Below are 236,896 nucleotides of genomic sequence, written 5' to 3' on the forward strand. Positions count from 1 at the left end.
TCAGGGACCGGAAACGCGTCTAAGTAAAACAATTTTCTTATAGTAGTGGGAAAATTGGGCCCTAGTTTGAGTTTTGATTCATACTTGAGCTATAAAATAAGGGCTGTGAGCGAGACCTGACAACAAATGCACCTCTACAAAACCTTCAATATTTTTGCAAAAGTATTTTCTACTTGCCTTTATCGCCCAACCAAATTCTGTTTTCTTAAACAAATGTATTATTGATGTAAAATTTATGAAATAATAACAGCAATAATAATATTAATATTAATAATAATAATAATAATATTATTATTATTATTATTATTATTATTATTATTATTATTATTATTATTAAAAATAATAATAATAATAATAATATTAATAATAATAATAATACACAAAACATCATCATCATCATTATTATTATAATTATTTACAAATGTTAGGAAAAAATAGAGCAGGAGGCAATTTAGAGACCTATAGTCTTTACATTCTGATGCCTTTTCCAGTCCACTCTACTGCAATTACTTGAGAGCTCTTGAATAGGGCTACAATTATAGTTTTCCTTAAAATAACTGTGAATGTTCTTCCCATATTATAATTGGCAGTCTTGAGTACTGATTCTGAATTGACTGTTCAGAAGCTGAAAACTAGTGTAACTAAGCTGAGTAAATAGAGTTTGGTGAACTTTGAAAATTCTTTGCAAGCCGACAGGGTCATTAGCACCATTTTTGGTGCAAGGTAGTCTAACTAAACTCACAAAAAGCTTAATAAACTATTGTTTGGTAGTTCACTCTAATCTTAAATCTCTTTTATAACTCTAGATCTCAGGAAGCAAAAAACTGCAGTGATAACTGCCAACTAGAAGATAATTTATGTGAATAAGTATTGCTAAGGAACTAGCATTAGATTGAAATAATTAGATGTTCAAGTAACTTACTCCTTCAGAATGAAATATGATGCACCACCAATAATAGAATAAATAAACCACAATGTACAAACTCATATTTTATTGTAACACTGATAAGAATTGTAACACAATGAGGTAAGTTAAATAATCCACATTTTGAAGTTCTTGAACCAGCGGCACCACAAAATATCCACCAACTGATCAGTAATAGCTCCACAAACTCTGCAAACAAAGGCAAGTAATGCCCTGTTGGTTCAGTTCACAGTTTATTACAAACATATTTCTTTCTGCTTCTTATGAGGACAAGAGGAATACTGATAACACAATCTCACTTGCCTCTGTGACAGATCAGCTGAGTATGTTTCTTTTTTATGAGATGAAACTGAGTAGAAAAAATCCCCTGAGGGAGAGACATTCTTTTGTTTTTGTGATGAGAAAGAAGCCACTACAGACACTGGCAGGCTCAGTCCGAGTTTGCTACCGTTTCTGCTGATGACTTGGCACGGTCTCACAGGGCACTAGGAGATACAATGTGAGATCATTTCAGTTTGCCTGTGCTGCAGTCATGCTTTGAAAATATCTGATCTCTCGGTGCTGTATCAGTTATTTATTACTCTACAGACATCTGCTGCACTGCACAGACTGGCTGCAACACCCGCTCAGTGAAATGCCCTCAGAGGTTTGATCCAAGTCCTTGTTGGTTGAGTGGTCAAAGAATAGTTTCTCTGCATTCAAGGCTTTGTTCAGAGGAGGGAGAGTCCAGGAGGTTGGTGGAGGCGTTGGTTGTTTGTTGAAAGTGTTTTGGACGGCGCATTGAAGGGGATGAACTTAAAGCGCCGCAGCTTTGAAGGTGAAGGTCCTCATGACCACGCTTCCTGGGACTGCCACTGATGCTCTGAGTCATCACCTATGAAAACAGCCAAGAATGAAAGAGTGGGTTAGACAATAGTTTTTTTTTCTATTGTCCAAAAGAGGGTAGTAACACTGACAAGAATTTTGTTTTTAAAATCTTTACAGTAAACTGAAATGTACTCTTTGTTAAAAGAAAAAAAAAAATAACCCTAAACTTTTCTGAGACATACATCTACATAAGTTCAGTCATATCAATCAACATTTGGATTGCCTCAATATCAATGTTATCTTACAACTGTATAACAAACATGTTTGCTGCTTAGGTAAAACTTGAGCTTCATTTCAGTCTTGATGGGTATTCTGTCTGTTGTATAACAACCACTACGCTAACGTGATGCTGTTGCACAAAACCTGAAATGCTTCAAACTACTGCATCACTGAGCAGATGAACTGTCTCCAGTAGTTAAGTTACCTGATCTATGACATTGGCACTGAAAATAGCCTCCTCCATGTGTTTCTCATCCGACTTGATGACACACTTGATGTTGTTGACAACCTGCTGGACCTCAGGAGGTAGACTGCAGCTGGAGTGCTCCAAGAACTTTGCCACCAGTATTTTGGTGTCTTTGTACATCTTGAGATCAGCCAGGGAGTGCGGGCGTTCATGGGTGGAGTGTGTGTGCAGGGCTCTGGGTTTAAGGTGGATGTCGACTTTCCTGCCCTCCTTTTGCTGCTTCCTCACAGATATATGACCGTGTTTTGCTGAAAGTATGTCTGCTGTAGTGTTTGTTGGCTCTAAAAGCAATAGAAGAGAGTTGTTAGAACCTATATGACAGCATACATCACATTAAAACACATTACCATGGCTATAGAAAGAATTAAATTAGGATTTATTTTTCAGCTGCCTCAGAATTAAATGTATAGATAATAAAGTTGTTCAACTTTTGGTCTGAGCAATTTGGCTCAAGAAGTATAAAAATAGTTTCTTCCAAAAAAGGAAAGCTTAGCTTATTTGATAAGATCAAATCCAAGAAACAGGATTTTTGGCGACCTCCACTCTGTCAGGCCTGCAGTTTGTCCTTCAGGTCTGCATATTACCTTGCTCTGGTGATGCATGAGTTGATTCCTCAGCAGCAGGGTGATTTGCAGAAGCACAGCTTAAGTTTTCTCCTGTAGAGGGAGACAAGAACCTTAGTGTTTAGCAGCTCCTCCAACACTGCATGATATTGCAATTGATAATTTATTTCATTACATCTTACAATTATTTTCTTTTCATTCCATTAATCCTTTGAATTGTAATGGAAAAAAAAACTTTAAGTTTACAGAGTCTTGTGTTGTGTTTTCAATTGTTTTGATTTGTCTGGTCATCAGTAACAAGCCCCAGCAGAGGATGAGTTTACACAAGTACAAAACAGATGAAGCAGTGATGCATGAGTTGAGTTATAGTGAATGAAAACATGCAGAGTAGTCTACCGGGACTCAAGAGATTCAATTATTAAGTATTTAAAGCTTAATTTGGTTCAAATTCCTGCTGTACTCACTTCCTGTTGAAGAGGAACAGGAGATGGGGTCGCTGGTAGAGCGGACAATGCGTGCCAGCTTGCGGTACCTCCGGGCTGCTCGAAGCCCCCGCGGCTTCTCTGAGGGCGAGAAGCCACTCTGAGCTGAGGTAGATGGAGGTTGTGATGTGGAGGACGGTGACCAAACACTGAAGCACAGCCTGGGGCCACGCGGCCTGCTGGGAGGGGAAGGAGAAAGGGAAGGAGCCATAGGGCTGATGGCTGAAGTCCCCCCAGAGGAGGCCACAGAGGTGGGGGAGCAGGGCTGAGGTGGTGGAGGGAGAGTGACGGGGAGTGTGAGCTTCCTGCTCATCATCCGTGTTTTAATGAGTGAATGTGTTGATGCTTTAGGTGGCTCCTCCGGAACATGTTTGGCTGATGCAAGCTCGTCACATATGTGCATTGCAGCCCTGTGGTCCTCACACGGCTGTGCTTCTGTAGAGTCCTCCAGGTTGCTGTAGTTTTCTGAGGACCAGTCTGGGGAGCGCTCCAAAGAGTCCTGAGTGTGTGAGGACTCACTGTATCCTGTATCACTTGGTCGAGTGTCAGTGTTGGGTAAGCCGCGATGACAGCGGGAGGGGCCTCTTGAACATAGCTCCAGGCTGGGGCAGCTTCCATTGATGGCAGTTGTGTGAAGTGTGCCATAAGGAGAGGAGTCAGAGCCCTGGACCTCCAGGGAGCACAAGTCCTCTGAGGAGCATGTCTGGTCCTGATCGGCCACTTCTGACACCATCAGCGACGCGCTGTCCACTGAGGCTGGACATAAAGGAATAAAGGGTCATCAGTATGACAGTGAGCAGAAAAAGACATGAAACTATCCTCTGCAGAGCTGCAGATGTGTTTACCCTGAGTGCTGAGTCCAGCTGTGGTGTTTCTCTCACACAGACTGGATTCAGTGGCCTGCTGCTCATTGCTGGTGGTGACCTGTACAGAGGACATTACATTAAGTGGATATGTATAACGAGAAACATTGTTGATACAACATGCATGAATATAGAGGCATGAATAAAGGAGCACAAAAAAGTCTTATCAGTCAGTCCTTGCAAAATGTACTGCATGTCTTGTGTGTGGAAACTGTGCTGCAGACTGCACCTGCACACTTTGATCTGTAGAGGGAGCTATGATACCATGATTCACTATCATAAATCCCTCTTTTAAAGTGTTGGTGAAGCAGTGGAGGGAAAAAAACACATAGCATTGAATAAGTAGGTCTAAAAATATTTAATTTTATTTCAGAGGAACTTACATGATGAAGTATGATCTGAGATCTTCACACCTTTGGCCTCAAACAACTACCTGGGTTTCTTTTGACCTGCATCTATGTGTTTTCCTCTCAACCTCTCCACAAATCTATCCATCTCTTTTGAACGAATTCTCAAAGCAATCCCTGACAATGTAAAACAGCTAAGAAAACCTTGCTCTGAGCATGAACATGGAAACAAGTCAAGTCAAAGTCGAATAGACACATTAGGAAGTGCCACTTAGAAACAAGTACAAGGATGCCAAATACTTGAAAAAAGAACACAACAAATTGGCTAGATGTGCTCGCATCTCTATTTAAGTCTGATAACCTTAAAATACCCTGACTATTTTGCCAGGTTAGGACCAATTTTTTTCTGTTTGAAATGCAAAGGAAAGACGAGAGATGGATCCTTTTTTATTGTTATAGTGATGAACCACAGTTGGTCTGTGAACTGGTTGGTAACCCATACTGACCCAGAAAAACTGTCACTGGATACCAGAAGCAAATCATTACTAAAACATGCAGCATTTTGGATGTTCTCCATGATGTGTCACATGAAGTCTATACTGAGGTGGAAGACAAAGCCATGTGAACATTCTGTCCTTTCAGTATCTTGCTCTACCCCCTTCATGAGATGGTCTATCCTAATAAATACGTTTCTAGAGTATATGAACCCGTTTTTTACATTTAAGATGTTAGAGGAAAAACAGATAGTATTGCTTCAAAGACAGATCTGACTTATTTTTCTCACCTGGCTGGCAGGAGTCTGCCCCACAATAGACTCGTATGGAGGAGGCAGGTCAGTTGGGTACAGTGTCCCTGGGCTGTTGATGGGAACCCCATAGATGGCACTAAAAGGGGAATGTGGAAAGTCCAGGTGCAGGCCTCTGTTAAGGAACAATAGCCAAGTTTTCATAACCAAATAAACAAACAATGCAGGTCGTATCATAAATGGAACACAAAAAGTGCAGGGAGTATTAATGGGTAACTACATGGAGAGTGTTGAGAAAATGCACAAGAGACTATAAATACATTCTATTTGAATTAAATAAAGCATATTTCTAATTAAAACATCAAAACGAAAAGGATTAAATTCAGTCTTTTGTCCCTAATACTATAAACCAGGTGACATACCCGTGTAGTGTACACTTCTATGAGCACCACTGCTGTTCATATGGTGCCAATTAAGAATGAGCAGCCATGCGTTCAGTCATATCTTATAATTACAACCCCATTCTCCTCTAAAGTGGCGGAGCATGAAATACAACCTGAGAGCTCCACCAATCATCAGAGGCATGATGATGTCATGACACATCCCTGGCCTCAGGCAGGGACATCATAAATGCTTCATCTGCCTTGTTGATATTTATGGCATAATTGACAAACACATGTGGCATCCTGCCAACGGGTGTATCAGCAGCACTCTCTCTGTGGTGAGACGGGGGAAATGGAGGAAGTGATGAAAGTGTGTGTGGGGGGTATAGGGTCTGTTATTCCTTGGACCAGATGAGAATCATGGATGTCACAGCTGCTGAATGGAAACACTCTGAGCTGACCATATATAGTAACATGACCTTACAAAATTACCTTAATAAAGTGACAAAAGAAGAAATTTTTGTCTTCCAGCTCTTTCAATATTAAAATTCTTTTTCCCTGACTTGAATGTGTCCTCTTGGGAGCCTTTGCCTCCAAAACTCTCCTTCATGTCCTAACCTACAAGTCCCTTCCATACATTTTTCTAGGAAATATGCCACAACTGGGAGTGCTCTGATATGCAATTTAAACCACTGCCGTCTGGGAGGATGTTAGTGTTGCCTTTCTCTAAAAATATGTTTGTTTTTAGACATTTATTCCCTTTAAATTCATACCCACTGCAGTGAACCTGATTTCCTGGTTCATACTGCACTTAGGAATGATTGATGTCCGGCAATGCATTTGGACTCGGCATGGCCTTGCGATTTTAGACATCATTATGTGTTTGTATCTACTGATGTAAAAATAAAGCTTAATTGTACTCTCTGCTCTGTGATAAACAGATAAGACATAGAACATGTTTTATCTGTATATATTAGCCAGAGTTCGCTAGGTAACTATTGTGTAAAGTTTACATAAGGTCCATACTTAGGACTACGTTTGGAAGAGAAATTAGTGTGTCGTATCATTATTGTGTTTCTATGAATAATTAAGTAATATCCCAGGATTTATATCAGTAACATAGTTTTGGGAGACCTGTGTTGCATATGATCAGTGCCTCTCACCTCTGTCCATCCATTGATGGGGTGCAGGTGTACTCTGGCGGGTAGTACGGTGGTGGGGGGATGGGAGGGATAAACTCGTCAAAGTCCAGTGTTTGGTGGAGTATGGTTCCATGGGGGGTCATGCAGTCCGCATTTAGGGCTCGAGCTCGGTGCGGCATAAACTGAAACAAAGAACAAAACAATCATCATCAGAACTGTTTGTTGCAAAGTACTAACATATTTATTCATCATTTTAGAGCATTTGTTATCCAGGGAGGCATGATTAAGTACACAAGTTTTTTTTACAGCACTTTGAAAGCACTCTAAAGCTGTTGTTAATATCGTTATTGTGTACTTACATCTATTATGTTGAAAATGAAAAATTCTGTAGTTTAGATTAATAAAAGACTTTTTGCTTTTTAACCTTAATTCACATTATTATCTGATTTATTCTACTTTAGCCTCCTTTATCTTCATTTTCAAACTTTTAATGTGTTTAAACGCCAATTATGTCTATTTTTTATTGCTTTTTTTTTTTTTTTTTTTAATCCCGGTACTGCTTTGATCCATATCACTGGCCTTTAGAGTATAACTTAATCATGAATGCATTAACCCCCAAAACACTTGAAAGTCTCCATAGGTCTACACAATAAGATGATGTGATGTGATTTTTCCTCAACTTCAATAATCTCGTAATAAAAAAAGACAGATATTAATAATAACTCCTCAAATGCTTCTCAGCCAGAGATTAAAACATCACATTGGCAATTACCACTGTTTAAAAACTGTCTATGACTATGTTTCTTTAAAATAAAATATAAGCCTTTAAAATCAAAATGTTAGAAAATTGATTCAAATCTATAACAGATGTTATGAATTATCATTCACATTCAGTGTGCAGTTGATTGTGACATGCAGCTGAGTCTTCACCAGCTGGTTGGTAACTTATGTCAACTAAAACCTAGCAGCCTGGTTAGAGGGGTTCAAGAGTTAAGGAATAATTCTTTGGAGGTTCATATTTACATGTGAGCATTTTTACACACATGTAGTCATAAATATAATAAAGAAAGCAGCTTTTACTGGAAAAATAAAATCCTGAATATGGCTTTGTCCAGACTTGCTTACTTACTTTATTGTTGTGACCAAATATAATTATCTAAAGGAGGGTGGAACGAATGCCTCCACTCCATAAAATTACGGATATCACAAAAGATTTATATATAGTCATTTGGCCTGCTCTGAATCAAATATGGATCTTTGTGGGCTTCAGTCTCACATGGAGACTAAACTAATGCAAGTCTAAGTTCAACTGAATTTATTTTACCAGCTTCTATGAAAAGGACATAACTATTGATTTCTTGCCGCTTCAACCTTTTATCAAACTAAGCATCACATCCAGCAAAGAGCACAGTTTTTAACACCCAGACACATCAAAGCATCAGTGAAATTAACAGCGTCCTCCATAAAATGAGTAAAAGGTTTTTGCATTAGTTATGACTGAAAAGCTGTTTTATATTTGGCATCATGTTTGTTGCTCTACATTTCCTGTTGTTGATGTGTTTATGGAAGCATGAAATAACCACTGCTGGTGTGAAACACAAAGGGAGCTTGGCCATGCTAATTTCCCTCATGACTGAAAGCATTTAGCTGGAGGTAATAGTTTCATTGTTCCACATTAAAAGACAGAAGAGGGTCATCCTGAACACTGGGTACACAGGAGGAAAAATTCCAGTGAGATTTTGGACCTTTTTCTTCGAAATGCAACATAAATTTTAGCTGCAGCAGGAACATTAAAAAAAGGTGTGGCTATTGACCTTCACTGTGTGAGTTTGCATTATATCATATTTACCAAAAAGGATGATTCAACAGAAACTCAGACATTTTCCTTCACAATCTTAAAATGGAGAAAGGCTGGCACAGCATCCCTGAGCTGCATGTGTTTACCCAAGCTGATGATAAGGATCTTCAGACGCAGAATTTATTTATTTATTTTGCTGCTGGGTGGTCAGTGGACAACAAAATAAAGTCAGCTATTGTAGCCATCTGCACAGACTCACCATCTGCAGCACATCAGTGGAGACCATCTGCATACAGCACATGGCTGTGGCCAGAGCACACACGATGGTGGAGATGACGTTAAGGGCACATACGCTGAACAGTAGCTCCTATAGGAGAGGGAGAGGAGACTGTTAGAGGAGCAAAAGAAGACAAGGGAGAGTGTGAAAGAGAGTGAAAAGACACAATGGTTCAGGAGAGGAGAGTGGATTCTGAGTAAGTTAAAATAAATAACACTTAAGATGAGTAATGTGAGAACAAGGGGGGGTAAATGTGGTGCAAATTGGAGGTGACACACACAGCACTGACGTCACCTGCAAGGCAGCAGGTGTAGCAAGCCCAGAGGGTGAGACTGAAGTGAAGGAGGATTTATAAAAATATCAAAGGCAATCAAACAGCACCGACTGGAGTTTAACCTGTGTTAACTCGCTAGAAAGACAGTTAGAAAAAGGTTAAAGGCTGATAAAAAGAAACAATTTCTGTTAACATACAAGCCTGGCACATCAATTCAATAAAGAGGAAAACAACCTCATAAACATCCAAGGTTAAATAAATTCACATTGACACTCTGGCAGCAAAATCTGTATTGAATCTGTCAGCAAAACTAAAAATGCATGAGGGTGAAATACTAGCTTGGCATCCTGAGCAGAGCGGACTTATGACTGCAGTCATATTATGCAGTTTGTGCTAATCTTCTGAAAGGTAGAAAATAATAACTGATAAGTGGTTCCATTTTTTATTTCATTTCTTATTCCCTATTCATTTAATCAATAATAACTTCAACATGTCAGTTCATTCTCTAAAGCAAGATAAATGAGCAGTTATGCCACCTGCCTGGAAGTTAAAGCTGTAAAGTACATAGAAGAGGTAGACAGGAGGGAAGATTATCAAAGTGTGTATTACTTTGTGAAAACTTAAAATAATCTGAACATAATGTTGGGAAATAACTCTAAAAGACATAAGACTCACTGATATGTAAATAAATTATGAGGGTTATTGGGGCAGGAAATGTAGTTAATCTGTGGAAAAGGTTTGAACTTTGGATGTTTCCTTGTGTATATTTCCTGTAAAACAGACAACCGTGAATTCAGACAAAGATCCAGCTCTGGTTTTAAAAGCCTACAACACCTCTCTCCTGTTTTGTGCACACAGCTCCATGAATGAAGATCCCCCGGCAACACAACAGTGATTTCCAGCCTGCTGCACTGATTATTCACCTGATTCAGGCGGAGCATAATTACCTCTGACATTACAATCCCGCCTATATCAGGCTGCTGATAATCTGCAAAAAGGACAGTCGTCTCCCCGCTGAGACAGGGAGCAGTTTGTTGTCAGGGTGCAGGCACCTTGACTTTTTAAAGAGTTTCAGGCTAGCAAGCAACAACTTCCTGCCAACCACATCCCATTACTCACTTCCTCTCCTTTTGAAGTTTGTGATATTAAATGGCTCTAACTGGCATCTGGGATGTTTAGAGCTGCCAGCCCTGCAACTGTTTTTCAAACATGTTTGATATCCACTAACTAGTTGCCAAAGATCAAGTCTGTGTGAGCTGGAAGCCTTGAAGTTAAAGTTGCTCAGTGCCAACTATAAAATCCGTCTAATGCATGTTTGCCTTGGAAGCAAACCATTTTGGAACAGGTTTTGTGTGGGAGGGGAAGTATTGGGGACTTGCAAACGGAGCGCAGTCAGCCTGTCTGACATTTTAAAAATGGAAAATAACAAATGGACATTATTAATCACAGCTGGTGAAAAAAGATTCAGCTGATTGGGTTTGGTGCCATCTGATGACACTGATGGATATTTTTGGGTTCAGTAAAATGTCTCTATTTACATGTAAAACAGTGGCAAATTTTAATTTTAATTCTTCAAGTTAAGACCCATTATATTTTCATATCAGCTTTACAATATCAGCTACAAAGTACACACACTTTAAACTAGAGTTTCAACCCTTTGAGGATCAATCATGTCTGCAGTATGTAGACAAAATTCCATCCAACATATTTTAGATCACACAGGGCTCCTCTAATGATATAAATCCAGACCAAACAGCATCTCAATATATTTACCTCTGCCAAGGAGGATATGTTTTGGGGGAGTTTGTCTGTCCGCCTGTTAGTTTGTTTGTTTGTCTGTGAACAACATAACTCAAAAAGTAACGAACAGAACCTGATAAAATTTTTACGAAATGTTCAAAATGGGATAAGGAAGAACTGATTAAAATTTGGAGGTGATCCAGATCACCGTCTGGATCCAGGATTTTCTTAAAGGATTCTGTATCATTGTAAGATAGCGCCATTTTCACCATATGTGTATTTAATACACATATGGTGAAATACAAGACAAGGTCACAATAATTTCTGACAGATGTAAAAGTACGATCCAGATCCTGGGAATATTCTGGATACTGAGATCTGGAATATGAAATATCTACTGGGTCATCATAATTTTCAACACTGTCAGGTAACAAATTATTGTACAATCCTGCAGCTGACACCAAATTGTAGCAGACAGTCTGCTGAAAGGGAGTGTAACATTAAAGCAGGACTCAAGTGTTGCGTGACAATCACGATATGCTTGGCGGAGGTCTGCGCTCTCTGAGTGCTTTTCTAGTTTTAAGAAGGTCCCTGCAGCTTTTTCAGATTCATGTAGTGCAGAAAAACAATGTGTATCCATGACTAAATCACCTGATGATAACACAGCAAAACCATTATGAAAACAACTCGGACAAATCAAGGTTTCAAAAAGTCAATTTTCAAAATATCTTTGAATTCAGGACAGGTGAGGTCCAAAAACACAATCTACTACATTTTTGCTGGTCACCACAGATTCTGCCATCAAGAACAAAGCCAAAATCTGAGAAATTATAACTGTTGAAGTAGAAGAAATAACAAGCAGTATATTTCAAACTTTGAAAAGAACAACATCTCCGTTAAACTCAGAGTGAAAACCTGATTATTTGTCTCTCCACTGCTTTAAAGACAACTATAACCATTTCAACTCTCCTGCTGCCTCATCAGACAAAACCTTATGGTGGCAGATTGTGTAGCACGCTGGGCCTAACAGGGGGCTTAATTGGTTTGTTGCATCACTGATAATCAAGTGTTGCCTCTTGAACTGTGAAGAACTTTGCCAGAATTTAAAATAAACACCCACCTTCACTTCTTAAACTATAGCTCGGACCAAAAGTACTATGTTCCCGAACATGAATCCAGTGCTGATAGTCTCTGTGAAGGTCACAGCACTGATCTCCACTATCTGTACATTATGTAACAGAAAAACCCAGCACTCTCCTCTCTATAGGAAGCTCTACAGCAGCTTCAGAAAAGACCCCCAGGGATTTTCTAACTCCTTATGACAGCAGATAGCAAAAGTTGTAGCTTTGTCATCCCACTTTAAACTCAGGCGTATAGCTTAATCAGTCTTACAGAGCTCTGACATCCCATCTGACCTCACAGCAAAGCCTGACTGATGATCCTCAAATAACCTCCAGTTGAAGACAGCCTTCAGAGAACTACAAACCTGACCTCAACACCCTGAAGGAAAAAAACTGATTGGTTGCATTGTGCAAACACATTAAAACATCAACAAACCAAATGAATCTTAAAAAATCTGTCATCTGCCTCTGGTCAGAGAGACAAAACATACCAGAACGATGAAAATCCAACATCTTGAAAACATGCTTTACTGTGCACAGAAGATGTCAGTAATTTTAGAGGCCGAATACTAAATAAGAAAGTTTTTTAGATGTATTAAACAAAACAGAGCAGCATTTTTATCTTCTGAATCTACAAATGGAGAGCAAACACCCCTAAAGCTACATGCCCCTGTCGATTTACAGCAGCGTAAAGGTTTGATCAGTGTGCATCCCTGCAGAGAGCAGTAAGATCTTAACTTTCTCTTCTGTTTTCACATAAAGAAATACATTTCATGAAAGTTGGCTGACTGAATTATGTTCACTGTCGATCATTTTACCTTTCCTGCTGCGCTGCTCTAACAGAGAAACTCTTTCTTAAGATCAAGCTGGCATTGCTGTGCAGCAGGACAAAGAAAACAACCTGTGAACAACTGCTTCTTGTTAGTGTGTTTTGTGGCTTGATAGCACAAAATGTGGCGTTTTCAAAACATTTCAGAGAGGGAAGTTGTAAATCAGGAGCTGTAAGCATCTAGTTTGACAAGAAATGACTTCATCAGATGGCTTCATCTGAGTTTCTTTCTGTTACGGGAATACATCTGTTATACAGATATGAGACGGTGCGTTTCAGTAACATCCCTTGTGGCCAAATAATGACATAATAAATTGTAAGACCTCTAGAGGAACAGATTAACATGCAAACCCACCAGACATTTAACCTTGACACAATACCGTGCCCTAAGCCAGTCAGGTTAGTGAGTTAAACAACAAGGTTACACATTCATCCCCTTACATGCTGTAAATACCACAATCCTCCCTCCCACTGATCATGAACTGCTTCAGGCAGTGCATGAAAGGAAAAACAAGATGGAAATTTCACGTGTCTGCTCAAAGTGAGTGAATGGTGTGCATTAAAAGCAATGCAGTTTGTAAAGCTGATTGATTTATTTTTTAATACAACACAAAACTACAGTCGAAAAATGAGTAAGGGGGTAAGTCTACCTGCTGTGATTATCCATTTCTCCACGTGTTCAGTCATTAAGTGATGGTGGGACTATGTGGCAGCTGCATCACAAGTTCATTAGGACCAGTGACAGCCTCTGAAATGGCCAAAGACTCTGGGGATCGGACATGACAGCTCCCTCCAACACATAATTCTACACGTGCCTCTGCTTTGGCACTTACTAAAGGTTTACGGCACCAATTCCCATTTCTCTTTTAATGGGCCATGATCAAAATGACAAATGTGACTGATCTTTCCTCTTTTCATCAGCATGCTCCATCCTATGAAGTCTTTTATTTGGTTATCAATGTTTCATAATCAATCAGGGCCATTAAACGAATGGATATGATTGTCATTATCCAATAAAGGCACAGTAGCACGTACAGTATATCATTCCTGCTGACAATCAAGTCCAGATAATCTACAGAGATCACGCACTGCAAACTAGAGCTGGCCCACGGCAGATCCTCGCTGCATACTAAGAGGTCTGTCTCTTGGGGAAGACAAATGCTGTTGCCATCCGGCACTTCCTGCCCAATTAATCTCAGACTGAACGCTTGGATTTTGTTTCGTTTTGTGTTGGACTGTTTTCATATGGGATATTTTATACTGGGAAGGAGTCCTATTTGAGACATCAGCAGAGACTGACTTCACCAATTCAAAATGACTTTTTTAAAAACAGAAGTGTAAATCAGAATAAAAATTTTGTTTTTGTGAAAAAGTAACAGGAGCTAAGTGCTCAAATCTCCCAGCTGCTTTGTGAGGATTACCATCAGCGCTTTGGACTGAATGCTAATGTCAGAATGCAAACATGCTCATAATAATGTGTTGATGGTCAAAGGTAACTGTCAGTTATGGATAAGCTTAATTTAGTGTATCAGCATTAAAATATATAGAATAAGCACAGAACATAAACCACTTAATGAACAATGAACCAAATTTAGAAAGTTACAACGATAAAAAACATGAATTAGGCTCACTGCTCACGGCAATTGTTCCATTCCCCTTCATTTGTGGAGCCCTTTTTTGTTGTAAAATAAAATTACAGTTAAAATACTGGATTTATAAGAAAAATTGTAGATGGATGTAGAATCAGGCTGGCTTTAATTAACTTCAAAAATCTATTTGCAATTGTGCCTACAGGACCAAAAGCACAGTAAATTCATACAAAGTACATGAGAACAATGTTGAAAATAATGACACAATTAGATGATGGTATTAAAACAAGACTGAATGGTGCATATTAGCTTAAACGTAAAGTTTTTATGTCAAACTGCAAGATGTCATGTTGCCCGCAGAAATATTGGGCAGAGAACTAATCCAAAAGAACTGTTTTTCAAATAAAAAGGCATCAAGTAATCTGAAACTTAAGCTCTACCTGACAGTGCTACAATGGTGTAAAAGTCTTTACTATAAAAGCCAACAGGTAAAATGTAACCATGCTGAGTGAGACAACAGAGCTTGTACCCAGAAACACTTTTTTTTATATACGCTCAGACTTCCACCATGTCTGATTCAGAGCAGTGTCACAATAAATATGATTAACTGAGTAGCCTTTGTGATGATCAGAGTGGTCAAAGCTAGTGATGTGTGTGTTCAGTTAACATAATAACTACCTGTTACACAGTCACTAGTGGGATCATCAAATAATGCACTGTCTGGCCCAAAAAACAGTCACACACTCTAATATTTCGTTGGACCGCCTTTAGCTTTGATTACGGCACGCATTTGCTGTGGCATTACTTTGATAAGCTTCAGCAATGTCACAAGAATTATTTCCATCCAGTGTTGCATTATTTTTCACCAAGATCTTGCAATGATGATGGTGGAGTCTGAACGCTGCTCAAAGCCTTCTCCAGCACATCCCAAAGATTCTCAATAGGGTTAAGGTCTAGACTCTCGGGTGGCCAATCCAAGTGTGAAAATGATGTCTCATGCTCCCTGAACCACTCTTTCACAATTTGATCCCGATGAATCCTGGCATTGTCATCTTGAAATGTGGCCGTGCCATCAGGGAAGAAACATCCACTGATGGACTAACCTGGTCATTCAGTATATTCAGGTAGTCAGCTGACCTCATTATCTGAGCACAGACTGTTGCTGAACCTAGTCCTGACCAACTGCAGCAACCCCAGATCATAGCACTGCCCCCACAGGCTTGGACAGTGGGCGCTAGGCATGATGGGTGATCACTTTATCTGCCTCTCTTCTTACCCTGATGCGCCCATCACTCTGGGACAGGGTAAATCAAACCACATGACCTTCTTCCATTGCTCCAGAGTCCAATTTTTATGCTCCCTGAAGCCCTTTTTCCAGTTAGCCTCACTGATTTGTGGTTTTCTTTAGGCTACACTGCTGTTTGGTCCCAATCCCTTGAGTTCCCTTCACATTGTGTGTGGAAAAGTTCTTGCTTTCACTGTTAAACACAGGCCTGAGTTCAACTGTTGTTTTTTTTCGATATGATTTCATAAAACGTTGAAGTGATCGCCGATCACGATCATTCAGGATTTTTTTCCGGCCACATTTCTTCCTTGAAGATGATGGGTCCCGACTTTCCTTCCAGTTTTTAACAATGAGTTAGACAGTGCAAAACCCTATTTTATTAGTTTCTGAAATCACCTTAGATGTTTTCTCTGCTTGATGCATGCCAATGATTTGACCCTTAAACAGACCAACATCTTTTCCACGACCACGGGATGTGTCTTTCCACATGGTTGTTTAAGAAATGAGAAGCAACTCATTGCACTAGTTGGGTTCAATTACTTGTGACCAGCTGAAAGATAATCACCCATGAAGTATTTATCCAATAGGAGGTTCATACACCACTTCTGGTTATTGCCATGCTCATATGATGCTCTACTACCTGGATGTAAACAAGTACAGATAGCATCTCACAGCACAGGCACAGTTTGGCAGCATTTTAACCTGGAACATGGTGATAGAGTTGTAAGTAGGCTTTGGCTGGTTAAACTGGCAGATAACCACTCTGTCCAAAAAGTTTACAACCAGCACAGGCATGTGGGTGTTAATCTGCAAAAAGGACCAAAAGCTGAAGGTGCTAGCTCTTTTCACGGTTACATGTTTGCGCCACATTCAGCCCACATACATCATTTACCTGCAGACTCTGTGATTCAGTGTTAAACAGTGTTAAATGAATTCTACTGAATTTTGTCCAGCAAAAAAAAGCATCATGAAACATTGCTGCATGAATCATCTATCATTTTTTGGCCGAAGATACATTTTTTTGCAAAAGAAAATTGAGTACAGTGATTAAATGTTCCTGCTATTTAAAAAGCAAGAGGGTGCATTTCTACTGTTTAGTCAGCACATAAGAAACAACATTTCATAAGCATCACTTCTAATACTTAGTCCCATCAACCACAAACTTCTAAGGACCAGATTTCAAAATGAACCTTTTCAACAATACCCTACACACAGTGAAACTACAATAGGTTTGTTTTCATGTGTAAAAAGATCAAAGCTGGCATCATCAGCAGCACACAGACACATGCTAACTCCCACCCACCTTGAGACGGAGGCGTATTGTGTTGCAGTCCCTCAGTGGGTTCAGCTTCAGTGTCTCCCCCAGGTTGTTGCAGCTCGAGCTCTGCTGCTGGAGCTCGCAGCACACACATACTCCATCGCTGTCAAACTTGAGCTGGGGGGGAGGAGGAGGGAACATACATCCACACTCATGCATGCACGCCACGTGCACAGAAACACACACACACAAGCACACAAACATACACACAGAGACACATGCACCGATCAGACCTGAGCTCAGTGTTTGTAAGTATTCCCTGTATTTGTCAGTAGTGGGACAGACAAAGAAAATAGACAATAAATACTGACTAAAGTACGATACTTTTGATTTAAAAGGCTTAACAGCATGGCTGATGAAAAATGTTTAACAAAAGAAGAGCAGCTGAGAAATAGGAGGAGCTCCAGGGAGGAATGGAGGTAGAACATACTTGTGCTAAGTGTCCCAGATTGGGAGAAAGCAGGACATGAACCCAACAAGTATGGGTTAATTACATTGGGGAGAGGAGATAAGGAACGGTAACGCTTCAGTCACGAACAAGGAGGGACCTCTGGGGAAAGCTGCTTCTTATGTTGAGGTTCTGGGGTTAGTGGGTTGGGCGCTGGATAAATCACCAGGGGATTCTTCCTCCATGACTATGATAGGTACCCCTGGCAATAAAAACTTAGCTCAAAAAGTTCAGCTTAGCGTAATAAAAACGTGAGGACAGTCTTCACACACAAACTCTGATCAGCAGCTCAGAGTGCAATAAGCTTAACACACTTATCTTGAAGGGAGCCGGATGCTCTTAAAGAGCCACTTTCAAAAGTGGTCGCAGGGAAATGAAGTGAGGAAGCATTTATGATTTGGGAACCACTCGAAACCACTTTTACACTGGAAAGTTCCACTCATTTTATGAAAAAAAGCCACATTTTGAGGTTTAAAGCTCTATCAAAGTTTAAAAACAGCTGAAGAAGTGAGAATTATCTGCTGACTTTTGCTTAAAACTCGAAATTGATAAGAGATTGCCTGTGTTTAGATTTGGTTTGCAAGTAAATAAAAAAGACCAGCGCATTGAAAAAATCTTAAAAGCCTGCCTCTTCAACTCCGCTTATTTGAGCTGGAAACTTCAATACAGTAATGGCCATCACAAGGTGTCATACTTTGTTTTAAACAGTCCAGAAGTACATGAGTACAACAAGGGGCAGCCAAAAAAGCAAAATAAGAAACATAAGATACAAATGGTCATGATGACAGAAACTTTTAAGCACTATGATAACCAGTTCCCCTGTGAAAACTGCTAACAGCAGAAGATCTGGTCTCATTTCTCATTTCTGTTTGTGTAGAAGTTGTGTGAATTATGGGTTAGAATACATCAGCTTCTACTGCTTTGGTTTCTTCTGTGTTTTTAGTGTTCTACCAAATCACTGGCGCGCTCTGCCTTAGTTGTTTTTCTGTTTTTTTTCTGTCTTAGTTTCTGGCAAAGATTGACGTGTTAATGACGAGGCGTTAGTCACTAATTACTTCAGCTCACTTCAGCTCAGTTCACTGAAGCTGTTTGATGTTGACTCACTTCTACAGCCTGAGGACTAAAGTGCCGCCTGCCAGCAGGCCACATACCCACACATGAATTTAAACATTACCAACAGGTCTTTTACAATCCGGCTAAGTTTCTACTGGTTTCACTGTTCATCTTAACAAGAACAATAAAACAGAGTCTGACTTCACATCTGTCAGCTTGATGATCTCCATCTTTGACATAATCAACCCTCTGGATTCAAGTCTGTTGTCACTTTAAAGACAGTGTTATAGTTTAATTCATTACACAAGTTATCTCAAATCAGGCTTATGGGAGCCACTGACCTGCATACCCCTCATCATACACATGAATGCTTTTAATGACAGAAATGTAGCTATTCTTTTTTGTTATTTTTTGTTTACAGATATTTTGGGTTAAATGTCTTCAGGCTTATTAAGCACACAGCAAAGAAAAAATGTGATCCAGAAATAGACAATTACGTTGATGCAGCCAGTTGTGCCAAACAATAACTTGGTGTTGGTTTTGTGTTGCCTGTGCTTATTGTTGTGCATGAACAAGTAACAAACACGTTCATTGAACACTCATGAACTGTGAACTGATCTGCTCAGTTTATAACTCATGAACAGAAATGTGAGTGAAGTTCACTCTGAGGGCAGTGTACGGCAGCTCACAACCAAAGGGCTCCAAAAGGTGCAAAGAGATAAGGGGGGTTGTCAAGAGGTACCGAGGGTTGATGAGCACTGTGATATACAGCAACAGTAGGGCTGGGGGTAAATGATTATCTTTAAAACAATTAATTGGGAGATTATTTCATCGATTAGTCGAGTAATCTAACAATTAATTGGATGATTAGTCTAACCATTATTTTTCTGTTGTTCAATTATTTCAAAACCATAATGTATCCCAAATAAATGCCAAAATGATCTCTATCATAACAGTTTATTAAACAACATTGTTTTGCACAGCAAAATGCAAAATATAGAATAAAATTATAAAAAAACAAAAAGGCCAGTCTGTTTACTCTTACAGTCCAGATCTCAGCCATACCACTACAGCACTCTCTGTGCATTCAGCATGGCTCATCCTGCAGACAGTTCTTACAATACGGTGATGGTTTTTCTGTCTGTGGCGCTATAACAACACAAAGAGATTAATTTATTTGGGGGGTTAGCTCAAGGGATATGGAGTAAAGCATAGAGAGTTACGCCTTTCCTTCAAAACCCAACTCTTTTTGCTTTCACCTTGTTTGTTTGAGGCCTGATGTAACCCTGTTTGGAAAAGAGAGTGCAAACACATTGTTATGCCCATTTCATCTTAGGTTCAATGTTAGAATCACCAACAAAATTAACACCAGGCTGTGTTGATCAGGAGCTGAATTGAAAACTGAGACCTGAAATTCATAGGGAATGTTACGTCAAGTCATAAATCAAGCAAGTAGACATAATTGGCAGCCTGTGGTGTTACCCTCTGTTGTCATTAGAGAGAATGAGGTTGTAAAAACTTAACATTGGCTTCACTTTACAGACCCCCAGGCTACACCCTTGTCATGTCTAGTGTCTATGGTTATTTACTAAGGAGAAGTGGTTTGACTTCTGTCACATGGTTGCATCAGTCAGGTTAAACTTTTGATTCAGTCACTCTGCAGCTTTTTTTGACTATATGAGCAAGATTTAAGAAATGTATTCAAGCTTCAAAAAACAGTGCACTGATACAGACATCTTTCCTGTCAGCGCTTTGGGAGTATATAAGTGTATCATGCATGGGCTGAGGTCCAGTTGGTCTCACCAGCTGACAGTCCTCCAGAGAGTTGACCAGCTGAGCGTTCTGGCAGGAGAGGATGGAGCCCGCCAGGTTCAACATCACACACACAGCTGAGAGCAGCATGAAGAAGGTGATCTGTGACAGAGAGGGAGAGAGGGAGACAGTGAAATTGACAATATGATGTCAAAATGTTGCAACTCCGATTCACTTCTTACATCTTACATATATTGTTTGTGAAAGCAGTTGTTATATCGAAGGCATAATATGCTTCACTTTGAAATCTGTGCTCATACAGATTTAAAATTTGAATTGATGTCAAGAGAAGTCAATAACTTGTTTCTCTCCAGAGTCTGAAGGCAAAAGAAACCATAATTACACCCATCGACAGGAAATGACTTATTGACTAAGGAAAGTTATTGACCTGCAGGGAAAGTTTTCAGTCTTCCTAATAAAAACAGACAACAATAATAATACATTACCAAAAATAATATCATACTATAATGTTTTTCAGTTACTATGACAGTTACTATGACAGCTACATGACGAAAATTCAGAAACAAAAGCCTCAACATGGATAACATTTCTTAGAGACAGCAGTGTGGGTTGAATGTCCTCTGACTCCCTTTTCTTCACATCAAAGACTCTTCCCATTTCAAAGTTGGTGGGCACAAATTCTGTTTGTTGAAATAAAGCCTTCATTTTTTCTGTAAATGGCAGATCAAGTGTAAAGAAAGAGTTTGGAAATTGACAAAAAGCCTCCCATGTCCATGAAATTATTAACCGGGCAAACTGGCATTTTCTGAGCTGACCCCACAGGCTCAAGATTGATCCATTCATCACTGATCTTTCAAAGTTTGCATTTACAGAGAGTAACCCTGGAACAGTGTTGGAGGAGGACGTAAAGGGCACCGGCAAGAGGAGTTTGACGCATATAAAGGTTGTCAATAACACACATACACAGATGGAGAGGAGGAGAGAGGCACAGGGGGAGGGGGCAGGGAGAAACTGGAGGTGGCATGTAATAAACAGATGGAGTGATAAGTTTAAGTGCTTTCCACCATGGTGGAAAATTGAAAGATTGAGGAGGCTGATGGGTGAGCTTGAGGAGAAATGCTTTAATGGCAAAAAGTCAAAACAGAAGGACTAAAGAAAAGCTTTGAAAACAAAGTGGAAAAAAGGGGTAGAGACAGTCATTTGGCGGAGAAGAAGAGGAGACAGAGCGAGACACAGAACATGACTCTGTAGTCCTATGGTGCATTGTGCTGATGATGTGTACATCTCATTAATCAGCATATCATTTGAATGTGATATCAGCTGTCTGCTGCTCTCGTAGATCAGCTGCGTGAGAGTGTGAAATAATCTCAGCAGTGGGTCCTCAGCTGTGCAGCGAATAATAAAAAGGTAGCAGCGAAAACAGCAGGTCACATGACGCGACTCATTTATATCCAACATTATAAAACAAATAAATATTTCTAATGTAAAATGTGTACCAACACCTTCAGTCAAAATTTATGAGCTGATAAGATTTCTAACAACCATGTTATGATGTTTCTGGACATTTGATGTCTCAGCTGGAGAAAACTGATGAAATTAAAACATCTATGAAAAAACGATCCAGTAGATCTCATCTTGCCTCATAACAAAATCCTCCAGGAAAGCTAAAAATGTTGAATGTGTGTTTGCAAGGTGCTAAATTTGCATCTTTTCCCCAACTTAAAACTTTTTAGGTGCCTGAATGTCCTCTAAGTAACTTTTAACTAGTGTTGCTTTTGTTGCCCCCTGTCAATAAAGTTGTACCTACCTTTATTGACATTTTCCTGTACCTGTTTAAGTAGTTTAAGTTTAAGTAAGTGTTTTCTGGCACAAAATTTCTTTCACAGTCTCTATGTGGTGTTTATTGTGGAAAAAATAAAAACAAAGCTGTTTTTTCAGCGTACAATCTATCTACTCCCTCTGTGTTAACAGGCTTTAAAAATTGCTACATAGAAACATCAACATCTGTTTTTATGATTGTAGCTCATAGAGAGGCATCATCTGTAATTTTATTATGTTCCAATGAACACACAGGGTTTTAAGTGCAAATTTAAGGGGTTTTTCATTCCCATTCTAACATTGAGCATCAAATGTATTACCAACATAACTGTGCCTCAAGTTGTTCTCTGTTACAGAGACTGAATTTGCATAACAAAGCCAGACTGAAGAGCCCTACGGGACTTTGGTAAATCATCAAGACAGAGCGGTGATTTCACTTTATTGATTAAATGCTGTATGTAACAGATGTTACTGATTTTATGTCCATTGTAATAATGGTTGGAAGCATCATTGTGCAGAGTTCTCAGCAGGACTGAAAGGGAACTACGGGATGAGCTGGTTTTATTTCATGCTTAATTATGTTTGCTTTTAATTACACTGATGGCTGTTGAGATTCATGGAAACCTCAAGTGTGACATATAACCAATACAGTTTTTTTGGCAGTTAAAGCACTCAGATAGGTTGACAGGGCAAGCCAAGAATATTTGTTTTGAGCTCTGTGAGGTGAGTTTGCTGCTGTGAAAGAAAACATTTACAACGTTTCCCCTGTCATCCATTGGACACCCAGACCTAGTCATATTGTATTGATCACTAGGGATAAAGAAGAAGTTAATGTGTTGGAGTGCTGTGCTGCAGAAAAGAACAACAAACAGAAAGCCTTTTCATTAATTCAGTGGGGAGTGCAGGAGCGTTTAACAGGAACGATGCCCTGACAGTAACTATCACAGTGATTATATTGTAAAGCACAAACCAGTGACGGTAAAAGCTCCCTCCCTGACACTCAGGCTATAAGTTTTACTTTAATGAAACCTCTCTGGGTTCTGCTTGATGTGGGCTGAGTCGGTTGTAAACAATGCTGTGCCTCAGACAATGGCTCTTTTTATCAAAGCTCAAGAGAGTGCTGGAGTACGCGGCTGCAATATCATGCTGCTTTAAAAGGGTATTTAGATTTTTCTGGTGTGCATTTGCATAAATCTCCCACTCACGCTTTATCGTAAATCTGCAGCTATTATTAAACGCACACAAGCATGAAACAACAAAGCTGAAGCCAGCAGTACTGACTAAGTCATGTTTTTATGAAACTAAAATAGAAAAATTCCCCCTTATCTGAACAGTCATCTCCGGCTCTGCAAGCCTCACCTTTACATCATCCCTTTCTCTCTGCTGAGCCTATTGTCATGCCTGGCCCTGCACCAAAGCCATCTCATTACCATGTATGATCACATAGCACCATTTAGCAGCCAGTCATTAATTACTGCTGAGCTGCCCTCTGCATGTCAAAGAGGAAAAACACAGACACACACACAGAAAGCCACGCACACACCACCCGCTTGCTCGCTGTAACAGGAGAGGCAGATTTACGCTGTGTGTCATCACCACATCGTTTAGCACTCGCTGCAGAGGACAACACAGCACAATACCATCAGCATTCATCTCCATGACACACACTCCTAGATTACAATGAGACCTGAGGTTCAGGTGTATCACTGTAATTCTCCATAACTGTCACCAAGGGGAGGATCATTTGGCTTCAGCTGTGCCTCTTCCTATCCGTCATGCTGCTTAATTCTTCAAGCTGCAGAGGAAAAGGATGAAGTTTCAGCCAGTGAGTGCTTTGCTCTTTAGAGGTAAAATTTTGGAATATGTGAAACAAGCAGCAAGTGGGTATCTTTTGAATGTGTTCTCGTGCATTAGGGCCCACATCTGGGCATTTTGAAATAATCGGCATCAGCCAGAGTTCACCTGACTCAAACTCATGATGCATTATAGTCAGTGGGGCTGCTGTCAAGCTGTGTCAGCACTTTCTCTTATGCCCATTAACACATTCTGCATTTTGCAAATAAAATTTCCCATCCAGTGTCATTTTTTTTAAATTTTGTTTTTCCCATTCTAAATTTCTTAACAGTTATTGGCTCATGTTTGATATGAACTCTGTTGTAATGTGTAGAAATATGCAGTGCAGCACTACGTATGCTAAGAAAATCCGTCATGTTCCAAAATTTACACCATCCAATGCATTTTTTTATTTCATAAAATAATCAAGAGTTCATCTGAAGCATGGCGCAAGCTAAAACAACCATGTATGTCATCTGTTGACATTCTTTTTTCTTACATGACTGATTTGCAAGTGGCAACCATGTTCAAAACTAACCTCAGTAGTGTGTCAATGAGGGCTAATGAAAGATGACTTCTAACAAATAGCAATCTGTTGTAAACACTGCATGAGATGCAAAATGCCAGCCCTTTATTTTGAATCATTTGTTGGAGCTCAAGGTTTAAGTCCACACTGCATGAAAAACAGCCACTGAAAAGCTCTGATAAACCTTTTTCTTTACTCTGAGCTTCTGTATGGATTAACCACTTTTTATTAATGAAGCCTTTTTGTTACTTTAGGACAAACAAGCTTCTGTTTCATCTTTTTTGTGCAACAGGAGGCTAAGTGGCTGCTGGTTTAAAAGCAAAGTTGCTGTAACAGTCAACACGGTTTCTGTTCATTGGCATTAACATTTCCCCTTCAGTACAAGGTGTGTTAACAAACCAGTCACTAGGGATAGGTACTGAATTAGGTACTTTTATTGGTACCGACCAAATTCTGTCAAAAGTAGCTGGTATCGATTCACGTAAAATCAAAAAGTACCATGTTTAAGTACCTAAATGCATCCTTGTGACAGTGAGGGAGTGTAAGAGTAGGTGATTTTCCATGCTGGACATGAACACAGCATTGCAAGGATATGTATTGAAGAATAAATACGTCTAATTAAAAATAAAGTTTTATTATCAAATAAATTGATATTTTTACCACATAACTACAAAAAAGTACTGAAAATTGCTACCGCCAAGTACCGTTACCAATTACCAGGTACCTGGCATCAGTACTGTATCGTTTCAAATGTGAAAGGTACCCATCCCTACCAGTTACAGGGTTCGGCTGAAAATAGCTGCCTACTTGTTTTATTCACACACGTCTCTCCTTAAGTGAATCTCTGCCTGTCCGTCTGCGCTGCCACCACCCCCAACCACAACAAAACAAGCTCATTCATCACCTTTGTTTATCTGTGTGGAGCACGAGTCACAGATAAGAGAAGAATCTCAGTCAGGGAACTGATACAGAAGGGAACAAAAGCTGTTTGTTGTAGTTTTTTTTGACTAACTAATAAGAAAAAAGTGATTTCATTAAAGTACAACCAGAGAAAACTGAAGAGGTCATTTAAATTGTTCATTTAAAGTTCCTAGAAAGACATTTTCACTGGTTATGAAACAGACTGAAATAAACAATGAGGCTTCTGTACAATCTGAAAAAGCAAACAAGGCAATAAACAAAAGATTCATAATGTTCTTTTTTAACTTTTCAATAGCAAATATTCACCATCAGTTTTACTCCTCAGAACTTATATCTATGTGTATTCAGTGTGTAAAATGTGTTTTAAGTTTCATCTCTGAGTCTTTATTTTGTCTTTTCACTAAAAATGATAGATTTTGAAATTGGTTCTACATGAAAGCACTAAATCTGCATTAACTCAGAAATTTTTCTTTTTCTGCCTTGTTTTGATGTTATGTGTAACAAAAAGTTATTTAACCATCCACCAAATTAATCATCCACAGTATTTACTGAAGGTAAGACTGATACAGCTTGATGTTGAGATTTGATGAACTCATACTGTTAACAGCGGTCCAACTACAAGAGAATGTCAAAGCCACGGTGATGAGACATGATGTGATTTCACCCTTTCAGAGGACCTCTGCTCAAAGTACCTTAGATGGGGCATTTAGGGCATCTTTTTCTATGATGTAAGAATTTCCAAACTGTTAGCGTCCCTTGAATGCAGCACAAATTAGTATTTAGTCTGCAGCAGCACTGCGACACAAGGCTGTTTGTTTTCAATTATCCCAGAGCCACAAGAGGCGGAAGCAATGTCGCTTTGTTTTTGCTTCTGCTCAGCAGATCACAAATCCTCTGATTCAGTTTCCCTCTGACACTGTACATCAATCCTCAGAGCTCTGCAGGGCTCAAACATCTGTGAACAAGAGACTCTTAAAGGACAAAGAGAGATCTTAACTGAATATTGATTAAGAGGAAACGGGGTCAGATATTTGCATCAGGAGTTTCCTCATTTATTCTGATATTTGAACTGATGCAGAAACTCATAAACCACACATCACCCAGGGGCTAAGCCACAATCAGTAAAGATAACAATGAGTTTGACGTGCTGTCCCTCCTGCTGACTTTGTAAACACGCTGTGAAAGTTGCAGCACCTTTTTCTTATTGGCTCCCCCCCACCGACAAAGTCAACGCTCCACCTTTCTGCCCCATGCCACCACTGATGGTGTATTTATATTTCTGTATAGTGTGTGTGTGTGTGTGTGCGTGTGCGTGCGTGCGTGCGTGCGTGCGTGCGTGTGTGTGTGTGCGTGCGTGTGTGTGTGTGTGCGTGTGTGTGTGTGTGTGTGCATGTCTGTTAAAACCACACAGCAGGGATTAGTAATGATAGGAGCTGAGTGACCCCGGGTTCAGTGGCGGTCCAAATAAACAGTGGAGGTGTTGATACTGACTCTGAGCGGCAGGACCGTGGGGACAATGCACTGAACCAGACATAACAACTTTCACAGACCCTATAACCAACTGGGGCAAAGCTTCAACGCGGGAGCAGACATCACAAATCCTCTACACTTTCCTCAGAGATACTTTGATACTTACTTACGTACATGTATAAGAGCTGGATCATACGTTGTTAAACATTAATAAGAAGTCTGTACGAATTGTACGCAAAACAACAAAGTGACACAGCAAGTAAATCTTCATGTTTTCTGCACTCTGACATCAATAAAGTTGAGGGAACATTGCCTCAACATTTAATGATAGAAGCATTATTTTGAAAGAATACCACTTGCTTCAGCTGATAAAGGGCGTGATGGAGTCACAGTGAGGTACCTACTTTCAGAATGAAGACACTGACAGACATGTCTTCATTGATTTTCCTTTTGGTTTTATCCAATTTTTGCAGGAGGTGGGTGGAGAACATTGATGTTTTTTTTTCGATTTCTTTAGTAGTTGACTGTAAGAAAAAACACATTACACACCTCTCCTCTTGTTGGCTTTGATGTGCAGTCATGTTGACAACATGTCAGACTGCATCTCCACGGGCTGTGATGGATTAGTTCCTGTGGTTAGAGGCATCATGTGGACACCCTGCAGCCCAACACCTTTTATTGGCAGACGAGACGTCAGACCCACATCAAGTGTGCTCCATTACATCTTACATATAAAAGTCTATTTTTGATGAATTTTTTAGTTTGAGAACAGGTATGATAAAACTTGATAGTTCTTGTTCAATTTAAATTTACACCTTTGACACCCCTTATTTTCACTTTAAGAACAGCTCCCCACACAAGAAGACTCTTTAATTAAACAGGAAGTAACTTGGTGCAAAAGGGAAGTAGTAGTTCTGTTTTCAGTGTGAGGGTAGAGTAGTTCATTTGGGTGCCAGAGCTCACATGTATTGATTAAAACACACCATGAAAGACAGTATCACCCTGAGGTTCAGCAGCTGATTAACCTCCACTTCTCAACATTTTAATCAACCACTGACCTCTAAAGAGCTAAAACAAGGAGGCGCTGCCTTCTCTGCTCCCCCGTGGGCTCCAGGTGGGAGGGGCGGCTGTAATGAGACATGCCTATAATGAACGCGGTCCCTGCAGACTCCCACACCACCCTCAAGTACAACTTTTCAAACATGCTGCTGCATATATGAGTACATGGAAAGAATCATGAGCAATTCTTGTGAGAGAATACAATGTAGGTTGAGAAGAGACAAAGTACGAGACTCACTAGCCACGTTTACATGGACCCAAATATTCCTCTTGCATTCGGTTTATTTGCTCAAACAGAAAGAATTTAACCTTCGTATACACCTCATTCTGAAAGAAAAGTGCCAATCCGAATGGACATTTAATAGGTTTCACCGGGGTGGAATATTCCTTTCCCCAAATCGATTGAGGTATCATGTATCCACTCAAACGGAAAGTTGCCAGGGTACGTTCTTTCAGCGCATGCTCAGATATGACGCAAGACACAACTAGAGATGTTCCTCAACTTTAAAAATGGCGGCGAGCACTGGACTGCTGCGGAAAGTTTGTTTTTGATCCAAACTTTGAAAGACATGAACATAATTTCAAGACTGGACGGACGACGAACTTGCAGTATGGAGTATTGAAACACCGTGATAAGCAAACTGTCGTCCTCCAGCTTTGATAAATCTTGTGATGTTTACGTTTTTCTGCGCATGCCCCATTGACTATTCTGTTTGATTACAGCGCCGCATGTAGACCAGAGATTGGAATATTCCTTTCCACGTATACTCTTGTGTTCGGAAAAGTCATTCGGAAAGATTCCATTCGGAAAGACAGAAAACCCCTCATGTAACTGTGGCTAATGTTACATCAAAATGCTTTAAAACGGCCTATAACAGCTTGAAAAAATGTGGCGAAAAAGGTCTTCATGAAAGCATGTTTGGTATGTTAAATGCAAAGAACTTCCCAAATCCTCTCATGAACCAAAAGCAGTGTATGTGATTTTTTAAAATGTTTTAATCATGTCCCACTGTCCCCCTGTTCACTGGGGAACTGGAGAAATTATTGTGTTTAACCGTGGACTCTATAAAATATGGATTTAGTCCCCGCGACTTCACCCATCCGTTCCTGAAACAGTGAAATGAAGCCGAACGGTGGATGCAGCCATATTGGATATGATAAGGACTTTGAGCTTCCATTGTAACAGCTATAGGGCACCTGTCAGTCATGTGACCCGAGCTGTATCTCTGATTGAACCATTAAACAATCTTAATATCTTCTAAACTGCTAAGTCTCAAAAAAATTCCCCTCCTGTAATGTTTGTGCTGATGGTAAAATTAACGTTTCAGACCCATCCGTTTTCTGTACCAGGCTGTAAATATGCTTATTAATGCTATAAAAGTCTGTTTTTTTGGATTGGTGTGTACATGGTTTCCAGTCCTTCTGCAGCCAGCATGATGCAGATTCTAGACAAACAGCAAATTTTCCCACTTCTGCATAAGCTTAATTTTCCAAACTGGAAGTTTCTCCTTGGTATGTACACGGGCCTGAGTGTTTATCCATTGAAAGGATGAATGGGCAACGTAAGGAGCTCAGGGTTATTTTTCACCCTGTTGGGATTCTGTTTCGCTATCATAATTCACATTACATTATTCCACATTTTACCTTGTTGCCGACTTCAGGTAAAAACAAAAGTTGGCCTGAAGGTTAAAGATGATTGTATTGGTTTAAAAATGGTGTAGACATGCATTTATAGAAACAAATACACCCTCAGATTCAATGATTAGAAGCGCTTCCATGTCACTTGGAGTTTTATCTGCCTACATTCCAAACACAGGTCAACTCGTCAAGCACATTTTCATTCACAGTTAAGTATAAACCTAAGCATTTTTCAGATGTTTTTCTTAACAGAAGCAGAAAAAAACATCAGCAGCCAAATAAGATCCTCTCCCTCATTTCTTTTCTATCCCCTTTTTCCTTTAATTTAACAACTCCAGCAACAACCCTGTGTTTTGGGGGCAATTCATGTCTGCTTATTTCTCACTTAACTCTGTGAATAAAAACTGTCAATTTTATAAATGGGCTTTCATGTGATGTATATGATCTGGTTTTGAATGTGTTTTTTGGTGAGGGGTGTGGTTCATGTCAGTTCCTAAGCTCCACAAGCAACATGTTTTTGGCTTGTCTCCATTAGTGCAACATACAAGCACCCATCAAGCCAGTATTTAGGCTTCACATCTCTCACAGTGGGAGGAGTACAAAGTCACAGTCATTATAACTTCTGATAACAAACAAACATTGATGATTGTCATCTGGCTAGCTGGCTTTCCTGTCGTGTTTTGCAACAGAAAACGGAAAACAGGAAAAGGGATACAGGTGAATGATTCCACAAGCTGTCTTTCTTTTTTAATATTCCACTTGACTTGGAGAGCAGTTGTGCACCTTTTCATTTAGCTGCAAAAGTACACAACATCCTGTAAGTGACAGGCCAGGGAGCAGCAAAATAGTCATGGTGACAGAAAAATAATCAGTTATGCAAACCCCTGAATCAGGCCAAACCCCACTAATTATTTTGGGCTGCAAATCAGGTCTGAATTGTCTGAAGTGTGGCAAGCCTCAGTTGGTTCACTAACATTCTTGAATAGCCCATTTGTATGCCAGCAGCAGCACCAGCAAAATAACTATTTGCTCTGGCTTTCTGTCAAATGTACAAAATTAATGGTTTTATTCATTGGCTTTTCTTTTAAAAACAAAAAACAGTTATCAACTAACCTCAGTGTCGCTCAGTACTGAGGCTGAAAGTGGTCATAATAGCTGAAGGAGAGCAACGTGACCTGAGCTGTGAATATGTGCGGAAACACCTCAGCTGCTGCCGCCTGGATTGTGCTGCTCTCGCTCCTCTGAGCCATCAGATAAGGGGGTCTATCTAATTCATATTCTAATTAATATGGAGCCACACTTCCTGCCTCTCAGGGCCTTAGGGGACGACATCATTCATCGGGCATTATCTCAAGCCGAAAGGCTCCTGTTCACTCTGCCAAACATGCTCTTTCACAACCAGCCCTGGCTTCCTCTCACTCTGCTCCTCCTTTTGTCCGATCCCTTACCTGTCACTTCCTGTCTTTTCAAACATAATAAGACCACCTGGAAGATGGGCAGAAAAGATCAAAGATAGAGACTATAGGTCTGTGTTTTTGTATGCTGAGACTAACAATGTGGTTTGAATGCATAGAAGACAGATCATGAGTAAAAAAGATTCAAAAAGCTTCCTAATTTGCCTCCAGGGAGACATCTTTTCGTCTGTGTGAAAAACAGCAGAGTGGATCATCAGTTTTTTTCCCAGTGTGGCTCAAACCACATTTCCTATTGTTTCCTTTTATTCAAATCCATACAGCTCCGTTAATGTCAGTGCGTGAGTGGAATGAAATGAATTCAACAGCCTGACTGTGAAATGCAATAGAGTGAAAACAAAATAAAAGGAGAGTATGGCTGGAGCAGACATAGGCAGCAATGAGATTTATACAAGAGTGATTATGGAAGAGCTGGAAAAGTGAAATTAATTTTGCATATATGCATGACTTTAATTTAAATATGTCTGGAAGTTGGTAACAGTGTACATTAATAGCTCTGTGGCTTGATAGTCACAAACAACCACAGGAATTAAAGCTTGAGAAATGATTCATTTCTATTTCACACCCATATACTCCAAGCTTTTTGTAATGTTGTGATTTTTCCTCTGTGTTCCTGTAAATCTCACAAGGAGGTAAGGAGGATCGTTGCACCATACTGTGCTCCACTGCAGTGAAACCCACAACAGCTAACACGAGACCATATAAATAGACTTATTATTTCAAAATAAGATCAACACATTTGGCTAACTCATTGATCAAATCTTGTCATCCTCGCTAGTAAGAAGCAGGATGACTGAAGAAAACTGAATAAAAAGTGTTTTACTGTAAGCAGGAAACCCTTGTCCCCTCTTGTGTCCAAGTTGTAGTGCAGTAATGCTTTACAACCTGGATGGAAACAAGCACAGGTGACATGCACAGATGGGGCTAGCTCTGCTAAAATTAGGCCCACAACAGAATTGTTATTCCACTAAATTCACCCACAGACTCTGTAATCTTGTGCTAAAAGATTGCGCTCAATTCTGACAATTTTCTGGATGTTTTCTTGCTTTATTTTCCAACACAACTATGAAATATTACTTCAGAACATCTGACATGTAGGTTGGCTAACAAGGACAAGCTCTTTATGATTTTTTGTTGTTTTTCTCTTGGGCGCTAGTTTTATGAGCGCTGATCATTACTGAAGTTCAGTTATGATTACTGTAGAATGCTGGCAGGTCAAGAAGACTTGGAAACACTAGGAGTTACGGCTGAGATCCAAACACCTGAGGGAAAACCAGGATTATGTCCCTTTTTTTGTAAAAAAAAATAATAATGAGTTAAGGTAATTTAACTCGACCATGGCAGGGGACAATGGGTTTTTTTCTGGTTAGAATCTGATATCTTGTTTCATGTCACAGGAATTTTAAAACTAATTTGAAAGGAAAACTGTGAGTGGGAAAAAAATAAGCTTTCAATGTCTAAGTAAAAACTGCAGAAAACACAAAAATGAAACGTGAGGAACAACGAAAAAAGCAAATAAGAGAAAAACAAATCCTGCAGCAATTCACTCCCTTCTGAGTTCTATGCTCAGGATCAAGAAGCAGTCGTCAAAACATTTAATTTAAGGAAAGCAGCAACGTCTCATAATCAGTAGAGCCACATAGCCTGAGGCTGAGTCACTTAGCTGACACAGTTCAGACACAAAAGTTAAACTACTGGGGAGGTCTGAGCAAGCAAGCCTCCCTCGGTGGGAATCTTCTTTAATCACCCTCCTCTTCCTCCTTTCAGCTGCTAAGAGAGAAGCTGGATATTACAGAAAGGCTGTTCCCCTGATCTGAATGTGTTCACTTTGGATCCACAGCAAGACAAGACAGAGGAGGTGATCCGAGGAGCAGTGGGAGACGGAGAGTGGCAGTGCTAATGCAAACTGACCAGAGGTGACGGGCAAGCTGTGAACAGAGGGAACACACTCCACAAGTACACACACAAACCCACACACACATACGCACTCACCCTTGTTGTCACTCTTCAAGCTTGCCCTACGTAAAAAGAAATAAGGCACAGCCTTTATTGAGGCTGGCAGCGAGGTGGCTTTAGAGACGCTGCTCTTCAACAGGAGCACCCAGGGTGAAGCCTCCACCTTGGAAGACTCCCACCTTGCTGGAGTGTCCCTAAGCAGGACACTCCAGCTCTGTGCACCAGGTTAACCCAGCTAACATTAAGAGCTGGTTCATTATGCAACATTTTCTGCGGATTCTGTGCTGTGATTGGCTGGGAGCCACTCGACAGGAGCTCATAATCACAGAAAGGTACTTACGCCCGAGTACTTGGGCAGGGTGTCCTTCCTTTATTCACACTTAATTAACCAAATTAAATAAACTGCACTCACTGAGCAGCTTTCAGCACAACAAAGAAACAAATCCGAATAGATTGCCTTGCCTTGTATACAGAGGAATGCTTAAATTAGAAGTTTCTGGACCTATTAAAATTAAATGAGCCCCCTTCTCAAACATTTCTGTAACTAAAAACAAAAACACAGAGATAAAAGAATAAACTTTATCACTTTCATGCAAAAATTCACATTGAGCCAAAATTACTGTTCGGATTTTACAAAGGGTTTGAAAAGGTGCAAAGGGATGTTGCTAAGCAACAGGGAAATTTTTTTGTTGACCACAGTGCAAAGAGAACTTGTCAGAACAAAACCCAGCGCTTCCCATCTCTCTCTTCATTCCTGTGCTTACAGCCACATCACAGTAACCACTGGTTCATAACAGGATTCTAATTGTTAATATCAATTTGCTCTTAATTTCACCAAATAATTTGAATGTGACAGAGCACGGATTAATAAAAACAGAGAAACATAAACCACATTGCTTTCTTAGGAACCTGAGCACAAGGTCTTCTTGGTGCAGGGAGGGGACTGGCTTTTCTTACAACAACTTCATCCACATCAATGCTTGGTAGGTAGATACAGTTGCACTTGGAAATATTTAATCTACAACACAAATTAGGTTTATTTGCGAAACTTACAAACTTTAAGCTGTTTGCAAAAAACGCTACAATCAAGAATAGTAAAAATATCAAAACATAACTGATATTTGCAAGTGACTTCCCAAACTTCAACACAAAATGGCACTTTAAGTGATTATTGCAGTCTCTAAATCATAACCCTTTCATCACAAGCATCACAACTTTAGGTATCTAAATGCATCCTTGGTACTGTGAGGGAGTGGAAGAGTAGGTGACTTTCCACACTGAACATGAACACAGCGTTGCAAGGATATTTACTGAGAAATAAATGTGTTAAACTGAAAATTTTGAGATTATTATTATTCAAAAAATGAATATTTGTTACCACACAAATGCACACAAAAGTACCGAGAATAGGCACTGTTGAGCACCGATACTGATTGCAAGGTACTGGGCAGTGGTATTGTATTGTATCGTTTCAAATGTGAAAGGTACCCATCCCTAGGTATGAGCACTGACTTTTGCTTGTGGTGGTGTCAGTCTTGCAGGAGGTCAACCATGGATTTCCAAAACATTTTGTCTTATTTATTTTACCTTTATCTTATCAGGAATAACCCCGTAGCGATAAAGACACAATGTACATAGTCAGTAAACAGTCAAAGATTAACATGATTATTACTTCATTAGTCAACCCATCAATCATTAAAACATGTATAGCAGTTAAGTGAGCCTAAATTCTATTTCTATCTTTGCAAGGAAATAATACCTTTCAACATCACTGACACCGACAACAAACTCCTATTAGATGTGCTCTATTTCAAGCACACCTGATGGATCTTTTTTATTGTATGAAGGATCATAAAGGGCGTTTTAATGTCCCATATTTACAGTTTCTGCAGCTGCTTTATGAAAAATTATTATGATATACACCATAAGAGGGTAAGTAAAAACACACAAAAACAGTATTTTTATTCACTCCTAGATTTACCCTATACTTACTCTTCAAAGCTCAATCACCGCATAAACAGGAGGAGAGAAGGTGTCTTTATGGTTGCCTGTTTTTGATTTCTAACTTTGAACCTGAGCAGAAATCACAAGAAACCTAAAAGAAGAAATGGGGAGCTTTAATCTAAAGATGATCTGGGAAGCTAATTGGTAGCTTCAAAAAAACCTTATTTGTGTCTCCTTGAGAGTATATAGAAAAATACTTAATATCCATCAACATACTGCACATCAGGGTAGCTCTGGTCCCAAGACTCTCTTTCTATTGGTTGGCTGCCAGCGCTCTGAAATAAGTCAAAAGACCAGCACAGAAACATCAACCATAAAAGTCATTCAGTCCTTTACAGAAAATCTGAACAGGAGATATCCTCCCTTAAAGCAATTTCAAGGTGCTTTTTTCTTAAAATAGTGCACAGTCACTGCAGATATTCCTCTCCACTCTAAAACCACCTACACTCACTCAAACTTAGGCAAACACATGCACTTCGGCGTACATGTCTGTCTGTCTGTCTGTCTGTCTGTCTATCTGGTACACACATACTTCCTGTTGCTTTGTTCTCCTTTAGCAGTTTCTGACAGGTGGTCCTGTGGGGCTATTCTCTGTTGGCAGTAGGCTACATCTCCCACATAAACCTCTCCATCCTCTGGGTCAAGGCGGTGGAAAACAGACCTCTGTGTAACATGCACACACAAACACAAAGGCAGATATGAAATTCTGTGTATTTGGATGCATCTGCGTCTGTGCATCTTGACACATGTGGTTTTTATGTCTCTGGGTGTTCTATATGTCTTCATTTGTGTGACACACTTGCGGCTCAACATGTGCATGTGTAGTTGTAATGAAATACTTGGAGTCTTGAGCAACAACAGACCCTTAACAGCTTCCTAACTACATAGAATGAGGGTCATTGCCAGTTTTTGGACTATTGGACAACCAGAGGAATTAACATTTGACAGAGAATGTGTTACAACCAAATGCATGAATTACATTGTTTGCTCTTTATTAAATTACAAAAACAAGCCTCAAGAATAATATCATCCTTAACCAAATAGTAGGCTATCTCTTTGGTTCACGATCAGAAAACCTACACTTTAATTTCAATGAGTATGTGATTGAGGTTAGTTGATTCTGTATGAGTTTACGGGACAAATAACTTTTTCTTTGGAAAAAAACTTCAAATACTGTCACTCACTATGAAGATATGCTCTATGTTTGGGTTGTATTTTTGATACAGGGGATAAACACTATCCTTATAGCTAAATGGGGTGAGTTTTGCTTCAATATGGTAGCAAGACAACAGAAGTAGCTGTTGGCAGTGCTATCTTGAGCATTCAAGATTGAACCGATTGAAAATAAACTTAATGTGAGTGACAGCCCAAGTGGAACATTTAATACATCTGCAGCTACAAGAAATCATCAAATGTGTAGATGCACCATTCATTTACCAGCAAGTTATTTCCACAGACAACACAACAGAGACAGTTTGGCTTTGTCAGTGAGTGATTGAAAAGCAGAAAATGCTGCTCCTCTACTGGGCGACCATGTTAAATTAGATTGTTTCTACTCTGGAGACTCAGGTCTTCAGGTGTAGAGGGGGCTCTTCTGAAGCCCTTCTTTGACTCTGTAGTGGCATCCTCTTTGGAAAAGTCTGCTGGGGCAGTGGCATTTCTGTTGCTGACAGGAAGAGACTGAACAAACTGGTGAAGAAGGCCAGCTCAGTCCTGGGCTGCCCTCTGGACTCTGTGGAGGTGGTGGCTGACAGGAGAATGATGTTCAAGCTGTCGTCTCTGATGGACAACACATCTCACCCCTTGCAGGAGACTCTAACATCACATGAAAGCTTGTTCAGTGACGTGCTCCTTCACCTTCAGATGCTTCAAGCTCTTTCTTCCAGCTGTGGTCAGATTTTATCATCACCAGTGACACTTTGACTCCTGTTACCGCTGAAATCCTCTGTCTTCTAAATGTGCAATAACATTTTTGTATTACAAGTGCAACTTAAAGGGGCTGTGAGGTGTTTCTAAGTGATCTTGAAAAAAGTCTCCCTTCCAGATATACGCCCAATCGTAATCCACATTTTAGAGATTATAAGCGAAAATAAATGGCTTCCCAATAGGGTTGAGCAGAACTGATCTGTTCAAACTTTAGAGTCTATAAATAAATTGAAGAGTAAGGAGATGTTCGCTCTGCTTGGTAGATGAGCACTGGCAGGACATGACCAGGATTCTTTAACGTTACACATTACTGACAACATCGGGCTGTCAGTATCACTGTGGACAGCTACTAAAGTACTGTTCAAACTGACAAAGTTTGCTTTTTGTCACATTAGCCTACGTTTATGTCGTAGCAATGGGCTGCTAGTAGCGCTACATTTAGCCAGCTACTGATGTATGGAACAAACTTAATTTTGCATGGTGTCACGTTTATCAACCAGGGCTAAGTAAGTGTTAGGGCTGGGACAATGCGATACGATTCTATTACGATTTTTGGGGTGCTAATTCCATTTAAATTGCGATTCTTTGATTTTTACGATTTTTGCAATTATAAGTTTGCTTTTTTAACACCAGACCATGTGAAAAAGTTAAATGGTGACAATAATGTCTACAGACTATATCAGGAGCCATATTTTCCCATAAAATGCACATCACATGAGTCAGACAGAAACATTTCACCCTCTGTTGGAGAAAAGTGGCAACTTCATTCCAGTTCCAAAAACTGAAATAAAGAATTTGAAGAAAAAATAAAAAAAATTCGATTTTGATGTTACCAAACCAAAATTCTGTATATATTGATTTTCAGTTTTTTTCTGCCACCTCTAGTAACTGTAATGATAAAACCTTACCTCCTCAAGTTGTATCCAGTAAAAAGTTGTCTTGAACAAAGAAAACAAGTTCCAAAACAAAACCAGGTGTTGTTAAAAGACACTTCTTCATGACAAAGTGTGTGAGCCTCCAGGTCAGAAGGTGGAGACGCAGTCCAATTAGAACAGATCCCCCTCATAGCATCTTTAAGAACTGGTATTAGTGTAATCACTCCATGCACTTTTCATACTTGTATTTTGATCGTACATATTTCTGGTAGTTACATTGTTCAGTACATATTTTTTTCTAGTATATACACATATATTGTTATTGCAATTTTATTTGCACTAAACTTGCTCCATTTCACACGAAGACATAAAAGGGAACACATGATTTCCTTTAAACCTATTCAGTTTCTCTGCTAATTTAAAAGATGTTACAGCTGCTCAGATATTTCTGTCCACTATAAATTGACCAAGAGATGAACAGCTATAGGACTGCTGCAGGTTTGCTTGCCTGCTTTGGTCTAATAACTGTCATGGGTGCTCCTCTCTATTCAATAAAACAATCTGTTCATGGCGTACCAGCTCTTTCATTAATTTACACTCAGTGCTTCCAGCTTTCACTTTCTCCCATCCAGTATGAAGTACGCTGCTTCGCGTCTGCAGCTACCTTGAGAGAATGCCAACACTATAAAAACTGAAGGTTCCTCTTCTGGAAGTGGAGAATAAAAGTAGTCTGGTGCCTTTAAACAGTGACATCCACAAAAAGCTGTTTTTATCTGCAGAACTGCGTTGTAAGCATAGACATCCACACACTGCAATGAACACAGCAAACACTCTAAACTTAACTTAAAAACTGGACAGACTATTGGGGATATGTTTTGAAATTATTAACATTTGCTTAATCTAACATAGCTCAAAGGTTTGGGAATCCTACCATACTTCACGCCACCCTTGCAAAAGTCTGAACTAGGGGTGTGCCATATCATACCCTCTATGATAATACCGGTATAATTTTTTTGACGATATAAGTTTGTCATTTTATGGTGTTAACACTACAGAGACGCAATGAGGTATGACGCGCCTTGCTGTGTACAAAACAGTAATGATCGAAAGTGAAAGTACCACGGCAGCATCAGGATTTAGTGCCTATAAGAGGAGCTACTTCAGTGATGTGGAGGTGGTTTGGCTGACCAAAGAGCAAACATGCAGCAAATGTGCAGGAGAACTATGACTGCAAAGAGTGGCAACCGAGTGGCAACCGAGCGGCAACCCCCGGTCTGAGAATATGAGACAATGCGGAAGTACTAAAATCTGCTGTTTCTGGAGTGTTCGCTTGAGGCTGGCTCCGGAAGTAACAGAAGTCACATACACACCAAGCCAAAAAAAAACAGTTTTCAAAGCAGAAATTAAGCTATTTACAGCCTGGTTCAAAAAACGTCTCCTGTCTGAGTCACTAATTTTACTACCGGCACCCACTGTTACGGGGGGGTGAATTTTTTTCCAACGCAGCCGTTCAGAGGATATTAAGATCGCGAGCTCCCCCAATAAGAGGCACAGCTGAGGGTCATGTGACCGACAGACGCTCTATGGCTGTAGGCAAAGCCCTTGCCACTACCAATATGGCCGCTATAGCTGATGTGCTTCATTTTCTGTTTCAGAAACAGACGGGTGACGTCAATGTTTTATACAGTCTATGGTGGTAACACCACAGACATGTTCCACCACCTAAAGCTGAAACATGCTCATGAATACAACCAGACTATGAAGACACATGAGCAGCACGTTAAAACTCTGTTATTATTGGCAGATTTTTTTGCCTCTTCAACGGTCCAGCCAAAAGTCCGAAGCCTATATCAGCCTTACCCCTAATTCACCTATACAGTGTGACTGCTGCCCAGTTCTGCGGATTTCGGCCGCATGCCAATTCATACTGTATGAGTCTCTGGAGCGCTGCGCAGCACAGCGCAGGGCAGCTCTCATAGCAGCTGGATACCTAAGATCACAAGATCACAGGAGAACCACATGTTCCTGCAGGAATCCCACCCATAACAACAAACTTTCATAGTAAGTAGTTAGTATGTTAAGCTCATCTGGCCCTCCAAAAACTTCAGCACCTTCAGTCCATGCCTTCTCCTTTCTGATGGTGTCCTTATTGAAAGGATGTGTTGTATCATATAGAATTATGAAGTTTTTCATGTGCAAGATTGACTTTTCCTCCTCCAAAACGTCAGATTTTCTCTGGATCTGATTCACTTACTGTTTACATTTCAAGCTTGTGTAGTAGTGGTAGTAAATGATTGAAAAAGTGGCTTCCATACTGTGTGTGCAATAGAAATGCTGTTATTCAGATCAGCAACCACTAATAATACGTTGTTGGTCATAATTATCGTTATCTCACCTCTAGTCTCTACCCCAGTTTGGCAAGTACACATAAATTGGACTTGACACACAAACTTTGGATGATTTAAAAGTGCGACATAAATGTCTTTATTCGGATCGACTGAGGTATTCTATACCATCCTCGCTCTTTCTTTTCCTGCTGCCCCACCTGACATCAAAGGCCACACGTGTGGGAGTCAGTCTTCTGCACCCAGCCACAGAATGAGTCACAGAAAGAAAGGCCGCTGGGGCTTCAAAGCAGTAGTAGCTGAAGTCATGCCGTAGTATCAACTCACTCAGCTGTGAAATATGGCTGACATGATTGTGTGCAAACCACAATTACATCTGGAGTCCCTGACAAGTGACCACAGAGTACGAGCTGTTCAGTCAACTGTGAAAAATAAACTGGTGGACCCTCCCTCTAATGCCCCTATTTTCCCAAAACACAATCACTGCAATGTCACACACAGTTCTAGCTGTTCGCCAAAGAAAGGGATTGGCACCAGGGTGACAGGAGGGAGAGCGGAGTGGAGCCTATTTGTGAAGCTTTACAATAGCTGAAAGAGAAGCGCGAGCTTCATTGTGTATTGTGGCTTGAATGACTGCAGGGAATTTCTCTGCTTTGATTTCATTATTATTATTTCATGCTTTCAGTTTGGCAGCTGAACATTTGGGGTGGACAAGTACAACAAAGCGTAAAGATGTTGTTTTTTTTCTGGTGATGTTTTAGCTGGTGAGTGACACATATTGTGAACAAACTAACCTTGAGGGTTGTTGGAGTTTAATTCAAACCCCAGACCACCACTGCCATCCCAAATTGTGAGATTGAACTATCAATGCTGCAGCACCAAATCTTAATATTTTGTCCAAAGAAATTACTGCTCCCTCAACAGACTTCCTTGCCAATGTGACTTATAGTGCCACTACTGTGCTATGGCACTTTCTACATGAATGACTGGAACAAGTATGAAAATTAAATAAGATAAAATAAAATAAATAACTAGAAAAGTACTCAGAGAGTGCAGCATATTGTGATTGTCACACAACACTTTAGTCCTACTTTAATGTTTTACTCCTTTTCAGCAGACTGTCTGCTACAATTTGGTGTTAGTTGCAGGTTTGTATGATAATTTGTTGCCTGAGAGTGTTGAAAATTATGATGACCTAGAACATATTTCATATTCCAGATCTCAGTATCCAGAATATTGCCAGGATCTGGATCATACTTTTACATCTGTCAGAAATTATCCCGACCTTGCCTTGTATTCTTTTGCAAAGCAAACCAGCTATTTATCGTGGAGTTATATACACATAGGGTGAAAACGACCCTATCTCACAATGATAAAGAACCCTTAAAAAAATCCAGGACCCAGATGGTGATCCGGATCACCTCCAAAATTTAATCACTTCTTCCTTATCCCATTTTGAACATTTCCTGAAAATTTCATGAAGAGCTTTTGGTAACTTTTTGAGTTATGTTGTTCACAGACAAACAAACAGACTCTCCCAAAAACATGACCTTCTCATGTCATACTGTAACTCACCCTGTAACCCTTTTGCAAATTCATAACAGCTCTTTCCACCCCAGCCCAATGCAGTGCTGCTTTACTTTCTATTCATATTCCATTTTGCTTTATTCCAGCGGTTATTTTCAAACAATCAAAGTCAAAGCTGACAAAAAAATAACCTCATACACAATGCTACTGTGCAGCGCTGGATCAGAGTTCTACCATCATCACACCTTTGAACACTAAAGCACTGATCTGCTTACCTTCTAACGCCTATTCCGCCTCTGTTATTATCTCTGCAATTAAGATCAGAGGCAGGATGATTTTTACCCAGCATTACGCCTTAGTGTGTTACACATTGCAGATGAGACATAACAGGAGTGTACACATGGTGATATATAAGGGCCTTGTGTTCAAGGGAGAAAAAGAGCTACAATAATGATCATATTTCAATTGTTACTGTAAATAATCCACTGTGGGATCATTAAAATCAAAAGACAACTAAAACACTTTAAAGTATAAGCTGTGGTTTCTCATCTCATTGTGGTTTTGTTTCCAATTATCTCTTAATTAATATAGGATTTAAAACCTTCCTCAGAGGGCATGAAAGCGGTTTTTGTCAAAACTAAAGAGAATCCTTGGTTTACATTCATAACAGTCCGAGCATGAGAGGCTTTAACAACTACACAGCTCTATTGTTCCAATGAGATTTCGAGGAGTCACAAACAATTTAAATGACTGTGCTTTCACATAAACAGCAGAGGAAAATCAAAATGATTTGGGATTAGGAAGGAGTCGGACAATGTCTATCTGGGGCTAAAACCAGGGGCCCAAAGCAATAAGTAAGACCTCTTATAGATGAGGCAGATGCAGAAAAAAAAACACAAAACGATCCCTGCTGGCCACAGAATAAGAACTGAGGCTGTTAATGGGAATTTCAATCCTACTTAAAAGGATTAATACGTCCATTTAGGTTCTGAATGAAAAATACTCAATAATTCAGGGGAAATTTGGGATGGACAGAACTTCCATCTCCAACTGTTCTGATGCACAGACATAATTATTTCATTGAATGAATTTAAAAAATGGAAATCATGATCTGTGACATTTTGATTTTTTGTTGTGCTATTGGACTGTTAATCTTTATTGCATCAAAGGAGAGGCTAGTTTCCTCAACGCAGCCAACTCTCTGCCTCACTGTCTAACTCTAACTCTATGCCAGAGCCTTTCATCAGTAACTGTAATATTTACGGCTGGTTGGGGTCACATGCTGTCACATAGAGCACCTCATAAAGCCTTTCACCATGTCCTGGTGGCCCTGCTGCAGTTATGTGATCGTAATGGAAAGTCCACATTTACGATGAGTGTGTGTGTGTGTGTGTGTGTGTGTGTGTGTGTGTGTGTGTGTGTGTGTGTGTGTGAAAGTGTGTGTAAGTGTGTGTCTGAGTGATGTGATTTGTGTGCATCGTTAGCTGCATATTTAAAGATATGGGGACTATTGTTAAAATAAGAAGGATACTGCTACCCTCTTGACCGTGCAACAGCCACACACCGTGTGTGTAGTTGTGTGTGTATGAGTGTGTTTGTTTCCATTTGTGTGTACGTTGTATGCATCAAGCGATTGGAGTGTAGTGCAGTTGTGTGCCTGACTCTGATTTATCCTGAGGAAATCTTCAGCCATCCACCTGTCATGGAAAGGGTTCTGTAAATCCTATACAATCCATCTGTAGCTGAAACAGGATGAACATGCACACACCATAAATTTATTCATGGTCAAATCATGAAATCACAAGCAGTGTGAGTCTGGCCTTGTTAAAAAGTTGACCTTTGGAGCAAAGATACAATCCACTTGTGTTTTCAAGAAAATAACAAAAACAATCATCACACTTGCATAATTCAGACACAGTTTCTAATCATATAACTCCATATTCACTCTGTTTGTTTGGCGTTTAAAACCACAAATATACTTAACCAAATAAGACAAAATGTGCGAGCTCTAGCATTTAAGGAAGCTGAAGCTTGATGTGTGTGGTATTATGTATTATGTATAAAAAATAATTAGGTTTAACCTCCTGAGACCCCAGCTTTTTTCTGGTGTATATTTATCATTCCTCCTTGCTATTTGGGCTAATTAAGACCTAATAAGTATAAAAACAAAAGCTGGTCTTTGTACAGGAAATTTGGTTATTAGTGTTATGAGGTGGCTATTCAGTGTTAGTTATTACCTCCGCAGAGGAGGTTATGTTTTTGGGAGAGTTTATCTGTCTGTTTGTTTGTGACGGCTCTTCATGAAATTTTCAGGAAATGTTCGAAATGGGATAAGGAGGAAGTGATTACATTTTGGAGGTGATCAGGATCACCGTCTGGATCCTGGATTTTTTAAAAGGAATCTTTATAATTGTGAGATAGGGCTGTTTTCACAATATGTGTAACTCCATGATAAATGGTTGGATTGCTTTGCAAAACAATACAAGACAAGGTCAGGATCATTTCTGACAGATTAATAAGTATGATCCAGATCCTGGCAATATTCTGGATACTGAGATCTGGAATATAAAATATGTACTGGGTCATCATAATTTTCAACAAACTGGTAACAAAATATTGCACAAACCTGCAACCAACACCAAATTGTAGCAGAGAGTCTGCTGAAAGGGAGTATAACATTAAAGTAGGACTTAAGTGTTGCGTGACAATCCCAATATGCTTGGTGGAGGTCTGCGCTCTCTGAGTGCTTTTCTAGTTATGTTATTGCAGTTAAATGCACTGTTTTGTTTTTTCTTCACTGAAATTGATGTAATGTTGTGATGTCACCAAAAGATGATGTGGGCAGTGTCCCTAAATGTAGCTAATAGATCAAAGTTTTGAAAAAATTACAGAAATGTTATTTCCACATATGTGGATGGTCTTAGGAAACTACTGACCACCTATAAGACAATGGACATGCTCTAACCTTACTTTCTTTGTGCTGGACATGAAGATGCTTCGAAAACATGAGCACACTCCTCTCTGTGGCTTAGATGTCCAACGCTGCAACAACTTCATCATCAGAGGTCACACCTCACCTTAAACCTCACTCTTATTGATGATTGTTGTAACACTTGGCAATCATGTCAAGGTTCAATCGAATAATTGTGATAGCTTGCGTGTAAAACTGTGTAGTAGTTTGTCTAAAATACAGTTCCCTTTTTATGTGCTCCACTTTGTATACAGCAATCTGTCTTTGCCGTCTTAATAAGAACTTCAGATAAATGGAAACCGCAATCCCTCTATGAAATGAAGTAAAGTGGTAGGATTGACAGAAAGAAAATAAAAAAGTACAGTGCTGGAGTGAATGTAATCTTTCTAATACTTTCCAGTTTTCTGCTATGAATCACATTGTTTATTAGATTGCTGATCCCTCTCTTCATTATTCATACATCTTCCTCAGTCTGTTTCAGTGAGCTGAAAGGTTCAAGCACTATTCTAAGATGTCTTACATTTGAACCAAAGCTGTTTGCCTTTGTGTGCAACTTTTGGCCTCAGGGTTGCCTTTGTGATTAACAGGCTGTCACCTCACATGCTGAGGCAGTGTCAGGGTGTCAAATCATTCCCCATCTCTTATCAACCTTTGTCTCAAAGATAAAATAAATGAATGCCTTTTGTAAATGACTGCATTGTCTGCATATTGTGTGAATTTGTGTTACTCTCTTGGTAAGTACAAGTGCATTGGTTCATAAAAAGTTGTAAAAACTGTTAATTCTTTATCATTCTCAGTGAAAGCAAGGGGCCTGTAAGTAAAGCATGTGTAGTACAGTAGTTTAGTAGGAGATAGCTGCAAAAGCTTTGACAAATGGTGTAAAAATGTGGGAGTGACGAAACAGAACAGGATGACAGCCTCTAATCTCTACAGATCAAACATGACTGATTGTTTTCAGAGCACCAGGCCTGTAAGAGCAGGCAGGAGAGGGGTGAGAATATCCCTCAGATCAGGCCAGAGACATGTTTCAATTCCAACCTGCCACTCAAAAGGTCAGTGAACGCATCCTTGAGTCACAACATTCGGGCCCCGTTTGCACAATGTTTCACCCCAAAATGCAAAAAGACAGGCAAAAATCTGCGCTTACATGGAAACGCTGAGGGACTGAAAACGCTGTGGTGAGCATGCCAGGCCTGCAGTTGGTGCTATAACTGTTTTGTCCTGAAGCAGCTTTTGGTAGATCTCCACTGAAGTAGAGTTGGGCCAATCATCTGTCGTATTAGCAAATGTTAAGTGCAGAAGTGGTTCAACAGATGCACATTTTGTTGAGAGACAGTCAACAAAATGAGTGTCTAGATTAGATTAAAGCTCTCTTGGGAAGCTGTAACAGTGTGGCATGTCTGTTAAAAACAATTAGAGGAAGAGGCCAGCACTCAGAAGAGATTTTCTGAGCAGGGTTGCCACTCAGTTGTCTCAGGACATTCAGTTTGGGTCAAGTACAACTTGAAATCACTCGAGATCAGCTCAAGTGATTGATGCTTTATGGTGGAGGGCAACAGGGGTGATAAACTTGAGGTAATGTTCTCAGTTTATGGGAAATTAAACGATTCAAGTCAGTGGAGGAAAATATTTTTGAACATGTTTCACAACCTCTTCATGATTTGTTTGCAGTATTTGAATCATTCATTAACTTATGTTTTACATGACAAAATCCCAGTAACTTTACTATTATGAATAGAATCCTAAAATACTCAGAGCCTTGGTTTTCCCAAGATTTTACACTTCATTCAAGGACATTTTAGAGGGTGACTAAATCGCAAGTTTCAACTTGATTGTATCTCAAAAAAGCCTTCAGAGTACCCCTAACATTCAACACAGACAGCATAATTTGGTCACAGCACAGTATTAATATACAGTGGTGTTTTGCACAGCTATGAAAAAGACAGATTGCATTATCATGCACACAATGTCAAAGTACTAGGGGTGTAACGGTACATGTATCCATGCCATACCGCTTCATAAGGCTGTTCGGTTCAGTACAGTGCTGTATTCGAACGAATTCAGTGAGTTTATGTTAACCGCTGCACATGGCTCTTTAATAATCATGTGACTACTCGTCTATGATTGGCTGAGCAGGGAAGGCATTTTAATATTCATGAGGAAAGTGGTCTGTGATTCGTGCTTTGCGATCATGTGCATACCATGTGGACGTGACGTCTCACGGTGAGCCAATCAGAAGATGAATATCAAAGAGCTTCCGTAGCCACAGGAGCTTGTGTCTGAATTGTGCATCATGGCTGCTGCTAACGACCAACCGGAGCTTGAAGAGCCTCCCCCCTTGCTTTATAATGGCAAGTTTTTGGTTTAATAAACATGCTAAACAAGCAAATGGTTTCGCGTTGTTCCATACTGTACCAAAAATGTACCGAACCGTGACCCCAAAACCAAGGTACGTACCGAACCATGATTTTTGTGTACCGTTACACCCCGACAAAGTACCAGCAGAAGTCACAAAGTACTACCCTTTGATCCCTTTACATTTCAGTAAAAGAAGTCACTGTAAAACAAACAAAAGTTGCTGAAGTTTCTGACGAACAGATTGTTCATGTTTCTCATACAGCCACAGAGCTTGTCTTGCTGAAATGTGCATTTCCAACATCTTATTGCCAAAAAGTGTTTCACTAGTAAACCACTGTAACAGGAACCTTTACTCTTTCTGTGTTCTATGTTTTGATCAACAGGGAATTGATTCTGATACTGTAACATGATCCCATGAAGATAAGGCTGAACAGTCCACAAAAATAGTCAGTGGTGCAGGAAAGTACAGTGTGACATTCAGTCCACGGTTCACCTTCACAGCCCTGCTCCGGTCCTTTACCCTGTCACCAAAGGACAACTTGTTCTTTCATCCCTGTGGAAACATGAATGTAAAGTAGCTGCACATGTTTGACTCGCTCTCTGTCTGACACATCACAAGTGCACTGACTGTTTCACCTCTGACTGCTCTGCGTCTCCATTATTAAAATCTCTTTGGGCCACATTTCAATCCAGAGGCGTATGAGGTCAGGACATATCAGGCCTGCTTTCTTTTATGAATGAAGATTTATATAAACTAAAGTCTGAGATTTAGAGACTAAAACTGGGTTAACATGCAAATCAACATCTCAATATTTTAAGACATGTACTTATTATCTGTCTGCTGAAAGTTAGAGGAGACCAAATACATTCATGTCTGGGCACAAATGTAGCAAGAAGCGGCAGGCTGAAATCATCCACTGAGTTTTAGTGACATTTCCAACAACATCCTTTGTCATGGTACATTGGGAAGTAGAATCACATTTCTCACTTAATAGTTAGTAAACAAGAGGACTAAAGAAAGCTCTCCTTCAAGACAGAAGCAACACTTTTTAACTGTTTCCAGCCTTCACGCTAAGCTAGGCTAATCACCTCCTGATTGCTTTCTTAATCTCTCTTTGCAGTAACATTGATCATACATACTGTGACAAAACAAAAAAAACACAAATCAAATGTGCAAGTCAACAGGTGCATGGAATTGCACAGAGTATGACTGACATAAATGGACATTAAATGTAAGTATGTAGAGGTATGTTTTGGGTGTGTTGCATGTGCAAACCTGGTAAGTAAACCAACAACAGCAACAATTTCTGAGACAAACACTGTACTGCAGACTTTCCATCTTGTTTTGCAGCAGGACAAACACAGATTTCCTGCCCTCTAACTCTCTCTCTAAACACATCATCTATCACAGCCACAAACAGCACAGCACTGCAGGTAGTCTTGTCTTTTCTCCTGCCTCTGGATGATACAGAGTAAACCCGCCCAGGCGATAGTGCAGCAAACTTGACTGGATAAAAACTACAATGTTTATGAGTTATTTCAGATAAGGTGGAAAGTGAGGGTTTCAAAGTGTGTTTCCCCATTCTGGGGCATTCTTTAAGTGTGGAGAAAAGTTTGGGTTTTGAGTTTTAAGACACTCTTCACATATAGTCTCCCTACAATAACAATGGTGCACCTGTTTTTTTTTTCACTCTGGTATAAAAAAAATGAATCCAAAAACCGCATGAGATGTCATCCACTGACTTGACTGATGTGTGAGAATTAAATATTAAACACAAAGTTTCACATTCTACAACCCATCTAACCTATTTATAACTCAAAAAAACTCTTTAACACTCAAGCACAAGCACTAAAATCAAGATCTGTCTCCCTCAGCCTAACATGTATTAAGTTTAATACATATTCCAGACTAAAATCAAAAGCTGCTTTTGTAAAATAAAGTAATGTCAGATTTAAAACACAGAGAGAAAATCTGCAAATTAACTGTGTCACTTTCCAACCCAGTGCTTTCAACAGCATCAAACACTACTTTGTAGCAACAGCGTTGAGCCAAAACAGATGTATGAACCAGATTTTAGTCACAAGATAATCTTTTTGGCTTTGTGATGTTTTTCAGATCAAAATCTAAAACTGTGCAGATCATATATTAATTTTCAGCACCTTAAACTTGTGTTATCTAAAAGGCCAACCTGGATTCATCAGCATAAAAAACAGGTCTTTAGCATCCAAACGTAAACCATCTGGAGAGACTCCAGTGATTGGGATCACGATGCAAACCAGGGACACCCACAGTTCACAGATGGGTTGGTGTTGCATTGCCAAGCCTGAGAACGTCCAGCCGGTGTATTAGTCACCTGCCAGTCATTACTGGGTTGGATCCAGATATGGGAAAGCTTGACTGTGAGGAATAGACATAACATGCTACATAACAACAACAAAGCCACACCAGACATTAGCTTTCAGCAGCCAAAGACTATGCATCCTTACAGGAACAGACTTACAATAAATTAGTCCAGAGAGACAGGTGTGAGGATTTCACTCTTTGAAAGCGTGGAATGTGTGACCAATTACGGCTCACACCTCGAATGATGGAACATTTTCTCTGATACCCTTGAGCTACAAAAGATTCAAATCTCTTTCTCTGGTTTAACATTACACAAAGGTAGAGAAAGGTGGACAGAGGATGGAAACGTGAAGAAAAAGGAAGCTGAAATGTGCAGCAGGGGAGCAAGGCGATAAAACTAAAGGGAGCGAGACAAGTGATTTGCAGTTAGAGCTGGAGGAGGTGGCGATGGGGGGTACGACTGCAGAAATGAGATGAGATTATTTATGACAGTCAGACAGCGTGAAGTAAAACTGGGAGGGGGTTTTTGTGCTGTAAGAACTGAAAGACTGAGAGATACGTGGACAGAGGTCATCATTCCAAGTCACAAGTAGTAACCATAATGCATCTGTGTTTCTTACGGAACAAAAGAGGAGGGAAAAAAAAACACATGTAACCGAGGGGAGAGCTGGTTACAGTCCGTCATTTGAAGGTTTTCTGGCTCTATTACAGCATGAAAATGTTCCCTATAACTGTAAACAAGAACAGCCATTTCAATACTCAGATATGAAGCAACATTAAGGTCTCTTATTTCTCACAGAAGTGATCTGCCCTTCAACTTCCATGAGTTTAAATTTTATTTAAGCTATCTTTCTCTTTCTGTTGAAATATATTTACGAGTGACTAGCTGTGTTGGTCATGATGAATAATACATAAGAAGTAGCAATACGCACCCAGGGAGGACTATTGTCTGCATGCGATCTGAACATTTCACAAGATTCTGTATTCATCAAGGGCACAAAAAACACAAATAAAGTTCCCATTGTTTGAGGGATCTTTGATGACAGCTTTAACTCAAAGTGATTTACCGTGTCTATTTTACACCAGGGAATAAATCTAACCATATATATAGTATTTATAAATGTCTGATCGATTATTGATGAATTAGTATGCAAACTGATACTTGCATGTAAAAAAACAACAAATTAGCCAGCAGAGGGGGCTCTAAATGTTTTGGCTTCACATCATGTAGATACTTGGTATCAGTTTTAGTCTACAGTCTATGGCTCAAACCTTGAAAGTATTATGTTTGTGCTTTGTTGGATTTTGTCACCAGTAGTTAAGGAAACGTTCAATTAACTAATGTGAACCTTGAATGTTAACCAATCTTACTTGCAGCTGTTTCATTGGAATAAAACCATAGAACAAGAACTAAAATGAATAAATTTAACATGTATGAGTCATTTTTTAAAATCAAATTTTTCTGTTTAATAACTAAAAACTAAAAACTCCTTTGATCTTTCATGGCTTATGAAGCTCCATGTTTTGTTATCATTTTGGGTAAGAGTCTTGAGTAGCAGAAAGTACATACTGTGCATTTGTTCCCATAAAACTAGTCAACGAAGCTTAAAATGTATCATGTTTTCCACTTTTGGCAATAATAAATTTTCTTACTAGAGTTAGGTTTTAGGATAATTCACCCCTATGATTTCAACATAAACCTTTAGAGTTTGGACTTGTAAAAACGCTGCACAAGATGCTGAAATATGTATAATATCAATGTATGCGATGGGATTTAATTATAGAAAGTTGGCTGACAAATGAAGGAATGTATGTGGGTAAATATAAAACAAGGAGTATTAAGTACTAAATTAAAATTTGATGAGTTAAGTCACTGAAATTCAAGAAAGCAGTTGTCGCTTCTCTTTCTCTGCAGCAGTTTTCCCAAACCTGCTCTTAAGATGTTTCCCACTTTAATTCATTCACTAAAATCAATCCCTTAATAAATCTAAAGAGCACTTGCATCTGTTTGATAAATATAGCTCCCTCAGAAACATCTTGTGATCTGAGTTCAGACAGTTTTGTGTACACAGCATTGAACAGAGTAACAGTTCAATGATTTTGGTTTGTGCAAGCAGAGAAAAAAAGTGGAAACTACTAAGACTTCTGTCAGACTCTAGTCCTGTGGTTTCGAGGTCAGTTGCGGTGAAAACATACAAACACAGCAGTTGAGATCCCAGGATTTCCAACACACCCTGAACATGCCCCAAACTGTGTTTACTGACAGTTTTTTACTGCAGCTAAACCAGCACAGTTTAAATCCAAAGATCGGAATTATGAACGATTACATCAGACATGGTGCACTGTGAAAGCTTCAAGATTTTTCATTCACTTCAAGTTGAACACACTGACAAAGAAGTCTGATGATTTAATGTCATTAATATTCTTGTACAGCGTGTCTGCATGAGGTGACCCTAACTGCAGAGAAACAAAGCATCTGTTTCAGTATGTAGGTACATGTCACATATCCGTCATCCCATCATCATAACAAAGGCAGCCTCTTGGGTATCACTGCTTTGTTCAGAGTTGACATATTAGTAGATGAGTGCGGGCGTTCAGACACTTACCACAAGAGAGAGCGGCCTCTTCCATGACACCACTCCAATCAGTCCAGAGAGCAGCACCTGGGAGAGGAGACAGATATGTGAGGTGAGTGATGCTGACGAAAACATGGTAACAAAGATGGATATCTCTATCAGAGATCAAAAAGAAATTCACAATTTCACATCTATGGAAGCTTATTTTGTATATTTTTTTGTTTTCGCTTCAGTATAAAAAATTATGACATTCAAAAAGTGAGTATTGAAAAAAGAACTTTTTATACAGATATTCATAGTCCCTAGGAATTAATCACATTGCACAGTAAACACCAAGTCTGCTTAACATTTGCGTGTCAGTATTTCTCGCATAGTGCTCAAAGCATCACAAGTGTGCAGGAGTGAAGCCACTTAGAGCCACGCTAGCACAGCCACTAACCAGCATCTTCTGACTGGTTTAGATAAAGTGGAGCTCAAATGCTTAAAGTGTCAAACACCCTCATTTAACCCCTCACGTATTCAACATTTTAAGAGCTACACTAACCATAATCTAATGCTGATAATAAAAAGTATTTATTTCCTTTACCTACAGAATGAGCAGTTTGAAAAATATTTCACTTGCTTTTCTTGTCTACAGCTTGTTTGATCATCCAACAACTGAAACTGCCCACGGATACACAAAACAGACTTTCATTTGGGGTGTGTTTCAGCAGCGTCCTCTGCAAATACACTCTGACTGTAACACCATCCTCTACATGATGGCTTGAGTAATACACAGATCAGGTGGGAGCTGACACTCTGGTTTGGCGTTTCTGTGCCCATCTGTCACCAGATTTTTCGCCTGTGTGTCAGTATGGATATGGACTTCTTTGTCAACAGAATCATTGTGTCGTGAGGCTCACTCTTACGTTGATTCTTTTCTAGTAGCTGGGAACAAGTGAACGACATGATCCTTTCGTTTGAGAAGGGTCTGAAAAACTGAATACAGTGGACTGAAACAGAAATGCTCCTCTTTCCAAGGGCTGTAAGCTTTTTGTTCGCATTAGCGGTTTGTTTATTAGTTGCTGCTGATGACTTACTTATAACACAAATCCTGCTGAACTTAGTTTTTTTTAAGACAACTTCAGTTCAGTTCAGTTCTCCTCTTGGGGAATTTGACTTGTATTTGGAGTGGAGCAGGTAAACCTTTATCCTCCAGTTTGTTAGTGATAAGTTTAAAGCATTGGTAAGATCTGTTTTGACTAAAACATGATCTATGTACTTACGTGCATCAAGCAGATATTTTCAGCTATTTACAAGTAGCTCTGGTCTCTTAGATGCACTTATGGCAGATAAAATATAATACAGTGTTATTAGGTTTGCCATACTAGCATCATACACGTCTATGCGTTGATCCCTTCAACAGATAAACATTTTGCTTGTTCATCCCCTGCCCCTCATTGCCAAAGCCAATAACTGCATCCGTTTATCAGTTTTTATACTCCATACCATACCAAATATATACTCTGAAATGACAGCATTGTTTGTTTTAGCACATACCTACAAACAACATATGTTTATAATGAAGTGACAACAGCCCCCAGCATCTAGAGTAATGATGATGGAAACACAGGAGGAAGTGTTGCTGTTCTACAGGTACAAAGTCTATGTAGGTGGTAGATGAATTTGTAACAGGAACATCAGTGCTAAAACAAAGGAGAACACTGTTTGTTTCACATTTACTGTATATCTTACAGTCAATGTATTCATTTTTATTTAATCATGACAAGGAAAGTCCTCTGTGTGATTTAACCTAAACCATCTTTTTAGGGCCCCATGTGTAACAATGACCCAAAATGTAATTACAAACCCAAATAATTTTTTTTTTTAAATGTAATAAAACCCAAAAAGTAATAACAGTTCATCAATGTCACAAAGGTGCTGCACCCAAAACATATTATTTTTTTTACATTTTGGGTGAGTTATCAAATTATAGGTTTTATTACATTCAGGACGTTGTTATATAATAGGCTCTAATACAGCTTTCTTTCTGAGTATGAAAAACTTTTTATGCACTCAAACTGGTGATGTGCATGTTTAGTGGACTTAATAGAAATTCATCACTCTATCTAGTCAGCACTTGGGTTACTAGTTGGCTAATCAGATATTTATCTACCACCTGTCACTAATGGAAGCATTAGTCAGTGACTACTACCATACAACCCTCTACAACCCAGATATAGACAAGCGCAGATAACACCTTGTAGTGAAGTGGAGATAAAGTTGTATATAGGCTGTATCTGGTTAAACTGGCATCCGTTCATCTAGAGAACACGTAAAATAATACAGGTATGCTCTTGTTAACATGCAAGGAAGACTTTAGACAGGTGGCGCTAGCTCTGCTAACATAGCCACATTCTGCAAACACAATTGTCAGGTGAGACTGCAGACCATGTGATCTCACAGTTAAGCATGCTAAAGAAACTTTGCATCATTTTAACTGTTTCTGAGTGTTTTACTACCTTTAGACCTGTTGGTTAATTGGAATTAAAGTTCAAACGACTAGGAAATTACAAACTTCAAAACATCCTGAACCAAAACCATCAAAAGCATCAAAAGAGGCAGCCATACAGGGTCAAATTGTGTTGTTTATCTTTGAAAACCCCAACATTTAATAAATCTATTATGTAAACTTCATCGGGCCATCTTTCTGGACTTAATAATGTTCCAGATTTTCCGTTAGCCTTGATTTACTTTTTGATTTTGTGCTTCAACTACCTGGAACCAGTCAGCTTGATGCTCTGGTTTAAATGAAGCAATTCAAACTCTATATCAAACTCTATATCTATCTTGTTGTGACATCTGTTCCCCCAAATGTTCATTGCTGTCATTTGACTTATTCATACATCTCTAAATCAAAGTCTTTTTTTAAAGCCGTATGTCTGATGCTCATGAAGACGTCTCTCTAAACTCCAGATGTTCTGTGATCAGTTGCAGGATCAAAATGAAGTTCCAGATGAAACACCACATATTGATTCTCTCAGTATGCGTCACTCTGGGTGTGGTGTTGCCTGTTTCTGAACGTGTGAACTTGCCTACCGTCAGAATGTGTGTGTGGACAAAGGGTACTTGTAGCCTCTGGTGCTCTTTTCCTCTGTGGTCTCTCTCTGCCTTTCACCTTTCTTCACCCTCCATTAAACACCAACATGCTCTCACCATTTTCCCCATCTTGCCCTCCTCCCACTCCTCCTCCTCCTCCTCCTCTCTGACTTTCTTAGTGTCTAGTCTTTCCCTCCCAGTTTTGCCATGCTTCCACGTCCAATTTCTCCCTGTATCAAGCTCCATCTCTGTATTTCTTGCTCCAGCTCTGCGCCCACACAGTCACAGTGTATTTCTGCACTTACACACTTTCTCTACTCTCAATCCAGCCTCCTCATTTCTATTTCCCTGTCCGTCATGCTCTACTCTCTAGTCAATCTTCCACTTTTCCACTCACCTTGATACCCACAGGACCTGGTGAAGGAGATGTCAATATTTCATGGAGCTCACACTCACACATTCACACACGCAAGTCTGATCAACAACAGGATCAAAGTGTTGGGTCGGTGCTTCTCTGATTTTTATCAAAACGAAAAAAAAAATCCCACAAAACCAACAATAGATGCATCCAACTAATCAATAACTGCTGAGAGTGATCACATGTTGTTTATTGTTTGTAGGCCTGAAAAGTAAAAATGATTTCTTTGTAACAGCCTATCAGATCCTTTCATATTCTCTTATCCCCAGATGTTGTTGTGGTTGTCATGGTTGTCAAATGTTTACAGTTGTGGTCTGATCCACAGTCAGGCTTTAATAACACCATAATAGAGTCTGTAAACCTAATTGTCCATCAGGTGCAATTACATCCCCGCCTGTCTCTGCTGTGACGGCAAGAGATAATCTGAAGCCAATTTGAGCTCTGTGCTAATGCATACTGTCTCCCTGATCATTTCACTGTTTTTACAGAAAACATCAATTGTTGACCGCCCAAATTCATTTATGGCTGTATGTAGGGTTCTATACTAGCTTTTTTAACTGTTTTTGTCTTGTCTTTTTTTTTATATGTAAATTTTACTGTTATTTCATTATTTTGTATATTTGTATCTGTTTTTAGCTTGCCCTGTCTTTTTATACCTTGTAAAGCATATTTGAGTTTTGAAAAGGGCTCTATAAATAAAATGTATTATTATTATTATTATTATTATTATTATTATTATTATTATTATTATTATCATTATTATTATTATTATACTTACCCGCCACTGACTTAAAATGACATGTTTCATTAGATGTCCTTATCCACAATCAGACGTTGTTGCCGCAGTTTTGTTTTAGCAAAGAAAAAAACAGCCACAAATGTTAAATGTAGAAACACTGAGTAAATTTGTTAATAGGGATGGGTGCCAAATTAGGTACTTTTATAGGTACCGACCAAATTCTATCTGTAGTAGTAGGTACCAACTCACGCAAAATCAAAAGGTACCATGTTTAGGTACCTAAACACATCCATGTCATCCATGTGACTGAGAGAGAGTGGAAGAGTACGCAATTTTCCACGCTGGACATGAACATAGCATTGAAAGTTTACATACTGAAGAATTAATATGTTAAATTAAAAGAGTGAGATTTTATTACTAAAAAAATTAATATCATTACTACATAAACACACACAAAAGTACCAAAAATTGGTACCGTTAAGTAACAATAGCACTTGCCAGGTACCGGGCATTGGTGCTGTATCGTTTTAACTATGAAAGGTACCCATCCCTATGTGTTAATAAGCACTCTTTTTAAAAATACTCTCATTGCAGCTTATATGCAGATGTACAACTGGAAGGCATCCACATCAAGCAGACATCAGACTGACAGTGTCTGGTAATGTCTCTACTGTGTCTACTCTGTTCAGTGCTGCAGAGGACTGAGGCTTGTGTTACTCTGTGATACTGCAGGTATCAACATTCACCCTCTTTATACTGGTGTCAGGGCACTGCGACAAAGTGTCCAGAGAGGTTGTGTTCTGTTACAAGCCTCTCTTTCCCTTCTCCCTCTCTCTCCCTTTCTCCTTGGTGCTAGTCTTGGCAGCAGAGAAAAGGCGCACTGCAACATGCACAACCAAGGTGGGACTGAGCTCCAATCATAATGCAGCTCCAAGTCACTTTCCTACCTCATTGTAAACACAGATACCAAATTTGTACCACCAAAATTTGATTCAAATGAGAACATGTCTGTACACTTATTTTTATTGTTTTCATTTTTCACCACGTGATTAGTGCAGAAAGACAAGTAAATTTGGACACCAGATATCTTTTAAAGGCAGATGAAAACTTGCAAACATAGATGTGCATCAGCTGGCTCGATTCAAAGAGGAGATTAAGGAGGAGTGAATAAAACACCAATGAGTTTGTGAACACATCTTTTAGATGTCTGTCTTTTGGGGTTCAAAACCAGTTATGTGAGAGAGGAGACCCAGTGTTTTGCTATACTGTTAAAATGTTCAAGTCAAGGACACTTTTCTACCACACAGGTCACTTTGTTATAGATATAAAGGATACAACCACACACACACACACACACACACACACACACACACACACACATACACACACTGCAGCAGAAATTTGGAAACCCTTTTCCCCCTCTTGTCCTATCCTGTTTTTCCCATTATCTCATCCTTCCTGTTCCTCCACTGTGCACTACATGTCTCTGCGTCCATATATCCATGCATGGAGCACTGTCTGTGTACCTGTGGTCTGAGTGTGTGTGTATGTGTATCTCTGCCTCCGGGGTAGAAATGGTGTGAGAGCAGGAGCAATGTGAGAGCTTTGCTGGTTGTCAGTCACTGGAGGCTTTTCCCCTCGGCTGCTGCCAGAACAGGATTAACATGCAATACTTAGCAGCATTAGTCACTGAAACCTGGGCAGCACACACCCACTAACATGCTGAAAAAAATGCTGAACCATCTTTTAAATATATTTCCTGGCATGGGCCAATGAAAAATCTCAGTGAAAGCAACTAAAAAACATCAAACCATGAGTAGCAGAGCAACAATTTATGAAATGAAAAGTCTGTTCCAGTTTTATAAAAAGACACACAACCTCTCAACGGGCACTCCAAATTTTCACAGCATGGTCCACAGTGCACTGCAATAAATGGTATTGAAGGGTTAAAAACATTTACTTGAAAATTTCAGTGTCAAAATGAGTGAAATGTTGTACCAGACAATTTGCATTTAGATGAATGGGGTTTTTAAAGGACCCTTTTAATAAACATGGAAATTGAAAAGCAAATATTTGGATCTGTATAATCTGACAGCAACTTTTTATAGCTTCAAATATCTCCAGCTGTAGGTCTTATGTTGACAGCCAAAGGCTCCAGAAAAAAAAGTCTATTGAGATGCTTTTCCCCCATCATTTTTCTTCTGTGTACCAGACTGCAGAGGCAGCAGGCTTAGCAAGGTGACCCAGATGTCCCTCTCACCAGCAACGTTTTGAGTTCCTCCAGGGAGATTCCCAGGCCAGATGGGAAACATCATCCCCCCAGCAAGCTCTTGGTCTACCACAGAATTTCCTCCTGGTTGGGTGTGCTGAGAAACTTCCAAATGCATCCTTGTCAAAATCCTAAACCATCTTAGCAGTCTGCTTTTGGTGTGAAGTAGTAGCAGCTCCACTCAGAGATCTCTATCAGTGTCTGAGCTCCTTACCTCTTCTCTAAGGCAGAGGAAATTCATTTAGCCTCTCGAATCAGTGAACTCATTACTTCAATCACCTCCTAAAACTGATGACTGCAGGAGAGGGTTGGTTTTAGACTGAGGTAGGTAAATCAAAAGCTTTGCCTTGGGGCCAGCTCTTCAATGCACCAGCCAGGTACAACGCCTGCAATACTGGTGATGCTGCACTAAACCGTCTACCAATTCCAAAATTCATTTTACTGTCCCTTGTGAATAAGATCCCAAAGAACTTGAACTTTTTCACTTGTAGTAGGCTCTGGATTTACTATACAACTTTTGGAGAAAGTAATCCATAATTTCCAGAGGACCGTGGTCTCCTCTGACCATCACACAAGTCTCTTCTTACTCTGAAACTGCACAAAGAAGAAGCATATTGTCTGCAAAAAGCAAAGCTGAAATCCTAAAGCCCACAAAGGGGAAACCTGGGCCTAGAGATCTGAAGGGGGACAACCCTGGTGGAGGCCAACATGCATTGGAAACATACCTGAGATTGTGGTGAAAGGAGTGGGCTTGTAGCCTCCCGATCCAAAACCCTTTCCAGGTCCACAAAAAACATATAGACTAGAAGCTTTAAGAGGATAAATAGCTGGTCCACAGTTCTACCACAAGCATTAAATCTGCATTGTTGTTCCTGTTTTTAGGTGTTAACCCAAATTAACTGAAATTCCTTTTCTACCATCCTGAAGTAAACTTACACCAGAAGGTTGAGTAGTGTAATCCACCAAGCACACCTCAAAGCACCCTTTTTTAAAAACGAGAACCATCATCACAGCCTGCAGTACCACAGGCATTATGCTGGACCTCTAAATGACATCAGCCAAGACAACCCAACAATTTCCAAAACCTTCAACACAACAGAATAAATCGCATCTACTCCATGGGCCCTGCCACCAAGGACAGAGTAGTCATGGGTAATTATTTTACTTGAAAACTCATCTTTTTATAAGAGAGGTTTGGGTTCAGAGCTCCCTTGAAAATCCATTCCCTTGAGACCAGTCAAAAGTCCTCCAGAACTAAATCCACACACCATGGATTTTTATTTCCAGTACCAGATGGCTAGAAAGGCCACCTAGTACCTCTCAGTGTTTCATGAAACACTTAGGCTCAGCTCCCAAGAGGTTCTTTTACAGTATGACAGCTCAGGATGGGCACCTTTCACATTGAAACAATACAGTAAAAATGTCTGGTACCTGGCAATCGGTATCAGTGCTCAAGGGTGCCAGTGCTTGGTACTTTGTGTGTCTTTATGTGTTAATTTTTTTAATGATAATATCTCCAAGTTTTTATATTTAACATGTTTATTTCTCAATATAAACTTGCAATGCTATGTTTATGTCCAGAATGGAAAATTGCCTACTCCTCCACTCCCTCACAGTCACAAGAATGTATTAAGGTACTGAAACATGGTACTCTTCGATTTTACATGAATCTGTACTTGGAAAATACAGGCAGAATTCTGTCGGTACCTATCCCTCCTGACAGCTTCCTTCAAAATTTTCACAGTGTCCACAAGCTGTCTATGATGTGCCACAACATGCACCGATGGTCATTACTCCTGGCACCAACTGCCACAATGGAGGCTTCAACCATGGCCCACTCGGGTTCCATACCCCCAAACTTCCCAAGGAGAGAAACTCTTCTAGTGAAGTAAATGGAAGTTGAAGTCCTTGGTGACAGAGGGCCTCCACAAAAGGTTCCCAGTTCCTTGCATAGCACAGAAGTTTAATGACAAAGACTGACCCATTGGGTAGGATGGTCCAACCAGTCACTCTCCTTCCATGACTCTACAGACTTCAACAAGGCTCTATACTCTGACCTGTTGTGTGGTGCCTAAGAACAGAAAACAAGACTTTCAACTGTGGGGCAACCCTCTGTTTCACAGAGGAGAACTCATAAACTGCAGATGAATCAGTAAATTCAGGAAAAAAAGAAGCTCAGCCTTGTAGAGTTGTAGAGTTAAATAACATTTCCAGACATAATCTCTGACGGCTGTAACTTAGCAGAGCAGGATGTTCGCTTCATTAAGTAAATCAGCTTGAGTGACACAGCTAGATGAAAACAACTTAATACAGACAGATAACATGATAAACCAAGCAAATACATTCCTATTAATTTTGAAAACCACAACTCTTTCTGACAAATGTCAGAGGATGATGCTTTCATTGCATGCTTCTGATACAAACACAACGCCCTGACTTGCAGAATTACTGCACCACACACACACACACACACACACACACACACACACACACACACACACACACACACACACACACACACACACACACACACACACACACACACACACACACACACACACACACACACATACACACACAGACTACTGACAAGTGTAAACGGGAATGGAGAGATAAAAGCGAGGATTTGGCTTTTCACAGGGCTGGATTAGAGGAGCCAGTGTCATCGCCATGAAAGAATGCATTACTCTGATACTCTGACAAGGACAACAACACCTACACACTGACACAGAAAAAAAAAAAACACTCAAACCCATAGGAAAAAACCCATGTCCACAGCTAACATTTTAAAAATACAAAAAGTTTACCTTTTTTCACGAAAGATCAACTTTTTAAAAATTCTATTGAAAAGATTAAACTCAATACTGCTTTGTGGCAAAATGATATGGACTTGCACCCTGCTGGATCCCTGACAAGATGAAACACAGTCAGCAGTAAGTCTGTGCAGCTGCAGCAGAAAATTCCAGCCACACACACACACACACACACACACACACACACACACACACACACACACACACACACACACACACACACACACACATATATATATATATACACACACACACTCACCAGCCACTTTATTAGGTACACCTTGATGGTACCTGGTTGGGCCCCCTTTTGCCCTCTGCCTTAATCCTTTGTGGCATAGATTCAACAAGGTACTAGAAACATTCCTCAGAGAGTTTGGTCCATATTGACATGATAGCATCACGATCACGCAGTTGCTGCAGATTTGTTGGCTGAACATCCATGATGCGAATCTCCCGTTCCACCACATCCCAAAGGTGCTCTATTGGTTTGAGATCTGGTGACTGTGGAGGCCATTTGAATACAGTGAACTGATTGTCATGTTCAAGAAACCAGTCTGAGATGATTACAGCTTTATGACATAGCACGCTAGCGTGCTGGGAGTCTCCGTCAGAAGATGTGTGCACTGTGCTCATAAAGGGATGGACATGAACAGCAACAATACTCAGGTAGGCTGTGGCATTTAAACCATGCTCAATTGGTACTAAGGAGCCCAAAGTGAGCCAAGAAAATATCCCCCACACCATTACACGACCTCCACCACCCTGAACCGTTGATACAAGGCAGGATGGATCCACGCTTTCATGTTGTTGATGCCAAATTCTGACCCTACCATTTGAATGTGGCAGCAAAAATCAAGACTCATCAGACCAGGCAATGTTTTTCCAATCTTCTATTGTCCAATTTTGGTGAGTCTGTGTGAATTGTAGCCTCAGTTTCCTGTTTTTAGCTGACAGGAGGGTCACCCGGTGTGGTCTACTGCTGCTGTAGCCCATCTGCCTCAAGGTTGGACATGTTGTGTGTTCAGAGATGCTCTTCTGCAGACCTCGGTTGTAACCAGTGGTTATTTGAGTTACTGTTGCCTTTCTATCAGCTCGAACCAGTCTGTCCATTCTACACTGACCTCTGGCATCAACAAGGCATTTTTGCCCACAGAACTGCCGCTCAGTGGATATTTTCCCTTTTTGGGACCATTCTCTGTAAACCCTAGAGATGGTTGCGCGTGAAATCCTCAACAGTTCCTAAAATACTCAGACCAGCCCATCTGGCACCAACAACCATGCCATGTTCAAAGCCACTCATTTCACCTTTCTTCCCCATTCTGATGCTCGGTTTGAACTGCAGCAGATCGTCTTTACCATGTTTACATGCCTAAATGCACTGAGTTGCTGCCATGTGATTGGCTGATTAGAAATTTGCGTTAACAAGCAGTTGGACAGGTGTGCCTAATAAAGTGGCCAGTGAGTGTATATCATCACTTGTATCACTTTGCTGTCAGCATATCTTGGACATATGCAGAAAAATTGCATTCAAAACTGGTTGTAGCAGTCAACATGCTGTGTGGGTGTGGGTGTGAGTGTGCTGTTGTTCTCCTGTCTTGTGAGAAGAAAAAAATCAAAGGAAAAACACGTCTTCCTCCCTCACATTAAATTATTTCTGTCTTAGATAATGAGTTTGACATATCAGTGAGGCGACAATGAGCTTTTATATTAACAAATAAACTAAGCCTTTCAAATTTAAGTCTCTATCTCTTACCATGGTATGACCACTGGGCACTCAAACATGACCATCCAATTTATCAGTTACACATGATTTCAGGAAACAGAGGCCTGTCAGAGGGGATCCATGAATTTACTGTGAGTGAAGATGCTGATCAATAAAGCGCACACCTCGATCTGAAATAACTACATGAAACCATTTTTTAAAGTAGTCAAGACTCAATCCATGTCTGCCTGCATGAAACCCTTGCTCTCTGAAAAATACACATGATAAGCGCTTAACCTGCTACCACAATCTTACTGATACAGCACAATGATTCACTTCTGATCTCACCTTTTGAAAGTTTTGAAAGCAAAGCTCCTCTCAGCTCTATGACTGGAAACTCCAGCGAAAGCCAACATGTTCATGTATTTGTCGACGATTTATTGCTGTTTGCTGACTGTCAAGGCTGCAGCGATTTGTTTGTCCAGATAATAAAAAAAGTTTAGACATGTCATCAAACAAGTGAGTGTAGATCATGAGATGAACTCTAGTCAGAAAGCAGTCAAAGGGAGAGAACTAAGCTGTATAAAGCGCTTTATGACTTGTTTGATCTCTGTACAAACCCAGAGATTTAGAGCTCTGACTGAAAGAATGAAATCAGAGAAATAAGCAGCTGAGCTTCTATCCAGTCTTCCCTGATGAGATGGTGAGGAGGAGCTACATGATGTGGAAATATGTTGATATTGCAGCAGCTTTAACAGGAGCCAGTTGAGGTGGTTTTGACACTAGTTAAGGCTTTAGGTCAGACACCTCTCACTGAAATATTCTGGGAGCCGGTGACTGGAGGGAAACCCTGAGGCAGGTTCAGGACACAGCAGAGAGTTTACTTCTTCCAGAAAGCCTGGAAAGCTTGAAAGTGAACCCCTGCAGGATCTCCAGGGGGGAGAGGTTTCTGGGTTAAAGAGACAAGCCTTGGTGCTGGTTGGGTGACAAATCAAGGTTCTCCTATCAGAAATATATATTTTTTCTTTTAAATCTTAAGTTTTACACAAATGGGTTTACACCAACATAGCTCAGACTCTTTCATCTGTAGAAAACAGACCCTGCAAACTCACTTCACTTTGTTAAAACTGTGAAAAAATAAAGTGAGGGGACTGAAACTGATCAATGTTGCAAAATAAAGCTTGGGAAAATTGTTATATGCCATAAATACTTAACTCTTTCCTCAAGAATCCAACATCATATTTCATCTGTGGTGTACATTTTTCCTTTATTTCCGCATGAATGATGAACCTCTCCACTCTGACATATGCAGTGAGGATTTCTAAAATGTACAGTGCAGCAGAGTACAACAAACTATAATGTAGAAAAACATATGTGGGTAGTGAACGTGTTCTGGGTTCAACCTAAATCAGAGTCTTGACCTTATTCTTATTCATAAATTCATGGCACCAATCAAAGAAGCCATTACTGGAAGTGAGGGTCTGCAAAGCGGTCCGTTCCTCAAACATCATCACCACCAAGATGGATGGAGCCAGTGTGGTTGCCGTGGTAACCCTGAACTGGCCATTTGCCAGAAGCTGTAATGATTTCCCATCAGCTGCTGCGCTGAGAGGAGCATGGAGGCACGCTGGCTCAGAGTCCCCCACAACATCACACACACACACTCATGAAGCCTGTCATACATGGTGAAACGTAACACAGAGGCCACACACACACACACAGACACAGACACACACAAACACTGCCTGAATCCCTCTCAGCCCGTTCCTCTCCTGCTGCTCTACAAGTGAAGCGTCTCTGTCTATTTCCTTTCACTTTCACTGCGTGTTGGACAAGAGAAGAAAGTCTTTACACTGAGTCAATGCGACTTTCTCTGAGCTCTTCTTGCAGCCTCTCAGCACACAGTAATCTGACACGTGTTAGGACGTGTGCACGGTTTTGTGTGAGTGCATGCATATGTTTCTGCCCCACATGTGTGTGTCTCTGCGAGCAGGAATGTGAATCTGTAGAGTGCGTCTAACTTATCTGGCTTTCTGTGAAATGAGGAGCTGCTGATTAAATGGATGCTGAGCAAAGAGCACACTTTGAAAGGTGTCTTATACCATCAGCTTACTTTTATTTTTTTTATAAATGTCTTTCCATCTTTCTATTACATTTCAAACCGATTTAAGCAAACCCAAGAGGATAAATCCTTAAGTCTTTGGAAATCCCTGGATTGTTCTTCTAGTGACACTGTGGTGTTGACGTTTTTAGTTTTGCTCTTTCTCTGACTGAGTTGTGAAAACTTAACTCCAAACTTTTCATCTCATAAGAGATTCTTTCAAATGTAAAAGTAGAAAAGAGCAGGTACTCTTCTTATTTACTTAAATCCATATCGTGTGCCCCGTGTTAGTGAATCAGCTTTATATTCTGCATTGCTGAAGGTAATAAAAGATAGCCTACCAGATAATAATGCTCATTTTTGCAACATACATGCACTGGAAAACCTACTTCAGAACATCAGCACCTCTCACCAAGCTTAAACACAATTTTCAACCAGGCTTTATAAAATACAGTACTCATTAGCTGTGGTGTGTGGTGCAAAGAAGTCATCAGCCTTCACTGGAAGAGTCCACGGGAGAGTGGCAAACACACGTGGACTCCTCTTCCATCTCAAAACAGACAGAGGACACGCTTAGCTTTGGCCTCTGCAATGGTCAAATGAAACTACAACTCCGAGTCAATTTTGAGGAACTTATCAATGTAACAGCTCTGAGGACAGCTGTGAATGTGGATAAGACAGAAAAATCATCTTGTGTATTAACGTAAAGATTTTTCTCTATTGCTGTGTGCGTGTGTGTGTGTGTGTGTGTGTGTGTGTGTGTGTGTGTGTGTGAGAGAGAGAGATGAAAGACAAATGAAGGTGAGCTGTACCATCGGGGGAGCTGATCTCCTAATGCTTGTGTGACAATTTCAGCTTCAAGTAACCTTCAGGAAACCTTTGTTGGCTGTGAAATGAACAGCAAGAAGTGTGTTTATGAATATGTGCAGCCTAATGTATTTCTATGTATGAACATAAACAGAGGATATGAACCCCCTGTAGGGCCCATGAGGTGTTTGGTGTCACTGTGTGACTGAGGCTTATGCTGAAACGGCTAACAGATGTGTGCGTTTGCTCTCCTTGTGTGTCCTCCTCCAGATCTCCTCCTTTCTTCCACAACATCCGCTCTCAAAAATCCCCCTCTCCCTCCATCCGCTACCTGCCCCTCCCTCCTAACCCCTCCCCCATCCTCTGTATCATCTCTTTGCTGTGAGCAGCAGCACCTCGCTAGTGTTTCCATGGAAACAAGGGGAACAACAGCAGGTTGGCTGCTGCTGCCTGGAGGCGTGGCATCTCAGCCACCCTCTGCTCCTCTCCTCTCACTCACAGAGGTCTGTAGTACCTCTGAATCCATGAATCAACACAAAGATGTTTGTCTGAATGTGAATCAGCCTCTACATCTGGCCAAAGGACAGAGTCATTGATGAGATCTCTGTGAATACAGATACAATACCTTTGTTTGTTTGTCTGGTTGGTTGTGTGTAGAAATAGGTTACTAGTTCTTAGGAAATAAATAAAGACCTGGTGTTACAAGGTAAAACCCCATGTCTACTTCAGATGTATGCTTATTGTGCCAATGTGAAGGTAAAGTAGATGTAGTCCTAGTACATATCAACCCTTCATCACAGGAGAGACTGCTCCTCATCATCATCATCTCCTTCTTTGTCAACACAGGACACGTTCGAATGCATTTTTTCTCCTTTTATCTCAGGCGAGTCTAATGGAACAGCTACACTGTTTTTGATCAAAGCAGCTGTCTTCACAAGCTGCAAAAACAGCTTGCATTAACTCTCACTGTAGACATGTGCAAGAGCCTTTTCAACCAATTTTCCACCTTTTCTCCATTTTCTCCTACATGGCCTCTTTGGACAGAGTGCACATCTAAGTAAGAAACGCCTATGCCCACATTACCCATGTGTGTGTTTGTTGCATTTTATAGATGAACAGATGGTCCATAAAGGGGGACAGCCAGACTCCAACAGAGGGAGTTGAGACCACTTTGTGCAATAAAACTGTAGGAAAGCCAAATGTGATGATAGAAACGAGGGGAAAATAATTATCTGGTTGCCTGAAATAAACTGGTTGTTAATGACTATCAAAATATGTTTATGTGGCATAAAAATCCAAAGCTCTCCACAAGCAATAGAATTTATTTCCTTAGTTCTTAAGCTTAAGTAAAATGTGGTGTTCCACATGGCCCTATACTAGGCCCTTCTTTGTTATGTTTATAACACAGCTCAATTGACAGCTCATATAAAGTTACTGTTGCTTATGGATGTATTTTGAACGGCCAAGTTTCCCAGGCAGCATAAAACCAATCACATTTCAGAAGTGAAATGTAACAGTTTTGAACAGCTAGTGTGGTGCAGTTGTTCAAGATTAAACATTTCAATATGAGCCACAAATCTAGATAACAGAGTTCCAAAAGTCATCAGTGTTAAGATTTTCCAGGATCCTGGAATACAGATATACAACAGATATGATCAGATGCTTACAAGACCTTCATGCTAAAAACATAAACCTCTCTGAGATCATCAAATATCCAGCATTATTTCCTAAGAAGCAGAGCACCTGAGCGGAGCCTGAGTAAGAGTGAGTTTGGAGCAGAGCAGCTGAATGTTGATGAAAGAGTACAAAGCGGGATGTTTTTTTTTATGAATGGGGAGGCAGAGCAGGGCACCATCCTGCTCAATTTTCCCTCATTTTCGCGCACAACAAGAATCTGATGCATGCCCATCTGGGCCAAAATCTATTTCAGTACAGTATCCGAGAACAAAAATTGGCTTAGTAAAAGAAAACTAAAATATGCATGCATATATTTTTGGAGCGAGTGTTGAGCTCTGGGCAGTAATTGGCGGAGCGGCATGGTGGGACTTACAGCAGGGTGCAACAGAGGTGGGCACCTTGGGTAGTGAGGAGCTAAAATGTTCACCGCTCCACTCTGCTCACATGCTTTGCTCAGAATGAAATCCTCACTAACTCTTGAAATTCTAATTTTACATACTATCTGCCTCTTCTGTCGGGGGATCATAAGTTTTAACACACAGTCCAACATTGCTTGTGAGTTTAATTTTGCAATACTTTAAATGCCCCTACTTCTTTTTCTTTCCATCGAGCCAAGAAACTTTTGTGGATTCTCACTGCAACACATGAGAAGACAAAAAAAAGGAGCATTGGAGGTTCAAAGAAAACATGATGAAAGTGCGCTTTGTTGAAGAACACAAAATTTCAAAAAGACAAAACCAAGGCACTCCTCTGGCAAAGAGTAAAAACCCTTTTTTATTCCAGTTTTGGTCACATGGTTAAATGCTTGAAGCATAAACAATGCGTGTTAAAGAGAGGGCAGATTTGCATGTGAAAGCCACGGATTGGGAATCTCTGATCTCACAGACACAGGAGGAGAACAGCAGCATGTGGACAGCTTCACTTGGCTTACAGCTGCTTTTGATGCATTAGCATCTATAATAGCATGAAGAACACCCTTACCCAAGATGATCTTGTTGAGAGCTGCAACTAACAATTATTTTAGGAATTTATTACTTTTGACAAATATATTTACGAATCAGAGAAAAAAAGGATCAGAATTCATAATAGTAAAATTTGCAAAACCAAACATGAGTTGCTATTTTAGTTGATGACTATTGTTTACTTAATGTTATATGCAAAGAAACAACAAAAGAAGATTTAAGCTGACCAGATGCTACTTATATTAAGTATAACAAATAACATGAATGCATTGTCACTTAAAGAATCAACAGTTGAGGCAAAGTAACAGAAAATACATTGTTATGTCATCAGATTAAGAACTTAATGGGCTAAAAAGTCAAATAAATAAAAATGTGACCTTAATCTTTTCACCTCCAGGTCAAACAGTAAACCCCCTCTGCCCTTTCACTATCTGTAGCAGCTAATGCTAATGCTAACATTGGTTTAATGAACTCTTCAAGGTTTTCAAACAAGATGATGATTTAATAAAAAGACTAAACGAGTCCTAAAAGACCTGTCATGCATTTCACAACCTATAAAAAGGGTGTTTGTGGGATTTTGTAACTACCCACCTTGCTGTTGAACTCCCCGGCTCGTCATTGATGGGCCCAACATGTTTGCATTTAAAGTGCTGGATTATTGCAGTCTTACTGCCGTGCCAAGTGAGGTCATTTTTGCAAATGTTGCAGTTAGCACGCTGTGTGCTTTTACTCAGCGTGAAATACTACTAATCTCTGGAAGTTTTTGGACGAACGGCTTTCTCCGGCTCTGCCATTATTCACGTGTTTACTCATTTCCCTCACCTGCCGGCTCGGCTTCTCCTCTGCCACACTGATCTCTTTACATGAACGCATACAGCCCCGCAGCCCAGGTAATCTACACTCCAGTCAAGTAGGTGGCAGTAATGCACCTTCAGCTAGTTGCCTACCGCTAAATAATACAACAGGAAGGAAGAAGAAAAATTAAACAGACGAGAAACTAATACAGAAATGGTGCTGCACAGTCCATCGATTATGGAAAAATCCTGTCAACAGCCCTAGTCTTGTTGCATTGCTTTCTGATGTGAGACTGAAGTAAATTGCAGCATTTTAAGTCAGAGTTACCGCAGTACGAGGTTCACTTCAGACTGAGTCACTGAGGTGAGAAAGGAGCGACTGGTGAGAAACCTCTTGACCTGTTTCTGTGCATCACAAACGTGGTGTGACTCCACAGCAGGTCTGATTGGATGTGAGCGAGCCGAGCGAGGAGAAGAGAAGAGAGACAAAAGAGGAGAGGAAGCTCAGTGACTCTGGCTTCTCTTTCTGATTTAGATCACCATCACACTCCCTGTATCTTACACACACTCATGAGCACAATCTCACTAACACACACACACACCATTCCACATGGACTGACACTTCTCATTTTACAGGCATATTTTGATACTGCAACAAATGAATATCAAGTGTGGGGAAAAAAAACATCAGTGCTTTCCTTTCTATTACAATGATATGTTTGCACTGTGGGACCCCACTGGCTGCATCCCTGGAATGAAATTCAACGCATGACAGAGTCTGTGTTACGTTTGGATGTTAAACCCTCCCCGGGTAGAGAAAATCAGCTGAAAGACACACAACAAACTCATACAGAGAGGCTCATGGGGACTCACTGTGTAACTACAGTGCAGCTCTGAGTGATGGTCGGATGATGATACCTCTATATTTTCCCTCTTGATGCATGGTTGGCTGCAAAAGGAGGTCTGTAATCTATACTTCACGTTGAGTGCCAGTTATGAAACAGTGACAGGTCTGACTCCTGCTACACTCCACCAGTCTGGTTTCTGCTACAAATATCTCTCCAGAGTGACGTTAAACTGTTTTCCGGGCATGAAATTTATACTGCTTATTAATACAGGGACATGGTTTTCTAAAACAGCCACCAGTTACACACCGCAGTGTGTAAATGTGTGTGAGTGCATTGACAGAAGACAACACAAGGTGCTGATTCTCCTAAATATGACGTCTGGGAACTTAACTTTGACTGTAAACTTTTGCTTGAAGTTCTGATGGGCACTTGTGGGCCTCAGCAGTCATAACTCAGGACTAAAAGGGCCTGGGTTTGCAGCAGTGTGCAGTAGTGAGCAGTCATACATCTATCCTGGATACGGCTGCAGTGACACCAACAGCTGAATCAGGCTTTCAGTCCTGTGCTGACAGGATAATCTCGCCCCGCAGCCGGCCAGATTTGAGAGGAGAGAGCAGCGAACAGAGAGACAGTGTGTGTGTGTGTGTGTGTGTGTGTGTGTGTGTGTGTGTGTGTGTGTGTGTGTGTGTGTGTGTGTGTGTGTGTGTGTTTGGGTCGAGTTGTGGTTTGGTGGGTGTGTTAATTGTATCCACTCATCTGCATAAGCCTGGCTCAGGATCTGACCAAAGTACTTCTAAATCTTTTTTAAAAATATTTCAAAGTTGGGAAAAACTGAAAACATGTGACAAAGTGTGGTTTCTACGTGTCTTTAGCCTCAAATATATTCTTTGGAGCAAAGTTGTGCAAGCCTACTTTCCCACTAAGAATGATTGGCAGTGTCAGCATGTAGCCACGAGTCATTTTGACTTTAAGATGAGTCATTAAACCTTAAAGAAAAATAAAAAGGAGTTATATTTGAATCATAATGAAGACTGTTGACCTATGGAAACTAGAGGATTAGATCTTGGAAAATGTTTTCATATTATGGTGTTTGTAGGATAAGTAGGGATGCACCTATACCAATCCTGGTATCGGTGTATCGGTGCCCCTTACAGCTGGATTGGTATCGTGGGAAGGGGCCGATCCATGGTGCTGATACAGGCAAACAGCTCTATGCCTTTTTGTATTACCCGCGCTGTGACCTCTAATGCATTTTTTTTGTTTTTTACTGCATTACCAGTCTACAGGGTATAAAAATCTACAATCAAACACAATTTCCGTACATTCTGTAGCTTTGTTTTGCTGGTAAACATTGAAATATTTTACAGTTTAAATAAATATTAACTTCAGCATTTCCATACACTCATTTTTTGCCTTTTACCCAAAACATTACCACACTGAACCATCAGTATGGTTCAGGTTATTATTTAACACTGGTATCGGATCAATATCAATATCCAAAGCCCAGGTATCAGAACCAGAAAAGTTGGATCAGTGCATCTCTTAGGATAAGCAAAGATAAACACTTTTTAGTAACCCTTTTATATTCAGAATACTAGCAATAACCCGGTTGTGTCACTGTTTTGATCGGTGTACCATAAAAAAAGAAATATCCCTGTTTGCTCACGCATGTGGTTATTCCGAATGTTTCTGAAACAGGAATATTAACCTTAACCCCAATATTGACTGCAGGTAGGGAGGTAAGGGCTTTTAAGTACAACATAAATGAAATAAACTAATTTTCATCCCTTGTTTTGACTAACCTAAGAGCTGTCTTTTCTGCTTCATCCCATGCTGCTTGCTGCAGCTCAAAATAGGAATTCAGTCTGAAAGGTCGGACGATCATTAGAGAGGAGGTTGGCCTGTTGCCAGTAAATAATGCTGATATCACGTGTTTTTTTGTTGCTTGGCACATGATTAAAAAAAAAAAAGAAAGAAAAAAATTAACAATAACAAATGAGAAACAAAACTGCTAAACTAAAACTAGTCTACATAATTATTCTGAGTAAAAAAATTGGGGCTCAATAAAATATTGCCAAAAGGGACTTAAAGCTTGGTGTACGATTTGGAAGCTTTGTACATCTTAATAACACTGTTTATAGGGCTGTTATGGTCCTATGGTCCAATCTACACAATATAAAGACCAAAAAGAACAAAAAAAATCCATTCATATCTGCTGCAAAGCTGCATACTAGTTGACCAATCCGAACTGCACATGGTATGCGCGGTTCGGATTGGTCCGTGAGTCCATCCAATCCCCTGCCTCCCTTGCTTTGCACTGTCATGCCCATGGTCCCCCCTTCCCCACTACCCCTCTCACGTCAGCTAGCTGCTCAGCGTCATGGAGCCAGAGAAGACTGAAACCAGGAAGCTATTACTGTTACCCTCCACAGGGAAGGGAAGAAAACGAAAAAGTTTTAAGAAAAGGGCTGAAGCAAGGAAGAATTATGAGCAATACAGGTGCCAACAGAGACTGAATATTAGAGAAATGTAGGACCGGTGGAAAAAGCTGTAGAGGGATTTGGGACTGAAGACTGACGCCAAGACAGCTGAGTTTCTGTTGAACATGTAATGACTTTGTTTACCACAGTGGGAGATGTCAGCTGAATAACTCTGGTTAGTCTGTGCCTATACTGGCTAATGACTGAGCGCTGCTGGTCGGAAAGGGTCGGCTCTGTCCATAGATTTTAGCATAAGTTAGCTACACATCTTTAGCATTGTAAACTGAGCTGGTGAAGACACGCTAAGAAAGGTAAAGCCTCGCCCACAGTCGGCTCTGCTCTGATCAGCTGGCAGAGGCAACGCCAGACCTGCTTCGCTGGCTAATTTTTATCGCGCCGGTCCAATTGAAAAAGCTACCACTGTGTGTTACAAGGAGGGTGACTGTCTTGTTTGTTACACTTTCTGCCGGCCGGTTTCTTGCTCTGTCGGAGGGGGCATGTTGTTAGGTGGCGAAGAAGGGGGATACGAGCTGGGGGGCGGGATCTTGGAACACGGAGGGGAGGGATGAGTGAGGCTGTGTTTTTCAAATGTGTCTCATCAGCCAAACTGGGTTTCAGATCGTAGACCATAGCTTTGAATGATTTGAACAGGAAAAATTGGGACTGGAATATGCTTTAGGTTTCAGAACATGAATGACATTTACGTTTAACTAGATTATTCACCACTTCTTACAATCTTACATCAAACACCACCCAGTAACCACTTTAGATAAGATATGTTGTCATTTGAGAAGTTATTATTCTGAAGAGCCAAAATGGTTAAAGGAGGATTTCTGAGCAAAGTGTTTTATTTCTCTCATTTTCCTCCATTTTTTTTTACATTTTTCCAGCTTGTTTCTGGACTTTGACATTTATTGTCACCCTTTTTGTTCCTTCATTGATAGTCATTAGAAACACATTTCTAGGATTTAAAAAAACATAGTAAAACAGAAAAAGGTCAGTACTCTACAGGATCTAAAAGAGTTTTCCATCTGCTGCAGAGACTGTACCCCCTAATGAGACCGTCTCATTGCACACTCTACATCTATTCTGAGATCTGGTGGGAAATCTTTCCATCTCTGCAGCCACAAAACTCTGCAAGTCATTAGAAGAAACTAAGACACACACCAAACTGTCATTCATAAGGAGGCAACTGAACTACACTTTCTGTCAAGAAGCAATTAAAACTGAGACAGGGCTCTGTAAATGATTACAGCCACAAGCTTCATTCAGTGCCTTCTAATTTATCAACCACAAACACACACGCAGATCTCCCTGAAACACACAAGTGACTATCCTCAAGCTCATTTAAAGCAGGTCTTCGCTCTGAGTGTCATCAGCCATGACTTAAAAGAAATTATTTTGGCTGACACTTATAGACGGATGGTGGGTTACTGATGCTTTCATTTCAATGCTCTACATTCCCACTAAAGAGGAAATACATCTAAATGGTGACAAGTGTTCTGAGCTGAGGCAGCTGCCATCTGTTGGTTTATGTGAGAATGATTAAAGCCACAGCCTTCACTGCCTCTGTGCCCGTGCTTTAATCAGTTAACCGATCCCTCAGAAGCACATGTGAGGCCTCTTGGTTCCTCTACATTACAGGAATATCAACTGTAAACTGAATGCAACAATCTCCAGGTTTATTTTCAGGCTTCAGCTTCTCTTCTCACATCAGCTAGGGTGAATCTGCCTACTCGAGCCTGCTGCTGCTTTTTTCTCCATGAAAGAGTAATTCTTCTGCATGTATGAGTATTTCCCACGAAGCCGCGTCTCCCCTGCACAGACCTGCAGCTGGCTGATGTTCTCACTTACATATAAGCCAAGACTTCAGACCCAGGGTGAGCAGAGTTCATACAATACGACCTCTAACCAAATTTGAAGGGAGTGGAAGAGACAGGGCCAGGAACCCAGGAGGACTGAAGTGCACAACCTGCTCCCCTCTCCTGGAATAAAGACCGAGTGATTTAAAGCTCAACCATCTTTGGAGTATCAAACTCTCAACCCCTGTAGGCTTTGAAAGCTTGATGTAAAAACTTTATAGCTTCCTCTTTTATGGATGACAGCGGCGGGGGTCAGCTTTAATTCATGTCACGTCTACCGTGGAAACATCTATTGAAAGCTCTCACAGTCTACTTGACACGCTTCAGTGTCTCACTCATGCCATCTGAACTGGGTTAAAACTGCATTTTTAGATGTCCATGCAAGGATGGCTGTTGTTTCAATATAAAATAAAATGCTATTTAACATTTATCCTCTATTAGCCTCCATTGTGACATCTCTTCCTGTGCATTCCTAAAAATATGAAAGGAGACGCTGATCTGTTTCCAATACAGGACTAAAGCATCGGCCCATTTGCCCTCCTTGGTAACTGGAGATGCAGCTTTCTGGTTCATGTGTAACAGACCAAACCTGGTCCAGATTGTTTGATATACTGAGACACAAATGAATGAAAAATTAGGAAAACAAGTACAACTAGAAAAGCACTCAGAGAGCACAGACATCCGTCAAACATACTGCAACACTTTAGTCCTACTTTAATGTTATACTCCCTTTCAGCAGACTGTCTGCTACAATTAAGTATTAGCTACAGGTTTTTACAATAATTTGTTACATGACAGTGTTGAAAATGATGATGACCCAGTACATATTTCATTTTCCAGTTCTTAGTATCCAGAACATCGGCAGTATCTGGGTCATACTTTTACATCAGTCAGAAATTATCATGACCTTGTCTTGTATTGTTTTGCTAAGCAATCTGACCATTTATCGTGGAGTTATATACGCATATGGTGAAAACGGCCCTATATCACAATGATAAAGAATACTTAAAAAAAATCCTGGATCCAGACAGTGATTCAGATCACCTCCAAAATATTATCACTTCTTCTTTATCCTATTTTGAACATTTCCTGAAAATTTCATGAAGATGCGTTTGCTATTTTTTGAGTTGTGCTGTTCACAGACAAACAATCAAATAGACAAACTCTCCCAAAAATATAGCCTCCTTGGCAGAGGTAACTATCATCATGAAACACACCATTTAAAGACAGCACATCTATACTACAGTTTTCTGTCTGTGTCAAATACGTTTCAAAACCAGAGACAGAGAGAGTTTTACACACTGATTGTACCTAATACTTCACGGCCCCTCCAAGATGAAATCATTTTGCACAAGACCGAAACCTTAAAGCTTTTAGTTTCAACAGAAGCCTCTAAGTGTGAGTGAGCAGCAATGATATCTCCCCTCATTACCAGACTAACTGTACGACAACGCCCAAGAAAAGCATGCATCAACCTAATGAACACACATGTGACCACAGCCAGTCATCAATTCATCAAGGAGAGCATAAATAAACAAGCCATGCTGACTTCCACCTCGCTGAAGATTTCCAATGTGACTGAAAGCAATTATTACCCAGGAACTCCACTTATGTTCTACATGTATGTTAACGCAGCGTAACACAAAGAATTAGGGTTTAAAACAAATCAAAGAGAGTATCTGAAACAAAATGAGCAGACTCACGGTGTAACCTGGGCGCTTCAGGTGAAATCAATGCCTCAAAGTTATGTCAGTGTTTAATCCGCTCGACGTAAAGGCGCGATGAGGAGTTATAATGCCTGTTAGTGATGGAGAAGCGTTATCTCAAACGTCCTCTGAGAATAAGTGAATTAACCAAGTTTTACCCTCCTGCAAAGGTTTCACTTCAACAAAGAGAAACGTTCCTGAAAAAATCTGCTACATCATGTTGCTCTGAGAGCAGCCTGAGGGTATGATCGCTCTCTTTCTCTCCGTCTCTATCTCTGATTTTATAGAGATGTTGAAAATAAAACCCTCCTTGAACACAGCTCATGCTCCTTTTTCTGGTTAGACTGTAAAACCAGTAAATAAGTTGTTATGATAATAGAATAAACCAAACTTGGCTTTCAAATTCAACATTACTCTGTAAAAGTCAAAACATGCAGTTAAAAAATTTGAATTTGGAGCCTTTGTTTTAATGGCTTCAAACATACCTAGTATTACTTAGAGATGAAGGATGAGTTTCTATGGGTAGCATGGCTAAACAGCAGGGGTGGGAGAAAAAATCAAAGTATGGTATATCGGGAAATTTTGTTTGACTATATCATAATCCGGATTCTTTGTCAAAAAAAAAAGTTTTTTTCCAAATTCAAACTCATCATTTCAGTCTTTGCTTATAAACTGGATTGGACAAAAGTCACCACTTTTCTCTAGCAGAGGATGAAATGTGTCTCCCTGACTCACGTGACATGCAATTTATAGGAAAATATGGCTCCTGATATAGTCTTTAGACATTTGAATCATCATTTAACTTTTTACCATGGTCTGGTTTTAAAAAAGAAAACTAAAAATCACAAAAATCGTAAATATCGAAGAGGAGCAAGGTCAACAAGTTTAACTGGCTATCGTTGAAAGTGAAAAGCTGTGAAAGTAAAATCCTTCCAGGATGTGATAATGCTGTCACTTCCTGGCCAGTGTTCTGTGAATAGGGAACTCACAGCAGAGATAGTAAAGATAGAAGATGGCTCACTCTGTCACGTTTCATAATTGACAAATAGTTAAAAATTACATAAATCAGGAATATATTTAGCCTCTTCTCTTTTTTCTTTTTGTCAGTCAACCACTGATCACACTCTGCTGTATAAAGACAAAATCCTGTAAAACCAGGCTGATGTTGAAAAAAGATAAAATAATTAAGTATGAATCTTGAAACTTGGAGATTTTTAAATATCAATTTTTAGGGTTACCAAGGGGATGAAACTTTGTGGAAAACATCCAAAGTGGGATAAGTATTGAGAATTTTAAAATATGATTGATACATGGCCACAGGAACAGTTTTTTGACCCAATGAAGGAAGTAACAGATGTTCAGTAAAGACCAGGACAACCTCAAAAAGCTGCCAAAAAGTCAAAAAGCTGGAAATCTTCACTCAAACCTTTTTCAAAAGTTTGTTTATAAAACTGCATGCCAACCCCCTTCTTTAAGAGGAATGCTTGTAGACTGACTGAAGGCTGTGTTAATTAGTTATTAGTTATCTTCATCAGTTGAGCTTGTGTATGTGTGTGGGTGTGTTTATGTGTTTTCTTTCAACTCTGAACGAGGTATACCAGTATTAATTCAGAGGGTTACAAACTGCAGCTCAGTTTTCCTGGTGATTAAACTCAACCTGACCAACAGACACTAAAATACTTCTCTTTGTGATCAGCTGGGTTCATTCAGCTTGATTCCCTTTGCTTGAATTCTTTGTATGGATAATATTTGTAATGTTTTAGTACAAATTGTACTGTAATTTGCAGACTGTAATTTAATCTGGAGCATTTATAGCTTCTCATTAAGGGAAAGGCTGGCCCTGTTTTCCCCCTGCCTCTGTCCCAGTTTAGAGTTGAAGTAATTGTTGTGTTTGCTGTTGATGCAGTGGGTGGCTTAGTGTGGACTCAGCATTTTATTCTACTGCTGGCCCTGTGCAGCTCTGCTTTGTTTGCCCTCTCATTTTTTAATTTCACGGCTGTGTGCTTAACTTTCAAGGGCATTTGTGCCCCAATTAATTTCTGTCCTGCCGCAATGTTGTCTGCAAAACACCTGAATAACATATTAAAATGCATGAGGTGAATGTCAGGTGACTTGTATACAAACTCTGCATTAGAAAGGGTTTGAATCCTCTCATCGTTGGTAACACATTCCTAATAATGGAGAGAAGTAGTATTTGGCTTTATCAAAAATACACCCACCTAAAAGATCTCAAACTTGTTTGATGTGAAAAAATTAGAACAAAAAAAACTGAAGGCCAGGAAGTCAGTCATGTCTACAGGGTACAGCTTTTTTTCAGAATAAAGGAAGACGTACTTTACACTGAATAGTCCTTACAAGCTACTGGAGAAGAGGGCAAAAGTGATGAAAAACCTTTCTTTTTTATTTCTTACATGGTGCCAAAATGTCAAAAAAGTATTCACATAGAACACTAGTGAAACAAGCTGTAACCAAAGTTTCTTATTTTAATTATTTATACACAGCACAGCAGCCTGTAAGAAGAGACAGCTGCCAATAAAAGCATTAACTACAGCAGCCTTGTTTTAATTTTAGGAATCACAGGTCCTTGAGAGTACAGGAATACATTTGCAGTAAGAATACTGGGCATACAGTTCCAGTAGTACAGGAGATAAGCTGCCAATATACGGATACACAAACACACTCACACCAAGAAAAACACAGGCACAAACATAAACAGCCAAACACATGATCCCCTCCTGGCTCTACTTGTAGAGATAAAGGGTGTTCTCTTCTAATCCAGCTCCTTTGAGTAATGACCTGAGTGTTGTTAGCTGTCAGTCTGCAAAATGAATGCAGGAGTGAACCCCCACACCTTCATACATATTAATGTGGATTTTCACCCACATACTAATCATTACAATATGAAAATAACTGGTTAACATTCAAACGAAGGAAGCTTAATCCTGTTGTTTTTTTCTGGTAGACCTGAAAAACATTAAAATATTTTTATTTAGTTTTCACAGAGCCCCTAACTGGTTTGTGCTGTAGACAGATCCATAGGCATCAATTCACACTTGTAGCACAGAGGGAGCTGTGCGCTGTGCATCGGACCAACACGAAACCTAAAACCCCCCTCAATTTATCAAAGTGGCCCCACAAATCAATGTGGATTACTTTGGGAGAAAGCATTGCTCATGTGGCAGTGCATTTCCATTACCACACAACAATATTGGCCCATTGGGAGGCCGTGGTAATTTTTTCTATTGATCAAATCACAGGCAAAGATCAGATAACCGTGTCTTAGTTTAGGCTATAACTCAAATACAGAGAAAAAGAAAAAACACTTTGTCTCTGTGTGGATAATAACACACATGTACACATATGTACAACCTTTACACACACAAATCACATCAGTGTAGAGGTCAGACCAGACTCAGGTAACACACTGTCATATAATAAAGGGATTATCGCTGTAATCCAAACGGTGAACACCTACAACACAGGTGGGTGTCACCTTGTCTCATGACAGAGCAGCAGCCTCCACACTGCAGGGACAGGAAACGTTACAGCGTCCACCAACCATCAGCTGAACACATACAGGAATAGTTACTGAAACTTGTGCTATTAAGCCTGAAAAGAAAAGTTTTAAATGTTATGAAATCAACTTATTTACTCCCTGGCTGAGAGTTTAATGAGCAGATTGCTATGTCAGACAATATAACCCTCCAATCACCTCTACAGCCTGGCATCCAATACGGTTTGTAGCATTTGTTTTACAAGTAGAAAAACTGCAGTTTATAACCAACCACACACTGTTTTAGAGAGGCTCGTGTGCCAAACTAAACTTGAGTGAGTGCCAGGTAAGCAGTGGAGACTCCAGGAAATGGCTCCTCCCAGCCAAGAAAGAGTCCAGCGGATGAGGCCCTGAGCAAACATTTAATTTATTCCATTTCTCTATTGATCGTTGTACAAATTAACACAGCAATATAATGCAACAATGAGGTAATAGAAATAGAAATAGAAATAGAAAATACTTTATTTATCCCCGAGGGGAAATTCAGGAGTCACCGCAGCATTTAAGAAAACAAAAGTAAGAAAGAGTATAGAAAGTGCAAAAATGTCCATAAGAAATTAGATGACGACATCCCGTCTACCACTCGTCCACCACTCTCCAGCCCAGCCAGTCTCCACCTCCACAGGGTCCAGGACTGAGCCTCCCCAGCAGTCTGTTCAGTCTCTGTCTCCTGGATCCTGTCTGCTCACAGCAAGCCAAGCTCCTCCAATGTGGCACCGGCGTCCGATGTCAGCTCCGTCAGCCACGTCCGTGAACAGCATGATGCCGCTGGATTAGCACAGCTAGCTCGTCCATCCCCCGGGGCTAGATCCCACGTTCCCATCAACGATGGATGGAAGGACAGGTCCACGTCGTCACCTCCCAGCTCACATCCGAGAACCAGCACGTCGTCCTCACCTCCTTCTCCTCAGCTCGAGGGAAATCATCAAGCCCTACACTAGTTAGCATTTACATGCTACAGGCTGCTAACAGCTAATTTCGCATGTAAACAATGCAGCCATGGTTACATGTAGGATCTCCAGACAAACACAGGAGAAAAGTAGTAGAAAATACCGCCGAAGCCACAAAAAGTTTGGTGTCCGTGACCAACAATGAACCATACAAAGTGATGATCCACTCCAAATACAAAGATGACGAAAAAGAGATGAAAAAAATTACAAGAAACGGACAAAGACGAGAGAGCTGCTGCAACAGGCAGCTACTTGGGTAGCGCCTAGCAACCGTTTTTTTAATAAGGGTGCTGACTCTCTATACCTTCTGACAGAGTCAGAGCAGCTGTTTCTGCTTGTTTCACCAGGCTGAACTAGCAGATCTCCAAAAAGTTTTGAGCCTATAGATCAGGGGTGGGCAAACTTTTTGATTCGTGGGCCACAATGGGTTCTAACATTTGACAAAGGGGCCGGACCAGGAGCTGATGGATGGAGTGCTTTGGTAACTATCAGGGTATCATTTGTTCATTCCATATCTGTTTTAGAATCCAAAATCGGAAAATGGAAAACGACTTGTTATTCAATTTTTCGTTTTCAAATCAAAAATCAGAAAACACGTAACGGTCTATTTTTTGCTATTTTGATTTTGTTTTGAAATTAAAATAAGAATATGAGAGAATGGAAATATAATGGGATTTTTAATCCATGTATGGTTTGTTCTTTCGTTATTATGTTTCAAAACAAAATTTAAAAAAAAAACGAAAAAACGGACTTGTTTTTTTGTTTTTCTGTTTTAAAACCAAAACAGAAAACAGAATTACAGAAAAACAGAAACACATAGTTTTTCTGTTTTAAAATGAAAAAACAAAAAATAATAAAAGATTGTGTCAAAATTGTTTGTGCGATACTTTGATATTAAATGTGAACTCTCTATATAGAAAACATCAGAATTGCAGGGAAAATAAAACATTAACAAGGTTTATTCCTTTAATTTTTTCAAGTTCGGTGGGCCGGATTAAAACGTTTAACGGGCCGCATGTGGCCCCCGGACCGTAGTTTGCCCATGCCTGCTATAGATCATAGTTTTTAGAGATTTTCACATTTTTTCTTTTAACTTTGTTTGGCAAAACTAATGGAAATATTTTTTTCCCTGAAACCTTGAACAAACAAACCAAATTGGTCTCCTCTTTTTACTTGAAATATCGATCACATAAGCCCACATTAAGTCAGTATGCCTCCTGAATCATTCTTCACTCTGGTATTTTACTCCCTCACACTAACAACACAGGCCTGTGTCATGCTGGAGGACCGCCACGAAGCTAAACTCGACGGTAAAGCCTTGAATGAGACACAGGTCGATGGCACGTGAAGAGAATCGATGCATCAAGCATTCATGTTCCATTCATGTTGACACCCCTCACACTGAGGCGGAGGAGAAATGAGAAAAGGCTTTTGTTCAGACATCGCAGACACATATTGGGCACTGAAACTCCTGCTCTCATATTTGTGTGTGTAAGTGCAGGCATCAGCTCACAGTGGAAACTGACCCTGGAGGGAGTGTGAGAGGCAGACACACACAGTAAGGGGATGATGCTCATGATGGCGGTCCTGTCAACACTTTTCGTAGTCTTCTGTAATTCAGTGCTCCCGTTAACACATTGTGGTTTCTCTTCACCTGACAGGCAGTTCCAGCTCTAATGAAGAATCTGTGCAGTGGATTTGACAGCACTAAGAGAGCGCTTCCTGCTGTGAAAATGTTACATTTTTCTTTCCTCATTTTGTCTGCTCATTTAAAGGCAGAGCACGATGTCTGAGGATGCACGCAAATCTGTTTTTTTAAAGACATGAGATTTGTCTTCTCTGACTAAGCAGAAAAAAACAGGAGTAAAGTGCCGACATAACTGTATCAACCAGCAGAGTTTCAGCTTCCATGTCAAAGCGCAGAAATAAATTTAGATTCCTTACTTATTTAAAGTGGATCTTTAAGCCAATCAGTGCTCAGATTTTATAACCTCCTAGAATACATGTAGTTATTTTGTCAAACTTTAAGTCCCTGTGAGGACTTTGTAACTGATCTTGAAAAAGTCTCACTGCTAGATTTATGTCTGAATGTAATCCACAATTTAAAATGAGACTATCAGTGCCAATGTAGTTTTTTTCTGAATGCTTTTCCTCAGCTTCCAAATCGGACAAGAACGGATTGATTTACAGTAGAAGTCTCCATGACAACAACACGCCAGCTGAAAAAAATTAAGTAGTGAGAAGAGAGATCTGTATTTCTCTGCTAAAATGATTTCCTTCATAATTCTGCTGTAATGGCGAACACTGGGTCTGCACTGGCAAAAAGAAAAAGGACAGAAGAGTAGAAGAAAGCTAATCGGGAAAGTGACAGAGCGTGGGCTAAAACACGGGCTAAGCTGTTTGTGATCATGAAGAAGATCCAATCTCCAATCATATGCCTTAAATAAAGTATTTTCTATTTCTATTTCTATTTAAAACAAACCCACGCCTAGGCAAGAGTCATGTGCTCGACACTGTGGTGCAAGTGCTCATGGGAGATGTAGTCTTTGTCCCAGAAAAACACTCGCTGGGTTTCTTTTCTGGTTTATACCCCAGGAGTAAGCTAAAGGAAAGCCTATTTTTGGCTCACTATTTACAATGAAACTGAGACCTACAAACTGTTACTACACTATTAAATATATTAAAAAAACATCATGTGCTCTCAGGATGTAATGAACCAACAGTTGATGATGATTTCTTTGCAGATGGGCTGAAGGTGGTTCATTGTTCAACACTGTATACAACAGAATCACCACCAAGGGCCAAAACAAAGGAAATCAAAATGTTATATTCATAACCATTTCCCTTTAACATAACTGGACAATAACTGCTTACTTAAGCACAGTATGTGTCAGACTGATTCTCATTCATTTTTTGAAGAAAGAAAGTAGTATGAGACTCATACTTCCCTCGATAGGATAGATTTTAGACTGAAGAACCTAAAATTCAACTTTTTTTCCAACAATTAAATGCTCGATACTAAACTTGAAACCTCCACAGAGCTGAAAAGAACAGACTATGAGGCATAAGAGGTGAGAGTCTGATTTAACAAAACTTTTCACAGCAAAGTGATAAATATGTTCAGCAGACTTTAGACCTTTTCAGACGCTGCAGAACTGATTCACAGAAGGCTGACATTTTGAGCTAGTTCTAACTCAGTGACTGAAGGACCTGGGTGGTGCAACACTGCAGAGAGCACTGCAGAGACTGGGGGAAGTCCTCAGCAGTGAAGCTTCCAGCCTCATCAAACACAATTATTCCTCTTCACTGGTGTGGGATCAAGTCTCTGTTGAGGCACTGCTGGCTTGTTCTGGTCGGCCTGTCTTCACGGTGTGGTTTGAACTGCAGTACTGACAGAAGTGATCACTCCAATTAAGGTGATGATCCGGTGAGACAGAAAAAATACATAATCATTTCCTCACTCATACCCATCTATGTTTTTTCTTCCACTGCAATATGCTCTAACACTCAAAGGTTTTAGCTCTGCTCTGGCTTTTTCTGACTCAGTGACATTTTGATCAGACCCTCACTTGTCATGTTTCAAAGGACTGTTTCCTGGCCATGTTTGAAGCCCGCTGGCTCTGTGTTGTTTCGTAACACCAGCTGTTCAAAGACAGCGGCTGTGTCATCTCAACACACACAGACTCATCAAACACACTCTGAGGTTTCCTTTCATATGTTCTGGTCAGCGCACCCCCTAGGCACAAAGCTGATACTGGATAATTTCACCAATAAATTATTAAGAATGACGAGGTCTGTCACACAATATCTGACCCTCTTATTTCAGTTTTGCCTGACAAAATGTTTTCTGTTCATCCACCCCAAAACTTATTACATTGGATGAGAGAAGTACAGGTAAATGGTCAGTTGGTGATAGGATTAATATATTATTTATCATTCTGAAAATGCAGTTTTATTCCACTAACATGAACATTAATTGTGTTTATTTATCATAACTCTAGGGCAAAACGCCTGGAATATACCAGATGCATCTCCAGTCTGACTCCACCTCGTTGTGATACCGGATCAGATAGCTTTCTTTAACCTGATGATTCACACCAGCTCCTCCCGGTTGCATTTTGCCAGGTGCCAGAGCAGGGACACGCTAATTTGCACAGAGCAGATTGAGCAGGAAGTCCTGCACAGAAACCACTAAAAAATGCCCAGTGACTTTCAAGATAAAATAATCCATATAAGATAAAGATAAGATAAGATAAGACATACTTTATTAATCCCCGGAGGGAAATTCAAGATATATCATAACCTGACTGTACTTAGTTTGACTATCCAGGCCATGAATCATCAATTTCGAGGTTTTTCAGTCTAACATGAACAAGAAGAGGGTTATTACAGGTGTATAGGAACTCCTTGGTCTCGAGACCCTAGCTGTCTGGTGTTGGACTCGACGCATGGATGGTAACAGATGATGTGTTAAAGATAGGGATGGGTATCGAAAACTGGTTCCTGTTAAGGATCGATAAGAAAGGTTTCAATCCATCATCATTGTTAGCCTTTATGCTCAATGATTCCCTTATCCATTCTTTACATTAGGCTAGAGCTGCCGGACCTTACGTCAACTAGTCTGCAACAGCTATCTTAGCTTCGCAGTTAGATAAAAGATTTCCAAGAAAACTCTGGTTCAGGATTACCCACTTGAAGTTTTGATGAAGAACTGAACACAGAGAAATGTTTATTACCTATCACACCAGATTCATATTCAATACATTCAACATGGTATACATCTCCTTATTTACCAAAAATAATGCAAACCAAATAGAGCTAGCTTGATGCTAATGAATATGGGAAATTGCATTGATAGGCTGGCAGTTAGCATACATCGGTATAACATCCGGCTCATGGCTGGCTTCATCACCACGGCTAGGTTCTAAACAACTTAATCAATTGCTATAACCGCTTCAAGACACTAGATGGCCTATTTCAGTCAATAACATATAACACAACAGCACATCAACATCAAATGACGTGTGATTTTTACTTATCTGTTTTTATTTACGCCCAGATATATCCAGATTCAGTGACCAATTTCATATTTATTTCCTTCCTGCCCTGTTACTCAAAAAAGACCTTGTATCTTAATGATAACCAGCACAGTTAGCCATCATAAACCTGATTCCTTAAAAGGCATCTTCATCACAGCGTCTCACAAAATGTCCCTCAGTTTGGTTGTGTTGCTGGGAGCAACCAACAAGTCCCTCCCTACTGACAATGGTGACTCAGTTGTACTGAAGGAACATGAGCAAAGGGAAAGAGATACAAGACAGTGGGAAGAGAACAGCCGAGTGAGTCATAGCAAGGAGAAAAAGCAGCTCCAGAGACGGTTCACAACACAGACATGGCTTAACACTTATTATCCTGTCCACTCTCACGGCAGTCCATGATCTGCACAAAGTACAGCCTGTGAACCCGTCACACCGCTGTTCCTCCATGTACACAAAACACGCGTACAAACTACAGTTGTCAAAACAAGCTTTTTGTCCTCCTGTAGCAGCTAATGAGAAGCACACAGAGGCCTGAGACAAGGCCAGACTCATTACTCCTCAGAGCTGCAGCTGTAATTGACTTGAACCAAAACATTTCACTCTCCCTCCTCGCTGCGCTAATAGAAGTCACTCGTTTCTGAACCCTTTGTTGTTCCCTCTCTTTCATACTTCGTGTTCCCTCGCTTGCAGCCTGTCTGTCATTTCACACATGACGAGACTCTCTGCGCTCTGATCTCCCTGTGCTACAAGCTTTCCCTCTTTACAACACGTGCCACTCCTCCTCTTATAGCACATTTAAGGTGACACAGAAGGAGAGAGGCACACCCTACGCACTCCCCCTTCCACTAATGTTGGGTAGCACAAAGCCATAGTAACTGTCTCTGGCTGCCATAGTAACCAGCCTTGAAGAGGTACTAATCAAAGTTAACACTGACGAGGAATACAGTTTCTATTTGTTTCAGCTATAGATCAAGTAGAGATGCTTCCACTATCATCCTGAAGCAAAGACTCTCTCTGAGGGTCTGCTGCAGTGAATTGGGTTTTTAGTGTGGCAAAGAGGAACCGTGAAATCCTCATATGAAGCTGGTGGCTTACAGAGCACCACAGCTGAGACCAGCGATTTTCAAGGTGTTAACACCACTACTGTTCAGATACAGCTGATAGGTTTAACCCTGTAGGACCCAGTACTGTATTTTTAAAATATTAGGTTCAGCTACATCAGTTCCACATGTAAACATAGAGTTATTATTTCTGGCTTTAAAATTTTACTCAGAGAGGACAGGACAGTGGATAGAGCAAGAAAAGGGGCAGTGGTAGAGTGACAACTGGGAAATTAGCCACAGGTTGGACTTGAACCCAGCCCATACCCTCCTGGTTGTTGTCTTGTGTAATGTTTAAATATCTCTGCATCATCATGATATTTTTTTTATTACATATTCAAAATAAAAAAAATATTCTGCAAGCTCAGAAACCCTGATTTCATCTTGAAAATTTCTTTGTGGTAACAACTGTGGCTTTATTCTACGGTCACAGTCATATCAAAAAGCAGAGAACATTCAATAGCTTCTAATACACCATTTCCCCCTAGCACTAATTATCATGTGCTTATTATGGAACGTACATTTCTTCTCTCTTTGTTTGAGTAAGATCAAAGACTCAGGCATGTAGTGAGGATACGTTACACATAAATGCATTAGAGCTCCAACTAATGATCCTTTTATCATCGTTAATCTGTAGAGTATGTTCTCGTGTAAACCAAAAAAAAAGAAACATTCGCATTGAGTCCAAGAACTTGAAATCCAGAAGACACTAATTTAATACAGTCCACTACAAAAAATCAACATTTGGAAAGATTGTCTTCTAACACACACACACAAATAAAAACAGTTTTTAAGCAGAGTGCTTCCTGGATCTGCCCCACACACACATACACTTGAGACAGGCATCTAAAAATAATATTTAAAAAAGAGGGTCCAACTTGCAATGATGTACTAAAATGAACTAACATTGATTAATTAAATATTTTTTGATATGCCTTTATATTTATAAATAACACAAAGACAAAGGTAAAGTAACAGAGGACTGAAAAAGATTAATAACGAAAAAGAAATGGAAAACCTGCAGATTAGTAAGGGTGTGATTTTCAGGGCTGAAATGTACCCTCTATTTTGCCCTCTATGGCAGTCAGAAGGTACCACACCACTGAAAATACATTTCCTGTGTCTGTGATGGACATGTACATGCTCCTGAAATCTAAGAGCAATCCCAAAGGTGCTCACTCTCCTGAAGCCACAGCTGAAACACGGATTCAACAGAGACGTAACCTCCAGAGACACAAACAGGCAGCCAGTCGGATCAAAAGAGCGTAGATTATAAGAGGCAGGGTGGGGGAAGAGGCATGCGAACCAAGCCAAAGCCAGGAGCTGGAGAGAGGAAAGAGGAGGAGGATGAAAATCAACCTCAGGAAGGAGGTGGCGGTCTGGGGGGGGTTGTTGGCCTGTCTGCATTAACACCAAGGTCCAGTCTTCAGTCATACCAGCTCTGGATCCTCATCAGTCATAATGTTTCTCCTACTCCACACATTTTCTTTTCCTAATTTTGTAATAAATTCATGTCCTCTTTATTCTTATAAACACTCTCTTTATTAAAGAAAAGAATATCTAACAGTTGAAAAATGGAGAAAACCCTACTTGTGATTTCAAAGAGAAAAACAGCAACTCCCAGAATCCACTCTGCCCCAGGACACTTAGAGATAAATGAGCGTTTAGTACTTTTCCCTCCAGCAAGAAACAGAGAAGGAAAACTGATTTTTCTCGCTCTAGAATCTGCAGAGTCATTTCAGTGCACTACGGCTCAGACGAAGACAGTGAAAGATACAAAATGTGAACTACTATAAAGTGAACAAGATACATTTCCTCGTCTGAGAGGACAGTAATGACATCACAGCTGATTTAGTGATGATTATGAAAAAATCTACACATTTGGTTTGCACAGAAAGGTGCTAACAGAGCCTCAGCCAGAGGTAAAGTAAAGAAGCAGGATGATGTTTTAACAGATGAACCTCAGCTGCAGAGAGACAATAAAATCCCCCTTTATCTTTTCTGGAGGCTTTTGCTCTTATTAAACTCCCACTGAGGCTGCTGTGAGGCAGCTGAGTTAGACAGGCAGATCAATCAGCCCTGTACTTTATTCTCCTCTTCTTTCTTTCTGTTCTCTCACTCAAATACACACACAGTGAGGGGCAGAAATACACACGCACAAAGTCCTTGGAAAGGGGTCCAGTGATGCATCCTTTAGCCCGCCTGTCCCGTATGTATTGATGCGACAACAGGAAAAGCAGGAGGAAATGTATCATTCAGGCCATTATCAGTGAAAAATGGCTTTTAGATGATGCTGCTGGACTCCACCAGGAGACAACTGGGACTGCATTACAGGTGACAAATCTGATTACTACCAAATGCTGAATGATAGCCCATGTTTGTGTGTGCGTCTGTGTGTGTGTTCTGATACACAGCTGATCTGGTGACCTTTGGTTCACTGTTAAGTGCTGTAAAAAGTTTGACCTTTATCCTGGATAATTCATCCTCATGGTTTGTACAAACTACAGATGTGTGTGTATAGTCGGCTAAATGACTAGATGATATCACACTCAGTAGACAAGTCAGCACCAGAATAAAAAATTGGTTAAACAAATCAGAATTCTTTCACCTTAGGCCTGAGACGCCACTGTCGTGCTGCCACCTGCCACCAGCCAGGACTTTGATTTGGGTTGATGGCCTCCATCATAACTATGGCTATTCTTGTGATTCGATTCTATTACGATTTTTGGGGTGCTGATTCGACTTGAGTTGCGATTCTTCGATATTTACGTTTTTAGCGATTTTCAGTTTGCTTTTTTAACACCAGACCATGAGAAAAGTTATATGATAACGATCATGTCCACAGACTTTATCAGGAGCCATATTTTCCAATAAAATGCACAAAGAGAAAATTTCACCCTCTGCTGGAGGAAAGTAGTAACTTTTTTCCTATCCAGTTTAACAAAGACTGAAATGAGGAATTTGAATTTGAATCTAAAATAAATATTTTTTGACATAGAATCCTGATTTTGATATTGTTAATCAAAAAATCCCAATATTTTTCTTCCACCCCTAATCATATCGCTGCAATTCTCTACTACCAGGATGTAAACAGTAGGGATGTCCCGATACTACATTTTCACTCCCGATACGATACCAATACTGCAGCATTGAGTATTGGCCGATACTGATATTAATCCGATATGATATCAGCATTAAACATGCATACTTTTATTACTTATTTTTTAGTATGTCTGTCATGTAAGAAAAGGCTTAATTAAGTGATATTATTCAAACAAAGAACAGTAGTCAGCAATAGTAGGTATGAGGGAAAAACTAACCAATTTATTATTAACCAATGGGTAACAGAAACTGCTTATATCAGAGATTTTAGATGCATTCCGATACGATACCGATACTTGTTTTTTTGCTGATATCGGACCGATATCCGATATCAATTTCGGATTGGGCCACCTCAAGTAAACAGGTATGTTGGTTGTATTTAGTTAACCTGCTGACAGCAGTAAATCCTAGTATACATTTCTATCAAACTGACACTAATGGCCAACGTCATAAGTGAAGCTTCAAGAAGTCGGTTTCGAACTGTTTTTGCAGAGCACGTTACATTTCTCGACAGTGTCTACTGACGACAATTCCTGACACGGGAACCAATAATTACACAGTCATCTTGTGGGGCAGAAAGATGTTCCTGCCTCAACCAGCTAGCAATTTGGTAGCACCATGTTCAGCTAGCTGTTTCTTGGTGTAATGAATGGCCGATCTCCAAGACAGGCGTTCAGGTTTTTGACTACCTGTCTCTCACTAGTGCCAATTTCCAGCAGTGTCAAGATGGCTGCCTTTGTGGTTTCACATAATTCTTTTGTTTTAGGCATTATGTGAGAGCTGACAACTTCTGAGATGTGCTACAGCCTGAAAGCAGGAAACCACTCTTGGCCTTTGCATGTGCTGTGCTGCTTATGACATGAAATGGCCTCTTATATACCCTGGGAATAATGCTTAAGCATGTCAAATAGGACATAAAATATTATGTAATCAGCTGCATTTTTTCTTATGTGTATCTTACTCCTTAGTAGTGGGCCTTTGTGGTACCAGACATTAAAATAAACAAGAAATTGAAGAAAACAATGTGGTCTAACATTTTTTCCATGACTGTAGCATTAGCTTGTCACACTTGAAAAAGGAAAAATAATTAAACAGGCCACTTAAAACCAAAATATGTCAAGGCTTTGGGGGGTAGCTGCAACCTATTGATTATAGCAACAAGAGTTTTGAGTTTCTCCTCATGAGGACTGAAAGTGTTGCAGTCAGTTGTTCAAATTAGAAAATAGTGGGGAGAAAAGTGAACTGAATAAAGAACTTCAGAGATTTCAGAATGTGTTGGGAAGCAGATAAGCATTTGTAAAGTTTCACTCAGCTTTTACTCAACCTGATTTAAGCTTATTTAGTACAATAGAGGAGTGATTGGACCTGGTGTTGAAGCTTGAATACTTTCAGACAATGACAAAGTTTAATGATAATAGCTCTGTAACACTGCTCTCTTTTCAGCTTTTTTATTCCACATGTGGTCTCTTCTGCTTCAAGTTATCTACCTGCTCTCTTTCTTGGCTGCTAATGTGACTGCTGTGTCCACAGATGAACAGGTCCATTCTTGCAAAAACAGCCACTCTCTGTCTAAACATGGTGAGGATTGACAAGAGGCAGTGTTAAACTAATGGAAAGTTGCATCTGTTCATGGCTTTATTCAAACCAGAGGATTAAAAGCCTTTTTTTAAGAGAATCTAAAAAGTAGTCTAGACAGCAATTTATTGTTAAGCAAATTCTCCCGTACCTGCCTGAATGATCTAGTTTTACTTCAGCGCTCTATTTGAGAAAAAAATGAAATGTATTTTGAGCTTGGGGTAAAAGGAACTTTCTTGTATTGTTGAAAATGCCAGCAGTGTTTATATAAGAGCTAAACAGCTCTCAGAATTGTCCTTAGGCTTTTGATTTATCTCCCTCACTGCCTGATTAACCTCAGCTTTCAGCGCAGTGGTGACTCCCTTCTGAAGGAGTGTGGGAGACAAAAACGGGAAGGTACAAAGAAAAAGAAGAAAAGAAGAGTTATGTACTCCGACTGCTTTGTGTTACAGAGGTGAATCTGTAGCCTGAGCCTGACTGTATAAAACAAATAACCACCTCTGTGCTGGGCTGTCTCTATGTCCCTGTGGTCTGCATTCACATAGATAAAAGACGGAGGATGTATACAACCAGCCTATATATCTACTGGCTCCATACAGACGTATAAATACAGAGCACACACCATGACAGCCCCCTGACCTGCCCTCCCACATGTGTACACACATAAAAGCCCCCTCCAACACAACACAGTTGCTAATCATAGAACAAAGGGAGGCTGCAGTCAGCAGGCTTTCCCATTGATCAGATATAGAAGGCAGCGAGGAGGGTCGACAGCGGCTTTGTTAATGCAGGAAGAAGATACAGCTCAATGGCAGGTAAAGGATGCAAGTCAAACACGTCAACAAAGCTCTGTCTGTCTGCAATATCAGACCTTTATTCTGGTGAAGGCCTGTTGCAGCATGCTGATGAAAAGATCTTTTTTTTTAAAGAAACATCTCCACACAGGTCAAAGCCGATGAGGAGGAAGCAGGTGTCAGCCACACAGTAAGCCTCCATTCAGGGGGAATAAAAGAGGAGTCTGATTCATCTACAGTTTTTCTTTCCTTTGGATTAATCAGGAACAGAACAGCAGACGAAACACAAACACAGGTGATGTGGTGTATGGTCGCAGCACCTGTGACACCCTCCACTGAGAGACAAACAGAAACTAAACCTGATCATGGAGATTGTGGTTGCCTTTCATATTCTGAATTCTCATCCCATCCACTATGAGCTCAGTTCAACCTTGTTGGCCTTTTCTATTCAACAGTCTGCACGCAGACCTCCTGGCGACCGGGTCGAGGCTGTTTGTAAAGAAGTGCAGCATCAAGCATTCTGTCAAACATGTCCTGAGCCGCGGGTCACACTAACACACAGAGGTACTACAAACAAGAGCCGGCAGAGGACAGAAAAAGAGGATTTACAGGAGAAAGGGATCTATGATGTATGCACATACAAATATATCATGCATTTAAAATTCAAAACTTTTCCCCCCAAACACATGACCCCGTCCACCTCTTTCTTCTCTCCACTCTCCCAGATGGCTTCACAGGGCGGATTCAGGTCTGAAAACGTCCAGAAAAACACACGAAACCAGCAGCTTTCATCACACATCAACCAGCTTTAGTCTTCAAACATCAAAATCATGCATAATGGAGGCTGTTTGTTTTTGATGTGGATGCATCTGAGTGTGTGTGAGCGTGAATAAACGTGCCTTTGAATACAAAGTTCACAGAGATGTTTGTGTGCACTGGTCATTGTGCTGTATTTTATCATCATACTCAGACATCTCAGAAATACCTGAGGTTGGGATGATGATTTGTGTCAGGATGGGTTCTTCCTCAAAGATTTTCTATTAACTAACTGTTGAGTATTTAATTTTAAATCCTTTGGCATAGTGGTTCAAATGCTGGTGTTTCAAGTTTCTTAAGTCCATTCCTGGTTTCATTGACTGGTGGAACTTCATCTGTCCTGCAGCTACACAATGATTTTAAACTTAGATTTTATAAAAGTCTAAAGCAACAGATGATGGTGGAAACAGCTTTGGATATAAAAGGAAAGATTAATAAACCAATAGGAGTCTTTTAAGATCATGAGTGTAATGAAAATGCTTCTCTGTCTGAGCCAAGACATGCTTCCAGTTTTAATAAGAGGATGCACCGTGACACAAGAAAGTTTTGGTGCAGTTTAGTGCTGAAACAATTAGTCATGAGAACATTTTCCTTATCTTTTAAACTAAAATCACCAAGGTGCTCTCTCTGGACAACTTAAGCCAGGTCATGTTTGACCTGAAAACAAACTGTTCTGTTTTTTTTTTAAGCTCTAAGCTAAGCCCCCGTTATCTCATCTGTCAACACCCACCGCAGGACAGCTGGGGTCACGTGACCTAGGATTTCCCCTGTTTCCCACCTCATCAATGAGCCTCTTCTCATTCATGTTGTTTTTATATTTGTTTTGAAGTTACCGTATTTTCTGCAAAAACCAACGGTGCGCCTTATAATCCGATATGCCTTATATACAGATCAATATTGATTAATCATGGCTACCATGTTCAGGGGCGTGGCCAAAGTAAAAGACCCAGTAAAGAGGAATTCTGCTAAGTGCTAATGTTAGCTTGCAGGCTAGCCCAGGCTTCTTCTCTTGTTATCTGTTAGAGCAATACAGCGCTCCCCCAAAGGTCTGGCATGTGAAATGATCTCTGGAAACTGTTTTTGTGGACGGCAGAAATGGCTTCGTCTTTACAGCGCACAGCACAGAAAATAGTAGGATAGGAAAATGTGTGGCTCTGTGTGGATGTAGCCTGAGTTTGACTGACTTATCTGACTGTTTTGTTGACATTCCCTTTAGCGCAGCTCTATCTAGCGGATGCATAACACAACCCCAGCCACTACTATAGCTTCTATTCTATGCGCCTTATAATGCGTTGCGCCCTATATGTGGAAACAGTTTTCATATAGGCCATTCATTGAAGGTGCGCCTTATACTCCGAAGCGCCTTATAGTGCGGAAAATACGGTAAGTGAAATACAGTCTGGCGTCCTCGTGTCTTATTCTGAAAATCAACATGATGATTTAATGTTGTTTCAGTGCCTGACTTCCTGTCTGATTTGATCTGCGCTGTGCTAATTGATGTGTCTGCTCTGGAGGGCTCCAACCTGCCTGATCTGACATGGTGCAGAGCCAATGGATACTCACACGCTGACAATAATAAAAACCCATGTGCTCAGGTGATGCCACGTTGGAGTGGAGATGGACCAGGCATGGACCTGGATGAATTTTGCTGGGCGTCTTGCCTTTGGAATGGGACTGGATTTTATCCTGTCTCTGTATTGGGTCTTCGTTTATATCATTACTCAGCGTACTGTCTAGAAAAACTCTTTTGTGAAGCATCTTTAGATATCATTCATATTAAGTTGGCATGATCTAAATAAAGCTGAAACTTTGAGAATTTGAATGCAGTAACTGTTTTCATTATAACACAAAATAAAACACAACCATGGGTCGGATCTGGGGTTTTTTGCACAATACTTCTGTCCATGTTGCTTCATTAGGTCAGAGCAAAGAGAAAGAACATAGAGAGGACGACAAAAAAGAACGGAAATCATTTAGCATGACAGTCAGAGAAGAAGCTTGGCTCATCCTGTTCCCGATGCTAAACACCAAACATCCAAACATGAAAAGAATCAGAAATACCAGAGAATGAGTGGACAGAGGGAGGAGATAAAGCAGAAAGTCTGGATCCAACAGCAAAACGCACCAAGACAGGGAATTAAGTGGAATTGACATGAAATATTATAGCCTCTCTGAACACTGCATGCTGTGTGTGTGTGTGAGTGTGTGTGTGTGTGTGTGTGTGTGTGTGTGTGTGTGTGTGTGTGTGTGTGTGTGTGTGTGTGTGTGTGTGTGTGTGTGTGTGTGTGTGTGTGTGTGTGTATTTGTTAGCAAGGACAAAGTGTTCCCTCCACCATTCTGGAGCTCACTGGAAGCACTGGAGTGGGGGCAGGATGCACTGGAGGGTCCTCAGAGTAATGAGGAGCAGCAGGCTGAGTGCCTCCTTACTTATTATTAAAGGTGAAGCAGGAAAGTGAATTACAACTGCTCAGTGACACCTCGGGATGCACCAAGCTCTGAAAACTACATGACATCATCACACTGCATGTCTGTTTTAAACACCAGAGTGAGGACACAGCAGAAAACACTCATGGGTCGATTTAAGATTTAAGTAAACAACAGACTCATGATTGATGGAATCCATCTAATTAGGCGATCAATAAGAGATTTAAGACAGGCTGATCAGGCCGAGACACGCTGACCATTCTGTCCATTTAATCTAAACGGACGAGATGAGTGAAGCTGCTGAGGAGCCACGGCATCTATTGACAGCTGGGAATGAATGGCTGCTTCAAAACAACAAACAGCCCGATAGAGAGTAATGTGTTCAGTCCCAGAGAAGCTTCTGTCACAAGATTCACCACAGGAGGACCATCTAATAGAACACTGCGACTGCTGCAGCGAAATCATGACACAGTGACGTACTGTTCAGCTTTGACCAGCAGCTGGGCATGAGAGTGGAGTTTCCTGGAGCTATGGACGATTGTTCAAAGCGACTTCTCATGATTTTTGACACAAAATCAATAACAAGTTATCATACTGCAGAATGTTAAGACTTAGTTACACCAGAATTAAAACGTAATTTTAACTTTGTTTATGGTAGAACAAATTAATCTTACATTCTGCTGGCTAGCAGCTGACAACAGCTAACAGCATTCTTCCATCCGGTTATCTCATGAAAGCTCATGTACTCATTTCCCTCAACTTCCAAACTAGTAACAGCTAACTTCAATGGCTGAAGTAATGTCTCCAGATATTTCATGGGGATTGTTACTCGTGATGGCATGAATTAAAAAAAAAAAAATCCCAAAACAAAGTCAACATTCACTACTGTCTCTATGTGCTACAGTCAAACTACATGTCATTCAAGCTTCATCTTCAGTGGATGTTACACTGGATGAAACAAGAATATCTTCATTACAACCAATACCCCCTCTCAAAAGTAGTTCATTACATTTGATGGGGTCAGCATTCAGGGCTAGGTGTGATGAAAGAGTTTGAAACTGTGAATGCTCAAAGGGATTAACAGTTGAACTAGCTGCCAAGGTCTTCAATAGAAAATGGTAACTACTGCCTGTTCATGTTTGTCAATAAATGACCAAATTAACAAAGACATCAAATTTCAGGTTTCTGAAAATGCAACTTTTGAAAATGGAGGAGTGTAAATGAGGATCTGCTCCGTCCTCCAGTACTCAATGGTACCAATTTTTGGTACTTTAGTGTGTTAATGTGGTGATAAGTATTCATCTGATTAATAATAAAATCTCAAAGTTTTTTCAATTTATCACACCTATTCTTCAATGTTGTGTTCACCTGTGAAAATTAGGGATGCATGATATTATCGGCACAATATTGGTATTGGCTGATAAAAGCTTAAAAACACGTTTATCGGTATCGGTAGATATGAAAATTTCTGCCAATATGCACAGCCGATAAGGTGCTATTCAGTTAGGAATATTTTTATTTTCCATCTGAAAAATAAGCTCCTTAAATAAAATGTAGCACTTCATTTATTTGCACTGCAGAGCTCTGTGTCCGTCACCAGGTTGTTACAGTAGCTCTAAAATAATCAAATGAAACTTGGTTATGTTTAAAAATGCATTGTACATTTTAAGTTCATGTGATTTAAAGAAATTATTTTTCTGTATTTCAATACTGAATGTCTTGAGTTTGAAAAAAAATACATTTCTTATTTATGGTAAAATCAAATGTTTTTTGTCTTGTTTTATGTGTGTTTCTTAAACAAATAAGACCGTCACAATAAGAGTAACATATAAATGCCAGTACAGGATAGACTTAGCTTTCTTTACAGTGAATAAAAAAAACAAACTTGTGATTATCGGTATCGGCCAAAAGGGGTATTGATATATCGGCATATCGGCAAAAATCCAATATCGTGCATCCCTAGATGAAAATCACCTACTCTCTCACCCACAGCCACAAAGCTGCGTTTAGTTACCCAAACATGATACCATTTGATTTTAAGTGAATCAGTACTTGGTCCTACAGACAATATTCGGTTGGCACCTGTAAAAGTACCTAATTCAGTACCCATCCCTAGTTTGTCCTAATGATCTATGTTATTAATGATCTATGTTACTTGAGTTGTCTCTTTAATTGTTTTGTTTTTTTCTGCTTAAACACATTGTACATCTTTTTTTTTTATCTCTGTTCTGTTTTTTTATCCTGCTTCAATAAATTAATAAAATAAAATGAAATGACTTTATTTTATTCCTCATTGTACAAACTAAATACATGGAATCAAAAACGTGTTTTCTTTCTGTGATAGTGGCTTCCTAACTAAGAGGCTGTATTTGTGAGAAAATACAGCAGCTTCAAAAGGAAACTCATGACTCCTGCACTGATCTCTTTCTGAAAATATTCTGACTCAGCACTTTTCACAAAAACCTGTTTACCAGAGTACTGGGCAGAAAAATAAAATCAGATGAAAAGCAAAGTAAAAACAAAAAGAGATATTGGTGAAACACTTCAACAGAAATGAATGGGTTGTAAAGCTAAGACCGATTGCTGATCGAGAAAAATACCTTACAAAAAAAATTATCCGAACTTAAGAATAAATAGCATGATGAGAAAAGTGCTGAAATAAATCATGAAGCATGAGGCTGGTTTGAAAGTATTGATTTTCACCTTGAGAGCAAAGAAAACTGCCTCAGTTTTTCCTGACAACAAGCACATCTCCATTTACTTCATTCATATTCAACAGATGGATGTCTGCGTAAAGCTGCAGACTGCACCTTAAATTGGGAGTTAACATATTTACATGTGTGTGTTTGTGTCAGGGCCGTCACCAGGAAACAGCCCAAGCCTGATAATCTCTTTATAATTAATGATGGTACAACACTCTCTGACTGCTGATAAGCAGTGCAACCAAGAAACTGAACATCTCTCTTCTGAGCTCACAGTAATGCTGCGCTTAATTCTTCATAAAGACCACTCTGAATGCGAAGCAAACATGAAATATTTTCAGCAACAACCAGATCTGATGTAGTGCTACATTCTGCAAAAATAATTGGACTTTTAAGCATCTTGAACTCTCACCAACACACACACAAACACACACAATGGAACAAGAGCCCCCACAATATCTTCCAACAAAACTCTTTGGAGCCCTCTGTACAAACATACATAGATGCACACTCCTCTCGCTGCAGAATTTGCTGACAGTTTGTGCTGGAAATCCGTTGCAGAGAGCTGCCTCACAACAAACACTAAGAATACGGTCTTAAGCTGTCTTTGTTGTGGCACAGTTTGAAGATTTGGGATGTTGGGAGTGTTACTTTTAGAGAGCCGGCACACAAAACCCACAGTCATCTTCTTCCACACGCCAGGAGAGCGGGGGAGGGAAAAGGAAGAATAATCCATTTCTGGAGCATCAGGAGGATAGAAAATATCACACTGATATAGATATCAGAAACTAATATGAATGTGTAAATGATGCCTGCAATAACTCCTCCTGATGGATTTACATATTCACATATTTTCTTTTTATTCACTGTGACAGGAAATGAGAATAGGAAGGAGAGGCGGGCTCTGTTTGTGTTTGGACACTTGAATCAGTTCCGAGAATAATTTGTAGAGATGTGAGGTGAACGGTAATTTGTTCTGCATGTCAGCTGCTGACAGCTGCTGCAGCCCTGTGGCTGACACGGGCATGGTGCCTCATCTATCATCCATAAAGCCAGCAGTGCGGCTTGAATCCCTGCCAAACTTGGTGGTCACCTGGCTGACTGGACCAAAATGAGAGTGACTGTACGCCAGGCCTCGAACGAACTGCAGCCTCAAACTACACAGCTCAAAGACTGAGCATTGTGTCATCTTTGGTCACCAGAAAGATGACGCAATGTACCGGTGGTAGCCCGCATGTGCGCTACAGCAGAGTAATGGAATGATGACAAACCCAAGCTTGTGTATGTATTTGCGTGTGTTATTTTTTCATAACACTATGGACTGTGAAGATCATACATCCAGCCACTATGACTTCATTGGTTGGTTTTAACTTCAGTTCAGAAGCCTTACATTTGGCTGTATTCTTGTACTCTGAGGTGACATACTAGATCAGATGGAGCTGAAGGGTAGTGAGGGGCTGGAAGCACCAAGTTTTCAGAGATATACGATCTATACCTATTGTTTATTCATTACCTGGCTAACAAGCTTGCTAACCATTGTATTTTCCACAGAATTAAACTTTATTAGTGGAGCTAGCTGAATGAATTTGAATCAGATAAAGGAGCTTAGAGACGGTGTGGGCTCTCTTCTCTGTGTGAGATTGAAAAACAAAAGGTGAATAACACAAACAGGGTAACTTAAGAAAAAGCCACTTTTAAGTGATAGGTTGTTAAAGACTTATGTGCACAAACACAACAGTGAGCAAGTTAACAAACCGGCAATCAGTGCAGACGTTAACATCCTCTAATTAGAGCTGACATGTAAATAATAAAACACTAGGTTTTCATTCGGGGAAATAACTGGAGAAGAGTCTTTTTACAGCAGAAAGTTACAATACTTGCGTAAAAAAAATCACCAAAAGGCAAAAACACAGGAAAGACTCAGTGCAGTGACGGAAGTATGAGATCCACCAGGCCCCACATCTCACTCAAGCTGCCCACTAAGGATGGACAATTCAAGCAAAAATACCATTTGTTACACTGGGTGACATGCAGTGAGGTTTAGCTGGTGAGGCACTGACATCAGTCAGATTTAAATGTATCAGCCAACCCTGAGGGACAGCATACTTGGACATGACGAACGTAGCTTTTCAAGCGGTTTAGACAGTTTCTTACGTTTCCAACACACACAAACAATGCTATTTTCTGACCTGGTGTTTGTAGTAGAGCTTTAATCCCGGTGTTAGTCGTCCTATATTCGTTAGTTCCCTTCTGATTGGTAATCCAGAATATTTTGCGGTTATAAATATAATATCATCAGTGTTTGTCTTTCGTTTGGAGCGGTTTAGCTTGAACGGACTGCGGCTTGACAGCGTACTTGATTTTGGAATAGCGGCTAGCTACTTCTCTGCATGGATTAACGGCAGTAGCGTAACCCTGTGTGCTCACGTACGCCCCCTTCGGTGACGCAGACTACTGTCTGCCTTCACTCACGTTTTCAATCTGCGGTTTAATAAAAACAAAAACGAATATTTGACACATAAATATTAAATGCATTAGCCTGGCCGTGGAAAGTCAGAGTGTAAATTAAAAGTGCCAGAAAACATTTTATAGAAGCCAAAGAGAGACAGAAACACAATCTGAGGGAAGGTGAGGTTGCCATGTATTTGAACAAGAAATGTGCAAATTCATCAATTTTAACTATAAAATCACAGACATTATTGGAACTTAAAGGGAAAGGGATTTAAAGCACAAACCGAGGATCTATTATCTAAATATCTTACTATTCATGATGAAAAATTAGGCTCCCCTCACTGCGCCTCCCTGAAAAGGAATTATTTTATGATGATGTAAATAGTTCCCACACTTATGTGCCTTGATGTAGGAGACTTATGGAACACAAGCCTCTGTAGTTTTCTTCTGTTCTGAATCTCACCACGCCACACCTGTTCTGGTAGCAGGTGAGCTATATTTGCTTTAACTATTTGATGCAAATATCCAAAAAGAAAGTTTTTAACACTGTACAATTATTCTTAACATAATCAAAAGGTAGGTATATAATTCCTCTCACCTGTGATATTATAAGGATTAAAGTGATCCATTTAAGAGACCAAAACTCTAACAGGTCATAAACCTGTTTGATCAGCGGTAAAGTTATCCTAATTAATATGAAACATAATGGAGGTTGACTTACTTTAGGAGCAAGCCCCAAGTGGACACTTACAGAATTGCAGCTTTGAGCACTGTTTTTTCATTGATCAGCTCTGGGGGCTGATGCTGTTACCAAACACTCAACCTAGAAAATCAAAGCAGTAAAAGATATTTTTGTCCAGAGAGAGGAAAATCAAACAGAGGGTGTAAGCTTGACTGATGTGTTTCTAAGCATGTGAGTGTGTTTTTAAAGGAGGAGAAGGAGGAGGAGGAGGAGGGACAGCCAGGCTGGGCTCAACAGCAATTGCTCTGTGTAGGAAGGAAAGATTACACCTACTCTCGCTGTGACTGTGATGAAATCCCACAATACCTGTCAGCACACAGAGATCCTCAATGACGTCCCACAGAGGCCAACGCATACATCTACAGACGCACACTTGAAAGTGCAGGTAGTCTGAGGACATGTTGTCACCTTCGTCATTAGCTGAGCTCATGAATATGCAGGAGTTTCAAAACTGGAGCTTCAGGGTTCAATGCTCTAACCACGTCTGAATGCTCAAAGAGGTACAAAGCCAAGAGGTGGATACTTCAAGGACACCTGTCTGCAGGAAACCAGAGATTCCACCTGAACATAAACACAGTGCATTAAAGCATTCAAGCAGATATCCAAGATACAAGTTTACCTGAACATGCAACACACTGACCTTACACAAGAAGGCTTGTTTATGACTGAAGCTACACAAAGCCAGCTTTTATTGGCCTTGTGTAGCTTAGAACTGCAAACAGCTGTCTCCTCCACAGTCTGGTGATTTGTTAACTGAATTCCTGAAGCTGAAGGACACCATTTCAGATAAAATCAGCTCAGATATCTTTCAAATGACCAGGTATGCTTCTCTGCTACATGTTGACATTAAAGTCTGAAGGTACAGTCTGACTTCAGGTTCCAGAGTGCTGAATATATCTGTATGCTAGGTATATCTGTCTTTAAGGCTGTTTAACACAGAAGACTTGATCGTTATGTCAGGACTTGACAGTGTGTTCAGCAGTTTTTCAGCCTGTGATTTACAAAAAGAGACTCCCACTGTCTGATTGCTTGAGGGCAAAACTCTCCCTCCACTTAAGTCTCCAGATGGAGAACTGGACTCCACAACATTATCTGGGGTTCAACATCACTGTGAGACTTGTATGTAGCATCTGACTCGGCTCTATAGCCACCCATACATAATCTACCTTTACTGTCTCTTTTCACTCCTCTAAACTTGCCTTGCTTTGAATTTTATATAATATATATCACTGACATGGGGAAGTTGCATGAGTGAGGCCTTTACTCTGAATGATTCATGCATTTCTTTTTTTCCAGGTTTTTGTTATGTTGACTCAAATCCAGAGACAGGCACACTGTCAACAGTCAGGAGAAGAATTGTGAATTCTGAAAAATATACTACTTTAAACAATGCTTGCTAAGACTGAGGAAGATTTAGACTTTGGAGATTTGTTATGTGACCACATATTAAAGATATTTTTCTGGAAAATGTTAAACTGATTACGCTCAATGTATGGTCATTCTGGGTCCATGTGAGCTTGGTAATGAACATGACAAGATGAAAAATACTATCTCACTATGTACACTGTTTTTTTTTTTTTATCAGGCCACACAGATGGCTGCTAACCGCAGGTAAGCTGCAGTGCAGCAGCCTGAGAGGCCTGATGATGTCGAGATAAGCTCCAGAAATGAACCCTGAATGTGCACTGACCTTTCACCTCTTTGATCCCTGTGGTTACTCACTATTTCCCCTGTAACCATACACTCCTACTCATACAGGCACCAACACACATACTCTCTTTCTCACACACACACAAACACACAGATGGCCCCCCATGCCACAGACCTCCCCTCACCCCTGCACTCTGCCCTGCTGCCTCTATAATTAATGGACTTTGAGTCGTCTCTGGCAGAAAAATCAGGGAAATGTGCATTCATGAATATTTACAGAAACAACCATGAAAATTCCACATGAAGAAACAACAACATCTTAAAGATGTTTGTTCAAAACACATCCCACAGAAAAGGAGCACAGTGTAGCCTACTCTGTGGGTGGATATTACCATATGCATGTGTTTTTGTGTGTTGCCATCCTCACTAATTGCCTGAGACTGGTTGAGCATTTAAATACCAATTGAAAAAAAAAACAACCAGAAAAAAAAAATCTGAACTTAAATAATGACAGAATCCTTTAAAATCCTTAATACACTGAAAAAGTTGTCATATTCTAGGAGTCAGTCACTGTAAACAATTCAGTTCCAGTGAAACCTCTGGAGTGAAGCATATTATAAAGCTATAAATACATAATCATCCAATCATATTACCATGCTGTCTTAATAAATCATCATTCAGCCTTGTACTCACAGAGAAGCCAGCCCAGAAAGGACAGGAGTGACGGACTCTGGGAGATGTAGTGAGAGCCAGAGCTGCAAAGCTGACGGCCAGAATGAGACTCCCCAGGACCATCTGAGAGACTCCAAGAGCCAGCATGATCCGAGTCCGGGTCCGGTACTCCCTGAGCCGGGACAGGCTGCGGGACAACGACGCCGGGCTCAGGGACCCCGGGCCGCCGAGGCTGCTGCTGCCAACACCGCCACCGCGGGGCAGCGCGTGCACCGGCATTGTCACTGAAAGGTACAACCGACAAACACAGCAGCACCTGTGAGAGAACAACACATCCACAAAGAGCAGAGTCTGTGGGTGAGCTGCCGTGAGCTGTTTGTCTTTTAAGCGTGGTGAGAGGTCTGTGTCCGACGTGGGTGATTCCCTTCAATTAAGATGCTTTCAGTCGCTCCAATTAGACACGCGCTGCGGAGGGGGATGAGAGGAGGAAGGTGAGAGCTGAACCAGCAGGCACAAGATGCTGCCCATAACACAGAAAGACACAGAAAGAATGGTATATGTTCAAGTCCAAATGTGCGAAAAAAGTGAAAGCTCCGACAAAGAGCCCATTCCTCCAAAGTCAAAGCGCGAAAAGGGGAAATAAAGGAAAACGCATCATCCTGCCGTCAGCAAGCCTTGCACCATTGCCATGCTGTCCTGCTCGCCTCTGCGGGCTCTCCAACAACTCACAGCGAGAGATGAGAAAGGATGTTTATTAAAGAAAAAGATACGCAAGCAAGGGAGAAAAGGGAAAGAAAAACGTGGGACCAGTTGAAATCGCGCTGAAGATTCCCGTCCTAGAAATCCGCAACTGAGAGTGAGCTGCGTTACTCCTGCGTGAGGCACAAACCGTGCTTTCAGAGACGACAGCAGATCTAACAGCCAGGACAGGAGATGCACACTGCGTAGGCCTGCTGGAGATGTGCCACTCCGCGCGTCTGCATGGCGACGCGCTGCGCGGAACGGAGCGTGTTTTACTACGAGAGTGGAGGAGGGGAGGTGGGCTGCAAACCTGCGTATGATTTGTCACCGCTGCTGGTGATGTAGCATTGGATGGAAACGTGGTGAAGGACTTAATGAGGCTTATTTGTAAGAGAAGCACACATTTTTTGAGATAAGCTTCGTGTTGCAAGGCAGCTGCAGGCTGAGTCTTCTGTCATTATTTTTAATTTAATCATAATTACAAGAAGATCTCTCAGGAAGAGTCAGGGTTAAGTTCAGCTATGTTGATTCCAGTCTTCACAATCCCCTGCAAAGCCCTTGAGTCCCTGTCACCAGTCCTTTATGATCTAGGATGTGATTCATTGAGGACAGGTATAGATACACATTATGAGCTTTAAAAATCAGAAATGTTGCACAATGTTACCAAATAATTACATTATGCAGTTTTAGCATTGAGAATTTTGGCACTTTATATGAGCACAGCACCAACAGCTCCACCATCTGGCCACTGAGTGAAAGTATTTTATGTTACCTCATGGTAAACAAAGTCATTAATATCAGCAGGAGCAGTTTAGGTTTAATCTAATTTACGGTATTCATACTGCTTGGTCCGACTGTCTTTTTCGTTTTTGTCTTCATAATCCAAACAATCTTGGATTTTTGGCAACACTTTTTTCAGACGTGCTTGTGCAACTCCATCCAGCAATTTGGCATCAAGCATCATGTTGGCAACCTGACATTGTAGCCTCCACTGTAGCTCCTTTTCTTTGTCTTTTTTTAAAAACAGAAGCAGACCTTTCCCATGTCAGCCAGTTAACTCAAACTCCTTAGAAATCAATCATCCAGCAGGCACATTTTTATGATTGATCATCTGTTGGGGTTGTACGTGTTTCTGTGGTCTCTTGCATTCTCCAGCAATCAACTCATTTAAGTTTTATAAAACCATATTTAGTATTTATATTGATATTCATCAACAACATTTCTGAAGGTGGATCTTTTTCCACCATCCCATGTTGCCCATAGGAGAGAAATTCAGATGTGTTTGGGGTTGTTACTTGCGGAAACCCATTTTGCCATTTTAATAGAATAAGTAGACTTTGCATTAATGACATGAAATCACAAATGCTGAATTCCACACATCTACTTTCTTATAATCATGCCTTCTTATCTCATCATTTGGACTTTAATCTCATAAATCTGACTTTATTTCAAGACTGACTCTCAGAATTTGGAAATTCTGTCTTATGATTATTTCTTTTTTTTTTTTTTTTCTCATAGAAACGACTTACTATCTCAAAATTTTGTTTTTGTTTTAATGAATATGACTATTATCACCAAATGAATAATATAATTGATTGGTCTTTTTTCATTTTTCAGACACAAAATCATTCAATCAAAATCCTCAAATATTATTGATTAACTCACCTGTTTCTTATATTTGATTATTAATAATTTTTGGGGTTTTTTTGATGATAAAAAAGAAAATATTGTTAGAACATTTTGACTTTTTTTGTCAAGGTAATGACTTTCTCACTCCGACTTAAAATTTGGACAGTTGGATTTCATTTACATTTTTTTCCATTTAGGCCAAATCTCATTGTTTTTTATGTTTACCCTGGCAGAATGGTTCTTTCAATACCCTTTTACTACGGTGCTGAAGGATTTTAAAATGCATTGTGAGAACAGAAGTAGTACCAGCCTGCTGCTGGCATCACACAGCTTTCACTTAAGAAATGCAAATAAAGTAGTTAAATAATAATGATCATTAAAATGTTCTGACAGGGCTGGGACTGTCTGGTTCAGGGCCTGTCTGGCCTCCTCCAACCCTCCTGCTCATGAGTGATGGACACAAGATGAAAGCAATTTATTCAAACAGAGATTTTTCTTTCTCAGTGCTACATTTAAATAACATTTGGAGGTTCAAAGAGGTTAAAGTCTTAATATACAGGTAGGAAACTCAAGTATGAAAGAATTCCCCTTTTTTTACTTTTTAAAATTTTATTACCTGTGGGCTTGCAAGTCATCCTGGGACCTCTCAGTGGAAGACTAGTTATCTCCATCCTCTTTGAAAATACATTATCTTCATCAGTAGTATCAGGATCGTTTCTGAAATTTTGAAACTACATTTTAATCTCTGTGAATTGTTTCATGTTTTGCAAGAGAACCAAAATAAAGAATAAAGAATAACTAAACAACTATCCTTTAATCCTTGCGTTTTTTCTACTCTTCTCTCATCAAGGTGATTTTTACAACATGAAGACTGTCAGTGTCATCAGGGCGTAAAACTAATCACACAGAACCACCGAGGTGTTATGAGTCCACTTTAATTATCAGCTAATATGGATGTAACTCAGTATTTCAGTATTATTTGCAGCTCACCTGCTCCCCCTAGCTGTAATACATGATTCACAACTTACTGATCTAAAATAAGTTTGTGTGAGTAGATCGTTTAGGAAAAAGACCAAGAAAAACAGCTTGAGAAAGAAAAAACAAAACCTTCTCACACCCTTTACTTTAAAAATGATTTTATTTATTAATACAGTGGTATACTTAAAATTGTGTTGCAGAAAAAAAAGTCAGCCACACGTGAAGAGCTAATATCCAATTAAAGCCGTGTTATATCTAAAAAAAAAAAAAGAAAATGGTACTGGTGTGCCATACATAATATATTGTCTATTAGTACAAAAATACATTTAAGGGCACACAATACAGCATCCAGTATCACAAATCAGTGAGGGGGACACTTTGAGAGCACACCCTTTCAAAAGAACATGTTTTAAATGTGTTTCAGCCTGCGCGCATCCCTCGTCCTTAAAGCGCCATAAAAAGACCTTTTTTTTGTGACTTCAACATGATGTGAATTTATCGGTAGAAAAGGTGTGATGTATTAATGTCAGGTTACAAGTTCCCCAGGCTTGAGGGTATATCCAGAATACAAAGATAACCACGGTCACTTTCTTCCACTTTTTAAAACATGTTTTCTCTAAGTTTTATACAAAAAAGAAAGACATACAAAAAGTTCATTTACAAACAAAAGAAACAAGGCAATATGCTAGCTTTATTTACAGCTGCTTCTTTTCTCGGTTTTCTTTTTAAGTAATGCATAGCAGATAAAAGAAGAGCATACCTTTGTTATCCTTTATCAACTGTTACTGTGTGCTAAACCCAAGTTCATTTATACAGTGGGTTCACAAAGAAATGGCAAAACAATGACATTATACCATAATTTATCATAACTTATTTTATCTTTGTAATGAAAAGTGAATAATCTGCAGATAAGGCATCACTGCTTATTTGTGTTTGAGTGCAAGACTGCACCAAAAGAGCAAGAGAGGGAGAGGAAGAGGAGAGATATGTGAGGAAGAAACTGAGCACCTGAGTAAAGAACATGCATAGATCTCCCTCAGGCTGGAAGGAGAGTCTCAGTAAGAAAGTAAGCTACAAGATATCACTTCTGGAAAAAAGGAAGAATAAAAAGGAAGGAATGGAAGAAGAACGTTTCTAAAAGTGTGCTGCTTGGGTTCATATCCAGCTTCTGACTCCTTCAAAGGGTTCCTGCAAACATGATCACCTTGTGTCTTTCTCAAGCCTTCATTAAAATGTGGAAAACATGTTTGTTTCAAGTCACTTGAACTTCAAATTAACAAGATGTTGACTGGTGGTTGACTTCATGAGTTCAGTTTTTAGTAGATCTTCTCTATACTACTATATATACACTGTATGCATATATAGCATAAATATACCCACACATATTTTTGAAGCCTTCTACGCTGCCTCAAAGGCCATCCAACCATCTATATTCATGTAAAAACAACATTTAACATTGCCTTATGATATATAGTGTCGATCCTTAGTGGCATGGGGCGTTGCATGCATTATTGGTTTCATTTCACGTCACAACTTCTACATGAGGGGGAAGAGTTCAAAGAACAGCTTGTAACCTTCATCAATGTCTCGCCTTCATCCGTGGGTGCAGTAAACAGCACTGACTGGGTCTTCATACTCCACAATGTGGCGTGTACATGTGTTCGGAGTGCATCTGTGTGTGTGTGTGTGTGTGTGTGTGTGTGTGTGTGTGTGTGTGTGTGTGTGTGTGTGTGTGTGTGTGTGTCTGTGTGTGTGTGCGTGCGTGTGTGTGTGTCCATCATCTTCATTTCAACCTGACATAATTCCACATTCAGTAACACCTGCTGCTCTGTCTTAAAAGTGGTCAATGAGCACAGAGACACAGTTGGCTCCCACCAGGTAGTTGGGGTCTCCAGGGAGAGACTTGTTCTGCCAGCTTTTTGGGTCACCTGCAGACAGACAGACGGGGAGGGGGTTAGTGAGTGAGAACAGCTGTTTTTTATTACCAGACTTCGAGCTTTTTTGCATTTCAACACCATCCAACACCTTCTTGACATTGTAAAGTGTACTGTACAACACATAAATGAACTACTCGTAATTCCAAAGCAGCCCCAACAACAGGAGTTGATTGTTGTTTGTTTTTTAAAGCTATATTGTCGAGTATCACATGGTTTTTATGGCTTTTATCCAAGCATAATCACGCAACAGGCCAGTAAAACCAATGTTATATTTTTATTGAATGTCCCCGGCCTCTTGTTGACTGCAAATTAGACCTCAAGTCACTGGGAGGTCTGAATATAATTGCAATTATAAACATCGAGATCTGAGCCAAGAGGGGCAATGTGGTCATCAATCATACAACTAGCAGAGCCAGAGCAACAGAGGTCCATGGTCTATGGCTAAGTGATCACGTGGCAGCATAAATACAGCCTCCTGTCAATCCGCAGCCAAACACTCAGAGACAATTACCTTCTGTTGTAACGGTTCATTTTTTCAAACCCGACACTTACTATCTTTGTTAACATTTCATGTCTAAGCATAAGCAAATCAACATCTGCTTAGAACCTTAATTTAATGTCCAAATATTGATGGTTATTCAAAAGTGAGCCTAATAATACAAAGACAAGGCTGCAGCAGAGACAATGATTGTGATGACATCACTCATGAGCTTCAGTTGGCCAAGAGGAAGTCATCACGCACAGGTAGAGGTAAACACTGTGGCCTTGAGTCTAACACGATCTACCCTGAGGCTTGAGTCCCTTTTAGAGGAGCCACATTACAACAAAACTTGAACAAGGACACTTTTTCAGCTTGGCGCTTCGGGGGCTTTTTGCATGAGCAAGCAAGTGATGCTGCCTCAAGGTAAACCCAAAACAAGCCACTGCCAGGCAGCCTTCAAATGCTTCCTTTTAGCCTTCAACATTTATCTTGTTCTTTCACACAAACAGTCCAAAAAGTGCTGTTTAATGTCAGTCTAAGAATAAATTGAAGCCCCTGTTTTCCCTGAGGTCTGTTCTTTACAGGTGTATATTTCCCTCAGTCTTCAGAGCAGAGGGAGATTATTCAGACTGGTTACAAAGACAAAAAATCTGTTTATTACATCTCTCAAGGAGGTTGTGTTTTTGGGAGAGTTTGTCTGTTTGTCTGTGAACAACATAACCCAAAAAGTAATGAATGGATCTTGATGACATTTTTAGGAAACGTTCAAAATGGGATAAGGAAGAAGTGATTAAATATTGGTGGTGATCCGGATCACCATCTGGATCCAGCACTTTTTTAAAGGATTCTGTATCATTGTGAGATAGGGTCGTTTCATTTATATGTGTATATAACTTCACAATAAATGGTCGGATTGCTTTGCAAAACAATACAAGACAAGGTCACGATAATATCTGACGGATGTGAAACTATGATCCAGATCCTGGCAATATTCTGGATACTAAAATAGAGAATATGAAATATGTACTGGGTCATCATAATTTTCAACACTGTCAGGTAACAAATTATTGTACAAACTTGCAGCTAACACCAAACTGTAGCAGACAGTTGTTAGGAGTATAACAATAAAGTGTTGCGTGACAATCACAATATGCTTGGCGGAGGTCTGCGCTCTCTGAGTGCTTTTCTAGTTTGGCTTTTTAAATATGTTTGACATAAGACAGGGTAAAAATGGTTCAGACATTTCTCATTACATATCTCCTGATGTGTTTATCCTAAATAAAAACTTGAGGAGCTTTCAAAATTCAGTGTTGCTTGATTTTTGGAACCAACTTTTTTTTACATGCTGTAAGTTACCTGGTATACGAGTAAACAGAGCACAAATCTAAACAAGATCAGGAGCCCTCTTATCAAACCATAGCACTACAGCTCCAGTAGAGGTCAGAAAGTCCTCTAAAACCTCTTTGGCAAAGCCTCAAACAACTCAATGATTAGTTTCATTTTGTTTTCAACTCAAATTCCTTTCTACAAAAGCAGAAATCAGCTCTTTCACAGTGTTTAACTGCACCACAGTGATCTAGTTTCAAAGTATGACTTAATGTAATCACCTTCACAACACAGAAGACAAGTAACACAATACAGCAAACTATGTGTAGGAGTAAAAGGAGAGGCAGAGAAGCAGAGTTAGAGGAAAACCACAGAGGGGAAAGGAGGCGGAGGCCAGAGAGTGGCCTTGCTTTACAATAAGAGGATTACAACACAGCCTGATAATCCTCCCACAATTCAGCCGGACAACGGAGTGAGCTCCCTACTCATTCAGCCCTGCAAGTCTCATCCTTAAAATGAGGCTAATTAACTGCTAATCCTGACCACTGCCAAAATTACCACTGTCTTTGAAGAGGGGGTGTGAGAAAGATCGCTTCAAGAAAAGCAGCTTCTTTCTCAGATTTAAAAAAAAATCTTGGCAGGAGTTCAAATTCAGAGTAAGATTTTTCTATTATGTTAGATTTTTGCACAGTTAGAATAAAGAGCAGACAATCCAATAACATTTTCCCTAAGATTTGATTTCTATTGACGAAATAAGTGCAGTGTTCTCTCTTTATCTCATTTGTGCCCTAAATCCAGTGCAGCTGAGATTTTACAAACACTATCCCCTAGTGTCTGTTTGTGGCTGTACTTTGACATTTTTTAAAGGATCTGTTCTTTTATAGTTTGCTGTTATTACTTTCTGTCGTTCCTCTAAAAATTACATCTCAAATACAGAAATCAGTGTTTAGTTTCCTGGACCAAGAAAGTACAAATGGTGACTAAATTATTAATAACTGGATCATCTGCAGCCAGAGGGAGCTTTGCAAGTTTCATCTATCATCCTCTTTGAAGAGGCCAAACTTAACAAAATACTGGTCGAGCGTTAAGGACACTTCTTCAAGACATACAGGGCATTTAGGGAGACAAAAGATAGTTTAGAGAGTAATATTTTGACATGCTAGCAAGCTGTCACTTTCTGCAGGATGGTAGCAAACATCGTTGGTTAGGACAGCGTTCCACTCTGCAGGAGCAGCTTCAATAAAAAGCTGTTCTTCAGGTCAGGATTTGGGTGGCTATGTGAGAAAATTTATAGAGCAGAGCAGCATGCACTACAAGTCTATGTCATGAAATTAAAGAGTTGAGCAGCCAAGCATCTGGTGCATGGATGTTAGATGAAATCAGAAAAACTCATTAAAAGTGATTTAGAGGTGAAAATAAAGAAATACAAACTGCAATTAAAGCGTGTCAGAAAGATGAGGAGAAATTTTGATTTACACACCAAGTAAAAACAAAAACAGTGATACAGTGAGTGAATGTGAGAGTTAACCAAACAAATGATGAAAATGAACCAATCAAAACCATAATCATGAAAAAAGACAGGTTTCTCCCCCAGAGTGATTCTCTCGCAAATGGTGGTCACACATCTGTAAATGTAAATTTTTTTCAATTGATTTTTTTTTAATTAGGAGCAATCAAACTAGGGGAAAGATCTGATTAAAAGTGACCCACAACCCTCAAATTTTCACACAGCCAGCCCAAACGACCCCAGAAGAACAGAGAGCACAGCATACCCGACGAGGAGTCGGAGGATTTTAGAGCAAAAGACCAACCATCAGGGGTCATAGACGCACAGTGAGGTAAGCGCAGCTCCACAGGCTTCAAAAACTTGAGGCCATGAGGTCCACACATCACCAGAGGGCTGAGCAGAGTCTCCCCTGCAACACAAAACAAAATAGAGAGCAGCAAATATTCAGTTTCTATGCCAGTTATATGACAGTTTATTTTATGACAGTAATTTTGCAGAGTCAGTGATTAATCAAGCTACGAGCTAAAACAAAATTATCATCAAGCATGATACCTTCCTGAAATCTGGTAAACTAAAGAGGGATTATCAGCCTACGTCATCATAAAGATGCGCCCTAAATTCAACCTGTTATCAGCAAAAAATGTATGGTTGTTCTGTGGTCAGTTTTTAGAAACGATACAATACAACATAGGCATTATCTATCAAGTTTTTACCTTTGCAGAGCAACCGGTGTTTTGGAGTTAATAGCCACCATGCTAACTGGTGACTTTCAGCCGACAGTATCAGTGATTAACAGCCGAGAGCCACCAGTTAACAGGGTCACACTTTACACTGAAACACCAGTGATGTCTGTGGGCAAATAATTAACTCTGGACATAGTTTTCTGGTTCTTTAATTATGAACCTGGTCTCAGACTCAGCAGTTTGTGTGCTTTTTTGGTCTGGGAGGGTTTCTGATTTATTGAAACACATTTACGTCCTGGTATGTTACAGTCTGGTAAGTGTCCACGGATAATGCAGTCATGAGCACAGAGTGACAGTTGTGTGCTTAAATTGCTCTCTGGGTACACACCAGATTTCTCAGCTAAAAACGTCTGTCCACCTAATATCTGTACACCTGCTGAGCTCTTCTATCCACTCACTGCTATTTCATAAACCTGGGAGCGGTTTACCGTCCGTCACAGTGATGATATTTAGTTTAAAAATGTGTTTTTTGGTGGTTAACTCCGCCACGTCCGTTGACAAACCTTTATACTCCGCAATGCTTCTGCACCCAAGTTGCGTGCATCCAGCACTGTTAATAAACAAATAATCTCTCTAAATGAGAATCCAACTTTAATAAGTTACCTTTCTCCTTGTCGAGTGGTGGCAGGATGCTGTTGTCCCTGCAGACCTTGAAGTAGATCTCTTGCTCCACACCCTCAGGAATGGCTCCCTGTGGAATAATGATGCTGACGCCCGTCTCAATAGAGCTCAGCACGCCACCATTAGCATTGAAGATACCTCGAGCTGTTGCAACCACTGTGTGGCCCTCATCTTCATCCTCGTCATCATCCAGGGCACTGGGGCTAGAAGACAGATACCAAAACTGTCACACTTACATGCTCTTCACAAAACTTTAGATTTGTCGCAGTCTGAGTGTGATTTGTGTTTTTTTTTTTTTTTTACCTCACTGGGATGGCCTTGGGGACAGCGTTAATGTTATTGTGCTGGTGTTTAGAGCGGTTGTCCATGGTGCGTGTGAAAGTGTCCACACCGCTGTCGTGGTCTGTGTTTTGGGGCTGTGGGGGGATCACAGACTTCACTGGGCTGGAGCTACGGCCCTGTTGCAAACATCAGAAGGTTTGGTGTTATTAGCCCAATCAAACAAAGGCTATGGAAATTTCTCCCGTTAGAAGTTCTGGAAATGTTTCTGTTAGAATGTGCAACCAGAAACATCAAATCTACTAACCTTGGGAGCAACGTCCACCTTGTCATTGGGAAGAAGGTTGTGGTTGAATTTAGGACTGTCAAACATGCGCGCAAAAGGCTTGGCAGACGTTGTGTAAGGTTTGGGTGCATAGCGGTTGTAGCTGGATGCTGGTGGAGCCCCAGCGCTAGTTTTCGGAGGCTGTTCACTTGTGCCGTTAACTGGAGACTTCTCAGGGAAACTCTTGTGAGGCAGGAAGTTGGTCTGGACAGTGTCTTCTCGTGCAGGAGGCTTGGCTGTGGGAGAAACACGGAGGTCAGTCAAAGTTGCCCACAGTGTTTTACACTGAGTTTTCATGTGCACAGATGTATATTCCCTTGATCACACTGGAAGAATAACCGTTACCTTCAGGTGCAGGTTTGGGCAGTGTAGCTGGTGGCAGAGAAGGTGTCACCTGGGGAACTGGTTCATACTTTTTCTCCACTGGGGCTGGTTTGTCTAGCGACTCCGTCCTATACCACGAGACAAAAAATAAAAATCAGTTCTGAGATTCACACCAGAAGCAACCAAGGTGCACACACAAAAACAGCAGATAAATGTTACCTGGGGTAATTGTGGGTTGTTTGTGCTTGTGGCTGCGGTTTGTTGGGACCAGCTTGGAGCTTGTCAAAGTAAGATAGCTGTTTCCTGTAGTAGTCCTCATCCTCATCGGGGTCGTAGTGGTTGGAGCGCACAATGTCATCAGCTACATTAGACACAGGTTTCTGGGGCCCTGGAGCTCTGTGAGAAAACAGTCAAGATGGTGAGAGCTGAGCTTGAGAATCAGAGGGCATAAAAATTAACTGCCAAACACAAATTGTTGATACTTTATCAAAAAGGGATGATCTGAGGCTAAAAGCAAAGTCTTACCTAAAAGTCTTCTCTTGATCCAGGTTGCTAAGGGAATTTGCTTTAGGGATGACTCCTCCTGATTTCAATGGCAAATCTGCTGCCTGTAGAGGTAAATAAACCTTGTTAGGAGGGTAAAATGTGTAAATTTCTCCTTCATATTTAATTTATTGAGGAGATAAGAACACCATTACAAGATTAATGTACTGTATAAGTAGACAAAGTACTTGCCCTATTCCCTGATGACTCTGCTGCATCTCTGGCTCGATCCACAGACACGGAGCGTTTGTTCTCAAACATTTTGACCCTGGTCAGGACTGATTGCGGCCTCATGGCCGGGTCATCCTCGCTTGGCTCATTTCTGGCTGGAACAGGCTTTGGAGCATCCGCAGGAGAAGGTGAGGGAGCCTCTTTGGGAGGTGGTGTGGGGCTGGTTTCGGAGTTCACAGGAATATGGTCATACTGCTGAGGTTTGTAGCTCTTCTGTGGCTGTGTTGGTCCCTGGTTATAGGTAGGCCGCTGAGCAGCAGGGTCGGGGGAGCGGGCAGCCGCGGGGTACGTGTTCTGATGAGAATCCTGGTTATAGTGCATGTCAGATCCTGGAGCAGGAGGTGGGGGGTCATCATAGCGGACAGGCCCTGGACCTGTTGGTTTACCGTAGCGAGGTCGCCCATCAAATCCATGTGGAGGCGGGGGCTCGTCATAGCGGAGAGGAGGGGTGTACTGGGAGTCGGGGCCGTCACCATATGGCAGTCTGGGATCGTAGCTCTGGGAGTTGGCAGTAGAGAGTGGTTGGCTGTAAGGGTTCCACTGTTGCTGGTCGTAGTGAGGCACGCTGTTCTCGAAGGGCGGGTTAGAGTCATAGTTTCGGTACTTTGGTTCAGCATAACCACCTCCGCTGCTGACTCCACTGCTGCTGACATCATACCGACTGGGTGGATGGTCGTAATCTCTGTATGGCTGCTCAGGGTGGTATCCCTGCTGGGGGTTGTAGGCCACAGGCTTCATGCTGTGTCCAATCCTTCCCGTGTTTTCTGTGCTGTATGGATCCTTCTGAAACATCTACCAAACAAATAAAAAAGAACAAAGAACAAGGTTAACGGCTATACAAACATAAAACCTGTGATACTAAAGACTGGACATACAAAAATCAGTTAAAGCTTGGAAAAGGAGAATATTAAAACAGGTTTGTGAAATTAATTGCAGAGAAGAAACGAGAAGAAAGACCTGAAATAGAGAAACTGAGAGGGAGGAGTTACTGGTCAGATAATATAAAAGTTGTAACAGAAAAAACAGCACAGCCAAACACCCACTGCAGCTTAAAGGAAACACAATATACCACTGTAACTTGAAATTTAACACTAAAATTAAATTAATAAAGAACAACAGAGTTGATAAAAATGTACAACAACACAGCGGGAGGCATTTGTCTTGTTTATAGGCCAAATCAAAGTATTGTTACAAGAATATTTATGTCAACTACATGTGGACCATCAGTTCATAACTTTAGAGTTATTTTTGGTTGTCCATGCTGTAGCTACAAGGGAAAATGTCTCCCATTGTCTTGTTGTTATAAAAGCAACTTAAACATCAAAAAATGTTTTACTTTACAAGCACATACTTATTTTACAGAAAAAAAGAGAAAACAAATTTGTAATCATATTTGAGAAGAAACCATTAACTGTCCATCCAAATCTGAAGAACTGATCTGTTTAAGTAGCCTGACTTCATTTAGAAGGCAGGGCAGCATCTAAATGATAACAGGTGGAAAATTAATGGCTGCTTTTACAAGAAAGTGTTCAATTCTTCTGCACAAATAAATAATAATGAAAAAAAAATCAATAAACAGATTTAGGTCGAGAGGTTAACAGAGAATGAGGCAAACATGTACAGCCATGCAAAGAAGATAAGCAACAGTGAGAGGTGCAGTGTTTCCTCAGCTCCTCTACATGAAGGCATCCCATCACAGCCACTACATCCAAGCTCACTGTTGTTTACCAGCATTTGTTCACACCGTAGCACACACACAAGCATACACACACACACACACACACACACACGCACACACGCACACACACACGCACACATCTCTGTCTCCTCTGGGCAGCACTGTGGTCAGCAGACATGCAGGGCGGAAGGACAGAGAGAGAAGCGTGGCAGCAGGAGGTAGGTAGGTAGACAGGCAGCAGCAGCAGCACAGGTCAGCCAGGTCAGACCAAACTGAGCTGGGCCGGCTCACGGAGAATCCGGTGACGGTCAGATGGATACCTTTGGTTCTGAACTGGCCGGTCCAGACTGTAGAGGTTCTGGCGTGACGCTCTGAGGGGCTAGCTCAGGGGTGGGTCTCCTAAGGGAGCCAGCCTCCGGGTTGGGGCTTGGCTGCCTTTGGGGAGTTGCAGGAGCCTCGTCAGGGCTCAGACCCCCTACAGTTTTTACAGTAACGTCGCCAGCATGGGGCACTGTTTCAGCCAGGGGCTCAGGCTGCTGGGGGGTGCTAGGGACGGCAGCGGCCTCTGCTTTCTGTGAAGTGGTTCAGAAATGTTTAATAACAGGCACTGACACGGGATGGTGCAGTACCTACAAGTGCTACTTCCTCGACAGCCGTCAACAACAGTTTGCTCTTCACTTGCGCCTACAGCTTACAAGGATTTAAACAATCAATCGCCCACCTCTACAGCTAACAATAGCTGTAGGTCAAACAATGGCGTGTGAGAGTTAGGAATTAGTAGCAGGACAAGTTTTCGAGTTAGAGGATACTAATTTGTTTTAATACTATGGTTACAATACAGTAGTTTTTTCCCCTTTATGTTCAGTAACACATCATTAGACCACAAATGTTTAGATTGGGGAATAACAACAGCCAATCGGATTTGATAAATACATTTCACAGGTACACTGGATAACACTGGCATTTCAAACATGCAAATAATACTATCTGTGTTGTATCATCAAAGTCCCAATCACAGGTGAAACAAAGGTAGGAAGTGCACATAGGTGAGTAGTAGAGTACTGGTACAGACACTTAAGACAACATAAGTTTCTTTACCCAGTGACATCAGCAACAGTCACACCAATAAGACAGCTTGTGATAATACAGAGTTCAAGAGTAACAATAACACTTCTCAGGTTGTTCTAGTTTTTAAAAATAAAAAACACACTCAGAAAACATCGATCAACAAACACATAAGGCAAATCGATGGATTATAATAAATATAGATTTATATTTTATACTGAGAATATTTATATACTGTATTGCGATAAGTACCTGACCACAAAAGGTTTTACTTTACCATTGATACTGTTTGGTAGAGGAGAAAGATTAACTGCCAAAAATGAGAAAGTGCTCTCAATAGCGCTTCCAGAAAACCCTTCTAACGCACACCACGTCCTCCAGACAACAGGGAAGACGTGCAGCTCTCAGAAACGCTACCTGCTGCGGCGCTGGTGCCTTGAATCCTGCCGGGTCGATGCGGTTCAGGGGGTCTGGCTGCACCGTGTGCTGGTAGGCAGCATAGCCGGGTGGCTCCTGGATGACGGGTGGATCCTCACGCACAGGCTCAGAGGAGCGGGTGATGGCTGGCTCGGTGGGTGGACCCACATCATCATTCAGTGTCTCGTCCAGCTCCTGGTCGGTGTAGGCCCCACCCTCCGTGTCCGTATCCTCGTAGTCAGAGGTGTGGCGGCTGTCGGTGCTGTACATGGAATACTCACTGCCTGGTGCCGACAGGTAGGAAAGGCGGTCATCATGGATGTCCAGATCATCCTCAGCTGCCCCATCAGCCTGGAGAACAAAATGTAAAGCATGGTAAAGTGTTCAAGCTGAGCACTTTCAGAGCACGGAGTGGAGTGTGTTAGGGTGTTTGGCTTACCTTGCCCTCTGAAACCCACACCAGCTGGTTCTGCTGCTGCTGGATTATCTCTTTCAGCGCTCCAAACCAACCATCATTCATGTTATTCAAGTTAATGGTTGCTGAATACACAAAAGAGGACAGAAGAGGATAAAAAAATATCCACCCAATAAGACAGGTACCAACAATGGATAAATCAAGATTCAAGCGCAAACATCATAACTTGGAGTTCCTTCTGGACATGGGAAAAACAATAAGTGCTGCTCAAATATAAAGAAGAGAAGCCACAAAAACAGGTGAGGCACAAAGATTAAATTTTCCTAGATAAAATCTACAAATTAACTATACCCAAGATTTGGGAACAGCTTTCTATCGGTCTCAAGTAGAAGAAGACAAAGCAGTTTTGAGGCCTCATGCTTTTTGCGCTATAACTTTCCACATTTTTTTCTATCATGCAAACTAATGAACATATAAGTTCTCCATGTTGTATGTAAAAGTTTGATACAAAATAATTTATTAATACAAAATAATTTGTTACTATAAATCTAAAAAAATTGCTCCACAAACTGTACTGCTGAGCAGATTTTAATTCTGACAAAGCTCCTGAGCTGTGGTTCTCACAGCCTCATTGAGGAGACTGCTTTATGAGAAAAGGACCTCGGAGGGCTCACATGTCACTGTTTGTGCTGAAAAAGCAGAGATTCTGACCGAAGCATTCATCTACCCTTCCCTTCCACCCTCTTTCCCTGTGGACTCACTGGTGAAGAGGTGGTGGTTGTTCTTCCTTAGTTTGAGCGCTCGTTCATAGAGCTTTCTGGCGCTCTTCCTGGACTCAGGGCAGAGGCGTGTCCTCATGGTCTTGACGCCCTGCTTGGTGTCTGGGTTGAGGAACACCACAATTGGATACCACTGAGCATAGTTCAGACGGTCCACTGCGTTAGGGGTGATGTCCAGCACTGCATGTTTGTCCTAGATTCAGAGAAAATATTTTAAATCAAAGCTTTGAATTTCTTATTGTGAGATATTTTTGTAACACAGAGTATTTTCTTCATGCTGACATCTTAGATGAATGTAAAAGCTTGCCTGGATGCATCATAGCATTTCATTCACAGTTCTGTGTTGCAAGACTCAAAACCAGACCTAACAGCACTGCGGATCCCAGCACACCAGGTGGCAGCAGTGAGCTGTTTACAACACAGTGGCTTGCTGCCATCTTTTTATTACAATAACAAATCAGTCAGGAGATGTCCATGTTGTTACCCTTTCTTCAACCTGAGTGCAAATCTAGCTTTTCTCACCCGATCAATGATCTGTTTGATGGTGTGCAGTCGAATAATGCCGGAGCTTTTCTGATCAGTTCCTGCATCCCTGGGTTCACTCTCTGGAAGACAAACAACTCGGGTTACTGCACCACATCAGCACGAGACGACAACAAACACAAGCAGTGCCCCAATTAGACATCCTTGCAGCGTGCAGTTGTCGACTCCCATAAATAGAGCAGTTAAATATAGAGTAATGATCTCCATATAGAAGAAGACAAGTGTACGTTTATTACAACAGCTAGATAGTAAAGGCAAGATGAGGACAGCAGCCAATTCATGCAGTAGTCATCAGATAATTTGGGTAGATTTAGGAACCAAATTCAGTGTAAAATGAATGTGTGCGTGCATTTAGCAGTGAGGTTGTACATTTCGGTGCAAAAAATGTGTTATGTGAGAAACAGACATGGAATCTGCACAAACAAGAGAATGGCATCATTTGGCATCAATGAGAATACAGTGTCATCATAAGCCTGAGGGATTTAAGGAAGGATGTGCGGAGGGGGTTTATGATTCACATAAAGATAAGCAATGGTTTTCTGCCTAGAAACACGACAGAGGATAGTCATCTCACAAGGGTGTTCAGTGTTGGGGTAACTAAAATGAACCATCATATGACAAGGCTGAATGTCTAGCATCCTAATATGAGCTAAAAAATAACTCATCTATAAACTACTCAAAAACATTTTAGGAGCAGATAATTATAGCCATGCAACAAGTCAAAATTCAAGCGTATGCAGCAGCAGTCTAAAAAATTTAATGTTGGGGATTCAGTGCTGTCTCTGTTTATACAAAATTCAGGGCTTCATTGTATTATGAAAAGTTAACCAGACCCACTCTGAAACAAAGCAGTGATGGCTTTGCATTGTGTGCAATAAGTTTAGGGTGGCTTCAGAGCGAATCCCTCCATATGACCCATGTTGTTTACATTTAAAGGTAAAACAGTAAGTAATCTAGTATCTGTTAACATTTAGCTGTGTTAGAATGACATACTGCAAACTTTTAGTGAAATATTTTAAGATTTGAACAAGTGTAAAAGGTTAGTTTTCAGCTGACTGAGGAGATTAGCCACTGTTATTTTTATTAAATTAAATCAATGACTATTTTATTATTTGACTGAAATCTGTAGCAGTCATCAACTTTCTAAACCCCACATAACCACAACTGTCTCAGACAATTAGACGCTGTTATAAACCTCAATCATAGCATTGTGAAACAGAAACTTCTACATCTCAGCCTTTATGGCAAATTAACTGCACAGCTCCACATGCTGCCTTGCATTTATCTTTCTACACGATGCAACCTGCCATTAATAGGGGAATACCACTGAATTAATCTGTAAATCCAGAAATAAATCAAAATCCAGACCCTTTAGTCAATCAAGGGCGGGCAGAAATAAGTCTGAATTTATTGTTAACTGTCTTAATAATACATACAGCTTCTGAATGTGCTCAAATAATTGTCTTTGCCAATTTCAATGGCAAATGTGAATTCATTCATCAAGTGCTATTCCCCAATACACATCGATTGCACATTTAAGGTTCAGATAGCCAAAAACCACTATCTTTCACAGTATCTGCCAAAAAACAGTTATAAAGTTGATACACTAAGTAACATACTTTCCCCTCCTTGTTGTTGCTGTGTTTCTGAAATGAAAACACATTTACACAAACAGTACTGGAGTTATGCAAGTAAACATCATCGATTGGAAACACTTCTTTTCTATGGGTGTGTAATGAAAATATGTGGCTGCACTGGCGTGTGCACTTAAAGTCATTGGAATTCAATACCGGGTGTTAAAATAAAAACACACACTAAAGAGGCTTGAAGTACTAAGAAGTACGAGGCAGTGGAAGAGGGCCAAGATAAAAGGAGCATGTAACTCTGCTCGGAAAACAGAAATATAAACAGAGAAATTGGAAGAGAAGGGTTGTAAACAAACAGAGGAAATTACTGACTTATAAAAATAAAGCCGACATATTTAAAAGTAGCAGTAGTTAAAGTGGTGATAGCTTTATTGAAGAGATGAGCAGGACTCCATAAATAAACATCTAAAAGAAAAATATATTTAAAAGGATTTGTTCAGCATCCAAGGAATAATGGCTGCTTGCTAGACTATGAACTAAAGCTAGTTATGTGAATATTCAGGGGATGCTGAAAGGTTCAACGGACCTCTGCTTTTAATATGTACAATGTGTAAAAGAGGCTGGGCTCCTGTTGGACATGACACAGAGATGGAACATTAAAACAGATGGGTACTTACTTGCTAGTTCAAAAATATCAGGCTCCTCCCTGGCCAGTTTCTCTCTACCCACATCTGCTATTGGCCCAAAAATAACCACAGGTCTCAGGAACCCAGCTGTACCAGAACAAGACCATGGAGATGACAGAAAAACGTTAGCATTACGCAGCGCTCAAAGACCAAATATTTAATCACGTCATACAATTTTTTTTCTTTACAATTAAGTTATTTAACGCAAAAAGGGACAGCTTATTCTAACCTGAACACCAATAATATACAGAGGAGTTAAGTGATGAAAAGCAGCCAGTGTACTACAATACTTTCGAAACTAACAATATATGCTGTCGTTGCAACTTCATCAGGCTGTTTGCTTTAATTAAATGTTAACAAAATGTTACATTACAACATTTCACTCCCAAATGTGGGAAAAACTGTCAAATCATGTCCCTGCTTTGTACTTTGTCACGCTGTGTGAATATTAAAGCAAAGTTGTCCAGGTTATTGCTGTTTGTGTTGCCACATAAGTCCACCTACCTTCCCTCAGCACCACCCTCTCATAAGCGGGGAACTTGGTCTGAACTGGTTGGGCAGACAGGTCCTCCCTGCTCTTCCGCAAATTCCTCTTGGAGCTTCGCAATCCTCTGAACCTCCAGAAGTCTGCTCTGTCGCCTCCTGGTGTTTTGGGGAGGGTGTACTGCACGCTGGAGAGCTGCTCAGCCCTGGACAGAGAAGGCTTGTGTCAGCTTTTCAGACGTGAGAACTGCTGTGTGAAGCTGATCTTAGACACTTCAGGTGGGTGGCATTTGGCTTACCTTGCTATGACAAATAAATGAAATGATACTCTTTCTACCATTTCTACAGCTTTGCAAACCATAAGTTTCATAAATGCAAATAATCCCAGCATCTGTTTGACATACTGTATTTAATAAAACCCCTACCAATGCTCTAAAATACCTGGAAAACAAGACACAGAACGAAGTAAGCCAGTCAGTGAGCAAGTCAGTGGGCCTCCAGGGGAACAACTCATTCCTGGTGGCTTTAAATAATAACAGTCTCTCTTTGATCCTTGCTTATGAAAAATATTGTTCAATCCCGAGAGTGATTATTAAGTTGAGTGTTTTACAGGACAATCTGAGGAGGCAATTTATCTTGGCCAAGGAGCTGGGATGCATTTCCCTATTTTTAATGTATGTGATGGAGCAGGAGGAAAGCTGTCTTCTTGTCAACAGGACAGTGAGGAATCTCTGTGTTAACACTGCTAGAGGCTACTGAAGGCTGTAGAGATCTGTACTACATATGGTCCAACACACAGTCTTCTCCAAGTCCTCATAAACCCCACACAGTAGATCCTTATAAAACACTCCACCAAACACATGGGATGTATTAAATATGCCCTACTTTAGGAAGACTTCTCAGAATATCACAGAAATGTGCATAAAAAGTTGATGATGTGTGAAATACAGACTAAAGAGTAGTCTTTCCTCAGTACTCTCAGATAAAGCACACAGCATTTATTCCTGTATCTCCACCCTCTTTCATTCATAAAGTGCTCGAACGAGCTGCACAGGTATTAAAGGTGTGACCTGAAACTTCTTTTACCTGTTCTTGTTAGGGATGATGCCCCTTTCCACTTCCTGATGGTTCTTGCCGATACGGATAGCCAACCAGGAGCCTAACTTGCCGTTGTAGAGCGTGTCGACAACACGGAACACCTCACCCTTATTAAAGCTCAGCCCGTAGGGTGACTCCTTTTCATATTCAAAATGTGTCCGAATGTAGAAGGAGTCACCCACGTCTGATTCCACTATCCTCCGATACACTATAGAAAAGAAAAAGCAGGTGAGTACAGCTGTGATTTTAAGTGTGCTTGTTTACACTGTGCCTTATACTGCTATCACTCACCATCCTTCTTCTTCTGGGCTAAAATAGTAACTTCTTCGCCTCTCGGGAGATCCAGCAGGAACAGCACAGCCTCCTCCCTGATGATGTTTGCAAAGTCCACATTGTTCACCTACAAATGCAGAAGAGAGGATGCAGAGAAGTTCAACTGGTGGTCTACCGGATTCTCATAAAGTATATCAAGTTTCAATCTGGAATTATTGTTGGCTAACTTTTTACACAAACCATTTTTTAACTCTCATGTTTAATTATTGAATATCAAGGCACTGAACTAAAAAATAACCTCATGTTCTCTGCACTTTCTTGATTAGAAAAACAGGGAACACCCTCTCTTATGTCTTACAGAATAAGAAAAATCATAGTGAAAGAGATGGTTTTCCTAAACAGGAGCAGAGCGATCTATTTCCCTTTTAATGTGCAGCCTCCTTCTAGTCTCCAGCTTCTTTCCCAAACAAAATAATGTCTGTTTATTGACTCTGCTACAGGGGCAGCAGGGGAACTGGGAACACATGGGCTCAATCACTGAATCTAAGAAAGACACCTTTATCCTTCCCAGAAACAGGAGTGCTTGACGTCTTTATCTCAACCAGCACACCATGACCAAAGGGAAACCTTCTGAAGACTGAAAACAATGTCCTGGAAGTCTTAGGTGTGTTTTCACAGCAGAGAAAAACACACAAGCATCAATAACACGAGAGATATATGATGGGGAGCAGGAGGAACACAAGACAGAGTATATTCATTTAGAGGAGGAGATGGGGTAATGGATGGCTTGGTTTATCAGATCAATGAAGTCCATAAATTTTACTGTCACAGGAAAAATCATGGGTGTATGTGTGTGTGTGTGTGTGTGTGTGTGTGTGTGTGTGTGTGTGTGTGTGTGTGTGTGTGTGTGTGTGTGTGTGTGTGTGTGTGTGTGTGTGTGTTAGTTTTTAGCTTCTTTTACACAGAGCACAAAGCTGCACAGACGCAGCACTAAACATAGCAGGTGTAATCCTTGGCTGGTGAACAATCATGTCACAATGGATCCAACACTGACATCAAGAGGGTTACCATCATCCCAACAACAATGTTACTCTAGTGTTCAGTAAAACAGACACTCAACTGTTCCAAGGTCAGAGTGCAAGAACGTCCTCTATTGTGTCTTCACATTGGAAACAAGGGGAGTTTTGACTGGAGGCCGAGCCCGGGATGACTCACAGACTGACGGATACATTGTGCTGTATTCCCAAGATCTTTTTACATAGAAATAAAACTGTTGTGGTCAGGAGTTTGCACAGTTTCACCTCTGGTTATCTAAGTTAGTGTGGGCTGCTACTGAAGGAATAACTTCACAACAACACCAGATGTTCTTCCCACATGTGACATGTGCAAAACTGAACTTTCTGGATACAATAACTTGAATATAGACACACAGAAAACAAAAAGTTGAAATCATCTTCAAAGGCTGCTAAAATACCAGGAAAACACTGCAAAACATATGCAAAAACTTTGGCTCGGGGGATTTATGTGACTGCAATAAACACATAACCAACACATTGTGGAGTGCAAAAGTTCAAGTCTGTGTAAGAATTCTGGACAAAGAAAGATTTGCATAGCCCTGGGTTTTCTATGCAGCAGCTTTCTCTCCTACCGATGCCCATTTTTCAACCAAGGCTGGCATATTTGATAAATGATGGTGCTGCCTGAGGACATTTTTTCTTGGAGCATTTTGACTGACGGTGCAAAGAAAGGACAGCCTCAGCTATAAATAGTCCACTTCAGCTGTGAAACCCAACTAAGATATTCTTATCTCAGCTTCTGTTTTTAGCCACAGTTCAATTTCCATTCCTTGTTTCCAACACACGTAAAACTCCTTCATTTTCATTTTCACTCATGTCTTTTTAATGCTCTACTTTGTAGACATATCTGTCATGTACAGTATATGCACACATCTTGGACCTGGTGAAACATACCCTGAGAATCTGGTCTCCCTCCTCCAGCCCCTCCTTGGCTGCAGGACTGTCCTCGAGAACCCCGGCCACAAAAATCCCCACATCGTTCCCTCCTGCTAACCGCAGACCCACACTCTCTCCCTTCTTGAACTTGACCAGCTTCATACTGGGCCTGCAGACAAACAGAGGTAGACAGGTCAAATCTAGCAAAAAGGTCAGCAAATCAAGATCCTACAAACACAATCACTGTAAGGAACACAAGCACAGTGTGGTGCAACAGAGATGACAAACAAACACTGACCACAATCCCTGCCCTCACCTGAGCTGGTTTCAAAGCATACAGCAGGGACAGGAGCTCACGAATATTATCTGCACCTGGTACATGTAGGAAGATATTTACCTGAGGATGCTGTCATCATGCGCAGCGCTGGGTACAGGGGCATCTGAGGGGCTAACAGGCAGGTCAACGTCAGGCTGACCAGGTTGTGCATAAACTGGCTTTGGTTCTGTCACAAAGAGAGCAAAGGAAACAACACTCTTAATCTCAAATATACACACATTACAGAAAAACACATCAGCAAACAAAACAGTAAAACTAACTATAAAAGTGAAAGCATCAACTTATCCTTGTCAGACTGTGTAACAAGTGTTTGTTCAGTAACGTACACATTTATTCTTGTCACTGATAGTATAACAGAAAAATATTTGCAATCAATAATAACCTCAAAACAAGAATTTATTAATTAGGTTTCACACAATAAGGGACACCCTGGGCTGTTAGCTGGTACACAGTAATGTTTGAATGTGAAAAAGTGAATCCCTGACAAACCGACTGACTGACATTCATGAAGTCATTTTTATTTTCTAATTCTGCATCCTGATGCCAAATTCACATCACTTAATTGTAACGGTATTGTCTGCTAAAAGTTGACTGGCTGAGGTTTCTGTACCAGGCAGCGGAGGTAACAGTTTGTCATCTCTGGAGCTGGCCTGGTCGCTGGCCTGTGACAAGACACCATCATCTGAGCTTTTGACTGGTGTGGACATGGCACCAGGTTTAGATATGCGCTCCTCATCTCTGCTCCGATGGCTGAAATAAACAGAAATGACATATTCAGTTCAACACAGTATCAGTGCACTGCCTATGCTATGAATATTTGAATTAATATGTTTTATAAACTACTGAAAAGTCTTTGCACATTTTAATATTTAAGAATGATAACATGTCTTGAATAAGTTTTCACATCATTTTGTCCTCATCTGACATCACCAAAAAATAAAGACACCCAAATGAACCCAAAATAAAAAGCAAGGACTGATATTAAATGACAAGGACATGTGGACAAAGCATGCATCGGAAGCAGCTGAAGAAATAAATATTCCTTTAAAAAAAAGAGGTTGTTTTTTGTCAAAAAGTCAGTTGTATCAATGGTACACCACATTAACAATCAAGCACAAACACTTAAACTAGAGGTAGAAATGCTAGCTTGTGTTTCATTGCACAATCCCATTTTTCCTGTGAAGTAAAACTTCCATTTTATTGAGTAACCTCTCCTTTGAAAGCCCACAGGCCAAAAAGAAAAAAGGTTCCTCTAACATAAACCTCTGAGCTGGGATACTTTATAGTCTGCATTCTTGTTTGACCTGGATAAAATAAACAAGAGAAAACTGTGTGTTTGAGTCTAGAAGGCCAAGTCTAACAGACTAGAAAGAGCTCTGCTGCTTAAAACAATGCCTGAATTCCAATGTGGTCACATGACCACCTGCTGGCACAGTACTTGAGCTGTTTTCAGAGCTTTCCAAGAAGAATGTGAAGGTGCAGGCTTTGCCACCCAGACCAGGCCAGGCAAATTTTACTATGTCCATTCTTTTACTTTGCTCAAGCTCTGAGGAAATACACGAAGAGTGCAGTCACCCATATTCAAACAATGAAACACGGTAAAGAATGCAAACACACACAATGAACATCGACATACATATGACTCATCCCTTGGGTTAAACCGGTTGACCATGCAGCTTTTTCATTATTTTTTTCACAACGGCCGAGCCTTTCCCCGCTCTGAATCCACCCAGCAGTGCTCACTACAGTTCAGTTTAACACAGGAGTCCGATCTGTGCCATTTCTTATGTCGGCAGAGAGAACTGTATGGGAGTTTGTTATGAGGGGAGAGGGGTAAATGAGAGCTGCAGCAAGAGAATAAATAAAAGAATTGTAATGAGAGTGAGAATGGGACAGAGCGTCTGTGTGTTTGTGAGAGAGAAAGGGGATGTAAAAGATGAATGGTGAAGAGAGTGTGAGATAGAGAGAAAAGGAGAGTCAAACAAAATAAAAGCGAGGACCAGAAAGAGAGGGGTGAGAAAGAGAGTTGTGGCCTAAATCTGCTGTTCTTTGCTGCAGAACGGTTCTAAAAAAGGGTTCACACTGACAAACACCATTTGACAGAAGCTTTTGTTCAATTCCCTCTCTTACACATTCTTGCAGCTTGGGCAAAAAACGCAAGAAGCTGCAGGGACATCAACAAACAATGCAAACAGGCCTCTCATTTATTACAGCTGTTTACATTTTAATAAAACTTCATAAAAGAAACTGTAAACACTTCACATAACAGCCAGAAAGATGCACTTTCAATGTTTTGAAAAAAAACAAAAAAACAACAACAGCGGTTTTCACTCAAATAACTGACAGTCTTAAGATCAAATCTATAATTAAAAATATATTACTCACATATATGTATTCTTAGCTTGAACCATGACGCTTACTGGGAAACCTTTAAGTCCAGTTCCTTAAAAGACACCACCAGCGTTATCTCTGAACACAAAGTGTGCTAAAACTAAATGATGGTGTGATGTATTCAAAAACTGCATCCTGCCTGGGGCAGAGGAATTCCTTCTAAGCCCTGCAGCCAATCAAGTAAGGCGAACCATCTGGCTCAGGGCAAAGCGCTGTGGGAAGTATGTCAAATTCTTTTTACCCTTCAAAACCAGGAGATAATGGAAACTGTCTCTGACATCACTGTCTATTGACAGTCACACAGTTGTTTCCTCAGTTACTTTTAAAACCACAACTCCATGTGCTGCAACCTGAGTGTAAAACTGTGTACAAAAATAATATTTCTTGTTACTTGATATATTTGATATAAATGAGAAAAGAACTATGGCAAGGTGAAAAGAATACAGTGATATATTCTCATGAGAAACATTTACTGGACTTACATTGGAAGTAATCTTTGCAACAGTGAACCTGCCCTCATCCTGCATTAAAACAAGTATGGTTACTTAACACACTGACACTATGTTCAAACTACTGAAAGAGAATAACTGGAGGTTAATCTACTTGTATGTCAAGCAACTAGTGAAGTAGAAAGCTGATCTACCAGCAGCAAACTACACTAACATGGTGCAACTATTAAAGCTGTTGGCTTTAGTTTGTGCAAAAATTAGAAATGTGAGTCGTATCCGAGTTAGGCCAAAAGTATCACTGCTAGATTTGAGTACTGCGGACGTGTTCCAGTGAAACATTTTTTTAAGCCTTGATTGCTTCATATATCTTGCAAAGTAAGATTTTTATCTCATCAAGATCTGGAGAAGGATTAAATGATCTGATTAACAACGTGTCTGAAAATGAGAGCCTCCTGGAACAGCTCCTCTGATTTGATTTCTTATCTGCCAACACACAAGTTCACATACAAGGTGAAAAATGTGTTCTTTTTGTCCAAAGCCCAATAATCATTGATGTTAAAATTAAATTCTAACCAGCCACTATACAGCATTATCGCTGGTTGGATAAGATCTGCTGGCTGAGGCTTGTTTCCCACCCTGTTTCTTCGCACTGGGACATTTAGTATGGATCAAAACCAGCAGCATACACTGCAAAAACTGAAATCTTAGCAAGTGTTTTTGTCTTATTTCAGTAGGAAATTCCTTTTCAGACTAAATATGAGCCAAATTCACATGACCAATCCAGAAAAATGTCTTGTTTAAAGTTATTAAAGGACAAAAATGAGTTCTGAATTGCTCGTAACCAGTAAAAAATCTGCCAATGGAACAAGAGATAAGTTACTTGAAGACCTTGTTCTAGTCTCAAGGAAGTTTTCAAGCAATTTTTTCTTGTTCCATAGGCAATTTTTTTTTACTGGTTACAAGCGATTCAAACCTCATTTTTGTACTCTGATAACTTGAAACAAGACATTTTTCTGGATTGATAAGTTGAAAGTGGCTCATATCGAGTATAATAAGACAACTTTTACTTAAAAAAAGACAAAAACACTTGATAAGATTTCAGTTTTTTGCAGTGCACCCTACCTCTTTTCTCATTAACAACTACAAGTGTTATACTATATGCCTACTCATAATGCTGGCAAACATTCAAGTGCAGGACTCCTCAAATAACACTAGAACTAAAGCATCTTTTCCTCTAGCTCTCCTCTGCAATCTATGCGTTGGTCAGCTACAAAAAGCAGCCTCTAACCTACGAGAAGGAAACTTACTGAAAGCTCCAGCTGGTATTAAAAAGAAGGTGGGGTAGAGGAAACAGTATGGACATTAAACCAACAGAAAGAAGAGTACACAAGTGATTTTACAACACATTTATAACTACATAAACTCAAGCAGAGATGTATTTACCACTTACAAAGTTTCACATTCGTAGGACGTTTTGTTTTTTACATAGTGAGACTAGATTTTCAGAAAATGGTTTAAAGATCTGGGATGCTTAAACAACAAGGCCTTGCCCCCCCAGGAGGACTCGGATCAATTCCTCTAAGAGTAAAGCATTATTGGACCTCAGAGATGGCTCCACAGGGAGTGTAATGGTTTATGCATGCAATGTCTTTATCTATTGATTTATGCATCAGTGGTGCAAGGTACTTACTCAGCACCCACTAACCTGCGGCTGTGAACGTGATGTATGAAGTTAGAGTGGTGAGAGTATGGATGTATGACTTTGGCATGTGTGACAGCTGTGTCCCATCCCCAGATTTGTGGTTGGAGGTTTGCGCATGTGTGCTCTGCTTACCTGCCATTGCTGATCTGCCGAGGTGAGTGACGGAGATGGTCTGATGTTTCAGGCCTGTCAGGTGATCGTGATCGACTACCTCTCCCAAGAGATCGATTGGAATGGTCTGATGTCAGTGAGTGGATTTCTGAAATGTCTGTTGAATGTAAATTACTTTTTACCATAAAAGTGTTGAAAAAACATTTGTATTTCAAATAAAGATGTTACTTTTGAGTGTCTTACAATGTAGGAACAGTATTATTGGAAAGTATTAATCTCAAATGTCAGAGCAATCCAGTAAAAAAATGTAACTGCTTTGTTTCCTCACCATCTCTGTCGGAGTTATTGGCTGATGGGATGCTGTCATCAAGGTCTGGAATGTTCAACAGAGTGGCTCGCTCATCTCGCTGCACTACCATCTTCAACTTGCCCTTTGACCTCTCAATCAGCTTCTTTGCATCTATCAGTGATAGATTCTCTGTAACTGTGCCATTGATCTGTGAGGGCAGAGGAGCAGGTCAGCACAACAACTGAACAGACAAGTTAAAATTACAGCACAATATTTTACCATGAAGCAGGAGTTCAGCACGGCCTAGTTCTTGCGTACATAAACAGTACTAGTGTCTAAAATAAGCAAAACTAAAGGAAGTAATTAACAAGTTTAAATATTTATATCATAATTAGGCTTACAATGCTTCTGGTGCTCTCTCTCAGATTCCTTGTTAAAGTATTTATATCCACAAGTCTTTTCTCTGTCTCTGCTTCTCTTCAGAAAAAACGATACTAAATGTGATTTTGTGTGAATCTCTTCACTGTGGAAAAAAAGATTTATCGCTCCTCAGAGATCCAGTGGATAACAATTCAGAGGAATAATGGAATGTGTGGTATTTCCATTGGTGAGGCTGCATTATAATGAACTGTGACCTCACTCTGAGGGCAGCATTCGGCAGCTCACAGTTAACCAGATCCGACTGGTAAAAGTTTTCAGTGAAGAAAATATGCTTCACCTTCATGTCACTCCATGCGCTCTTTACAGATGTAACTGTGGTGTCTCTTCTCATTGTCAAATTATCAGTCCACTACCTGATCACAGTGTTTTCTATTCAGATAAACTCTGTTGCAGTCATGTTAATTCATTCAACGCTTTCATCTCACCTTCAATACGACATCACCCTCCTGAATGTTTCCATCTCTGGCTGCAAGGCTCTCAGGAGAGATGTCCTTAACAAAGATGTGGCTGGCCAACCGCAGTCCATATTCTGCTTTCAGAGTTAATAAACACAAGGATGTAATATTAATGAGGCATGTCAAACTGTGAAAGAGACCAACAAAAAGCTCATATACTGTGTATCTTTTTAATGTAGCTAACACATTTGTAGTCAGCCTCTAAGGTTCTTGGACATTGTGTTGCCCACCTTCATTTTTACGTGACTTGACCAGGGTGACCTTGGAAGGCCTTGGCGGAGCAGAGGAGGCTTGTGACCGGCGGTCAGAGCGTGGAGAGACGCTCCTCTCCCGCGAGGCACTGTGATCCCGCCTGCCGCTGCTGCTACGCTCGCGGTCATGACGCCTGCCTGTGCTCGTGCCTGCTCCATCATAGGCACTTTGCCCACCACGACCATGCTGGGGCTCGTAACCATCCTCCTCATCACTGTCCTCTTCTTCATGCTCTGACATTGTCTCTCTATCCCCTGGGCGAGACACAGGGATCTGCACTTTCCTTTTTCTACGAATAGTCTAGGAAAACACAAGTTGTTTGAGTTTTTAATTATAGTTTATCGTGTATTTGAGGTAAACAAGAAAACATATCTAATGTTACAAAAAATGGTTGGTCGTTTAGAAGTGACAGGCAGTATGTAGTGAGTGAACTGCAACCGTCGACCCAGGCCCTGAGGCACCAGGGTTTGGTAAATTTCTTCAGAATAAACTCACAATTTTTGCATTTTTGCCACTTTTTCGGAGCTGCTGCACAGCATAGGCATGTTCCACGTTATCCATAGACACTGCGTTGACCATGACCACTCGATCATTTTCTCTGTGGAAAATGGAAGAAGATAAAGAAACAAAAAAGTAAGGTCATAAAGTTGTAGGGCTTTACTTGAACTAATTTATTGAGAAGATGGTAGACATTCCTGAAGAACGCCTATTGATGCAGTGCTAGCAGGACTCTTTGGGGTCAATGCCATAGAGTGAGCAGATGCTAATAGATGTAGACTCACTGGAGCAGTCCTTCTGCTGGGCCTCCTTTCAGCACGTCAGATATCACGATGGAGGTCTCCCCACTTTGGAAATGTGGGTTGTCCCTCCCACCTGAAATGGCAATTCCAAACCCAAAACCTGGGGCCTACAAACACACACAGACACACACAGACACACACAGCACTGCTTGATATGGCACACACTGTGGATACACTGGATTTGTTCAAAGCTTTGCTATAAACAAAAACAGGCTAATAAGCTCTCTGCAGGCTAATTAAAAGGAAAATTGTTAATTAAGTAAAATAATAAAGTGCAATGTGTGCAATTTAGCAGGGATTTAAAAGACTAGAACATTCACTGTAGATAAAAACAAAGACATGCATTTTTCAGTTTTTCTGTGAGTTGAGTTTTCCATGGAGGTTTTGTTCATTGCTGTGTTTTATGCAAAAGCCAGACGCGTGGGAAAAGCCATCTGATGGTGATGGCTAATCTTACTACCACAACAACACAGGAGACCACGAGAGACTAAAGACCGCAGGCACCCTGGGCTGCTCCTTCAGCCTCAATAAAGCCGCTACTAATTAGATTACATCAAGCAGGCCAGTCTAGACAGGTGCTACCCACAATACTACGGCAAAATGCCATCAGCTTACTAGTTTACTGTCTCATAGCAGAGTGCATTCAGAAATTCAGTGTGAGTATTCACAGATCACTGATCTGAGTCGTATGGTGTTTCTAAAGACTGAAACTTTATACAACCACCTCAACTGAGGTTAGCACATATAATCTACTGTGTGTGTGAATCAACAGGTAAATGCTCAGGGAGCAAACTATTGTCCCGCTTATCCCTTGAGCTGTGCTAAGGAGAGGAGTAAGTTGCCAACAGGAAGGAAGTGAAATGAAGTAGTAAGGAAGTGGATGCTGATTTCTGTCTTCCTTGGCCTTGTTTCCTGCCATCTGGATTCCCTGGCTATTGTTTCAGTACCACACATCCTGCTGCTACAGCTGGCCCGCTTATTACAGAGAAGCCAAAAAAGACGGCAAAGGACAGAGAGGAACATGGGGGATTTTGAGAACAACTGAAGGCAAACTTCAGAAATGGGATGGCAGAGACAGTGAGGGAAGAACAGTAAAGAGTAAAAAAGTGGGTTTTTTTTCAATACAGTAGTGACCACTTACCCTGTGAAGAGTCACTGTGTGCTGCTCCCATATAACCGTTTCCTCCATCGCTGCACTCTGTAACAAAAAATGCACAATGGCAAGATGTTGAATATAGATTCAAAGAAGTTAAACAAAAAAATGTGAAGGACATACTTAAATAGCACACACACAAAATACTGCAAACAAAACAAAGGTTATAAATATCGACAGACAGGCAGGAGAGTATACAAAGACGACATGTACACAGTGTTTCTGCGTATATCCTCTTCAGTTTCAACACACAGAGTAGCTGTTTGGCTACCTGCCAGGTAAACTCTAGCACATATTTGCATGACTGCGTCCTGTAGTTTGAGAAATCTCCACGTGAGAAGATTATGAATGACAGCAGCGTGAGCAAAGAGCCGACAGAGTCTGAGTGACGAGCAGAGGACAGAGTGAACAAGCCTTTATCATTCCTCGCTGGGTCATCTGAGAGGGCTGAAGCTAAGATGCTATATAGCTGTTGCTCTGACCTACCAAACTGGATTACAGTGACTCCAGGCAGACATCTTTTGCTTTCACTCATTTCCTAAATCAGTTACATAACACAGGTTTTTCTCGAAGCACGAGCCCTCTAAAGGTAAACGTATTGTTTTCTATCGAATGATGTGTCTTCAGGTCTCTTAGAGTTTAATTATGATACCTCATTCCTCCAATGTTGATTTTGAGACCATTATTAACAGATCCCCCTCTTTATGTGTCACAGCTCTGATCTTTGATAGTCCTGGGTACCCAGATTTAGATTACAGCTTCACTCTGCTGTCCAGTCTGTCTGTCTGTCTGTGGATCTGTCTGCCTGCCTGCAGGGATGTGATGGTGCAGCTGTCTGTGGCAGACTGCTGAGCACAGTCTAATGTGGCAGCGGAAGGAAAAGACATAAACACAGCCACACGTGCCAAAGTGCTCATTTACTACGACTTCTATGATCAACTTTTTAAAATGACACACCATGTCATCTGTCCACCCTGTCATTGTCATAATCTCAGGCCCTCACCCCTTCATTATCACCTAATCCCTAAACCATTTCACCCATCATCTTCAACACCAACCAGATCATTACTGTCATTACCTTCCCTCAGACTAACACGTCAAGGGTTGATACTACGATGTTGCCAACTGCATATGATCAGGACAGCAGGAGCAACCTGAGAGAGTTTCTGCTGTTCATTGACTTCCACGGACACACAATACTGTTGGACTTAGGGACGGGTACCAAATTAGGTACTTTTACAGATGCCGATCAAATTCTGTCAAAAGTACTGGGTACCGATTCATATAAACCCAAAAGATACCATGTTTAGGTTCTTAAATGCATCCTTGTGACTGTGAGGGAGTGGAAGAGTAGGCAATTTTCTATGCCGGACATAAACACAGCATTGCAAGGTTATACACTAAGGAATAAATATGTTAAATTGAAAAAGATATATATTTTTTTAGGGATGCACGATATTATCTGCACAATATCGGTATCGGCTTATAAAAGCTTAAAAACACGTTTATCGGTATCGGCAGATGTGAAAATTTGCACAGCCGATAAGGTGCTATTCAATTAGGAATATTATTATTGTCCTGTACTGTATTGTTTCCATCTGAAAAAAAAGCTCCTTAAATAAAATGTAGCACTTCATTTATTTGCACTGCAGAGCTCTGTGTCTGTCACCAGGTTGTTACAGTAGCTCTAAAATAATCAAATGAAACTTGGTTATGTTTAAAAATGCATTGTACATTTAAAGTTCATGTGATCTAAAGAAATTATTTTTCTGTATTTCAATACTGAATGTCTTGAGTTTGAAAAAATAATATATTTCTTATTTATGGTAAAATCTAATGTTTTTTGTCTTGTTTTATGTGTGTTTCTTAAACAAATAAGACAGTCACAATAAGAGTAACATATAAATTCCAGTACAGGATAGAATTAGCTTTCTTTACAGTGAAAAAACCAAACAAACTTGTGATTATTGGTATCGGTATCGGCCAAAAGGGGTTTCGATATATGGGATATCGGCAAAAATCCACTATCGTGCATCCCTATATTTTTTATTAAACAAATTGATATTTCTTACCACATAAACAGAAAAAAGTACCGAAAATTGGTACCACTCTGTACCAGGCAACAGTACTGTATTGTTTCAAATGTGAAAAGCACCCATCCCTATTTACAAAAGCTGCATTTTGTTGTGTCTTATTAAATTAAATCTTGCAATATTTGAAATTTGATATGATTCATACTAATATATATTGAAATACCCATGCCAAAGACCTCAAATGCCAAGACTCCACCAGCGACTGATGCAAGTGGAACGCCAAAGCAGAAACACTACATCGCCCTGAAAAAAAAAAAAAAAAAAAATTGCACCACACTTAAACCCTGCATAGCATAAAGGGGCCAATCACTAGCATAAAATCACACATTTCAAACAGATTACTTTTAATCTGTGTTTTCCCTTTTTACCTCATGACAATCTTTATAATAAAAAAATCTGAATGAGACTTCCAGGGATCTAAAATCCTGTTAATATTCAGACTGCTGTGCAGCAGTTTGACATCTGATAACCCTTCATACACTGGTCTGTTGGAGCGACTGAATTTCTTGGGTCACGTTTCATTTTCTCACAGCACCAAAACACCACCACTACATTGACAGGTTTCTTCAGTCTAAATCCCTACTTAAGTACAGGTCTCCAGCACGGCCGGCAGTCACATAAAGTTCACATACTGTAGCTCCTAATCTAAGTTTGTGCTCCAATCTTTTCCTTTCACTTTGTTCACGTCAGTAAGCCTGAGCCTCAAGAATACACAGTTAACCCTTCGACCCTCATTTCCATGCTAGCTCTGTGTGGATGTTGTTTATGTCCATAATTGGCGCAATAGGCTTGGGTGTTCCCCCTCTGCATCTCTCCTCCCTCCCCTGTCTGCCCCTACGACTCTCACAGTAATGCCACTATTGTGTGAAGGGACCTGACCCATTTAACTGAGGCTCCCCCCGACATTCCCAAACACATCCACTCCTCTAAAGTGTTTTGTGATATATTCATCCATCCGTTCATCAGCTCAACAGTCCAGAGGGAGGCTACACCATGAGAAACAACAGCATGCCGGGGGCCATGTGACCAGGAGGTCAGGCAGGCAGGTGGCCTTGAACTCTCTCCTTGAACTGTGGATCGCACCGATGACAGAGAGATGAGACAGAGGAGGAAGGCTGAGGGTCGATTATACAACTTGTATGCAGTTTTGATCGGGTACAGGACATGTTTCTGTTCCTCCTCTGCACCCTTTCACATCTTCCCTCTCTTTCATACAAGATACAATTTACCAAATGCACAATTACACTCCTAAAACATTTTCTGAATCAAACTTTGCTTCCAGTCTGAACCTCTGATCACTGTCTTGCTCACCTTTCACTGCTCTCCCACACTGACCATTAGCCTCACAGTGGAGGGTCTGCAGCTTGAGTCATGAGGGTGGAGACATGCTTCGATGAGTAAGAATTCCTGGTCAAGAGCATGAGTCAACAGACAGACGGGAGGCTTACAGATTAACGGCTGTGCTTCAGCCGAATTTCAGTTTAACATTTGATTCATGACCTGCCTCAAAATCTGGAATGTTCCTTCAAATACTGCATATATCCAAACGTCCACCTACTCTGACCAAAACATTATTGGACTGAGGGGTGAAACAATTAATTTTACTTCTAACCTGTGTTAGGGTCATTGTTTGAATCTTGATTATCCAAAATAAGCCACAGTGGTAGAGTTGATCTACAGGAAATGACAGCATGGTGTCAATCAGAGCAGAAAAGAGGATGGGGATCATGTTTTTAACTTTTTGGAGCATTTCAATTTGCGTCTTAAATTAGGTTTCTACCTCTCGTCATTTGCACCATAATCATACCTTTCAAACTCTTAAGTCAGGCCTACCACGGACAAATAGCCTGTCTGTTAACTGAAAAGCACATTTTCCTTTATTAAGCACAGATGGTAAATTGGTGTCAGCTATGGTTACAAAGAAATACTTTCACTCTCTCTGGCTGCTTTCATATTTACTCCTCTGGGACTACCGCTCTGTCACTCCGATGAGATTATTACTGTAATTAAAATCAGCCTGATGTGAAGTGATGATTAACAGCCTCACTGATGAGAGTGAGATATGAGCAGAGGAGAAAGACGATGGTAACAGAGTATCAGGTGGCTGTTGGCGTAGTTTGACTGAGGTTATGAAAAAAAAATTAAAAAAGCAACAAGTCTAAAAAAGTTGGGCAGATTTAAACCCCTGGTTTGACTGTGATGAGGATTAGTAAAGTCATGATGACTCGTCTTTCAATCAATCAATAAAGTTCCTCAAAATAGAAATTTGAAGAGTAGAAAAGCTAACCAGTTGTAGGTCAGTGTAGAGCTGAAACGATTCCTCGAATGATTCGATGTACTCGATTACAAAAATTACTCGAGTAATTTTCTCCGCCTTGAGGAATCGTTTAATTTTAAAAAAGATCAAAGGGTAGTATTTCAAAAAGAGCTGAGGACATATTAAGAGAGTTTTCAGACCCCTCAAGCTACCTCTTATACAAAATAGCAACTAGCAACAAATCAAGCTTCTTTTCTGGAGTTTGGAGACTAATGGGTCATTCTACGAAACAGGTGCCATTTAGGTCCAACATTTAATGAGATGTTCAAGGCACAAAAAATGTGTCAAAGTGTGTTTACAAATTTTGGAGCTACCAAAGCAAGAGCTCTCATTGACATGCTGTATCAGAAAATTCTATTTCTTAAAGAGAAAAAATTTCATTTAAAAAATAACTGCTCTAACACTAAACAAAAAATTATTTTATCCGATTACTCGATTAATCGATGGGATTTTTAGTGGAATACTCGAATACTAAAATATTTGATAGCTGCAGCCCTAGTTCAGTGTCAGACTGTAATCGGTTATCCAGTGTCTTTTGTGACAGGAGTATTTCTGATCACATCAAAGAAAACGTCAGAGATCACCCATGGCCAACAACAACATGAACACAAGTGTGCCTGATTTTCTGGTGTGAAAAAACAAAAAGTAAAACTAGAGATTGAAACAAAGGATGAGGTTTATCTCTGAAGTCACAGAGTTGTGGAAAACAATGGTTTGCTTGATGTTGCACAAACTGACGGCAGCACAGTGTATTTATACATCCATATTAGTCAGGCTTGAGCTCCAGCCAGCAGGGCCCAGGGCTGGGAAACAAAGAGCAGCCACCAATCACACACATGTGTACTCGTCTGCACACACACACACACACACACACACGCACACAACATAGCCATGATCTAACAGTACAGGCCCTCTTTGTTCAAGCCTCAGCCAGCCTGACTTGGTCCTGGCCGGCGCACCATAACACACAGTCCAGAACAAATGATAAGAGCTCGCTCAGACTCTTCAAAGGCAGAAACTAATCCTGTTCTTTTGGGCATGCTGATGAACTGTCTGCAGAAATGAGTGCTGAAATGAGTATTTATAACTCTCTGCAGTAGTTCAGACATGAAAGTTGTTCACACATACCTTCAAACCTCCAGTCATCAAATATATTACACAGAAACAGCTCAACCTGTGCTAACGCTGCCAACATTTGATGAAATCTTTGATCTGTTTGCTCGTCCAGCTATAGGAAGAAGAGTACGCTAAGAAGCTTAACAGCACTTTTTCGTAACAGAAACAGATGAAAACCTGCAGAAACATGTGCCAGAGTCACATAACTGAGCAGGTAACACTATGTCGGTAAAAAAACAACCGTGCACAGAAGCGTGCAGTTAACCATTTCATAACACATACTTTATCAGCTTTTAAGGAAGCTGATGAAATTGCAGCTGACAGTGAGGTCATCTTGTGAGTAACATTACGTGCTGAGAGGAGATTTTCAAGAAGCACAACAGAAGCTCTTTATCAGTTTTCCACCAATGAAACTGTTGTCCAGTGGTCCATTACTCACCACCTCTCTTCATATGACTTCCCTTCATCTGAACCACAAGAATTCTTCTGAGTGGAGAGGGCACTTTATACAGTGGGCGTATTAAAAGATACTGTTTTTGACAAAAAGAGACACGAGGGGCAAGTGTAAAAAAGATGACAGAAAGTTTCAAGGACTGAGATTTCTCTCATGGAGAGAGGACAGTTGATTGTTGGCACAGATGAAGCAGGAAAAACCGAGCAAGGAGCTACATGACGACAAGTGTGAGGTAAAATCCTGACAAAGCTTTAGGTCAGTGTGCCTGCTCTTCTCTGATAGCCTGAGGCAGGATGTTAGCAAGAGCAGCCACAGCACCCACAGGAAAACACTCCACTTCCTGTTTGCAGGAAATAGCTTAAGCTTCCAGAATAATCACAGCACACACTACTGAAAAATCTCTCCTTAGAAGACTTAACCTAACTATGAATCTTGCCTGTAAAATGAGTTTTGGTTCATCACAAAGATTCAAAGCTGTCACATACTTAGGTTGAGAGCCACAGAGAACACAGACATCAGCTAACATGTGTCTTATTGACTTCATAATCTGAGCTTTCAGTGCATGACAGGAAGCAGTTTCTCACCCAGCTTTTTTCTATGAGGACAATTGAGCAAAAACTATCAACACGTGTACTTAAAGTTGTTCACTTATGACTATACATCCAGCGACACGTGGATACTGGGCATACTCAGGTCCAGTATTCTCTCTAAATCCTGTCACTGACAACTCTTGTTATATGACTTACCAGAAAGAGGATTTTAGTCCTCTGACACTGGATCTGACATCATCAGAGGAACCACCTGTGTTACACCATAGACTGTATGTTAAATTGACAAAGTCTCTGTGACATCACTCGTCTGTTTCTGAAACAGAGTTTTGCTACAAATCATCAGCGGCCATATTGGAAATGGAGTGGGCCTTGAGCCTCCACACTAACAGCTCTAAGGTGCCCTCCTGTCAACCTGTGGAAAACAACAGGTGAGGTAAACAACATCAGATTTCGTTGCATGGTCGGGACGGATCCAGTTTTCATGTGTATTCAGCACTATCACGCTTTACAGCTGCTGTAAATCGAACCACACTCCAACATGTCCGCTGTGTGGGACTACTTCTCTTTGGAAAGCAATGATAGTAAAACAGCGGCTTGAAACATTTGTAAAGTGAGTGTTCTTCGAGGAGGTACCAACAGGGCTCCCTTTAAAGTGATACCCCGGGATGGAACAAGTTGGGTCCTATCACAAGGTTTAGGGCAGAAATTACCCCTACAGCAGTGTTTTTGTACAGCAGAAGCCCAGAGCGCTTGCACCAAAGGCCCCCTCCCTGCTCCTCTGCCGGTTTCCTCTGCACTCAGACGGGGCCAATTTTTACTTGACCAAAAACACAAATGAACGGACTCCCACCGAAAAAGTCTGATATCGGTCTGCATTCACCCTTTATTTAGAGAATTTTCAGCGCGTTACTTTTACACAAAAACTCAGCTAAATAAGGCCCCAGTTCTCATTGTGTCATAAAACGGCGCTACCTCCGCTGCAGAGCCACAGCTGGCTACGAGGCGCTCGCCGCGTAGTGTATCAGTCCGCGCACGGCGTGCCAGATATAAACAAACGCAGGTAGTCTGCCAGGACGAAGAGACACGATGAGAACTAGAGCCTTATTTAGCAGTGTTTTTGTGTGAAAGTAACACGCTGAAAATTCTCTAAATAAAGCGTGAATGCAGACCGATATCAGATTTTTTTGGTGGAAGTCTGTTTATTTGTGTTTTTTGGTCAAGTAAAAAATGGCCCCGTCTGAATGCAGAGGAAACCGGCAGATGAGCAGGGAGGGGGTGTTTGGTGCGAGCGCCCTGGGCTTCTGCTGCACAAAAACACTGCTGTAGGGGTAATTTCTGCCCTAAACCTTGTGATAGGACCCAACTTGTTCCATCCCGGAGTATCACTTTAATACAACAAATTTGATTCGTCATTTACAACGGAATCACCCAACGGATTACAGGATTTGTAAGAGAAAGGGATCGGTATTGGATTGGTATCGGCAAAACGTGAAAAAATCAGATCAGAAGTCAAACAATCTGTATTTGGACATCTCTACATCTGAACACCTTCTAAACTGTCAAGTTAGAAAAAAATTATATCACATAGAGGAATTAGTGATTAAGACTCAGGACTAGACTGTGAACATGTTTATTGTGTGAAATTTTTTTTTTTTTTTCCTGGCTTGGTGTAGAAGTGGTTTGTAGTACATCCAGAGCCATCCTCAAGCGGACACTCAACAAACTGCAGGTTTTAGCACGTCTGCGTTGTCTCATATTTTCATCCCGGTGTTCAGCTTAGGTTAAACAGCTCACCTGCTAGTACAGCTTGCGTCATCCTGCATCCTACAACCCAAAGAAGTCTTACTCAAAAGTAAAGGGGAGACAAAAACACTACTGTAAAATACTGAATTGTTACACCAACATGTGATAAAACAAACTGGTGCTAGATTTTGACATCCTGAAAAACAGGGACTCTGAACAGATTTCTCAAACTGACCCCGCCTAACTGCTTCACAACTCCCCGTGCCGGCCTGAAGGACATCAACAGGTGTGTTGTAAATGGCAGTTAGTCAGCTGAAGAAGCTGACAGGAGCAAAATCACAAAGACAGCATCATAATGTGTACTATGTGTCACAACAAATGGTTGATCCTTTGTATTGTGTTTCTGTTCAAAGACACCAAGGTCACACTTTGGTCCTGGCTCAGTCTTTTTTTGTCACAGTTACCAGGCTTGACAGTGATCTCACACATGAGCCAGAAATATTTTATCTGGTGTAATAAGTGGAAATTAAGTCCTTCATTGCACAGATTAACAATTTAACGTCGGTTAAGACACAAATGGAGACAGTCAATCTGCAACAGAGACAGCATCCTGTGCTGGCTCTCTCCATCACCGGGCAAATTGTATCCATGGTAGCTGTATCTCTCCTCAACTGGACCCAAAGGGGAGAGCAGGGCAGCAGTACACTCAAACAAAACATAATTAGAGACAAAAGCACATGCTCTTTCTGGAGGGCATGCAGTCAACAGTAAACATGCAAATGCATGACAGCCACGAACGTGAGCCTTGAAATGGCGTCTTTTAGATTAATGTGTACTGTACCGCCTTATCAAGCACAAGTTCTATCAAAAAAAAAAATCAGCTGTCACCCTCAGTAGCAAACATGAATTCAGCTGAAGTCATTTTTGGGGCAGGTTGTCACTGTGATGGGACGAGAAAGGCCTGCATGTGTGTGCACACACATGGGGTTGTGCAGATGAGGGCAAGTAGCCAATAGGCAGATGACGATGATGATGATGCAGAGCCTCAGTCAGCGGCGATGTACGGTTGTGCTGACATGCTCAAATATGCTTGAGTTCATTAATCTCAAACAGGAACCCTACTCTCTCACACAGCATCCTGAAAACATCTCCATCATGGCTCTCCTCGCCGTGACACACAGGATACACAAACACACCTCAGACTGAAAACTATCTGACACAGAGTCACTGCGAGAATAGTGAGGGTAGGAATAAAATAAAAAACCTATAATCCAGGCTTTTGGATTAAAATGTTAATCTGAGCCATGCTTCTCGGTGAAGACTACTGCTGCTGTCTCATGAAAGCAGACAGAGGAAATGATGGAGGGATGGATAAATACACCTCCAAAGACAGCTGGGTGCTATTGTAATGAAATTTACTGTCATGACAGCAGTTATTCACCGTGTTTGATTCAATCACCACTCACCACTTCAGTTTCAATCCAAACCAGGTCTGCACTTTTATCAACCAACTGAGAAATCTTAGAATCTCTCTGCTCTCTCTGAAATGTACTACTCTTAAAATCTTTTGTAGATAAGCTTTCCCATTTGGTAAAGATTAACACAGAGGCCATTTAAATGAAAATTTGTAAAGAAGCTAATGCCTTTGCTCAAAAGTGACTCCATCAATCATTTAATCCACCACAAGCCTCCCTTTGAGGGATTACTGATCCAAATCAGCAACACGCAGCGGGACATGCTGATTTTTAATTGAGAAAAAGAAAAGAAAAGTGTTTTTTTTTCACACTTGGTAAACATCCTTAGCATTGAATAAAAAGCATATCTGAAAAGGACTAGCATAACCACAATGCTTGGGCTCTTTTGGAAAGGAGACTGATTGGCTAAAATAAATTCATGCTCTTTGTTTTGAAACTTAATGCACATTAAACAGCTATTTATCCTTTTTTCATTAAAATCTTTACCCAGCATGCTCGCTTGCCTTTCATTCAAAGCGGAGTTGTCTTTCAGAGTGAAAACACGTGTTACTCAATATCAGCATTTATTCAATCAGCTTCAGTAACAGTGAGTGAAATCTGTTTCATTTAAACCTTTGAGTCAGGTGCAGGCTCCCATCATGTCGACCACAGTGCTGCTCTTCAGAGCTGTGCAGCGGTCTGTTCTGTCACCCAGACATACATCTGGCCTTCGCTAGGGCTAGTATCTCATGTGCAGCTTATCCAGCAGCAAAGTCATCGCAGCTCAACTACAAGTTGATACTCTGCCTAGAGAGACAGGCAGCACAAAGGTCACAGAGGAGAGAAGGAACTTCTGGATGGAGTCTAACTTTCTACTTTTCCTCGATCCTTCCTGCCTGCTCACTTGGGTTCTGCATGAGCACGAGTTTCAAAGGGCTCACTCTTGAGTCTGGAGGGCTGATATGTGAAAAGCTGGAAGATGTTAAACTGAGAGGTTTTTAATATGATGCATATTAGTTGAGATGGGATGCTGAAAGTCTGAAGCTAAACATATAGCTAACTAGAAAAGCACTCAGAGAGCACTGACCTCCGCCAAGCATATTGTGGTTGTCACGCAACATTTTAGTCCTACTTTAATGTTATACTCCCTTTCAGCAGACTATCTGCTACAATTTGGTGTTGGCTGCAGGTTTGTATGATAATTTGTTACCTGACAGTGTTGATGATGACCCAGTACATATTTCATATTCCGGATCTTAATATCCAGAATATTGCCAGAATCTGGATCCTACTTTTATATCTATCAGATATTATTGTGACCTTGTCTTGTATTGTTTTGCAAAGCAATCCGAGCATTTATCATGGAGTTATGTACACATATGGTGAAAACGGCCTTATCTGACAATGATAAAGAATGCTTTAAAAAAGTCCTAGATCCAGACGGTGATCCAGATCACCTCCAAAATTTTATCACTTCTTCCTTGCCCCATTTTGAACATGTCCTGAAAATGTAATAAAGATCTGTTCATTATTTTTTGAGTTATGTTGTTCACAGACAAACAGTCAAACTCTCCCAAAAACATAACCTCCTTGGCGGAGGTAATTCAAATATGCCAACATAAAACATCTCTACACAGTTGAATATCTAAAACCAAAAAAGGTTTTTTTGTCCTTCAAATAAATGCAGTTCAACTGGAGCACTTCACCTCAGGTTATATCTTTGTGTTGACTATAGAGCTGAAACGATTCCTCGAATGATTCAAGGTACTCGATTACAAAACATACTCGAGTAATTTTCTCCGCCTTGAGGAATCGTTTAATTTTAAGAAAGATCAAAGGGTAGTATTTCAAAAAGAGCTGTGGCCATATTAAGAGAGTTTTCAGACCCCTCAAGCTACCTCTTATACAAAATAGCAACTAGCAACAAATCTAGCTTCTTTTCTGGAGTTTGGAGACTAATGGGTCATTCTACGAAATGGGTGCCATTTGGGTCCTCAACATTTGATGAGATGTACAAGGCACAAAAAATGTGTCAAAGTGTGTTTACAAATTTTGGAGCTACCAAAGCAAGTGCTCTTATTGACATGCTGTATCAGAAAATTCTATTTCTTAAAAAGAAAAAATTTCATTTAAAAAAATAACTGCTCTTTAACTAAACAAAAATGTATTTTATCCGATTGCTCGATTAATTGATGGGATTTTCAGTAGAATACTCGAATACTAAAATATTCGATAGCTGCAGCCCTAGTTGACTACAATGGAGAAAAATCTGCATCGTAATATCAGTATTTATGGCTTTACTTTTTTACTCACAGTTGTTGCACTTTTGTTTTTAAAGTCTTCTCAGACTGAAAAAGGGGAATCAACCCCTTCTGCACTAGATCTGTTTTTGTGTCTGCAGAAACCAAATTCAAAGCAGTGGGAACGATAAGCAGATCCAGACCTGGAACCTCTGAATTCAGCCAATCGCTGTAAACACAACTATCAGTATTCCCACCCTGCCCCTCCCATCACACACAGACACACACACACTCTCGACAGGAATGTGCAGATAAGGAGACATGGCTCGACTCTTTCTCTCAGCCTGTTTCTCATTCCAAACAGTATCCCTCACCTTTTCCTCATCTCACACCCTGGATCCTTCTATCTTAATCCCTCCTCTCTGTTTCTGTTTGTTTACTTTCTTTCTGATGTTAAGCCGAAACAAACACACAAACGGCATTTACATTAAATAACATGAGGTGACTGGTGCAAAGTTGCTTCACAGAAGCCAAACACCAGTCCTCAAAGGACAAGGTGGCTGGAATCAGATTTTTGCTTGGACAGCAACATTCATAGTGATGGAAATGACAGCCTACAATTAGAAGGAGCAATATTTTGGCAGTCATTGTAAAACACTTTTCCACAAGTGAGGAGGTTTCTTAAGACGAGCACCTCTGAAGAACTAATAAAGGACAAATCGAAAACCCTACATGTACTTATTCACACAGAGTCTCATACCTCGACTCACAGGAGGACCTGTGCTGATTTCTACCTCTGCAAAAAAACTTGCTAAAACAAAACAAAACACAACTTGCTGTACCTTATGGAGAGGCAGGCACGGGTAAACACACATGCATGCTAAACAAAGGGGGGATTCAGTGGAGGGTTCAGCATTTTGTTTGCCTGCCTCTACAGTACACACAGGATGAGACAAAATTAGCAACAACCAACAAGGACGAATACAGAGTCCCCCCCTCCACAATGATACAATGATTATCCTGACAGGGACAGCAGCGTTTGGATTTCCAAGTTCTCCTCAGAGCAGGCAGCAGGGAAATTTGCCACTGGAGTAAAAAACATTTCACATTTCAAGTTGCACAATAACTTTCGAACATCGCAACTCTGAGCCACAACTCACAGTGTGCAGAGTCACATGGTGCCATAAAACACTGAGAGGCCAAACCCACTCAATGGCATTCCCAAGCCTTCTGAGGACTTAGCGACAATAGGCATGTTGTGGAGCAGAATCTATAGTGAATTAATGAGTTACTGTTGTGGCCACCATTTTCCCAGCACTTAACTGGCAACATAATTACCAATCCCCCAAGAGATGAGAGACGGGGAGGGGGAGGTATGCATTCTTTAACAAGATACACAAGTTCAGAGAGATAATACATGAATGACTTCTAGAGACAGGATCTACAGCAATGTAATGAAGGAACTACAATGAGCCAAGAATGAACGTAGCCTTACAACTCTGTTCTAACAGTAACTTTACAGGAACTAACTGAACATTGATACACTGGTTTAAAATACAATGGCATCATAAGGCAACATAAATGAGCGGAAGATCCTCACAGCCTGCAAACTAAACTAGTAACAACAAAACAAGTTTGAACAAAGAAATACACCTGCACAGTCTTACACTACTGTTATTTACACAACCTGTTTACACAAGTTTTTTCTACTCTACCAGAAGGAGGCCTGGAACAAAACTCCAACCCACAGGCAACCTATAAGTGGCCCACACCTGACCTGCAAACATGAATCTGACCAAGGTTATAATAGTTTTGGATTTGTCATTATAGTTTAGTTTTAGTTAGTTTTGAAATTTTATTTTCCATTACAGTTTAGTTTTAATTAGTTTTAAAGCAGGCATTCTAGTTTTTATTTAGTTTTGATTTTTGCAACAAGGCTTAGTTTTAGTTAAATTTTAGTTTTTTCATACCTTATTAACCAGGTGCAGGATTCAAAAAGGTCAGAGTAAATATTTTGTCATACAGTTTATTTTCAAGTCCAACATAGTGCTCACAAAATGTTGGCTGCTGCCTTAAACACAAGAAAATAACATAAACTTAGTATGAAAAATATAAGCATAAATTATATAAAATAATGTTGACATAAATTACATTAAAATAATATTAACATAAATTATTTAAAAAAAAACAATATAATTTGAGCTTCAATAAATAAAAACTTGGACTCTGTAACAATTAAACTATTACAGATGCTCTGATTCATTGCTTCACTACCTTTCGTCGCAGCACAGCGCACAGCCAGTCAGTGCGGTAAACAAGCTCGTCCCTGTACGTCGCTATGATGGTGCTGTGCGGCACTGACAACTGCCTAAAACTGTCTAAAATTGTTTGGGAAAATGTGTCTGATTAATTTAAATCTTAAAGGCTAATAGTATTGTCAAAAACTATAACTAAGGGAATTTTGTCTATCATTTTGGTTAGTTTCAGTTAGTTTTGTAAACACAAGATACAGTTTTAGTTTACTTATCGTTTTTGTTTTCTTTTCTAGTTTTTATTAGTTTGAGTTAACTGCAATGTATTTTAAATTTTAGTTTACGTTTTAGTTTTGTTTTAGTGAACTATTATAACCTTGAATCTGACAAATTAAAAAAAACACTGAGCAGCACACAAATTATTCCCTGAATGAGCATGCAAGTGAGCCATCTCACTTCATTCCTATCTCTGTAGGAAGCTGCACATGCACAGCACTGATCAGGATTAGAGTATGTGGCTTTAGAAAATGTTGTCGAGCACACTAAACCAAAAACTAGACAGCCAAACATCACTGTTTGACCTAGAGTGAAGTATTTGTTTGTTTACTGCCAACTCCAAATGCAAAACCATCGTGCATCATTTGCTCGAGAGCTGTAGTGGAGTAATTACAGAGTATTTATGTTCACAGGCCTCTCTTTGTGAAATGCCACACTTTTCAGGACCAGCTTTCCCCGAGGAATACAAGAGAGGGTATAAATACTAGATTTTGAACACTACCGTTTTTAAGCTTCCTTCTCTCCTTTATTTTAACTCTGTTTTCTTCTTCAGAGCAGTTAAATTTCAACACAGCGTAGAAAAAGAGATTAACAGAACAAATTTAGTGGACACTTTCCATTTGATAAAAACAAGTCTCATGGATCCTCTGTGTTCCCCTCTGGTTTTGTGTCTCTTCTATGACATTCTGCTTCTGGTGATCAACACAGAAGGTTAGTTCAGTGCACATCTAAAACTATATTTAGGTAAGGTACAGTAAAGCAGATTTAAAAAAAGGAAAAAAAAATAAAAAAGCAGAGTTTCTGCGCACTGGATTACAGCTCTTGCACTTTATTAGCCTGCAGGCAACGCTTCAACTCTACAGGCTTAAGCAAACCATCGTGCAAAGCAGAAAACAGCAGATTAAAGATTTGCTAAGATGATGACAGTTTTTGGTACGCTGCAAGAAAACAAACAGCCCCTGATGTTGACACAGTGATATTTTTCACAGGACTTGACACTGAATGAGAGAAACAGGGTCAAAAAGGGTAGAAGAAACTTAAAGGAGAAAAGGGTGTTCAGCTAATAGAGACATAGGATAATGTGCCGTGTGCCACATGATGTGCTGTTCATCCAAGGAGAGCAACGTGGACATGTGAGGGAGGTGTATGCTTAGCAGGGAGGAATTCAATCATCAGAGAAGATTGAAGAATATGCTTTTTTTGTAAATGTCTAAAACAGAGGCAGGTTCCCGTATCAGAGTAGTTGTGAGAATTAACACCCATACAGCTCGAGCGATGACTCTGCTTCATATCATCTGAGGCAGCAGACAGTGTCTCCCACAGGCTGATGACTCTGTTTCCCAGACAGAAAAGACAGTTTTGCACTCCCAACACAGCAAAGAAGAGATAAGCAAATGAACATGCAGCAGTGTGTGTGTATGTGTGTGTGTGTGTGTGTGTGTGTGTGTAAAGGCATGTAGGGCAACAAGCCTTGGGATGAATCTGTTCCAGCCTCTCTCTCCTCCCTAACCAGCTGAGCCACGACTGCCACATGCACCCTCTCTTGTCCATCCTCTCCTGCCTCCCCCCACACACCGTCTATCTCTTGCACTCTCTCTGTCTAATACACACAAAACACCCTGTGTCAAATCCCCTGTGCCTGCAGTGGGAATGATAAATCCCTGCAGAGACCTGCCCTGCCCTGACAGAAAGGATGCGAGGCTGGCTCGGAGTGTCCTCTCTCTGCGAGAATGTCTGTTTGATAAGGAGCAAGGGACAAACCAAGACTCAGGGTTAGAGACGCTGTAAAGCATCCATCTTCAGCAAGAACAAAAGAGTGCAAGAAGCTGGATCACTGAATGCCAAGCAGTCATGTGTTTCTGCAAAGTAAGGGCGAAAACTTAAAAGCATAAAGTCAGTCTGGTCTCCCTGAGGGAGCCGATATAATACAATATTTAGATGCTGTCAAGTCTGTGTTTTAAAGTTCTGCCAGTCCAAACAGCTACATCTTTTCTAGAAAAATCCCTCCCTGAAAATCTGAGCTAGGTCTTGAAAGCAGATTTATCCCAGTAAGATGTGAATATGTCAAAAATGAAAGTGTGAATTGATTTTAACTGATTTTGGTGAAAAGTCAAAAATGCATTCAGATGTCTTCCACCAGAAAACCACAGCTAGTTGCAAATCTCATCCATCCTTAACCAGCAGAGTACAAAAAGGGTCCAGAGAAGGTGATGACCTTCAACCATCAACCGGCTGTTAATCCAGTGATACCCTTTGCTTGCACTGCCAAACAGTAACTGTTTTTGAACTGCAAGCCCAGAAAAATCCTTGACCCACACAGGGCAAGGTCATGGACAGCTCCAGTGTTGCTGCTGCATTTGAATCAAATACAAACACTTCAATGTATTAAGCTGTGATTATAAGAAAGATATGCTGTCTTTTTAAGATCTGCCACGTGACTCAGATTAAAGCCGGTACATCCCTCCCTCCCACCTCTTTCTTTCTCTATCACATCCCTCCGATAACCCCTCCTCACATCAACTCCTCCCTCAGAAGACGTCTCCTGTTTTCCCTTTTTTTCCTCCCCCTGCTATCCACCTGCCTCCTGCTGTGTGTGTCTGCCCTGCATATCACTCTGGGGATGAAAAGATAAGCAGGTCAGATGTCCTTGATAACTGCCGCTCTCCAGAGTCCTCTGGCTGTGAAACAACACAAACAGCTGCTGTCCCAGAGTGTTTGTACCCAGACACTGACAGGAGGTGATGCTGAGGTAACAAGGGGCTCATCTGAACTATTATATCATATCTAAATGCTTAACTTGCATGTTGGTCACAAGTAGTAGGCTTGATCATGCCTAAACAACCCAATCATTAACTCATACTTAAAGTGATACTCGGGGATGGAACAAGTTGGGTCCTATCACAAGGTTTAGGGCAGAAATTACCCCCTACAGCAGTGTTTTTGTGCAGCAGAAGCCCAGGGCGCTCGCACCAAACAACCCCTCCCTGCTCCTCTGCCGGTTTCCTCTGCACTCAGACGGGGCCATATTTTACTTGACCAAAAACACAAATAACCAGACTCCTGCCGAAAAAATCTGATATCGGTCTGCATTCACACTTTATTTAGAGAATTTTCAGCGTGTTACTTTCACACAAAAACACCACTAAATAAGGCTCTAGTTCTCATCGTGTCTCTTCGTCCTGGCAGACTACCTGCGTTTGTTTACATCTGGCACACCACGCGCGCAGACTGATACACTAAGCAGCGAGCGCCTCGTAGCCAGCTGTGGCTCTGCAGCGGAGGTAGAGCCGTTTTACGACACGATGAGAACTAGAGCCTTATTTAGCTGAGTTTTTGTGTGAAAGTAACGCGCTGAAAATTCTCTAAATAAAGCGTGAATGCAGACCCATATCAGATTTTTTCGGTGGGAGTCCGTTCATTTGTGTTTTTGGTCAAGTAAAATATGGCCCCGTCTGAGTGCAGAGGAAACCGGCAGAGGAGCAGGGAGGGGGTGTTTGGTGCGAGCGCCCTGGGCTTCTGCTGCACAAAAACACTGCTGTAGGGGTAATTTCTGCCCTAAACCTTGTGATAGGACCCAACTTGTTCCATCCCGGAGTATCACTTTAAGGTCTAGAAAGATCCCAGACTGAAATCTGTGTCCCCCTCAATCCAGCAGGGTCATGGCTGCTGTATGTATGGACTAGGGCTGCACAATTATCGCAATCACAATCCCAATGTCAGCACATGCAATTCAGATTTTTCTCCATGATAACCAAGCAAGTCTGTAGGCTCATCATGACACAACTTTTTTTATTAAATCGCAAGCACAATCGCAATCGCAATATAGTCCACCTAATCGCAAATCGCACCTTTTCCTCAAATCGTGCAGCACTAGTATGGACATCTCTCATCTCTCCCGAGAGGCTAAATCAAGAGCTCATAATCAAAGACGTTGCTGTTTGCGTGAGTAAAGGAGTCTTGCAAAGGAAGTCTAATATTCCCTCATCCTTCATACAGTCAGAAAGTAGATGGTGTCTGAAAGTGGCTCAGACTGCACAGAGCACACTTTGCAATGTGCTGCTCTTAAAATGAATTTAATTCTTGGCAGAGGCGTCTGATGTGACATTTCACCCGGCTGTTATATTCTTAAGTCTTTCTTTTTCAGTGAACGGGTGGGTAAGTTTTTGCGAAACTAGTGGTTTAATTCCCTGTCACAGAAGCCAAAAATGAGTTGCTCCATACTCCATTTATCGCTGTCCATCAGCCCTGATTCTCCTATTAGGACAAGGAGCCTAGGACCCAGAACAAAAAGCATTGCCCGCACTCTTTTCCTCTCCCCAGCACTTGCTCCTCTAATTACATTTCCCTCCTCCATTGATGTAAATGGCAATGTGTAATCATCAAAGCAAAATAGAGGCAGTTCTTGGCCCGCTGTGCAGCTCTAATTAATACAACCTTCTTCATCCAAATGCGTTTTCCACTTATTTCAGCCTCCCTTCTCAAAACAGGAGTTGAAAAGCTGGAGGGACTGCTGATGCTCTAAATTGTGTTTCCTTTTTGTGCTCCTTTCACAGAAGCAAGCAGGAACAACCAAAGGCCAATCATGGGGAATGAGGAGAGTTTACCCAGATTAAAGTCAAACATCAGTCAAATAATAAGGAAACTCTTTCCAGGATGTAAAAAATGATTTAACAAATTCAAAAATATGAACAGCCGAAAACATGAAACAATGATTGTTACAGTTAATAAAATTCCAATGTCAGTCTCCTGATGATGACGTCACCAATTTCGCTTTGGTTTCCCTCCTTTTCCTCTGCTCATGTGTCGTCCTATCTTCAAATGTCCCACAACCACAGGCTGGCATCTCTGTCTCTTCTTACACTGTTTAACATACTGGAGATTTTCTGAGCTGCCTGGTTGTGATGAAACTCTGCTTCTCTCTTATAGCTGGTGAAAAAGCAGTAACAATGGACGTACCAGAACCACGACCAGCCTGACAATATTTTCAGCAACGGCTGTGAAAAACAGACCAGAGGCTAGTTTGAACCAAACTTTGAATAAACCGTTCTTTTCCACTCCTCAGCATGAAATTTGGCCCTGAACACAGTGATCCTTTCCTTTCCTTTCTTTGCAGAAACACACACTCCTCTAAACAGCAATTAACATAAACTGTTATTCTGCATGTAGGTTTATCAAAACAAACTGAATTGCTGCATCCACTTCACTTTGGTTTGGTTAGACAAAGTGCTGTACTGTTCCAGCCAATGTTGTCACAACTGAGTGGATGTTTAGTACTTACCAACTCATGAACACACTAACCTCATGACACACTGAAGCACAACTGCACCACATAAGCTCTACTGACCTATGGGACATGAAGAGAACACACCCATAGGTGTTTCTCTTTTCCTGGAGTACAGCACCGCTGCATTTCATTCCTGTTTATCATTAACTGAAGCTTCCCTTGGTGTGTGACTAATACGGGTGTTCAAACAGTCAATCTCCACTCATCTGGTAGGTATTACTATAAACAATAAACTGTAGAGGAGGCTCACACAGGAAAAGGGAGGTCATACTGGTTTCAAATACTTGAATACACGATAGGAGCTGTTGCCACAAAACTTAGTTGAAGCTTATCTTTTTCACTACTAGTAGTTTTGCTTGAGTCTACTGTCTTTGAACTGTTAGCTAATCAGTGCAGTGACCCTTTAAAAGAGTCACTAGGTTTTACGTTTTAAAGGAGACACAGCTCACTAGGCTTTCACGCTTGGGAAGCATGGAAGGATTCAAAAATAAAAGCATTAATCAAAAAAATGTGAAAGAGAGCTCTCTTCTGTTTTTAACACAATCAAGATTTGCATTTATGAAAGAAATCCCCATGAACCCTAGAGGGGGTTCAGCTGAAAATGAGCAGGAACCCTCAGACAAAGTTTGTGCTTTCCAGGATCTGATGAAAGAAACCTTCTGTGAGATCTGTCTGAGTACAGAGAGGGGTTAGGGCTGTAACATGGTTTCCCAACCACAAAGAAAGACAAATTTCAGAGAATCACAAAATAATTCATCTTCCTCTGCCAATCTTAATCTGTGACTTCAAATGGAAAAAAATGTTCCTCTGCTATTAGCAAGCACATATAACAAAAATGTTAAGCCTTCCTATCATCAAACAACCAGGCAGCATGACGTCCTCCACTCCTACATTCCTGCTTTTTATCCAACTGATACCTCTGCTGTGCTGTCATCTCTCTGTCATCATGAAGGAAAGCTTTAACTTAGTATACATGATCTTCAGCCAAAACCAACAAGCATCTGCTCCCCAAGACTGGGTTTAAAAAGAGAAACAATAACCGAACAGGGCTACTTTTCTTCTTCAAAGCTCTCAATTGAACATAAATGACAAATTTTAGTCATTTCATCGCACATCCTCAATATAAAAACTGACCCCACTGGGAACAACATATATCACATTGTTAAAAACTAGGGATGCACGATATTGGATTTTTGCCGATATCCGATATGCCGATATATCGAAACCTCTTTTGGCCGATACTGATAATCACAAGTTTGTTTGTTTGTTTTTCACTGTAAAGAAAGCTAAGTCTATCCTGTACTGGAATTTATATGTTACTCTTATTGTGACGGTCTTATTTGTTTAAGAAACACACATAAAACAAGACAAAAAACATTTGATTTTACCATAAATAAGAAATGTATTATTTTTTCAAACTCAAGACATTCAGTATTGAAATACAAAAAAATAATTTCTTTAGATACATGAACTTTAAATGTAAAATGCATTTTTAAACAAAACCAAGTTTCATTTGATTATTTTAGAGCTACTGTAACAACCTGGTGACAGACACAGAGCTCTGCAGTGCAAATAAATGAAGTGCTACATTTTATTTAAGGAGCTTATTTTTCAGATGGAAAATAATAATAATCCTAACTGAATAGCACTTTATCAGCTGTGCATATTGGCAGAAATTTTCATATCTGCCGATACCGATAAACGTGTTTTTAAGCTTTTATCAGCCGATACCGATATTGTGCCGATAATATTGTGCATCCCTATTAAAAACTAATTTAGAGTGTACTTTACAGGAAAAATTATCTGACCACTATCTTTTATTTGTACAAGTTTGCTCTAGAATATTGGTCTCTGCACTAACAGAATATATCAAAACATCATAAATTACAGAATACTGTTCAGCTAAAATTATTTGCATATAAGGATCAAACACTCACGTTAATATCAGCAACGATTGCAAAAACCTAAGGTTTGATTCAAAACTGAATTCTTCCTGCAGTACGGTGTGTGTCAACACAACGGAAGTTGCACAACACAACAACACCTGGTTTGCACTAGTTGTTTGTTTAGCAATAATAAATATTGTTTAAAGTTTTTTGTTTACAAAAGTCTTCTGTCAACCTTTAGGTATTGCACAGAGAGAAGGTCATAGTAAAAAAGGTCTAGTTTCAATGCTGCTTGATGAAAAAACTCAGAGATTGTGTTCAGCATTAAAAACAGCAGTGCTATAACAAAAAAACTGAATATCAATGATCATATAGTGGCTTGATGCACGTTGTGCCTTCATTCTATGAGGGCGACTTACTGCTTGACAAAACAAGGTCTATTTTATTACCTCCTAACTCCTCACATTCTGATCACTGTCGTTTGTGTTACTGTAGTACACTCTCACAAACTTTGATGCCTGAAGGAAAGGCTTTTGCAGCAACATCCAGTTCTCAGTTTCACTGTTAGTTTAGAGCAAACAACAATATAGAAGCACAAGACGCAGTTTTGGCTTATTACCAGCTGATACCATAGTGTAGTAGTAAGTCTTATGTCAAGGTGTGACCATGGCCCTCATAACGTCATCGTCATGACGGAGCTGGTTTCGTCTGACTGGAACAACCTACCAAACCTGAATAGCACTACCTCTATTAGACAAACAAAGCACATTCCTGGCTTGACAAACTGAAAGAAAAATAATTCCTCTTACTGAAAAGTCTGCTGAATAGACAGTTCATGAATATCTAGGTCTCTTGGGATTGACCCAATTAAATTTGATATGGTACAAACATCTTTAATTCGTCTTCTGAAAGACATTGGAAACACATGGTGTGTGTTTGTGTGTGTGTGTGTAAAGGTAGTGGTCACTTATTTTTTAAAAGCTAATGAAATGTTTAAATACTGTTTTTAAATCCTGAACCTGGTTTTCAACTAATCTCTACCTGCATATATGACTGAAATGTTGAAATACATTAGATTAGACTTGAAAAGAAGAATTCATTCAGCTGTTTTTAACAGATGAGTGGACAGCATTACTTCACAGATGGCTGTAGATCTCCAAAATATATTGGAGGGAACTGAACTTGGACTTATGATGTAAGCAAACCCATAAAAGTGAGTTTTATTTTGATAACAATTAATAAAGTGTAGCTTTCAAAAAGCAATCTATATAGGTCACAAGTTCACCTGATTTTATCATTACTATTCTACAAACTGAATAGCTTAACAAGTCTTAAGTCAACAAAACCTATAATAAAGCATAACTTGATTCAAACATGTCTTCAAATGAGTTTCACTTGTGCTAATCTGGTCAAATTTACTTGATGGTCTTGTGTACTCTAAAAAGGGGATGCTCCCTCCTCTGGGGCTCAGTTAGCTTCACAGCCATATGGATTCCCCTACCCTGTTTTACCAAACCATTAAACTGGTACTCTAGATATCAACAGGTAGCTGAGCTGAGACCCACCATGAACAGAGCTGGAAGACTGGTCTATGGCAGCTAATCAGCTTGAACGACCACATCTATTTCAGCCTAGTAAACTAAAACAGCAATCGGTAGTACTCAGCTCTATCATGTAGTTTTATGTTTCAGAACTCCACAGTAAATTACGAAACAAAACACTAACATACTCAAAAAACTGCAGAACTATTGCTGCTAACAAGGGTCTACAAAGTTAGTTACATCCAGAGGAAATTCCACTTGTATTTCAAAATTAGCCAGTGCTAGCTTTTCAGTTTCTCACACATTCCCTACAGCAGCAGCTTGCTAACAGCTGAATTTATCCGGACAGGTACCCACCTTATTTAAAGCTTTGGAGGACATTTTACACTGCTATTCCGCTTCAAAAGTGGCAGGTTAAAAGTTCTTGGTGTCTTTGTTTAATTAATCGCTAAGGTTAGTGCGCTTTTCCCTCCCAGTTGTATTTTCGCCCAGCTGCCGCCACGCCGGGCTACGGTGTTATTTTATTTTATCCAGGACGACGGGAAACATGTCACGAAAAGCCGTGTGGAAAGTCCAAAGTTCATTATCTTATCTTAGTTGCCTGGAAAGCTCACGTTAGTCCATTCAGATATCGAGTCATGGAAGAAACTCGAGTCCGAGAAAGGCAAATGAAGGCCACCTTGCTGTTATGTTTCGTCGCTAACCACTGGATGAAAAGTTGGGAACAGCAGGCATCACTCGGACGGTGTACTACAGCAATGGCAGGCTGTGGAAACCTCTCCCTGCTCTCTGCTCTGCGAGCAACGGCCGTGTTGTTTCTGTGAGGAGCGGACCATTACAGTCACAGAGGGGTGCGCGGTGAGGAAAAAAACGGGGGCACTATCCACTTTACTCCAAACCCATCATAAAAAATTAGTTTACTTTATCTTTCTTGGTAAAGATTCAAATAAGTATATGTTAATATTGTGTAAAAATTGCTTCGTTCACAATTTTATAGATGCAAAAAATTGTCCACCCCTGTCATCCCGTGAAGTAAAGCGTCCGGGATACAATAAGGAGAAGCGACGCTGCTGTCCCCACTGATGCTGAATGCTCACTTTCACTTAGAGGTGATGATGAATGTTGTGTTTAGTTGTTACACAAGGGTAAAAGGACCCGTAAAAAATAAAAAAATAAAAACGTATCTGTATTCGACCGAAACACAACATAACGCAAACGCAGAAAGACTACACAGAACCTTACCTTAAAACAAATCAAAAGAATGGGAGTGTGTGAGCAGAATATTTAAAAAGTTTGTTGCATAACAAATCACCGAGACTATTTCCCGTTTAAGTGTTTGTGGGGAGTTTTGTAGATGGTTGTGTCCTGGCAGGTTACAAATGAGAGAATTTACTTAAAATAGATCTCTTATTTGAAACTGTACTTGGGACAGAGAAATTGGCAGTGTTTGCGGTTGAAAATTCACCTCACAGGAAACCACAAAAGCCATTCAGTGCAGCTCCTAGGACTTCCTAAACCAGACCCCTCCCACAGGATGCAACAATCTCAGCATGTATTGTTGTACAATTACTTCTGTTTTAAGCAAACAATGCGTGTGTTACTAAAGAGAGGCACAAGAGAACCACTAAATAAGGAGGCAGTGCAACATTATTCAAGTTTTTAGTTACCTACATATGATTGTGGGCATTCAACTTAGAGACACAGCCTATCTTTTAGCCCTATCTTCTCCAAACAAACAGAGCAATCACATACCCTCAGACTGGTTGTTTTAATGACACTTCCTCTCTTAGTGGAGAGGAGGGCTAGACTTGGCTGCAGCGTAGGTGGTCTAAGGGGTTAATTCCCACCAGACATAATCCTGAAAAGCTAAAATACAGCCAGTCAGGAGCAGCAGACCTGTGTTGAGGGTTGCAAGCAGTGGATAACCTCTCAGAAGGCCAGGTCACGACATGAAGAGGATCAAAACAGATGAGCAACTTTAAAACTTGCAGACATACTTCAGCCACTGAGGCACACATTTCTAAAGTGTGTCCGGGAAAGACACTAACTGGGACATAGAGATATCACCACAAGGGTTCACTGAAGTCTTCGTAAAATAAGAGCAGAGGTAAATGCATACAAAAACAGAAACCACACTGTCAAACATGCCTCAAGGGGGATACATACTAGTATTGATGCAAGTCTCTCGCTCCTTCTGAAGCTCCTCAAACGCCTATCAGGATCGATCAGTGCTGACAGCAGGATGTTTAACATGATCGCTCAGGTTTCAACTGGACAAAATTTCAATGAAAATAACAAAACTAAGCTATAAAATACTGCTTATCACCATTAAAACAGACAGTAAAGAGATGCATTTGCTCTGCTGCTCGCCACTCACTCTTATCCACAGCTGTGATGGTACCTCAGATGTTCTTACAGAGAGGAGCAGGGCATTAGTGACACTCCAAATGTGATCAAAGCTATCTTTGTCCTCTAAGCTTACATCTCTGCTCCCATCTCTCTTTTTCTCTCTATCCCTCTCTCTCTCTCTCACACACACACACACACACACAAGCAAAGTGATAACGTTCTTTCATGCAGCGGACAGCTTCAAAGCTCAGGTGCGCTCATGGAAGAGCAGGCACATGGAAAACAAAAGCGAATATGCAGGCTCACATTAGGTTGGAGCACATCACAAGGTTCAGTCAACCTAGCTTCTCCTGCAGCGAAAAGGCTAATGTAGAGTGAAACAGTCTAATGTGTACATATGAAAAAATGAAGCTGGCTTCTGATGCGCAAAAAAGGCGTAGACTAACACAATTATGTGAAGATGAATAAAGAGGAATGTAAGGGTTTGATGTGAGTCGTTTCTTTTGCTTTGGTGTAAGGTCCTACACAGATGTTTTTCTCTTGTTACATCTGTCCTGAGTTAAGGGTGTGAAGGGCAGTGTGATCTCTCCTGTGCTCTGTTGGCTCAGGGCTGCCCCTCAGGTCCAAGGGCTCTTTGTTTCTACATCCTAATAAAAACCTTCTGGAGACTCAAGTAATCTATCAGACCTTCTCATGTAACTGTTGACCAGGGAAAGCCATTTATTTGGAGGTATAACAGTCCTTAAGCATGAAAAAGTGAAAAGAGAGATTATTATATGCAGTGAAATCACATTTCTAATAGAGTAGTCTGCTGTGTTTACTTTTTTAACCACAAAAAGAGAAACAGACCTTGTTTAAGAAACTCTGGAAAGTATGATTAATTCAAGTCCCCAAAGAAAAGGAAGTGTAATATTTTTTATCACAAGTTACTCAAGCGAGAATAAGGACCCCTTTTCATCTAAGGGTTAAAATTCTGTGCAGCAAAATATCAAAGTAGCAGCAGAATACAAACTCTGAGGTTTTTTGGGGGATAGACAAGACTAAAGTTCCCATGATGAGCATTTAACGTTGCCTGGTGCTGAAAAATGATGGACAAACACCTCTGATACTGTTCTTTTAAATCAAACCTATCACTAAATATTCATTAGTCAAAAACTGATTATGGATCCAATCTGCTGGATTGCTTGTAAGTGATTATATTATAGGTCACACATATTTAAAAGATTTTTCAAAAGGATTTTTATTCAAAACTTTCACTTACAAAACACTTTTCTGTTTTATAACTTAAAACCACAAGTGGAAAGATCATCGTGTGTCCCACAAATGATCAGTACACAAATGTCACATCTCTTCTTAGAATGCCATCTGTTTGTGACCAGATTAGTATCATATTACTGGATTAGCAGACATCTCTTAAATTTGACCCTGTACTTTCCAGGTCAATATTGTTCAGGCTTTTGTGAGACTTGAACTGTAAACACATGTGGGGTTTTCAGAGTTTCATGAAACATGACCTTATGATGAGATAAATCCCACTCTTCATTTCAACATGATGTGAACTAGTTTGTCGAGTTTAGAGTTGACAGTCTCTTTTAATATAAACTTTTTTTCAACTTTAGTCATTCACTACCACAAAAGAAAAAGTAGCAGGAATCATTTGAGTTGTTATTATTTGTAGACACTCAGGGGAATCTAGTCAACGTGGTATATAAAAAAATGTCAGTGTGCAAAATGTACCGCTCAATGTCTTCCAGTAAACTGGGCTACTTTTAATCTTCAGAGGACATTTACTCCAAGAGACAGCCAGTGATCAGCCAACCAAATAAAACCTCTCACTATCCTCTTTCTCTCACTTTTTGTTTCTCTCCTCAAAGGACAAGGATGTCTCAGCAAAAGAACACAAACTATACTCCAGTGAACCAGACTGAACTCCACTGAGCGCTATCTCAAGTAGCTAAACAAGGACTGGCCCTGGGTTGCAGAGCCCCATAAGCAGGTCTACTTGAAATGCCAGCACTTTTTTTAATTTGTATGGTCATTTTTCTGTAAAGAAAACAGCCTGTCCCCTAAAACCAAAGCTGAGTCCTGAGTGTTTAATCTTGTTTTTGTGTGTAGTGTGAGATCCACACCCATTAACACTCAATACACTGTGTAAATCTGGTGTGGAAAAGGTAGCCATTACATCATGCTTTCCATCCACGTGACCACTCCATTGTTTGCAGCAGAATGAAACTGTAAATTAAAAATAATGCAAATCCCAAGGTGCAATACACAAGGCACTCAGCTCAATCTAGTGTGTGTGTGTGTGTGTGTGTGTGTGTGTGTGTGTGTGTGTGTGTGTGTGTGTGTGTGTGTGTGTGTGTGTGAGTGTGTGTGTGTGTGTGTGTGTGTGTGTGTGTGTGTGTGTGTGTGTGTCTGTGTGTGTGTGTGTGTGTGTGTGTGTGTGTGTGTGAATGTTCATGTTTGTGTTCTGCCAGTAAATACTTCATGAAAAGCAATTCAACCTTTTCCCTCTATTGTTGTATGCTGAACAGTGTATGATGCAAATGCAACTTCAGCTGCATTTTGTAGCTACCCGGTCACATTTGTTATGAAGATAAACATATTATTACAATGTGTTTGTGTTCTGCTAGGGTGTCCTCTGACTCAAGACACAAAGAGGAAAGTACAGACTGTGCTCAAAGTTTCATATCAAACTTTTTGCATAATAATCTTATTTTACCCTGTGGCAACGGTCCATTTTCAACAACAGATAACAAAATCCAGCAACCTTTGCAGAAACCATACAGAAGTATTTCTGGCTTTAAAAATACTCTAATGAAATAAGGGAATAGGGGATTCTCAGGAGGAGGGAAAGAGTGGGGAAAACTTCTGGGGTCACATAGACGTGTCAAATAACTTCTGACCGGGTTGCGATTGTATGCGATTTTTATCATACACTTAAGTAAACTTTTTTCCCAACCTGTCAAGTTCACTGCGCCTAATGTAGTTTCTTAAATTAAGTGCGATTTATTTCAACCATTGTGATTATAGCCCAGCTTTTACCACGTATAAAACAATTATCTTTTTTTCTGAACTTTTTGTTCTTTTAAAGAACTACGCAAAGATCAGAAAATGTGGTCAAAGGTCAGAGTATAAAGCAAAAGCAGTGTAGCTGTAGTGTATTCATTAAAATATATCGATTTCACAGAGGGTTTTTTTGCTGTTTGCCTGTAAGCAGATAAGGCAAGCTGAGCAGTTTTGGTGTGAGTACAAGAGATCAATATGTAGAGCATTTAAACAAGTCAAGAGAGAGGAAATTGCTGCAATTATGTTTTATTGAGGAGCTGTTAGGAAAAACAAAAAAACAAAAACCCTGTAAACTGACCATAAGTTCCCTCTAATGCAAATCAATTAGCAGTTAATAGTTGTATGTCACTGAGCATGAGTGTGAGAGCAGGTTGTTTAATACTTACACTTTGTGGTTGTGAATGCAGCACAGTGTAATGATGTGTACAAAAATGTACAACAAACGTGTACAACTCAAGAGTGTAACCTAACATGCATGTATGGTATGTGTGTCTGCAAATGGCCCAAGCATTTGCCAGTGACATCAAGTATGCTGTGAAGCTACCCCAGCCGCATGAACAGAGATGCAGCGCAAGCTTTTTTTAGCAGTGTGCAAAAACTTGATAAAGACTTTAAATTTTGGGTGAGGCTTACCTGCACATGATTTCAGCTCATTCAACAAAGATACTGTTTTCATTCATTGTATCAATCAATGTAACCTGTCACCATTGCTCAAACAGGACAATATAAGGCATTTCCACATATTATCCACCCAATCAAAAAATGATGCTGCATTGTTACTTCTCACAAGTTAAAGCCAGAGACAGATAGAGGCTGTATTAAAAGCAGCAGTTAAACCGTCTGTCAGCACTTACAATAAAGATCCACTTGAGGCTATAATAACAGTACAGACTAAATCTATACATTTTGACTGATGAAACCCTGCGACTTATCTCACAATCTGTTTTTGTTTTTGCCTACAGGTTTTAGAAACACTGAGCTATATTTCCCTTAACTATGTCCCACAAAACAACTTGATTACCTTCTTCTCTGATCCAGGATTAGGATTTCATATTTCGTAATATTGAGGAACTACAGTAAATCCTGTTTAAAAACAAAACAAAACAATACATTTGAGCCCTATACTCGTCAGTAAATATGAAAATACTAACTATTGAATCTAAAACCAAGCAACAACCTTGGGTTAAAAGTTATGAAGTCCATGCCAAGGGGTCAAGACTGCTGGAAAAGATACTATTGACTAATCTCAAGTAACACTGACAAATATCAAAAGTCGTCATACCTTTTACTGTTATTTATTTACCGGCTACTAAACACAGAATTGGGACCAAAGGTACACCTGCTCTTCATGGGGTTCGATTTTATCTATGTGTTAACTCCTCTGAGCCCTGGCTAATGTGTGAATGTCCAGGCATGTTGTGAAACTACAGCTTAATGAAAAGGCTACAGACACAAGCTCTCTAAAGCTGCACCACTCAGCCGCAGAGACAGAATTATGTTTCAGTAAGTCCAACAGCTGCAGCTCAAGTTACAGTGTCGACAGCAAGCAGCAGGCTTTAAAATGCCATTTGACACATAATGTAAGTGGCATGTAATTGATTTTCAAGGAAGCGTGAGGATTTACAAGTCTAATACAGTCAACAACTGTACAATTCAGCCTGCCACGCTCTCTGAGCATGATTTGCTCCTGTCAAAGAGAAGATTCATTGTGCAGTTGTCCAGCAGTGAAGCAACATTTCTCATCACAGAACCCAGGATGGACTTCAAGTCCCAGTTTGAATAATGTTTTCAAACTGGCTCACAAGAGTTCACTGTACAAACAACACAGAAAACTTTGATCTTATACTCAACTTTATTTAAAAAAAGTTATTTAGGAAACTTCCCTTTGAGTCTTTCTGCAAAAGAAGTAACTGTGAGAAAAGCTACCTTAATAAGAAAACAAATGACAGACTAAAGAAGCCCCTTTTTTCCTTTTGCATCTACAAGACCCTCTTGGGAAGGTTTTTACAGAAATACATGGTACCGAATTAGGTACTTTTACAGGTACCGACCAAATTCTGTCAAAAGTACAGAGTACCAATTTATATAGAATCAAAAGGTACCATGTTTAGGTACCTAAATGCATCCTTGTGACTGTGAGGGAGTGGAAGAGTAGGAGAGGAATTTTCCATGCTGGACATGAACAGCATTGCAGGGTTATACACTGAGGAGTAAATATGTTGAATTGACAAAATTTTATACTTTACTATTAAACATATTGATATTTTTTACCACATTCATTCATTCATTTTCTATACCGCTTATCCTGTTCAGGGTCGCGGGTGGCTGGAGTCTATCCCAGCTGGGCGAGAGGCGGGGTACACCCTGGACTGGTCGCTAGTCAATCGCAGGGCTTTTTTTTTTTACCACATAAACACATAAAAGAACCAAAAATTGGTACCATTAGATACTGCTACTGATTGCCAGTTACCAGGCATCAAATTTCAAATGTGTTTGAAATGTGAAAAAGTACCTATACCTGGCTTTCAGTGCAGAAAAGAAAACACATCTTCCTCCTTATAAGATACAGGTTTTTGCTATGTGTGTCTGCAGGTCAGCACCATTTTCTTCATAATCTGACATTTTATTGTTGTAGAAAACTCTCTACCCAGCCTGTAAGTCCAAAGGTTAAGGAGAAACTGTAAGATTGAGGTGAATGATGTTGCTGTCATAAAAGGTTCAGCATCATTTACTGCAACAGCTACAAACCTCAAGAGTCAGTGTGGTGGTAAAAAGGATCAGGATCTTAACAACCCTGTACCCTCACCTGTGCTTATGCAAACACCAACAAGTGGATCAACACATGCTGACTCATTCAGACCAGCTGTTAAATATGAGTCACACTCACTCTTATTAGGTAGCCAAAGGAAAAGGAATCCTGTGCAGTGACACAATGTTATCTGCACTGTTTGCAGTGTAAACACTGCAGTGACAACAACTCTGTTGTCCACTTTGTGTGTGAGGTTGAGCCATGATGTCAGCACACTAACACATTATGATAAGCAGGGAACATGTAACACAGCTGGCTTCATCGGTCTGTTTGAAGAATACTATTTTGTCCTTTAGACAAAAGACAGAGAACCAATGTTCGCAGGGTATTTGGCACCTGATAGAGAGGGAGAGAGGGAACAATGTTATGACAGCCAGGAAGAGGACTGTTTTCTGTTCTCTCTCAGGTTGCATCACTGGCCAGTTTTATTTTAATTCATGACCAGCAGTGAGCTGAATGCTGTCCACTTAATAAAGGATATGTAATATAAACAAACACAAATGTTGATCTGAGGTTTTTAAACAACGCATCGCCTCCAGACACGACATATTCATAAATCATCCCAGAGACATTTCAGTCTCTTCTCATGATAACTGAGGCAGACAGTGTTTTAACCAACAAACAGGCTGAGAAGAGAAGATACATGTAAACAGCAGACTCAGTCATTCAGAGATAAATGTTTTTCCTTTTCTATTTTGAAAGAAGATAGCCTTGTTTAGTTCTCGCAAGTACAATAATAGCTATCCATTTTATAAACTGGATTTTACAATTTTTTTTTTTTTTTTGCAGACAGCTGTTTTGAGTAAGGTCTGTAATCTTAAAGATGCCTTAAGAGTAATCAAAAATATTATGAATAAGGTGAGGAGATGATAAAAAGAATGCAATAAAAGCAAAAAAACAAGACAACGGGGCAGAAAATAAGCAGAACAGAAGGGTAAAGGGATTAAAGGACTAAGAAAAGGTATAGAAAAGTGTCACTAAGGGAAGAAAGAGGACAAGTAGGAGTGATAAGGTGGAAAGTAGAGAAGAAAAATATAAGGAGGAGGTCTGGGGTGAAGGAAAGGACAGGAAAGCAGATCAAAAAAAGAGGCAGAGGAGGAGAGAAAACTGAGAGAGAGAGAGATAAACTACACCGTATTGACTCACAAAGTAGCAACAAATGAGGGAATGTTTCAAGTCCAGTGAACTCAGCATCGGCCTGGAAGGACCCCCCCTCCCCGAGCCCGGTGATTCTTCCCATGGTACCGCCTGTTACCGCTGAATTCCAACTGTATGAAGCTGCTCTCGCTGGGCATGAGGAGTGAAAGCAGCAGGAACTCTGCTCCCCAGGAGAGGCTGAACAGTTCAGAGTGTGGAGAAGAGCCTGACACACAAAAGCAGCAGATATTCTGTAAGAATAGATTAAATTCTCTACAGGCTACGTAGCGCTTAGCTGCTGCAGTGAATGTGATTTAATGGTTCAGTGATAATGAGGCAAATTGATTTATAGTAAGTGTTACACTGATTGGCAGATAGTAACAGCGATGAAATCAGACAAGGGCTAACTGGTGGTGACATGTCTTGTCTTCTGTCAGAGTTCAAAGGAGTTTTTGTTGTGCTGAATAAAAAGACAGTCGATCATTAACGAGATCTGAAGAGCTTTTATTTCACCATATCAAACTGCAGTGTGAGTGAATGTTAAGTGTACGCAGCTGGACTTGTGCTTAATATGTATGGATTGTACTTGTGTGTGATAAGCATACTGAGCTTTTACCGCCATGAGTAACTCTCTTTATGTTACAGAACCGAAACCCTCCACTGCAACTTCACTAACCCTCCCTGTCCTAAGTCTATGACATCATTCGCTCCTCCCATGAAAACACAACCCTACAAGAGGAGATGATGTTGTGTTTCTGCTAGAATGGAGACAGAAGATGCAGTGGAGGATGGGAACCAGAGCCAGCCAGCCAGCCAGAGAGGCGGATGGAGACACGGCAGCCAGAGGGGCCGCTTCAAGCCCGGTGGTGATGAGATGCGATGGGACCCGACCCTGCAGAAGCCCCAGCCTCTGTGTTAGCTGACTAATCCTCGAGCCGTCCAGTGCCAGGATCCAGACTCATCAGCTTTGGTGTTCTCTTGTCAGACTCATTTTTATAACGTCCCACTGGTCAATTCGAACTGCTAATGCCCAACACAACGACCCCTAATGCCAAGTGATTATGGAGTGCTGTTTTAGCACATTTGTTGCCTGAAAAGAGAGAAAGGGCCATAAGGCAGTGGGGCAGGCTCCCTGCTCAAAGGACCAGCCTGATGAACTCAGCAGAAAGGGAGTCAACCTAAAAGCCTGGCTAAGCCACCTCTCTGGGGCTGGGTGCTGTGGGGCCTGAGCAGGGTCCGGACTGATATGGGCGCTGGGCAGGGATTTACATTGACCTTTTCTGCAGCATATAGACAGTTCCTGTGAGCTCATACGTGAGGAGAGATTGAATGTGCATATCTAGACTTTTCTCATATGCTGGACAGTAGGATGCAAGGGTGCTGACTTGACTTTACAAATAGCAGGAAGGTGCCACTTGGACATCTGCAGATCGCATTCAACTGTTATGTTTTATGTCATGAACAAGGTGAAAAAATCACAAAGTAAAAATTGACAAAAAATGTGCAGGGGGTATGTTAGATTTTCCTTACTGCAACACCAACAGGTAACAGAGCTTTGTGTAGAATTGTTATCTGCCTGTTTGCCTACTGTTTCAGTCTCACCTGGGGCCCCTCAGTTGAACCAGTGTCACTGGTCTGACCATGTGACATGTACAGTAAACAAAGTCAGTGGACGATACACTGCAAAGACAATAAGACAAAGTAAACACTTTATGCTGCACTACCGCTCCAATAAACTTTAGGTCCTGTGCACGACTACATGACAAGATTAAGGTTCAGTGACAATGTGGAAAGAAAGCAGCTGCTGAGAGAGCAGGGTTTAATATTGTCCAAGTCCTATTCATTGACTTTCTTCTAGTTGTAGTTTATGACAATAATTAATAGTCATGTGTCTCAGGAATTTTTTTTCTTTCCACTTTAGACAAAAAGCTACAAAAAACAGTATTTCAAGTAACATGAGCACAAAATTTGACAATTTGCTGCTTTTACATCGGTCAGAAATTATGGTGACCTTGTCTTGTATTCTTTTGCAACGCAATCTGACCTTTTATCGTGGAGTTATATACACATATTGTGAAAACAGCCCTATCTGACAATGATAAAGAATCCTTTGAAAAAACTCCTGGATCCAGACGGTTTTCCGGATCAGTCACTTCCAAAATGTAATCACTTCTTCCTTAGCCCATTTTGAACACTTCTTAAGAATTTCTTCCAGATCCATTTGCTACTTTTTGAGTTATGTTGTTCCCAGACATACAAACAAACAAACTCCCAAAACATAACCTCAATACCAAGCTCACATATACATATCACATAAATTGGATTTGTTGATGTCATCCCTGATAGAGAAGCTAACAGAACATGTATATCTTTAATCACAGAGCGTAACAGAGAGGACCTTATGCAGCATGCAGCTCTGAGGCTGTGATCAGCTCTGATGTCATGCTGTTAGTCAGAGAGCAATGTGCTAGAGCAGCAGTCCCGCGGCGAGGTCAGACTATATGACACATAGGACTGTGCAGAACAACAGCATTTTATACCAGAGTGTGTTTGAATCACAACTCTGAACACAGAGAAATATATCTTATGTCACCTGAGCTTGTTATGTTCTGTCCGAAGTTCAGCCACAAGAAGTACAATGTAGAGTCATCTACTCTACATTGAAAGACAGATATTCAGGGGTCTGAAAAAATCTGACATGTAAGCTTTGTGTCAAATCTACAACAGCACTGCTGGAAAGATGGAAATAATCCCCTATGTATTTATACATAGACTACACGACATTATATACATGAACCAGATTAAATGGATTTCACCCTAAAATCCTTGCACTGAAGTTCACACTCAATCATCGGATCATGGCCATTATAGACCAGCTTTATAGGACAGAACTGTGACTGAAGCTGGAGCATTATGTTAAAGCTGCAGTTAATGTCAATTTCATTGTTGATTAATCCATAGAAAACTGTCAGTCTGTGCTTCTCTGGGTCAAAGATGGTGTCCTTCAACATACTGGTCATTTTCAAGAAAACAAAAACAAAAAAAATGTTTTTTTTTCTTAAGATAATGGAGTGTACAAATGTAAGACTATACATGTTAAAGTAGGAATTTTGAGCTTTCTTTCTAACTTTAACGGATTATTTAACTCAATCATCAGTGTAGTTGTAAACGTATTTAGTGGTGGATAACATATGGGCTCATAACTCAGTTGCATTTTTGCTTTGGGCTTCTCTGACCTGTCCTGATTAGGGCAAGGCAGTGTAGAAATACATCAGTCCAGGACTTGGACTCACATGAGCAGACATCTGTTGAAGATGCAGTCAGAGAAATGAATGAGATGCAATTTGCTTAAACGTCTGGTTATGTTACTATTAGCAAGCAAGTTGTGATGTAAGCTATTCAAGTGACCAAGGGGCAACATCTGATTGAGAAAAATGAAGCTGGAAGTACTAAAAGTTGCTATTCACTGAGAAACCACATGAGGCTGGCTGCAGAAAGACTGGGAACTATATACACCAATCAAAAAAAGTGATATTTACAGCATTAAAAAACCTATTTACAACCAGGTTCAAGAAACCGCACACACTGTACGGGGCTGATTTCATTTTTTCAACTCTGCGGTTTAGAAATTATTGGGATCGTCTGATTGTCCAATCAGAGCTCATGTGACTGATGGGTGCCCTGTAGCTGTCCGAAAGGAAGCTCAAAGCTTGCATCATATCCAATACAGCCACGTCCCATGATTGGCTTCATTTCACAGTATCAGGAACAGACAAGTTACATTGCAGAGACTACATCCACATTTTATACTACAGTCTATGCAATTGCCTTTTCTGGGTCCAAGATAATCCATTAGTTCAAGCTCTGATCATTAGCAGGTGGGTCACAGGTGTTTTTGAGTCAACTGGATACATCACACTGCTGCAGATTCAATTTGTTAGTTTCCCTATAATGAGAGGAGTTCAACATTATAACTTCATTAGTAACTTAACTCTCCCAAACAGTCGCTCAAAGATGATACAGTGAATACAGTGGAGTCAAACACCAATCCTCTTGATAACCAATAATAATATTCATAAGGGGAACTCTGCTTGGACTCCAGGTTTTGTGACTTGACTACAACACTGGCTGCAGGTATGCCTTCCTGTGAAACTCTATCTGAACATCTTAAAGTGGAAGGAATCTCATCTGCAAGAAATCCATGCAGACATAATTGTCAACAGAACAAAAAAAGGTTTTGTAACCCATGTTATTTGCTGTGTGAGTTGACTTTGCTGACTGACTGACCAATTCGCAGAAAACCCAAGCTCTCCTCCCTGTCAGTGGTTGAAGCTTATGACTCAATCCATCAATTTCCAAACAAACTCTTCAAACATGCAGAAACCCTTAAATATGAATTTGTTTTCCTCCTGCCTTTAATGAGACAATGAGGAAACATTTTGGTTTTCTCTCACAGGATTGGAATTTTGTCCTCACTTTTATTGGACTCATCCCTGTTTTTAATCAGCTCCACACATCTTCCATTCTTTCTTTCCACATCTTAAATTACAGCCATCACCAAATCCCGCAACGCAGACAAGATGTCTGTCAGATGATGCAGATCAGTCAGCAAAAAATATAAACTCAACACCAACACTGAATCAAAGATACTGCTGCTTTTGTACAAACACAGAGCAATGACAGTTGACCTCGAGGGGACAGAGGTCAGAGGACAGAGCGCAGAGCATAACTGTCAACAAAGACAAAAATCTTTTGATGTTGAATTAACTGTCAAATAGCATTCACACTCTTTCAGAAGATCAAGAATTTATCATTAAACATATTGACATCAAACACTAACATCTAACATAAGAAGCTGTCAAAATATCACAGAAAACTGCCGTTAGACATACTGAGTGCTCACCGTACAATATTAAACAATTTCTCATCATCACTCACCGCACATGCGTGCATATGCTGGCACACACTCTGACCCTGGCAGCAGATAACCCAGGCGGATGCTTCTGCCCACGTATCTGTCCCTTTGCATGCACGGGCAGCATACAAGTGAATGTAATGGCCCACACGAGTGAGTATACGGGGTGATCCTCAGCAGTGCACTCTGTGGACTGAGAGCAGAGCCAACCTGGTGTGACATCCGTGAAGGCCGAGAGATAATCTACATGACACTGTCACTGATACGAGAGGAGATATTGATTTAAAAAGCAGCAGCTCTAAAATTAGATTCCTATGTGTTCTGATTGGGCCCAGGGCGTGCACCTCAGTAGAAAGAGGAGGCCGTGGGCAGAGCTGTGCAGTGATCAAAGATGTGGTGATGGACAGCCCATACAAGTCCAGCGGTCCTGACTGAAGTCAACCACGCAAAGCTAGAGCCCTCTGCCCTGACCTCCTGTTCCCTTCCTCCCTCCATCCTCGCTCCCTGTGATAACAGAGACATTCCTGAGCTCGCTCCCTGCCTCACCACAGGCCTCTCCCTTAATTCCAGTGGAGTGTGTGGAATGTTGGACTGGAGAGCTGAGCAGCCAGGCGGCCGGAGGCGATCAGACGAGAGGAAATGAACAACATTAATAAACTCAGGTTTGTTATGGCTCCTAGTGCTTGAAGCACCTTGATGCCCTCAGTGGGATGGACATATGCGTGCACACAGGCACAGAAACACACTCTTATTAGCACACAGGCAAACATCTGCCATATAATATGCAAATCTGGGCTAAAGGACTCTATATGTAGCTGTGCGGCAGGATTAACTAATCACTACAATGCAAATGAATGTGAGGCCTGGATTACAGGAAATGATGGGATCCTTCAAAAACAAATCAGACGTTAACAGATCAATACAGCTGCTTAGCATCCCAAGAATAAAATATCAAGAACAAGCAGAGGAAATAGGTTGTAATTTATAAAAAAAAAAAAAAAAGAAAGAAAAGAAAAGAAAGAAAGAATGTGTAAGGGAGTCATTTTCTTGATGCATGACCTGCAGTCGGAAGCTCTTTGACTTCTCTGAACTGTAGTCTAAGCCACTCAAACAGAAAATCAGCAAAATGAGCAAATTCCAGAAAGTCAGATGCTGGTTTAATAGAGCCTGGTTAATTTCCCTTGGATAACTAATACATGTGCCTGTGTCTGTGTGTGTGTGTGTGTGTGTGAGAGAGAGAGAGAGAGAGGAAGAAAGAGAGACAGAGCAGAGAGAAAAATAAAGCTGCTAAAGGCCAGGTGAGCACTGCACATGAGTGAGTAAAACCTGAAGATAAACCACCAGAAGATCAAAGAGGAAAGGGAAATTTTTTGGCACGTATTGTCCACAAAAAAACATGAACAAAGTGTTCCAGCTTTGGCAGAGTGATGGACAAAAAAGAAAAAAAGATGAAGGGCAAAACATATCAGAAAGAGTGATATACAGCGCTGCAGCTGAGTCCGACTCGGAGCATAAATCTCCACCACTCCTCCATGCTTCTGGAAATCAATTCTTTCCATTGGCTGCTGCCTTATTTATGGGTCACCATTAGGAATGGACCATGAGTGGCGATGATGACTGAGTTGCTGTTACAGAGAGGTGGAGCTTGACACCAATACATCCTGCCGCCCCGCTTGGGAATCAAATGAGCAAGTGCACTTAATATTATACCTTGAATTATATCTCTGCAACCAGGTGGATAAATCAACGAGCTGTCAATCACAGGATTAAAAATAAACTTACGGTTTCAAGATTTCATTGTTTAGAGTTTGCTTTCTGGGGACTATGGGTTCCAAAGCAGATGATTTTCTGTTTCTCTCAGTGTGTGTGTGTGTGTGTGTGTGTGTGTGTGTGTGTGTGTGTGTGTGTGTGTGTGTGTGTGTCAGGCTGCCAGTCTCACTGACATGGATGCAGCGCTTCACACAGAGGAGAGACAATCAAAAGCGACAGTGTCCCACAGTTGTCACATCCACTGTGACTGTCTGTAGCAAACAGCAGGGTCTGAAGATCTGAAACCTCTCCTCCAACCTTCTCCAGCACACGTGTCTTCATACCCTGCCTGGTTTGGCTATACCTGTATTTCTGCCCACCAGCTTGTCTGCCTGTCTGTCTGCCTGTCTGTCTGCCTGTCTGTCTGCCAGCCTCAGACCAAAGGAGGGGAGCCATCTTTATTAAAAGAAAACAAGCAGGAGAAATAAGCAGTAAGGAATATGAGGACAGTTAATCTGCTGGCAACGTCACAGAGCTTTCAGTGAAAACAAATCAGGAGAATATATTTTCCTCTTTCAATAAAAAGCTAGGTGAGGGAAAATACATCCAACACTTTCTTTGCAGCAGGAACGAAGAGCCAGCTTTGAAACCGGGCAGACTACATTCAACTCGTTTAAAAGAGGCAACAGAAAGGAACGGGCAGAAACAGCACAGAATAAGTCTGAGTGTGTTTTTGTGTGTGTTTTACAGCTTTCTGGCAGGCTCCAAGAAAAGGCACTGACCCATGGATGATAAAATCCCTATCACCTGACTGATCAGTCATCCCCTGCTGCTCTCCTCTCCACCCCCGCTCTTATTCCTAATGAAATGTGTCCAGCGAAGAGTTGACACCACCTCATAAATATGTGTGAGGATAGTTCATATCTCTAGCTTTATAAGCAAGAACAAAACAAGCTGAACAGTTTGTGCTTGATGACCATGTGGTCTTCTTCAGTTGCTTCTTGCGCACACACATACACACAAAAAATCTTTTCCAAGGGGTCACCCATATCTTGCTCCAACAGAAACAACCACATCCGAACTTAATCCATATTTTAATAGGAAAAACAGTTTTTCTACTCCTTATCATCGCTTGGTAGATAAGACAGTGTTGAAATTGTTCTATTGGCCAACATGTTCTGATAACTACAGGGTGCGGATGAATCTGTGCCCATCCTCTCTCTGATGTTTTACATATCTGCCACTCTGCCCCGCTGCAAGATCCCCTAGTGGGTCTTTGTGGAATGTCGATTTCAGTTAATTAAATTTTCTGGCAATGCCCATGAAGTCGCAGAGGGAGCCACAATAATACAAGCCTCAGCAGAAGATCTGTCACAACTTGAACAGTCAGAGGAACACACAAATTAAATTCCTCGGGTTGTTTGAATTCAGAGACAGTGCTTTCACGCACTTCATGCTTTCAGATACATCGTTACCCAGATTCAGCTGCTAACCTGGCAATTAGGAGTAATCAGAGGTTTGGTGTCTTGCCTGAGGATGAGCAGACAACCCACTTTACCTCTTGAGCCTGTGGAGGTTAATAGGGGTCAATGATATCATGAGATCCATCTTGTTGTGTCTCATGTGGAGTTACACTCAGCTGAAAATCTGTGTGTTTCTCTGTGATACTCAGCTTATTTAGGAAAACTCTCTCATCTCTGTCCACATCTGAACATGAGATCACAGACTTGGAGGAGGATTCAGACACATGCAAAACATATGTCGAGAGGTCTACAGCCAGATGTGTAAAACATAAATTATTTTCAGACACACAGAAGAGCCAAAGCCTCCTTTTTCTGTTCAGACTGTTAAAATGGAGAGCAGAGCTGAGGAGGTCAATGATCCACTGACAGGCAGAAGCAGACAGTGCGTGGTGAAACTCTGCCCTCTGCAGGACAAACACTCTCACTGACTTTCTTATTTTTTAAAGAAGGCTTGACTTGGAAACAGATGCAGATTCCTTACCAGTCCTGCTTCTGAGGCATAAGCACTACCAGAGGCCACACAGGTGAATTGCACGGCAGTGTCAGGGAAACACAGGGACATGTTTCTGGTCTGTGCTGTGTGTATCCTTTGTCATAAAAAGTTCAATCAATCAGTCAGTCTTTCTTTATATGGTGCCAAATCATTACAAACGTTATCTCGAGACACTTTCCAAAAAACATTAACAGGTCTAGTCATAGACTCACATATAAATCTCAATAAAACAAACAAAATGATGCCTCTTCCCCACAGTTCATCTGCAGTGTCTCTATCAGCTTATCATTTTAGTGTTTACAAACACGACCCTTTAACATTCTTGCTTCAATAAAATCAAAGATTGATATCCTGCTGAACAGAAGAACACAATGCAACATACCAGATACTATTATTTAATACCTGTATTCCCTTAAATTCATCTAACTTATACCAATATTTTCAACCTTTTGCACATTTTCTATGAACGCATGCATCTCCTGGATGTCAAAATGAAATGAATTTGAGTAATGGTTCAAAGTGTTTCACACATGGTGTATCTGCAGCTCATATACGGTTAGATGTGACCTTTGACCCTGAGGAAACCACTTAAGGTCCCTGTGCTGTAGGCATCAATCTGCAAAGAATGCTGACTCATTTTCCATACACACACACACACGCACACACACACACACACACACACACACACACACACACACACACACACACACACACACACACACACACACGCGCACGCACACACACGCACCCCTCTCATGTCATATTTTAATACTGTGAAGCAACAGTTACAGAATTTAAACAGGAACCTTAGAGAATAAACACAGTTTATGTTCTCTGATATTAAAAGATGTAAAAATTCTGTTCCCTGCACTGTTTTTCTTTTTTACACCCAAGACCAGAGAAGGTCACACCAAAAACAGCCATCTCAGTAAAGGACTTGAAGAACTATCAGGTAAATATGTTGTAATCAGACCTGGAGGGGAGCTCTGATAAATTTGGCTCTGAATGAAAACTTCTTAGACATGAAATCTCTGGCTTCTAATATCTTCTATCTGGACCAAAACACACGTTCTGAAACTTGAAAGTAGGTCCAGTGTTTGTCACTGAGCAGCAGCGCAGGCCATCCTCAGCCTTGTTTAATGGACCTGGGCAGAGAGGCCATCAAAACTGTGAGCTGAGTACATCCTTCAGCAGGTAACATCCTGAAATAGCAACCTTGATCCTAATGGTGCACAGCACAGCCTCTGGCTCCTGACGAATCCATCCAGAGAGCCCCCCTGTCCCCGAGCAAGCAGTCTTCCTCCTTAAGGCATGCACACACAAAGACGGACACACACACAGTGAGACAGTAACGATACACATACACACACATCTCCCTGCACCCGTGGGCTCTGATTAACCCATTTCCTCTTGTTATTTCTCGTTCAGCTTTTGACTTGCTCTCTGCAGACGAACGCCACAAAGGCAGGTCACAGGTTGGCATTACTACTTCCCCCGGAGGGCGGTTCACTTTACAGAGTTTCACATTTCTGGTGGTCAATTCAGGCGAGAGGGAAAATAAAAGTCAAACGTGAAATGAGAGCCCCTGGAGGTGCCTGCATGGAAGGAGAGGTGAGAGAGACAGATCGCATCTTTGTGTGCACCTTGCAGCACCGAGGAGGCTGACATTGTTGACAGAGGGCAACAAACACGGGTGGTAAGATGAAGTACAGAGACAAAGGTGACACTATAGTCTGCTCTAGCCCTGATCTGATAAGACATCAGAGGAGCAGGAGGTGCTCTGCCCGAGGCCAGGCTCACACTGGACCACTTCTAGACCTTCACTGGTTTCAAATGGTTGAAGACCACACACATACGAACATTTCAGACTGATTAAGAAACATGACAATCACAACACACACTCAATGTTCGGGGCAATGATTCCACAGACATTAAGTCCACAGCTTGTGTGATAAATATGAAAAACGAAGAAAAGGATGATTAAATACTGCGACATGCTCTATTTTTTTCCATTTTCATCTTGGCTATTTGTTTACATTTGCTGCCTTGCTCATGAGCTGTAATATCTGGTTGAGGACACCTTACAGTCAGATTCTTTTATTGATTGATGTGGGTATTTAGTTTGAGACACTCCGACCTAGAATCATAAATATATTAAATATAGTCAAAAAATATGCAGTCAGGAAATACAGAATAGTGACACCACAAAGTGTGGTTCATCTGGACAATGGTTAGTTACAACAAGTCCCAAACTAGGCCCTTGATCACAGATAGAGGAATATTGGGCTCTAAATCTGTATAAAAAATGTGTATTGCGTAGCCTGCATAAATGTGGTCTTCAGTAAAATTTCTCAACATACTTGAAGCTCAGTACTAAAAAGCTGCAACCTTGTTTAAGCATGACTGAAAACTGATGAACCAATAAATCTGAAGACTGCATCACTGCAATTTAAATTAAATCAATTAATCTGTGTTTACAGCAGGGTGGCACCACTCTCCACCCCTGTAGCCAAGGTTAGAGTAACACATGACAGTGATTTCAGGGTTGAACATAAGCAGAAATAGAGGAGCATGAGAATAAATGAAGACACTTTCTATCAACGGACAAACGAGTGAACAAACAAATAGATAAATAAAATAAAATAAATAAACATAAAATAAAAACATGTCCAAACACTAGATTTATCTCTCTTTGTGTCCTCCTAACATACAAACTGTACAGTCACATCACTTTAACCTCTGTGCATTATCACCCTCACCTCCCACAACCCAGGGCAAAGTAATTGTGTTGCCATGGAAACAGAGGAGAGAGCCTAAATTGTGAGCTGCTGGGAAGCCGTCCCATCTTGTTAGACCAGGCTGCTGCTGCTGCTGCTGCCACGTGGTACCAAATGAACGCTGGAGTCATAAATTAACCCAATCCCCTCTTTCATAATCCAACACATCTTCTTTGGAGGCCAACAACCAACACAAAAAGATTTCTCTCATCCTGCACAAACAACAGCTTAACGCTCTCCTCCTCCTCCAAAATAAATCTAAATAAAACAACAAAAGGCACGCGCTGCCTGTCACAAAGAGCTGGGGATTATGGTACTGTTCATTTTAAGCTACAGACTACGAGCTGTTGTAATTGGGCGTATGTATAATCAATTATTTAAAGCAAAACATCTCAGATCAGAGTCCTGTGCTTGAAATGGAGCTGAGAAAAAATAGGGACAGATGAGGAAGCTAAATTTACATCAAAACACCAGAGCTGCTGAAGGTCAATGATGAATATCAAACCTCCAATTTGAAGACAGCAGGCTGCAAATGATCATACTCCTGATCTTCTAAACCGTTGATTAATTTCCTGATTTAATAATCAACAAATGTCAGAAAAATGTGAGAAATAGTGATCAGGAGTCCACAAGTATCCTGTTTTTGTCCACAGTCAGAGGGTGTTCATTTATCACAGAGCATCAGAGGCGTAAAATCACTGATTTAATGTTCTGATTGGAGATGTCTGAATCAGGGAGTTTTACTCTTTAAAATAGCCTAACATAGACATATTTTGTTTCATTTTTAAGCAATATTATTTGGTTTTTTCTTCTTCATCAGGTAGAACAGCTAAGGGGAGACAGGGGGGAGCAGAGAGAGGGGGTGGACATCCAGCAAACAGGAATATAGGCTTTTTATGTGGGGCACACAAGAGCACCTCTAAGTTATCTAAATACTAGATGTTTAGCAAGTTGTCGGTTGCAGCTTAAGTGTTGGTGTATAGTGAGAGGGCTGTTACAGCAGATTGAAAACTTAACAGGGGGAGCAAAGAGGACTTGTCTCATCTCGAAGTGGTTCCTCTGCTGTTGCAACCTGCTTGTCGAGCGTTCTCTTGCTTGCTACTTACTTAATTGTACCAGTGATGGTGAAATAAAACAAGGAGATTGTGACGCCATAGGTAACACATATCATAAGCTTTTGCCTCCTTAATTCTTGATTCTGTGATACTTCCTGTGTGATTCACCACTCACTGAGTGTTGTCTACATTTCATATCATCATTTTCTGTTGAGTGGTTTGATGCCACATTTTGAATTCTGTTAATTCTTTTCCTGCATGAATTGGTTTTGGTTATACACACTGAAAAAACAGTAAGAAACACAGGCCTCCTTTTGCAACCTCCGTACTCATTTTGACTTACATGGGTTTTGATTTTGCTCTGTTTCAATTCTGTTATCAAAAGTATGTCGCCATAAAATGCGACCATAAATTGCAAATGTCTCTGTCGTAGCCTTTAATAACTTAAAGACTTCTTTCTGAGCATTGTTTTGTTTTGAGTTATTTAGCAGGAGTCTGTGATTACAGCTGTATTCATAGAAACAGTCTTCTCTTAATAGCAACGGTCACTTATCAGTGATTGAGTGTTAACATGAAATGGCCAATCAGAATCAAGTGTTAAACAAAGCTGGGTAGTACACTGCAATAAATGAAATCTTATTAAGTGTTTTTGTCTTATTTTCAGTAGAAAATGCCTTTTAAGACTTTTTATGAGCAACATTCACCTGACCAGTTTCAGAAAAGTATCTTATTTCAAGTTATTTAAAGAGAAAAATTAGGTCTCAATTAGAGCTGCACGATTTGGGGAAAAGGTGCGATTTGCGATTAGGTGGACAATATTGCGATTGCGATTGTGCTTGCGATTTAATAAAAAAAGTTGTGTCATGATGAGTCTACAGGCTTGCGTGGTTATCATGGAGAAAAATCTGAATTGCATGTGCTGACATTGCGATTGCGATTGCGATATCCTCTTTTGCGATTACATAATTGCGTGTGCTGATATTGCGATTGCGATTGCGATTGCGATTGCGATAATCGTGCAGCCCTAGTCTCAATTGCTAATTACAAGTAAAATAAATTGTCAACAAAAGAAGAGAAAAGTCACTTGTATTAAGACATTATTCTAGTTTCAAGCAAATTTTCGAGCATATTTTTCTTGTTCTATTGGCAGACTCTTTCAACTTGTTACAAGCAATTCAGACCTCATTTTTGTCTCTAAATAACTTAAGACAAGACATTTTCCTGGATTGACCAGTTGAATATGGCTCATATCATGTGTGATGAGACAAATTTCACCTAAAATAAGACAAAAACACTTGATGAGATTTCATTTTTTTGCAGTGTAGTGGTGACCTTATCTGGTTCAAGTATCTTAGACTACTACTTAGCTAAGTAAAGCAAAGCATTACAATATTTCACATTATGAACTCTGAGGGGTCAGCTAATCTGATTGGATCGATAAAATTAATTCCACCGCTCTTTTCTGTAAACACCCCAGTGCAGCTATAATTAATGATGCTGTTTATATAGTATCGACACTATCTCTGTAGTGGTGAGTAAAAATTAGTATTAATATACTGCAAAGACAGAGCATGAAGGCCAAAACAATAGGTCATCCCTAACCAGCTGTAGCACATAAAATCAATACAGAGAGCGGGGGAAAGGGCGGGGCTTATCTACAGAACAAAAACAACTCCAATACTGCCACTTTTCTTCAATCAATCTTTTCAAATCAATCATTCTGCTCTCTTTTAATTTTCTCCCCCTCCATCTCCCGTCATCTCAACTTCTCATCCTGTCTTCTCATGCCCTCCGGTAGCTCCTCCGTGCCTCCTCTCTGCCCTCCTCCATCCTCCTCTTCTCCTGTCCCCGTTTAAGAAATGCTGACCCACAGACTCCCTAATGCGACCAATCAATACCGCGCAGAGGACAGCCGACTGCCGGACATACTAATATGAAGATACACTTCCTGGAATGTATGAATCCAGGCATCCCTTCAGCCATGATCTCACCCTGACACACACACACAGCATGCACACACACACACACCTTATAAACGAAGAGTGATTGATTAATTTAATCTAATTTCATGTGAACTGCTCCATATGACCCTGTATAAAATAAGGCCCTCTCACTTACAGGCTGCTGCTGTGCATGTCATAGATCATTGCTTTATCTATCTATAGAACCAACATTGATCCTGCCTGCCCTTCCTGCCTGACATTACAGATGCATAGTGCAGTGGGATGGGCTAACATGAGGGGCAGAGAGCGTGTCATTATGCAGAAGGCCTCCACGTCTTTAAACAGCTAATGAATCACTGAGATCAAAATCAAAGCCGCAGTGAGCCTGAACACTATAGCCCATAGATCTGCTGCTGGTTAATGGAGCACACATTAACCAGGGGCTTTTGTCTCAGACTCAAAGCATGCAACAGGGATGATACACTGAAAAAGCAACCTGGAGTGACCAGTGAGAGGTGTAAAGAGGGAGCTAAGTGTTTATGTTCTTGGGATGATACCCAAGCCCCCTTAAAATACAACATCATACAGAATCTTTCAGTTATAGTTCAATATTGCCATCATGTGTTTTGATTAGACAAAAAACAACCAATTATGTAGCAGAACACGTAAAATAGCAGAAACCATGTTTTAAATTTAGGCGTTACACTCTTCCAAACATTATTTTTTTTAAGTATCTTTATATTTTCTGAAAAGGGAAAAAATGTTTTCAAATTAGCTGATGTATTTGTCAACAAATCTTGCAAGGACTGGTGCTCTCGCCTTTTGTGGTCATTTTTGATGTTTGATAGTCAAAAATGTTTATTATCTGATGGTGTGAAAGACTAATATTTGTCAGCAAATTAAAATGCAACTACAACTAACAGATAGAAACAGTTTTATGAAAGTAAAAGGTAGTGGAGGAGAGATATTGCTGTGCATGGACTGACTATTCCAGTACTAGCCTCATCAAATGCAGTTCTATGTAAGAGGAACAGTTAGAGTGAAAGCAGAAGTTAGTAATGAGTACAATTATAGAAAGTAAAGTTTAACTATTGTCTAATTGGTACATGTTGGAGAATGAACCAGAAGTTAAAGTAAGAAAATAAAAATGTAACTGGAAGTACAAAAACTGAACTAAAACTGAACCATGTGAAGTAACCAGGCTCCAAAGTGTTATCAGTAGAGGCTGTTGATGTAGCACTTTTCTCTTCATGTTAACCATAACTCTTTATACTTTTTTCTTTATCATGGAAATTTATCTTGGAACTTGATACCACCCCATTACACTAAAGCTATTGCTGTATAATGTACAAAACAGATTTTACAATTTATTATGAAAAGACAATATCTGAACACAAGCCTCTTTTTTATTTTCTATCGTGACAGAAATGATTAAAGTTATACGTACATAGATGCCTCTTTCTTTTTTTCCTTCTTAAACTACATTACTAGTTCCAATGAAGGTGTGTGTTTGTCTGTGTTTGTGTGTGTGCAGAGGGGAAATAATATCCAGCCTTACACCTGACTGCTTTGATCGTTCACACACACCGACATGTTCACCCTCTGTCTTTTAAAGTAATGACTTGACTGACATCAAATATGAGAACTGATGTCTTCATCATGCATCCGTTACATCAACATTTTTACTTTAACTTTCCCAAGATAATATTTTTTTTCTCTTCTGTAGCTGGTGGACAAGTTACATTAGACACTCTACATACTGATGTCTGATGCAGGTTTCATTGTTAATGCCTAAATGATCCCTTTTGCTGCTGTTACATCACAAAATGTATTGGAGTTCCACACAAACTTGAGGGTCAGAGAAAAGGCGCACATACAGAAGTTGCACACTGAATTTGGCCCATTTCAGGTCAAGTAAGACAAACAACTCATAAGTGAATTGCAATTTTCTCCCCTTGTTCCTTGAGAATGAGGGATGAAGTGGATGAGTTACAAGGTGCCTGTCTATCCCGTGAAAATATATTCATCAAATCTTAACATCCTACACCCTGCTGTCAAAGCGTTCTCTCATCTCTCAAAAGGCCTATTTGGGTCATAACCTCCACTCCTCCCCAACATTTATCACCAGGTTTTGTAATCTCTCTTTTCCACTCTCACTGTCGCTCCAAGAATGAGTGTTTGCCATATCTGGTCTGGACCCATCAGCCCAGCAGAGAAGTGAGAAGCTGGCCTGGTGGCAGAGTACACCAGGCCAGGCTATGTGTGTTTGACATCCATGGTAAAGCCTTGAACATAGAGTGGTTTTATCAAACTTACTATTTTTTGCAGAAGATTCAGCTCTGATCACATAAAAAACTTAACATCCGCAAATTTTCCAAGCCTATATCTGTGTTTTCAGCTCTTAAAACACAACATTTTCTGATCTCTCAGGGTCTATTTTTAGTGTACTGACATGAATGCAAATACAGTAGAAGATCTGCTGGGAATAACATTTAACATTGATTTATTCTGTGCGCTGACCCTGTGGACTTATGTTTATGCAAATGTAAGTAGGCCTGCATACCACTTGGAGGTATGATTTCATGCACACTGTTAACACGATGTGCAGTATATTGTGTGCTTGTGAAGATGTGATGTTTGGCTGATCATGAAAACAATCTTCAGTTGTTGAACAAGATTGGCATGACACCACACTTTCATAACAAATAGTTCAAGAAAATGAGACCCAAACGGGAAGAACTGAGATATAGACAGCTGTTTTTATTTTTAAAGGACAAGTAACACCTATCAACAGTCTGCAGTCTTCTATCAGAAGTGGCTAAAAATCAAAACAAAGAAAGTGGTCCCTTCTGTAATATGATCATGAACTGCTTGTAAAAATTGTAAAAGGTGGATGCATGATCATTTCTGGGAGTCACTGGGTGATTGGGGATTTTAAAAAATGACATTTAGAAGTTTCTATTTGCACAATCATGTTTCACTTTTTTCTTTTGCAAATTGCATAGTTCTTTGACACCCTTTTCAGTGCACTAATTCAATTTCAACTTATATGAATATATTTTTTATTCTTCTCTGTACAAAGTTCCTTAATATTATTATTATCTTGATTTTTTCTTACTGCTTAAGCTCTATTTTTTTGTTTTTGTTTTTTGTAATATTTAGTGTGTGTTTAGAATAATTGTACAGAGAGAGTGTGGTTAACTGGAGTCAAATTCCCTGGTTCTGGTTCTGAAAAATAAATATCACTGATATTTTCGATTGGGTTTTTCATGACTTCAACTGACAGAACAGGTTCAATACTTTTCCATATTGGCAGCACATTTGCTGCATGTCTGCTCTGCACAGCACAGGGGCTTCATAGGGGTGGAGCAAATACCTACAGTATAATATCATTGTTGGAGGTCATGACTTGAAAAGGTTGAAAATCACTACCTCAAAGACTGATGCCCATGTTTCATGACAGGCAACCTCTTAGCTGAGGATTTGCATGAACCTCTGATGTGGCTCTTGCGGCTGACAAGCTGTTTAATGTGGTTTTATTTAAGTAAGACTATTGGCAATTCAACTGGATGAATTTAAGAATCTGTGTTTCCCGGGACAGATTTAATATGTTCCTTTGTCATTTATAGGAGTACAAAATTAAGAGACAGTTACACAGCTGGCTTATCCATTCAGAATACTTTTGATCCACCTGCACTCCTGGTTTGTTATCGCTAAATAGCAGAACCTTTGGTGATATACTGTATACTCTCCCAGTGTCTCCGCCTCATCCTCCTTACAATAATGTACTCCATCTTTTTAGATCACGTAAAAAATAAAGACTAAAACAGAGAAATATGGGAAATCACGGGTAAATCCTGAGTGACATACATTTATTTTGTCTCTTTTTACTTCGTCTTTTCTCTCCCTCTTTTCTTTGAATTAAATGAAATGAGAGAACCAGATATATACTCAGTATCAGATGTTAAGGCTGTTTATTGTTTAATTGTAAGATGTGCATCAAACTTCCAGCTGCCATCAGGTTAACTTTACATTATGACAAACGGCTTTAATCTGACATCAGATGTGACGGGACAGTTAAGGTAGATACAAATATATATGCTGGTTCAGACAGTTACATTAAATAACGATTGCTGTGATTGTTTATGGCATTAAAATGTGCCTGGCACTCTGGAAACCTGCCTCTGAGGCTTTGTTGATATGTGCACACGTGCGCCTGTCACCAAATTACAGCTGCGTGGGGTGCGGTCCGCTTTGCGCCGAGAATAGACCAGGCTGGGGCTGGCGAGCTTTCAGCGCACTTTCTACGCTGCTTTTGGCACAAAATTGTCACTGCGCCAACATGAATCTGCCGACACCTCCCCCTGGTGCGCCGTCAACTCCCCCTGACACGCCGTCACACCCATCTCTGCACAGATGGTCTACCAAGTTGTCAAATTGGCAGCGCACGACGGTGCGCCGCACAAAATTAGCACTGCGCAGGGTGCACCAGGCTTGCGCCCCCTGTGCTGCGCCACGAAATTAGAGCCCAAAGAGTTTTTTTTTTTTAAATTTCTGTGTTTCAGTGAATTCTGTGTCAGTTACCTGAGGTTTACATGAAGCTTTAACAAAAAAAAAAAAGGTGTCGGATAAACAAAATACACACCTGACGAAAAGGAAATGAGAGCGAAAGCCACTAACGTCTTTTGGGAATTAAACTAGATTTCAGTGATCAGACACAAAGCACTGACACAAAGATATCATAAAATAGAGTGTACTTTCAAATTAAGTACTAAGGCCACACTACAGCAACATACACAAAACCCACGCAAAAGAATCCATCCACCCATCCATTCAGAGGCATTGTTTCGAGGGATCAATTCTTCTCCTCACAGTAAATTTCACAGCGGCAGCTGCTTTGCATCAGAAGACAATTGGAGCAGCCATCAGCCTGTATTGAATAAATAAAGTTTATAAATCCCAGGTGAGTTTGCCCAGTTTAACCAGAGACTCACTTTCTCCTCTCCACAGTCTGGTGTTTTATCACATAAAAATAGCTGAGCGTAAAGGACAGAAAGCACTGCATTATGAAGTAGATCATTTCTTACATCTATTATTCATGCTTCAGATGTAAACTCATGGACAGCTCGTGATGGTCCACAGCAGGCAAGGAGATTGGAAACTAATGCATTTGTGTAACATGCTCTGAGCATCCGATAGTGTTTCACAGAGTGAATGAGAGTTCAGTGAGTTGAAATGGATCCTCAAGCCTTTTTTAGACCACTCCTTCGATATTCTTGATGGAAAAGTGGGGGCACAGTAAGTAATCGATGCTCGAGAGTGCAAACTCTGAGCTCGGCTGAATGTAGTCTGAGATAAAACACAAGCCGCTTTAAGTCTGCGAGTGCATTTTCTGTAGCTTTTCTGGAGAGATCAGGAGGATGAAAAGATTTTAAGAAGTGGGGTTTGCTTCAGAAGAAGTTTGCAGGGTCTCTCGAGGCTGTGTTTGAAGACTATCCATGCTGATGGATGGTCTTTAAAGACAAAACTGTGAAACATCACTACCACCGCGCCTTTTTCTCTGCCTCTTGCTTTTCACAGGATATGCTTAAAATACTTTCTGCAGCCTTCACATCAGACTGGGGAAAGTGAAATGCTTGTTCCAGAGAAGGTGACAAACACAGTGATGACATCACTTTCCATGATGACTGAAAATGATTGAAACATTTTGATAAACTTACTCAGTTGTGCAGGTATTATTAACGACATTAACAAAGGTTTTATTTAGGTGTCCAAGTGGATCATCCCAGTTTGACAGTAAACCAGCATGCACAATACAGAGGTCCCAAAAGTGAGACAGCTAAATGGAGTTCAGGCTTCATTCATTTTATTATTCCCACATCCCACTGAGACACGTCAAAATGTCTTCTCAGATAACGCTCACAGCAGTGTGCAACATTCACACCTAACAGGAAATGCTTTAATACAACAAGAAACACCACTAAGTGCAGGCTGTAAAGTTTAGTGTGGGCTCTATTGAACAGAGCGGTGAGTGTTTCTGGGATTAATGTGAACATGGTGGCTTGTCAGTTACTCTGGGTTAATATGAGCTGGCAGACACTTATTGGGATCTCTCAGGTTAATTTCTGAGAACTCAATATCATCATTCCTGGATTATATATCCACTAAAATCATCTTTGCCTCTGGGAGTTTTTATGTAAACAGAAGTTCAATCAGCAGTACACAAGGAAACTGTTGGAGAGACTCGTATTGATGGGGTAATCCCGGCCCACTACTTGAAGACCAAGGGGCCGTTTACACGACAACGATTCTTAAGTGAAACGCAAAAGTTTTGTTGCGTTTCAGCCTCATGTTTACACGGGAATGGCGTTTCAGCCGACCCAAAACACAAACTTTTGAAAACGCTCTCTAGAGTGGAATTTTTCTGAAACGCTGCTGACACCGTTTCCGTGCAAACACCAAGCCAGCGTTTTCAGTGGAAAAGCTGACGTCACACTCCGCCTAGCGCAAGCTCATACAACAGGACAACACTACAGTTGTTACGACTGTTACAAACTACAGTGCTTGTGCTGCTCAATCTGCAGTATCTGCTGTCTGTCCTCATACAAAATGTGCATCTGTTACTTCACTTTTGCATTTAATATTCCCCAATACACCATATGATCCACTCTGATCTACTCTACTGGAGATCTCCCCGAAGCTGCTTGCGGACAAGACAGTTAAAGCACCACCTGCAGGCCTGGCATGCTTAGTACAGTGTTTTTAGTCCCTCAGTGTTTCCGTGTAAATGCAGATTTTTTTCACTGCGTTTTCGCTGCGTTTTCGCTGCGTTTTAGCGTTTTCAGACAAAACGTTGTTGTTGGGCCTGAAGCTCAATAAAATGCCATTTTCAATCCAGGAACAAGCATTAAGCTTGTGAGTTCCTACTACTTCCAGACATCCTTCAGTCAGACTTCAGAAATTAACCAAACAAGTCACAATTCGCCTCTTAAACCTTTTCGTGCTGGTCATGACTTACAAGGCTTTATGTCAGGGAACTTTTAACCCCCTACTGTCCAAAACGGTCTCCTAGAGCTGCTGTTTCAGACCTGCAGAAGGTTCCTGCAGCTCCTGCTGTACTGAAAGTAAAGGTTGGAACAGTTTCCCTGTTAGTACTGGTCATATTTTTTGCATATCTTGTGATTACTTGCATCCCTATATCTGCAGCTTTGGTGGTGGTAGTAGTTGCGCTTATCATTGCTGAAGTTTTGTAGGCAGAATGCTTAAACAAAAATTGTCTATTATGGGAAAATAATTCTTTCAAGATGGACAAGACCTACATGCTTATGTCTCCCTCTAAAAGAATGATGCTAAGTATACATTGAAGATATGTTTTGATTTAAAAATGATTAATTTATACAGCGAAACAAATGGTTCCTCAGTTTTGATGGATGGTAGAGCTTGTACAGCCTTAGTATTACTTTCATCCTACATACAGATCAAATTAAAGTTCCATTTACTATTTTCATTCAAAGTTGAGTCGAAACATGAGCTATTTTTTCCTCTTAGCATTCTTATAAGATGAAGAAAACAACAGGAGCACCTGTTTGAAGTAACTTTTCTGTTGACATTTTCTTCTCCCTCATCCTATCCTTTGACAGTGCCAAAGCCCATCCTGTGCTGAAGTTTGGGGTTGCTTTGTGTCTGTTTTTATTCAATTTTGTATAGTCTCTTCCACTTAAGCTCATTTTGTGCCATTTGACCCTGTCACATTTTCTCTTCTCAGCTGGTAACTGTCCAGCCGCCACCAATCCGAAGATTCGGCCTATGGGATTTTAAAAATGTCCTCCATATTGTCCCTGAATGCCAACAATTAAATTTCAGCAGCATTGCCAACAAGATGATTTGAAATCATAAACAGAAATTGTGCAGAGGGATTTTAAACAAGAATCAAGCATTTAATGCAGCAAGGTGATAGAATTGAATTTAAAAACCATGTATACAATACTTATCCTGATATCTCTCATTGAAATTACAAATCTCTCCCTTGAAACTCAAGAAAACGGGCTGCTACAGTCTAACACAGCCTCTCCCACTCTTATCAAAGTGCTCTATGACTGTTACAAGTTCCCATGGTTGAAACAGTGACAGAGTTACATCAAACTTTCATTCGCCATCTGCCCCTACAGCTACAGAACATCACACGTCTGCTTTTACTTCGCTCACGTCTGCTAAGGAATAACAAAAAAAAAAAAAAAAAAAGGGCTGATTCTGGCCAGGCGGATCGCTGCCAAGCTTTATGAAGCAGAGCACTCAAGGTTGTTTCCAAAGATCTATGAGATGTTTTCGCTCCTGTCTCACAATTAGAAACTGACAGGAAACTTCATGCCAGCAGTCAATCAAACTGACAGCTCAGTCATACAGGCGTGAAAGTGTGTGTGTGAGTGAGTGTGTGTGAGGGGCAACATTCAGGTCGGCTGTGTTGTGCTGTGTCATCTCGGAGTCTGACTGTCACCCCCCACCCTGCGACTTCCTCCGTCCACCTCCAACCCTCTGTCACATCAATAATGCATCCTTTGTGTGAGCTGAAAACACTGTGTTTCTTAAACGCAGTCATAATGAGTCCCACTCCTGCTCTGACAGCCAGCCAGCTGCTAAGGAGAGGAAGAGTAATGACTCCTCACAAAGACACACCAGGCAGCTCCAAATTAAAAACAGCTGAAACACTGAGCACTCAATGATCACAAAGACACCGAAACACACATGCAGGAAGAAACCTGTCGAAGTGGAGAGGAAGGAAATACACTGGAGATTTACTTAAGAAGACATCTACAGAGGGTGAAGACACACAGAAAGAAGTCAGAGAGAGAAAGCGGTTCAGTAATGCTGTGCAGAGAGAGATTTATCTGTATCTGTGTGTCTGCTGCGGTCTCATGCCACAAAAAAATAGCCTTACCAGGCATGCATTAGTAGCAGGTTGGCATGCTTTTACATCATAAAACCGTTGGTTGCCTTCCCAAAAGCCACATCACTCACAAACACACACAGGTACTCACACAAGCACACACAAGTACGCATGAGTTGAGGGGAGGAGAGGGTGGGCCAAACGCAGTCCTCAGCTGAATGGACAATCCCAGAGTTAGTGCGGCTTTTTAGGTCCAAGCAGCTTACCCAATCATTTATCAGATTAATACTTTTCATGAGAATAAACCGGGCACACAGCGAGACATATGGAATGTGTTAAACTGTGCTCATCTGAAAAATCAAGGAAATATTACATAACCAAAGGTCATCCTGTGTGAGGCTGTTTGTGTGTGTTTCAGTGCACATGAGAGCCGTGTTAAATCCAAATGAAACACGTTAGAGGGGGGAAAAAACTGTGGCTGGGCTTCTCTAAAATTCACACTTCAAATCACAGAAATGGTAATTTATTGATACATTTGAAATACTATAATAACAGATTATAATATTGGAACCTTCTCATTTCAGTGCCCCTGCTTTCGTAAATCTCTTGATTGTGAATGTTTCAAAACATGTGAATTATATATTTTTGTGTGCATAACCCATAGGTATGAAATCAATAACTATGGAAATTATCAGGTCAAAGAAATGATAACTTTTGTTTTATTATTAAGAGTTAAAAGCCTTACATTGGAGTCGAGCAGGTCAATGCTGTCCAGGCTCTTGCTGCGGTGAATGCGGCCTTTGATGCGACGCAGAGAAGGTTTACCCTGGCTCATGGGCAGCGAGAGGGTGGAGGTGGAAGGCATTGCCATAGCACCAGCACCACCTGTAGCACCTATAGGCCCATCTGAATAGCCGGGAGCACCTGGGGGGGATGTTTCTCCCTCTTGTGGGGTTACCCTGCAGTCAAAAAAAAAAGAAAGTTATTAGAAATCATGCACACAGAGAAAGCTGCTTCAGCTCAGGTGATGGAGCTCATATCTTGTCTACCTCATGATTCACCATGAAGTAAACATTTAAGACCACAAACTTTGGTTATCTAGCTCTTTAACACATTCATTCATCATGTACAGAAGACTGACAGTGATCAGCTCTGAGGATTACAGCTCTTACAAAGTCTCACTTCCTGTCATCTCTAGAAGCAAAAGAAAAAACAAAACAAAACAAAACAAAACAAATCCATCTGGAAAAATTTCAGACAAACCAGCCAGCGGATTTTCAAGGGCTTAAATTAACACTAAAGTTTGTGTCTCTATGCTGAATGTTTTAACAGGTATTTATTCAAAATCAATTTGTCAGAACATTTTTTCGGGTTGAGTTATTTTCATTTGTCCGAAGTGGTAGAACACAGTACGTGCTACATGCATGTGTCAGAAATCTAAGCTTCATGTTTTTATTCTAGCTGCCTGCACTGATCTTTTTGCAGCTTCAAATGACAGCACAACCCCAACTTTCCACTTTGTGTAAAACTTCTGGACTAAGTTTTTAAACTTTTAAATGTTTCTCATGTTGGTGAATAGCTCAGGGGCTCAACAAGTTGATGTAACCAGAAGGACTGTTAAATACCACACAAATCACAATGTCTGTTTTCTTTAAAGAGCAATCCACACTGCACACACCGCTAGCAGGCTCTGCTGCATATCCGAGGGAAAACATAAAGACACCTGGAGGATTAAAGTGACATAACTTTCCTCTTGATGTCTTTACTTTTTAAAGGACAGCCTCTCCTGTTGGCTGTGGTGGCGTTCAAGCAAGTGTGAATAATTGGGCTGAATGTCAGCGGGTAGCCTGCAGATGGAGACTAGGTATGGAGCCTCCACTTGTCTTCTAATATTAAGCCACAATGGAGCTGTTTTTGTTTCATGGCTGCAAGGGAATTAACTTAAGTTTAAACTTAACTTAAGGTGAATACGGAAATTATCACTTATTGTCCTGTTGACTTTTGTCTTCAAAAGTTTCTAAAACTAAGTACAACAAAGTCATTTCAGAGTTTAACCATGAGGACAACTGTTTCTTGTGAATGTTTATAATCAAATCACCTGCAACCATTTAACATAAAATAGGAGACATAATCCTAAAACAGATGGACGATAAACATTATATTTCTTACATTTAAGGAATAAAGACAGCATTTGTTTTGAGTAAACCTGTGTTACCAATGTTACAAAATGTTTTCATTAAAATTTACAGAAGTTGAAGTTTTTCAACTATGTGTTTCAGCCTAAAATACAGAGCCCATGCTGTTTAATCCATCCACACCTCGAGGCTCAAAGACTCCTTTTCTGTCATCATGACAGTCATCAGCCTGAGAAGAATCAAACTGTGTCAGAGTTGACAAGGGCGGACAGTCTTATGAAGAGAAGAAAACAACCACCGACAGCCTGTCAGTCTCTGTGAGCACGGGGGAGGCTGGAACAGATTTAAAAGTTTTGATAGTGAGAGATAATAGTTTGGGCATTTTCACAAACACAGCTGAAAATCCTGTGATATCAAAGTTACAGATCTGCTGTTTTGGATTATTGACTGAGTCACAGAAACCGACCAAACAGCAGCTCAGTGCTTGGAGCATATCACTCTGAATGATCTAGTCCTTGTATAGACTCTGTTTAACGGTGCATCAGGTTTTAACAGACCACGCTTGCAGTCAAACATTGCAAACAGCCTATAGTTACCATGTAACTCTTGAAACTGGTGATATGGTGAATGTTTATGGCAGAGGCGCAAAGAAGGCTAAGAGTTTCCAGAACAAGGGGCTGAAAAAAAAGAACAGCTCCACTATGAAAAACAGTACAATGCACTTCTGCACTGAAGAGCTCGAGGGATGTAGGTTGCAGTTAAGATTTGTCACAGAATCTGCCCATTTTAAGGGCACAGATACACGCCAAACACAAGAAATGCTGGGACATGTGAAAGTGAACACTGCCAACATGATGTAAGCACAGGACAAGTCACGTCCTAACATTATCACTGAAAAAATGTTACCATGTATGTTTGTTTGTGGTATTCCTCAATTTATGCTGATGCTCCTCATTTTTTTAATAGAATACAACAAAATAAAACATACTTTATTACTTTGTTAATCCCCAAAGGGCAATTCACAGTCACAGCAGCAAAACAAGTAAGTATGTAGTCCCAAACCTTTAAAAAAAAACATAGATAGAATAATATAATGAGTGTCAACTAGTAAAAATATGTCCATCAGTGAAGACAGCTTGGCACCATTAAAGTGATACTCCGGGATGGAACAAGTTGGGTCCTATCACAAGGTTTAGGGCAGAAATTACCGCTACAGCAGTGTTTTGGTGCAGCAGAAGCCCAGAGCGCTCGCACCAAACACCCCTTCCCTGCTCATCTGCCGGTTTCCTCTGCACTCAGACGGGGCCATATTTTACTTGACCAAAATCACAAATAAACGGACTCCCACCGAAAAAATCTGATATTGGTCTGCATTCACGCTTTATTATGAGAATTTTCAGCGCATTGTTTTCACACAAAAACACCGCTAAATAAGGCTCTAGTTCTCATCGTGTCGTAAAACGGCGCTACCTCCGCTGCAGAGCCACAGCTGGCTACGAGGCGCTCGCCGCTTAGTGTATCAGTCCGCGCACGCTGCGTGCCAGATATAAACAAACACAGGTAGTCTGCCAGGACGAAGAGACACGATGAGAACTAGAGCCTTATTTAGCGCCGTTTTTGTGTGAACGAAACGCGCTGAAAATTCTCTGAATAAAGTGTGAATGCAGACCAATATCAGATTTTTTCAGTGGGAGTCCGTTTATTTGTGTTTTTGGTCAAGTAAAAAATGGCCCTGTCTGAGTGCAGAGGAAACCGGCAGAGGAGCAGGGAGGGGGTCTTTGGTGCGAGCGCCCTGGGCTTCTGCTGCACAAAAACACTGCTGCAGGGGTAATTTCTGCCCTAAACCTTGTGATAGGACCCAACTTGTTCCATCCCGGAGTATCACTTTAAGGTTGATGAAAGACTAATGTAATGTATTGTAGATTAATTGAATTATTGAACAGCAGAAAAAAACAGCAAAACAAAACAAACAAACTCTAATTTATGAACATAATTTATTTTGTAAGATCAAAAAGTTTAGTGTTACCCGTCTCAGCCCGGGTGTCAAACTATGCCCTTCAAAGTTAAAATAAATGTCGAAAAACATAAATACGCACACAGTTTAACTATTTTGAGCAGTGAAGCAGTCACACATATTCATTAACATTAAATTCTGTTCAAAGCCATGTAGCCCTTTTAACCAAGCAAAGCTTTCTCTCTGTCTAAAACAATGCCTTAACAGAAAATGTACACCTTAATGTTAATCCTGCTCTGCTATCAGCAATTACTACAAAGTTTTAGCTATCGAGAACATTATCTTAAGAAACTTCCCCTGCTTGCAAACTAACTCCTTATTGACTGGCTGATGTCTGAACATTGAGACTTCAGAATGTTTGTTGAATATTAACTCAGCTTTTTCACTGAAAATCTGACCCGAAAACAGCCACCAACATTTAGTATAAAGAAATAAACAATCTCATTTTACCATGTACGTCAAAAAGAGACATCTGTACGAGAGAGAGACTATTCCTACTAAAGTGAGTTAAAAACTCTGCTTTGTGTAATCACATTTCATAAAGTCTTGAAAATTGAGGAATGGAAATCAAACTGTGTTAACTAAAAAAAAAGTGCCACTGATAAAACATTTTCTTAGTGCAGTTTCCCGATTAGCTGGGACTATTTTTGCTGGCCCAAAAATGGACCTGCTGAAATGGGGACATCTTGATAACCTACCATCTTACTTTTTACTGTAAACAAAAGAGCATTCAGCATTTGATAGTATCTGACAAGACATAAGTGCAATTCAATTACTCTCCTACTGTCCTTTCCTGCTCTGACGGGAGCACTATGCACCTTGTTTCTCTGTCTGTAATCATCCAGGACACAAAGTAAGTCGAGGCCCGGTCACTGTCGGTATAATCTCAGCGTTGCTTTTACAAGGAGATTCCATTCACACATCCAGCAGCAGCTTACGGTGCTCTGATGATTTAACAACACTTTTCCAAGAAGTGTTTTGGCATGCTACTTTACCATGCAGTTTGCATTGAGAGTCTTATACTGATAGACGACACCATTGGAGAGTCACTTACACCGTCGAAAGAAGAAATTACAGTTCTACAGTTAAGATCAAAATTAGTAAGAAGTAAAATTAGAAAAACTAGAAGTATCTATATTTAGCATCTGCGTACCTTCGTAAAACAGCTACCTATGGCATAATGTAAGCCATGTATGGAAATAAAGAGTAAGAACCTTGTGGTTTTGTGGATCTACAGCCCAGTCAGTGCAGCAAGCAGTGTAAACATCAGGAAACGAGGACGATCAAAGTATGACTGCTCACATGCGGCTGACTGATAAATAATTTATCATCAGTGATGCTGCAGGACTGTGGAAAGATATACTGAGCCATGCAAGCCAGTGGATTACACACACTGGCTGTGTATGCAGACAGAAGTTAGTTTCACTTCTCCACTGCCCCTGGAGAAAATATGGAAAGACTCACAAACAGGCTGGAGTGTGAACCCAAAGTGACCCCTTCAGTGCTAAAAACAGACATCACCGGCATCTCACAAGCTAAAAATAAAGGAACTACAAGACGGTTTAGGAACTGACTGCAGTAAGAGATAAAGTTTATAAATATTACATGAGACTTCAGCCCAAAATAGAGAATCTCCCTCCTGCCCTGGATTTAAGAGGTCACTGGCAAAGTTTAACTGATTTCTTTATCTCTGGACCCTTGATATGTTGAAATGTTTTATCCTGACTAGTGAAGAATTATCGTGTGAGTGACTGATTAATGAATCAGCAAAATGTGCATCCTTCAGTTGCAATTATCTTCAGTAATGACTGGAGGATGGTATTCATCCAATTACAGTCTTACATGAGCAAAAATCGTCACATGACCATTTAAGGTGATTTATTTGACTTAGAAAATAGTGAGATCAGTGATTTAAAAGACGCTGTTAAAAGGTTGTCAACATGTGAAGCAGTAAAAACACTCCTGAAATGGACAAAGTGATCACACTGCCATCTTCGTGTAATTTCCAAACACTGTTCAGATTCATACAGCTAAAATATGGAGATCATGCAGTATGACCAAACCTTTAGAAAATCCACTAAATAGATTTTCTCATTAAAGTAGTAGGGCTGCATCCAGCTCTTTACAACAGGCCTCCATACAAACCTGTTCAAGCCAGGGCTGTCACACCTCAATATAAATGTATGTGTAAAAAAAAGTTATTCTGGCATTAGAGGAGCAGACAGACCCTGCAAACAATCTGAGTAATGTGAGCCATCTTGCTTTATCACAAATACTGTATTACAGTGGTAACTGTGTGTCCCTGACAGCAGCAGAAAATTGGATTAAAGATGTTAAAAAGCTGTGAATAAAGATACAGTCACAGGGGAATCTTAACATTAGTTAACTTTTTGTATGCTAAAGTGATAAAAACTGCAGTTTATCAAAAGTCCCCTTAGGGCTGGCTGCAGAAAAACTGGAAACCACAAACGCACCAACCAAAAGAAGACCTTAACAGGAAAAGTAAAAAATGTTTACAACCTGGTTCAAAGAAAAAAAAAAACAGCTCTAAGCCCTTTGCACACCAGACACGTACTTTTCTCGCAAATATTTCTCACATTATCTTCTTTTCGAACCTAGTGTTTTTCAGTGCAAGCTTTCACACCAGCAGGACACCAACGTTCCTTAACTGAGCAAAAATATTTCCAAAGTTTCGCTTGCGACGGGTACACATCCAACCAATCAAAACCCTTGTTATTGACAAGTCACAAACCAAAACATTTAACATTGATTGTGTTTATGTCCCAGCACCCGGTTCTTTACCACAAAAGACATAAAAAACTACAAAGACAAGGATTACAAAGAGATCGTATGGAGGAGAATAGCTGTGGAGATTGAATATGATGCCTCAAAATTTTTGCAATTTTGTGCTGTTTATTCGCGTCGCCGTTGGTGTGCAAAGGCCTTAAATCTAAACAGCTCATTCTCTAATGGCACACACTGCACATGGGGTGAATTTTTTGTCACATGTTATTTTGGAAGTTAATGAACTTGCAAATTTTGCCCATGTTACAGCAGGGTGGACTTGACTAACAGGTGGGAACCCTGTCTGCTAAAGGACCGCCTCTTTACCTCTTCCAAAGTCGAATAAAGCTAGGCTTCATGACTTAGAATCAGAAAAAACAAGTGAAGTCACAGACACTAAGACCATAATAAAGAGTCTATGAATGGGGATCCATCCATTTCTAATTGATTCTTAATAGGAACGAGTCATCGATACCCATCCCTATGTTATAGTACTGCAACAGAATGACACTCCAATTTTTTAGCTGTGTCACTGTACCCTAAACCATGCAGGAGAAACAGCATGACAGGCTCAAAGCATTGCAAATAAGACTTAGACTTTAGTCCTCAGTGTTTGTGGTTAAAAAGCTTTTTACTGGCAGTTTTTATTGACAGCCTCGTCTATCATTAAAACCCCTTTAAATCTGAACGGGCAAAAATACTTCATAAAAGCAAGAAGACCGCTTTGCTACCTCAAAGGCTCTCTGTTGTGACAGATCTTGGGATAGAGAGCTCTCTGCAGAACAATTGGCTCTGCTGAGTGAGGACTTCAGGGACAATAGCAGGTGTTTCATTCTCATCCTGACCATCTTTTTCCCAAGCAGCTACACACACACAAACACACACACACCCACGCACCAGAAATATGATCCAAACATGGTTACCTGCCATCTACTTCTGCTAAGGTGGCACAAACAAGGGAAAAGGCTTACTTTGTGTTTTTCTCTTCAAATGGTTTCATATAATGTCTGAAAACAGTGGACTGTGCTCTGACCAAAATGTTAAACAGAGCTCTGATGGGATTCCTTTTGATCTCAGATTCGCCTTTGTTCATATCTTCCACTTCATCAGGCAGCAGTGGTGCATCCAAAATAGCTCAGCTGACTCTTCTGCTTTCCATTTTTACGCTCAGACCTTTTCAAAGTAACTTTCTACCCTGCCATGTTAGTCATTTGTTTTACTTTCCATAAAAACTCATTCCCCACTTAGCAGGCCACCATCACGCAGGCTGAAACTGAAGAGGTTTGAGCAGCAGAAACTGAAGGAGACAGGTGAACAGAGCATGAAGGAGCACGTGGCTTTGAGGAAGAGTCTGATGGGGCCAAAAGACAAAAGGAGGAAGACCATAATGCAAAGGGACAAAGGACAGAGGGACATTGTCGGCATGTGGCTTGGAGCACGTCCTGAGTGCTTTGTAATGCCTGACTGTTCAGCTGGAAGTGATGGCAGCTGATGAACATGCATCATTCTGCTGGCGGCGCAACCCTCCTGCTTCTTCAGGGGACAAGTGCTGACAAGAAGTGCATGACACATCCTACTTGATCCAAATAACCTCAATGACACCCCCTAAGAGCAGACGGAACATAATGACTAATATGTTGGCCGGCAAACAACCTCCTTGAAAACATCACTGAGGAGAAAGACAAGAAAACAAGCAGATACATCAAAGCTCACACCAGTTTGTGTCTGTAAGCTCTTTGGAGCCACCTGGGCAGACAAGGATGTGATGCAAAAATCTGGGACCAGATCAAGACTCTGATTAGGCCAGACAGGCCTGACAGATGGACAGACCAGATTAGGCATATAGACGTGTATCGAACACGGCGGGACGACGCTCGTGTCCGGCGCTGTCTGACCCCTGTGGAGAGGGGGGGGTCAACGGCTGCTTTACACAAGCAAGGCTGCTTCTGTATCTGAAAAACAAACTTCAAACAGATGTAAAGTGAAGTATAGAGAACATTTAAAGAGGGACGCAGAGGGAAATTGAAGGAAATGATGCCAGTAGGGCTGCAGCTATCAAATATTTTAGTATTCGAGTATTCTACTAAAAATCCCATCGATTAATCGAGTAATCGGATAAAATACATTTTTGTTTAGTTAAAGAGCAGTTATTTTTCAAATGAAATTTTTTCTCTTTAAGAAAAAGAATTTTCTGATACAGCATGTCAATAAGAGCACTTGCTTTGGTAGCTCCAAAATTTGTAAACACATTTTGACACATTTTTTGTGCCTTGTACACCACATCAAATGTTGCGGACCCAAATGGCACCCGTTTCGTAGAATGACCCATTAGTCTCCAAACTCCAGAAAACAAGCTAGATTTGTTGCTAGTTGCTATTTTGTATAAGAGGTATTTTGAGGGGTCTGAAAACTCTCTTAATATGGCCTCAGCTCTATTTAAAATATCACTCTTTGATCTTTTTTAAAATTAAACGATTCCTCAAGGCGGAGAAAATTACTTGAGTAATTTTTGAAATCGAGTACCTCGAATCATTCGAGGAATCGTTTCAGCTCTAGATGCCAGTCCTACCATTTACCTCACACAATCCCACCAACATGTTTAAGCATGTTTTACATTTTTTTACAGCTCATTTCCAGGGTACAGACTTTATCATATGCAAAGACAGAAAAATCCTATCAAGCACTGACAAATTTATTTCATAACAGCAAGGTTTACTTAAGACTGTATTCTGGGGTTTACCTCCAAGTCGTAGCAGACCTGACAATATTCTTTAAAATCTCAACCCAAAGCTAAACAGAAAATGAATCAATGCTCAGGGAAGACTTTTGGCAGAGTTAGCAGGCTCTAACTTCGTGTCTCGTCCTTCATGCAGAGCGGAAGAAAACAAAAGAATGAATTGTCATCTCTGTTGGACAACAGCGTATCCCCTCTGCTGTGTCCTTCTCTATTTGTGAGACAGCAGTGATGGATTCCATCTTGTCAGCCTCCTGTGAGCCATCGTGACAGTCAGGAGTCACCAGAGGCCGGGAACGTGTGACTCACAGATTCTAAAAGTCATTGCTGCTCCGCGTCCAGCTCTGACCACTGACGATGAGTCTGCTACAGGCCTCTGTTACCATCACTGCCACCAACAGGCTCTTCAAGTAGCTGTTAACAGACTCAGAATTACATAAACCCACGACCGTAAGAGCTGCAGTGAGACCTGTGGAGGACTCAGGTGGTGATAACATAGTAGCCACTTACTTTTGATAACAACGCCAAACTTGTGAATGTTTTGAAGAGAATAAACAGGCTTGAATAAAGCGGGAGCATTTACAGCCAGCTGTCAATACTTGATTGTGCAGCACTTTCCTGCCAGAAATCAACAGGTACTTCAGTCAATATGCTGCTCTATTGGCCTCATATGGTGTAATTACAGTCTACTTATTGACACATGCATAACATTCAGCGATTAATTTGCTCACAAAGAAACTTCTGCAGCATATGTTTTCTGCCCCACATGTTAGTTCAGTCCTTACACATGGAGGACAAATGAGAAATCAAAGCTAGAAACACCCTGATGTACCATTCTGACAGCTCTTTTGGGAGCATGTGGCTTTGAGGGAAAGTCATTAAACAAAGTGCTTAACATAATCTTTGATGTTTAGTTATGAAATATGATGCCTCAGAAAATGGTTTTCTGTTATTATAGTAATACTGATACTATGACTTTGATTTCTTTTTGATAACCTTCAGATTTTGACATTTAACCATTTATCAATGAGAACTAGCTTCAACAATTCTCTAGGTATCACTGTAGGAGCACACCTGTTATCTAGGTTGATGATTTTGAGCCCCATTTGCCACCCAAAGTTTGAAGTGTTTGAGGCCTGATTAAAGCCTTGCCATAACTTTTTTTTTCATGTGGTAATCATCAGTACAACTGTTTTACCGACTGAGTTGTAGCCTCCATGATCTGGGACTGTGTTTGATATGAATGATTTCAGGTCAAACTGTCTCTGACTGCATACCAACAATGAACAATGATGGGGATGCATTACCAATTGGATTTTGAACTCACGCCAAGACAGCAAACATTGATAATTTTTGTGTTTGTCCTCTGAAGTCATGTTTGATCACATTTGTCCACTAGACCTTGTGTTTGGGAATTAGAAGAACTTTCTTTATATGTTTTCCCACAGTTTTAAATTCTAATTACTTTTATAAGCATTTATATAAATTTGCATTCAAGGACAAGCTATTAACAGATGTGGTAAATTGAAGATCATTGATAGTGCTCAAAAAATGAATTTTCAAGTGAAAGACAGACAAATCAACTCATCCCAGGGTTATCAGTGTTGCATTTTGCAGCATATTCATGAACCTGCAGGTTCCAGCATTACGTGTAACTTAATTTACCATGTGGGACACACTATGTCATAAATACCACAAACCAAATGCAAGGCAGACTTTAAAATGATACTCCGGGATGGAACAAGTTGGGTCCTATCACAAGGTTTAGGGCAGAAATTACCCCTACAGCAGTGTTTTGGTGCAGCAGAAGCCCAGAGTGCACGCACCAAAGACCCCCTCCCTGCTCCTCTGCCGTTTTTCCTCTGCACTCAGACCAATTTTTACTTGACCAAAAACCACAAATAAACGGACTCCCACCAAAAAAATCTGATATTGGTCTGCATTCACTCTTTATTTAGAGAATTTTCAGCGCTATTTCACACAAAAAAACACCTAAATAATGCTCTAGTTCTCATCGTGTCGTAAAACGGCGCTACCTCCGCTGCCGAGCCACAGCTGGCTATGAGGCGCTCGCCGCTTAGTGTATCAGTCCGCGCGCGGCGTGCCAGATATAAACAAATGAAGGTAGTCTGCCAGGACGCAGAGACACGATGAGAACTAGAGCCTTATTTAGCAGTGTTTTTGTGTGAACGAAACGCGCTGAAAATTCTCTAAATAAAGCGTGAATGCAGACTGATATCGGATTTTTTAAGTGGGAGTCCGTTTATTTGTGGTTTTTGGTCAAGTAAAAATTGGTCTGAGTGCAGAGGAAAAACGGCAGAGGAGCAGGGAGGGGGTCTTTGGTGCGTGCACTCTGGGCTTCTGCTGCACCAAAACACTGCTGTAGGGGTAATTTCTGCCCTAAACCTTGTGATAGGACCCAACTTGTTCCATCCCGGAGTATCACTTTAAAGCTCCTCAGAGGATATTTCAGTTTTTACTGATCGTGACGCTCCCTGTGTAGACACACAAACTCAAATACAGATACACAAACACAGATACACAAACATAGACGCTGTCTTTGTGGACAAAGTGGAACCTTTTATCTCTTCGGTGATTCTGTCCAGTAAGTCTGAAATAAATTTCTGACAAAAAATCTCAACTTAAATACTTTTAACAGTCTATTGTGTCATTCAAACAGTCATTGCAGTAATATTGTACAACAATGTCTTTTTCTGCAGTGTGCTGTTAGAGATTTGAAACCTCCACACAGGTACGGTAAGTACGGTGTCCAGTGACTGTAGAAATTGGGGAAATCCTGCATTCTCTGAGTTGCACTGAGTCAAAACTATTTTCTTCAGCTTTTCTTCCTTCAAAGACAAAAATACTGAGGATGAAGTTTTTTTCCCCAGCATTTCAAATGGACCTTAAAGGCCTGAACCCAAACAAACACACAGACACACTCACACTGGCACAGACACCCTCAAATCCACACCCTCACACACACACAACACACTTACACATATAAACACACACCCACAGGACGCTCAGAGAGCGGGTTGGGTAAGGGGGTGAGCCACGAGTCAATAAACCCTGTGTAATCTGTTCCCTTTAGTGGCATAAACCATCTGAGAGGAGATTACAAGCGTTCTGCCAAAGTAAGAACATGCGAGTTCCTAATGGACAGAAACACTGAATAAAAGCACACACACACTCACAGACACCAACACATGTGTGTGTGTATCTTTGCATAAAGTCTGGGAAGAAGTGCAGAGAGTCAGAGTACTGTTTCAAACTCTGCCGTGAAGTCATGACTTGCGTTTTTAAGACCTGACTCAATGAGTTTAATACAAAAAGGCTTTTTTGTCTTCAGGGAAAGAAACACAGAGAACAAACTAAGAGTGGATGAAGAAAAAAAGAATATATTTCTGCATGTTTTTTCAAAAACTACTGATCATCATGACAGGCCCACCCTGGACTTGGGCTCCTGCTGAGGTAACTAATGCGCGGCATTGTCAGTTTGTGTGAGATTACGCATCATGGCCTCCATGAGTGGAGCTGGAAGAGCAGAGGGGGTGGGAAGGAGTTGTTGAATGTGTGTGTTTGTGTGTGAGTTTGAAGAGAGAACGTGTGTACAGGCAAATAAGAGGGCAGAGGGGGCTGCTGCCTGCATGTGCATGTGTGTGTGTGTGTGTGTGTGTGTGTGTGTGTGTGTGTGTGTGTGTGTGTGTGTGTGTGTGTGTGTGTGTGTGTTTTGGGGGAAGGAGGGACGCTGGCTTTATGCATCATTAAGCAGGTGGACTGAGAACACCAGGCGGAGCTGTCACGGTGGAGGGGAGCAGAGCAGACATCTGGCACACAATACAGGACCATACACCTACATGTTAGGAAGAGCTGCAAGCAGTTTGAACACATGTCATCAGGCTAATTATTATTTATGGATCATGTTAAACTAATTACAGAGCAGAGTTTATGACAAACTGCTGTGTGTGTCCAACAAGATCTGTGTGTTTTTCTTGTTTTATGATGTGAATCCTTCTGTTTGTTCCTCGGGGGATGATTTTTATTCAAAGCCTTTTTCTAACTTAAATTAATCTAACACCAACTGGAATGACACAATACTCAGATTATTACAGCTTAACACCTCAATCAACTAATCTGACATTAAGGCTCTAATAGGATTGAGTTTAATTCTTCTATAACATTGTGAGATTATCAGCACAACAGAAGCTGGTGGCGCTTTGACAAAATGAGATCAACAAGAAAATAAAATTCTTGCAAACAATTATCAGAGTCTGCATGGAGATCTGGTAGGAACCTGTTAAAGCTTGGTTTCCTTTACATGTTCCTTCAGATGTACCATCACATACGACCTGCTCAAAAAAAAAAATGCAATACGACATTTGGTCTCTTATAGTCCTGTTATTTTTAAATACATGTTCAAGAAACATTGTTAAACCAAAAACCCCTTTCCAGAAAACTTTACTTACTTTAAAACTTTAAAGCCCTGTTTCCAGCCAACAGACTGGTGTGGTTCAGTACAATTTGGTATGGGTTGGATCGGTAGAGCCTGATCCTGTTTGTGTTTAATAGCCAGGGGTGGGTACCTTTCACAAATTTAAAACGATGCGGTACTGATGCCCTGGCAATCAGAACCAAAACTCAACCACTTTTCTGTACTTCTTTTGTTGTGTATGTGGTAAAAACTATCAATTTGTTTGATAATAAAATATATTTTTTTCGATTCAACATATTTATTCTTCCATATCTAACCTTGTAATGCTGTGTTCATGTCCAGCATGGAAAATCGTCTACTCTTCCACTCCCTCACGGTCACAAAGCTGCATTAAGGTACCTAAACATGGTACCTTTTGATTTTACGTGAATCGGTACCTGGTACTTACTTTTGAATACTTTTGAGACTTCGGTCGGTACCTATAAAAGTACCTACTTCGGTACCCATCCCTATTCATAGCCCCCTTTTGGTAGGCAGCATGTAAGCTGGATGCCGATAACCGCGTCTGTTACGTTATAGCGGGACACCAAAGCAGCACGACATAGTGTATCCTGCTAATAAATCCAAGAAAGAAGAAAAACGCAACACGGCAAACAAGTTACAGCGATAGCAGACATCCAGCATTTCGCTTTCTTTGTTGGCATGTGGCTCTTCGTTAAAAAGTGCAATCAAGCTTTGTTTCAGAAAAGGTTTTGTGCCACAAAGAGAAATACAGCCGCTGTCGCACATTAAGTGACAGCCAATCAATGGACTCCAGTGTTTCTAGCTCCACCTTCTGGGGTTGGAATTGGTATGTCTGGCACCCCAACGCAAGGGTCCCAAAAAGTGGGATGGTACAGTTTGGTTATCTGGGAGCTGTCCCGGGATTAGTCGATGGAAATGCTACAAAATGTGCGCCATACTGAGACAAACTGAACTGAACCGCTTGGTGGAAATTTCCATTGTATCAATTTCAACATCTATGTGAACAGAGTGATAACACAAACATCTGTGAGTAGTGTTTTCTGGTTACAACCTTAACCTGCTTTATTTTTACAGTCAGATAAATCGCTCACTGAGAATTCAGAGCAAAATGTAAACAAAGGCTTCTGCAGCGTGCAGCGTCTCCTTTCATTTCACACCTTGTACTAAGGGGCAGTGGATACAAGCGTTAAAAAATAGAGATGTGAAACTTATCAGTTCTGTCACTGATGGTTTTATCTTGGTTTTTTTGTGTCACACTGAGACTTTAACAATAGTTCTAGTCTGTTTTACAACCAACTCCTCACAGGAGCTTTAAATCAGCTGTCAATGTCAAACAAAGTAATCACTGGGAAAGTTTTTGGCTCTTTGCTTTGCCAATGAAATGAAGAGCTCTTAGAGTTTGATGGATGGGTTGGGGTTGTTTTTTAATCAAAGGGGTCGTGTGTTTAGGACGATCATTAAACCATCTGGTGCACAACCACCCACACATCTTTCTCCTCATCAGCTGCTGTAATAGTATTGTCTTGGTTCTGCCTCCTAGATTTTCATGAAAAATGACGCTATCTCCCTTTAAATGGTTGTTTCTTTAGATTATATAACCTGAATGAACTGAGAATCCACTCCCTGCATATTTTAATCTTTTTTCATGTCCAAAGTGTGTGCCTTGTATTGAGTTTCTTCATTCGTCTTTGACCCTACATGCACTGCTCCACCTTACCTACCTACTCCTACCTATATCTTGTGACATGGTGAAGGTCAGGACACATAATCAATAATTCCTAAAATAATATTGTGAAGTTGCCTTTGCTGTAAAAATGTATTAACTGCTCAGTGTGATTTAAACATCTGTCATTTAAAGGTCAAAGGACAAACTGGATGTTAAGTGATGCATTAGGATAACAAACACGTTCAAAAATGATGGAAGGACCCTTTAACAGGGTTTTAAAATAAAATATTTCCCATTTTCTCACTAAAAAACTCAACTACAACTACAACTGGTGATATAAAAAATGGATGAGAAGTGCTTGGATGAATGGATAGGGCTAAAAATCAAGTCCCTGCAGCATTTATGCACTTTCCTGTTCTGCTATTACGTAACTCAAAGGTAACACGCATCCACATGTAAACTTGACTACAGCTCATGTTAACTGGGCTTTTCAGTTAAGTTGTCCGATTCTTCTACATGCCAGACACTATTTTACCACTCTCTGGGTTTGCATTGTAATTGAGTTTCTTGTGTGCATGCGAGCCTACAGATCCTCCGCTCTGACTTCACAGTGAATAAAGACAAACATGTCATGCGAGTCAATGCACGGGGTGACTCCATGAAACGCACACTGCAGGCACACGCTGGCTCAGCTTCTCTTGGTTAAAGTGGCTGTCGGAGGCAATACAGTAATCCAGTTTTAATGGCCGTGCCCCTTCCCCCACTATGAAGTGATGGCCCCAGACAAACCACTGCGCCTCTCTTAAGGGAGAAGTGTCAAAAACGTGTCACCATGATTTCCTTGGCCGCACATTTGGCAACAGTCCTAAGCTAAGAGGATAAAACCAATCACTTTCAGCCTCATGCAAGAAATTCTGTTGCTACAGGTGAGAAACTACAAAGCCATTTATTCCTAAAGCTGCCACTGAACCTCCAGAAACCAGCTTGGACATTCATCAGCAGATCTTTTCTTCTCACTCTAAAGTAATGCCATTCTGCAAGAATTATACGTAGTGCTTAATGTTATCTTTGTGGATTACAGAAGAGGAACTGAATGTGCTCATTGTAGGAATAATGAGAGCCTATAATTAGACTGAACACTACTCGGCTGTGTAATATATTTTGATTTTTCTTTTTTCTATTAATGAGGCTCCTGATTTCAATGAGCAGAAGGAGCAGAGTTACATTTTACCTTAATATGACCTATAATGTAATCACAACAAAGCACATCTGTTGTCTCTGTTGCGCTGCTATGGCCAGATGAGGTAACATATGACAGTATCACGTCTGGTCCCCTGATAAAAACAAATCACACACAGACAACAAAACATATAAAAAAGAATGGCTTAATGAAAACCTAATCAAAACCTTCACTCTGGTATTTTTTAATCTGCAAATGACAATGCATAATGCTTTCTTGTCATAACTTTTTGGTTGAAAGATTTTTTTTCTCCGTTGAAAACAGGAGTTGTCACTTATTATGGATAAATATTGACATTATTGTACCATCATAAACTTTTTTATGCATATGAAATGTGAAGTTAAGTTTTCTTTTGCTGACAGCCATAATGTCCCAATAATTTCTCCCACTTATAACAGTGCTGCAGTATTGTTGCTCTGTTGTCAGTCTGTGACACCAGTTGTCAGTAGCACTTATAATTTGTCAATAGCAGAACAGCGCAACTTCTGCCAAGGCTTTTGTTTGCAAGTTATTAAGAATAAATGATTTCCAATGAAGGAATTCTTGAAGTTAGTACATAATCAATCAGACTGTGCATAGACATGCCTATTCAAGATGTTTTAGGCTGTATTACAAGCATCACAGACTTGAGTCTTTTGCTGTTCAAAGGTGTGCCTCTAGGATTGGTCCTAGGTCCCCTTTTGTTTATTATCTTGACTATAATGTTTTTAATGCAAATATCTTTTTTATGCCAACGACACCCTACTGTATTACTCTGCACCCACCCCAGAAGAGGCCTTGACACAGCTACCAACTGCTTTTAATTCAATTTAACAAAATTTTTATGGCTTAAAAATAGGGATGGGTACTGAAGTAGGTACTTTTATTGGTACCGACCGAATTCTGTCAAAAGTACCGGGTACCGGTTCATGCAAAATCAAAAGGTACCACGTTTAGGTACCTAAATACATACTTGTGACTGTGAGGGGGTGGAAGGGTAGCCAATTTTCCATGCTGGACATGAACCCAGCATTGCAAGGTTATTTAATGAAGAAAAAATATGTGTAGTCAAAAAAATATATGTATTTTATTACTAAACAAATTGGTATTTTTTACCACAGAAACACAAAAAAGTACCTAAAATTGGTACCGCTGAGTACCCGTACCAATTTCCAGGTACCGGGCATCAGTACTGTATCGTTTCAAATGTGAAAGGTACCCATCCCTACTTAAAAACGGTTTTAATGCAGACAAAACAAAAATCATGCTGTTCTCTGGTAAAAAATCAAAACCTCCAAACCTACCATCACTCTGCAGCCTTCATGAGATGCAGATTGAATGTGTCTCCCACAGCTTGTAAAATGGTTGAGGCTAAAGCTGGGTTTTTACTTCAGAATCAGATCCTGCCTTTCCTTTGAAGCCAAAAAGAAACGTGTTGCTGCTACTTTTCTGTCTGTACTTGATGTCTTATACATGCATGCCTTTGCTCAAAGCTTGCATGCTCTGGATATTTTGTATAACAGGTTTTAAAGTATGGACTCACCGCCGCTTGCTCTGTTCTCGTGTAGGGTGGTTTTCCCTGTCGTCACGCAGACTAAAACATTGGTATCTTTTTATTTAAAGGTGTATCCTAGGTCTGCTTCCACCTTATCTCCTCATCTATATCATGCAGAAAAGTGCAGGAACTCGTACTGTTTCATCACAGGATTTTGTTACTGTCAGTTCCCAGGGCCAGGACTGAACTTGGCAAAAAAATCTTTCAAGTCTGCTACTCCCTATGGTTGGAGCAATCTACAGAAAGACTTGGAACTTTGAGAATTGTGCTCTCTGGATGCTTTCAAACAGATCTTTAATGATTTGGAGGCAAATTCATCTGTCTGCAGATTTCTTGTCTGACCCATGATGTTTTTTAATCCTGAAGGTATATCTCATATTTGCGTGTTCCATTAGGTGTAATGTTTATTTGTGTCTGTAGTAAAAATGTAACTGTGCTGCTGCTGTCTTGGCACAAAGTATCCAGATTTTTAATCTCAACGAGTCATTTTCTTGGTTAAATTAAGGTTAAATAAAAGATAAAATTAAAAAAAAATCATGTGCTATCAGAAAACAACAGTAGTCATACGCCAAGGGAGGTGAGGAGACAAGGTACTGTACAGTTCATGTCTAACCCTTAGGGATTGCTGAGTTGCAGCTATTTTTCACCATTTTTGTCCTTTTTTATGGATCGAGCGGTTTAAGGTGAGCTTGAAAATAATCAATAGTTGATGATGACAGTGAAAAACATCCTAAGCTGCAGCACGACAGTGCAGTAGAATCCCACCAAAACAGAAATGGATAAGACAAATATTATTAAAGGTTAAAAATAACAACAACAAAAAAGAAAGAAAAAAGATAAACACTAGGCCGAACATAAAAAATCAGACCATAAATTAGAGAGTTGGTAAGTTTGCTGGAGGCACCTGGGTGAGTAGCAAAAATATAATGAAAGGTGAATTATATCTGAGTCTGAAATACATTTATCTAGGTGGAAACACAAATGAAAACACATTCTGTTTAAGCATTCAATGACATTCAAGCACTTAGCATCACTCCAACGCATTGTCTGTTAAATGCAGAAGGAATGGAGCGCCTGAATAAGTCATGAGCAGAGAAATCAACCGACATGTTTTTACTACATCAGATGACAGAAATAGATCTGAGCGCAGAGACTTGCTGGGAAAATGCAAATCATGAAAATAGCACGTGGAAGCTTCAAATGAGCGACAAGCAGGGGCAAAACACGGTGCGCGTGCAGGTGATAATATCAAAGCGGACCTTATCGGTGGACGCTCAGCATTGTTTGATACTGTTGTTGTGAATACACCTGCTCTGTATTGTGCGCTTCTCCGGACGCTGCATGTGAACTCGCCCTCGCCAGCCGTTGCTTACAAACGAGAGTCCGCCAGCCAAGCGAAACACAGATAAACAGAGGGACAGTACACACGCACGCACGTGCACGAAGAACCACGCGCGGTTCCTCTCCCTAGCTAGACGCTTGTGTGAGTGTGTCGGAGTGTGTCTGAGTGTGTGCGTGGATAAAACAGTTGTTGAAGGTAAAGAGATGGAGTCAGCCGACTTCCGTCAACAGCTGCTTTGCTTCAACTTCACAGGAGAGCAAAGAGGAAAGGGGGTTGTTTCATGGGCTGAGAGACTAGTTTTAAAGCAATTCGTTCCACATAAAAAGACACACTCTTTGTTACCGTTGCTTTCTTTTCACACACGCACCAACACACGCTCGCATCCTCACGCGCACCTCCTCCCTCCGTCTACTCACCACAGCTGTCTCTTAGTGGGAAGGCAGTCTTTGTTGGAGGCTGTCACTCCCATGGCCATCTGCATCACCGTGATATATTTCTGGTACTTCATGCTGTCCTCCTTTGCAACTACTTCTACTACTACAGCTACGGCTAATGCTACAACTACTTCCACTACTACTTCTACTTCTAGGAATCCGCGCGCCACAAAAGCGGCACAGGTGAGCGTGCATTCAAGTGTCTGTTACTGTCCCCTGGCACGCGCGGCATCTTCAGTATCAAAAACGCCATTTCCACGTCTGGAGGACTGCTGACGGGGAAAACATTCCCCAGGGAGCTCAAGGAAAGGTACCACGCCGCCGCGACCCATGTCTGTAATCTCATTAGAGCTCAGAATAGATTGGCTAATCCATTCAATTTTAGTCAGGACCGGCTCATTGTTGTTGTTCGCCCCGTAGCGGCCACTTTGTTGTCTCCTTTCCCTTGCTTTCCCGAATCCCCTTTCCGTTTTCTATCCCAGTTTGTCAAAAGTAAATGAGTCAAGAGACAGACTCAGAGATAGGATGCAGCGGCGGCGGCACCTTAACGTCTACGAGGTAAGAAAGAGAGTGCGCGTGTGTCCAACGAGAGAGGGAGCGAGAGAGAAGGGGAGTGACGGGAGGGGGAGGAGGAAGAGGAGAGTGGGAGGAAGAGATGGGCAGACCGCGATGTTATGACTTGAGAGAAACTACCGCTCTCGAGAATATCTCGGTTTGGTAAAATTAGAGGGCAAACGCATCATTTTAGGAGCAATGGGGATTAATCTTTTCACAGAACTGGTCCACGGGGCACAATAAAAACATCAGGCTTTGGTTTATTCGAAAACACTTGTGTGATGGAGTACAAGAAGACTAGTCCTTCTTTAAGGAGAGGCAGGAATGGAGGGAAACCCCTCTGGATCCTGACTGAGACACATTTAGAATTATTTGGGAGGACAATGTGTTGACAGAAGAATATTAAGAATAGCAAATATTCCATAATGCCTGTTGCTTTCTCTGTCATTTTTATTCAATGATGCCCTCATCTGTTATATAAAAAAAAAAAAACGGCTTTAAAAAAAAAAAAAAACACTCATCTTTTATCACAGTTTACTGTTTCATTCTGAGCACAGCATCTTACACTTGCACCTTCATTAATTATTTTTCTCTGCAAGGGCAAAAACACTCACTGGGGCCATGCTTTTTTGGGCGGACCATCCGTCTTGTGCTTCGTTCCTCAGGAACACCTTGAGGGAATATCTCCAGATTTGTTGCAAATAGCCATGTGCATTATAGCCTCTGTGTCTGGTGATGGCAAAGCTGCTATGACTCAACAAAATGGTTTAAGGAGTGAGGTTTTTGAAGTCTTGATTTCAGCATAGCAGCATTTGCCTTTTTGTTTTCTGGAGCCTTAAGTGATTCGGATGGTTGGGGATGGGGGATTAGGCTAAATCATTAGCTGGCTCATTAGAAATTTATGACAGTTCTCCCCACACAATAAGATTCTTTTAATCTTTGTATATTTGAATAAAATGTTGAGAAAGTTGTTGGAATGAAACAAATACCTCCCTCTTACACATCTGAAAGTGAGCAAGTGAGCACAAAAACAAACTTGTCCTCTCATCACTCACATCACTGCATCACTGCTCCCTGCAAGGCAGAACCATCAGGTATTCTGACACTTATTTACAGGCACCATCAAGCAATAAGTGACATCATGTTGAGTGGTAAATTGACAAAAGGAGTTCCCAGTAAAAACAAAGGAAAAAAATCATGGAGCAGATGACTTAAGCACAATTAACATAATCTTGTTAGTTTCCTGAAAAGTCAAAGGTTAACTGAATCGTAAAAACATAGAGTGCTGGAAAAACACAATATTAAAGCAATTCTTGTACATTGTATATTTTGGGAAACCGTGATGAGAGACTCTACAGAAACATTTACTCCAACAAACAGATGATATTCACTAAAGGTTGCTAAAGGTCACTAAAGGTCAAATGTCAGTGATCTCAAGTCTGTCCAATCCTTGTGAATGTAATATCCTAGCATCACCCAAAGGGAAATTCAATCATTTTAACTTGCGCATGAAAATGTTTTCAGCTCTGTGATCCCATGATCCAGCAGCATTTTTTCTATTGTTATGTGTATGATAAAAGTGTCCGCCAAATGAAATTGTAGACCTGTACTTGTCACTAAAATCACATATTTCATTTGTTTGCTTGCTTATAAATAAAGATTTTCTTCCAAATTACGTTTATGTCTTGTACTTCTTTTTTTAAGTCATGTGTTTTGCTTATTGATAGCACCCTCCCCCATCACCAGGTTGTAATAATCTTTGTGTTCAAGCATCACCCTCAACTTGTCAGCTATCTCACATCGTTTAAGGACCACAGGTTTGTCCTCAATACAAAGAACTACTGACCTTGTTGCTTAAATCTCAATCTCCTTAAGTGGCCGACAGCTCTTTAGGTGTGGCTGAATGAGTTAGCAGTGAGACTTACAGGCGGCTCAGGGAAACTGAGCCAAGTTAAGGTAATTAGTGACCCGCTCTGAAAGGACAGAGGTGAAACAATTGAGTCTCTTAGATTTTTTAATTCTATTCATTTAACTATTTTGGCAGATCCATACAAAGGGGTTTTCTAGCATTCAGTGACAAGGTGGAGCAGTATTATTTATTTACTATGAACAAGTGTGCCACCTTTACACACATGCTACCCACAGAGTACTCAGGGGTTCAGGTTACTTTTACCCGCCCTCTACGGCCTGACTGTTCACAGTCTCTGAAGATGCTCATCAATTCAGTAATTGATTCGGTGTCAAATTTAAAAGCCCAGTAAACACAAGCCTTTGGTGAGTCCTCAAGGGCGAGGGGGACACTAGAGGAGTCCACGTGCGTGAGATCTAAGTTTAAGACTATCCCCATGTGCTGGTATGTTCATGTCTGCACAGCCTGTTTCAGAGAGTCAAAGCAGAGTTTTACTCAGGAATGTGGAGCGATTAAGAGGCGAGTGATGTAACCCTAAAGACTGATCACAGACGCCCTCTGTATAAACCCTCTTGGGCAGGACCATCAACCTTTGGACAAGTTGGCAGTGAAGCTGGAGAGCATCCCACGGTTTTTACAATGACACTGAACCATGAGGTGAGACAGCACATTGCTGTCGCTGTATTTACATATTTGCTCAGACTAATAAACAGAATGAAGGAAGAGAGATCTGCAGTGTATAAACCATAGTCCTCTTGAGGCAGGCCATGCACCGGAAAGTGTAAATCTAGATATAAACTCTATCAGGAATGAATAACACCACAATAAAAAGACTGAGGAGGAAAATCAGGCAGCCGGTGAAGAGGCAGGTGACTCTTTTTGGACGGAGCAAGCCACTGAGCAGCTGGCGGGGAAGGTCAGAGGAAAACTGCTGTTATCAGCACTGCTGGAAATTGGCAGCTACAAAAACAGCAGATATGACACCCAAAAATATCTCCACCAGCCCATGTTGTCTTTCCTCTGACTTTTTTGATGTTTGTTTACAGTTTTTAAGTTACTTAAGAGGATTAAGTAAGCACTCACACAGAGGCACACCAAAAGCCAAAAGGGCAGTCAGGATGTTTGGGCCGCTGTAGTGGGGAAATGGTCTTTAACAAGAAGGATGATGGAGACTGTGTACGATGCACAGCCCCCAGCTAATATTCTTTTTAATCTTTTGCATAAAAAATCAGTGCAACTTCAAGCCACACATCCCCAAAACAGATTCTCCATTCATCCACAGGAATATATAGTTAGTGTTTTTCATTGCTCAAATTGTTGCTTGAGCCCAGTTGCTCTGTGCTAACACTGCTGATGTCCACCAAGAGAATTTTGGTATGGTTCAGTTATTTGTGGATAGCCGCAGGCAAATATTGTCTGAGTGTCTTTAAACTTCACACGTGTGCTAAATAAACCTCATCATACCAAATATAAATGGCTAACATGCATAAAACCCCACTGTCGCTCCTTGGGATGTTGCGTCAGGTTGGGCAGAGATGGATGGAGAAGAATACTGGATTGGTCTGAGAGTGAGATTTCCCTCAGGAGCAGCAACCATCCAAATGTGTTGATCCCCCTCACCATAAATTACACTATCCCCTGGCCCCTGGCCACCATTAATCACATGACCACAGCAGCCAGATTAAATCTGTAGCCTTGGACTGTTCTCCTCTCTCTCTCTCCCTCTTTCATGCACAAGGCGCAGATAATCAACAAGCGCACACAGCATGAGTAGACACAACATCATCTCAGCATATAGTAGCACACATACAGATTACATCTATGAGTATGTCATCACAGAAATGAGTCACTGTGGGTCCGTTGTGCGTCATCATCCACCTGTTATCATGTATGACATGCACAATAAACCTGCTGATTCTAAACAACACAGTTAATGAGTGACACCTCTCAACCTTAGAGTAGTGTGGATGTAATGTGCTTCCTGTAAGTCAACACACCACTGCAGAGCTTTAATATCACCACCAACTGCACAATATACAGGAAAGAAAGACCTTTCTTTACAAATGGTATAATGGGATAACAACAAATGACATCCTGCTTCTTTAAAGGGTTAAACATTATCATGGAAAATCCGTATGTCCTCATCTGACACCTCCCCCGCAGCAGCAGTGAGTAAAAGAACAAGCAATATCTAAAGTAGTAAAATAAAAAACTAAAGGAGGGAACAATACTGTTGCTGATGCGCTTCTATTTATAAGTCATTAACAGACACTAGTATTAATAAATACAATCTGTTTCTCAACCAGCTAACAGAAGCTTTAAGACCTAATCTAATTTTCAGCTGAATATTTTCTAGTTTTAGACTGATGGTTGATAAATATATTTATTTATTTTTATTTCTTAAAAAAAAAGCAGCTCTCTGGAATTGTTTTAGGAAAGGGATTTTAGACCTTTTTTTGCATCCAAGTCTTATTCATTAAATCAAGACAAGATGAGGAAGAAAATAACTAGTTTCTGCCCTACTTTCATTATTTGCAGCGCTTAAGGCAAAACAATGGTATACGAATCCAAACCCCTCAAAAATAACTTGATATGTACTTCAATCATTCAAATCTGATAAGACACACAGTGATGCTAACTGCACAGTCTGCCTGAGAGGTCTAGTATGTTTCTTTACATCAAGTGCAGCAGGCGTGGGATTTTCGATGGCACACAGAAAGCGTTTCTAAAATGGGACAATGAATTAAATAAAACAAGCAGATGCAGACCGTTACTATGGAGAACATCCTTTTTTAATTTGAACTGTAAATGGTGAGCTAAAATTAGATCTAATAGGCACTGAGTCCATTTCAAAACTGATTTGGGATGCAAGACTACTCTATAATGGTGAATAAGACAGTTGCATAGTGAGAGGTTTATATAACTGTTATGGTTCTTTATTTTGCATCTTTTAAAATAATAATATTTACAATAAGATTAAAAAATACAAACAGATGTATGTATTTGATGATGGATGTATTTTGGGTGTCTAGTTTATAATTTTGATAAAGGTATTTGTTTCTAAACTGCTGATGCCAGCAGAGCAAAGACGAAGCACAGGCAGGTACTGTGATTCACAGGGGTAAGAGTTATAACAGGAGCATCTGCATAATAAAGACGCCCCTGTGACATGTGTGAGGCTTTCCAGAGAGCAGTGATGTGATAAGAAGACACACATGGACCACCAGACATAGAAGCTGCAGACTATGCATAACCCATATGAATCCAACCAAGGGTAATGCAATATGTAAATGAAACAGTTGTTAGAGGGAGCATGCCTGCTGTTGTTTCAAGATTGCATGTAAAATGCACAAGACACATGCACACGTATCATACTGTTTTCCTCTTCAGGAGCACCTGCTTTGGATTTTTCTCAGGAGAGAAGAAAAGTACATAATAACAGCTTTTAGAGGCAGCCCTATTTGTACTTAAGTTTCTCTATCTGTTGCTTAGGTACAGGTGGAAACAGATTTCTTGTTTTGCTAACGCTCAGCTATATCAGGATGAGAGTGGAGCATGGAGGTTGGAGGTGTTGGAGGTTGAGCAGAAGATAAACAGAAGGTGAGACTGGGAATGAGTGCCAGGAGCCCTGGATACTAAATGACTGCTGTTGCTGGTTGGACAGTGATTTATGGATCAGCATCAGGCCTGTACAGTGGGGGGTGTTAGGAGGGAAGGAAAACAAGGAGTGTTCCATATAAAGAGGGATACACATGTAAACCGATATCCTGCCTGACAGCTGCAGAGAAAACAGTATTTTTATAGTTTGTGTTCGTAAACCAGGATATATGTTCACCTGCAGTAGTCCATAATATTTGACACTACGGTGAAGCTCTGTGCTCCTCAAGTCAGCAGGGTGCGACACCAGCAGTCTCCTCCTCTCCTGCCCTCCCACTGTCACCTTTATTAACAGTCTGCCAGGTGGAGACTCTCTCCTGAGTGTCATCGTGTGGCGTCAGATCTGCTAAGGTAGGTGATGAACAGAGGCACAAAGAGCATCTCTGCCTCCTGTAAAAAGTACTGTTTACAGGTAACACACAGCAGCACAACACACTGTTTACCACACACTACAATACTAAGCACCTAAGTGCTGGGTGGTCTGCTGTGTTGCTGTCATCTGTATGTGTAATGATTCATCATGGCTGACAGTACAAGCAATAACAAATCCATCAAAATAAAAAACTTTGGCTAACACTGTCAATAAATGCCTATACCATCTCATACAGTTTTAATGTTTCTTATGATGTTTTGTGCCTTGAGGGGCAGTGAGGACTTTTTAAGTGATCTTGAAAAAGCCTCTGGACTTTTAATTCCAGTTTTGATGTGCACACATATTACTGTTACTTATACATCCATGAAATTATTGCTCTGGCTGGCCACAAGCTCTGGCATTGACTACAGACTCTAAACAGAGGATTTGCATCTTAAGCACGCAGCCAAGCAGGCACTCCAACTCACGCACCCTTTTTATAAACACAATTAATAGTTTCTGTTGAATTTCACATGCAGAAAAAGTCAGTATTAAGAATTTAATAAGACAACAACAAAGACTCCAGAAGTCATTGGTAAAAAACAGCAAAAAGTCCCTAAAATCAACATTGTTGTGCAGGTAAAAAAAATATATATACAGTATGTTTATTAGAGAGTCTTTAAGGTGGTAAGTGAGAGATTTAGTCACCTTGGTATGGAGCCAGGCTTTCCATTTTTCCCTCTTTCTAGTCTCAATGCTGAGCTATGGTGATTAACTTAATATTCAAAGACAAATTTAAAGTAATAAAAAGGTTAAAAGATTTTTATAGTTTTAGTGTGTCCTAGACAAACACTTCTTTCTTGCCAGTCATGCACATACACTTAGCCACAGCCATTTACAGAACATTAAAGCCAACTTAAGAAGTTACAGGAGCTTTTTATCTTGAAATCAATGAGCAGCTGCAGGGAGGTATAGAAGATCTACACAGCAGAAGAAAAAAGATAAGGACTCAAGTAGGCAGCCTAATAAGCAGAGTTATGAGATAAGCTCTCTGCTCCTTAGTGAAAAACCTCCTCAGCTCAACCTTCAAACAACACTCCTCAGGAAATAAATGTCGGCTAAATGTCTCTGTGAAGGAGAAATTTCTATCCACGGATTAATGTTTCTCAGGGAAGGTTCAGGTTTTTTTCTACAGCTGTGCCCTTCTTGACATTCCCACGGCTTTTACACATGCACACACACATGCTGAAACACACTCACACCACACACACGGCCCTTACATAGTCTCTTTTTAAACACTTACAATCCGAACTGAATTACAACAGAGTAATACTCAGACACAGCTTCAGTTTTTTTTATTATTTCACTCTAACATATTAATTCATAAACATTACCTTAACATAAGATGTGAGTTTTAAGAGAAGCCTGCTCTGCTTGCATATGGCGCTGTAGGTGCTGCCATGCTGCCTCATATGTGTGGGCAGTGTATGCTGTCGCTGTGCATCTTGTCATAAAACTCACAGCAGAGAATGAAAAATAATATTTCACCATCTGTGTATGCATACATATGCATTCATATATCAGAGCAAACAACTGTGCTTCTTTAAGTGTGAATAAACTGATGTCTTATGCCTGTACCTGACAGTATCTTACTGAAAGGAATACAGACAAATTATTGTTGATACTATATGAGACATTTCACTCATGTTGTTTTTGTTTTTGTTTTTGTCACTTACACAATCACCACAGGGGGCACTTTTGGTAACCAACAGGTCCACACAACAAAAAGGGCAAAGTAGTTGTTACTGCTAATCTTAGACATCATGGTTACCCCATCACACATTTCCCCTTCAAGTAACTTGTCTGTAACTGTGTTTAGTTGGATCAATAAATAGTCACTAAGAACAATTGTTTTTTTTTCTGTAGTCAGTTAAATCACTTTGCAGTGTGCTATATCAGTGTCCACTTTGCATCTCAGTCATAGTTTAGTGCTGAAACCCCATCTCAACTTGTCTCATCTCATCCCATCTCGTCTAAACTTATCTCATCTCCTCACATGTCGTTAGGGATGGGTACCTTTCACATTTGAAACAATACGGTACCGATACCCGGTACCTGGCAATCGGTACCAGTAATCACCGGTACAAATTTTTGGTCATTTTTCGTGTTTATGTGGTAAAAAAATATCAATTTGTTTGGTAATAAAATAGATTTTTTTTTTCAATTTAACATATTTATTCTCCAATATATAACTCTGTAATGCTGTGTTCATGTCCAGCATGGAAAGTCCTCTCCCTCACAGTCACAAGGATGTGTTCAGGTACCTAAACATGGTACCTTTTGGTTTTACATGAATCGGTACCCGGTACTTTTGACAGAATTCGGATGGTACCTATAAAAGTACCTAATTCGGTACCCATCCCTACATGTCGTAGAGGCAAATCTCAAAATCTCTCCACTCATTTAACTCATCTCATCCCATCTTATCTAAAGTGACCCTTTTTCCTGCCATCTCCTATCTGAATTCATCTTGTCCCATCTAATATCTTCTCATCTAAACCTCTCTTATTCTTTTCTTCTCATCTCTTCTATAAAATTTTCTCCTCTCATCTCCACTCATTTCCTGTCCTCTCCACTCATCTTCCTTATTCTTAAATTGTCTTTTCACTTCTCTTCTCATCTTATCTCCTCTCCAGAAGTGAACCAATAAGCACTTTGACACACTTGAGTCTTGACCCCTGGGCTCTTAACAGCAGCAGCAAACCTCCTCCATATCATCCTGCCTTTCTCATCTATATTTTATTTTCCAAACAAACTGCTTGTCTTGTTGGGGATTAATAGTTTCAAATACAAAGGTGGTCTATTCCTGTGAGTTTCAGTACAAAGACAGTGGTTTCTGGTGAATAAAGATGGTTACCAACTGGTATTAAAAAAAAAAACAGGATTATAAAGTTCAGTCAACACTTATGTTTAGTAACTTTGAATAAGCCAGAAAAATCTGCTCTAGTATCAGTGTGCATTGAAGTTTTTTACTATCTAATTCTGCAACCTTTAAATAATGTCTGTTCAAGAGCTGCTTTAGCTTGGTTGGTGGAGCGGGCCTCCCATGTACAGAGTCGATAGTCCTCATTGTACTGGTCGTCACATTGATTCCTTGACTCAACATGATTTGGTCTGTGTCATCTCCCACTCTCGTTCCATGTTTTAAGCAGTCCTATCAAATAAAGGCAGAAAAAAAACCCTAACAAACACACACAATCCAACGTTCATCTATTCTCAGTATAATTGAGGAGATACATTCACCAAGTTTGATTCTTCCAAGCACTCCTCAGCCTCTTGTATAAACCTTGGTTGAACTTTTTCCTCATCTGTAGAGGAAAATAAGTGAGCACCACTGCTGTCTTGTGTTTATTTGTTCTTCCTTTAATGCAAAAATCCAAGTTTGACTAACACTTAATATCACAGCTTGATATTCTAAAGCAATGATGGTCTGCGCTTTTGCAGCCAATTACCAGAGAGAACTGGCAAACGCAGTGAGTCCATTTGGCTGGTATGTCAAAATGAAACCAGAGAACAGAGAGATGAGACAGTACAGGGAGGGCTCATTGGACAGGAGTGTGCGAGCCTAAGCTATTGTGTCTCTCTACTGTATTTGCGTGCATCATCCAGTCCTTTGTCTTCACTGCTCTGGCTGAACTGCGTGATCCATTTACTTATGTAACAATGCACAAACTTTAGAAACTCACTTCTTCAGCACCCGCGGCTGATGTGCTTTAAAGAGCAACACACTTCTCCTTGAGGAGAGGTTTTCTTGCTTTAAATGTGCAAAAAGCAACACATTTACCAGTGCACACCAACACAGTCAGCCTGGGCCTGAGATTTTGGGCTGTGGATAGCACAGGAAATCAAAAGTAGCTTTTTTTTCTGCACTCATGACACAGATATCCTTCAGCTGTGTAATTAAAGGAAGCCTAAACATGTAAATTTGTGGCCTTTGGAAATGTGAAAATACGGCCCTTGTCCTACTTGCTCTTTAGCCACAGCCAGAGTCTTTGTTATAAAGACGGTTTTCACTCTCCCTCTATTGGGAACACATCATTTTGTGTTTTTTTTTTTTTTTTGAGAAAATACAAAAATGTCTTATGCACACAATGTTTTAACCTGATAAAACCCACAGAAAACACAATTAATCTCAGGACCTGATAAAAACACTATGTAGACTCCAGTGCTAATTTAGCATTACTGTAATTGCCGCCACACCACTGGCACAACTTTTTCTATTTACTCTGAACCATTCAAACATCCCAGAAAACAACACTAACTGTTCCAGCCACAGTTGTCACTGCAATCAACACCAAACAAATAGTTCTCACAGCTCCTTTAAACCAGTTATTTACACGTCCTGTATTTTTGATTACTGTTTCAATACAACATCATCTTCTTTAATTGAAACATTTTTGTTGACCTCTTAGGCAACCGTCCACCTCCTCGGGGTCTGTTGTTACATCAACAGCAGAGTTGATCAAACACAAACAAAAGTGCACGTGAAAAAGCATAAAAAAGCACAGAGGGAAAAGAAAACAACATGTATCAGTAGTAGCAGCAGGAAGCCAGAAGTGGTTCAATAATATGTTAAAATATCGAACATAAAATGAGGGGAGCATGTTGGCGTAGGTGAGTGGGTGCAAAGAGAGACAGAGAGGAGAGGGGGAGAGATTCTGCTGCACCGAGCAGATTTGCAGGGCCAAGGTGAAGGTCACAGCAGGCTCACTTCCCGCCAGAGGCAGAGGTAACCTGAACCCACAACGGCAACACAACAGAACCCTCGCCATTTCCAGCATGGGTGTGAAATTAAAAATGAAAAGCTTGCCCTTGTGCTGGAGTGGGCGGTGATCTGCATAGAGAAGAGGAGATGTGTATTGTTCATTGTGTTTGTTTGTTTGTTGTGTGTGTGTGTGTGTATTGAACTGTCCACAGACTGGACTCTCCTGTAGGTCTAACATAACAAAGTACCTCTTCAGTTTCTTCATCTCTTCAGTTATCCAATGGTGTGTAAAGTGTCAGTTATGACCTCATCTTTATCATCTTTATATATTTCAGTCTAAACAGGAGCAGTCCAGTTCAACACCAGGCCTCTAATCTGTGTGCAAAGAGGTTCATTTTAAAGTGATTTACCCTACACACTAAAATATTCATGTCCCCCACATGCACTCCTGCCTCTATATATTTGCTTCATGGTCTTTCATCCATAACATAAGGGGGGTTAAGCACTTTATCCAAGGAATGTATATCTATGCAGTGTTGGAAACAGCTCAGAGAAACTCTGGAGTCAAACTGTGCAACACGTCTGTGAGGGCGGATTTGGATTTCAGTAATCATGCTTGCTTCATGCTTCCTTGATATGATGAGCTGGCTGGTAGATGTATTTAAGGGAGTCAGTGATTCAACAAGCTTCAGAGGACTTAAACCTCTGGGTTCTGCTGGCTACAGAGGCACCAAAAACACATTCAAGTTTGGTGAAACAGAATTCTAAATAAGATCTCCAGTCAAAACCATTTTAGAGCCTTTAAACACAGAACATACAGCAGTGTAAGAAGAACAGTCACCATTTCAACTATGTTTAATCGGATTTTTCTGCAAACAATCTGTACATTAACACAGCCATAAAACTGTGTCCATTTTTTTTCAATAATTACCCAACCAAAGGGTCAGCCAAGATGGGCTTGAGGAACTTATTTGATCCCCTTCAGGGAATGTTATGTACTCCTAAAATAAAAAAAAGGCTGAAGCATCTCTATGTAAAGGGTAAATTTAACCACTTAATACTAACTCTTAGGATTAAGGGCGACAAGGCATCCTGCAACATCTCTTATTAATAACAGCATTGAGGAAGAGAACACTTCTCAGCAAAATTTAAGTGACAAAACTGTCAAATGTATAAAATAGTAGCATTATCAGTGAGGTACATCAAGGACTATTATATAGTATTGGAAAAATCTCCACTAAGAGTTTAAAAAGTAAAAAGAACCCCAGATTTGCTTGTGTTAATGTACAAAATAATTGCCTGAAAAGTGTTAAACCACAAATAAAATCCAATAAAGAACTGGTGAATGATTCAGTGCCATCTTGTGATAAGGCTGTAAATGAAAACCTAATTCTTGTGCCCCTCACCTTACTTTAGTTTAGCTTGCAGGAAAAACCAATTGGAAATCTGTAATGCAAAGGTAGAACACACTTAAGTCCCTTAAGTGTCCACTTGAGGAATTTGTTTAAATAGTCATTTTCTACAGCAGACAGCAAGATGCTAACATGTATAGCTTCAAAAAAGAGCTCCTCTTGTCTCAAAAGTACAAGGAGTACATTTTAGTTTATTTATTCTGTTTCTATAGTATTGAAGCCAAGAAATATGGAAATGTATGTACATGATGTAGCTGTTTACCAGGAGGCTTAAGGCCTGCCTAGGGTCCATCTATTTGTCAGTTTCCAGATTCACAAAATATTAAAGCCTTTCTAGCCATTGCTGGTCTCCATTACACATATTAAGAAATTCATGTTGTCAGTTAGATTACATCCATATTTAAAGGTCCCATATTATGCAAAAATCACTATTATTAAGTCTTTTAGTGATACTTGTGGGTCTTTGGCTGTCCTCCCAGCCCACAAAATGTAATTTTTAATGACAAAACCTGTTCTTAGTAGTGCTAGTGAATGTAAAATCCCGACCCAAAACGAGCTGTTTGGATTTTGGGGATTTGCTGATGTCAGCGATTCCCTTTTTTGACCAATCAGGAACAAGTCTGACCTGATTGGTCCAGAGCAGATACCCTCGAACCAACTCCCCGTCCACTCCCCTGCTGCTAGAGAGAAATTTTGGGAATGCCAAAGTTGAAGATCCATCACTGCTTTGTTTTTGGCAGTAAACAGTCACATAGTTCCATGCACGAGCTTCCCATCTCGGAAGAAGACAAGACTAAGTGGCTAGAGTTCATTTATCAAGGAAATGTGCCAGCTACACTCAGTAAAAGTGTGTATGTGTGTGTTAGTCACTTCACTGCTGACTGCTTTTCCAACTTTGGACAGTACAACAGAGGGCTAGCGAATAGACTGGTCCTGAATCCAGGGGCATTACCGACCATCCCGCAACAAACCTCGGACCCTGGAAATGTGAGTATTTTAAATGCTGTGTGCTGTGGAGCAGATGTAAGAGCTTTTCCTCAGTGTCCCCCTGTTTCTGTGTTAGCTTCAGGATGCCAACTTTAGCTGCGGTTAGCCTGTTGTTTAAGCCAATAATGTTACGGTAAACGAGCTTCATTGTTTTCCTAAACATATTGCACTAGGAGCTCGTGGCGCCGCTCTCAGTGGCGCTGAAGAGCGAGGTGGTATCAGCGGTGGCTCATTTACATATGAAGGTCACGCCCACTAAACCAGACCGTTCTGAACAGAGGGGCTATGAGAGCCTGGAAACAATGCTGCTGTGCTTGATTTATTGGCTTTTTTGACCAAAACATGTTACTACCATTTCATGAAGACATCAATGATCCATATCAAACTGCAGAAAAGGAGCATAATATGGGACCTTTAAAACAGAGGAGCTAAATTTATCAATTCCTGGCTCCAGTAGAAAAATGGAAAAAAATGGTAGACTCTATAAATTAAATCTGCTTCCTCCAATGGATACAGGGAGCTATTTTTTCGGTAACATGTAACCTAATTATTTCCATGTAATGATACAAAATAAACCATATTAAAGAACATGACATGCAGCAACCAGATGGATTGAAAGTCTGTGTGCCCTAGTTTAAATCACAACTAATGTTTATGTGAATGTTATTTACAAGTCAGAAACTATGAATTTAACCCCCAAAAAATGGAAAACAGTATATAGTATATGTGTGAAGGGCCTAAGAGACACAATGATTGACACCACCAGGGCTTACACGGTATAACTGAGAGGTCCACCAGGCAGGGCTCAGACATCTCACCGATGGACTTTCTGACAACCTCTCCTCATTGGACCTGGTGACATTAACAGGCTGTCAAAACCCTGTTTCACACTCTGAGCTCCAGAGATACCTGAAGTTTCATCTCAGGGCAGCTGGCGGATAAGTAACCTTTCTTGTAGGTGAGGATCAAACTCGAAGGTGTCATTTTTCATCCTAAAAACATCAGGCTCAGCAGCAAACAACCTTGCAACATAATAGAGATCACAGCAGAGCCCGAGCTGTAAAACTTAAACAACATCATCTAGAAATAGAGATGCCATTGCAATGTCACTTATCTCCAGATGTCAAGGGAGCCTTCCTGTCAAAACTCCCCCGCCTATCTCAGATGTGTTAGACGCCGTGCTAAGAAAGCAAACATAGCTGTCATTTTGTCAGAGCTATGGCATCTCTCACAAGATGTCTTGGAAGAGCAGCTTTGTAAGTGCTCCATAACTACATGAAACACACACATCAGAGAATTCCTGAACACATCTCTGATCCACTTTAATGCCAATGGGAAGAAACCAGCTTTACTTAAAACTGCTTGAAATCTCTGAAATGTTTAGTCATGCAATCAAGCTGTTAACAGACCAGATGATCATTTTAGCCTTTTCATAGAAAAATATTGTTATTTCCTGTTCCACAGCAAGAAAATGTTTTCATCTCGCTATTAATATTAATTATTTTGGAATTTGGGCTATTTGGTAAAATACACCCATTAGCATGAGCTAAGCTACAGCTAACAGCCATAGTTCTGCCTTGTTCATCCAATCTGCTAGAATGTGAGCGTACTGCTGCAGACAGTAAACAACTACTGATGTTTTAGAGGTGCAGAGACTTTCTAAGTTTTACAGCAGTCAAAGTCAGATTATGACACCTAGCTTACATCTAGCAAGGCTAACACTGCTAGCAATTCAGATAACACAGCTGGAACTCCTGCTGAAGCCAGCTTAAGACACAGTTTTATTTGGTCTTCATGATTAGCTCTGTTCATTGGATGGTGGCTGTGAGGTACAAAGAGAAGTCCCTGCCCTGCTAGTAGACAACAACGGACTGAATGAAAGGGAGGATATTTATTTATGCAAAAAAAAAAAATCTAAAATCTCCCCACAGAAGAAATATAATCACACAATTAATCAAATTTTTTAAATGATTAGGTACAACTCTATCTTTGATTTTGGTAAAAGATCAAACAGACAAAAAAGCTGTCCTCACCAGAGTTTACCAGCCAGCTAATTGTCATTGAAGTCATCAGCAGAAAGTTAAACTTTCAGAATGACGTGTAACGAATGAAATCATGAATGACCCCAGGTAAATTAGCCAGACATTGCAGTCAGGGATTTTGACTGTGGAGTGACTCAAGTTGTATGTTCCTGCCCTCCGGTAGCACGCAGAGCAACAGTCAGAAACACTTTGACCACATCCAGTGTGCAGAGCTCCAGTTGGCCTGTCCCCTGCTTGTGTAGCCTCGTAGGGGAGATCTACAAAGGCAACACAAACTGGCAGATTAGTCTCAACAGTTTAGAGTTTGCCACAATAATGACTGCCTCAGCCTTTTTTTGCTATTTGGACTTGGCAAGCAAAAGAAAACTCATGAAAAAGAAAAGAAAGAAAAAAAAAATACAGGAACCATCAAGTATTTGATGGTTTGATTTTTTTTAATTAAATATAACTTTTTCTCATTGTATAACTTTATCAGCAGCTTTCTGGTGCTGATGACTGCTGCCACTATTGTAAGAATCTACAACAGAACATGCACACCAGTTTTGTGCAAAAAGTCAAAAACTATTGAATAAAATGACATAGAGATCTTTCATCGAGTGGATACAGTTTGGGTTTGTTTTCTTTTGACAGAAAGTTACAGGAGACAGAAATGTAACAGAGTGTGTGTGAGAGAGTGCTGTAAGAGGAGGACAGGGCCTGTGTTTAGACAGGGGCATCCTGTGCTGGTAAGACGAGGAGGAACATCTCTCGAGATCATAGCCATTAAGAAAGAAGCCAGATGTCAAATAATATTCTGTGGGTTGTTCACAACTCTTCACTGTTTACACTGTGTCATGAAAAACGGAGAACAACTGACACAGCAGGGGGTTTCTGTCCCACTCAGGTCGTATGTTAATGTTTTACAGGGAGCTAAGTCATTAGTAATTGTAGCAGGTTTCATAATAATCTACAAAAAATGCAAACACTGCTGATAAAGGAATTCTTGGGAGAAAGCAAAGTGACGTGTTGTTTCTCTGACAGAGGAGCAAGCATCTGTCCTGCAATCCAGGCAACAGCAGCAGAGAGCATCTATACATATCTCTAAGTTAAAAATGTATGATGTATGTTTGGTGAACCAAATGAAACTGCCAATGCTGTTTCCATTAGAAAAAACCTGAAAACTTGATTCAAAGTAGAACACACACACACACAAACGAAACATCAATAAAGAAATGCTCCAGACCTGTAGGGAGAAAGTCAGTTCAACAGTTCTATGAGTGACGAATTTCTTACTACTGTACTTTTGCAGGAAAATAAAAAACACATCTGGACCAAAGACAACTGCTCAAACTTGAGAGTAAGAGTAAGAGTAGACACAGAGGGTAATATGTGGATACCTGAAAAAAACAACAACAACAACATCAAAAAAGCAGAAAATCAGACCATTTATCTCAATGTGCTCAGCAGGGTATATTTGTTAGCGATGCAATTCTCCAAACTCTAACAGATGACTCATCTTGGACCAAAGTAACTGTGGGGGCAAAAACATTCACACATGGTCTGGCCTAGCAGCATGACAGTCCTCGGTGAGACACAAACTTAAATACAGTCAGTCAAAACTTTGATTCAGTTGGCAGTTTCTGTCTCGCAGGTGTCCTCTGTTCAAATACATCCTTCATTCCGTGTGTTGCCCGAGCGATACTTCTGTGCAGCTTTGCAAATATATAAACACGTGCGTGCACTTGCATGTGAGCATGATGCATGTGGAGTCTACAGTAAGTACTTGCCTATGAGTGAGTCTGCTCCCTTGGAGGAAAGCCTGCGGAGTCTGCAACGTTTTCCTCTCACCCTCCTGTCAGACATGGCTTCTTTACGGTCTAGGGAGCAATGTGCCCTCTCGCTCCTCCTCTGCACACCAGCACACCCCTGTGACCCAACAGGGGCAAAGGTCAGCACGGAGCCTTCAGCTAGCACCGAAGTGCTCACTCAGGAAAGTTTCATCGCCTCCTTTGCTTCACTCTTACTGTGGTTATTAGTGGGAGCTATGAAAATCTTTTTTTTTTTTTAAAGCGCTTCACAACATATGATCTCATCTAATTTAAAGGGAAAATTCAGTATTTCTCAAGTGGGGTTGTTTTAATTAAATGTCACTTATGATTTTACTATTCACAGTAGATGCTGGTCAGCTCATCCCCCCCTTAATAACAAACTGCTAGGAGAAGTGATGCAAGCAAGGCTACTTGATCTGCAGATGGGAGTCTGCCACGTAATTTAACTAATTTTGAGAGACTATAACCCAAGCTCTCATCTTAGTTTAAGTGTTCACTCTTCTGTGATTCTTTTCAGCACTTTGCTCTGCCATTAGAAAGACAGTTTATTTTTACACCATTTGCAGAAGCAACACAGATTTTTCTACATGCAGCTGATCTCCCCAGAAATATGGAAAATGGATCATTACTTTGTATGGCTCATTTGTTGGTCATGGACACCAAACTTTTTGTGTCTTCAGTGATATTTTTCACTGCTTTTTCTCCTGTGTTTGTCTGGAGATTCTACATGTAACCATGGCCGCATTGTTTACATATGAGCTCAGCTGTTAGCAGTCTGTAGCATGTCAATGCTAACTGGTGTAAGGCCTGATGTCTTCCCACAAGGTGAGGAGAAGCAGGGGAGGATGACGTATTGGTTCTCAGGTGTGAGCTAAGAAGTGACGACATGGACCTGTCCTTCCATCCATCCTAATTGTGAACGCAAGATCTATCTCCCATAAGATGGACGAGTTAGCCGTGCTAACCCAGCAACAGAGGGAATACCAGAGTACAGAGTAGCATCATGGTATTCACAGACATGGCTAACAGAGCTAACAGACACCAACGCCACATTGGAAGAACTTCACCTGCTGTGAGCAGACAGGATACAGGAGACAGAGACTGAACAGACTGCTGAAGAAGCTCAGTCCTGGACCCTGTGGAGGTGGAGGCTGGCTGAACTGGAGAATGGTGGACAAGCTGTCGTCACCTATTTTCTTATGGACTTTTTTGCACTTTCTATACACTTTCTTACTTTTGTTTTCTCGATTGCTGCTGTGACTTCAATTTCGTTGCACTTGTTACAATGACAAAGTTCTATTCTATTCTATTATTCTATTCTATATCTCTTTATGTCTTTATGGGACACATTAAAATAGATAAGGATTGATTGGGGGTAAAGTTTTGTTGATTCCCAAAGAATGAACAAAACACTTATGATAGGGTAATTTGTTTTTTTTTTTAACTTTGTGAACCTATAATAGCACTGATTGTTCACGTGTGCATCAAGCAAACTAAAATGATTTCAGTGCATCATTCAAGCCTCGTCTCATTTCCGCTTGGGTTTTTATATTTGCACAGAGTGTTTCACCTGGCAGAGATAAAACTTCTGTTTAATTTGTGCAAACAGTCTAAATATGCTGATTGAAGTCAACGTGAGTTTACATTAAAAAGTATTTTCTCATTAGTTTGGCAAGAAGGACTCTTCACTCCTGAATTTTTCATGTGCCTTGAAGAGACAGTTTTATATATTTTAAGAGCTCTGGCCTAAATACTTATCACACTTTCTCTGCATGTCTGATGGAGAGAAACACAAACATGTCAACAGCAGCTGCCTTCCCACATCATATTTTTGATTACACAAATCAGAAGAGGCCAACGGCAGCATTCCTTTAATTATAACCATATTATTAGAACAAATCACAACAGGCTGAGAAATAAGAACAGCATTTAGACTGAGGGTCTGTTGCAAAAATAGTCAAATAATAATGTTTACTATAATTTTCAAGACAGTGAACTGAAATGCACTCATTTATCTGATGGGATTTACCCTCCATACCCTTCACATGATGTTTGTTTACTTCATTTCAAACTTTGACCTCATATGCTGCAGGACTTGGGTTAAATAACTAGATTCATTGTGTTTAAACACACACACTGTAGCAGCATCAGAATGAGGACCCCTCATATTTTCAGTTTAGCAGCGGACACACTGAGCCATCAGCCCATGTTACAGGTTAGAGGCACAAGTGAGTGAAAGACCCATCAGATCAAAGATGGGGCTGAGAATAAAACCCCTTCCTGCGGTGGCCTTAATCCTTCAACACCTGCGATTTGAAGCACACTCCTTTGATGTTGTTTGTGGAGCTGAGAGAGAGAGTGAGACTTGATGCAGAGGCGCAGAGAGAGATAAAGAGATGTGCAGATAGCAGACTGTCCATTTAACACTAAGCTAAAGTGAATGTGTGCTAAGGTGACAGATTGGCAAATCAGCTTTTCTATTACTCTTCAATGATAGGACTCCAGTAAGGTTTACTGCTCCATTTCACTGATAAAGTACTGTATGAAAATGCTGACTGGCCATCTGGTGATGTCTAGAAGCAGTAAATACATAAAATTCAAAGTCAGCAGCAGTTCATAAAGACACCAGACCTCTAGACATTGTTTCACAGCTCCAAGTCCCTCACGACATACCAACAAGTTCTCATGTTGTTCGGAGATCATTAAAATGTAATGTTTTTCTGCTTTTGTACCCTCTTTTTTTCTTCACTGTTTAATAATGCCACTCATCATCTTTGTTCCTTGAAAATACATTTCAAGGACTGTTTAGATTTAGTTCTTGCAGCCTGTTAAACTCCTCAAGCCTTTATCCAGCCAGCCTCTTCTCTCCCCCCCAATTGGAATTTAACTGGTACGATTGCTTGCATCGTATCAGTGCATGTGAAACACAACTCGGCTGTGGCAAATACCAAAAGAGTCCAAGCCAAACCAAATCAGGCCAAACACAGCCCCAAGGAAGAACCAAACCACATCTTTGCACTAGGATAGTCAAGCCACATTTTGTCTCTTACTACAGCTAGGGAGGGCTGAAATGATGGTGGCTAATACATTACTTAAGAGCAGTAATGCCTCAACAAGAAATAAAGCTGAGAAACTGTTGAAGGCTTTTTTTTTTAAAGCAAAAATTCTCTAAAAACAGCTTTAGCCTCTAAAATGTGCCCATGTGCTGGTTTTCTGAGTCCCCCCTGACACTATATTTAAACATTCTGATTTTAGATCCTGATTTGACACAACAGTGATGAAGTGACGCCTTTTCGACCTCATCAGTGTTCACACGTTTCCCTATCCAACAAATCAAACAATCAATCAATTCAACCTGAGAATAACCATCAGATAAACTGTAGAAGCAGCTGTTGGTTGCATTCTGGAAACATACAAGACAGCAATAATACAACAACAATGGCAATTCAATAATCTAGGTTACCACACAATGGAGCAAAATCATACAGGACCTCTGGGAGATGGATGAGCCGAGGGCAGCCAGCTCGGCATCTACAGGCCTTTCACTGTGTCCAGCAGGAGAGAGCTGAAAGGACAAAAATCAGCACAATGGCAAAAAAAGAGGAGGGAGAGGAAAGATACTGTCATTTTTACATAAATCAGATTATGTGATATGTTTCCGGACATCCAAGGGCACGATATTGAAGGACAATGACTGGAAACAGTGTTTGTATTTTTTGGGAGCAGTTATGTATAATGATATACAATGCATCCCAACATGGGAGCATTACAGGCTGAGACTGTATTTAAGATTCAGACAATTATTGATTGCTTTTGTTATCCAGAATAAAGTGCCACAGGTTAGGTTCAAACCCATTTATTTAACCTAGTGCTTTAATATGACCCCAGTAACTCCAAAATATTCAAATAAGCCAGCAGTTTAGGTCGTACCCAATGAGGTTAGCCCTTGAGCAGTCGGCCTGGGTACAAATCCATTCTGCAGCCTCTTCCTGCATGTCACTTCACCAACCTCACCAGGTTCTCTTATCAAAGGCATTAAAGCCCCAAAATATAGCTTTAAGAAAAACAAAATAATAATAAATAAAATGATAAAATAGATAATAATAAAATAGGTTAACATGATAGGGAAAGAAAAGGGTCAAAGCTTCACCATTAAAAAAGTGGATCCAGTGGTTAGTGGTGTACTGTTACTTTTAAAATTAAAAAACATTATTGTCAATTTGTTAATCCTCACTCAGCACCACAGTATATGGGGCATTCTACCGAAAGTGTCCAAATTGCTGTCCCCTGACATAAAAAAAAAAAAAAAAAAAAAAAGCAGACAAAAATGTGTTCAGTCATATATGGTATATATTTATGGTAACATACTATTTAAACAAAAACATTTAAATGAGATAGAGATAAGCTAAAAAATATTTTAAAAAATCATCTTTTATTTTTAGGATAGACCTACTTTCTATTGGGAAGAAACTGTCCCCTGCCCAGACCTCTAAAATTTAATTCATGTAAACAACACCAAAAACATTTTTTAGATTTTTTTTTAAAAAAGTGTGGTTATACAGATATTTGTGATTAAGTCTAAAAATGAGTTGAAGGATTTAGATCTATTGTGGGAATAAAATTTAAAGTACTTTTAATATGCTGAAAAATAGTGTCCCCAGATTTTATGTCACAGCTGAAACACAACAGTTTGAATTCATTGGTTGAGTCTGGGTTATAGCCACACTCGTAAATCTTTTTTTTTTTTTTTTTTTTTTTTTTCGGGCGGCGGGGGGGGGGGGCACTCTGAAGTCCTGCACTTAATGATTGCATGGTAGATTGCTGATTGCTATCATTTTGAAATAAATGGCTTCTTTAGTCTGAAAATCAGTGTGTTAAATTGAAATATGTCACGACCGTACATATGTTTGCTTGAATTTGGGTAAGAATCTTTGGATTTTTATCAACATATTGTGTTTTTCTGTGAGAACAAATCTTCAAAGTATGCTTACTAGCCATGTGCTTGCTAGCATACTGTTGTTATGCAAAGAATTAGCTAAAAATGTCACAACAGAAACAGTCATGACCGAAACATCTGATAATCTTTTGGTCATGATTTTCACACCATAAGCATAGCCTACATTTGAGAACTGGGTACTGGTCACAACCAAAACAATGTAGTCCCACCCAAAACACAGAGTATTTTGTAAAAAACAAAGTATATTGAGTTATAAACTAAAATAATAACACACTAATTTGTTAACTTTATGTTCTGTCTTGTTAAATATTAACTTTGGAAACAATTGGAGAAAAATTAGACATTTTACAAAGAAATATTGCATTCTATTTTTGAAGAATTGTAATACATAAACTTTGAAATTTGTTAAAATATTTATTTTAATCGATTGAGTTGTGAAAACTGTCCTGAAAAATGTTTAAAAATGTAAATCTATAGACAAAAGAATTTTTAAAAAAAACTTAAAAGGTTGATTTTTTTTTTTTTTTTGCATAGTTTAATATATGTTTCGGTTGTGACAAATTTTGGGAGACGTAAAACATTGCAAAATATTCTAAAAATACAAAATAAAGATTAACTGCTCTTTTACTAGACCTGTGACCTTTAGATATGGTACAATATATATAGGGGAAAATTTAGGGGACTAAAGCACACACACTTTTATGATATTGCCAGCCCCATTTTGGACACTTTCGGTAGAATGCCCCATATATAAACAAGCTACAAATGCTCAGATGGGAGACGGATGAGGTTAATTATTTAAAAAAAAATCACTGATAAAATGATCAAATCCATATTCTAGCTTTACATCTGCTTAATATAGAAGAACACTCAGAGGACAACTAAGAATAATTCTGTTTCTGCAAACAGACGTGAAAACTTCCCTGTAGTAAGCTTTGAATGCCAGTGAACAAGAAGATAGATGCTTCATTTTGTCTCCTGTTTTCTCGCTCATGTTCCCCATCAGAACATGTTCCAATAACCAGCCTCTCTCTTTCCACAGCCTCGCTCTGTTCAGAGCATGTTGGGGGGTTGGGGATATGAAACAGGGTGTGGCTTCCCTGTTGTCATGGAAACAGAGATATCCTTGAATTGAACCCCCTCAACAGCACTGTGGAGTGTTGAGTGTGGAGGAACAACAGTGTGTGAAGGCAGGCTGACCAAAATATCACAAACATGCAAGCAGGGAGCTTGCTCATGTATGTGTGTGAATGTGATCACTGTCACACTGACACACAGCTCAGAGACTCTTCACATGGACCAGGTGGAGGTCTTCTCAATGGTTTTCCAAGCAATCTCTAACAGCTGTAATAGCCAGGGACACGGGCTTTAATGACCACTTCAGTGACAGAGTGTTGGGCTCTCAGGTTTCTCAGAGTTCAAACATGCATGGCCCATCACTTACACCAGCAATCTGCTGCACAGCTATTTATTCCTTAATAGGCTGCTGCTGTTATAAAACACAAGGTTACGTGTGTTACTTGGCTTTTAAAACAGGAGTCAGTAGGTTCCCTGCATGTGTCTGGGAGATAGCAATGAACACTTGACCTGCAGACAACACCTTGAAGGATGATTTAGAATATAAAGCAGAGGCGTTAATGTTCACACACTGCCAAAAGTGCAATCCAATATGTGAGCCAGCTTGAAACGGTCAAAAGGATTTTTTATAAACTGCTTTATCTATAAGAGACCAACTTTAAGAAACAATTCTACTTACTGAATCTATTCAAAAATAACTTTTTTAAACCAGATGTGGGTCCATTTAAGGGTAAGCTATTTTATCAAATTCATCATCACATCTCAGCTGCATTATTCAGTCTTATAACACACTGCCACCGGCTCAGCATTATAACAACACAGCTTTGCTTTTCAAAGGTAGTGACATTTAAAATAAGGGAATATATTTCCATTAGAGATCCATTGTTATTGAAAAGCAATTGGTCCTAACGCCTTGATCAATACAGTTTAAATATCCAGATTGCGCTCCTATGCACCCTGTAAAATGGATCGAAACACAGATCAAGTACATGTGTTACAAAATACTACCACCTGGTGGTAAATTGCAGTACTGCAAAAAAAAAAAAAAAAAAAAAAAAAAAAAACTTTCTAAAATCAAGAGAGACAAACCAGTGGGTGGAGAATAAACCGTAAAATTATCTTATAAATGACGAAAATAAAGTTAATGGCCCCTAACATAATCATCAGATCTCAACAAACGTGTGAGATTTTGGTCAGATGCTGTGTTAGGCCACACTGAGTTATGGGGCAAACACTACATGAGGAACTTATAGTACTGTGGTGTTAACTTCCAACGCCAGGAAGAGAAAATATCCTGAATTATCCATCAGATGTTTGTTACACCCTGAAGCTAAAGAGTTTGGCCACTGTTGTTATTGTTGTTGATCTGACCATTATGGTTGATGATGCGTTTTGTTTTGTATCATTTTTGTCCCATTTGACTTTGATTTCATAAAATCTGTGCACATGCAGTAAATGTTGGCTGCATTATCCATGAGCCGTTAAGTGTACACCCTACATACAGAGGCTATAGTCCATGTTGCAGCAACGTTGTGGCTGTCTTTCAGCTGTCCTGTCAATTAATGTCAAAACTGCAAAAAATACATCTCCTCAGATGCTGTGAAGTTTCAGAGATCTTGTACAGGGATGTCAAATTTAGAGCTTGTGGGCAAAAACATCCCATCAGGGTGTCCAATCTGGCCTGAAGGATGACTTTTCAAAGTGGAAAATAACAGAAAAGAGCAGCTCCAGTAGGAGATAACGGGGATAGTTCTCACACTTTTTACTCTTGTGTGAATTGTTCATCATCAAAAGGTCTTTCAATAGTTCCTGCTTAGCGATCATGGTCACCTCTCACTTCAACACTTTCTCTACCTGCATCTGCTTCTGCTGGTCCTGACCCTAATACCTCTCCTCAGCCAGCAGAGATTCAGGATGACAAGTTTGAAGACTACACATAGTAGGAAACTCCTCAGCTCATTGGCCTTCTGAGCCCAGGGATCAGTATAAATTTAGTGCTTGAGTCAAGTTTACCATTTACAGTGACTTAGTAATTAAACCTGTGTGAAGCAAAAGCAGTTGCATATTCAGAAAGAAAAAACACAACCTCCTATTGCAACATATGCAGAAAATCAAGGCAAAACAAAGTAGGTTGTAAAGAAAGGCATACAGGTCATACCAGATATTTCTGTGGCACTTTTAAAATCAAGTGAAGGATTATGTAAACCTAATAGAAAGGGAGGAGTGGGTGGTTTGAAACTTATTTCATTTGCATGATACATGCAAAGGAAAGGTAGTTTTACCAAACTCTTACACAATGTGATGCTATACTGGAAAGGGTAATGTCATTATTATATCTCAGTATTCCTTCTTACCTTGATTTTGATGAAA

The 236,896-nt window shown here is 40.4% G+C and overlaps 2 protein-coding genes across 15 annotated transcripts; both read right to left on the minus strand.

Moving 5' to 3' along the window:
- Positions 1-1,032: 1,032 nt before the first annotated feature.
- Positions 1,033-104,740, minus strand: fam189a1 (family with sequence similarity 189 member A1). 3 transcript variants are annotated; one of them, XM_074666852.1, is made up of 12 exons: positions 103,755-104,740; positions 51,938-51,994; positions 20,319-20,429; positions 17,000-17,164; positions 8,841-8,948; positions 6,805-6,965; positions 5,298-5,433; positions 4,149-4,227; positions 3,286-4,059; positions 2,843-2,914; positions 2,217-2,539; positions 1,033-1,799 (listed from the first exon to the last, which is right to left on the minus strand). In XM_074666852.1, exons 1-12 carry the CDS (start codon positions 104,010-104,012, stop codon positions 1,602-1,604), a joined length of 2,442 nt encoding a protein of 813 aa, XP_074522953.1. In that variant the 5' UTR covers positions 104,013-104,740; the 3' UTR covers positions 1,033-1,601. The 3 variants fall into 3 exon arrangements, with proteins under 3 accessions (XP_074522953.1, XP_074522954.1, XP_074522955.1); XM_074666853.1 differs by having other exon boundaries at positions 17,000-17,131; positions 103,755-104,739; XM_074666854.1 differs by lacking the exon at positions 103,755-104,740 and adding an exon at positions 100,408-100,641.
- Positions 104,741-107,222: 2,482 nt separating this feature from the next.
- On the minus strand, positions 107,223-211,581 carry tjp1a (tight junction protein 1a). 12 transcript variants are annotated; one of them, XM_074666662.1, is made up of 32 exons: positions 210,988-211,581; positions 191,409-191,622; positions 134,742-134,798; positions 133,583-133,707; positions 133,296-133,398; positions 132,779-133,100; positions 132,519-132,625; positions 131,692-131,860; positions 131,385-131,520; positions 127,321-127,460; positions 126,771-126,876; positions 126,392-126,542; positions 124,440-124,548; positions 124,334-124,356; positions 124,137-124,279; positions 123,072-123,256; positions 122,559-122,654; positions 121,915-121,941; positions 120,275-120,357; positions 119,735-119,945; positions 118,998-119,098; positions 118,559-118,909; positions 117,397-117,648; positions 115,356-116,190; positions 115,150-115,228; positions 114,844-115,020; positions 114,646-114,752; positions 114,283-114,536; positions 114,000-114,154; positions 113,679-113,899; positions 112,598-112,741; positions 107,223-109,009 (listed from the first exon to the last, which is right to left on the minus strand). In XM_074666662.1, the coding sequence occupies exons 1-32, from the start codon at positions 211,077-211,079 to the stop codon at positions 108,915-108,917; spliced, it is 5,370 nt and encodes a 1,789-aa protein (XP_074522763.1). In that variant the 5' UTR covers positions 211,080-211,581; the 3' UTR covers positions 107,223-108,914. The 12 variants fall into 12 exon arrangements, with proteins under 12 accessions (XP_074522763.1, XP_074522758.1, XP_074522764.1 ...); XM_074666657.1 differs by having other exon boundaries at positions 124,137-124,356; positions 132,519-132,622; XM_074666663.1 differs by having other exon boundaries at positions 112,658-112,741; positions 124,137-124,356.
- Positions 211,582-236,896: the final 25,315 nt, after the last annotated feature.

Source organism: Halichoeres trimaculatus, unplaced genomic scaffold, assembly GCF_033239565.1.
Source record: "Halichoeres trimaculatus isolate MK-OKI-2021-1 unplaced genomic scaffold, fHalTri1.1 fHalTri1_scaffold_3, whole genome shotgun sequence".
NCBI lineage: Eukaryota > Metazoa > Chordata > Actinopteri > Labriformes > Labridae > Halichoeres > Halichoeres trimaculatus.

Coding starts and splice junctions, on each gene's coding strand:
- fam189a1 (XM_074666852.1), bottom strand. CDS start 104,012: ATGCCGGTGCACGCGCTGCCCCGCGGTGGCGGTGTTGGCAGCAGCAGC. Junction 17,165..20,318: donor CTCTGGAGGACTGTCAGCTG/GTGAGACCAACT, acceptor TGCATGCATGAG/TGTGGATGTATGTTCCCTCC. Junction 2,540..2,842: donor TCATGCATCACCAGAGCAAG/GTAATATGCAGA, acceptor TATTGCTTTTAG/AGCCAACAAACACTACAGCA.
- tjp1a (XM_074666656.1), bottom strand. CDS start 211,079: ATGAAGTACCAGAAATATATCACGGTGATGCAGATGGCCATGGGAGTG. Junction 126,543..126,770: donor CATGATGACAGCATCCTCAG/GTAAATATCTTC, acceptor GTTTGTCTGCAG/GCCCAGTATGAAGCTGGTCA. Junction 119,946..120,274: donor TCAAACAGATCATTGATCGG/GTGAGAAAAGCT, acceptor CTCTGAATCTAG/GACAAACATGCAGTGCTGGA.